This window comes from Netta rufina (assembly GCF_964035555.1).
Source record: "Netta rufina genome assembly, chromosome: 19".
In the NCBI taxonomy this organism is placed as follows: Eukaryota; Metazoa; Chordata; class Aves; order Anseriformes; family Anatidae; genus Netta; species Netta rufina.
This window is the reverse complement of record NC_140143.1, coordinates 12,003,452-12,290,037: the sequence shown is the minus strand read 5'-3', so window position 1 is coordinate 12,290,037 and position 286,586 is coordinate 12,003,452. Positions and strand designations below refer to the sequence as shown.

The 286,586-nt window shown below is 45.1% G+C and overlaps 5 protein-coding genes, 1 long non-coding RNA gene and 1 pseudogene across 18 annotated transcripts; 3 read left to right on the top strand and 4 right to left on the bottom strand.

Annotated features, from left to right (window-relative positions):
• Window positions 1-2,259: 2,259 nt before the first annotated feature.
• LOC311216712 (myosin heavy chain, skeletal muscle, adult-like) lies at window positions 2,260-28,088 on the bottom strand (annotated as a pseudogene). The gene is made up of 36 exons (XR_014619370.1): window positions 19,037-28,088; window positions 18,788-18,944; window positions 18,121-18,148; window positions 17,911-18,022; window positions 17,729-17,821; window positions 17,544-17,607; window positions 17,354-17,452; window positions 17,150-17,253; window positions 16,925-17,063; window positions 15,810-15,928; window positions 15,562-15,711; window positions 14,803-14,973; window positions 13,069-13,393; window positions 12,897-12,973; window positions 11,109-11,408; window positions 10,796-10,919; window positions 10,177-10,313; window positions 9,831-10,086; window positions 8,051-8,293; window positions 7,765-7,941; window positions 7,540-7,685; window positions 7,350-7,440; window positions 6,873-7,262; window positions 6,511-6,637; window positions 6,279-6,397; window positions 5,864-6,060; window positions 5,428-5,611; window positions 5,176-5,341; window positions 4,879-5,003; window positions 4,376-4,684; window positions 4,072-4,275; window positions 3,656-3,781; window positions 3,392-3,562; window positions 3,201-3,305; window positions 2,965-3,060; window positions 2,260-2,538 (listed from the first exon to the last, which is right to left on the bottom strand). The product of XR_014619370.1 is annotated as a myosin heavy chain, skeletal muscle, adult-like (transcript).
• On the top strand, window positions 16,018-28,215 carry LOC311216715. The gene is made up of 3 exons (XR_014618958.1): window positions 16,018-16,569; window positions 19,285-19,383; window positions 28,082-28,215. It is a non-coding gene; the product is annotated as an uncharacterized lncRNA (long non-coding RNA).
• A 32,332-nt stretch (window positions 28,216-60,547) lies between these two features.
• On the bottom strand, window positions 60,548-70,403 carry SCO1 (synthesis of cytochrome C oxidase 1; the record flags this gene model as incomplete). The annotated part of the gene is made up of 6 exons (XM_084298249.1): window positions 60,548-61,066; window positions 64,895-65,010; window positions 65,126-65,218; window positions 66,158-66,355; window positions 69,961-70,051; window positions 70,200-70,403. The coding sequence occupies 6 exons, from the start codon at window positions 70,401-70,403 to the stop codon at window positions 60,938-60,940; spliced, it is 831 nt and encodes a 276-aa protein (XP_084154375.1). The 3' UTR covers window positions 60,548-60,937.
• A 56-nt stretch (window positions 70,404-70,459) lies between these two features.
• On the top strand, window positions 70,460-73,416 carry ADPRM (ADP-ribose/CDP-alcohol diphosphatase, manganese dependent; the record flags this gene model as incomplete). 3 transcript variants are annotated; one of them, XM_084298248.1, is made up of 4 exons in its annotated part: window positions 70,460-71,024; window positions 71,485-71,601; window positions 72,086-72,357; window positions 73,212-73,416. In XM_084298248.1, 4 exons carry the CDS (start codon window positions 70,460-70,462, stop codon window positions 73,215-73,217), a joined length of 960 nt encoding a protein of 319 aa, XP_084154374.1. In that variant the 3' UTR covers window positions 73,218-73,416. The 3 variants fall into 3 exon arrangements, with proteins under 3 accessions (XP_084154374.1, XP_084154373.1, XP_084154372.1); XM_084298247.1 differs by having other exon boundaries at window positions 72,086-72,377; window positions 73,212-73,414; XM_084298246.1 differs by having other exon boundaries at window positions 72,086-73,413.
• On the bottom strand, window positions 73,295-78,570 carry TMEM220 (transmembrane protein 220). 4 transcript variants are annotated; one of them, XM_084298251.1, is made up of 7 exons: window positions 78,423-78,570; window positions 78,212-78,241; window positions 77,257-77,317; window positions 75,201-75,324; window positions 74,789-74,848; window positions 73,932-74,068; window positions 73,363-73,392 (listed from the first exon to the last, which is right to left on the bottom strand). In XM_084298251.1, the coding sequence occupies exons 1-6, from the start codon at window positions 78,507-78,509 to the stop codon at window positions 73,936-73,938; spliced, it is 495 nt and encodes a 164-aa protein (XP_084154377.1). In that variant the 5' UTR covers window positions 78,510-78,570; the 3' UTR covers window positions 73,363-73,392; window positions 73,932-73,935. The 4 variants fall into 4 exon arrangements, with proteins under 4 accessions (XP_084154379.1, XP_084154377.1, XP_084154376.1 ...); XM_084298253.1 differs by lacking the exon at window positions 73,932-74,068 and having other exon boundaries at window positions 73,295-73,392; XM_084298250.1 differs by lacking the exon at window positions 73,363-73,392 and having other exon boundaries at window positions 73,622-74,068.
• Window positions 78,571-87,694: 9,124 nt separating this feature from the next.
• On the top strand, window positions 87,695-190,509 carry MAP2K4 (mitogen-activated protein kinase kinase 4). 5 transcript variants are annotated; one of them, XM_084298707.1, is made up of 12 exons: window positions 87,695-87,852; window positions 125,030-125,132; window positions 137,536-137,631; window positions 143,574-143,748; window positions 153,782-153,901; window positions 161,282-161,401; window positions 163,489-163,540; window positions 163,979-164,106; window positions 180,198-180,275; window positions 181,236-181,384; window positions 185,309-185,354; window positions 186,444-190,509. In XM_084298707.1, exons 1-12 carry the CDS (start codon window positions 87,753-87,755, stop codon window positions 186,555-186,557), a joined length of 1,281 nt encoding a protein of 426 aa, XP_084154833.1. In that variant the 5' UTR covers window positions 87,695-87,752; the 3' UTR covers window positions 186,558-190,509. The 5 variants fall into 5 exon arrangements, with proteins under 5 accessions (XP_084154833.1, XP_084154836.1, XP_084154832.1 ...); XM_084298710.1 differs by lacking the exon at window positions 137,536-137,631 and adding an exon at window positions 103,534-103,566; XM_084298706.1 differs by having other exon boundaries at window positions 87,695-87,861.
• Window positions 190,510-196,993: 6,484 nt separating this feature from the next.
• Window positions 196,994-235,183, bottom strand: MYOCD (myocardin). Of its 3 annotated transcripts, XM_084298495.1 has the most exons (13): window positions 235,102-235,183; window positions 223,920-223,985; window positions 219,181-219,236; window positions 214,566-214,641; window positions 212,156-212,317; window positions 208,093-208,268; window positions 207,388-207,513; window positions 206,609-206,883; window positions 206,090-206,243; window positions 203,928-204,881; window positions 201,239-201,352; window positions 200,225-200,282; window positions 196,994-199,529 (listed from the first exon to the last, which is right to left on the bottom strand). In XM_084298495.1, exons 1-13 carry the CDS (start codon window positions 235,154-235,156, stop codon window positions 198,961-198,963), a joined length of 2,841 nt encoding a protein of 946 aa, XP_084154621.1. In that variant the 5' UTR covers window positions 235,157-235,183; the 3' UTR covers window positions 196,994-198,960. The 3 variants fall into 3 exon arrangements, with proteins under 3 accessions (XP_084154621.1, XP_084154619.1, XP_084154620.1); XM_084298493.1 differs by lacking the exon at window positions 201,239-201,352 and having other exon boundaries at window positions 200,225-200,279; XM_084298494.1 differs by lacking the exons at window positions 201,239-201,352; window positions 235,102-235,183 and adding an exon at window positions 234,418-234,502 and having other exon boundaries at window positions 200,225-200,279.
• Window positions 235,184-286,586: the final 51,403 nt, after the last annotated feature.

The window sequence follows — 286,586 nt, the reverse complement described above, 5'->3', positions numbered from 1 at the left end:
CATGACACATCCTTGAGCTCCCACAGTGGAGCCAATGCAAAGCAAAGGAGAGTGCAGGGTCTGAAAAGTAGGATTTCAAAGAGTCTCAGAATTTTATGCTTGTACAGATTAGCCCTGCCATTACAGCTAACAGAAATGCTCATGTGATGTTGTGTGCCATCTAGACTCTACCCATCCCTACCTGAAGCTTTGGAGAAGCCTGCAGGTGTGTATGGACAGGGATTCTAGAGCCACACAAGAGGAGCACTGAGCTGAGATGGGTTTGGACAGTCCAGGCTCACCACAGAGACCCCATCCATGATGGCAGAGCCAGGCACTCTCAGGCACAGAGCAAGACAGCAGAGGATGAGGAGGCATGAAAAAGATTGGAGTCTGCTAGGAAGCCACGGGGAAAAATTATGCAGCGCCTTGAGAAGGGAGAACTAGTCTGGCAACTCTGCAAAGTGTTGGGTAGCTTTCTTAAGGTCCTAGTGACTGAAAACCTAAAGAACCATCTCCCCTTGCTCTCTCAGACAGTAGTGACAGCAGTGGCAGAGGTTCTGCTCACCAGTCCTCCCTAGTGACACTGGAAGCAAGCTGGGCTTCCTTGCAAGAGCTGGTGTGTTGGTGAGGCTGCACCTGGGAGCCAGGTTGGGTGGATATTCGTCCATCCATTGGATAATGCTGTCACAGACGTACAGCTGTCGGTTGAAACTTCCCAGTGGTGTGAGTGCCTGCTTGGAGGCAGAACCCCCTGTATGGACTTCTAAAGCTTGGACCAAGAGGCCAGTCTCAGTCCTTATCACTTCCCATCACCCTTAAGGAGCTCCAGTGGCAAGCTCTCCATTGTAAATATTGTAAGCCAATCAGGGTTGAAAGCATTCAGGGGCTACCCGCTTGGGCACAATCGTTTTCTGCACAGCTTCCATCCCTTCAGCCCACAGCACCAGCCTCACCCCCATCCTTTCTCACCTTTTAGGCTTAGTGATCCATGGAGGATCCACCTCTGCTTTTGAGCAGCAGCCCTTGTACAGTAGACAGAGGTGGAAACACATGGACCCTCGCGAAACATCAACACATACACTGTCCTCTGCTCCTGCATCGGCTTCTTGCTTCCCTTTAGTGTCAGCTGAACCTCACTCCTCAGTTGCTGCTAATGTCTTTCTCATCCACTCTACATCAGTCCACACCAAGGGCTCCTGCAGTCGGGAGTCAGTCAAGGTAATGGGCTGCGAACACTTCAGACAGGGGCAGTGTGGCAACAGCGGGTGCAATTGTGCAAATTTCTACTCCTTAAAGGATCACCAAATTAACTTAGTAGTCCTCAGTTACCACTAACCTGTCTTTGATTCACAGTACAGCCCTGCAGAGCCTTCTGACAGAATCCTCCAGGGTTGTGTGGTCTTCCTGAAAACAAGGGACAGAATTTGCTTGGAAGTACAGAGCTGTCAGTTGTGTGAAAGCATTGGTTTAGGCAGACATCTGTGTGCATGCTTTTAACGTACCATCGCAGCCTCCATGTGCCTTTTCAGCCAAGGCCTAACGCTTCAGAATGCTCCAGCTGAGACGGCTGATAGAGCACATGAGACTGTACGTGCAGCTGTACATGCCCAGTGGTCCTCTTCTATTCAGATCAGGGTCTGAATGGAAGAAAAATTACAGCCATCAGCTTTCTTCTTTTCCCTTGCCTGTGGATTTGCCACACACGGCCTGACCTTTGAGGTGACATGCTGAGGAGGAGCATTCTTGCCACACAGTGTAAGGGAAATCAGCCCTGAGGAGGCCTCCTTCCACCCGATTGGCCCCTGGCAGGGCTCAGCATTTTGCCACACTGCAGAAGAACTATGAGCAGGTGGTGACAGCAGCTGAGCAAATCTAGAGTAAGAGAAATTGCACAATTTAGAGGCACCGTGGAAGAGTCATTACAGTGTGACAATTTCAGTGTCTGCTGAAAATTGTCTCTGCTGAGGAAATGTCTGTCCCATTGTAGTGTGATGCACTGTGACATCTGATAGCTTACTCAGAGTCTGGTGGTTAGGATTTGTGATTGCCAAGATCAGAAACAAAAACAGGCAGAGCAAAGAGGAAAGGGATTTTTTTTTTGCTCCCTCTTGCAACTCACGTGGGCTGTAAGCTGTGCTGAAAGGACGGTAGGAGAAGCATCAAGAATATGTGAGGGCAAGAGCAGTGCTAGAAGCTTGAAAGCATCTGTAGCTGATTCACCAAAATCCTAAGCTTATTCAGGAAGAGAAAACAAAGAAGCCACTGTTCATAGTGTCTGTGCAAATTAATCTACGGTCTTTATTCTCTAGACATTGACATGGTTACAAATACATTGCAAAACAAAGCAACAGAGGGTTCACATTTTGTGCACCTCTCAGGCCATTTTGCTGCCACGTGACATCTTCACTCTTCCTCTTCTATCCTCCTATGAAACTCCCTGCTCTTCGCTCGTAGTTTGTTGACCTGAGACTCTGCAATATCAGCCCGCTCCTCGGCTTCCTCAAGCTCGTGCTGGATCTTGCGGAATTTGGAGAGGTTGACATTGGACAGCTCCTCCTATGTGGGGAGAGGGAGTTGGTGGTGAGGAGCACAGGTTAGTGGTTGTTCTGATTTGGCTGTTCATTTCCTTCCACATAATTACAAAAACATGTCTGAATTGCAAAGTGTTCCAGGTGTCTTTCATAAAAATACTTATTTATAATTTTTTTTTGTGAAAATTTTTAATCAATGTACATGTAGTATTATTAGTAAGAATTCTTTCTTAGAAATAACATCTGTTCAATGCCCCCAGAAATACTGCATACATTTGCCCTTTTATTTCCCTCATTTGATCTGATTCCTTTAGTACTTATACACTACAAAAAAAATATAAACATGTCAGAGAATATTTGGAGTCCTTCATTATTGACCTGTAGACTTCCCAGGTTTCCCATATGCTTTTCCTTAATTAATCCTCTTACCATCACTCAGAGTAATACTTACAGCCTCCTCAGATTGTCTCTTGTAGGATTTCACCTTCATCTGCAGCTTGTCCACCAGATCCTGGAGCCTGAGAATGTTCTTCCGGTCTTCCTCAGACTACAGTGGTTGGTAAGAAGGAAAGAGAGAGAGTTGGTTTCCCCACACCACCAGAAAACATGTGTTCTTGGAGTTCATGGAAAAATGCTTTGGCTTTCCGTGAGAAGGGTGTGTCAGCACAAAGATGCCTCTTGCCTTACCTGGTAGGTCAGCTCCTTCACCCTCCTCTCGTACTTGCGCACACCCTTCACGGCTTCAGCACTGCGCTTCTGCTCAGCATCTACCTCCCCTTCCAGCTCCCGCACCTGCAATGAGAAGCTCATGTTTGGAGCTTTCCAGGTGGCTCCCTTCGTGACATGCTCCCTTGTGCACAAATACCAGCCCTACGCACCCTGGCCTCCAGCTTCTGGATTTGCTTCTTGCCTCCCTTCAGTGCCAGCTGCTCAGCCTCATCCAGACGGTGCTGCAGGTCTTTCACCGTCACGTCCAGGTTCTTCTTCATTCTCTCTAGGTGGGCACTGGTGTCCTGCTCCTTCTTCAGTTCTTCTGCCATCATGGCCGCCTGGAGAGGCAAAGCAGCAAAGCCAGGGTGGGGCCAAAGATATTTTGGGAAGAATGCATCCATCACCCTCAGTGACAGAGTTCCCCAACTCACATCTGTGATGGCCTTCTTGGCCTTCTCTTCAGCATTGCGGGCTTCCTGGATGGTGTCTTCCATTTCACTCTGAATTTGGGCAATGTCTGTTTCCAGCTTCTTCTTGGTGTTGATCAAGCTGGTGTTCTGTGCAAACAGAGATTGTAAGACTTGTATTCTGAGGCCTAAAATACCAAAGCTACAGCCTGAGCCAACTCTTTTCTCTTCAACCTTTAAATTCTGTGTTTGGAATTCTTTATTAGAGAATTGTTTACCAAATATCAGTGGTGCACTTAGGTGATGGGCTGTGACCCTGTTTCCATTGTGGACAGCAGTATAGAGGCCATTGTAGACCATTGTCCTGCGTCACTCTCTACTACTATAACAGTCATCTGTGCTAAGTGTCTACACAACTGGTTTGGGCAACAAGCCCTTACCTGGGTATGGAGGAGCTGCACACGCTCGCTTGCATCCAGAAGCTCCTGCTCAGCCACTTTCCTTGACCGCTCTGTCTGCTCCAGGGCTGCCCGCAGCTCCTCAATCTCAGCCTGCAAGAGGTTTGCTCTGCGCTCCACCATGGCCACCTGCTCCTTCAGGTCTTCCTGCGTCCTGAGTGCATCATCCAAATGTATCTGGGTATCCTGTAAAAGAGGCAAGAGAAGTGACAAGGCAGCACAGCACACTAGGGTGCCAAAAATGTTAGAGAAGCCTTTCTTGTATGTGTAGCTTTGCTGAATTGACCTTGAGCACTGCCTGTGTGTTTCTCAGGTTCTTTTGTGCCTCTGCAGCCACACGGTTGGCATGGCTCAGCTGGATCTCCATTTCATTCAGGTCTCCCTCCATCTTCTTCTTCAGCCGCAGGGCTTCGTTCCTGCTCCTGATCTCAGCATCCAGACTGCTCTGCAAGGACTCCACAATTCTGAGGTGATTTCTCTTCAGCTGGTCAATTTCCTCATCTTTCTCTGCGATCTTCCTGTCAATCTCAGACTTGACCTGGTTGAGCTCCAGCTGGAGGCGCAGGATTTTCCCCTCTTCATGTTCTAGGGAGGCCTGGACAAATGGTCACAAACATGTATAACATGGGTAGAGCTACTTCTTGTTTGCTTGATAATTACAGAATTTTTCAGAGAACCTGGTGTGGATGTGCTCCACAGCTAGAACAGAAGGGGGACCATGCACTACTTAGCCACATTTCCCCACTGCTAACGTTTCTAGTGTGGACAGCAGTGACTATGGGCACATACTTCAGCTTCCTCCAAGGCAGCCTGGATTTCAGATTTCTCCTGCTCAATCTGCTTCTTGACTTTCTCCAGCTCGTGGATCGCCTTTCCTCCCTCTGCAATCTGCTCCGTGAGGTCAGAAATCTCCTCTGTAGGGAAGGGTGAAAAAAGGCATGGTCAGACATAGGGCATAAAGGGAAAGGCCCTGACGCACCAGGCTGACAGGTCTCTTCTCATCACTGCGGGCACTCACCCGTGTGGAGTGGTGGGTAGACAAGCTTGGGGGAAAGCCTGGCCAGCAGCAGAGGGCTAGGGACTTACGCTGCAAGTTCTTGTTCTCACGCTTCAGCGTTTCCAGGTGGTCCAGGGACTCCTCATAGGCATTCTTCATCTTAAACAGCTCCGTGCTGAGAGAGCGAGACTCCTTCTGGGAAGCTTCCAGCTCAGCCTGTGTTTCCTCGTACTTCTGCTTCCACTCTGCCAGGATCTGAGGAGCAACAGGGTGTGAGTATGGATGTGATGATTGTGAGGAGATGCCCTGCCCAGGAAGCACAGGGCCAGAGGCCAGAATACCTTGTCAAAGTTCTTCTGCTTCTTGTCCAGAGCTGCGCAGGCAGCATTTGCTCGCTCCACGTCAATCATCAGGTCTTCCACCTCGTTCTGCAGCCTCTGCTTTGTCTTTTCCAGGGAAGCACATTTGGCGTTGACGGCTTCAACGTGTTCCTCTGCATCCTGCAGGCGCTGTGCCAGCTTCTTCCTGGGAGGTGATAAAAAGCTCATAGTTAGTGATCAAAGAGGAATGAGTATGCTCTTTACAATTGCACACTTAGTCATTTTGCAGTCTGTGGACTCCAATCCACAAGGTCCGTAGATAAAGTTTACCACATCTGTCATCCTTCCCTAAAGCAACCCCATGACTTATTTCTTTGTATATCTTGGTCTTTGTTTCCAAGGTCCCTTCTGAATTTTCATTGCCCCTCCTGCTTGTTTGCATCCTGTCACCACGTACTTGGCCTCCTCCAGCTCTTCTGTGCGCTGAATAGCGTCCGTCTCATATTTGGTTCTCCACTGGGCCACTTCGCTGTTGGCTTTGGACAGGGCACGCTGCAGCTCACCCTTGGCTTCCTGCTCCTCCTCATATTGTTCCCGGAGCAAGTCACAGTCGTGGCGAGCAGACTGCAAGCCATGGGCCAGGGCATTCTTGGCCTGGAGTTAAAAGTATTGCAATTAGGAGTAGCTGTATTCTGGGAAATATTTTCATACTGGTATTTAAACACTGGAATATCTTCCAGGAAAATAGTAATCTACACAGTGTACGGAAATATCAAGCCGAAGACTGATATAGTGCAGGAAGCCAGGAGTGTGCACTGACACAGCAATGATATATAAACTTTATAAAATAAATATACATGAAGTGTCTTCACCTTTATCTCTTCCTCTAGTTGTCGCTTCAGTTCCTCAATCTGTTGGGTGAAGGCCTGTTTCCCTCTAGAAAGCTGAGAAATTAAAGCATCTTTCTCCTCAACCTGGCGTGCATATTCACCTGGAAAAGTTTGTATTTAGAAATTTTTTAATGGCCAAATTAAATAAATTTGAAATGAAATAAAGACATGTAAAGGATTCTTCCATTTCCAAACTAAAGATATGTTGCCTTACCAGATTCTGTCTGTAGACGAGCTCTTTGAGCACTGAGATCACTGATCATGCGTTGATTCTGCTCTTCCTTTGTTTTAAATTCACTTAGTTGGTCTTCCAGAGTGCGGCACATCTTCTCCAGGTTTGCCTAGTTGGAAAACATACATTTAAAAATGTGTTAATACCTGGACTCTGCCATATTTACAGCAAGAAAATGTAGCCAGGAGATGAAGTTTACATATATATGGACAATACACATAAACCCAGGATGTATATATTAGATTAGAAGAAAAAAGTTGTATTGTAACCCAGTGATGTTTAAGTATAAAAATAAAAATAAGTATTACATAGTTTACAAAGTACTAATTAAAGTATTGCAGTACCTTGGCTTTGGAGACAGACTCCATGTTACTGGCCAAGTCATCTATCTCCATCTTCAGCTCACTCTTCTCCTTCTCCAGCTTCTGCTTGACTCGTTGCAGGTTGTCGATCTGCTCCCCAAGCTCAGCTGTGCTGTCTGCGTGCTTCTTCCGCAGGGTGGCAGCTGTGGCTTCGTGCTGCAGCGTGGCCTCTTCGAGGTCGCGGCGCATCTTCTGAAATTCTGCCTCACGCTTCTTGTTCATCTCAACCTGAGCTGCTGTAGCCCCACCTGCTTCTTCCAGGCGCTCGCTGATCTCCTCCAGCTCCCTGGAGAGGTCAGCACGGTGCTTCTCTGCTTTTGCCCGAGAGGTTCGCTCTGCCTCAATTTCCTCCTCCAGTTCCTCGATACGGGCCTGGGGAAAATGCAAGACCCTTCACACCCATGCCCTCCTTGTACTGATGTCCTTCTGAAGGGTGGAGGGGAAGGACCAGAGACTTGCCTGCAGCTCCTTGATCTTCTTCTGCAATTGCATGCCAAGAAGTTGCTCATCTTCAATTTTGCTCTGGATCTGGCTGATTTCAAAGTCTTTCCTTTGCACAAAGCATACAGAAACACAGCGTTAACATCCAAATAAAACTACCTAATAAATGCACCTGACCTGCACTCAGGTGTTCCACAACCACACTTACTTCTTCAGTTTCTCATCCAGCTGCTGCTTATCATTTTCCAAATCCATTATGCTATCATGGGCCAGCTTCAGGTCTCCCTCAAGTTTCCTCTTAGCCCTTTCAAGGTCCATGCGCAGTTTCTTCTCTTGCTCCAGGGACCCTTCCAGCTAAACACAACAACACCAATAATGCCAGGCAGGTTGAACTCCATACCTGTCCTGTCTCGCTGGAGGCACATGTGCTTACATCATCCACTTGCTGCTCCAGCTTGGTTTTAGCTTTGGTCAATGTATTGACTTTGTCCTCTTCGGCCTGCAGGTCATCCAGTGTCTGCTGGTGGGCCTCTTGGAGGGCTTTCTTCTCTTTTGTCAGCTTCACAATGGTCTCATCCAGAGCTGCCATCTCCTCTGTGAGGTTTTTCACCTTTGACAAGAAGGGAGCAAGCGTAGATAAAAAATGTGGTTTAAAACTTCATGCTGTATAACAGACTACAATTCTTTCTCGAGTGTGAGTGATGTCTTCTGAGTCTTACCTTGTTTTCGGTAGCATGTTTTTCCTTCTCAACCTTGGCCAAGGTTAACTCCAGGTCATCAATGTCTTTCTTCAGCTCTGAACATTCATCCTCTAGTTTCCTCTTCTTGGCTGTCAGCTCAGCATTAATTTCCTCCTCATCCTCAGCCCTTTCAGTCACCTCCTTTACTTTGGCTTCCAGCTGGATTTTGGTTTTGATGAGCTGGTCACACCTTTCCTCAGCATCGGCTAAAGCGTCAGCTTCCTGATCGTGAAAATGGACTTTTTTCAGGATATGACTTTTGGGGTGATATTGTGGTTGTCAGTTTAAAAAATTTAGAATCTTAATAGTTATTTTATGGTTAAATATCTGTTTTATGTTCCAACAGAAAGTATGTGCTTGTAGGAGTTTTAAGTAGCAGACCAAAATCTTTCTCGATGCAACCTTTTGCAGCTTCCTCACAAGAGGAAACAGCAGGGGAGGTGCTGATCTCTTTTCCTTGGTGACCAGCAATTAGACCTGAGGGAATGGCATTAACCTGATTCCAGGGTGGTGCAGACTGAGTATTAGGAAAAGAATCTTTTCCAAGAGAGCGGTCAGGCACTGGAACAGGCTCCCCAGGGAAGTGGGCACAGCACTGAGCCTGCTAGAGTTCAAGAAGTGCTTGGACAATGCTCTCATACATAGGCTTTTATTTTTGGGTGATCCTTTGTGTAGCCAGCAGTTGGACTTGAAGATCAACTATATGAAATTCAACAAGGCCAAGTGCCGGTGCTGGGCACATCTGGGGTGCAACAACCCCAAGCAGCACTACAGGCTGGGAGATGAGTGGTTGGAAAGCTGACTGGCAGAAAATGACCTGGGAGTTGATAGTAGATAGGACCTTGGTTGATAGTTGGCTGAATATGAGCCAGCAGTGTGCTCAGGTGGCCAAGAAGGTCAACAGCATCCTGGCCTGTATAAGAAGCAGCGTGGCCAGCAGGGCTAGGGAAGTGACTGTCCCCCTGTACTCGGCTCTGGTGAGGCCTCACCTCGAGTACTGTGTTCAGTTTTGGGCCCCTTGCTACAAGAAGGACATGGAGGTGCTCGAGGGAGTCCAGAGAAGGGTTACAAAGCTGGTGAGGGGTCTGGAGAACGGCTTACAAGGAGCGGCTGAGGGAGCTGGGCTTGTTCAGCCTGGAGAAGAGGAGGCTTAGGGGCAACCTTATGACGCTCTATAGATACATTAAAGGAGGCTGTAGTGAGGTGGGGATTAGTCTATTCTCCCACGTGCCTGGTGATAGGACGAGGGGGAATGGGCTAAAGTTTCATCAGGGGAGGTTTAGGTTGGATATTAAGAAGAACTTCTTTACTGATAGAGTTGTTAGGCATTGGAATGGGCTGCCCAGGGAAGTGGCTGAGTCACCATCCTTGAAGGTCTTTAAAAGACTTTTAGATGTTGAACTTAGTGATATGGTTTAGTGAAGGACTTTTTAGTGTTAGGCCAGAGGTTGGACTAGGTGATCTTGGAGGTCTCTTCCAACCTAGGTGATTCTGTGATCCTTGTGGATCCTTTCAACTCAGGATATGCTATGATTCTATGATTGTTTGATAAGTCTCACACATGATATACATACAATCATGGAATACCCTTACTTGAACTTTCTGACAGTATCTAGTTATGTTTTTAAAAGCATCATTTAATGAAGTACAAAGTAATTGATTTAACTTTTACTTGTTTTGTGTCTTTTGAAAATTTAATTGTAAACATCAGCCTTGTAGCCCCTGTTAAGTTAGAATGAGACACACTAGTCCTACTCACAGCCTGCACTTGAAGCTGCAGATCATTTTTCTCCTGCACAAGCTTCACCATTTTCTCCTCGAGCTCCTTCCTCTTTGCCTCAGACTTCGCAAGTTCTTCCTTGGTTTTCTCAAACTCTTGTTTCATGTTGGCCATCTCCTTCTCAGATTCTGCACTCTTCAGCAAGGGCTTGATTTTGAAGAACAACTTCATCCAGGGCCAGTGCTTGACATTCATGAATGCACGAATGTTGTACTGGATGCAGAAGATGGACTCTCTGAATGGTAAGTGAAATAAATATTAAAAATTTAGGCACAGATGACAAAATATACCAAATACATTGAACTTGATTTAAATAAATGTTTACCTCCTCTCCACCATTTTCTGGTACTCCACTCTCATTAGGAAGCCCCTGCACCTGGCCTGTGTGCGAGTAATGAGCTGTGCCAGCTTCTCATCCCTCATCTCTTCCAAAAGGCCTATCAGCCCGGCTTTGAAGAACACCTTAGGGAAGAACATAAAAATAGGTACAGTCTATGTGCTTGCTGTTCACAGTAGCCCATATCCTGTCTGCCGTGGCAGATTATATGGGAAGTTAGAGAAAAAGCAAAACCACAAAGAATGTAGGCAGTGATGGATATATTATATCCATTATATCCATTATATTATATCTTCAGGAATCCTGGTCTGGTTATTACAGTCATATTACTGCAGTTGAAGAACTATAATAGCCAGATCTTATTCATTTGTTTTTATTAATCCTTGATTCTTCTATTCTACAACTTTGTCTTCAATTAGGAACCCTGAATTAGAATCATCCTATGACAATGAATTTCACTGTTTTATTGAAGTGGTGAGTCAAAAAGTATTTAGTCGATGTGTTTTAAACACGTCAGTGTTTGATGATTTCACGTGCTTTCTAAAATATCTCTCTTAAGCTATACAAAACAAAAACATGCAGTACTTGAAATAAACAGTTTTGGTACCTTGGTGTGACCAAACTTATATTGTGTGTGGTCTATATCAATTGATCCAAGAAGTTTCTCACAAGCCTTCTTGCTGTCAATGAACTGTCCCTCTGGAATAGCACTTGCATTTAATACTTTGTATCTGGGGGAGAAAATGGTAATATAAGGAGGTCTGTTGAGACTAATTGACTGATACACTACAAAAAAAGAGAACATAACTCCACTGCTAAATGTAAATGTTAGAGAAGGTTCTATTCACCAGAGGTGAATTTTAAATTTCATAAGCTACTTAAGATGGCCAAAATGATTCAGGAAGGGGAAGCAGTCTGACCTCTGTTTAAAATCTGCATACAGGACTCTGTTGGGAAATCCTTTCCTGCAAATTCTGATCCCTTCCAGCACACCGTTACACCGAAGCTGATGCAGCACCAGCTCATGTTCCATGGCACCTAACAATTCAGAGCACAAATGAATGTTGTATTCTGTAATACATCAGGGAAGATCAGCACCATATTGAAGACTTCCTGTATGTGAGTCTCTTACCAGGTGTTTTTGTTTCATTTGGAATGATGCAGCGTACAAAATGGGGGTGGGTGCTTCTCAGATTTGTCATCAGCTTGTTTAGATTTTCCTGGGAGAGTCATTAACAAAAGTTTATATCAGCAAATGTAATTTCCACTGTAAGCATCAAGCAATCTGTACTGAAATAATGTGTTATCAAATATTAGCTTGCAGAATCCTGAACTGAAGCCACTTGCACCAGTTTTCTGACTTTCCATGTACCTTTGTTATTATTAACGTAAGGTATTAAGTTTGTCTGTTTAGTCTGTAGGAACTCTGTACTCTTAAACATAGAGTTTTATGACATTTCACTGACTCTAGTGAAATACCTTCATTAGAAATTATATCCATCTTCCATTATACATTCCAGGAGAGATATACTGATACTCCTCTGATGCAGTTTGAAGCATACTACAGTAGACATTTAAGATGAGTCATATGGTTCACACTACATAGAACCTTCCTATTTTCTCCACTAAAAGCAAAAGGAACAGGCTGAATTTTGTGTCTCAGTTTCATGTTTTGTTTGTAAGGTAAGGTGAAATGAGAATAAGGTAAGATGAATCCCAGGGCTGGTCTGTAACTAATATCTGTATAATTATTTATAAATAAATAATTATTGTCTATAATTAGAGTAGGTAACCCCAGAGGACATTTCGGACTACCTAAATTAAGTAGTCCAAACCTTAGCACGTCTAAACTTTAAGAAAGTCTGAAGACCTAAGAGCAATGCAACCTAAATGCAGCAAGGATCACCTCTTACTTCTTAAAGTATTACGAGCTTAAACACGGGCTTATTACATTATTTTTGAATGATATGTGCTGGCAATAATTTCCCACTTGCAAGGCAAAAGTCTTGCAAACATAGCCTAGATCTATGATTATTTATCCTAGGTTGTATACACAAAGTCCATGTCATGTTTCAGAGAACTGGCTAGAGGCTATGTCAGGTAATCAAGAATCATATGACAACAGATATGTAGGACGAATTAGGCTGGATCAAGAAGAGAACCCTAAGTGAATATCATAATAAGTGAATATCATAATAAATAGCCTCAGGAGAGACTCAGCATATTACCTGACAGAAGTGTATAGAACAGCCAGGCAGCAAAGCTTGGCTATGAGAAAAAACTGCCAGGTATCTCACATCTTAAAAAATCATATCCCAAGGTTTATTTCAATCATAACTGATGCATGAATCATGGAAAGAATACTAGAGATACAAACGGAGCAACCAGCTCACCTCCAGGCCTCTGGGCAGAAACAATGTTGTTAAAGGGTAATAAAAGGTTCTGAAGCAGAGGTGGACATCTAAAGGAAATTTGTGTCTTCTAGGTATATTTTAGAAGTTTTCTGGAGAAGTGGACACAGCCATATGTTGTGCATTCAATAGAAAAGAGCATAAATAAGTTACAGTAGGTTTGCTCCTCTGGCCCAAGAACATCTTTTTTTTTTTTTTTTTTTTTTTTTTACACAACTAAGCCAAAAAAGACAGGTTATTTTAAGTGATGAATTTCCGCCTTATATTAGGAAAAAAATATTGAACTTTGTACTGCACCCGGAAAAGAGCAGAGACCGTCTGGAATGAAGAACCTTTCTTCTTGCCACCTTTCTTGCCAGCACCAGCACTAGCCTCTGCAAAAATTAAAAATATATAAAATAGATTTTATATTTTTGTTATTGCCTCTTACAATTCCTTTTTCTAAGCTGTACATCAGTGAAAATATGACTTTCATAGATCTGACCTGCTTCTGCTCCACCATAGTTAGCAAAGAGTAAGGCCAGTGTTTTCAGTGAAGACTTCTGGTATAACCCAATAACAGTTTCATTCAGGGGGTCCTTGTTCTTCTCAAGCCAGCCAGTGATGTTGTAGTCCACTGTGCCAGCATAGTGTATCAGGGAGAAGTGGGCCTCAACCTTGCCTTTGGTAGGCTTGGGCTTCTGGAAATTGCTGGACTTGCCCAGATGCTGGTCATAGAGCTTGTTTTTGAAAGAAGTGTCAGTTGCCTTGGGGAACATGCACTCCTCTTCCAGGATGGAGAAGATGCCCATGGGCTGGAAGAAACACACAGGAGAGACAAATTGCTATTTAGATTTATGGGCAATTATGGTCTTTATCTAGTCAGAGTAGCAGAACACAGACATAAGTGTTCATCAGAAAAAGTTGTTTTTCAGTCACATTTTATGCTAGAAAATGTAATTAAACATATTGATAGTTATGTGGGCTTTTTTACACCAAATGATTCATAATGATAAATTGAAGTTCCTTTAGTTTGTGTTGAAAAGTTTCTTTATATAACCAGGACACTACCTTCTTATTCAGAGGAACACAAACATATACAGATGTCATAAAAGTAATTGAACCAAAATGAGTATACAGTACACCCCTACAGAAAGGACAGGCACCTATTCTGTGTTGCATTAAGAAGAATATTATCAGCAGGTCGGTGGAGGTGATCCTTCCTCTCTACTCAGCTCTGCTGAGAAACATCTGAAGTGCTTTGTCCAGTTCTGGGCTCCCAAGTACAAGAAAAGCATAGACATACTAGAGTAAGCACATTGAAGGGCCACTAATATATTTAGACTGGAATATCTGACATACAAATAGAGGCTGAGAGAGCTGAGACTGTTCAGCCATGAGAAAAGAAAGCTCAGGAGGATCTTACTAACGTGTATAAACACTTAATGGGAGGTGGGAAGGAAGATGAAGCCAGTCTCTTTTCAGTGGTTCTCAGTGACAGTACGAGGTGCCACAGGCACAAATCGAATTACAGGAAATTCCATTTAAATGTAATAAATGCTTTTTTTTTACTGTGAGAGTGGTCAACAGTTGGAACAGATTTCCCAGAGTATCTATTCTTATGGTGTCATCTGAAATATTCTAAACCGAGCTTTACATGGTCCTGAGAAACCTGTCCTGTTAACGATGCTTTGACTAAGGGAGTTAGATTAAATGATCTCACAGTTCTATGATTATAATTTCTTATCATCCTGACAGCCAATGAATGTTAAATTCCATGCTCAATATGAATACCTCCTTATTCTATGTCAAAGGATGCCCATTAAGTGTGACTGTTTGTAATCAGTGATGCATTTCCATCTTTTATGTTTATTTTACGAGTGATATATCTATTTTGCTGTAGGAGCACAAGTCAGTTGGAGCTGAAAGGTGAGCTGCAGAGTTTTAACTGGAAACTGTTTCTATCTGTTTTGGAAAAAAAAAAAAAAAAGAAAGAAAAAAGAAAAGTTTTATTGGGAGTTTAACAATCTTTTTGCACTTCAGAAAATACCAGTTCAAATCTGCTCTGTGACATCACCACACCACCTTAAAGTCTCATTTGACAGATAAAATAAACTAAACAGCTAAGTATTCTTGAATAACAAAAGTTGAATATTTGGACATGAACATGAATGATCCCTTTGAAAAATTAGACCAAGTAATTATAATATTCCCATGCCCATACCTTCTCAATGAGCTCAATGCAGGCAGCCAGGTCCATCCCAAAGTCAATGAATGTCCATTCAATCCCTTCCTTCTTGTACTCCTCCTGCTCCAGTACAAACATGTGGTGGTTGAAGAACTGCTGCAGTTTCTCATTGGTGAAGTTGATGCACAGCTGCTCAAAGCTGTTGAACTGGAAATAGAATGAGAAAGATCCATATCTGCAAGATGCAGAAGTAACTGCAAAACCTTACCCTTTAAAAATAAGGAATGCAGTTACTCTGGTTTCATAGTGACTGAGCATTTCTTCAGTCAGCTTTATATCTACATAACAAAATAGAGAAATGCATGACATTCATTGTTCACGATCATATTTTTCTCCTTGATAAAACTGTGAAAATAGAATGTATTTCCTATATTATCTTAGAACAAATTACAGAAAAAAAAATACAAAGTTAGGCCTATTATGATGTATGTGCTTTATACAGTCTTTAACTTGATCTTTTAAACTAAGAAATTTTTCTGCTTGGACCTTTCTGCTCTTTTGAGCTTGCACATCTTGAAAATGAGGCTATTGTTATAAGAAAAGTCCTTTCAAATGTCATTTCTTACTTCATGGCAAAAAAAAAAAAAAAAAGCAATTAGCTACAAAAAAAAAAAAAAGTGTTGAAAGTGTTGATCATATGTGTTCTTTAAAAATATGTCTGAGAGTTGTCAGAACACCCAGCTGTCATTTCTAAGCAGCTCTCTAAGCAGCTCTTACCAAATCTTTGTTACTCACATCAAAGATCTCAAAGCCAGCAATGTCCAAGACACCAATGAAGTACTGCCTGGGCTGCTTTGTATCCAGCTGCTGGTTGATACGAATAACCATCCACAAGAACATCCTCTCATAGACAGCCTTTGCCAGAGCACCTACAGCATTGTGAACCTAAAACAAAAGTAAATGCCTGAAGTTACAACACAGAGCAGAGGAGAATCAAATGCATATTAATTCAAAGCATGGTTCCGGGTTACCATGTTTCTCACCTGCTGCACGGTTTGACCCTTGGTCACATATTCATTCCCAACTTTGACTCGAGGGTAACACAATGCCTTCAGCATGTCAGCTGAATTCAGGCCCATCAGATAGGCAGCCTTGTCAGCAACTAAATGGCAGATAGATAGGAAAAAAAAAAAAAAAAAGAAGAAGAATTTTGTGTCATATAGATTTTGCATCTCTAAGGGCTGCAGTGTTTAGGTTTCCATGCTTTGAAATATGTTGAAAGAATGTCACAGATATAATCTGTGTAGCATCAAAGTCATAATTATGCATGTTGAACTTTTCTGAAAAACTTACATTTGAAGGTCTTCATTGAAGAATGCAAAAGGCAATGAAGTTTTTTTCAAAAAATTCCTAGCACAAAATTGAAGCCTGCAGCTTGTTAATCTGAATATTTCTAGTATGTGTGTAGCTCAGAAGTTGCAGTGACCTCAGTCAAATAATGAGCTATACTCAGAAGGTGATAAAAAACACCCAAATATTTAGAGTGGAACACAGAGGATTTATCTGTACTCTTTAGGATTCAGCATCTACAGCCCTTTCTGAGCTTTGGTTTCTACTTCTGATCTTCTGTAAAATTCATCGGTTTTCATCCTTTTTCAGACATGACTATGGCACTTCCCAACTTCTGCCTAGTTCTTTAAAACGAGAAGGCTCAGAAAACTGGAGGCATGGGTTCTAGCTCTTGCTCTGACGGAGAGGAATCAAATCCACCTCTGTCATCAGAGTTCCCTGGACATTAGACAGGTGAGGGTGAATGAAAATATGGCCCTCCATCCTGTTAGAGCTGAATATCTTTATTGTTTCACAATGAGTGCAAGGCATTCTCAATAAAAATATGACTAATAATGTTACAGTAAAGGCATCCACAGCTACTAGCTTCCTGGCACAGTTTAGAAGGCAGTTTAAACTGAAAATTTTTCATTTTATAGGATACATAAATCCAGAGATTATACATCAGAGAAAATGATGTACTGTGAGAAGTAAGATTTTTTTTTCTTACTTGCTGTTTTCCTTGAAATCCTAAAATCTAATTTTAGATCACTCTGTGTCTTTCACATACAGAGTGGCTCAGAGTTATAATTTCTGAGTTTGACAATACCTTCTGTGCCATCTGGCTCTGCCTGCTCCTCTCGCTGTTTCTGCTTGAACTTCAAGTTGCCATAGTGCATGACAGCCCCTGTCAGCTTGTAGATGGCAGTCTTCTCATCAGCAGTGAAGCCCAAGATGTCAATGGCACTCTGGTAATAGAATCAGTAAAGTGGAATATTTGCCTGTTATATGATGTACGACCTGTACCAGCTTACCAGTTTCATAAATTACTTACATCTGTAGCCATCAACTCCTCCTTGTCATCAATGCTGGGAACAGTGATCTCACCTTGACTCACAAAAGGGTAGTCATATGGGTTGGTGGTGATAAGGAGCATTTCTGAAAACAAATAATGATGGGTTAAATTTCATTGTTTCTTTAGTGTAATTCATTGTTGCTCAGTGATCTTTCTCCAAAAAAGCTCAGTGATGCCTCCTACCAATTAGCTCTGGCTTCTTGTTGGAGGTGACCTGATAAAAAATGTGGTAGCTTCTTTCTGCCTTGAGCTGGAAAGTGACTCTGGACTTCTCCAGCAGATCTGGTAAGGAAGGTAGAAAGTAATAGGCACAAGACAGCACAAAGAAGTAGGAATTTAGGAAGGGATGTCATCGTGCCAGGATGTCACTTACAAGTTTCAATGTCAGCAGAAGCCAGTTTGCCTGTGGCCCCAAAGTGGATTCTGATGAATTTGCCCTGTTGAGGGGGAAAAGAAACACTTCAGCCTGGATGGATTCTTTTGACATCTCTTTATGTAAGAATGTCGCTAGGCTCATCACTACTGTTAGGAGGGATTTTGTCCAAAGCTACAACTTACAAAGCGCGAGGAGTTGTCATTCCTCACAGTCTTGGCATTTCCAAATGCCTCCAGCAGTGGGTTGGCGCTGATGATTTGATCCTCAAGTGTTCCCTACAGGACAATAATTATTCCTAGTTATTACTTTTCAAAAATGAGGAACAGAGAAAAGCATTGATTTGAGCCCCTATCTATAATTTTACCTGCATTTTGCCAGACTGCTCCTCCTTCTTCTTCTCCCCACTAGCTGCAATTGTTGCAAAGTACTGGATGACACGCTTTGTGTTCACAGTCTTCCCTGCACCAGATTCTCCACTGCCAAATGAAATAGAGAAGCAGGGAGAGTGTGGTCAGGAAGCAGGTCTCCTGGGACCGGGTAGCCCTGCAGGGACCTGAGCAGGAAGTGTACTTACGTGATCAGGATTGACTGATTCTCGCGGTCTGTGAAAGAGGTAGAATGAAAGTTTTTAGCCATTGTTCTGAATAGAACTGAGTTAGTTGACTGAAAAGTAAATCTGTAAATGTAAGTTGGGGCTTCTCCAGAAAGTCCAAGCAGTAACTTCTAGAAGACAGTACTGAATTTCCTTCTAACAGTAGTAAGTATAAGCTCTGCTGGACCCATACAACTCTCAGATGTACATGGTCCTCAGACAAAGTCTATATGCACTTGCCCTTCACACAGTTCTCATCAAGGAATCAAATCAAACTGACTACCTGTGCTCAAAGCAAAGATTGTATGGTATCATACAATCATACATACCATATTGTATGGTATGCATACAAAGATTGTATGCTTTCCGTTCTCTCATTGAAAAAAAAAAAAAAAAAAAACAGAAAAAAAAAAAAGGAGGAGGGGGAAGGATATTATGAGCTCAGTATTATGTCTGTGGTGGGAAAGTGTAGAATAGGGTACAATAGTACACAGTGCTGAATCTATGCATGTTTCTGGTACAGTTTGGCTTGCAGTTGTCAGTTTCTCTCACTTAGCTCTATGGTATTTGTAGCTGCCTTGTCCTGTGCTCCAGTAAGAGCCACGAGGCTTTTTGGTTCAGATTGCTTTGAATGAGATCAAGCACTCACCAGTCAGCATGAACTGATAGGCGTTGTCAGAGATGGAGAAGATGTGTGGAGGGGCCTCCTGGCGCTTTTTGCCTCGGTAGGCCAACACCACCTCCGGGTTGTACACCGGCAGCCACTTGTAGGGGTTGACGGTGACACAGAAGAGACCCGAGTAGGTCTGCAAGGAAGGGAGACAGCACATGGGCTTCTGTTCAGCCTGGCACAGCAGGCCTTCCAGCTACCCAAAGGAAGAGAGCTGCTGGTACTTACATAGATCATCCAGGCTGCATAACGCTCTTTGAGGTTGTACAGCACAGCGGGTTCGTGGAGGTGGGTCATCATGGCCATGTCCTCAATTTTATCATACTTGGGAGGGTTCATGGAGAAGATTTGGTCATCCTTCACGGTCAGAGTCTGCCAAGGAAATGAAAGAATATGTCTGCATATGTCAGCTAGAAGCTCAGTGTGAATCAAATGTTGATCTGAAGTTTCATTTTCTCTTACCTCTCCACCTTCAGTTTTCACAGTGACCTTCCCTGTTTCCCTGCTCTGGATTGTCCCTTTTACAAAGGATTCCTTGGGGTGGGCCACAAAGACGGATGACTTGGCATCAAAAGGTTTGTTCTGGGCCTCAATTCTTTCCTTTTCTGACTTTCGGAGGTAGGGAGCCGCCTCCCCAAAAACAGCCATCTCCGCATCTGCAGAGGCCATGTCTGTGCTTTACTGAAGACACGTCAGCAGAAGACTCTAATGGCTAGAAGTAATATGGCATTGATTATTTATGTCTATTCTGTAAGATTGGGAAATCTTTTATATCCTGTTCTTTGTTTTCTCATCACAATCTAATATTTGGAACAACTATAATGACCTAACTGAAGATCCTAATCTTTAGGTTACTTAGAAAATGAGGATATAATTGATGTAGCTTAGGTCTTCAGACTTCTAGTAGAGCAATATTTAATCACCTTTCACAACTGAAAGTTTGGCGTTTTAAGAATATCATGTCTGTAAGAACTACAGAAGCTACTTAGCAAGTTTTAATGACATCACTATCAGAAGTAAAAATACAGGTGGAACATTTTGTTGAAAAGGGTAAATGTGAAGAAACTTTTCTGAAAAGCTGCAGTATAGGAGACCTACGGTCCTGGAAAATATTGAACCAATGGGGCATTTGCTTATTAACTAGGATGGTAAAAGGAAGGCCATGGGAAATTAATGAGTTTTGCTACCGAAGTTGCCAACAGAAGAAAAAGGCAAGTCTTGTATATTTTAATATTCTGCCATAATTTAATTTGTTTATACATTTGTCGTTCTTAAGTACAATATCTAAATAATCCCAGCCCCAAAGTTCTGACTTGAGTGAAACAAAATTCAAGCACTGAAATTGGAATTGCTATGCTTGTATGAAGCTCCCAAAATAAACACTTCCTTAAAAAAACATCCAGGAGCAGGTGAGTTCTCCAAATTTTAGAAAATAAAAGTATGTCTTTAGATGCCTTGTTAAAGATGTGGATAGCTAAGTTAGCCAACTAGCCAACTGCAATTGAAAATTCTCTAGCTACATTAGTGAAATTTATTTCATCTGTTCAACAGTTAAGAAGTCTCTTTTTTCTTCTTTTTTTTTTCTTTTTTTTTTTTTTTTGTCTGGATAAAGAAAATGGGTACCTGAGAGAGCCTTGCATTTTGCAAAGATGGTTAGAATCTCTGTATGCTCAGATGATGTATTAATTCATACTTTCTGAGGTAGGATGTACAGTTTTGCACTTTTTCCACCTTTGTTCATCTTGGTACTGTTCTATTGCTGCCACAAAAATGATGTGAAGCCAGCACGCCTCACTCCCTGTTTGGTCAGTTAAGTAAGGTGAAGAATATCCCCATGGGAATTTTCTGGTCTTACATCAGTTGCCAGAGGATTCAAACATGGCCACTTGAAAACCTTACCAGCCGTGGGTACCCCACCACCTGCCTACTGTAATCATTCTGGTTTTGAATATAGGGTGAAACAGTGACCATTCATGTAGCCATACAGAAATCCCACCCAAAAAGATCTTTCTCTGCCCTCTAAGAATTAATAAATCAAATTCTTACCTCTCGTGACACCAGGTGGGTGTCTTGCACCCTGGCAGCCGGTCAGCACTGCAAAACACAAAAGGCAATTCCCTACTTGATGCTGCACATAATTCCAGAGTGAAAATGTGCAGATGTCTTGAAAGCAGATTTAAAACTTGAGCTGAGAAAATGAGTCCACTCATGGAAATGAGCACTGGAGGCACAAAGAATGCTGTGGTACATAAGGGCACCATCTCCTTCCTGCAAGCCTGCAGACCCCATACACTTACCTTCAAGCTTTCCACGAAGACAGGGCAGACTTGCTGCAGGGAGATTATATACGATCTCATTTGCAGATGCTACAGATGCCTACTCTTTCTTCGGTCAAAAAATTTTTGGCAAACCTTCTTTGGTAAAGCATTGTCTGGCAAACTGAACTAAGGGCATAATTGTCATTTGACATGACTAGATATAATTAGAATATTTTGATGTCTTACTGACTATATGAATACATCTTCTATAAACAATCTGACAAGGGTGTTAAGGAGGGAATCTGGACTAGTCAAAGCACTTAGAGAACTTGGATGCAGGACTTATTGCTGACTTTCCCACCGACTCAGTGTATGACCCAGAGAGGATTGCTTGGTATGTGTGTGCTGCAGCTAACCCAGCAATACAATAGATAAAACAGGATGTTAAAAGATAAATTAGCATTTTCAAAAGCTTTGGCAGTTGTGATGGTAAAATCCTGAAGGCAGAAGTGCAGGCATAGAACTGGTTACAAGGGTTAAAAATACGGCAGCATGTTCAGCCACAAGCCACAGTAGTGAGAGAGTTGGTCCTAATCAGGTTTTTAGGCTAGTGTCTCTGAGAGAGATGTGAGGCAGCTTCAGAAGTATCAGGAAGAACACACACTGAGTCGTGTGCATTTGTGCCTCTGTACATGCTTCAGATTGTAAAATTTGAGAGACTATCCAAGAAATGTTTTTGTGACTTTATGCACCAACTTGTACTGTAGGAGAAGTTACAGCCTCCTGAGACTTCTGGTGCAATTAGGTCAGTGCCAGTGAGCAAGAGATGCTCCATTCTTTTGCCAAAAACCTTTAAGCTTATCCAGGTGTTACCTGCCTATAACCCGAGGAAAAATAACTCTGATCTAGCAAAAGGCCCCCACAGCTTTTTTCCTACCTACAATTGACAGAAAAATCCCTCTAGTCAGTCACACCTATAGAAATAATTAGACACATACACACATATTTCACCTCAGCATGCAGTCCCAGATGCTCTGTGCCTGATACATCCTTAGTCCAGCATTCCCATCTCATTATATATGGCTTCCACACATTCACACAGTCCAAAAAAAACCAGTGTTACCTATACTAGAGTACTGGTGTTGGCAGACATGCCCCTTGAGTGCTGATAGTGTGGGAAAGAGAGATTTGCTGGAAGTCCTGGAAAGTGACTGATACAGGAAATTGGCGTTGTCATGTAAGCTGCTTTAAAGATTTCAGCATTGTCAGACTTCAACAAACTTTTCTCCTGGTCATTGGCACTTTGGTCATTAAAAGATGTCAGTGGGTAATATGGGACAAGGTTAGAAAAATGATTCATGGGATCTGATGGAACACCAAGCATCAGGCACTGCTCTGTGCATGAAGGCCTTTTCCAAGGAAGGTTCTGCACTGTAGCACTCACATTTTGGGCATCTGAGCCCAAGCCTGGAGCCCAAACCCAGTCCAAGCCAGGGTGCTGGGTTTCCAATTGGTGCCCAACAACACAGTGGTTATAGGTCATGGCCTAGGAGGGGACAGGAGGGTCTTGGCAGCTCAGAGCACAGAGTTCAGAAGACCTCATGCAAAGAGCAAGGTCTGGGAGGAGCAGAGATGGCTAAGAAGCCTCACCCAGGGAGAGCTGGGGGCTTGCTCCCCTCAGGTTGAGGTGGGAGCTCCAGTCTTCCATTTCCAGGAAAGCTGTAACATCTGCACTGTCAAGGCAGCATCCCGTGGCAGCAGCAGGTGAAGTACTGGTAGCTGCTGTTGCTTTCCTGTGAGGCCCTGCTCTCAACAGTAGGTAGCAAACCTGTTTTATGCAGTGCTGTCATGCTGGGACAAAGTGTCCATCCTCAGGATGTGCCTGTGTCTCCAGGATCTGTTTGAGAGCAGCTGAGTGTCTTAGGCTAGATGCCTGATTCTGGGGACAGAAAATGTTGAATTTCCAGTTGCCAATGACAAATCCAGTCTCTTCAGTACAGCTCTTCTGTGTTTTTCCTGTTGGGTTGCCCAAGTTGTGGACCCAGCTGGCAGGAGTGAGGCACACAGCCAGGCAGCTGTAGGTGTGAAGTCAGCCAAGGGAAGGCCTGGCTTGAGGAGGAAGCAGCTAGCAAATGCACGCATATTCAGTTGTTGATAGTCACTCCGCAGTGATTTGTACATTGAATTTGGTGTCCCTACATCCCTATAACGCATATTTAGAAACCTAAAGCCTTTTGTGATAGTGGTCCAAATCTCAGAAAATGGTTATGAACCAGGGCATGGAAATGAAGGAGACAGTCTTGTCTAGATGGCTTTTGAATATCCCCAAGGATGGAGACTCCACAGCTTCTCCGGGAAACCTGTTCCATTGCTGAGTCACCCTAACAATCAAAAAGATTCTCCTGATGTTCAGATGGAGCCTCCCGCATTTCATTTTGTCCCCATTGTCCCTGTCACTGGGCACCACTGGAGAAAGCCTGGTTTTCTCTTCTCTACATCCTTTGTTCATATATTTATACATTGTAAGATACTCTCCAAGCCTTTTCTTTTCAAGGCTGAACAGTCCACCTCTCTCAGCCTTTCCTCATTGCTGAGATCCTCCAGTACCTTCATAATCTTTCTGGCCCTTAATTGGATTCTCTGCAGTATGTCCATGTAGTCTCTTGTAGTGGAGAGCCCAGAACTGCACACAACAGTCCAGGTGTGGCCTCACCAGTGATGAGTAGAGGGGAAGGATCACCTCCCTCAACCTTCTGTGACACTTCTTATGCAAACCAGATGACCATCCTCCTTCTTTGTGGAAAGGGCATGTTGCTGGCTCATGCTCAAGCTGGTTATCCACCAAGACTCCCAGGTCCTTTTTTGCAAAGCTGCTTTCCACTTTCCAGCTGTTCAGTCCCCAGTATGTACACTCGCCTGGGGATGTTTCTCCCCAGGTGAAAGACTCCATCCTTCATCTGCATGGTTGGACCCAGTATTGACCCCTGTTTTTTAACTAAGTAGTACCTATTTGTGCACATACATAAATAGTATAGAGAACACTTTATGTTAAATGGGCCTGAGCAACTGCAGAATCAGCAAGACTTCAGGACTCCTCTGGGACTCTGAGGTAGAAGTGACAAGGAAGAGGGAGATAAACATTCATGTAGACATCAGTTCTTGAAGACAAGGGAACACGTCTTTGAATGACAGTCAGTTCACATATTTGTACTAAAATATCTTCAAGCAGTACCTCCTCTAACTTTTGGTCATGTAAGTATGGATCTTTCAAGCAAACTACTGCATAGTTCTACCACACCTAAAAGGATGAAGTCACATCCTTTCTGATCTAAAGATAACAGGAATGAAGCCACTCTTTGGTTAAGGTATGGTAATAGTTTGCATTGTCTGAGTGCACCGATGGTGAATCGACAAAGGTGAATTCCCAATAGCTCTTCAAATTTACTTCCAAACTGTTTGTCTTTATGTATTTGCTGAAGTTTTCAGTGTTTTACCATTTCTTAAACAGTCCTAAGAATTGTCTGCAGGAACTGGTTCTGTGCAGATGGAGCAACAGGATCAACTTAACATCCACTTAGTTAAGTGAAGCCATGCCTGTGGTAATGAAGAGCTTGATTTACTGACAGAAGCCAAAGTCAAACAATTTCCTTAGCGTGTGTTAGAGCTATTAAGGAGGTAACTTCCAAGAGAGAATATCTCTTTACCAAGGAACCTTGCAGACAGCAGAATGATACAGTATTTACACAAGAGTTTGGAAGGTCTGGGTTATTCTACACAACGTACATTGACACAGAGGACAACATCTCATGAAGAGTCTTGAAACCTGTTATCATAAAGGGGTAAATGACACCATCTCTGGTTGAGGAGAATGGGAATTTGCCTCAAAAGTCCAGAGCTCAACCAACCGTAGGCACTGGTCAAGGGAAGGAAAGCAACTGACTGTCAGGCACATATGGCATAAAAAGAGTTCTTGAAGATTACCTGTAGATGAAAAACATAAGCCTTCAAAGGAGAACTCAGAAAACTGCAGGCAGTCTCATCCTACAAGGAAAGCTGGGAATGCTACCAGATTGCTCAGAGCATAGAAGAATTGCAGGAGTTACTTACCCACCTAACTCTGTATCAGGTGTTTGAGGTCCTCCTTTAGCAGAACACTTCTGTGTGCATATACAAATCTACAGTGCAGCTATGTATACTGACATCTGCTCAGAGATGCAGAAACTGTTCTTACCATAGATTCGTAATCTGATTTTTGTACCTATCACAAGCATTAACGTATATCCACATTAATAACACTTCATTAATATCTCAGTACTAGTATAAAGCCAAATTTAGCATAATGTGGTTATGGTCATGTGGGCTTTGTTTAATATCTTGGAGTGAGCCATACCCTGAAAGGGGATTCATATCAATCAAGACTCTGAAGGTTTACTGAAATCTAGCAAAATTGATGTCATATTACTGAACTTCTGTAAGGCCTTTTACATGGTCCCACATGTGATCTCCAGATAGAGGGAGATGGATTTGAAGGGTGGACCATTCAGTGAATTGGCTTGAAGGCCACACCCAGAGTGTGGGTCAATGGCTCCATGTCCAGGTGGAGGCCAGTGATGTGTGGTGTCCCTCAGGGGTCTGTCTTGAGACCGGTACTGTTTAATATCTTTGTCAATGACATAGTGGGATCGAGTGAACCCTCAGTAAGTTTGCAGATGACACCAAGCTGAGTGGTACAGTCGACACAACAGAAGGAAGGAATGCCATCCAAAGGGACCTGAACAAGCCCGAGAAGTGGGCCCACTAAACTGAATGAGGTTCAACAAGTCCAAGTGCAAGGTGTTGCATGTGGGCTGGGGCAATCCCAGACATGACTACAGACTGGAAGAACTCACTGAGACCACCCCTGCAGAGAAGGACTTGGGAGTTCTGGTGAAATAAAAGCTTGACATATGCCAGCAGAGTGTTCTTGCAGCCCAGAAGCATCCTGGGCTGCATCAAAGGATGAGTGGCCAGCAGGGGAGGGAGGTGATTGTCCCCCTCTGCTCTGCCCTTGTGAGGCCCCACTTGGAATCTGGCAATCAGGTCTGGGGACCCCAGCACAAGAAGGATGTGGGGCTGTTAGAGCAGGTCCAGAGGAGGGCCACAAAGATGATCAAGGGGCTGGAGTACCTCTCCTATGAAGAAAGGCTGAGAGCTGGGTCTGTTCAGCCTAAAGAAGAGAAGGCTCTGGAGAGACCTCATTGCAGCCTTTCCATACTTAGAGAGGGCTTATAATAAAGATGGAGAGCGAATTTTTCTCAGACAGGTAATAATAGGACAAGGGCTACACAAAGATGGTGAAGGGACTAGAGGAGAAGGTGTATGAGGAGTGGCAGAGGTCACTTGGCCTGTTCAGCCTCGAAAAGAGGAGGCTGAAAGGAGACCTCACTGCAGTCTACAGCTTCCTCACAAGGGGGAGTGGAGGGGCAGGTGCCTATCTATTCTCTAGTGACCAGCAATAGGACCCGAGGGAATTGTGTCAAGCTGAGGCAGGGGAGGTTAGGCTAGACATCAGGAAGAGATTCTTCACCAAGAGGGTGGTTGCACACTGGAACAGGCTCCCCAGGGAAGTAGTCACTGCACCAAGCCTGTTGGAGTTTAAGAAGCATTTGGACTGTGCACTTAGTGACGTGGTCTAAAATTCTGGGTAGACCTGTGTGGTGCCAGGAGTTGGACTTAATGATCCTTATGGGTCCCTTCCAACTCCGGGTATTATATGACTCTATGATTCTAAGGGGGAATGGTTTTAAATGAAAATAGGGGAGATTTAGGTTAGATGTTAGAGAAAATTCTTTGCTCAGAGGGTGTTAAGGCACTGGAACAGGCTGTCCAGAGACGTTGTGGATGCTACATCACTGGAGGTGTTCAAGACAACATTGGATGAGGCCTTGGGCAAGCTGATCTAGTGGATGGCCACCTGTACTGGGTCTGGCTGGGATGGAGTTAACTTTCCCTGCAGCAGCCCATACTGTGTTGCGCTCTGCATATGTAGCTCGAACAGCATTGGTATCACACCAGTGTTGTGCCTGTTGGCAATGTTGGCAATGTTGGCACAGCATCAGGACTCCCTCCAGCCCCCCAAAAGCCAGCAGGCTAGGGATGGACAAGAGGTGAGGAAGGAACATCACCAACCAAAGGGATATTCCCTACCATATGATGTCACACAGCAATGAAAGGTGGAAAAAGGAAGGAGCGGGGAGGGGTGGGCTCTCATTGTGAAAATGTCTGTCCTCTCAAACAACGGCTACATGAGTTGAGGCCCAGCTTTGAGGATGTGGTCAAGCATCACTCATTGGTGGGAAGTAGAGAGTAATTTCTTTCCTCTGTGCTTCCACACAGCCTTTTCTTGGTTTGTTTGTAGTTTTGTTTGTTTGTTTTTCTCTTTAGTTAAATTATTTTTGTCCTTTTCTTTTTCCCATCCTTTTCTGAGGAGGGGGATTGAGAGAGCAGTTCTGGTGGAGTTCAGCAGCCTAGCAAGGTAAAAACACCACATGGCAGAGGGATTGGAACTGGGTGATCCTTAAGGTCCCTTCCAACCCAAACCATTCTATAACCCTATGAAAATTCCCCAAGATCTTGTGTACAGAGATGTAGCTCTCATGCTGAGAACTCTTTGCATACTGAGTTCAGCTAAAGCATATGTATTTCACATTAAATAGTTCTACCTTCACCATGAAGCAGCCATTATAGCTGATACCAGGTGTGTCTGCTTACTGTTCTGTCAGCTATACCATAATACAAAGATAATCCTTGTAGCTTAGACCAGCAGGGGTGCAGGGGCCTGACAGTATTCAGCATTAATAATGCATTGCTTCGCAAACTAAATTTCAAGGTTATTCTAACAACACCTCTAGAAGAACAAGCATTTTAAATTGTCTGAATAAGAAAACACTTGTGTGAGTGTCATGACGCAAAAGGAAGAATGCAAAGTTGCCTGCCAGTCATTAATTTTCTGTCAATCCTGTTTCCATCTCTGCAGGGCAAGACTCTTCTGCGACCAGAAGCAAACCACAGCACAGTCAAAAGAGAAGAGGCAACCTGAAAGCAATCTCTGGATTCAGACTGTCCTGCACAGCAACGTGATGTGGGCAAGGCACTAGTGTGCTGACATTTTCCATGGAGGAGAGAGGATTCAGGCGTACTGAAAATAGATCCCTCTTGAGATGGAGATCAGGCAGCTGTCTCACTTTCTGCCAGCCCTTAAGATATGTTATTTTCTTCTCCTGAGCTCAGTGGCTGCTGAGAGACAAAGAGTGAGAAGATGCCTTTTAGATGGGCAACTAGACTGGAGTGAGGATGTGGAAGAACCTACATACCGCCAAACATTGGCTACTGAGAACCTCCCTTCCATTCCCATTTAGTGCAGTTGAGCTTACGAGCTGGAAACATGCAAATACACCTGTATGACAGGTACATATGTAAAATTTTAATTTCTAAATTAAAACATTGCAGTATCACAAGCTTCAACTATTTACAGCTTTTTTTAGCTGCATTGACTTTAACCTTATTGAATCAGTCTCACTTGACTCCTCTTTCCCACCAACTTTCCCCACATGCCTATTTCACAAAGACCAGATCACTGTCTTCCTGAGGATTTTTTCCCCTGCAGAATACATATTCGACTGAGAGGAATTCAAGAAGCCCACTCATGATGACACAAAATTCAACTTCACCAAATTTGTGAATGACACTAAATAAGACAGAGTAGATGATATGACAAATGACAGAGCTTCATTCCAAAGGGACATTATGAAACTTTAAGAAAGAACATTAAGACTGGATCAACAAAAACCTTATGAAAATCATTGCAGAAAAGTACAAAGCTCACGTCTGGGAAAAGAATAAGCCCCAGGTGTCAGTACAGGCTGGGAACTGACTAGTTCAGCAGAAGCCTTGTCAAAAAAGACTTGGAAGTTATGGTGGATGCCCAGAAGAATAATGAGTGCTCTTGCTGCAAACATGACAAAGTACTGGATGATGTTAAAAGCATGTTCAGCTGATTGTAGGAAACCATTAACCCTCTTGCTTGGTACCGGTGGGTTGTCATCTGAAATGGTTTGTCCACTTCTGGGCTCTCCTGTTCAAAAAGGTTGTACACTAATGGGAGAAGGTGCAGCAGAAGGCTACCAAGATGATCTAGAAAATTAGTCCTGTGAGGAGATTTTGAGGGTATTTAATCTGAGGAAAAAAGGTCTAAGTTTCATGAGGGGAAGTTACAAGTACAATGTTCCAAACTTTTCTCATTAGTAGACAATGTAACAAGGGATGATGATCACATATCACATCTGGAGAAGCTCCAGTAAGTCATTAGGAAAATTCTTCACTATTAGGTAATGCTGTAATGGCACAGGCTACCCAAGAGAGGTGGCTGAGCCTCTGTCCCTGAGGCGTGGCTAATCAAAGCCATGGCTAACCTGACTGATATCAGCAAGACATCTTGAATTGGGAGACTGAATAAAAGCCCTCCAAATGTCCCTTTACAACAGTATTTCTGTGGCTCTAATGTAGCGGTTCCCTCTCTTTATCCAGTCTTTATCTCTTTATCCAAGTGGACAATAGCTCAAAGCTGGGCAGATATCTGCAGCTTCATGTCTTGTCATGAAGATTTTTCCTGAGGTCTGAAAAAAAACCTCAGCTCTTTGTCAACATCAGCTCTGCTGGAGTCAACTATTGGGCATGAATCTTTCATCTCTCTGCAGATCCGTGTGGATGAGTGCACATGGGTGATAGGATTCCTCTTCTACCTGTAACCATATGAAAGTGAGTGATGACTAGCTCTGAGATACTCTCCTGGGCCACCTTCATAGTTAAAAGAGAAAAACAGATAACTCCAAAGGACAGTTAAGAAACCTGCTTCAGCTTAGCTTCTTCTGGAGGAGTTCTTTTCTCTCCATTGACCATAGAAGGGAGATTGCAAACCTAGTACCTAGTACTTACTGAAGTATGGAAGATTAACCCCAGCATGGATTTCTTTGTTTGATCCAGATACCTTCTTATCACACTGACCTGATTCTGTGCAAGGCAGCAGATCTAAACTCTCACTGTGAATTTCAGATGATATGGGAATATAAAACAAGCCACCTTTCAAAGACAACTTTTCTTAAAAACTTCTGTCTTGTATTTGAGCAAAAATTTTAAATTCAGATTAGGCAGTACTCGGAAACTGTCACATCAGTGAGGTTCTGCCCAGCCCCCCACTAGGGACAGTGGACATGAAAGAAGCAAAACTTTCATGATGAATATTTGTGCATTTCTTATAGGTCTTGCATCATCATCTCCAGAAGCAAGAGTGATATTGGGATTTGGAGTTCCCTCCTATATTCCTATTCTCTATTTAACTGAAAAATGTGGAAACCCACTGAGTTCACTGCTGTTCTACTATCCACCTGTAATGTGATCTATGCAGTTGAGTTACATAATCTGATATGAAGGCAGTCAAACACAGAGGCAAGGGGATCAAAGTAGATTACTTTATCATCTCAGAAAACCTCCACAGCCTCTCAGAGGCTTCCAATTGGTTCTACAGAAACACAGTGTAAAACCTTTTACCTTATGGCACTAGGAGAAAGAATGAATTAGAATGATTTATCAACCACTGTTGTTCAACTGGGAGAAGGATTCTCTTCCCTCTTTGGCTGCAGGAGTAAGGCAGTAGAAAACATCTCCCTATGTCCCCATCTCCTGTCTGTTCTATGTGAAGAAAGGTCTCATATGCGACACCAGTGTTACTTTTGTGTTGGAAAAAGCAGTGATGCCATCAAGACATGGCTCTAGTCATTTCTTTAAAACCCTTCCACGCCCCGCCCACACCATCCTCCATGTCCAGTTGAGCAGCAAATCTTTTAACAGGAACAAACTCAGTAAAAACACCAAGAAATGTTCCCTGAATTTTACCATTTACTCAGCAACATGCTCCATGCTAGGATGTGTCCTGTCCTCCATCGCAGAAATACCAACCAGTCTGCAGAACTCTGGGGAAAGGAGACAGTGAGCACACTCATCCATACAGGAGCATTAGAGGAAAGAGGATGAGGCAAAGCCGTGGCTCTCATTGACATTGCACAGCTTGGTCAGTCCTGTCACATTTCCTTGTACACCTTCAATAGGTTATCTCCAACCAGCTTCTGCCAGGGAGAGAGTTTCTCGATTGGGAGAGTCTGGATTCTACTTTTGACATCTGTGATGTAGACATCACAAAGCTAAGTTGAAATTAAGTCAACTGAACATTTTAGGTACTTACTGATGATAACTCTACCCTGCATCAACCTAATCAGCTTGCTGGATGACTGGTCTCCAGAGTCTCATAAAACATGCCTCACAACATAGAATTTATATACATATTATCAATGTTTATATATACATCAATGTTTGATATGTTACCAACTGTCTCTAGATGCCATCATACAGGTGACAGAATCAGTGGCAAGCAGCTTTGTCTGGACTTGCTTCTGAAGTTAGAGTCCTCTCATAGGGACCAAATGGGACTTGATGTTGAGAAATTCCAAGATTTTTGTGCATCTGCTACATCTCATCTCCTATTTTCATAGGAATTAAAAGATATTCTCTTAAAATCTCAAAAGGAAGAACATCCTGACTAGTAACCAGTATGAAAGAAACTGATTGCACAGCAAACCCATTCAGAACAAACACCAGCTTCACTTTAATTTCATTTGTTTCACAGAACTCCCTTAGATAGATTCTTTAGCACTAGGATGCTTCCTAATTAAAAGCTGTCTGACATTGTCTCAAGCTGTCTTTTCCTTTTCTAATGTTGTCTTAAGTTGCATATTGCATATTGCTACCTGTCCCTTGCATATTGCTACCTGTTATCTGATAAAACAGCACTTGAGTAATCTTTGTTTATCAATTTAGATGTGAGGTATTAGCACCAGCCTGTTCCTGCAGAGGAAGTGGAAGTGGCTGAACTGGAGCAGAGAAGTGTGGGAAGATTATTGGCTTTCCAGGCTTTCAGCTGGCAGTGTAGATGGGGAAAGCTGTGAGTGTAGTTTCTGGGAGCAGCTGTTTAGCACTACCCACTGTTCCAGTATTAATTCTTGTAGTAGGGCACCACAGCTTTGCTGGTATCATTATGTGACTATTATCCCCTGCTTCACAAAACTGATGACTACAGCAAGATTTTCTTAAACAGTAGGCTTTTCTTTTACTTTCTTCCTTCCTTCCCTTTCCTTACGTCTCCAGAGAATCTTATTTCTAAATAACTTGTTTTGTTGGCTGCTATACAGAAGCCTCAGCCCATTTGAGAGGATGTGAAACAGCATCCATATGTCCCATCTGATAACAATGAGTGTCTCTGCAAGGCTTGCTCAGTCATGGGAAAACCAGAGCAGAAAGACAGCATCATGCAGAAGCAGTCTCTTAAATTTAAGAATAAATAGACAGCCATATCAGCTTAGAGCAGCATTCTGTCTGGCATTCTGTGAATGAGTGTATATAGGACTGGTGAAAATCCAATTTCACATTTTCTAATGTACTTATAATTTTATGTAAACATATCATCTTCCCACCTGGCTGTTCCTTTTCCAGAGTGAAACATCATAGTCTGGACAGCCTGTCTCCAGGGCTCCCATCAATTTTATCATCTTTCTAATTGCACAGGCGAGAATTGTGGATAGTGTGGGCTGTGGTTTATTGGCCCAGGAAAATGATTTCTGCTTTTTTCTCAGTTGATCCTAATCATTCCTAACATTGTTTGTCCTTTGTGGCCAGTATTAAGCATCTGGTTATATTCACCATCTGGTAGCATGCTTATCTCCTAACCCTGGTACTCCTTTCAGAGATTTTTATAGGGTTTGGTCTATGCACAGCTCAAAGACAATGTATGGACAGAGATGTTGATGTTTGGTTTCAGCTGCATAAAAGGTTTTTATGACTGATGACTATACAGCCTGGCTACAGGCTGTATAGTCATCATATAGGCTATATTAGCCTGACTATACAAGGCTAATGTAGATGTGGCTTTCAGCAAAATGACAGTGAGTGAGACTGGAGTGGCACAAAACAGCTAACAGAGCAGTGGAGAGACAGGTAAAACCTGTTATTTGAAGATGAGCGGCTCTTGACTATTAGAGTTGCAGCATTACTCATACTTCTCGTGTTCCCAGCAAACATTAGTGGAACATATCTGGGTAGTGGGTGCTGGCCGAGGAGGTGACGTTCAGGATGACCTTTCTATCATCCACCTAAGCAGCTGAGGGGCTCCTGTTACAGAGCAGGGGAGTGGGGTGGGCAGACTAGGAGACCTCTGGGTAAGACAGAGAAAAAAGAGAGCAAGTGGCAAAAGGGGGAGGGAAGGAAAATCAGGATTAGGTGCATAATATTAGCACTAGCAACAACTGTATCCTAAAAAAGGGATCAATGAAGTGATATATTCCTATGCTGACACTCATCTGTGACAGATGAACAAATCCCACTTCTGAGTAGGTTTCAGTGCTCTAAGTGGAAATATACTGGTACTGGAATTTATATAATCCTGTTCCCTTTAAACGTTAGAGTCTTCAAGGTTGGGACACACCATAGGACCTTTTGACTGGCAGAGTCACTGCAGGGCAGTTACCAGTAGGATACACAGAAAAAAAAAAAAAAATCCAGCAGTGTTATCTATACTAACTTACTCTGTTGCAGAAAAGTTCTTTTTGCTTCCCCAGGAAATTTGTCAACAGTCTCATATTTTATCCATGGGTAGGCAGCCTAAATATTTTTTAATTGCTTTCTACGTCCATCTGAGATGCAGAGGGAAGCATACAAGTCCCTGTTCCCTCTGAAGACCAAATCAGACCAGCTCCAGCAGCAGACGGTGATGGTGACGTGCCATCACATAGCCAGCAGCCAGGGTGTCGGGGTACTGGTGCCCAGTGTGGAAGACCAGCATGTGGGAGGTCTAACTGTGCTTACATTCCCTGTCCTGTGGAGATCCCACAGGAGAGTGCCCATCCCACTGAAGTCTTTTAGGGACAGATCTTTTACTCTAAGTGGGTTGTCACAAGGTACTTGAAAAGTTTTGAGTTCATCCCAAAGGAGAATTGAACATTGAGCCCAAAGGAAAAGAGAAAATTACTTTGCATCTCAGGGAGGACTGTGGCCTGAAAAAATATATGCCAAATCTACTTAATCTCTAGGTGCAGTGCCAACTTCAGTCAACTACTGCTTTGTCAAGCAATACAGATGTATGTTGCCTTGCTTCCAAATAAGTCTTTCAGGTCCCTCAAAGTGCCTGCTTCTCCCTGAGAAGTCTTTCCAGGTAATCTTGGTTGTAGCGTCTAAGAGCAGAGCCATCCCAAAACTGTGCACTGCTCTCTGTCTCATATATTTGCTAAGCCTGGATTTTGCCCCTTAGTGTCCTGATTCAAAACCCTCAATGTGTGCTGAACTGTATTTCTCCAAGCAATATTGTGCTACTTCAGGGAACTTCTGGAATGGCGTGGCAGTGGTGTCTGCTCTGATGGAGGTATAAGAGTATTGTCATGAAACCCAAACAGCAAGGCTCAGGTGCTAGTTGATTTCCTCCTCTCCCGGTGCTCCTAACAGTGTGAAGCTGAACGTGGCTTTACTGATGAACGGTGTCTGTAGAGAAATGTTTTCAGCAATTTGCTCTGCTATAACTGGAATACTGCTGCTGCGCTCACTAGATTTCCTACAGTCCAGATCTATATAACCCCATCAGCTGCATTTATTTTAAGCTTTTCTCTGAGAGATATTTCTTTATGGCTGTGACCAATATTTTTCTCAAGACCTTTGTACAAGCCCTTATCAGGTGACAAGCAGCCTGACTCCACAAATAGAGTGCCAATGCAAAATGACCCTTATTCTCTATAAAGCAGTGAGAAATTCATTTTTCATTTCCCTCACACCAGTGTCCCACTTTGATCCTGATAATCCAGCAGGCTTTATAGTGGAGGCTGTCAGTCCTTTCCCTGTTATGTACCTACATCCTCCTTCCTGACATTCCTCAGAGTTGCTCAGCCTCTGCTCCCATCTCCTCTTCCACCTCTGGGATTGTTGTTTTTTTCTTGACATATTCTGTAACTGATAAAAAAATAATATATAACAAACAACCAGCCAAACAACAACAACAACAGCAAATATGCACAGGTGGTAGCCACAAGCTGCGTTCACGCAGTGACCTGTGAGGTGGACCATTGTACTAGGAGCAGCACAAAAATGTGGACCACTTGGGCCTCATATGCTTAGCCCCTAAAGAGAAAAGCAGCTCCTGGGACCTTCCCTGCCTGGGGAGCAGGCCAGGAGTGGCCAAGGGCCAGTGGTGTTTGGGGGCTTCCAGATTCCATCTGGGAACAGTGGTCACTGTAGTCTTTAACCCTCTGGAAGCAGTTGGCTTTTCACTGTATTCTCCCCACATAGCCTGCGCTCCTAAGTTTGAGAAGTGCTGGCTGCACTGCAGTGTGGTGTATGGGTATGAGTGATGAGCCTGGATGTGCCATGAGCATTCACAATAAAATAACATACTGACACAACAAATACAATTAAATAATTTATTCAAAACTAAAGTGAGTCTTTACAAAGCTCTTTTGATGTGGACTTCAAGTTAGATGGATATGTGCAGATTATGATTGTAGCATTTACCAAGTTTTTCCACAGATTTCTTCTGACTCTTCTTCCCTAAACCTGATGTCGATGTTGACATTTCTTCCAGTCCTCATATACTCTACCATCTTCTCACTCATTCCACTTTCTTCACACACATCCAGCTCAGTCTTTTCCTGCCAGACTCCTCCCGGCAATCCCCAGCCAATTCTGAACCCACTTCAGTACTCTCACTACCTCTCTGTCTTGTTTTTCAGTTATTAATTTGTTCTGAGACAAGAGCTGCATGAAGGCACATCTAGCCACTCACATTACAATGTACTGGCGTCCCAATTTCATATTCGATCTGAGTATGTTCATGTGCTATTCTTGCACCATAATGCTGAGAGAGGGGAGGTGAATTTCTGCAATGCTGCTGGCCCTGCAGGAAGCTTGGAACAAGCCCTGGCTCTGCCTTCCTCACCCAGGGAAGGGGTTCATGAATTGGGGTCATCTTGATGATGAGCAAAATGTGAGCTTTCAGGTCTGCAGGCTTTGCTTCCATTTGTTGATGTCCAAGGGAAGGGATGTCCCCACCCACCCCAAACAGACCTCTGAAGCACCCATGCAGCTGCCATGTTCCCCAATGGGACAGCATGTCCCAGGAGAGCAGAGTGAGCACCCAGGCACTGGTTTCACTCACTGTCATTCCACTGGCTTCAGAGGGGTCACTCTTGATTTATACTCTTACAAGTGGGAGCACACTCAGGCCTGTTTCTGATTTTTCACATTTCAGCTGACAAAGGAGCTGTGCCGGAGCAGGCCTTTCTGGGATAAGAATAGCATCTGCCATCTTAGGACACAGCACAGTTGTCCAGCTCCTACATGGCAACGCATCGCAGTGAGATATAGAAGGCAAGCTACCCGCTGAGGAATGTCTTCAAGCGCTATTAGTGGAAGCATATCATCTACACAAGCAGGCATGGCTTCACGCAGGAGTCTTGCAAGGGCCGGCTATTTTTAGCTTTTGACACTGCCGATGAAGGGAGACAAATGACAAAGTGATCCTCCTGGCACAGGCAACCTCCAGAGCTCTCTGAGCAAGCCCCTTCTGCGAATGACTCTTGTCAAGGCTGCAGGGCCTGAGGGTGCAGGAGATGGGGGCCAGGAGGGAGCTGTGAATTTGCTGGGGACACGAGGCTGGACCTCGGTCCCACCAGCACTGCCCAGCTGCACTTACAGCAAGCTGTCCCTGAGGGCGTGCACCTGTCCCCGAGCTTAGGACATTCCGCTGCCTGATTTATCTCCAACCACATCCCTGAGCGCTAGGGAGAGAACAGGGGGCATGGAACTTTGTGTAAGTGAAACACAAATCCTTTGCAGCCAGGACGATATTCATCTCTTGTCTGCTGAAGCTGTCTGTTTCTGAGTGGTTCTCTGGTATTATGGATGTTTGAGGCCTCTTTTCCTCTTCCCACCTATTGCAACTTCCCTCCCCAGCTTATTCACCTTCATTTAACATCTTCTTTGTTCCACTGGTATATAATTCTTTCATTCTTAATTATTTTCATTTCATATTATTCACATTTTTCTTCATTTTATTTTCAATGCTTTATGAAAATCAGATCTGCACATGGATCTGTCTGGGGAAAAAACACCCCCAGAGAAAAGTTTTCTGTCTTCCTGTGCTGGCCAAGTCCATCTCCCTCAGGAACTCACATTCAGCTGGACTGATGCACAGCAGCAGTGTTAGCTGTCAGGAAGAAGTGGTCAGGGGAGGGAATGTGCGTTAGGTAGTTTATAGAGTGCTTCCACTAAATGTAATCCTACACCCATAGGGGATGGATCTGATGCTCACTCTTGCCCCTTGTCACAGTCAGTTTCCTGACCACATTCTCAGGTATGTCCTGTACTCCTACAGGTGAAGACTTGAGTTGATTCATCTGACAGATGAGAGGCACAACCATTCATTCACAGGTAAATTATTTTTCCAGTAGCCTAACCAGCTAAGCTGACTCCTATAACTCACAGCAGTTTGGCTTTGCCAAGTATGACCATGAAGCATAACTTCTCCCCAGCCTATCACAAGTGTGTGTGGTGTGAACAGCCCGTCCTGGACTGCTAACCTAAAGATCGGGTTGGCAATAAAGAAAAAGGCTTCACCCCTGTCATGGTGCCATAGGATGAAGCTCAGGTTCCTACAGTGTAACGTCACCAGGTGGAGACTCAACCAGGATCCCAAACAACTGGTTAAAACTATCTCCATGTTGGGGTAGGGTGGCAGGCTGCATGGTGGGGATGTCAGACACAGCTTTGTGTGCTTCTTGGAGGCTTTCCAGTAGTGATGTATTCCTATTTGTGTGGGTCTGAACCATCACAGCTCAGCATGGGTCAAGCTTCCATGCAGTAACTTGAGCTGTGAAGTTTTCTGACAGTGGCTGCACCTTACTTTCAATCATTGTTTTTATTGCATGAAGTTGACATTATACAAAGCTGACCACAGACTTTCCATACAGCCACATTGCCACCAGCAGGCCATGAGCCCAGTTCTGTGCTTGTGCTCCCAGGACCCTCAGCTCCTACTTAGCCAGACCAGTTCTACAAGTACGTCATTTTATGCCAGTGCAGGCACCAGTGTCCAGATATGATCAGCCTGGTGACTCAAGGCTACCAAGTGGAAAGCCGGTGTCTCCCAGTTGCCATTCTGCAAAACCTGTGGTGACTCAGAGCCAAAGCATTAAACCAAAATAAAGTTAACCCCACTTTTTGAACTGGGAGAGAGCTCCATTGCTGGCAGAAAGGAGTTGGTGGGGCAAGGATAGTGCTAAAGCTAAAGCCACATCCCCACATCCCCAGGACTGCAAGGGATGCTGTGCTCTGCCCACTGTGCTTGAGCAGATAGCAAAGGGTCTCAGGAGATTATGGACTATGTAGCTGGGGCAAGAGCAATCAGCAAATTTGGAACCAAAGGGAGAAAAGAAGGCTGAGAGACTTACAAGACATATCCAAGCTGATACTGAGATACATTGGAATGATTAATGACAGCCCCTTGATTAGGGTTGCTAGACTGTGTAAAGAGTCAGCAATTTCCTGTTGGTGTTGCACAGCTACTCCTAAGCAAATTACAGCTGTTCTACTATAACTCTGTGAAGTCGGTTATTGTACTGTGTAGCCAGTCATTTGACACTGTGCGCTAGGCTAATCAACATGACCTAAGAACAAAAGCAGGACTTTGATTTGCATCCTGAAACACTGCAGTGATCAGCTGAGAACAAGACGCAGGCTGTCTCCTGGGAAAGTTTTGCTTCCAAACAGCAGTAGCTGAAACATGAGTAATCTCCTGAGAGCTGAAAGGGTGACATGTCCAGATCTGTCCCATCTGGTGGGACAGATTCAGTCCTGATTTTCCAAAATCACAGACCCATAACAGTGGACGGTCACTGCCAACTGGAGGCCTGTCTTGAAAGGGTCATGATGCAGGGACAGTCTGGGAGGAAATGAATGGCTGGACTGACTGAGAAGTTTTATCAAAGTTACAGGTTTCTCAGACAAGCTGAAGATACTCACCTCATCATGAAGAAGACCAAGAAAGAACAAGCACTTCCTTTTTGAGGGAGCAGTGTGTGCGGATGTTATTGAGCACTGTTTGAGTCAGCCCAGGCAGGCAGCAGGAACAACCACAGACTTGCAGCTAAAACACAGAGTAGATTTATTCTTGTTACCTCATCAACTGGGGGACCCCAAGAAACACCCGGGCAGAAGCACACAAGTGGGGACAGAGGTACTGTGAAGCTCAGTCCAGACTACAAGATCACTGGCCTTCTGTTTACACCTGCTTTTATCAAGGGTTCAAGCAGGTGCAGTTTTTTCCACCATGCGGTGTTCTTCATTGTGCTTCTTTGATCTCTGTACCAAGGGCAGGAGATCAAGCTCATAAAATAGGGTGCCTCTGACTCTACCAAACATCAATGTTATCTATACACAGATATGCTAATTGCCAAGCACACAGAGCACAAAGAGAAGTAGGTACAATTGATACGCTTTTCTACATTTCTACTCACTAGACTTTACACATTCCCAGCTGGGGAGTCACTTGAGTGTATTTACAATCCTCCTCACCAGTCTTCCATTTTGATCCCATCCTCCTCACTAATCTTCCACTTTTAACCCCTTACTCCCAACAAGCATACAACTCACTATCTCCTGAGGTTATCTCACAGGGGGACAGAGGGTTGTTGGAACTAAATCCTTACCATACAAACCTTTCTATGATTTTATGATACTGTGACTTGCATAATTGATTATGATGGCAGGGCCAACCATAGTCATTGCTAAGGTGCATGGATGTAGTGGACAAGGAGGGACAAAAGAACTGGTTGTAAAAGTACACCTTGTACACGCTCATGAGTCAGGCCACTGAAGAACATCAAAACAACCAGCAGGTGAATCAGGCTGCTAAGATTGAAGTGGCTCAGCAAGATCTGGACTGGCAATGTAAGGATGAATTATTTATTGTTTGATGGGTCCAAGACACCTCAGGCCACCAAGGAAGAGATGCAACATATAGGTGGGTTTGTGATAAAGGGGTGGAATTGACCATGGACACTATTGAACAGGTTACTCATGATCGTGAAATGTACAGCAAGCAGTTAAAGCCCCTGATATGGAGGATGATGTCTGAAATATAAATATAGGGATGCCTGACAGATTGATTATATCACACTCCGACAAACCTGATACATCAATCACCATGTGTATACAATGGTGGAAATAACCACCAGATAGCTGAAGACATATTCTGTGCCCCATGCCTCTGCCTAGAATGCTATTCTGGGTCTTGAAAAGCAAGTCTTACGGTGACATGGCACCCCAGAAAGAATCAAGTCAGACAAAGGGACTCATTTCAGCTGTTCAGGACACTGGCTGGCAGAGTCCCTTGGGAGGCAGTTCTGAAGGGCAGAGGAGTCCAGGAAGGCTTGGCACTCCTCAGGAAGGAAATCTTAATGGCGCAAGAGTGGTATGTCCCCATGTTCCCGAAGACAAGCCAGGGCAGAAGAAGACTGGCCTGGCTGAACAGAGAATTGTGGCTAGAGCTTATGAAAAAAAAGAGGGTTTATGACCTTTGGAAAAGATGGTGGGCCACTAAGGAGGTCTATAAGGATGTTGCAAGGCTGTGCAGGGACAAAATTAGAAAGGCCAAAGCTCATCTGGAGCTCAACATGGCAACTGCTGTTAAAGATAACAGAAAATATTTGTATAAATATATAAACACAAAAAGGAGAACTATGAATATGAGCCAGCAGTATGCTAAGGTGGCTAAGAAGGCCAACAGCATCCTGGCTTGTATAAGAAAGTATGGCCAGCAGGGCTAGGGAAGTGGTTGTCCCTCTGCACTCGGCTCTGGTGAGGCCGCACCTTGAGTACTGTGTTCAGTTTTGGGCCCCTCACTACAAGAAGGACATTGAGGTGCTGGAGCCTGTCCAGAGAAGGGCAATGAAGCTGGTGAAGGGTCTACAGAGCAAGGTTTATGAGGAGTGGCTGAGGGAAATGGGGTTGTTTAGGCTGGAGAAAAGGAGGCTCATGGTGGGCCATATTGTATTTTTTATTTACCTTAAAGGAGATTGTAGCAAGGTAAGGATTGGGATTTTCTCCCAAGCACCAAGTGATAAGATGAGAGGAAATGGCCTTAAATTGCACCAGGGGAGGTTTAGGTTGTATATTAGAAGAAATTTATTCACTGAAAGGGTTGTATGGCATTGGAACAGGCTGCCATCCCTGGAGGTCTTCAAGAAATGTGTAGATGTAAAACTTATTAGCATGGTTTAGTGGTGGACCTGTACTAGGTTAAATGTTGGACTAGATGATTTCAGAGGTCTTTTCCAACCTGAATGATTCTATGATTCTATAATTCTATGAGCATCCCCTCAGATAAAAGGAACTTACACAAAGTATCGTTCCAGTTGTGGGTTTGCAGTAGCTAGATTTATACTGGTAGGAAGTAATCTTCCATTTGCTGACGGACACAAGCATTTTCTGTCAACTCTGCTTCTGTACCACTATCAATAAAATAGATATATGCCACTTAAGATGTTCCAAATGTTGGTGTTTAGAAGAGAGTAATTTTCTTTGTAAGTTAAACATAAGAAGAAATCTGGGTTCAAGTCTTACCGCTGTCATCACCATGTTTGAGCAATTTTGACCTCTAAGTTTAGATATTTGGCAGGCCTCTTCCATGACTCTTGCTTGAATTTCCTTACCTTGTCAAATGAAGGTGAAAATATATCAATGTACAAACAGATATGATATGTCAAACATACAATGTAAACAAAATTACAATATTAATGCTTAGTTTCACTGCTATGTCACTGCATGGGAGAACAAGACTGGTCCAGCCTGTTAACCTACAGCCTACATACAGTTGCATTACAAGTTTAGTATTTCTACTCTATGTGTAGCACTTCATAAAGTTAGCCCATTTCTGAGCTACTCAGTGTTTCAGCTCTGAGCAGATGAGGACTTGAACTTTAATGGTCTCATATGCTTGTTACACTGGAAATAGTTATCAAAGGAACTGTAATGTTAGCAGCAAAATCCTCCAGATTTGAATAGTAGTTTGAAGCTTTTCTACCCAGTGGGACCAGCCACCATAATTCTGCTTGTGGTTTCCCAATGAGAAATGTCTGTTCAGCTATTTTGTTCTGTATATGTGTGTTGTGGTTTAAGCCAACAGGCAGCTAAGCGTGACACATCCCTTTGCTCACTTCCCCCACCCCCAGTGGGATGGAGGAGAGAATCAGGAAAACAAGAAAGGTAAAACTTACGGGTTGAGATAACAACAGTTTAGTAAGTCAGAAAAGGGAGGGAAAATAATTAAATTAATTACCATAATTTCTCACCACCTGCTAACTGATGGCAAACCAGACCCCAGGAATTATTCCCCCCAGCCAACCTCCCCCAGTTGTATTGTTCAGCATGCTGCCATATGTTATAGAACATCCCTTAGGCATATAGAACAACCCTATAGGCATCAGCTGTCCTAGTTGAGTTCCCTCCCAGCTTCCTGTGCACCCTCAACCTCCTCACTTCAAGGGCAGTATGTGAAGCTGAAAAGTTCTTGGCTTAGTGTAAGCACTGCTCAGCAACAACTAAAACATCAGTGCATTAACAGCATTATTCTCCTCCTAAATCTGAAACACAGCACCATGACAGCTACTAGGAAGAGAATTAACTCTACCCTACCTGAAACTAGAACAATATCTACCCCTTATTACATACCATCTACATGATGTTCAGGTTCCACAGTTTTCAATGCATCCTAATTAATACCTGCCTTTCGTGTCTTTTGATATATACAGAGATATCATTCCTTTAGTCCATGGGCCATCCTTCTAAAGTGTCTGTTGAGTTTGTTCAGTCCGTGACTTTGGGCTCCAGCTGTCATAACAGTCCTTCAGGGCTGGAGAGATGGTGAGTGGTGCTGGATAGTTGCACACTGAAGCTATTTCTGGTCAATCACCACTGCACTTCTCCAGCTCTATCACTACTGCACTTTGCTCAGTTCCATTAAAATTCATTCATTATTAATCTGTTTAATTCTTATTGTAATACCATTGACATGGCATATAGTAACAATAGTAATGATGACATACATTTTAATATAACAATTAACATCACACAATTATAATCATCGGCTATTCTTACCAATATCAAATCCCATTGAGGTACACAGATGGGTTTACTTTTGCCCGAGGCAGAAATAACCCATACTGTCTTTCCCAGCATGTTTTTTTTACTTGCATTACAGGGACTTTATCCCCTTCTACAGTACATAACAATTTTGATTAGGCAGGACCAGCTCAATTGGCATCTTCCCTAGAGTTGAATAACTACCTGGCCTTTGCTGAACGTATATGCCAATGTTTGAATGTCTGAGCACCCATTGCTCTTAGAGTTGTCTTTAACAGTCCATTTTATAGTTTGAGTTTTGCCAGAACCTAGTGCATGATAGGGGTTATGATAAACCCACTCAGTGCCCTGTTCTTTGGCCTAGCTGTCTATGAAGATGTTTCAGAAATCACAGATCCACAAGGATCACAGAATCACCTAGGCTGGAAGAGACCTCCAAAATGACCTACTCCAACCTCAGACCTAACACTAACAAGTCCTCCACTAAACCATATCACTAAGCACTACATCTAAAAGTCTTTTTAAAGACCTCCAGGGATGGTGACTCCACCACTTCCCTGGGCAGCCCGTTCCAATGCCTAACAACCCTCTCAGTAAAGAAGTTCTTCCTCATATCCAACCTAAAACTGAACACAGTACTCGAGGTGCAGCCTCACCAGAGCTGAGTGCAGGGGGACGATTACCTCCCTAGCCCTGCTGGCCATCCTTTTTTATATAACTCTCGTGTAAAAACACTCTCTAATATAAAGATCCACAACACCACCCCTTCCGTGCTGCCTGTCCCTTCTGAATAGCCTATAGCCAGACGTTGCAGCACTCCAGTCATGAGAGTGGTCCCACCACATTTCCGTGATGGCAACCAAGTCGTAGCCTGCCTGCTGCACGATGGCTTCCAGCTCCTCCTGTTTGTTACCCATGCTGCGTGCATTAATGTAGATGCACTTCAGTTGGGCCATTGCCTTCTTCTCTGGCCTTGCCATTGTTCCCCCTGGCACAGCTCCAACAAGCCTTGTTTTAGCTCCGTCCCCCCTCTTACCTAGTTTAAAGCCCTCTCAACGAACCCAGCCAGCTCCTGGGCTAGGATCCGTTTTCCCCTTAGAGATAGGGACCCGTCTGGGGGGACGGGACGGGACGGGACGGGACGGGACGGGACGGGACGGGACGGGACGGGACGGGACGGGACGGGACGGGACGGGACGGGACGGGACGGGACGGGACGGGACGGGACGGGACGGGACGGGACGGGACGGGACGCCCTCCCCACTCGCCCTGCCTGCGCGAGCTGCCCCACCAGTCCCTTGTCGCCGTGCTCCCTAGAGGCAGCTTTTGAACGGCCGGGGAGGGGGCGCTGCTGGCTCCGCCTACGCCTCGTCAGCTTCCCTCGCGAGGGCTGCTGGGTCCTGGAGGCTCCCTCAAGTGGGCTCGATGCCGGGTAAATAAGGTAACTAATAATGCTTAATTTATTAATGCTTAATGCTTAAAAATTATTATGCTTCATAAAAATACTGTCATAGTATAATACCTAGCCTATTGCTTTAGAAACTATAAGCAAACCAAAATCATTTTGAATTTAAAGTTTTGTTATTGCGTGCAAAGTATTACCAATGGGAAGAGATCTATGGATCTGCCCATAGTAACCATAGATAACAACTTTCTCTTGCATGGAGAAAATTCTTACAACACATCAAGGTAATTACAGTGACTCAGTCAGGGGCCAAACATTATTCATGTTACTACTATTCAAATAAACAAACAGTAATGGTGAAGTAGTTATATGAAGTCTCTTGCCTGTAATTCTCTGATCTTCTGCAACTGAATACCTGAATTCTGCTGTTCCTTGTTTTGTTTTGTTTTGTTTTGTTTTTGTTTGTTTTTGGGTTTTTTTTGTTTGTTTTTGTTTTTGTTTGTTTGTTTTGCATATGGCTAAATTCAAAGTCTTTCCTGTAAAGGAAATGTTCTTTTAATAAAAAGAAATTATGTCCAGTTAAAAGCAAATAGTAAATTTAGCATTCTTTTTTTCTCATACTTCCTTATCTTTTGAACTAAATGTTATAATTCTCCAAATCTACTAATATTTACTGGGCTAGTTTAAATCTCATTCAAGCATTCTATTTCCTCATTCAAGATCCATACAAACTTCTTTTCTTATCTAGAGTCCCTTCAACCTGTAACATAAACAATACAAAGATGGCTGAGGGAACAACTTAAGAATCTGCCCCTTCTCCTTGTGTTGAACGTTCTCATGTGGTACATTTGTCACTCCAGCTTGATCCTGGCTTTAGTGACGATATGAACTTTTTACCCCTCAATTTACAGGTCATCCAGTGCCTGCTGGTGGGCTTCTTTCAGGGTCTTCTTCTTTAGTCATTTCACAGTAGTTTCATCCAAACCTGTCATTTCTACAGTGAGATTTTAACCTATTGTAAGGCAAAATATTTAGAGGTCACTAAAAATTTTGGCTTTTATGCAGGCTAGTGATGACACAAAAGCAATAAACATGTTTTGAGACTTCTGAAGAGACAACTAATTGCATTCTATGGTCAAACTATAAAGTCTCTTTGCTTATATATCAATTGTTTTGAAGTCACAAAGCAATTCTGAACTTTCATTTTAGTGCATTTTTGTATGCTTATAGGTTAGTTTTGCTGCACAATTGAAGTGGACAAATTTAACACCAGGCTTACATATTCCCTTGCACAACATGTTATTCTTCAAGCAGACTGCTCCTTTCCAACCTAAATACAGAAAGAGCAACTATTATTAGACATGCAAATAGCAGAAATAAAAAGTACGTTGTTTTCTGTGGCAAGCTTTTGCTTTTCAGCCTTGGTCAACGTTAACTCAAGATCACCAATAAATTTCTTCAGTTCAGAACATTTGTTCTCCAGTTTTGTCTTTCTGCCTGTGAGATAATCATTTATCTCTCTTCATCCTCTATTTTTTCCATTACCTCTGTTATTCTTGCTTCCATCTGGAAATTTGTTTTGGTCAGCTGGTCACATCTTTCTTCAGCATCAGCCATAGTTTCATTTTCCATTTTAGAGAAAACAGAAATACGTATCACTGTCACACATTGGAACTGACACTTGCAGGAATAATTTGCTTGTTATGCAATTGAAATACGAAAGAGAATTTCCATTCAGCTTTTTCCTAAACACTCAAACAAAACTGATATAATTTGTGGAGTCAAAAATGGCTTTAAATTGCATACAGTCTGCACATGCAGCTGCAGGTCCTTTTTCTTCTACTCCAGTCACCATTTTTTCTTTCCGTTCTTTCTTCTTGGTTTCCGATTTAGCCTATTCTTCTTCAGTTTTATTGAACTCTTCTTTCATCATGGCCATTTCCTTCTCAGTTTCCACACTTTTTAAGAGGAGTTTTATCTTGAAGTATAGCTTCATCCACAGCCAGTGCTTAACATTTGAGAATGTATGGATGTTGCACTGGATGCAAAAGACAGACTCCCCAAGAGCCAAGCAATCTACAAGTACTGTGAAAGAAAACACATTGAAAAGCCAAACCTTGCAGCAGACACACATCTTTGGTATAATATTCTTTTTAATTCAAGTCTCCTGAGGTATGGCCTGTGTAAAGCCTGTGCACGTTATCAGTTGTCCTAGGCAATCATCTCACATCCCCTGGAAAGATGTGTCCTGGAAAGGACACCTATCAGACCTGCCTTGAAGAACACGTGCAATCAAAGAACAGAGAACAGTCATTGCTGGACATATTTTTTAATACAATGAGTGTTTTCTCATTGCATCTCAGTCTTATCTGAAGACTTCAGACTTTGCAATTGTCCCCAATAAACTATTCACCTTCACTGTAAGAAAGGTATACCTCACTTCTAGCTTGACAGAATCTTTTTTCATGACCCACGCTTGGGCTTCTGCTTTGAGTCTGTCTCTTCGAAAACAGGATGACAGTTTTCTGCTTATTCAGAAACATTCCTCTCTGTAGGTTTGTTAACAAATTCCATTAACATACAATTTAATGAGTTAAATAGTTTGATTTAAATCTCTCACTGCACTTGAGTACACATTTATCCTGTAGCTGTTTTCTAAACCACAGCCAGCTTTGCACATTCCTCCTGAAGTATGTAAATGAGAATTGGACATAGTATCTGGGAATGGACTCTCTAAACCTATGTTGGGAGATCATTTTACATTATTTTCTTTTCAGCAAGCTGCTGTTTACACGTGCACAAATCTGCCTAGCCACATCACTGCCTTGAGAAATCTTCTTCAGTTAGTTTCCAAGATGCCACCTCTGCCATTTTCAGTGTCCCTGCTTTCCAAGATAGCCCATCTGGTGCTAGAAGTTTGGTGTACTTTTTTTGTCCTTAGAGATCTGATGCTACATTTGCTTTTGCTCATATACAACAAAAAGATGACACCCAGCTGTGTTGCCCTAAATTTACCAACCCTTTATAAATGTCTTACTTGCATAGCAGATCCTGAGTTAAAATTGTGTTTTGAGTGGTTTTGTTTGTTGTTTTTGTTTTGTTTTTAATCTATAAATCAATGTGGTTAAAGTGCTGTAGAAATGTTAGCCTTGTAAAAACTAAGAACTAAGTTAGATGTCCTGATGGTCTGTTTTTTTAGTGTAGATTCATTTGCCAATCAAGCTTGTAATTTCATCAAAAAAGTGGTATCAATTATTTCCTTTCAGTAAAACTATTATCATTAAAATTATTTAAACAACATTCTTCAAACTTCTATTAGGTAATGTTTAAATATAGGATTTGATATAGACCATCCTCCATATTTTTTTTGAACTGTGCTTGTGTCAAATTTGAGATTTTAAGCAAAGAATGCCCAAACATTCACATGTATATAAATTAAGTGAAAATAGCTCTTGGCATACAGTTTTCAACAAGGCATTTGGGTGGGCACTGCTTGCATGGGCCCTGCTATTAGATATATCTTCATGCTTTCCATAATTGTTAAATATTGAAAGTGTTTTCCTAAAGAGTTATATCATATCATTGACTTTTTAGGAAGACTGTTCACTCAAATGAATGGGGCTTGAAGCAAACAAAGGATGTTATTACAGATCTCTCTTTAAAATCCCAATATATTTTCTAATTAGGAAATCCTTTCCTGCAGGTTTGAATGCCTTCCAGGACACCATTACATCTCAGCTGGTGTAGAACAAGCTGGTGATACATCAGGGCTGTGACAGAATAACATGGGAGTATACTGATTTTTCCAGTGTGGAGCTTAGTCTTTCTAATTTATACTTTATGAATTACCTGGAGTCTTTGTTTCATCAGGAATTATACAATGCACAAAAACAGGATAAGTTGTTTGCAAGTTCTACATCTGCTTATTTAGGATTTCCTGACAAAAAAAAAAAAAAAAGAGAAAAAAAAAAAAAAAGAAATTGTTTGCAGTCTCTGTATTAGATCTTGCATCTTCTCTTCAAAACATACTGTAAATGTCCTCAGTATGATTTGATTCCAATGAAAAATGAAGATTCAGAAGTTTATCCTTACTTTTCTAGTGAATATTCTATTCTACAATCCTGTATAAACATCAGTAAAGAAAATAGATTCTAACAGTGAATACAATTGATAAATGTTGCTCCTGTCTTAAAATTAACCTTGGTGGTCAGGAGCTAATCATAAGAGCTAGCAAATAAGATGAAGATGGAAAAAAATGAACAATACTCTGGAACACCAGTAGTGGTCATTTTTGATCTAATGAACAGATGAATGAAAGGGTAAATCTGGTATTTTTATTTACTTAACTGTATTAGTTATGTATATTTAAAAGAGCCACAAAATCACTCAACATTTGTCTATGACAGAAGTCATCTGTTCAGCATAATTGGCAGACAGTAAAGCCAATGTTTTCAGTGAAGACTTCTGGTATAACCCAGTGACAGTTTCAGTCAGGGGGTCCTTGTTCTTCTCAAGCCAGCCAGTGATGTTATATTCCACTGTGCCAGCATAGTGTACCAGGGAGAAGTGGTCCTCAACCTTGCCTTTGGCAGGCTTGGGCTTCTGGAAATTGCTGGACTTGCCCAGATGCTGGTCATAGAGCTTGTTCTTGAAAGAGGTGTCAGTTGCCTTGGGAAACATGTACTCCTCTTCCAGGATGGAAAGGATGCCCATGGGCCAAATTAAAAAATGAAAAAATAAAAATTTAAAAACAAGATGATTCAAGTAACAAGAATATAGAGTGAAATGAATTCTAAAATTAAAGCACTGGAGTTCATTTTATAGATAATTAGCTTGGGATGAGCAAGTAAGCAAGATTATTGTGAGTAACTGGCAAGATAATCAAAAGCACCAGATTTACAATAAACAGTGTTTTGAACAAGCCAGATATTTGCTGGGGAAAAAAAAAGTGCCAAAACTCTTTAGTAAATTCTTGGAATATAAGAGTGACTTCTCTTTATCCAGAAGGTGGTTAAACCAAGCAGACACGAGGCTTTTTAACATTTGAGTTAAACTTATCGGAAAACCTGAGAAGGAGCGAATATGCAAAGGTAAAAAAGACAGTGGGGGTAAATAAGACAATGAAATGACAGTTCAGAATCATGTGGAAGAAAGACAGAACACAGAAATAAAAGCAGTATCTCTTTAAGAAGGCAGAGCATGTTTCTCATAAGTAAATAAGAATTCACAAGGGGCATGTTTAAAGGAAGGGAGGAAGTAAGGAGACCCAAAAGATTCACAAACATTGTATTGAATACTTACCATGCAAGCACTCCCAAAAGCCCTTTGCAGATTAGATTTATACGTAAGAAACTCACCATTTCTATAATCTCAATGCAAGCAGCCAGCTCCATCACAAAGTAAATGAACTTCTTTCTTGTACTCCTCCTGCTCCAGTACAAACGTGGTGGTCGAAGAACTGCTGCAGGCCGGCGCAGCATCAGCTGAACCCCTGTATGAGTAGGACAACAATGCTCTACAGAAGGGGGGGCAGTCAGGGAAAGCATTTGGGATGGGAAGAGCCTGGAGGGGCAGAGGACATGTAACAGCCACAGTGGGGGAGATAGTGGCAAAATGACAGCCCCATGGCCAGGTGCCAGCTCAGCTGCACATCTCCATCTTCCATCCATCCCACTGGTGTCCATCCCATCCCTTGGCCCCACACTAGCATTTTTAGCCCTCTGCACACTCTGCTCCAGACTGTACTTAAGGCTGCTGCATCTGCTGCAACCTCCTTGCTCTCTCCCTGTCTGCCCAAGCATTACAGCCCCCTGCGAGAGGGACCTGGTACACAAAGGCAGCTTCCAAGCAAGGAGTCACTGTGACAGGCACAGAAGAGCTGTCCTGAGCTCTGCAGCCCCCTTCCGTGCGTTCTCACCGTCCTTGCTCCTTGCCTGTGAGTAAAGCTGGCTGGGTTGTGCTTTGGAGTGGCTTAGGAGTGCTGGCACCATCAAGAAGCATTTAAGGGGATCTAATGGTCAAGGAAGATGACTGAAGTATGTGGATCTGGAGCCTAAAAGGACTATTTTGTTTCCAGACAGCAAAAATACCTATTTTTCCTCCCTCACGTGAATTACTCCACCAGTAGGGAGTTTGTAATGGAGGCAGACAGTAAACTCAGCACTGTGGGAAACACTTGCCCTGGAAGCCCATCTAGGGAACAGCAGGCTGCTCTGGTTGGGGTTGGTCACAAGTGGTTAAAGACACAAAGACACAATCATCATTTGAAGTAGTGTTTAGTGTGGGGCAGAGGAGGCTCAGGGGAGACCTCATTGCTCTCTACAACTGCCCGAAAGGAAGGTGTGGGGAGCTGGGGGTTGGCCTCTTCTTGCAGGTAACTAGCAATAGGACTAGAGGGAATGTCCTCAGGTTGCACCAGGAGAGGTTCAGGTTGGAAATTAGGAGACATTTCTTCTCACAAAGAGCACTCAGGCCTTGGAATGGGTTGCCCAGGGAGGTGGTGGTGTCACCATCCCTGAGGGTGTTTAAGGATGTGGTGCTTAAGGACATGGTTTAGTGGGTAATGCTGGTGGCAGGGGAATAGTTGTACCAGATGGTTTGGAGGTCTTTTCTAACCTTAATGATTCTGTGATTCTCTTCTGTGTGACACAGGTAGTCCTCACTGCCCAAGCACAGGGCACAGGCTGAAGCAGCAGCAGTAGCAGATGAGATCCAAAAGCATATCTGTACTGCTGGCACAGCTCAAGCTCAAGCACGATACCAGTGGAGAGCAGGGCTGTTCAACAGATACTGATCAAAACAAACGTCTTCAAAAAGAACCCTGAGGTCCAGGTGCTGCTCAGGTCAGGCCAGGGAGCCTCATGCTCTCTGCTGCATTTGCCTGCTTTGGGTACAAGCAAACTTGCCAGCTGCAGCTCTTGTGGTTTCAGAGACAAGGAGCAGATGAATTCACCTGTCACAGGCCATCTGATCCAAGTCAGTTCTGCTTAAGATCAAAACTGAATTTGGACTGAGATCTTTTTACTATCATGGCAGGCACACATAGTATTTTCACACTGGCATTACATGTGACAGTATAGAAAAATAAGAACTTATTAGCATTTTGCCCTGTGACAGATGCCCAGTGTGGCTCCCGCATCCTCTCAAGACACAAGTCAAGATAAGGCCTTGCTTTCCCAACAGGTTTCTTTCTTAAGTGCAGAAGAAAAAAAAATGAAAAGGGGGAAAAAGACGCAGAAATGTGTTTGGAGCACATTTCTGGGCACATAAAAGAGAAGGTGACTTGGAAAGGTCAGTTGCTTACATGTCTGTAAATCATGCCTGACCATCACGATGGCCTTTTACAATAAGACCACCGTATCTATGGATGTGGGGAGAGCAGTGGAGGCTGCCCAACCTCAGCTTTCAAAACTATCCGCTACAATATTCTTGTGTCCAAGCTAAGAGGCTATGGTTTGGGTGGGTAGATGCAAAAAAAATGGCTGGACAAGCAGATTCAGAGGGCAGTTGATAATGGGTCAGAGTTACTGCATGGGTCAGTCCTGGGAGTTTTCCTGTTCACACCTTTATCAATGGCCTCACAAAGACAACATATTTGATTATAGTTTGCAGCTGGCAACACAGGGAGGTGAGCAACTGACACCCTCAAGGTCAGGGCTGCCATCTAGAGGGACCCAGCTGGAGGGATGGGCTGACAGGAACACTGTATGAAGTTCACCAAGGACTTTGTGCAAAGCTCTGGAAAAAAGGAAGGAAGGAAAGGAAGGAAAAAAAAAAAATCCATGCAAAAAAAGACATGTTCTGGGAACTCACTGGCCAGGGAGCAGTTTGGGGAAAAGAACCTGAGTTCAAGATGGTCAGGGCACTGTAACCAGCCATCACATATGATATGAGGAGAGGCTAAAGGAACAGGGCTCGTTCAGCCTGCAGAAAGTCTTCAGGAGGACCTAACAGCAGCCTTCCAAAGACGAGATTATTGAGAATATGGAGCCAGATCATTCATTTTAGTCATCTTACTTCATGGTGGAAGAACACATGTTGAAATTCTGGTTGAAAAGAGAAGTTAAGACCGGATATAAGGGAAAAAGGTGCTCTATTGGGAAAGCTTTTTTTTTTCTCTTTTTTTTTCTTTTTTTTTTTTTTAATGCATCCAGAGAGGTTGCATGGTCTCCACCCTTTGAGCTTTTCAAGACCTAGCTGTTTAAAATACTGAGTAACCTGGTCTTAACCCACAGCTGCTCCTGCGTTGAGCAAGAGGTCAGACTAGAGACTTGCCAGTGTTCCTTTCCATACAAGACATCCCATAACCCAGACTACAATCTAACATCAAGCTTTGCTGACATTTAAAGCCACAGTCTCTGTAGCTCTTCAAAACCTGGCTATGCCTTAACAGACATGGCAGTATGCTGCAGTGTTCTGGCAGTACTTTGTCATCAAAAAACCAGCCAGCTTCACCTAGGTGGCTGAAGTAACACTCCATAGCTCAGCTCCTCCGCTGGCTCTGCATGCAGCTAGGAACACATCTAGGCTTGGGCAGACAAAGAAAGCCTCCTCTCATTCCTCAGATATTTTGTCATCAGCCCCCGCCAGGGGTGGTGTCAGCTCTGGCATTACGGATGCCAGATGCTCTGAATAGATGTGATTTTTCCACTGATATTTTAAAGGATGAGCAAGCTGGTGCTGGGTGTAATGTGGGCACACACAGAGTAAAGCTCACAGTTTGGTCTCTGCCAGACTTGTACTCTACCACTGCCTGTCCATCCATCCATCCATGAGGCATCCAGGGCTCCAAGGTAAGAATCACAGAATCACAGAATCACAGAATTTCTAGGTTGGAAGAGACCTCAAGATCATCGAGTCCAACCTCTGACCTAACGCTAGCAGTCCCCACTAAACCATATCCCTAAGCTCTACATCTAAACGTCTTTTGAAGACTTCCAGGGATGGTGACTCCACCACTTCCCTGGGCAGCCTGTTCCAATGCCTAACAACCCTTTCAGTAAAGAAGTTCTTCCTAACATCTAACCTAAAACTCCCCTGGCTCAACTTAAGCCCATTCCCCCTCGTCCTGTCACCAGGCACGTGGGAGAACAGACCAACCCCCACCTCGCTACAGCCTCCCTTGAGGTACCTATAGAGAGCGATAAGGTCGCCCCTGAGCCTCCTCTTCTCCAGGCTGAACAAGCCCAGCTCCCTCAGCCGCTCCTCGTAGGACTTGTTCTCCAGGCCCCTCACCAGCTTCGTCGCCCTTCTCTGGACCCGCTCAAGCACCTCAATGTCCTTCTTGTAGTGAGGGGCCCAAAACTGAACACAGTACTCGAGGTGCGGCCTCACCAGAGCCGAGTACAGGGGGACGATCACTTCCCTAGCCCTGCTGGTCATACTGTTTCTTATGCAAGCCAGGTTGCCGTTGGCCTTCTTGGCCACCTGAGCACACTGCTGGCTCATATTCAGCCGACTATCAACCATCAGTCCCAGGTCCTTCTCTGCCAGGCAGCTCTCCAACCACTCATCTCCCAGCTCTGCTTGGGGTTATTGCGCCCCAGGTGCAGGACCCGGCACTTGGCCTTGTTGAACTTCATGCAGTTGACCTCAGCCCATCAGTGCAGCCTATCCAGATCCTCCTGCAGAGCCTTCCTACCCTCAAGCAGATCGACACACGCACCTAACTTGGTGTCATCTGCGAACTTACTGAGGGTGCACTCGATGCCCTCGTCCAGATCATCAATGAAGATATTAAAGAGGACCGGCCCCAGCACCGAGCCCTGGGGGACGCCACTAGTGACTGGCCTCCAACTGGACTTGGCTCCATTCACCACGACTCTTTGGGCCCGGCTATCCAGCCAGTTTCTAACCCAAGAAACTCACCTTCATAGCACCAAGCTCCAACAAATTCAGCTGCCAAGCGAAACCTATAGTCCTGGTGATAACCCATACGAGAGACCCACAAAAAGGACCCTTGTCCTTCAGCCCAGTGCTCAGAGCAGCCACGAGCAAGGAGTCACATCCTCACCTTTCTTCTGCCACACTTGAGCTCCCCCTTTCCAGACCAGGCACTGCGTTCCAGGCTAATGGGCATTTGGGTATGATGAGCTCATGGTAAAGGAGTTTGTACTGTATCTCATACAGATGTAGTACTGGACATACACTGAGAAAGGGTCTCAAGTCCCCCAGCATATTCCCTTTCCTTCACTGTATATTCTGCAGCTACTGTCTGTAGGCACTCATGTTCAGATGCTTGGACACCTCCCTTGGAGCTCAGGGCAGCAGGCTAAGGGCCACACCTTAGCCCAAGTGTGATTCCAGAGCCCACTGTGGTGGGTGCTGTACGAGCACATGCACAGGAGCATTCAGCTTAGGAGAAGGATGAGAGTGAGAGGAGATCACTCCAACTTGAGCACTTCCCACCATCACTAGGGTACTGCTCCAGCAAACAGCCTAGGCACACCTGCTTCTGCTAGCTAACCCTCTGTAACACCACCTCTCCTCCCAGAGGTACCAAGAGTTCACACCTTCAGTGATCTCTTCTGGTCAAATAGTTTTGCTCAATATCTCTGCTCTTGACAGTGCAGCTTTGTCTTTCTCTGACTGAGCCTGTGCCCTACCTGCTCCTTGAACAGCTCAGCCTCCTCTTGTGAGCACCAGCACAGCTCTTGGTTCCCTGAAGAACAGAGGGGAACAGAGCTGTGCTCCAGGACAAGGCCTGGAAGAGCAAGCACTCAAAAATTGCATACCACAGGATTGGTGTTCCTGCCCAGACAGACCCTGCCTGCAAGCCAGCAGCTCTCACCTTCAACTCTTTCTAGTTCTCTCTCATTTTTTTGGTCTGGAAGGACTTTTATGGTAGTGCACCATTTCTGTGGTTTCAGAGAAGCTCTCAGAACAGAAAACAACCCTATTTTCCACTCCACCAACTTGAGCTTGGAGTTGTGTCTCTCAGCTACACAGGGTATGACTCCTCATGCACAGAGGAAAGGACTCCCTCCTGCTGCCTTTGGCTCCCATGTTATGTTCAGCCCTTTCTGCAGAACAGAAGGGGTGCCAGCAAGGATTTGTTCTGCCATTGAAACACTGATGTTCCTTGTAGAAGTGAAAGACTGAGAAGTACTGAGAAAAAAACAAACAAACAAACAAACAAACAAAAAACTCTAAGGGACAGAAACTGCAACTGGGCAGCCCAGGCCTGGGAAAACAGGATTCTCGAACCCACAAGTAGCAGGCAAAGCCAGCTCCGTCTCTGAAAGTCCTTCAAGGCCCCATGGAGGACCCTGCAGTCACCAAGACAGGACAGTGAAAGACTAACAGTTGCCTAAGCATCATATTTGTTTAAAAAAAGAGTTCTGAAAGTTTCCCTCCTGACACACGCCATGGCTCCTATAAAAAAAATGAGGGAAAGTGATGGGTAGGGTCAATTCAAGAGGCAGAAAGAATCAGGACATCAGCTCCTGCTGGCATGCAGGAGTGCAGTGACATGCCCATAGGCCTGCCTCTCCATCCCATGCTTCTGTGCACTTCTCACAGGACAACCAGTCTGCCACAACCTACTGTTAGTTAGTTGTCTGGCTCTGCCTTTCAGGCTGCATGAAGCAATTTCAGGGACATGATGCTTATGCCAAAACTTATGGGAGAAGACAGAAATTTACATTTGTTTCTGTACTAAGAATCAGCTGCAGATTAGCTTCAGGGTAATAAACGTAGACAGAGCAATCCTTGATGCCCTGTAGCCCACAGGCTTTGTACTGAGTTTGCAAAGACTCAGGATGGAGGCCTGGCAAGCTTGCCTCATTTGAACTTTGACCGACAGCCTGGCAGCTTTAGCTTGGCCTAGCTGTGATAGCAGGGGGTTCTGGCTAATTTGTTTTATTTTTGCTCATTGTTGCTTGATACAACCCTGGTTTTACACAGACTGTACTAACAAGTAGTTATTCTGTGCAGAGTAAGGTATTTATGACTTACATAGTGACGTAATATAAAGAAATACAGGCCTGATATGTTGGCAAAGATCTTGATAAGTAGGGACAAAGTCTTGTAGAGTCTTGTCGGTGTAGAGAAGTGCAGCAACAGAACAAGAGATAGGGTAGGGGCTTGGCCAAGGAGACTCCGTAGCTATCAGTAAATCAGCAGTAGTCAAAAAAGAATACAGTACTGAAAGTGTTACCAGCAAATAACAGTTTTGTCCAAAACCCAAGTATCTGATAAATGTAAAATGCATCACAGATGTAACACTGAGTGGCACAACAACAATAAAATAAAAATAAAGGGAGCATCTTGCAGTTCTGACTTGGATACAGAGACAGTTTTTGTTGCACAGACGTTAAAAGTGAGCAGTAGCCATTTCACAGCACTTTAGTAATTTTTCAGGAATTGAAACAAATTTTTCAATATTTTTTCCTGACTTTGGTAACAACTAACCAGAATCAATTGATGATCACTGTGCCAAGCAATCCACATACCTAGCCCCATTCATGCCATTTTTGCAAAAACATTCCCTTTTTAGTTCAGCTTCCATTATATGCCAAATATCAGCACAAAGTGGTCTAGGGGAAGATTCAAGGGAACTGCCACATTTTCCACATGTACTCCCCTGTGAAAAACAGAAGGTGGTGAGAGACCCTGAGCGCAAAGGGAATCTGTTCAAGGATGCTGTGCACCAGCATGGCAGGAAGAAACCCCACGTCACTATCCTCAACTCTGGCTACTGATGATGGAGATGCCCACACACTGCCACAGAGCTGACCAGGCTGCATTCCTGTAGGCTACCACACACAGCAAATAGGAACCACTCCATTCCTTTGTGGTCAATTAAGTAGAATGGGGGTTTACAAACACATGCTCTATCCCCCTAAGCTCTACAATCAACCTGCTGCATTTTTAGCTTGAAACGATGTCTCCCCCATTCCTATCAGATGACAGATATGGCTGGAAAATGTGTATTATGAACATTTTCAGTCTGTAAAGATTCAAATTATAGTATTAAGTTTTCCTCCGTGGGATACTTTAAGCACTTGGCTGTAATCAAGGGAAACACAAGCAGACTTTTAAGAAGCCGACTAAATATCCTCTCCAGTCATCTAAGACCTTGGGGACTAACAGCATGAGGGAAAGGATTCAAACAGCTCAACAGGTCTGTGCTTCAAAACACCATCTCTGCTAGTACTACTCACTGCTGTTTTTTTGTTACTTAATATGCGCAACTCACCTACTAGAGCACTTATAGCGTGGCCAGACATTTGGGCCACTGAGACCCATAAGGTGAGTGATATTTCTAGTTTGCTTTTCTGACAAGAGCAGATAAATATTATTTAGCACCTCCTATACCTTAATATGCCATATTCTATGGCATAATCATGGTTAAAACTAGTGCATCAGAAGTTCAAAAAGGAGGTGGTCTTCCCTTGTAAAGGTCATGATTAAAAAAGAAAAGAAAAAAAAGGAAAAAAAAAAAAAAAAGAAGGAAAAAAAAAAAAAGCAGGTCAATTGTCTCCAGAATACACCATTGTAAATTCTTCTGTATACGTAGACAGCTGAGGCTGTGGTTCAAATGGACATATGCTCTTCTGGAGCAGCAAGGCTCAGAGTACTGAGTGCAGTTCCTGGTCTCATCAAGGCTAATTTCACAGAAACGCAGAAGAGCTGGCTGGAAGGAAACTCCAGAGGTCTCCAGTCCAGCGTTCCACTTACGGCAGTACTATCACCAGCAGGTGAACTTCAAGACGAACTTGTGCACAGCCACAAGGACAAAGGAATGCAAAGCTAGAAGGTGCCAAAATCATTATTACAAGGAAAGTTTTTGAACATAAATTACCTCCAGGATTGTTGGAAAAAATAAAAGGTGAGATAAGGCTCTTTAGAAACAATGCTGACACTTGCAGCCACTCTATCAAAACAAAATTATTATTGCCAGTGCCACTCATCACAGATAATAATATTATTGCTAACACCTTGCACTTGACATGGCCTCTAACTGAAACATGACTTAGCATGTGAAATTTCCTTTGGAAGCTACCCCTCTTGCTAACTGCAATCAAAACAGCCAGTGCAAGAACAACAAACTCAATAGCAGTCACAGAATTGTAGGGGTTGGAAGGGACCTCAAGAGATCGTGAGGTCCAACCCCCCTGCCAAAGCAGGTTCTCTAGAGCAGGTTGCACAGGTAGGCTTCCAGACAGGCCTTGAATATTTCCAGAGAAGGAGACTCCACAACCTCTCTGGGCAGCCTGTTCCAGTGCTCCGTCACCCTCACCGTGAAGAAGTTCTTTCACATGTTGGTGCGGAACTTCCTGTGCTCCATCTTGTGGCCACTGCCCCTTGTCCTGTCCCCACAAACCACTGAAAACAGGTTGGCCACATCCCTCTATCTCCCACACATAAGATATTTGTAAACATCTATGATATCCCCTCTCAGTCTTATTTTCTGAAGGCTGAACAGACCCAGGTCTCTCAGCCTTTCCTCACAGGGAAGATGCTCCAGGCCCCGTATCATCTTTGTGGCCCTCCACTGGACTCTTTCCAAGGGAAAAAGGGAGTTAAATACTATTAAGACACTAAATTTCCCACTGTAAACCAGTACACAAAAGTTCTTGGTGACCCTTTAAAACAGAAAACAAAACCTCCTTTAATATATACACTATCTGAGAGGCAAAAAAAAATAAAACGCATCTTGAGTCTTCAGCAATCTTCCTTCCTTAGCGGAGCTTTGTAAGAGTGCAGTTTCAAACATATTACATGGTAAGTCTTCCCAATACACTCAGGAACTTACCATAATATAGGGTAGCTGCCCTAGACTACAGTACTTTATAACTGCTCTAGACCTCGTAAGCTAACCATTTTTCAGGATTTTGGGAAGATGAAAATTTACCATAGAAATTGCACCTTGCCTCTGCACAGCAATTTTCTCTTCCACACCTCACCCTCAGAAGAATGCCAATGATACCACCAGTAGCACTTTTGTGCAGCTGTGACCGTGACTTGCACTGAGAACTTTTTTCTTTTATGTCCTGTGGATCATTCTCTGGTGTTGAGCTAGCTCAAAAACAAGCACACTCAACTTATGAAATGAGTTGTACCACTATAGATCAACACTATTTTCAAGAAAAGAGATAAAACACATTAAATATATGAGGTTTGACCAGCATTCAGAAGAAAGATTTGACTGATAATGGCGTATCATTAAACCAAGGAAAAAGAAAAGAAAACAGGAAAACAGACGCCTCACAATCACCCTGGAAATAAGACCCTTTTTTGCATAAACCCCTCTAGCACTAAAAAACAGGTGATACAGGCTCTGGTCTCTCCTAATGTTGTCCCTGTATGCAGAAAAATACCAGACTCACACTACAGTCACTCTTTCCTCTACTGGAAGGTGATTCCTGCAAAGCTTAGAAAACGATACTTCTATAAAGCAATCTTTATTTTCAAATGATGTACTGCATAAAATGCATCTGTTTGATGGTCCTATGGATGGATACAGATGCCTGTCACCCCCTCACTTCATTTCAACAAAAAGCAATCAGGCTGAGTATGCATAAAACTATTTAGATCAAGAGAAAAATCTGTTTGCAACCCAATATTCATTTCTGTAGAAGTTATCAGTGTTTGCTTGGAGAAAACACCAAGAAAAAAATATATATATTTCATTTCTGCATTCAAATGAGGAAGATAGGGCACATTACAAGGCTGATCCCATACATCGAAGTTGCTGATGTTTTCAACGCTCTTCATCTTCTCAGCCTATATAAAGGACTCTCTCTTTACAATATTGTAAGTGTCTCTCCCAGAAAACAAAACATTGCAGGAAAAAAGGCAAAGGTCCTCTGAGGTTGCAATGACCCACATGGCTTTTTATCAAGTAACCATCTTTTGCAGATGTCTGGCCAAGAGATACAAACTAATTCTACAAGCGATACAGGTGTTCTTCAGAAATGAAATGTTTTCTCTTTTGCTCCCAATATTGTTTCCAAGAAGTCCTGAATTTCATTCTGTACCCCATATCTCCCTGCAAATAATATCCATGAGGGAGGCTGTATACAGATTTTTGATAATGGTATTTTGCAGGAGTGCTGTTGCCTTTCTTATTTGGAAGTAAGGAGGCATGTAGTGAGAAAATACTACACTTCTATACTTCTGAGAGAACACTGAATACAATTCCCAATTCAAGCCAAATCTACAGCTGATGTCACCATCAGTCTTTGAAGACTTTGTATTTTATGATCTGTATTTTCTCATGTGTGCAGCAATAGAAGCAGAAATCTCAGCACTCCTCTTATTCTGTCCATAATAGTCCACAAATTCACCATCCGGCCCAAGGAGATACATTATTATTGTGTGATCCACCTGCAACAAAGCACATCGCTGTTTAGTAAAAAAGATCCTGCACATCTTTCAAAGTCAGCAGTAACAATACCCCATTCAGCCTTTCAATTAGCTGTCTGACACAACTTCTTGCCAGCAAGCTATTGTAAGATAAAGAAAGCCTTAGCATCACTTTGGTCACATTTTGTCGTTCTACCTAACAAAATAAATGGAGAAAACTAGATGCATACTCAAGATGCATGAAAGAATACTGTATACAGGAAAATCTTCCCTGAGCTGCAGGCACCCTTCCTTCAGCACAGACAGGGCTAGAGAAAACATGAGGAAGGTTCAGTCTAGTGGTCTTTCCCCCTCACTTTTCCCAGTTTCCTTCTACTTCTCCTAATGTTCCACAATTCAGGCTTCCTACTGCTCATAGGAGATACTTCATTCAAGCAAGTTCACTGTCAATGTAAACAAAAGGACTGAGAGCATCACCAGGATACAGGAGTTACAGACAGTGGAGCTGATACACAAATAAATACCATGAGCTGGTAGGGGGCTCCCTCTACTGTCTCCATGTGATGGTAACTGCAAACATCACAAGGAGTCTGAGCAGACATAGCAGGAAAGAATTTGAAATACATGTAGCTACCCTGCCCGCCCCACCCTCCCCCCAATTTAAAAGTAACTGTTGTTTGAATGCTTGAGTTATTCCAATTTGATTTATATAAAAAGCAATTCCATTTTAACTACCTTAAATACACCACCAAAAATATGGTCTGCACCTACGACAGCATCTTTATGAGTAAAGACAACATACTGAAAACAGAGGCCATGTATCTGTGATTGCACCAGTGACTACACAACATATGAGATATACTCACTATATACTTACATATCTCACTATATATGAGATATACTCATGTACTAAGGGCATGTCTGTGTTTGAAATCAAGAAATTCTGTGGGTATTTACAGCGTAAGAAGCTAAAAGGGCATGTTAAATTTGGTAGCATTTCTGTCATCAAAGTAATGGTTCTTAAAGTTTTATTGACAAGTTTAAGATATAATCAAGTAGCAGGACCTTTTAAAATGAATCTGAATCATAATTCAGATCCTATAGCCCTTCAACTGGAAACTAACAAAAAAAAAAAAAATACAGGTAGCCTGCTCAGAGCATCTGAACTCCCTGGCTTTTGGAAGATGAAGTACAGTCAGGAGGGCATGCTGTTCATGTGCAAAAGATCACTATTTTTCCAAGCTGTGCCTGAAGTCTGCCCTATTACCACTGTATGGATGTACATGAGGTCATTATCTGATTTTAAATGCAATCTTCTAAACTGAATAAAAAACAAAATCAGATACTCTGGCATTAAAACTTATAAAATTGAAATTATTAGATAGGAACTAGTAATATTCAAATAATACTTGAACAATGTAAATAGATACTTAGAAAACATACTTCTTAAATATTCATCTCAATGTTCTTCTCAAGTCAAAACAAGCAGAGAATAATTGGCTGCATTGGACCTCTTCCCCACCTCCCAGCAGCATGCAGAGGACACAGTGCTCACTCCTACACAAGTATCATCAGTCTTAGTCGCTGACTGGCAAGACCAGTCCTTGCAAGACAGAATGTACAAAAAAATCCATCTTTAATGAAAGAAATTACAGAGTAATAATCACCTGGATAAGTCACAGGTAAACACAAAAACAGACTCAACCTCTCCCTCCCAGATCTGCTATTACTGTTATCCTCTTTCCAGTTTGTTTCAGAGAGACCTGCATCCTCTGGCCTTCTATAAATATAGAGAGCTCACTGCCTATCAAAAGCAGAAGCCTATGACAAAACCTGTAGTAGAGACACGTGCATACCATTCCTCCATGGCACCACACCCGACTCAAGCTCTTAGGCTGCTCTCCTGCTCCCAGTTCATGGGCCTTTCTTCCTCAATGTCCTCTTCTGCTATTCACACATTCACAAGGCTCCCAGGTACTTAGCACAACCATAGCACACCATAGCTCTGTTCCCTCTGGACCATGAAAACTTCCTCATAATTTGTTATATCTCTAGTCACATTCTTCTCTTTTGTCTCCCCCTCCAGCCTCCCTTGAAGCTGCTCTCATCTAATATAGTTATTTTCTTTGGTGAGATTCCTGTACTTCCCCACTGTGATCATGCTGAAGACCAGGTGTGGTTTGTGAGAATTTATGTGTGGTTTAATTCATAAACAGAAGACCTCCTTCAGCTTTTGTGGCTTCTTTCCAACTTTTCACAAATTTTATTTACTCATTTAATGTCAGATTCTACAGATTCTTTCCCTCTTCTGAGTCCACATCCTTTGCCAATCCTTCTATAACGCATTCTTGTATCCCCACCAACCATGTTTTATAAGTCTGTTTTAGGCAATATCTTCAGACAGACAGTAGATTGATTAAAAATGGTGTTAAATTTCCCCATTGAGTTCCTCCTTCCATACAAATATAGTATCTTAAGACACAGACTTCTGCAGCTTCTGAGCTGTCCATAAGTGAAAGCCAGTTCTTAATGTCCCACTTCACACCCTTCTTAGTAACCCAGATTGGTGCCTATTACCACCGTGACTCTCTTCTCTTTACTGAGATTATGTGTTGCTTTTACTTTTTATTTCTATGTATCACTTTTTTTGTTCCACCAGTTTTTTTGTCCACATACATAATTTATTTGCTGAAGTCAGGTAGTTTTAAACCAGAGTAAGAATAGTATTACTGGATCAAACCCAAAACAACCTGCCTTAGCATCCTACCTCAAATAGTGGCAAAAAATGGTTGTTTTAAAGAAGAGTATAAAATCAGCACAGACAAAAAAAATGTTTCCACACAGTTTCCAAACATTTCTAGCTCACATTTCTAGCTCTTCCTCAGTGAAGCATAAATTATATCCATTTCATTTATTTTTTTTTCCAAAGAATAATCAAGTCTCCTTGTGGGCTCATGTAAACTTCTACCAGTTGCATCTGCAGCAAGGGATTCCACTTCACACCTGCTCATTTCAACAAAAAACATCACTTTTCCTTTAGAATCTGTTTTTTGTTTTCTCTGATGCCTTTCAGTTCTTGTAAAGAAGAAAACATGATCATGTAATATGTATCCTTACCTGTCACATCACTTGAACCTACTTCACTCTTCCAGTCTGCTCAGGATGTGGCAAGTGCAGTAGGCCTTGACAGTAACTCAGAGCCCCTATAACCAGTCCCATTCACTTCCAAAAAGTAAGATTTTGACTACCCAAGTTTAGTCTTACATAAACTTCAGTTTCCCTTTTCCCACTATCACTCTATGTAATTGACTCCCACTTAATTTAGCATTAACATGCTTTCTCTTCCAGGTCATTTGACACAGGAGGAAGATTCCCACATTATCTGCAGGCAGACTTTGCATCATCCAAGTGTCATGCCAGGAAAACCCTGCTTCTTGGTCTCAGTTTGGCAGGGAGAAAGTTGTTACTCACTTTCCTCTCATTTCTTCCTCTTCCTATTGCCATAATTCCCCAGTTCCATTTTCACTTTGGAGCACATGGGAAAACAGCCAGACAAAAATGTTACAGGATGAAAAAAGGTTCAATTCATCACCAGACTTGGTAGCTTGTATGGTATTCTGCACAAAGCAATTGGACCGTGTGCTTTTAGAACTGTATTTCAGTGAGGTTCTAAGTCTGTAAAGAGGGAGCCTCAATTCTGACTGAGACATCTAAAACTGAACACATAGATGCAACAGGCCTCTGTCACAGAGGGCTTCAGCAAGACTACAACAGCTGTCTTTTGTTTAAAATCTTTATCCTGTTCTTAATCAAAATAGTTCATTAGGTAAACACCCTATATTTACTCACTATGTAATCGTTGTCTTCATCTTTGGGACCTTCACTGTAATACACACGGTAAGCTTTGGCCACTTGGTCAATTTGTGCTTTGCTACCAGTCAATCCAATCAGCTTTGAAGAAAATTCTACGGAGAAAGAAGATGTTTAGAAACTTCAGTGAAAAGAATCCTCTCAAGATCCTCCTTTTCAGTACTCTTTATTACATATTATAAGATACCAATGTAGGAAAAAAAACGGTACCTCTAACATATCTGGCGATGGCTTCTTCGTTGTCCCTCTCAGGATCAATGGTGATGAAGAGTGGGGTCAGATTAGGCAAAGATGGAATTCTATCTGTAATCAGAAACACTAACAATTACAATTTTTCTTAGCAAGCTAAAAGTCGTTTCCTTTTCTTCCTTCAAACAAGGTCACAGGCAAGTTACCATAACATCCACCCAAGTCCACCCTAAGTGGCAAAGTAAAAAGGCCATTTTCTGTAAATTAATTTATATAATACAAACTCTGAAAGAAAAAAAACGCTATGAAAACCAACACTCTCTGCTTGTGCTGGGTGCAGCTACACTTCCAGCTCTCCTAGCTGGACAGTATGCCCTGCTTAGGACAAATGACAAATTGGCTCTGATGCAGGAAATGCCAGTGCAAAGTAGAGAGATGAAGGCCCAATGGTTGAAAGCACACCTGTGATGATGAAACAAGAGCCCAGATGAAGACACAATTCAGGATCTTTCCCTCATTTTCCACTCATACCTTCTTATATATTTTCTACATTTTAGTCAACCCTGTCACCTGCTTGGTTCCTAGTATCCCTTTTGTGCAACTCTTCAGAGAGCATAGGCTGAAAAAACATCTCTTCCACATACACCTCCCCCAACCTGTTTCACAGTACAATCATTTTCAGAAAAGACACTCAGAAAGATTTGTTATCAGAATTAATAAACTAGAGGAAAAAAGTGCCTAATATACCTACAACCTCTTGGCACAAATGCAGTCTACAATGGCATTGTAACCTCCTCCACTGTAGCCCACCACTGTCATATTTTATTAAACAGAAATTCTCTGTTCCAGAAAGGTCAGTGCTGTCATGCTCTAAGCATCAGAACCTAGTGGCTGGAAGACTGATTTATTTATCAATGAGCAATTAATTCAACTACTGAATATTAATTAGCATTTTGTAAAGAAGATCATCACTTATTACCACATGCAACATTTTACCACAATAAACCTTAGCCTCCTATAAAAAAGATTGCTCTGCGAACTGAATTCACATACCAATTTCATCTACCACTTCAATCATTTTCTCAAGTTCATCAGGGCAGATGTCAGGGCAGTGTGTGAAGCCAAAGTAGATCAGCACCCACTGGCCGAGGTAGTCCTTGTTGGTCTTGGGCTGTCCCTCATGGTTGACAAGTGAGAAGGGCCCTCCCAGCAGCGGTTTCCCAATGCCTCGGTTTCGTTCTTTCTCCAGCTCTACAGAAAACAACAAGAGATCTTGAATTTTCATGCCACAATCCCTGTCCCCACCCACAGGAGAGTCTCTGACACCATCAGGAATCAGGTGAGAAATCTGTGTACAAGTCCAACACAGACAAGACTTCCAAGCAGTGTGTCTGATTGTAGACAAAGTCCTGTACCAAATTTAGCCAGAGATAACTTCGTTTGAAATGTAATAATCTCTAATCTCATAAAATCATCATCTGATTGTCATATTATCATCAAAGGTACATGAGATGGACAGGTACTTGGCCTGAGTTGGTATGAAATAGAAAAACTGTCATCCTTCACAAATTCAATATATCCTTAAAGTTGTGCTCTCTCTGAGTTTCAATGAACATGAAAAAATAAAAAATAAAAGATAAAAACATAAGCAGTTACTGCAGAATAGGGAAACACATGCAGAAGTCATGGACTTAAAAACCAAGGTGCCCAGGAAACCCCATGTCCCCCTCTGTACCTGTGACAACAGACAAGTTTCTCCTCTCCCCTTTGTGTTTTTATGCATGGTGTACTCTCAGTAGCGTGTAAGTAAATGTAAATAGTAATAGCAAAAGCATATATAAGATTTTTTAAATACTTAGTCTTTAATTTTTCTATTTTTCTATTTTCAATTTTAAAATATTTTTTTTTCTCATTTTGGCTGAGAGGCTGGTGCCATGCCCAAGGTTTTGGATTCTAAGTGCTTTTGGGGGATCAGGCATGCTGATACCGGATGGGGCACAGCTGTCCAGAAGGGGCAAGAGAGTTCTGGGCAGTAAGCTGGCTGGGCTTATCAGGAGGAGTTATCTTTAAACTAGATGTGGTGAGGGAAGGGGATGCAGCTCTGAGTGAAGAAAGCATACCTGAGAACACTATTACCCTAAGTAATGGCAAGGAAACACACACTTGTGAACTGTCCCACTGCAATCAGGGAGGGTTCTAGAAACGCAATACGACTGATTGCCCAGCTGAAATGCCTCTACACCAATGCACGCATCATAGGAAACAAGCAAGAGGAACTGGAAACCATGGTGCAATTAGACAAATATGACCTGATTACTATCACCTGATTACTATCACTATCAACATGGTGGGATGGATCACATAATTGGAACATTTGAATAGAGGGCTACAAGCTCTTAAGAAGGGATAGACAGGGAAGGAAGTGAGGGGGGTGTTGCCCTCTATGCCAGGGAAGGAATTGATTGGGAAGAGTTGCCTTTGAGAAACAGCCACAGGCAGGTTGAGAGCTTATGGGTGAGAGTTAAGGACCACACCAATAAAGGACAGCTTGTGTTCAGGGTCTACCACAGACCGCCTGATCAAGAGAAGCCTGTGGACAAGGCATTCTTGCTTCAACTACAAGAAGCATCACACTCACACGCTCTCATCCTGATGGGGGACTTCAACCACTTGGATGTCTGCTGGGAAAACTACACAGCAGGCTGTGAGCAATCCAGAAGATTCCTGGAGTGTGTTGAGGATAACTTCCAGGTCCAGGTACTAGACAAACCAACCAGAGGAGAAGTGTTACTTTACCTGGTGCTCACCAACATGGAAGAGCTCATTAAAGAGGTCAAGACTGGAGGCAGTATGAGCCGCAGTGACCATGGTTGAGTTTGCGATCTTGAGGAATACAGACCTGGCAAAGTCAGGGCCCTGAACTTCCAAAGAGCAAACTTCAAGCTGTTTAAAGACCTAGTAGCTGAGATCCCCTGGAACACTGTCCTTAGGGACAAAGGAGCTGAGCAGAGCTGGAGACTCTTTAAGGATGTTTTCCTTAGAGCACAAGAATTCTCCATCCCCCTGCATAAAAAAGAGGGCAGGGAGGGCAGACAACTGGGACGGCTGAGCAAGGACCTGCTGGTCAAACTGAGGTGCAAGAAGAAAATGCACAGGCAGTGGAAGCAGGGACATGTGGCCTGGGAAGAGTACAGGGATGCGGTCCAGATATGCAAGGATGGGATCAGGAAAGCCAAGGCACAGATGGAACAGAGCTTGGCAAGGGATGCAAAGAATAACAGCAAGGGATTCTGTAGGTACATTGCTCAGAAAAGAAAGGCCAAGGAGAGTGTACCCCCTCTGATGGATGTGAAGAGTGAACTGGCAGTGACAGACTTGGAGAAGGCTGAAGTACTCAACAACTTCTTTGCCTCAGTCTTCACTGCCAGTCAGGCTTCCCATGTCATTCATTTTCCTGAACCCATAGATGGAGATTGGGGGAGAAAAGTCCTGCCCACTGTAAGTGAAGAGCAGGTTGGAGACCACCTATTTGAAAAGTCCTACAATGAAAAGTTTCTACAATGGAGTAACTGCATCAGTTGACAAAGGACGACCGGTCTACCTGGACTTCTGCAAGGCCTTTCACATGGTCCCTCATGACATCCTGGTCTCCAAAACTGGAGAGAAATTGATTTTATGGGTGGACCACTCAGTGGATAAGGAGTTGGCTTGAAGGTCACACCCAGACAGTGGTGGTCAATGGCTCTATGTCCAGGTGGAAGCCAGTGACAAGTGGTGTCCCTCAGGGGTCTGTCCTGGGACTGGTACTGTTTAATATCTTCATCAGTGACACAGACAGTGGGATCAAGTGCACTCTCAGCAAGTTTGCAGATGACACCAAGCTGAGTGGTGCAGTTGATACAACAGAAGGAAGGAATGCCATCCAAAGGGACATGGACAGGCCAGAGAAGTCGGCCCACATGAAACTAATGAGGTTCAACAATTCCAAGTTCAAGGAGCTGCACAGACTGGAAGAAGAACTCACTGAGATCAGCTCTGCAGAGAAGGGTGGATGAAAGGCTTGACACGAGCTGGCAGTGCATGCTTGCAGCCCAGAAGGCCAACTGCATCCTGGGCTGCATCAACAGAGGGTGGGCAGCAGGGGAGGGAGGTGATTTTACCTCTGCTCTGCCCTGGTGAAGCCCCACTTGGAGCACTGCATCCAGGTCTGGGGCCCCCACCACAAGAAGGATGTGGGGCTTTTAGAACGGGTCCAGAGGAGGGCCACAAAGATGATCAAGGGGCTGGAGCACTTCTATGAAGAAAAGCTGAGAGAGCTGGGGCTGTTCAGCCTGCAGAAGAGAAGGCTCCGGGGTGACCTCATCACAACTTTCCAGTATTTGAAGGGGGCTTATAAAAAAGCTGGAGAGTGACTCTTTGCTCAACCAGATATTGACAGGACAAGCAGGAATGGTTTTAAACTAAAAGAAGGGAGATTTAGATTAAAGGCTAGGAGAAAATTATTCGCTCAGAGGGTGGTGAGGCACTAGAACAGGTTGCCTGGAGAAGTTGTGGATGCCCCATCCCTGGAGGTGTTCAAGACAACGTTGGATGAGGCCCTTAACAACCTCAAAGAGTCCCTGCCCATGGCAGGGGGGTTGGAACTAGGTGATCTTTGAGGTGCCTTCCAACGCAAACCGTCCTATGAGCCTATGGTATAGAAGTACTTCAGATTTAACTACAGCTGGATATTGCAATGAGTAAAATCAGTTTAATGCTCTTTTGCCCGAAACAGAAACAATTTGGAAAAAGGCAAGAAACAGCACAACACAACCGCCCACCCTGCGGGGACATCACCGGGCTGTGCAAACACTCACTCTCCTCCTTCGTTTTCTTCATCTTTTTCATAGCCACCAGCAGTCCTCCACACACGATGAAGGTGGCCACCAGCGACCGCCAGGACACCAGCTACTGAAGAAAAAGCTTTTTAGTGCCTTGTCCCCGAGCCCCGGCGGGGGGGAGGGGGGAGCGCGGAGCCGAGGCCGGGAGAAGCGGGGGCTCTTCCGGGGGATCCTGCCCGCGCCCCCCACCCGCTGGTCGCGAGGCCCCCACTCACCCTCCTCTGCGGGGCCGCCCGCTGGCCGCTCCCCGGCGGCAAGCGGGACAGGGAGCGGCTGCCGGGCACGGGCAGAGCCCCGCGGGCCGGCAGCGGCGCCGCCTGGCCGCTCAGCGGCCGGCCCCAGGCCAGGTCCGCGAAACTGGCGCCGGCCGGGAGGCGCCAGCGCCGCGAGAGTCGCCAGCAGCGCAGAGCCACCGCCATGCTGCCGCCGCCCCGTCCCTCCCCTTCCCGTTCCCCTTCCGGCGCCGGCGGCCGCGATGGAGGCGGCGCCGCGCGTTTCCTTCGGGGTGGTCGCGGACATCCAGTACGCAGACGAGGAGGACGGCTGCGACTTCTGGGGGCGCCGGCGGCGGTACTACCGGCACAGCCTCCGCCTGCTGCGGGCCGCCGTGGAGGTGTGGGCAGCCGAGCAGCCGCCGCTCGCCTTCGTGGTGCAGCTGGGCGACTGCATCGACGGCGTCAACGCGCGGCGCGGCGCGGCCGAGGGCGCTCTGGAGCGGGTGCTGGCGGCGCTGCGGAGGCTGCCGGTGCCGGTGCACCACGCCTGGGGCAACCACGAGCTCTACAACTTCTGCCGGGACCGCCTGGCGAGCAGCGGCCTCAACAGCCGCCCCGCCCCCGCCCCCGCCGCCGGGCCGCCCGCCGGGCCTCCCGGGGACTGCCATGCCTACCACTTCAGCCCGGCGCCGCGCCTCCGCTTCGTCCTGCTCGACGGCTACGACCTGAGCGTGCTGGGCAGGGACCCGGCCAGCCCCAGCCACCGGGAGTCCTTGCGGCGGCTGAGGGAGAGGAACCCCAACGAGAACCTCAACAGCCCGGCAGGCAGGTCCCGCCGGGGCGGCGCTCGGGGGGCTGGCGCCTGTCCCCGGGCTCCAACCGGGAGTGAGCCGGGCAGAGCTCTGGGCGTATGCAGGCGCGTCCCCCTGAGCTGTTGTGCCGCTCTGGGCCTTTTTAGAAGGGTTGATGTGTCGCGTGTCCTGCGGCACCGGCACGGAAGGCACCTGTTGGCGCGGGTGCTGCGGCCGTGTCGAGCGGAGGCCATCCCAGCCGCGACAGCATGCAGGGACACAAGTGGAAATGCTGTGCGTGCAATATGGCAAACCCCCACCCCAACAGTAACTGTTTTCTCTCGTCTGTCCGAGGAGGCTGCAGTTCTGATCTGAGATGTACAAAAAGGAAGCTCTAAGAATAAACCATTTCTAGTAGATTTACATAAGTAAAAGTAAATAAGGAAGTTACAGTGGGTGTATGCATGTTTGCCTAACATTCTTCTTCATTGCAGGGCTCAAAGAACCTCAGTTTGTAGAGTTTAATGGAGGATTTAGCCAAACCCAGCTGGACTGGTTCGATGAAGTTCTCAAGTTCTCTGATGAAAACCAAGAAAAAGTTGTAGCTATGGGTAGGTGGATATGGAGGATATAAGTCAAAAACAGTTGGAAGTTAACTGAGGAAAACACGTAATACCATAGGTACGTATGTAACCTGTGAACTTGGAGAACAGCTACCCTGTCTCACACTCAGGTGAGCTTGCTGGGTACAGGTAGAAGTCTGAATTTCCCACAAATGAAAGCAGCTTGTCTGGAGGCAGAGTTTGGTATGTTAAACATACTCATTTAGATTGACAAACCAGAAGTGATCTTGTAGTATCACTTAGAATTGCTGAGAGGAGACTTAATATTCTGATATTTAGATGCTACATAAAGAAGAAAATGAAAAATATTTGAAAGAAATGAAATACTAGAGCTCTACAGATGCTCTGATTTTCCCTGGACTGTAAACCAAAGTGATTCTGTTGCTTTTATAGAGAATCCCAAAAGATTGAGGGGTCTGCACTGACAATTGTTATGTGCTTCATGTAACTCTTCTTTCCCTCTCATCTGCAGGTCATCTGCCCATTCATCCAGATGCTTCAGACAAAGTTTGCTTAGCCTGGAATTACGAAGATGCGCTTTCTGTCATACACTCTCATCAGTGCGTCGTCTGCTTTCTTGCAGGACACCTGCATGATGGTGGCTATTGTTTAGACTCACATGGTGTTCATCATCTGACTTTGGAGGGGATTATTGAAACTCCACCGGAAAGCAATGCCTTTGGAACTATTTATGTCTATGATGATAAAATGGTATTAAAGGGAAGGGGCAGAATTTCAGATAGAGTTATGTATTTCTAAAAATGGTAAGCATACATATACAAATTGCTCTTCAGGAAATAGTCAGACTAAAAAGTATAGGATCCAGCATATTCTTTGCTTGTAGAAAGATCTACACAGCTGATCCTTACAGCTTTAACTTACGTTTTTTTCTCAGATACAGAATTCTAAAAATTATACTTCTGTAAGAAACCAGACTTAGTTTCTGCTTGGAGAATAGAGAAGGCCAGTAACTGTGTTTGAAATAAATATACTTGAATGCAGAATGTTGACTTGAACTACCCAATCTTGAACAGATTGTTACTTAACTGTGGGAAAAAAAAAAAAAAACACAACTCACTAGTTGGCTGGTGTTTTGTTTTTGATTTTGTTTTTTGTTTTGTTTTTTTTTTTTTTAATTTATATATGTCAGATTTAAAGCACGCAAAATTGTACCTGCGTAGAAGTGTTTACATTTTTTGTCTTGAGTCTAGTAGAAAAGTCCACCCTGTAGCCTAATGAGGTGGTCTTAACATTGCTTCAAAAAGCTCAAGTAATTTTCAAAAAATAAAAGCTCAAGAAAAATGGACACCATCTATGCTATGTCAGAACACAGCACAGGGAGTCCCAAGCTTAAAAATAAAAATAACAATAACATAAATTAAAGCAGGAAGACTATGGCATCATGTAATGCTGCAGATACACAATACACCAGCTGGGATCTACGTGTGCCCAGCCATGTTAGCCTGCAGCTGTATCAATCTAATAAGCCCTGACTTGGGATGACTTAAAGCATGGTGTTGTGCTGCATCTGAACCCATGCTGGCTCACACCCTGCCAGCTTTAGTGTCCAGCATACTCACCTGTGCTTTCTTCTCCAGGATTAGTGATGATGGAGCATGGTTACCGTCTCTGGGTTGCTGCATGGGTTCTGCTTTCCAGGACCAGAAATTCTGCAAGTTGTGACAGTGACTATGTCTGCTGGTGGCAGTCAAGTATGCGTCTCACAGAAAATAAAGAAGTTTTCACTGGATTTGCTTTAGAAAAATAGGATTTACTACTCTGTCAAAAAAGTAATCACAAATAAAGATAATAAAAACATTGATTTAGATATATTGATTTTACACATAAGATTTTAGTGTAGGAACAGAAATACAGACTGCTTAACCTTTCAGAGAATCTCAGTGAATCCAGGTGGATACCTTGGAAGTTTTACAGCTGTAAAAAGTCATTGAAACAAAGGGATTGGGAATCTTTTCCCTTATGTTACTGAACAGTAGCTTTCCCAAAGTACAACATGGGAGGAGAGCGTGGACCAGGGATGCCAGAATATTTTGAATAATTAACATTGGAACACACATTAGGTCAACAGTGCTTTGAAAACATAAGGAAGCAGGTTGAACAATAATTACCATAGAAAAATTCTCCACTTGGATTTGATGATGTTCTTCCATTTATTTCTGGTGCCCATTGACAAACACTAAGCTACACTGTCGGAAGCAGCAAGGCATTCCTGGGTCCTATCAAACTGATACTAGCCTTTCATTAAGAACCAAAAAGCAGAGGCACTAAGGTCAGAATATTTATGTACATTTTCCCACCTGATCAAATCACAGTTTTACAGTGTGTTGGCCAAGATTCTCGCATCTCTTTGTTTACATAAATGTACAGCCATGAAACAAAGGGGAAAAGAACAACCAAGACTGCAGCAGTCAGATGAATTCCACCCAATGGATTCCTAAAACGAAGCAAATGCAACAGTGCTATTTAAAATCTGACTGCCACCACTCACGGTGCTGTGGTTGGCTAAAGACAGCAGAGGGCCTTTGGCTGCTGTAACGTAGCTACTGTAGTTGCGTCAGCAGAGTCCCATAGAGCCCTTCATTGGGTATGTACCATGTGCCAGCAGAAAGTTTTTCTGCCACTTTCTCAGACTATATAATTATAGTAAGGTATAAGTATAGTATAGGAATTACTTTCGTAAAACTGCTGTAGCACAGTTCTCCAAAGAGGCCAGAGGAGAAAGCTCTGCCTGCATCCCTGCTGGACTGGGAGGATACAGCAGACCATGGTATACAAACCCCCACTGGAAAGTTCTGTAAACTGGGAGCAGAAATGGTTTTGCAGCTTTCACTGGCAGTTTCATTAGCTCATGTTCACTAGCCTGTTTCACAGAAAGAGCATGCTGTCCTTTCACAAAAATGGATTATGTCTCCTGCCCACTATGGCAGAAACATCAGGAAAAAATGTTTTGTTAAGCTTTCTTTTCCACCACCCCCCATCCCCCTTCAGACTTCTACCTGTGCAGGATCCTACACGCCACAGCACCAAATACTACTGTACTCAGGATAAAGGTTTAGACAGTAATATGAAATAGAAAAACAAGCAGCCAAAATCACCTACATGTTTTCAAGAAGTCACTAAATATGAACGTTCAAGTGGATTAAGAAAAACTTACTTTGCTGAACTGCGACAAAGACTCATCCATATTGTAATAATCACCAGACCAAATAACTCTCTAAAAAAAAAAAAAAAAAAAAAAAAAAAAAGATCAGAAAATAATGCAAACATCTGCTTGCTTGTGAAAAATACAACTTTCCTCCAAAAAAAATAGATGAAGTACGGGCTGTCTCCCTTTGTGTCTTTGAAAAGCCAGAACTGCCCCCACAATTATATCTTGCTACCTCAGTCGGGTAGGATTCACCTTTCAGTTCTTTTGTTGTTTTGTAACTCTGTGATCCTTTCTCCTTAGGTTGATTCCCCTGGACTGACACCATCATTGCAACAGCTCAGTTGAGCTTATCAAAGTGACCCACCAGAAGAAGATGGCCTGGCGCACTAAATTCATGCAGGGAAAATTCACTACATACCTGCCTTCCTCTTCATGCAAAATGTTGCCTTGAGTGTACTCAACCAAAGAACAAGCCAAGGCAATGGTTCCAAAAATACAACCAGCAGAATGAAGGTCACAGAGACTTCTCCAAACCGCGTTTTCTGAGGAAAAAAAATAGGCTGGCAGGAACTGCAGCATAGCTTGAAGTGAACTGAAAAACAACTGAGCTGCTGAAAAACAGATACCTGCAACAAGCACATACATCTCAGGCAGGAAGACAGAATTCATACCAGCATCTTTATGACCAGGGAAACCTTCTAGAAAGTGCTGTTGGAATTGTATGCTAGTGGGCTTGGGTCTTGTTTTCCTAGGAATGCAACCTCTTGGCAGCAGTGCATCAAAGAAAACAGTTTCTTAATCACCCTAGCAAACAAAGCAGGCTCCAGCATTCAATATGCACAGAAGATGACACAGTAGATTACAAATGGAAGTTTGCTTAAGCAAAAGGAATGTCCCTTCTCGAGTGCAAACCACGTTCCCAGAGGATCCAAGGCTCCAGGGAGTGATTCCCAACCCTTAGCAGCACCAGTGAGCTACCACCACAATGCAGGGAGCTCCGTCCTTCACATTCCCTGATAAGCCTCTATCTAACCTTTCACCAGTGATCACGACAAACATTGACATCTCTGCCTATAGGCTGGTGGTCTGATGTTTTAAAGACAGAAAAAGAGATGTGAAAAATCTGAACGGACCCACAGATTTTTATGGTTTACCATGTTCATCCCCAAGAGCTCATGGCAGAGAGGTGAGCAAATGATACAGGCAGTGCTTCATCTGATCCCAACAATGTCAACAGCAAACACCACAAAGTAAAAAGTAGCCTTTCCTAGTCACTGACACCTGCAGGAAAGCATTAAAGATGATGGGCTGCCAAAATTCATGAACTTGGTATGACCTAACTTCGTAACTGATCCTACAGTAAACTGAACTTACTGCATCTCTGCAGAGGCTGAATCGGAGTCTTCCATGGACATGAATGATAAATATCACTTGTCGAATTTACATAAGTGTCAAATTACACAACAATTGTGCTATTTTAATCTTTATTTCTTAGAAATCATGGTGCAAGTAACAAATTTGTTAAGTTTAATTTCCAGATTCTCTTGACCAGCCAAATGCCATTATGTTGAGGCTACACCTACCATACAAATAAACCTACTCTGAAATATTCAACATTACAGATGGGTTTTGGTTTTATGAATGCTGCCACTTTGTGTGCCTAAGGTACCTAGAATGGTGAGGTAGTGTAAGAGTGTGGTTTGTGACAATAACATGTACTCTTGAGGATTTTCCTTTCTGGTATAAGTATGGTTTTAGTTTGTCCAGATTAAGTATTCACCCAGCTAAAACACAGTCACTTTTTGTATATCAACAGTGGTCATTTTAAAATTATCTCCACTGGATTAAAACACACAAAAATGAATTTTCTGTAGTCCTGGACCAAATCTGATCTGACCAGTTCTTTCAACATATCATATGGTGTTAGCCCTCAGCATGCAATATTGGAAAGTCAGTCATGGCATGGACTGCAAGTCCCCACCACTGCCCTTCCACTCTTTGGAGCAGCTGTATTACAGCTAATGCGTGATACTAAACAAGACCTTTAGCTCTTTCAAAGCATTGCGCTGAGCTTAATTTCTTTTATATGAGATAGATAAGCAAAAACACAGCTTTAGAACAGGGAACCCACGTTGATTAGACTATGTGCTAGGGTCAACATCAGAGACAGGTTCAGAACGTGCTCCCAGACTTGCACTCTATGTGCTCCACTTATTCCATGACTGCTTAAACCAGGGTGCAGGGAAGAAGCAGGCCTTTATGCAGGCCTGCTGGGTTTGCTTGCAGCAAGTTCAACTACAAGTACTGAAGCAAAGACCAACTTTTGTAGAAGCAGGTACCATAGCTCTCTGCCCTCAAAAAATGCAGTAGGACATGTTTCCATGCAGCCTGATCTTAATCCGTGACTCAATGAAAACAAACTTTCTGGAGGCAAAATTTGAGTAGAGATTCTGTTTTACACACCAATACTATACCTGTTACTGAGGGATTAAGGCCAACAAGCAGTGTAAGAGCAGCTGGCACCAAGTAGATAACCTGTTAATGAAACACAAGTATACTCAACAGCAAAGTTTTTGAGGGTAAGGAAACAGAAGCAGTCACCCATACCAGCACTTCTTTTCTACAGCAGTTTGCCAGATGCACAGAACAGCCATACAACTCTGTCCCTTTGGCATGCCCTGGTACTGCTAGTGCTCTTCTGAGTGCAGCAGCAAGCCAGCGCTTCCTTACTCACCACCCGAAATCCTTGCACAGCACAGCTGTGAGACGGTCAGCTGAGCACCAGTCCTTGTGCCTTGGCTCCAGGCTTACCTAAGCTCTTGCTGCCCAATCAGCCCGCTGCACCAGCCCTGAGCTGCAGTGTGGTCCCCAGGGAGAATCCCTGTAAGAAACATCCCCCTGCACCATGACCTCTGCCTGTGCTGGGTGGGAGCAGAAGCAGCCTCTGCTGCCACATCCCAACCCCACCACTATCAGCTGGGCTCATCTGCACAAGGGATGTACAGGGCCGTGCATGGACATGGAGAAGACAGGGACAATCCCCACCTACCCAGTGGCTCCTGACATGTACAGAGAGACCCCCCGGGCCCCTGCAGCTCAAAGCCCTGCTCACACTGATCCAAGGCCACTGGTGGCTGTTCCCATGCCTGAGAATGACAGGAGTGGGCAGAGATGCAAATTTTCTTTAGGTTTCTTCTGAGACTCAAGGGTCCCTGCTGAGGTCAGTGGTGACAGAAGGTGAGCTAAGGCAAGCACAGGTGGTGATGGAGACCTGGTGGTGACAAAGTCAGGAGGCCTAGAGCCCAGACAGGGGGGAATCAGAGGTTTGGTGCTCTGCACGCTGGGGGCAGAGCCTCAACCCCAAGCAGGCAGCCCCGCAGAGCACAGCACCTACCTTCCACCCTTCGTCACGCTTCAGCCCCTACTCACCACCCACAGCCCGGCGTCGGGGTCGTTCACCTGCAGCGAGGAAACGCAGGCTGAGCCTCTGCACCCTCTGTGCGGGCTGGGCTGGGCCGGGCTCGGCAGGCGGGACAGGGCGGGGAGCAGAGTGTGGGGGCCCCAGCCTGCCTCAGGTCGCACCAGTGCCCGGGCCCACCGAGGCCTAGGGCAGCCCCAGTCCCTCGCCTACTGCCCTCACCTGCACGGCAGCCGCCAGCCCGAAGAAGGTGGCCATAAGCAGGTTGCAAAGCTGCCACAACCGCCTCGCCAAGCTATCGCCCGCCATGGCCGGCGCCAGCCTCCGCCTGCCGCCTGCAGACGGACGGCCGCTGAAGCCGCGCGTTCACCGCCCCGGGCCCGCCCGCTGGGCTGGCTGCGGCCGCCCTAAGGGGACGGCCAGAGGAGAGGTGCGGGGGCGTTCTCTGCTCGCTAGAGTCAGATGATACACCAAAGGGCAGGGGGCACAAATGGTTGGGCTTGGAAGGTTTTGACCTCTGTCCTCACCAGGAGGGTCGTGCAGCCTGCCACAGGTCGCCAGACAGGCTGTGCAATCTCTGGCTTTGGAGGTTTCTGAGGCTTGCTCCCCTGATCTGCTGTTGGTGATAATCCTGCTTCAAGTGACATGTTGGGCTAGAGATGTTCAGACATTCCTTCACACCATCATGGCCATGTTTCTGAAAAACTCGTATATGGAAGAAAATTAGATCTTAGCCCCATGAAATAAACATGAAAAACCTATACAGTAAGACTTCTAAGTAGCTATGCAAAAGCATAAATCCTTCAAGAGGGGCCCTGCGGCCCTGCGGTCCCTGCCTGAGCTACGCTGTAGCTATGCCCATCTCTGGCTCAGCCACAGCCACGTCTGTGTTTGCCTGCAGAGCCTACTGGGAAGAAAGATTCACGTATATTAATCTTGGTGGCAGGTATCTGAAACAGGATTTATTTTTATTTTATTTTATTTTATTTTGGCTACTGTAGAAATAGCTAAGCCTGCTGACAGCTGGCATCACAGAAGAGAAGGATGTCATTCCCAGTGAGCTTCTCACAGGCATCTTGTCTTTCCCAAAAGCCATGAACGGAGACAGCTCTAGGTATCACAGATTGGAAGTTTGATGATCTTGAAGAACCACGGGTATACGAGAGGAATAGCAAATCAGGGATAAAAGGAGGCTTTTTTTTTTTTTTTTTTTTTTTTTTTTCCCAGCCAGGAGATTGGGATTTAAATCACTATTTTTGTAACGACCCTATAGTCTAGGATTCATTTTATATTTAAGAAGACATACAGTCTTTTTGTATTGTCTGGACAACAAAAGGGATATACTCAGAAAAACAGTACTTCCTCATCATTTCCTGATCATTTATCACCCAAAATGACAATTATTTACAAAATGAAAGGGGGTTCTTAAGAAATATATCTGCTGTGTCCATCTACCAAAGCTGAGTATCTGCCAGATTATTTCTCCCACTGGTTTCAGTAGCAGCATTCAGCCCCACACAGAATTAGTTCTCACTGAACTGTTATGTGGAAGACACATGAATACATTTGTGGAGGGGATTAATGTTCACCTTGTCCTGTTATTTGTAACCATCTCTTCCCTTGAGCGGGTTATGAGAAATGAAATTACTGTGGAGAATGTCAGAGAAGTAAGAGCCCTCTTTGTAAATGGCTGCCATTGTTACAGCTCCACTGAGTAGGCTTTATGGCTCATTATAATTGTGTTATTCTGTATATTAAACAATTGCTGGCGGCTGCAGGCATAACAGCGGGCCATGTCCAATATAACTAAATCCCTCTAGATATTTAAATTGATTCACACTCCCATCCTGAAGCTCAGAAAAAATTAAACTGCTCTCTACCGGTGCCCTTAAGAGTAAAACTTTCCTATTAAGCATTCTGGGAAAGGAGTACCAATGCTTAGAAAAGCTGGAGGACTACAATCCAACAGGATACGTATATTTTGTTCTCCTCTTACCAAACCCAGCTTGAAGTGTGGATTTGCAAGAGCAACAGGCAAAATGTCCCTGCAATTTTTCAGTAGGTCCCCAGGTAGCTGCATTCCTTTGGTGAGGCACCAGGAACTACACTGTATGACTGGTTCATCTTTTTAAGGACACGGGACTTCACCAGAAGGCATGTGGTCATGATTTTCTTTGTGGTGCAACCTCTGCCTCCAGATCTTCAGTCCATTCCCCTCACCTAAAGGAGAGAAGGTGTATTAGGCTAGAAAACAGAAATGTCAAGGCCTTTTAGCTGGGTAAGAAATGATAGTGGTGTTAGTAAGAATAAGAGAGATTAATATAAGACAGAGTATGTCTTTTGTTAGAGCAATTTATGTGATAGAAAAATAATGGTAGAGATGGTTTTCAGGCACACCAGCTCTTTTTAGGTGGGAAAAAAAAGTGTGAATTTCTGTCCATTTCCTCCAACAATATTAGCTGGTCTTGCAAAAAGAAATCTCAGCTGTGATGAACTCTTACTGTTTCCTTTGTCCTGTTACAAGTTACTGCACACACCTTGTGAGAAACACTCCATAGCCAATAACTTAGGCTCAGGCAAGGATCTCAGTGAAGTAGTAATTTATTCACGATTGCAGTGGCGGGCGCCCCACAAGCAGGAGAGAGCACATCTACTAGTCCTAAAACACAGTTTATATACCTTTTGATGACAGGACCCTCCCCTGTTTCCCCACTGAGCGGGTAATCCAGGTTCACAATCTATCTGATGCTTCACAGACAATGCATGGCCTTCAGTCGCCGGCCTGTTAAATTTCAATTTCCTTTTGCCATTTTTACTGTTTGAAGTGGTAATGTTTCTTCACTTATCTGACTTGACTTAACACCATGATTTTCACCTAATTGTCCTAAGGAGTCTGGTTGTCTGCATTTTACAAGGTCGTCTGCCATATTCCTTCCTTCTAAACAATGTAACTCTTCAAAAACAATATTTATATTCCCACAACCTTTATAGCCCACCTGATTGATGGGCCATGGCTGAGCCACGTGGAGAACTGCTGCTTGCCGTTTTGTAGCTGCTGGGCTTGAGTGCAGAGGGGAGACAGTGGCTTCTGGAGAGCAGCTGTGAGAGAAAGGCAGGGAGACAGGGTGGAGGGCAGAGAAACAGCCAGCCAGGCAGAGTCAGGATGGTGCATGGAGTGGGCTGGGGTAGGCCAAGACCTCTGTCTCCTTATCAAGTAACAGTGAGGTCTGAGATCAGCTCAGCTGTGCTGCCTCACTGCCATGGGCGAGACCATCAAGAAGAAAGGGGGGCAGAGAGGGAAGGGGCTGCTGAGCTGGCAGATAGCAGCATCTCCTGAGCACTTGGAAGGGTCTGCATGGGGGTGTCCCTGTAAGCGAGCAAAGTTCAGTGACATGAGCAACAGAAGGCAAAAGATCCTTCTCTTGATAGGGTAGGGAAGAGCGGATCAACTTGCAAACTGTTTCATCTCAATCTGTTTTATTCTTTGCTGGTCTAATTCAAAAGCAATCGTGCTGTAGTTTGTATTTTAGAAATGTAACGGATTTCTAGTGGTTTGTGTATTTACTGCAAAAAATAAATTGAGGCTTGTTCACTTTAAAGCTTTAGCTACAATGACAAGCTACTAGAACTCCCCCCACCTCCACAGGCAGAAGAGACTTACCTCTGCCTGAAGGGAGCCTCCAGTAATACTTCTTCCTCCCATAAGAGGGAGGCCAAGAGCATTTAGTATCCTTGAATATAATTTGAGCTAATTGAAAATTCGTTCCTCAGTATTAGATGAAACATTCTTATCAGATGAAACATTCTTATGCCTCTCTGGAGTCTGCTTGGCAGAAACTTCAGCTAATCTTCAGTTAGGGAACCCCATATCTAAAGGACAGAAGTTTTCAGAGGAGAGTGCTGGAGGGATGGACCCAACAACCAAGCTGTGATACTGGAAGAGCCATGTTGCTGCCCAAGAACCTGCACCAGAGATGTCACTTGTCACAAAGCTCACTTGGGACGTTTCATTGCTGAGGAGGAAACAGGACCCAAAGGCAGATTTACAAAGGTTTCAATAAAGTTTAATTGTGATCATGAGATTGCTCCTCCATTAGGGAAAGGAGAGGTAACCATTAAAATTTGGCACAGCTTATATACAGTTTGCAGCAAAACACTGCACAAACACCTCCAATTGCATCATTACACCAGTCCTGACCCTGTCAGTCACCTTCCCCCGTTGCTGGGCACAGTGGGCACAGTGGGCCTCCTGGTGTGGGACAGGTGCAGGCCTCAGGCTGGATTCAGTCCTCTGTTTATGTCCCCCAAGACCTTGCTCTTCTCTTGAGTTAGAGTTGTGAGAAACACTCCGTAGCCAATAACTTAGGCTCAGGCGAGGATCTCAGTGAAGTAGTAATTTATTCGCGATTGCAGTGGCGGGCGCCCCACAAGCAGGAGAGAGCGCATCTACTAGTTCTAAAACACAGTTTATATACCTTTTGATGACAGGACCCTCCCCTGTTTCCCCACTGAGTGGGTAATCCAGGTTCACAATCTATCTGATGCTTCACAAACAATGCATGGCCTTCAGTCGCCAGCCTGTTAAATTTCAATTTCCTTTTGCCATTTTTACTGCTTGAAGTGGTAATGTTTCTTCACTTATCTGACTTGACTTGACACCATGATTTTCACCTAATTGTCCTAAGGAGTCTGATTGTCTGCATTTTACAAGGTCGCCTGCTAAACTTTCTTATCACTGTAAGCATATCTCAGTACCACATTCCCTCCTTCTAAACAATGTAACTCTGCAAAAACAACATTTCTATTCTCACAGAGTCTTTTCAAAACAGGATTTTTGGTGTTTTTGTCCCACAATCTACACCACTAATGGAAAAGGCAAATGCTACCCTGGAGTGTATAAGCAGGATAAGCTGGAGTAGCTGGAGTAATGTGTCTAGCTAGGGACACTATATTTGAAAAAAAAAAAAAAAAAAAAAAAAAAAGGTGAATCAACAGTAGAAAGTCAAAGGAGGGCAGTGAGGATGCTGGGAGGCACAGAAAACATGAAGAAAGGCTGAAAGAATTGGGTTGGTGCAGTATGTAGAGAAAGCCTGAATGAAGGGAAGGGAAATATGTGCCTAAGAGGTCATTCCAAAGAAGGGAATTACTTGTCTTGCATGGCTGTAGAGAACAGGAAGGGATATAAGGGATTTCAGCTCAGACAAAAAAAGCTTAAGTTAGGCTTTCAGATAATGTTGTGTTGGGACAGTAGCATGCCAGAACAGATTGCTGTGGGTGGCGCAATCTCCATCACTGGAGGTCTTTAAGAACAGGTATCCCAAACATCTGTCAGGACAGGTACTGTTGATCCTCTCAAATCTGCAGGGCAAAATAAAATAAACAGTATGATTTTACCTAACTGTACCACATGCAGGTGGCATGAAGTAGAGATGGAAGCCAGGTGTCAGCTTCTGACGGTGTTTGCCAGTAGGCACTATGTTTCTTTATTGTGGCTTGTAAGATGTCAGCTTTGGTCTTGAACTCTTAGATAGGGCAGAAGAGAAAAGTTAAGCAGTAGGGGAAAGAGAAAGAAAGGTAGTGCAATTAGGGGAAGATGTCTCAGCACCAGGGGCTGGACTGCATATGCCCCTCTTAAGCATGTAACTCTGCATTTAAGGCTACTCCGGTGACAAAAGCAAGCTGTTTAAGAAATATCATCTGGCCTTAGAGCTTTTTGAAACAATGCTGAAAGAAGCCTCTGGTGGGGGTCTTCTCTTTTTCCCAGGAAAGTGCCAGGGAAGCTCGTGGAGCAGATTATCTTGAGTGTCATCATCTGGCACTTGCAGGGCAACCAGGCGATCAGGCCCAGTCAGCATGGGTTTATGAAAGGCAGATCCTGCTTGACAAACCTGATCTCCTTCTATGACAAACTGATGCGCTTTGTGGATGAGGGAAAGGCTGTCGATGTGGTCTACCTTGATTTCAGTAAGGCTTTTGACACTGCTTCTCACAGCATTCTCCTCAAGAAACTGACTGCTCATGGCTTGGACTATTGGAGGGAAGGCTGAAAGAAAAGCTCTCTGGGCTCATGGGTAAAAGACTTTGGGAAAGCAAAATGGGCAGAATCACAGTGCCTTGGCTAAACTGTGCAGTAGAAATGCTTGAGGGATAATTAAAGGTTATTTTAAAGTGCTTCACCATGTTTATTTTCAGTGAGTCACAATTAAAAAAGACCAGGAGAGGAAATTGATATAGCAACCGCTTTTCTTTTATCAGAGCAAGGCCTGGCTTCTGGCTCATGTTCAGGCAGCAACACCTACCCCACTCCCACACGACATCCCTTGCTCAGAGTCTTACAGGTTGTGCACAGTCACAGCCTGGGTCCCCATGGGCTTGCATTTGAAGGGGTTCACAGTAGAGTGGAGAGACCTTTTCTGCATCCTTTGTGCTCACTGCTTGAGGTGCTGTTAACCCAACACTTTGTTGGGTTAAAAACTGGCTGGGTAGCCGGGCCGAAAAAGTTGTGGTGAATGGAGTCAAATCCAGTTGGAGGCCAGTCACTAGTGGTGTCCCCCAGGGCTCAGTACTAGGGTCAGTCCTCTTTAATATCTTCATCGATGATCTGGATGAGAGGATCGAGTGCACCCTCAGTAAGTTTGCAGATGACACCAAGTTAGGTGTGTGTGTCGATCTGCTTGAGGGTAGGAAAGCTCTGCAGGAGGATCTGGATAGGCTGCACTGATGGGCTGAGGTCAACTGCATGAAGTTCAACAAGGCCAAGTGCCGGGTCCTGCACCTGGGGCACAATAACCCCAAGCAGAGCTACAGACTGGGAGATGAGTGGTTGGAGAGCTGCCTGGCAGAGAAGGACCTGGGACTGATGGTTGATAGTCGCCTGAATATGAGCCAGCAGTGTGCTCAGGTGGCCAAGAAGGCCAACGGCAACCTGGCTTGCATAAGAAACAGTGTGACCAGCAGGGCTAGGGAAGTGATCGTCCCCCTGTACTCGGCTCTGGTGAGGCCGCACCTCGAGTACTGTGTTCAGTTTTGGGCCCCTTGCTACAAGAAGGACATGGAGGTGCTCGAGCGAGTCCAGAGAAGGGCTACAAAGCTGGTGAGGGGTCTAGAGAATGGCTTATGAGGAGCGGCTGAGGTATCTGGGGGGTTGTTCAGCCTGGAGAAGAGGAGGCTCAGGCGTGACCTTATCACGCTCTACAGGTACCTTAAAGGAGGCTGTAGTGAGGTGGGGGTTGGTCTATTCTCCCATGTGCCTGGTGACAGGACAACGGAGAATGGGCTAAAGTTGCATCAGGGGAGGTTTAGATTGGATCTTAGGAAGAACTTCTTTACTGAGAGGGTTGTTAGGCATTGGAATGGGCTGCCCAGGGAAGTGGTGGAGTCACCATCCCTGGAAGTCTTCAAAACACGTTTAGATGTAGACCTTAGTGATATGGTTTAGTGGAGGACTGGTTAGTGTTAGGCCAGAGGTTGGACTAGGTGATCTTGGAGGTGTCTTCCAACCTAGATGATTCTGTGATTCTGTGTTTCTTTTAGCCAAGGTTTTTACTTTGGGCCCCACCTGATCCATGTTGCAGCTGCATTGCTGCCATGTCCATGCCTTCCCTTGTCCTCACTGAGCCAGACCTTGATCTGTGAAATTGACTTCCCAGTTTATCCTTAAATCTGCCTCGTCATGGTAGTCTTGCCTGGTAGTCTGGTGTCTTGGCTGAATCCGGTTACCGTCACAGGACCTGCCCTGCTTGCCTTGCCGAGGTCTGGGCCCTTGCTGCTGAGGCCATTGCCCTCACGCTGCATTAAGCTCAACTCCTGCAACTCCTCCCTAGTTGTCCTAGGTGTTCCCTGACATTGGGTAGGCAGAGGTATAGGGCTGGGATACTACTCTGCCAGGGGCAAGGTGTTCCCTCTGAGAATAATGGAGAAGAGGATAAGGGCACACCTTCCCCTGGAGGTGAGTGTTTGTGCTGCTGTATGCAGTGGGGTCTGTGACCTCTGTTGCAAATTTGGCTGAAGGCCACGACTGACCATTGCCACCAGCTGTACCCAAGCAATCTGTGTTTAGGAAGACCAGTTCCTGTGGGCAGCTCTGGGTGTGAGTGCTTCCCACTCCTATCCCTCCAAAGCAGTGGAGGGGACAGACTGTACATGCAGCTTTGAAAGAGCGAGTGATGGCTTCAGAGGAAGCAGCTGCCAGGTAGGACGGCAAAGGGTTGCAGCCTAAGATCAAACCCAGCAAATAGGTCACTTGGATTTGGACCTGAGTGCGTGAGGAGTGCACTCAAGCATTTGCCCAGGTGAAGAGAAGTGGTATCCGTGGCGAGGAGGAAGCAGACTCTGCTGTCCTTGCAGCAGACGGAGGACGGAGCAGAAATAGGAGGTGGTCAGAACCAGCTCTTTCATCAGTGGATCTCAATTTATAAAGGAGGTCAGAATTATTTCTGTGATACTAATAAGGACACAAGGACTGTTGTAGGTGAAGAGTATCCTCCACAATATGTGGTGAGCTAGAAAGAGAGTCCACATCCCTTTAGACCCATTTCACTCCTCTAGTCCCTGTCATATGCTGTCCCTAAGGCTGTAAGTTTGCTGGAGCTAGAGGTAGGATCAGAAACCAGGTAGAGGCAATGTGCTGGAACAAACAGTACCTAATGGAGGAAATAAAATGATGATGATGATGATGGTGGTGGTAAAAGGGGTTGATGCCCTGGCTATTCTGGAAAACACAGGAGGAAGTTACACTCTGCAGTGGTTAGGGAAGATGTTTCAGGTAAGAAATGAAAAGACAAGTTTGCAAGTAGCTGCTTGTGCAAGCGCTATTCATGGGTGAAGATGAGAAATGTGATCAAATTGGTTGGACAAACTGCCATCCCTCAGGGGGCCTCATTGAGGCAGGAAGATGGGAGGCTGGGGAAATACGACATTTGGGCACCCCTGGTCAAGGAGGCCATTGCGGTCAAACAGTGGGACGTGCCATCGTGTTGGGACCACAGCACGGCACAGGGCTCCTGAAAAAAACACAGTGGCCCCAAAGGGGCTTACGGCAAAGGGAGTGGGCAATGCTTCACTGCCAGAGAAAGCAGAAGGGATGCAGAGCAGGGATGCTGGAGATGGGGCAGGGGCCTCCTGGAGACCCACACCGCAGGCCGGGCGCTGCCACACGCGGGGGGCGGAAGGCAGAGCGGGGCGCAGAAGGGGGGCGTCCAGGAGACATCGCCGAGCGCCCCCCGGCCGTGCGGAGCAAGGGCCCGGCGGCGGCGGCGAGCGGAGGGCCCGGCCGCGGGGAACGGGCCGGGGACGGCAGACCCCGGCCCCGCAGGCGGAGGCAGCCGCAGGGCACCCTGGCCCCGGCAGCCGCCCGAGCCCGCAGCGCAGAGCCTGGGCGGCCGCTGCGGGTGCCCCGCCTGGGAGGGGTTAAGCGGGAGCCCCAGCCCGGGGGCGGACGGCGGACGGGGAGGCTCCGGCGCCTGCTATACGGCGTCGGGGCTCTAGGTGTCCTGCCTGGGAGGGTCCCTGCTGCATTGCAGCCTCCGCGCCGCTCCGTCTCTGGCGCACACAATGGCGACTCCCAGCCCCAGCAGCGGCTCCGGCTCGGGCGGCGGGAGCGGGCCGGGCCCCGGCGGCCCGCCGGCACACGCGGCCGTCAGCAGCATGCAGGGTAAGCAGGGTAAGCAGCCCCGTGCTAGGCCGCGGCCCGGCCGCCGCTTCCGGGCCGGGCAGCGCGCCCCGCTCTAGGCCTCGCCGCGGCCCCGCTGCACCCGGTGGCGCGGCGCGGCCCCGCCTGCGGGCCCCGCGACCTCGGCGAGCAGCGCCGGGCCCGGGGGCGCGGGGGGGGAGCCGGGGGCGGCGGCCCCGCCGCTCCCTCCCGGCTCGGCGCTGCCCCAGTCGGTATGGGGCGAGCGGGTTCCGCCCCCCGGGGCGCGGGCGGGCTGCGATTCCCGGGGTCCGGCCGGGCGGGCCGGGACCCCGCGGCAGCGGCGCTGGGGACCCGCTCCCGAGCCGGCCGGGGGTGCGGCCGTGCCCGGCCCGGAGCCGCGCCGCCCCCTCGACGCTAGCTTGGGGCTGGTGCCCGCCGCCGCCCCGGCGCAGCCCTCCCGCCCGCCGGGCTGCCCCGGGGGCTCTGCGCGGCCGCGCTCCGGGCCGCCCCCCGCTGCAGCCCCGCGGGTGCCGCGTGTCGCCAGGCCGCAGCCGGAGGCTCGGCGGAGGGCGGCGCCGTGCCCGCCGCGGCGGGGCCGGGAAGCGGGGCTCGACTTCGGCCTGCGCGGCCCCAGGAGGCGGCGGCCCCTCGGGGGGGAGCGGGGCCGGGGAGGTGGCCGGGAGCAGGCAGGAGCGAGACAAAAGCCGGGGGCTTTAGCTCCGGTATTTCTTCGGCCCGCTCCGTTTTGTGCCCTCCCTGCCCGTGCCTCTACCCTGGGCGGTGACCTGCGGGGAGGGGGGGCGCGCAGCAGCCTCTGCCCAAATGCAAGTTTTTGGTGGCGGGCCTAGCTCGGCAGCGCCGTGCCAGTTACGTCTAACGCGCTGCTCTTTTCCCCGGGAGTGCGGCGTTGTTGGTGTTAACGAGCCGGGGTAGAGCCCCGGGGCGGGGGGTGGCCAGGGGGCAGCCAGGGTAACGTTTTGGCAAACGCTGCTGCCCATGTACTGCTGCGGTAGCCGGGCTCTTGGTGGCCATGGGAGGATGGCTCTGACCCGACTCCCGCTGGACTCCTCAGCGTTGCTCGCTGAACGGTTCTGGTGCTTGGCATTTCTTGTTCCTTTATGTCTGTTCATGTGTTTTTCTCGAGACAGATGTTTAAGTAAAAACAGTTTAATGGCGAGCTTGTGGTTAAATTTTTGTTGTTGTTTTATTCTGATGGAAATTTAGAGTGTTATACTAGGGTAATGCTGCCAGGCTTCCCATCTGCACTTGCTGATGGTTGAGTATTCTTGCAAAAACAGTGGATATTTATTTTTCAGAAAAGCCACAGCGAATACCTTTGGAGTTTTTTCTTTAAGGTTACACCACTGAAAAACACTCTCTTCTTAAGCAGCATTTTAGACTGTGTTACTCTGAGGCCACACAGTGTTGTTTTTTTTTTTTTTTAACTTAATACAGGAATGGTAATGCTAAGGAAGCTGTTTGTCCTGTTTTGGGAATGTTTAATTTTTTTTTTTTTTTTTTTTTTTGAAGAAAGAAGAAGGGAAAGGTCAATCTCTGTGTTGACAGGAGAAGCATGGGAGCTCTCGGCTAAAAAAATTTCACGCTTTGCTACTATCTGTTCTGTCCTGTCGGGAGAGACTACTTGGAGGCTGACAGGGAACCTGTTTGGGTGGAGAATTGGTTACACAAACTGCAGAGTTTGGTGTACGTGGAACTAGACAGCAAATTTTCACTGTTTGCAGCTTCAACTGTGTGAAGGTCTTGTGTTTGCTAAACTAAGGAGCTGGTACCTGTTGGGCCCTAGGAAGGTGATACTGTACACGTTTATGATACCTTTCAAGAACCGTAGTTCCAAACCTCTTAAATGAAGTGCATGGCTCAAGAACTCAACTAAAGGCACGATATGTAAAAACAATTATAATGAGACCAGAAATAGCCATGTTGCAGAGCAGTTAAAACTTTGTGTTACCCCTTTTATTTTTCCACGTGACCCATATTCTTCATATTCATGAATCATTTCCCTGAATTCTATGCATCTTCAGGGTTGCAAGCTTGGTTTCGTACCATGACATAAGAACCGGTGTTGCAGTGTGAGTTGGCAATGACATAGAAATACCTGCATCCTTTCTCCAGGGGGGGAGGAAGGGCAATTTGTTTCTTGTGTAGTTTCTTGCAAGTGTCTATTTAAACATGAATTCAGGAAGACAATGGCCAGTTTGATGATATGCAGGTGTTTGCAGTAAAATCTGGTGTTACATAAATAGCTTTTTTCGTTGTTGTTCTTAAGGTAACAGGTGTGTGTTGAGGTGTCCTGGGAGTAGCTCAATGTAGGATCCTAGGTGGCTCTGGAAAACCTCCTGGCAGAGGTGAACATGTTGCTGTTGCAGTGGTCGTAAAGGGAATTCCCTGAACTTGGCAGAAAACCTTCCCATGAGGACAGTCCTCCACCAGGATCACTGTGTGGCTGTGCAACCACCTGTAGGAAAACGGGGGAGACGTATGGGGCAGGAAGGGCTACCTCTGTGGGCTGGTCACACCCAGGGCAGGTCCAGTGGGCATCCCACCACCCTCCTCTCACCAGCACTGGTTCTCTGTTGACACCGACGTCTCTGCAAGCCGAGCTGTTGCAAAACGAATCTGTCAGAAGAAAAGCAGCAAGATTTTTCTAGTTTGGATGCCAAGTGTTTGCTCGGCATGGGGTTGCGTGAGCACTGGTGCAAGGAAGGCACAGGAATGTGTTGCTGGGTGGGGAGAGAAGTAGGACTGCGTCGGTGTTGGTCTAATTGTCTTAAATAGTATGATGAGGTGTAGCAGGGAAGTCATTAAGCTACAAGGAGTAATTATAGTAAAAAATGAGTTTTGTTGAGTTAATTTTCAGCTAGAAGCGTTCTTTAACTCAGCTAGTGCAACTGCTACTCTGAAGGCGGTAATGGGATCAAGTGGTTGTGGGGTGGGTGGGACTGGCTATGGTCTCAGCCGATGCTTGTGCTGTCCATGAAGGAGCCATGGACCTGCTCTCCGGGATAGCGACTGCTTCTGGAGGTTGTGCTGAGAGGATGTGAAAGTTGGCCTGTGGTTCTAAGCCTTTTGCAGGGGATTTTCTGTGTGACCTGAGGGCTGGTCTCTTCTGTAAGGGGTCTCTGCTGTCATGTAGGATAGCAGGGCCTAGGGATGAGTAGTGGGCCAGGTGGTGGTAATGCAAGGGTGAAGTTGTCCTGGAAATTGAGGCCTGTCATGTTGATATCTGGAGCTGGGCAAACAGATCCGGGGCGTCAGAAAGTCTTTGCAGACCACCCAGTTTCATTTTGTTTTGTATCAATATCCTATGGAATTTCTGTGTAAAGCTTCTTTAGATAGCCTGGTATCTCTTGGACTCAGTATCACTGCACTCACACCAGGCTTATTGTGCTGTGATGGCCCACAAGCCTTGCAGTCATGTAAAGGATTGCTTCAAATCTTTCCACCCTTAGTGTTCTACATTTCCAGCTTCGTTCTCATGTCTTCTCCCGGCTGACTGCATTAGCCTTTCTTGCCCAGGCATCTGGGAGCTTCATTCGTTCCCAAAGGCAGGTTCCTGGCACATGTGGTTGGTAGTGCTGTGTTCAATGCATAGTTGGCAGATAAGAGACAAAGGAAGGCTTAAAAAAATCCTTAAAAAGGAATACTTAAAAATTTTAAGTATTGAAAATAGGTGTTACTTCGTTATTTTATTTTCCTTTCTTTTCTTTTTTCCTTTTTTTTTTTTTTTTTCCTTTTCTTTCCTTTTGTTCTGGCTGTTTTTTGGACAAAACAGAGGTTCCGTGGGAAGTAAGATATTGAACTTTGAGAGTGATTTTAAAAATCAAAGACAGTGATTTTAAAAACAAAAACAGTAATTTGAGGAATTTTGCATTTCTATTGAAATTGACAGAATTAGTAACAGTCTTTACTGCTGACGTTATGTAGAAAACTATCCTTTGAAGAATTAGCGTATGAAATTTAATTAATTCAAAGGCATAGAGAGAATTTTAATTCTAATTGGGAGCTGAGGAGTCAGTCATCATACCTCCAAGCAAGAGTTAGAAAACACTTGTAACTGGCTGTTGTATATTTGGCTCTTGCATTCAGATTCCAAGGACCCTGGAGGCTAACCAGGACTTTTCCAAGCATTTACTGCTTGTAATACTCTGGTGTCTTTCTAAAACCAAGCATACATACTGTTTATATCTTTTCAGAGTGTACACAAACAGTTCAGACATTGGATGGGCTAGGAATTTGGGATTCTCAGTTCCCTTCACATCTGTTTCTCTGTCCCATCCTTTGCCCCTTTTACTCCCCTGCCCGCACCCCAGCTATAACCTTTTGGGTTTTAGCAAGAATTGGAGAACTGTGGTATCTGGTTAGACAGTCTCCTGTGTGAATATGTAGGAAGAATCCTGGACAGGGAGATAGCAGAGGGGTTGTTGCCTGAGAGACTAGACTCCTGCTGTCACCTGTGGATGCCATTCAGTGCAGTATCAGAGTTGGGAGATAAGTTTCTGCACAAGTATGAGGAAGCTCTGCCCTGTACCTTTCTTTACCTGACAGAAAAGAGCTTCCAGGAGGCGTTTCAGTAGGTCACCTGTCATTCATATTTAGCATGCAACAGAATTGGTGATTGCAGAGTTGAACTTTGCCAGTCACTGTTGTTGGATGAACTTGCTGTTGGTGTGTGACCTGTGCTGTGTCTTTGAGGTAACTAGAATTTCTTCAGACAGCATGGTGAAAAGTATTACTGAAACCATTTGTGGGTACCACTGCGACCAGAATGCTTCTTGTTAGGGGAATTTAGTAAGAGATGCCGTCGTCCCTGCATCTTCCTCCTCTAAATGCTGCTGCCTTGGTGAGTGCAAGGAGTGACCTGAGCAGCCCTTTTACTTGTTCATCAGGAGGAGGGAAATGCAACCTCAGAGTCTCTGTGCTGAGGTATTGGACCTGCCAGGGCACAGTGTGAGTGGCCTCAGTCCTGAAGTCAAAGCTGCGCCAGCAGGGAGTGGGCCCACAGGTCTGTGAGCAGAGTGGTTACTGGCAGCAGCGCAGCAGAAACGAGAGACCTGTCCTGGGGGCTGTGTCTGTGAAGAGCAGCAGGCAGGCAAAGGGCTGGTGGGTGGACTTCCCTTTCTGCACCGAGGGGCATAAGAAAGTAAGGGCATAGGGTGAGAGTAAGGAAAACAAGTGCCAGTAAACACAGGAATTTTCTTAGGGAACCTCAAAGAATGGAATTTGGGGAACAAGAAGGCAGTTGGGAAGTAAAGAGCAGAAAGTGAGCATCAGGTTAGGTAAGAAGCAATGTTTGAAAAGCCAACATAAATGAAACAGATGAAACATACATGTACACGTATAAGAAAACAGGGAAAGTAGAAGAGAACAAGATGAAAAAGTGGGGGGTGGAATTAATCCTTGTCCTCAATAGGTGATAAAGTACACATTGTTAAAGTATACATTATCTTTCACTGTGTATTATTAACCTGTTGTTGGCAGAGTGAAATGTATCTTTAACTCACTGAATAAAACGAGAAGCTGACTGCAATTATTCTTGCCCACAGTGGAATTATAGAGCCATTGTGTGTTGACGTACACTGCTGTTGCAAACTGACATTTGCAGATTTGTCAGGTTGGTGTGTATACATTGACTTTGACATGTTTGCATTTATATAGAAGGTAAGGTACTTGTCTGGTGAGCAAAAAACTTCAGTTTATTTGAACCTGCTAGTTCATTCCCGTACTGTAGCTCTGCTAGGATATGGCTGACATGCCGTACTTCTCCTTTGTGCTTGTCTTAGTGTACACGTGTGTATGTAGTACTGTATGTATAAGCAAATGTTATGGCATTTCAGCTTTCTATTTCAATTTACTTGTAGACCAACATTCTTAGTATATCTGTTTTCCTCATAAAGGAGTGGCCTGAAAATACTAGTTAAGTCTCATCAGATGCTAGGAGATTTTTCTGATATTTCATGCTGACTTGATGGAGCTGACAGAATCGGAAACCACATCATTGCCTTTCTAGCAAAACAAAACAAAACAAACAAAAAACACCATCCAGTGGGAGAAAGAAGAGTGCTGTGAGAAAGAGGAAAAAAAAAGGCAAACTGCCAGAAAACTTTCCAATCTTTATTTTACCAAGAAGGGGTCCCCAAAATTAGAATTATTCATAGACATATGTGCATGAAGCGAAACATTAATTATGGGAGTCTTGTGTAACCACATCAAGTTATGCATGTATCAGACAAACACAAACACCTTGTTAACATCATATAGTTAGGATGTGATTGCTACCTTTGAAGTCAGCAATCTTCTACTGGGTTTAGATTTGATAAAATCTTACGTGAGTTTAAAGAATGTGAAGGCTCGCTTCTCAAAGTGAGGAATATCTTCTACAGCCAGTGGAGGCTGGAAGGAAAAACTGCATGAGAGAAACTGCTTGGGGTGTTTGTGTCGTCCTCTGCCCTGTGGGACAGGAACCAGCAGCAGATGTCAGTCCAAGTTTAACTGAAGTGATGATTATTAAGAAGGTACAAAAGTCTCTGATCTCTGGATGGATGTTCTGCTTATGGCAGACCCAACACACACCCTCTCAAAGGTCTGAGTACACTGATCAGGTCTAGCTTTCAAAAGGTGCTGGTTATATTCCCCGATGTGATGCATCTTATTTAAAATGCACTGCATTGTATTCACTGAAGATAAATGCCTCCCTAGATATGTATATTTTTGTTGTGCATCTGTCTGTGTGCTGAGGCTACAGCATCCCTTGTGGGGAGGTAGGAATTGCTGTGCTGCAATGGCAGCATGAAGAAAACTTAGCTGACTTTGCCAGTTGAACCTTTCTGTGGTGACTGTGGGGCTGTCACCTAGTCTCTGGGGACGTGGGTTCTTCCATGGATATTCTGGTCAGGATGGATTATTATCATCACACAGCCTGGCCTCCTGCTTAATGAGAGGTGAACAAACATATCAGAAATTCCTGTGTTGAACTTGTTCTTTTGTGGTTTGGTTCTCTCTTGTACAGAGAGAAACCCAGTCCCTGTGAAGATACCAAGTTTAGGACAATTTGCATTTTGAAGTAAACTGGTTCACTAGTTACTGCATTTTTGGGCAGGATTTTTTACTATCATTTTGGTCAGTTTCTGGTGATAGGTGTTGGCTGTGTGGTTGCAACCTAAGGAGTCTGCTCTGTGCAATTGCAGTTAGCCAGTGTGAATCCTGCACCATCTTAGTTGAGTCTGCTGGTGTTCCCTGTGAAGACCTTTTCTCATCTACGTATTTAGGTTTTGTTTTAGTGTTGCAGGCTTGTTTGATTGCAGAAGAAACGTATGAGCAGTGGGTAAATGCAGTGGCTGTTGATCTCTGATTTTTTTTTTTTTTTTCCCCTATTAGAAAGATGTATTACTATAGCTGGATTAATTAACGTGTGATAGTTAACTCGTGGTAAATCCCAAGTGAGACAGTTCAGTTCGCCTGCGCTTCTGCAGTTCAACTTGCAGATAATTTGAATATGGTGTCGCTTCTAGGCTTTAACAGTAGGATAGCCAGCATGTACCTAGTTGTCCCCCTGTATACACTTGCTACTCTTTGGTGATGATGGGCATCTGAAAAAAAATCTGTGAGGCTCAAGCCTTTCAGTAGGCAACTGACCCCACATGTTTATGGAAGCAAAATAGTTTTAATATCAAAATGTTTGATATTAAAACTATCGGAAAGAAGGTGCTCTAACCTATTCTAAGGGTGCCCGGGGGTTAAGTACTTGTCCACAAGGCATGAAATTGTGAGGAAGATGCATTACATCTTATTCTTCAGGGACAGAGTTGCAGGAAGGATGTGTGCAGCCTCAATACCCTCTAGTTTTTACTCTTTGTCTGAAGAAGGCAAAGTAATTTTTGCTGTGACTCTGTGCCCTGTTTTATATCCTAGTCCCACATCCTTATACCATAGCTGAGTTGCTGGACAGGTTACCTCCATTGTTAAGCTCTTGCTGAGTGTTGCTAGGTGGGTTTGTTCTGCAAACTGTACATAAGAGGCTTGGAAAACTGATTCTGTAGGTGGCACGACGTATGGCAGCCTCTTGAATGGATGTGTGCTGCAGGGAGCACAATATTTCTGTTCCAAGCTTCTGGAGCACTGGTCGGGGTGGAAGTGGGAACTTGCTCCAATGTTAGCACCTCTGGGTGTTCATGCTCCTTGTGACTGTGCTTTTGGAAACCTATAGGCACCTCTAACAGCCCTCTGAATGATCACCTTGTAGCCATCTGCCTTGTCCCAGCTGTGGGGGACAGGTCAAAGTGGCCTGAAGTGGCAGAGTTTTTCCAGGACGGGTAGGACTGCGCTGCTGGAGGTGGCAGGAGGGAGGAAACCACCTTCCTGGAGGCAGGCAGCCAGCCTGCTGGCTTCGCTCCACCCGTTGTCAAACTCTGCATGTCTGCAGATACACTGGGTGTATGTTTATCCTAAATCCCACGCCCCCTGAACTAATCTAAGCCAAAGGCAGTTGCTCGCACCTGGAGAGAGGTCTGCTTGCAAGCTTGTGCTGGGTGTTGATGCCACGTCAGTGTCTAAGGCCAGATAGAAACTGGCATGCTGGTTTACAATAACATAATGAATTAGAAGAGCACCATATTGGACCTAATTAGCTTCCTGCCTTCCTTTAATCCTAGTGTTTTTACCTCTTGGTAACTACCTTAACTGCATTGGTCTTCTTCCAAGATGTTTTTGGAAGTTGAACAGCATAGAGTGGAGGAGGGAGGTAGCAGTAAGGCAGATTTGAACCAATTCATATGGCTTAATATTTTAAACTTGGTGCACCCAGAGGACAGGAGGGATCCATTTTATACCAAAGGATGTAAAATAGACAAATTTTGGCAGCCAAATACACTTGCAAGTGATGATAAGGGTGGGAGGGAGAACTGAAAAACATGTTCTACCTCAGTATTTGAGCATGACCTATGCAAAAGCTTTGTGTCAGCCTTAGCACCCTTCTTATTATGAATAGGCTGCGTTTCTGACTTCAATTTTAACTTTTCACTTCACTCTGTTTTAAGTTAGCTTAAGCTGTGTCTTCTGGGCACCTGCAAAGTTATCTAGATTCCTGTTGTCTTGCCCCTTTTATAGTGTTGGGGGGAGGCTTTAAATTTTGAAGATACCTGCGATGTGCATTCCGTGGTCTGCTTAGGTGCCCGATACTTCAGAATACATTCTGTGGTTTGGGCAGCAGCGGTATGTTTGTGCCTCCCTATGCTGAAAGGTGCAAATATGACTTCTGTCAGATGTCACAGACTTATTTAAGTTTCTGTGCATAGCTTGCATTTTTATTTTTATTTTTATTTGAAAGAAGACTGGACTACAAGTAAGGAAAGGTCCTTGCAGAAATCTCGGCACAGCCTACTGGGTGCCTGCTCCCCACTTGCCCAGACCCTGCGTTGGCCTGGATTTGCATCAGGACTGTCATGTGATGCTGCAGACCATCTTCCAAAACGTGTGACCTTGACTCCTGAGGCTGTAGCCCTCAGTGGAGGGGACACTGCTATTGCTCTTTGTGAGGAAATACAACATGGTGCCTCTGCTCCCCCTCTGCCTCCCAGTTCTGCTTTGAAATGAGCTCAGCTTCAGTTCGCATGAACCTGTGCAATAACTGTGCTTAGCAGGGTATGGCCCATTAACTTTTGTATGATCGTCAAGGGACGTGGACAGTATGTATATTGCACAAATTGCGTATTTATTAGCTGCTAAATTGATTTCCTCTTCTCCAAATTGAAGCCTTTGTATGTGCCCTTTACTGGAGGCAGAGCAAGCCCTTCAGGAAGCAGACAGCTTGCACTGATCTGGGGTGAACAAAGAGTCCAAGTGCCAGGAATTAGTCGGTGTTTTGAATAATTTATTTGATCTTTCTGAGGTGCTTCAGGAGATGCCCTTTGGCATAAGGAGGACAGCTGTTGGGAGCAGACACAGCTGAGCTAAAAGGGAATCAGACCTTTTATTGTGTTTTGTCCAGGCTTATTATTTCTGTGGAGCAGAAGAGTTTTATAGTTTGCTTTGGACCTGATTCTCTGGAAGAAGTTCTCTGAACTGAATTAGCCACCACTTTGCTTTTGGACCAGAGAGCAAAGTGTTTGTACTTTGAAGAGGTTTGTGGACAGAGATGAAACAGTTTCCTTTAAAAACACATGGCTGCATTTGTTTGACCTGGGAGGGGTTATGGAATAAGATAAAAGCACTGCATTTGGAAATCCCTTCTGGGGAGTGATGGGACCACATCTGAGTTTTCCTGTAAAGACCACTTCCCCTACTGAACCGTGTCAGCACAGGACCTGATCTCATGCCAAGCAGTTGGAACCCTTGCCCTACCTTTGATGTTCTCTTCTTTCCTCGCATGCCACTCAAACTTGGAGGAGCCGAAGGTCGGACGGAGGGGAATATTGTGTGAGGATGATCAGAACCACTTTGTAGAAGTGGTCAAGACTGGAAGCCTAGAGCAGAGGGACAGAATGGCTGTTGTCCTCTCAGACAACCTGATGACAGGCTGTAGAGACTGTATTGACCCCAGATGTTTTTACTGCTGAAGAGGTGTTACCTACCAGAAAAACTGGATGAGAAGCTATATGTAGTGGTGTTATATAGAACTTAGTATACTGCTTCAGGACATGTGAGTTTCGTCCTTTCTTCAAGGTACCTTTTTTTTCCTCACCCTCAAGGTAGCCGTAGCAGTCAGGATGTGGAAACTAAGGCATTTGGATGTCTGATGTAAGATTAGTTTCCTTGCTGATCTGGGGATGAGTAGAGGTTAGTTCTCTCTTAAGAACTACTGTTCTGATGTAGCCCAACTGTTAAAACTATAAAGTGTGACTGTATGGTATCAGGAGTGTGTCTGCAAGTTCGTGCAAAGGAGTTAGTTATGAGTGAACTCTGACATCTGTTGGAAGAAGAAGAATCTGAAGGCAGAGACCTGCTGCTGTGGGCAGCAGCTCAGCAGTTGAGTTCTTGCTGCGCAGGGACACACATGTTGAACAAGATTGCTCGTGTTCTCCTGGTAATACAAATTCTATTTTAAAATATGTTTCTAATTTGTTTATTTCTTTTTGAGAGGAGTTGGAATAAGATCCTGGAGCTCTTTATCTGCACATAGCAGAGTTGTGGCCAAATAAGCTTTCTAAAACATAAGCATTGCTGCTGCACCTCAGTGCTAGATAACATTGGGTTGAAAACAAGACTTTGCTGTCTGACCTGCTCATGTGGCCTTGTTCCTGCTGCTCTCTGTGAGTAGCAGAAGGAACAAGCATGGAAACGGTGAAGGTTGAGATGGTGGGAGGTGGTGTCTACAGCTCACATATGTCTGTCCATATCCTTGTGTTAGATGGCGTGGCTGATTTCACTGTAAAGGTACACGATTTGGAATATCTTGGGCTTTGAATTGGAAATTTCAAGTCTGGTTTGTGGCTGTGAGTGCTTTTTTTTCCTGCCCTACGAAAATACACTGTAAGAAAGTGTGATTGCAGGCTGTATTTCAGCTAGGGTATGAAATGTTAATGGGGCTGGTCATTTGCTTTAATATAGACAGGTCTTAGTCACAACTAACTTGAACGTGAGCCCAAAACAGAATTGGCAGCAAGGAACCTGCTTCATCACTGAGTTGCCAAAGGTCTGAGCTGATCCCTGCGTCATTCCAGGGCACTGTGGGATGGGCTCCAGGAGCTGCTTGTCCATGGTGCTATTTCTGTATAGTAAATAGAAGCTTTCTGGGAAGGTTTGCATTGGTATCCGTGTAAAATCTGATTAATTCTTCTTTGTCAATGAAGCTGTAGCCACCCAGCACTCATATTCTCCATGAAAGCCTGTGCTGGCATGTCCTAAGTGTTTGAGACCCAAAACAAACTAAATGAACACAGCTTGGCAACGTTCTTCAGCTATTTGGTTGTCCATGCTGCAGAGCAATGCACGAAGTTGTAGATGTATTAACACTGGCATCAAAATCTTGCTGTCCATTAGGGCACCGTATTCAAAAGATTTGGGTTTTACAGCCAAAGCTGGTTGCTCTGTGGCAACTCAGCCACGTGAGGTGAGGGTTGGGTTGTCTACTTCCAATCTACCAGGAGTAGTTGCTGCTTCCTCCCTGGTAGCAACATTACCTCCTGTTCACAAGGACACGCAACTGCGTGGTCAGGGTTTCATCCAGAGAGTTCCACAGGTGAACTGAGCAGAGTGACTGTGTTCACCACGGGATACAGCATTCATTGCATCCACAGCAGTCTCACAGCAATGCTGTCTGCTAAATTTGAACCTGTTGTTAAAATCCAAAAGCTGCAACTGTGATGTGCTGGAGAATTGAGTCTATTCCCAGTACTCAGTCTTGCAGGAATGGGAGTTATGAAAACGTCTTGCAAGTGATCTTATAAAGTAATTTTGTCCAGTGCTTTAGAGGAATAAATAAACCAAACTACTCTAGAAGAAAAGTTCCCCAGTCCTGAGTGCAGCAGTTATTTTAACCATCTATGAATTTGACATGCTCGTGTTTGTGTTAGGAGTTCAGTATTTTTCTCATGTTGGGAGTTTAATATTTTGTCTCCAATAACGACCCCTTTCTACCACAGACTCCTTTTTTAAGTGCATCAAGCTTCTCTTGAAAACAATTTAGATGCCCTGCTCTGCTTTTTCTTCCAGAAGACATCTTCAGGATTTCAGTCAGTAGCTGGAAATGTTCAATGACAATTTTGTCACTGTTGATCTTCTGTCACCCTTAGTCTTCGACATACATGCTGCTACTCCTTCCTTAATGCCTATATAGATGTGTTTCACAGCTTTACATTACAGTATTCCTGTCCTGCCATATGCCTTTGGCTAGGTTGAAAGCACTAACCACTGCCATCCTTTCCAGGAAATAGATGCTCTGTTGCCATTGACAGGAAGTTACTTGCAGTGACTTCGGAATACACTTCATCTCGAGTTTGCCTGCAGTTTTGCATGTGGCAGAAAACATGGGCAGCAGAACCAGGCTGAATGCAGAGGGTGGGAGCATCATGAGTGATGATGCCTTCAGCTGCTCCCTTTCCCCTGCTGCCTCCCAGGGAAGCAGCAGCAGCCTCAGCAGCAGAAGCAGACCAAAGCTGTTTTAGCAGGCACAGGGTTGGGATCAGCCACGGACAGACATGAACATAGCACCACTGATTCTGGGATAGTATTAAACAGTGTCTTGGCAAAAGGTCAGGCAGGAGTCCTGCTCTAGTTGAGAGATTTCCGTCGTAAACCAAAGTCAGTTTTCTCTGGGTGGAGATGTGATACAGGTGATAAGCAGCATTGGCTCTGTCTGTCGGCTGCACACAGACGGTTATGAATGTTGAAGATTGTTTTATTTGTGGTGCTCTGACACCTTGCAAGAGCTTTAATGGGTAGGGGGATCCTGTGTTACCGTATGGCACACTCAAGTTTTTTTATGCAGAACTGATGCCTGATTTCCTTTTTTAAGGAGCTCTGAGTTAGAAGGAGTTAATGGGGATGAGAACAAGGGAAGAAGATAGCTGGATCTGGGCTGGGGCTACTGGCTGGTATTTTTGCAACAGTCTTCTGTTACCCAGCGTGAGACTGTGGGGATTAGCTGGGCAGACTCCCTGGCTCCTTCTGTACTGAAGACCTGCCTGCCCTCTGCAGAGGGATAGAACTCTTTCCCAAGGACTTTTAAAAGCCAATGGACTGGAGGAATTTTTGTTGAAATGTTAGGGGTTTATTTCTTTAGCAGGCAAACTTTGCATCTGCCCCTACTTGTGGGATTTTGAAAGAATGAAAAAACTTGCATAACCACCAAAAGAATAATGTCTGGCATAGGAACTTATAATAACATGACTGAAAAGAAAAGCAAAGGCATGATCAGAAAGAAAACTAGCAGTAGATAAAAATGGCATTAATCATTTCTGAAAATGAAAATCTATTCGGAGTATCTGTTTGGACTTCAAAAACTTTAAGAACCATGGTGCAACTGAACAGCTTGGTAGCGTGCTCCCATAACCAGGAGCCGAGAAGGGAACATTTCCTGGGTAAAGCAGAGGTAACAGGTGCAGGGCTGAGCCATAGGAATGGGAAGAAATTTTAAGGCAAAACAGTGAACTTGCAAGCTAGTTAGACAGCTGAGTTGCTTTTGTAGGGGGAAAAAGGTACTTCCCTCGTGGAATGAAATTGTTGTTGTTTTTATTTTTTTCCTTTATATTTTTATGCTGTCCTGCCAGTAAAATGTTTGGGTAATGCATTTTTTAATTTTCACTGATCAATTTATATTATTGTTAATAAAATTACTGTTAATGTTATTAGACTAATGTGGGTAACTTTAATTACCATTCTTATTTGCTCCTTCTTCTCTGAATGTACTACCAGCCTGCTTTGGTGGCTTTGGGGTTATTTTTCTGTTTTTGCATGCTATTGTGGAGACAAAACCAGTTAAAAAAAAAATCTTATTCAGCAGATGGTTTAAGCTGGAACTTCTGGTGGGAAGGGGACACCAGGTTTTGTAAGGCTCATGGTGAAGCCCAGAGTTGGCAACAGTGTGCCCGTGAACAACACTTTCTCTTTTTTTTTGTCTGCTATTTTTTTTTTTTTGGTCACCGCAGTGTTGGGTTATACAGTTCATGTGCTTTTCTCTCATTACTCAAACTGAGTCAAAAGCTTCCCGTATTTTTTGTATCCAAGGATACATTTGCTGCAGCATAAATTGAAATGAGCTTGCAGCACGTGCAGTTTTCTGAGAGCTGCAATGGTGTCCTGGCTCGAGTCTCCAGCCTGCTCAGTGGGCACCAAGACCTTCCTGTGGGGTGGAGGATGTTTCTGGTTCTGGTGGCCAGTGTAAGGTGATGTGCTAAGGCTCCCTCTCAGCCGTGTGCCTGTGCATGTGTGCATGTACTGTGCTTATTAGTGTGCTCACCTTCAGTGAGCCAGACGCTCCTGGAGATCTGGCTGTGCATGGCTGAGCAGCTCTCAGGAAGAAGGCAAGCCTCAGTGAGGTCCTCCCTCCCTGAGCAGTATGGTGGTGCTGGCTGTGATAGGAAGTGCAGCTGCTGTCCTGTATGGCTATAATGCATTGTGCGGACATACCGTGGCTCATGGCCATAAAATGTTCTGTGGTGATGGGACTGATAAGGACGTTACAAACATCCCAGAGAAGCATCCATCTCCACATGCTAGGTCAGCAGTGCTGGAGAGGGCCGGGTGTGCGGTGCCCATCCTTGGGCAGCCGTGTCCCCAACTGCAGGAAGTTTCTGCAGACTCTGTCCAGGTCTCAGCGCCTTGTTGTATGGAGCCCTGCAATACCATCAGTGCTGCAGTGTCCAAATCCCCCTTGAGCAAAGCTTGGATTCCTGTCCTTAATTTGTCAGCTTTAGAGCTGTTGCTGTTTGAGTTCTATTAGCGCCTCAAAGAAACTAAAGCTCCTTGAAGTGAACTGATATCCTTCGTGCTTGCTGTGCAGAAGGGCTGGTGCCCTTGCTGATTTGTTGAACACTGCTGCCACTCAAGACTGGTTTGTTTATAAAATGATGAATCCTGAATTGAATGGGATTGCTCTACATTTGAAGCAACACATTCTAAATTTTGATCTAATAAACTTGTTTAATGTATGATTTTAGAGTTAATGAACATTGAAACATAAAAAGTGATTCTTAAGTGATGCACTTTGACTTGCAGTGAATGAACAAGAACTTGTCTCTTTTGCTTTAGGCTTTCAGATAAACTTCTGTGGAAAGGCACAAAGTAAGCTACATATTTTTATAGTATTATCCTGTTTTATATATCAACCTTGGTATTGGGAATGTGTCCACTTTCTGTTTCAACTAACCACCTATGGCAGACCTACTCCTAAGAGAGCTTCCATTTCTCACAATGCTGTTTAAGTAAAAGTAAAATTAAGCAATTTAAAGGGTTACTAATTGTTGTACTACTTTACCTGTAACAAAAGAGCAACTCCAGAAACATGCAGCTAAACTAATTGTGTATGGAGCACTGGAAATTTCCTACCTGTTGAATTGGTCTGAAACAAACTGGGTGGGATTTGGCAGTTTGATTTGTGCCTGCCAAAACTTGTGCTGAATGAGCACCTGACATGCACACTTTTATACGGAGCGTGAACACCTTGAATTGCCATCTCAAGAGCCAGCAGGACAGATGCTAGATCCTGCAGTGGGTTGTTTCTGTTCGAGCTTCTTTCAAGAGAGGTGAGAACAGGACAGGAGAGCTGTCAGGAGGGGCTGCTGGCGTTAGCTGGTGCCAGCTCTCCCACAGGCAGCCTTGGCCACTGCAGGACAGTTTGTGATGACTAATGGAAGCTCTGCAGAACTAATTTTTTATTTTCTGTCACTGGCTTATGCTCTGTATTCCTCTGTCATACTATCAAAGTACCTTCTACGGTATGGTGATAGTTTTATTGGAAGCAGTCTCTTTTTTTCTGAATTCTAGATTTATTTTGACTCTGCATTTCTTTGAATTTGCATTCAGATTTTTTTCTTTTGTGCTTGATACACTTATTTGTTATAGCAATTCTAATATCTAGAGATATAATTGTTATTTTTTTTAATAGTCGGTGTCTTTGGATTTTATGTCAGTGTACTTTGTGACTACTGTTCAGATAGATTTTTGTCTGAAGCAGTTGTACATAGAAAAACCTTTGCTGTCCATAGCTTTCACAGAGCAATGCTTTCTGTGTTATGACTGAGGAGGACATCTGCTCCAGTGTTACGGTGCAGAGGTGAGCCTGGATGTCAGAATTGTTCCCCCAGGACAGGATTGGAGAACATATTTATTTTTTAATAATTTTCTGTTAGTATGGAATATACAAATCTTTAGGAAACTCGATGTTTGAAGCAGGAAATTCAAACTCGTTTTACAAGCTAGATCTGTATGTCAGAATCAGAGTTAGGCTTTGAGACCTTTTCTGGTAGATTCCTAAGATGACAGCTACTGAATTGTGAAAAGATATGGAAGAAAATCAGCCACCCAAAAGGAGCAGTTGGCTGCTGAAGTTTGTATTCTGGAGCTGGGTTAATGGCTGTGCAGGCGAGGCTGAGTTGGACATGGGATTTGCTGCTGGGAGGAGCTGTCACGCAGCATTTCATGTGAACCTTGTCAGCTTAAAAAGGTTGATTAGCATTTACTTAAGACAATGTCTTGCTCCTGTTGTTAGTCTTCTTACAAATTCCCTGTTGTCTGGCACACTAAAAACACTGTAAATGCTTCTGCAAGGTTAGTTATTTCCTCAGCAGTGCCTTTCATCCAAAGCTGGGATCTGTTGTCAGACATAGACAGTCCTTGCTCTCTGGGGCAGTTGCAGTCTGGAACAAAATGAGAAATGCTCAATACATGACACTTCAAAGGAAGAAAAAAAAGGCTTTGCCATTAGAAGGTTTTGCAAAATAATGAGATGGTTCCCACCTGTGCCTTTGGAATAGAAAGTGTGGAGGTGGGTGCTGTGAGCTCCCTGCAGCAGCACAGCTGGTCACAGAGACTGTACCAGGGTTCCTGGGGGTAAGTCCGAAAAACACCTCCGTTAATACTGCTTTGCTGACTTGTGTGCTGGGAGGCATGAATGTAGGTAGGAACCAGAGAGGCATTAAAAAAAAAAAAAAACAAACACATTAGCACCTGCCTGTCAGAGCACCGCAGTTTATGTTAAAAACAGGGTAAGTACATCAGAGCAGTTGGAAAAGTATGGTTGTGTGTCGGGCACTTTGCTGCTGGGGAGGTACTCGGTGTGTCCTGTGGGGTTCTGGGGCCATGGTTCAGGTGCTGTGTGCACAGCAGGTGGCAGCAGGAGTAGTGTGGAAGCTTGTGGTTGCTGGACACGCTGGGGGCTGAAGGGGCCAGCGCATCCCGTTGTCTGCAGCTCTGCTTGGTGGAGCTCCTCGTCCCAAAGAGGTGTTGTGGAAGTGAAGTGTGTTTCTGTAGAGGTAACTCCAGTGGTTCATTCCTCAGGACCTTGCTGGTTTGAACACAAAGGTTGCACGTGGCCTGGGTTTTGTTCCGGAAGTTTCACGTGCTGCTGTGGTGGAGGAGTGAGTGCCTCTGTGCATGCTGTGGGCTGCTGGGTTGTTTGCCTGATTTCCCCCTCTGCTTTGCCAACCTGCCTAAAACTTGTTTTGTTACCTGTTTAAAGTCATGAAAATTCAAAACTTTGTTAGCAGCAAGTATAACCTGGTGCAGTCAGGCCTTGGGAGGGCGCATGGGTCTGCAGGAGAGGGGCTTGCTCCATCTGCCTGAGCCCAGGCAGCAGCAGTGGGCAGGCAGTTGGTGCCAGCTCCAGAGGTGGTGAAGAGCTGTGGTGGCTTTTCTCTGGTAGACTTAAAGTGAATTGAGAAGTGAATTAGTAGGAATTTACAGGGTTGAAAAAACCCTCTTGACAGAAAGTGCCAGGTTTCTTTGTGCCAAAAATTGTTTACAGCAAAGACAGATTTTGATGTTGAGTATTTTCCATTAAAGTACTGTTGACTGTTAAACAGTGACGGTTTGATTGCTTGAATTATCCCCTAAAGTATATTTTAATTGCATTTTCCTTTTTAAGCAAGGTTTTAAAGTGTTAGGGGTATTAGCTGACTGTGCATGTTATGTGTAAGTGTCACGTTTATTTAGAAGAAGAGGATAATGAAAGCATTAATGCATTTGTGAATTCTCTTACCTACTTATCTTTCTGTTTTACAGACAGATTTTTAGTCTGTATTTACCAGCTATTAGCAAGAATGACAGGAGCTATGGTATTTTATTTCTCTGAGTCTCTGCAGTCAGCACAAGCACTTGGTAACATCAGCAGCAAAACTTGTGGCATTGCAGTGCTCAGGAGGGGTCTGGTTTCATCTCGTGCTGAACGGCACATATCTGCTTCCCTTCCCATTGGCCTGTCCAGGTAAGCCATCGTTTCTGTTGAAGAACCGTTTGCCAGAGAAACACAGGTTAGCCTTTTCATATGGAGAGGTGTTTCTGTGCTGAGAAGGGAACGTGGGCTGTTGTTCTGCAGGTAGGAAGATCAAAGGTGTATAGTGGAAGGAGTTGTGCAGATTTTCTTCTTGTTGTAAATGAAAGGAATGTAGAACAGACATCTGAATTCCTCTTGTAAGCTGTTGAGAAATAGCTGTAGAGACTTTGGGATCAAACCCTGCCCTTTCATGAAAAATAATAGCAAATATCTCAGTTCAGAACTGCAGCTTAGCCTTCTTGAATAATTTGACAAAACTGTATGTCGTTGGCTGAGGCAGGAGATCTATGTTTTTCCGTTGAGTTGTATTTGAGAGACCAAGGCAGTAAAGTCATTTTATATTCAAGAAGGGGGAAAGGTCTCAACATGATCACCTTCCCACCATTGCAGGGGAGAACAGGTTTTTGCTGCTTCCCCTTGCCATTTCTTGTGCAAAGGTAGTGGCCCAGGTGATTCCGCTTCCCTGCTTGCTGCCTGCTAGGACTGGCTGAGCAGTCTCCTAAGGGTGTTTTTTTTGCCATTAACTGCTGATAAGCTTGTATACTGAAAGAAAAAACATTGTTGCCTTCAAGAGACAAGGAAGCATTCAGGGTCTGTTCCTTCTGTTGTTGGTGTGTTTTTTGTTTTTTGTTTTTTTCCTTTAGGGGTTGCAAACATTAAAACTTTAAAAAAAAAAAAAAAAAAAGTGTTTCCAAGTGTTATAAATGAGGTCTCAACTCAATCTGAATTTTGTAATATTTATAAAATAAATATTTCTAAAAGGTATAAAAGGCAAGTAAACAGCGCTGGGTGTGCAGGGAGTCTACGCTCCACCAACACGCACACACAAACATCAAACATTCTAAATATACAGAACATTGCTTTACATACTAAACCAGAGTATGCCTATACATATGTACAATCAGGAAAGGTAACAAACAATCCTTTAAGTTCCATAACTTAACAGTCTCCGTTTTCCATTCCTTTTCTTGCAAAAGCCTTCGATGGCTGTGGCAGCAGATGGCGATGGCGTAGCAGTCGGATCAGTAAAGGAGCCCGCAGTTCCCTCACTATCTGGCAAGTCACACATTTGTGATTGTGGCTCCACATGACTCTGTAAGGCCTCAGAGATTGCTCGCCAGGTGCCGAGCAATCCCACTGCAACCTTGTCGTTTTTAGTTGCAGAGTCCCACACCTTGACCTCAGTTTGGTCCCATATTTCAGGCTCATAAACCGTCTGATTGTTCAGAAGGAGAATGAGCTGTAAGGTTACCAGGACAGTCTTTGTTCCTAAGGACGTATGATTCCCCATAATGCGCAACTGCTTACCAGCGAGAGGCAGCTGTGTGCACAGGTCAGCTTCTCTCCAGTTCCAGTGCGCCTATTTCCAGCGACTTTCTGTACGAGCTTCTCTGAGCAGTTTGCTGAGTCTGGCTGAACTGATCTTCATGGGGCAATCAATGTGCCTGCTCCCATCCTGGTCTCCATTCTGCCAGCCTGTTCCTCTTCACTTCTTTTTCCTGCTTCTTTATTGATGTAACTTCTCGGTGCTGCCTTTTTTATCTTGAGGGCAGGCTCCCCTCTTATACCCTTCTCTCCACAGCAGTTCTTTTCAAAACAACTTTTCATTGGTCAAACAACTTTGAATATAACAACAACAGCAAACACCCAGAAACATCCATGCCTTAACGGCTGGAGAACAAGAAACCCCAGACTGCATGGAGTCTCCTGAATCACCCTTCTTTGTTCCCTCTAAACTCTTTTATATTCCTGATGGCCTCATCGTTAAGAGTCTAATGTTATCTCACCCATGGGTCTTTCCAACCCCCATGGCCACATTCCCAAATCTCCCCCTTCTTTATTAATGTCAACAATTTTCTCGACACGAATTGCCACTCCATATATAACACAAGACTTTAAGATCACTTCTAGTGTAATTTTATTTCTCTGATTAAGAAACTGTAGGGTAAATATAACATTAAAGGAACGCCATGATGAAGTATGTTCTTGCAGGCTAGCAGTTCTGATACTTCAGCCACTGTGCAAGATTTTTTTAAAAATAACGTGCATATGTGAGGAGGCACTTCTGAAGTGATTGCCATTGTTCTTTGATGGCAGCAAGACTTCTGCTTTAGTTATGTTTCACTTCTGCTGCTTTCTCTGGTTTTCCTGCTCTGACTAGTCTTTCTAAACAGGTATTTAAATCGTGTGTTTGATACAAAGTGCCCTTTGGGGACACCTGAGACTTAAATGTGGAATAAAACATCATGTTGCCTAAGAGTGCTCTTCAAAGCATGCACGTTGTATAGTTATTACATATACTGTACTCAGCAAGTCACGTTTAGGGCATTTAATAGGTGGCCTTTGAAATTTTGTTTAGGCAGTTTTTGGAGGAAGGAGAGCATCAACAGAGAGGTGCCAGGGCTGTCCTGTGTACTGGCTCTGAGGAAGGGTGTTACTGGATGATATAGGATGTGTGGGTGTACTGGAGTCCCTCTAAATTCTTGTAAGTTCCCTTCAGATAGAACATTGGCCAGTGTTTCAGTGATAGAGGAGCACTGTCCTCTGATGAAGAAGGTGCTTGAAAGTTTTACTTGCCATTTCAGAGGTTTCACCTCTTCATGTGGGAGATTGTATGCTAGGTCTCAGGCCAAAAGTGTTTTTCTGTCTGCTATCATTGCTAATTATTTTCCTATAACAGCTTCCTCTTTCCTATTTGCATAGCCTATATATCTATAGGCTATTATATTTATTCTTCGCGAGACAAACTGCAGACAGATTTAGCTCTTTAATCTGTCTTCATGTGAGTCTCCTCCAGCCCTGTGACTGGCCTCATTCTTTGAACACTGCCCCAGGTTGGTGATGGTGACCAGAAGTGATTTAACAATTCCATCATTTCCTTGCTGTGGAGGTTGCTAAGAGCAGTGTGTATGGCAGGACTGCAAGGAGCGTTCAGAATTTACTAGCTGGACAGACCAGGAGGGAGGCAGCATGTGCCCTTGTAGCCCAGAAGGCTGAGGGGATGCTGGGCTGCATTCGGAAGTGTGTTGCCAGCAGCTCAAGGGAGGTGATCTTCCCCAGCTGCTTGGCCCTGCTGAGGCCACACGTGGAGCATTGTGCCCAGTTCTGGGCTCCCCAGTACCAGAGGGACATAGAAGTACCGGAGCGAGTTTGGAGGAGGGCTCCTAAGATGATGAGAGGACTGGAGTGCCTGTTGCACAAGGACAGGCTGAGAGAACTGGGCCTGTTTAGCCTGGAGAAGAGGAGATTGAGGGGAGATCTCAGTAACGTATATATAGATACCTGAGGGGAGGGTGTCGAGAGGATGGGGCCAGTCTCTTTTCAGTTGTGCCCAGTGACAGAACAAGAAGCAACGGGCACAAACTGAAGCACAGGAGGTTCCAGCTCAGTGTGAGGGGGCATTTCTTTACTGGGAGGGTGACAGAGCACTACAACAGGCTGCCCAGAGAGGTTGTAGAGTCTTCTCCAGAGATATTCAAAACCTGCCTGGGTGCCATCCTGCGCAAGGTGCTCTAGGTGATTCTGCTCTGCGAGGGGGTTGGACTGGATGATCTTCAGAGGTCCCTTCCAACCCCACCCATTCTGTAATTCTGTGAAAAATAATGTTGAAGGTGGTAGTGTGAGAAACACTCCGTAGCCAATAACTTAGGCTCAGGTGAGGATCTCAGTGAAGTAGTAATTTATTCACGATTGCAATGGCGGGCGCCCCACAAGCAGGAGAGAGCGCATCTACTAGTTCCAAAACACAGTTTATATACCTTTTGATGGCAGGACCCTCCCCTGTTTCCCCACTGAGTGGGTAATCCAGGTTCACAATCTATCTGATGCTTCACAGATGCATGGCCTTCAGTAGCCGGCCTGTCAAATTTCAATTTCCTTTTGCCATTTTTACTGCTTGAAGTGGTAATGTTTCTTCACTTATCTGACTTAACACCGTGATTTTCACCTAATTGTCCTAAGGAGTCTGGTTGTCTGCATTTTACAAGGTCGCCTGTTAAGCTTTCTTATCACTGTAGGCATATCTCAGTACCACATTCCCTCCTTCTAAACAATGTAACTCTGCAAAAACAACATTTATATTCCCACAGTAGCATTGCTCATTTTACTTTTTCCTGTGCTAGCACATAGTGGGAGCAGCAGACAGCAAAGGTAATGGGTGTAGCAGACTGGTGAAAACTAACCCAGGATAAAGAAGTCAGGGCTGAGCATCTATGGGAGAGAGCAAGGCTGCTTCTGGTGGTGGTAACACAGGCGTGAAGTGATCAGAGATCCTGCTGTGCTCATTCTTCATGTTCCCAAGTGCAGGTCTTCCTTCTGTGTGACATTAGTGCCAAGCATGGTGGGATCCATATTCCAGGGTTGGAGACTGCAAATAATGCTGTATATAATAATAATACATGGTGAGTAAAAAGCACCTCTTTATAGTAATAAAAAGGCATAGTGATAGAAAGGCAGCATTTTCTTATTGAAGCTCCTGCACTTGGGAAGGAGTTGGTTTCTGTGTCTTCATTCACCTGTGATCCATTTGAGAAGCAGACCGTGTTGATCTAGATAGTAGAAGAAAGAAAGCATAACCTTTGACAGAATCTGTACCTAAGGATTGTGATTTGTATGCTGGAGCCATGATCTTTAGGTGCTTGGTTTCACTGTAGCTAGAATCATAGGGATTTTACTCATCTGGAAATGCATAGAAAAGGAAAACCACAAAATATTCAGCTTCCTCCTTTGCAGATTATATTGACATAGTTCCTTGTTTCTTTATGCTCTTTACTTTTTGCATGATTCTTGCTTTCATTAGGATTCTAAAAAAAGCCCCACATGAGCTACTGATCTTAATCTGTCCGTTCCTACTAGTTCCATCCTCTCTGGAATAGCAGAGTGTGAGTTCTTTTCTTAGAGTTGAACTGACTGCTTTAGCAAAGTTGTGTTCTATGTAGTTTATGGCTGCAGAAGTTTATGTGAAGTTGTGTGGAGTATAGTGTTGCAGAGATGCTGGTTCAGATTCAGAATTTTTTGTGTGCTGCTATTCAGTTCTTCATTAGAAAGAAATTTAAACATTGTAGTGCTTCCATCTGTGCTGACTTTGCAAACAAAAATGAAGATTTCTGTCACGTAAGTACCTATTGATGAAGAATTACAGGAGCAGCCAGTTACTGGCAGGCTAGAGGCTGTTTCAGTTTCTCTGCAAACTGTTGAAGGCTGCCTTGCCATGACAATTCCCTTGCTGCAGCCAGCCTACAGTAGAGGGTTGGAAGAGGTGTTCATTATTTTCTGACTTCTGTCCTTCCAGCGAAGTGTGCAGAGCAGCAAGATTCACTCCTAATGCTCTCAGGTGTTTTGGCAGCTGAATGAAAACATCGGGAATGTCCCATGCATCCTCATGAAGAGATTTTGATGCTGCCAATCTGTTAAAGTTCCAAATTCTGTTGGAAAAGCTGATTGTCTGATGCTTTCATGCACATCTCAGCAGTGCAAAACAAGGGGACTCTTTCCTATATTATTCTTCCTGCTACAGCAAATTACAAATTGAATTTGAAGTCTTCAAAAGACAGCTTAAAGCTTTTTATTTATTCATTTATGAGCACACAAGGAGATACTAATTTTTTCCTTAAGAAATCTGAAACTACAAGCCAGTGTTTGTAGGATAGCATTGTCATGTTTAGTAAGGCCTCCTCTGAGTGCCTGTCAGGCATGAGTTATTTTGGTGCTGAGAAATAGTTGGAGTGTTTGGCTGTTTCTACTGGACTTTAGCATGAAAAATGGGTTGAACAAAAGAATTTCAATAGAAAGCAGACCAATAGTTGTTTAAGGTATTTTATTTTCCCCCGCTGTGTGAATTTTCCTTTGATTTTCAAGGAATTAGAGATGGAAAAGCAAACTACTCTGTGCTCCAGGAAGAGCTGTGATGCAGTAGTGAATCATGGCCGCAGTGAATCCCTTCTAGAGGAAATTTCCAGTACTGCATAGCATATGTCCATTACAGCATCAGGAATCTACTGTCCTGTGAAAATAGGATGTGAGCAAGTGAGGGGCCCTGGAGCCAGTCAAACTTTGTGTGGCCGTAGTGAGGCTCTTGCTGCTGCCATGCTGGGTGGACTGTGACAAACTTGGGTTGTGTCTGAAATACAAGTGCCAAGGAACTACATGACAGGGAGAGAGGATGATCAGTGGCAGGTCCTTCATTTTCTGAAAGCCTGCACATGCCTGAGCTGCTGGATTGGGGTTGTGTTGCTCAAAATGTTGGAGGGCCGGAGCACCTTGTGTGAACTTGACTGCCTGATGGGACAGGGTTTGAAGGTTCACAAGGAGACAAGAGGATGTGTTCAGAGAAGTGTTCTCCAGGTCTAGCTCTTACCAATTGAATGAAAATATATTTTTTTAATGAAATTACAGATTGGAGAAGTACAAAAATAGATCTGTACCTGTCTATAGGTGCCATTTTTGAAGCTTAGCAAAACATTGCCTTGGGTTTGCTGAGCAGAGATTCTCTGAAGGAGGAGTTAAAAATAGTAAAATACTTTCAGAGCTTTGAAAGCCAACTAAAAGCTTACGTATGTTCTGTTGATTTGTGTTTTGATTTGTTCTGTAGTAGTTGCAATGGCCTACATAACCTTCTCACCAGGGGAGAGGAGAGGCAGGTGTTGATGACCAGTCTCTTGTGACCAGTGATAGGATCTGAGGAAACAGCACAGAGCTGCATCAGTGGAGGTTCAGGTTGGATATTAGGAAGAGGTTCTTAACTGAGAGGGTGCTTAGGTGCTTGAACAGGCTCCCCAGGGCAGTGGTCACAGCACTGAGCATGCCGTAATTCAAGAAGCATTTGGACAATGCTCTCAGACATAGGATTTGATTTTTGGGTGGTCCTGTGTGTATCCAAGAATGGACTCAGTGATCCTTTGGGGTCCCTTCCAACTCAGGATAGGATATGATTCTACGAATGCAGATAGAGACTGTTTTCAGAAAGGGTCAGCTTCTTGGTAAGTCTTTAAAAACATTGATTAGATGTTCAAAAGAACAGGATATTTGGGAGCTCACAGAGAAGGAACAAAGGTTACATGAGGTGGATTCTAACTTGAAAATTTGGCCCAGTGTTGTTTTAGCTATGCATAGGTATCAGGTAATATTTGGAAAAATAAGCATATGTTGCAAAGTTTTGGATCCAATCTCAACATGGAGGTCTGCTGCCCTTACATTGCAGAGGGTTTTTGCTAATGGAAACAGTTGTCAAGTGGAGAAGAAGCCCAGTGCCTTGATCAACCCCTGCCTGCTGGAGTCTTCCGTGTGTTGAAAGCATGCTCTGGTACAAGTCTGTTCACCCTAGCACAAGTTGTTTCCAGCACTTTATTTGTGCATGTTTGTGCAGCATTAATGTCTTCATGCACACACTCCCTCAGCTTTGCCAACCAGTCGGTGGCAGATAATGCGTGTTGGTACCTCTTCAGTTGTCTCTAACTTTTAAGGGCTCCTGTGGTGTCCCTCTCAGCCTTCACTAATCAGTTTGAATCGTTTTTCAGAACAATTTGATCAGTTTTCTCTGGCGTGCTCAAGGTGTGCATGTCCGTGTCCTGGGATGGGATGCTGCCTGAACTCCGCTCTGAGGAGAGGGTCCATGTTCCTTGGTAGTGCTTTGGTACCTGTACACCTTGGAAGGGCTGCAAGTGCTTGTCTCTGGGAGGTGTGAAGACATGAACGTAAGAGTTGCACTGGGAGCAGGAACTGGCAGGGATCAGCGTTGCCTGTGCTGAAACCTCTTGCAGAAAATAAGTGCTTTCTTGGGCAGTGCCCTTCACATAGGTGGTATGAGGCACAAAAAAATAGGGAGTTTGTTTAACAGGCTTCTGAGCAGGGAGCAGCAGAAACAAAGCCTCCTGTGCCATGGAGATGTGGAGCAGGGTGTTCCTTCTGACTGCCGTCAGGAGCAGCTGGGGCTGGGGACTGAAGCCCCTCTCATGCCTTGCCTCTTCCTGAGCAGTGACAGGGGACAACCTGATGAATGAAGGGATGGAGCCTCCATGTGATGGCAGCCCATGGGAGAAAAGCAAGAGGCAAGGGAGAGCCTTTCAAAGGAGGAGGAATCAGAAGTTTCAATCATTTCTGTTGGCTTCCTAGGGGACGTTTTTAAATGAGCTCCGACTTGCTCTGCTAATCCCAGCTGAGACATCAGTGAGTGCCATGTGGGCCTTTTTTTGAGTTAGAGGGTTATCAGCAATTACACTTAGGAAATCCAAAGCTGCTTTGTCAGGAGATGCCTCCTGGCTTGATGGCCAAGGGCTTTCTTCATTCTTTCCTGCAGACGTTCCTATACTCCAGTGTTTATTGGTTTTGTCGGATTTCTGTCACGGTCTCTAGTCTTCAGAATTACAAAACCTGATATGCTAGCTCCAAGGTGAACGGAATCGGTCCCTCCCCCCAGAAAAACTGTCTTCAGATGGAAGAAGGCCCCACACTCCTGATGCCTGCTGTTCTTCCCAATACGCAAGGTTCAGGGGTGGGTGCGAGCTATGTAATGGAGCCAGTGGGATTCAGGCTGTGATTGCCGTTGCCACTTTTCTGGCATAAGGTAACTAGAGGGATGATGGAAACATGTTGCTTTATCCAAAGAAACTAGATCCTTTCCATTGACCTTAAGCAAAGGCCTCAAGGGCAGATTTTTTTCCCTTGTTTTTAGTCTGTGTGCTTCTAAAATTGGGAAAAACAAACAAGCAACTCCCAAAAACAACCCCCACCCCCACCCTTCCTCAGTCTTCCTCCTCGCAGTATATTTTAGAACTTGCTGAGCTGTTTTATAATGAAAAAGCACCTGGCACAGCCCTTTGCATAATTTCTTGTTGTTTTACATCAGGAAGGGCTCCAGGTGCCTTGCAGTAAATTTCCCAGGCCAGCGTGACTGTTTCCTTCTGACAACTGCTCCACTATGGTCTATATAGGATTATGCTGCAGCAGGAGGAAACATGACATGGCATCAACAATGGGTACCATGAAAATTTTGCAGTATCTATGACTGAAACAAAGCGTGCCTTTGAGGGCAGCCCTGTTTTCACAAGCATCTTCTCTGGCTGTAACTCCAATGTGCTGGCTGGGCGGAGTTGCTTGGAAAAACTGGACCTTCCAGATTCTCTCCAGTGTTTTGCCAGCTTTGGCATTTGAGTGTGGCTGAGTGACATATTCATGCTCTCCAACTGGAAATTGCCTGAATTCCAGTTTTGGTGGAAAGGTGACTTTTGACATTACTGTTTTGTTCTCTCTGGTCAGAGAGCTGCCTGGCACCAGCAGTGTTGTGCACATAGCCATACATGTTCAGGGGTGTCCTGTTAATATTCAGCATGTAATGCTTGTACAGGCACAGAATTAAGCTCTTTTCCTGCAGCTGATCTGCTCACAAAGCTCAAATAGTTTTAACTCTGTTTATGTCTATTCATGTGGATGACATTTTCACACAGGGTAGCATCAGGGATAATAAATGCTGAAGGTTAATGGTGGATTTTAGACATTTCAGAGACTTCATTCTTAGGACTTTACTGATGGGAGTTTCCTGTCTGAGAGAACTGATCTTAATCTGATTGCAGTTTCTTGCTCTCGAAGCCTAACCTACTTTAACCAGGCTTTGTAGGAGAGGTATTTATAGAAGCAGTTGCGTGTGCTGCTAGAAACAACAAAAACCACATTTCGCAAGTTGCAAATGGGCACGTCCGCTGGTGCGGAGAGGATCTGCGCAACTGTGAGCCACCTCCCATTGTTAAATTACTGAAAGGTCTTGCTAGCATTTTGTTCAGTAGAAATGTGTTACTTCATAATGATTGCATGACTGGGGAAGGTAATGACCAGTAACTGTCCCAGAGTCCTGCCTGATCTGGGCTTCTGTATTTTTGTGGAAGCATGCTTGGGGCAGTAGACATGGATAAATGCTCCAGTGAGGTGACTTCCGAAAATGAGCATACTTAGTATGTTCCTGGAGTGGAAAGTTGTCATCTTGGATCTGAATTCTGGCTCTTGGACTGTTCTAAATCACAGGTTTCATTAAAGGGAAATGTAACAAACGTACTGAAAATGTTTGTGCTGTTGTTCTTCAAAGTGCGTTTCTGTAGATACAGTTGAGAAAACTGGAATTTTAGTTAATAGTTTTATCCCTCCATTCAGGCTTGCCAACTAAACTGCTGTATGTACTGAAGTTCTTCATGTTTTGTTTCAAGATTTGATTTTTTTTTGTTTTTTTTTTTTCTTGAAAAAATAGTATGTCTTGAGGGCAAAGCTGGACATTGCTTTACTCACAAGTTAGTGCTGTTTTTGGAGTACTTGAACAAGAGTGCTCCATAAACAAGACTGGAAAGGAAGGAAATGTAGTTGAAAGAATGCAGGTTGGAAGGGTTTATGGGAAAGGAGCACTGTCCTGGCAGGAGCAGACAGCAAGCAGTGAATCCTGGGTGCATTCAGGACTTCAGCATCAGGAACATCAAAGCAGGAATTTTGTTTGCAGACATGATCTAACTATTTGTATTGCAGATAGTAGGAGTTCTTGGAAAAACAGAGTTCTGTGTTGTTTCTTTTGTGATTTTTTTTTTCCCCCAGCTCAGGTGAGAGTATGCACTAGCTGTGTGTTGAGGTGCCCTGGAATAAGTCGGACCTGGATTGCAGCTTTCCATTTTTAAAAAGTTAGCCTCAAACATCCAGCCTCCTTCTCAACCAAGCATATCACCCAACCTGCCTAGCCTCCTGACATCCTTTCCTCCTCCTGACATCCTTTCCTCATCATTTTCTCTCTTTAACTTGTTTTAGTATTACAAAGCGAAGATAATAAAGGCTGCAAAGTTCATTACAATGTCTTTTTTTTCTTTTTTTTTTCCCTCCCTGCTGGTTTTCTGCCTTTTTTTTTTTGCCTACTGCTTTCTGCCATATTTTTTTTTCCTCTCTGTTTTTTCTAGAGTAAGGAAATAAAGTGTGGACTTGGCTTCTGGTGTATTGCTGCTCTGCAAGCAGCAGAGAGACTTTGGTGTCCAACCGGAGAGAACACATTTGCATCATGACAACAACTGGTTGACATTGCAGATTTGAACGAAGCAGAAAGCACTTTAGCAGGGGTCAGTTTGTATCCCTGTAAGACAGAAACCTATAAGAAAATCCATTTATCTACTTCTGCTTTGAAAGTCTTACTGCTTGGAAACTGAGCATTTTCATATGTATAACTGGGACATTGTTATCATTCTTATTGATGTGTGGCATGCAGGAATGTAGGGAAATTCTAGGAAAAAATAGATTTTTCTCCAACAGGAAGTGACTCAGAGGCTTGTTGAACTTGTATTTGTCTCAGGTGAAGTGAAAATACAGAGTATAACTCTGAAGGAATACTTTGTACTTCACATTGTCTACCAGATAGACCTTTCCTCTTGCACGAAGACTGGTTGGCTGTGGTTATGGTAAAGCAGCCTCAAAAAGAGTGATTGTAACTGCAGAGCCAAGTGCCTGGATTAATCCTGGTGATGGATAGCAGCACATAAATAATTACGTACTTAACCTAGCATCTACATACCAGCAGGAAACAAGTGTGTGTTATGAGTCTGGGTTGTTCTTCTGTGGCCATTGTGTAGGTGATCTCCTGTGTGTACTTTGTAAGGCTTCCCAGCTGCTTTTTGCTGGGTCCATTTCGGCTATGATCAATGAAATGCCAAGGGATGTGCCTTTGTTGGATAGGCGGACATGAGGAAAATATCCTCTGCTATCTCAGCGCTGTGCAGCAGCCTGGTGCTAAAACAGACATTTTTTTTTTTAATGGATTTGAACACAGGAATACTATTGTTTTATGAGTGTAAAGATTTGAAATACGTATTACTATCGTCTTATGGATAGAAAATGAACATGCAATGAAAAGCTGTTTTGGCTCTGAGATAAGTATAACCTAGAATAGATACGCTTCTGTTTAGATTCCCTCATAAGCTTCTGTTACCACTTCATCAAAACCAAGGCCATCCTCCATTCAATTGTAATCTGAATTTATTATGACCATTAACAAGCAGTTTGGCAGATCTATTAGTCAAAATTGGGAAGACCCTAACTGAAAAACCTTTATAGTTTCAGGTCTGGTTTTGAGGTTTAACCTCACTTAAGAAAAAGCAATATATTCCACAGTTAGCCTTCTCTGCCCTCTTCCCCCAAACTTTTACTTTTTTGGTGAATTCACCGTTCTCAAGAGATGTGGGTGTTATAGCAGTCAATGATTAGAATTATGTATTGTTAGCAAAACTGGTAAAGGATGTTTAATTACATAAGGTAGACAGTTCTACAGCATGTTTTAGGACAATTTTGAGCATGTAACCTTGATGGTGATAGCGGCATTAGCTAATTTCAGAAACAATGTTAATCCCAGGCCTCTTTGTTTTAGAGGAACAAGCTGGTCTGAATTAAATGTGCGCGCAGCAAAATCACCAGCAAAACACATATATTTAAAGAAGCTCTTTTGCCTCCAGTTAGTTTTGGCTGAAGTTTTTGCAAGGAGAGAGAGAGCTGTGTGCTTTGCAGAAGCCTTCTGAAGGGTGTGTAGTTGTCAAGTCTTTTAGGGGATGAAACTCAGATTGGGTAGCTGAAGTACTCAATTTTGAAAGGCTACTTGAGAATATGTGCTGTGTCTGTAGTCTGACTTCTAATTAAGTTTTGTGTGTTGTTTCATGTGCCATTTTGTTTACATTAGTGTAAATTGAAATGCCCAGCATTTCTGAAGATGGCCGTGTCTCCCATAATCCTGATCTGTGTTAAACATTTGAGCAAAAGCAGCCATCCTGTTTGCTTTCCAAGTGTAGGTTGTGCTTCTGTGTTGATTGGATCTGCAGAAAATCCAGATCCATGTCTTAGACTGACATTGTTGGAACTATTAGAAACTTACTGACATAGTAATAGATTAAAAAAAAAAAAAAAATAGCAACACCCTCTCACCGTTTGGAAGGAAGGAGAAACTTAGTGCATAAAGCATGCAGATAGGTAAAGAATAGGAACAGGTCTTTAGAAGAGGAGATTTTACTGATAGGAGTTCATAGTTAATTGTGTTGCTTTCTTTTGGGCCACTTCAAGGACAAACATTCACGCTGTATAAATTGTCGTGGCTGGAAATGGAAAATCTTCTGTACCATTGCTCTTGAAAGAGAGGGATAGTGTTTCATTCAGGCATGCAAATAAAATAAAACCAGAAGAATGATAAAAGCTCTAAATCACTGGATCCAGTGTGAGAGCAGAATTTGTGCAACAGTAAACAGGAAAAGTGAGTAAGGGATTGTATAACCATCATCTGGAATTACCTGCCAAGTGCTGGCACCACCAGCCTGCACTGTGCTGGGGGGTACTGGGGAGAATAAATGAGCTGGGGAAAGTTTTAGGAATATGTTTGCAACCCCCAAGACCCTGGGTAGTTGTGAATTATGTGACTGTTCTTTGATTTCAGACAGCAGATGCACTCAAGGATTTAGACAGATGAGGTCTCCGAGTTTGGTCAGGCGGCTGCGCAGTGTTTCAGCCATGTGGCAGGTTGGACTCCATGGTGGGCCCTGCCAGGAGACCCCGGTTCCTCTGGTGGCAGACCTGCTGGAGCTGTGTGCTTTGCAGAAGCCTTGCAGGACCACTTGAGACAGATGTGACGTGCACATTGCTCCGCCTCCCTGTTGGCTGACAACATTGCTAGTGTTAGCTTTGAATGCTTTTGTTGACTGTGCAAATGTCGGATCTTTTTGGAATACTGTAGACGATTGACGCCAGAGATGTGGAGGTGTGTTGTGTTCTGTTTAATTCCATGGGGAGAGATGGATGGGCTCTCATTTTGGTTTTGCTACCTTTATGTTATTTTTTTTTCCAAATCCTCCTCTGTTTCTGCATTGCGTATAAGGCAGAATTGAGCTCTGCTGCTTCCTTTAAGTGATTCTCCAGAAATTCATCAGGCACATGTGCCACAAGAGTGTGAGCTTAGGAACTCTGCTTTCTGTACCCACCCAACAATTGCATCTTGCTCTGCTGCATGGTTGGTAGCATGAGAATTGCTCAGCTGCTGAGGGAAGAGGACATGGTGTGTGCGTGTATGGACGGGCATTTAAAAAAGAAATGTTACTGTCACCTGGTGCTCTTTGAAATGTGTTGTTGCTGTGTCTGCCTCTCACTGTTTATCCTAGTTTGGAGAAAAGGAGGTGACCTCGTTGTTCCCTACGAGTCTCTGAGGAGTGGAGATAGAGATGGAGGTGCTGGTCACTTCTCCCTGATAGGACACGAGGGAGTGGCACAAACCTGTGCGAGGGGAGAATTTCCTAATATCAGACTGGATATTAGGAAAAAATTATTTGTTTTGAGGATGGTGTGTTGTTTTTACCTTGATAGGCAGCTGAACTCCACCACGACTGCTCTCTCCTCTTCTGAGGAGGGGGAATGAGAGGAAGAAGAAAAGGAAAGAAACAACACATGGGTTGAGATAAGAAAAAGCTAATTAAAGGAAAAAATAATTATTAAGGAAAAAATATTATTAATTAAGCAATTTAACTAAAGGGAAAAAATGGAAAGGAGAAAGGGTGGAAAAAAGAAAAAAAAACAAAAACAAAACAAACAAACTTCCATGTGGAAGCACGGAGGAAAGAAATTACTCTACTTCCCACCAGTGAGTGATGCTTGACCACGTCCTTGAAGCAGGGCCTCAACGCACGTAGCTGTTGTTTGGGAGGACAGATGTTTTCACAATGAGAACCCACCCCTCCCCGCTCCTTCCTTTTTCCACCTTTTATTGCTGTGTGACATCATATGGTAGGGAATATCCCTTTGGTTGGTGATGTTCCTTCCTCACCTCTTGCCCGCCCCCAGCCTGTAGGCTCTTGGGGGCTGGAGGGAGTTCTGGTGCTGTGCCAGCATTGCTCATCAGACACAACACTGGTGTGATACCAATGCTGTTCGAGCTACACATGCAGAGCAGAGCCCTGTATGGGCTGCCGCAGGGAAAGTTAACGTCCCGGCCATACCCAGTACAGGTGGCCAGACACTGGACCACACTTCCTAGCGAGGTGGTTAATGCCTCATGCCTGTCAGTTCAAGAAGCATTTGTATAATGCCCTTAATGAAATGTTTCAACTTTTGGTTAGCCTTGAAGTGACCAGGTAGTCAGACTTCATGATCTTCATAGGTCTCTTTTGATTGGACTATTATTATTTATGTAGACTTACCATTGTTCTGGAAGAATTAGGAGTGACAGTGTCCAAGTAGTAGAGGAAATTTGGTTAATAAATGCACTCTGTGTTGTCTTGCTGAAAGTGAGTCATTTTTGGGGTGGATGTAAGTAATAAAAAATAAGATTTTATTTTTTTTTTTTAAATTCTGGCTGCAGTGAAGGGTAGGCTTGGAGGCTGATGAGAATTTAGATACCAGGCCACCCACCTGAGCTCAGGGAGGCACCCTACAGCTCCAATTAAATTCTTTTCAGTGGAATAGAGAATCTGGGATAAATGTGGAAATAATGTCTTTATAGGAAAAAGTAAGATAAATGAGACTTGATTTGAGAGATTAAATTTGAAAATGCCAGCATTGTTGAAGGATACCTTGGGCTTATAAATCAATTTTTCACACAAGACAGTTGATAGATATTTTGGGTTCTTCCACTTACAAATGTACAAGCCAAAAACTTTGTTTTTTATTTATTTATTTATTTTTACTTCTGATTTATTTTTTACAAGGCAAGACAAAATTAGAGGATGCAACAGAAGGGAAAGTATCCCAAAGCAGACCAGCTGTCAACAAGAACAGTGACATTTCTCCATATTCTGATGAACAGGTCTATACTTTCACTTTTGAAAGGAGTGTTGCTGTTCATTGCTCACCCTGTTGCAGTGTGTTCAGGATTTTTAAAAACAAGTATTTTATTGTTAGTCTCCTTGTAGTCCTGCGGCCTAGCTCCTACTGTGCAGTCTCATGTGGGTAACATAGCCAAGAAAGGTACATTGAGCTCTGCAGTGCAGCAGGCATCATCCCAGCCAGTTGGGTGCCCAGGCTGGAAATCCTTGCTGTCCCTTTTCTTTGTCATTATTTGTGATGAAAGGCTGCCAGTACTGCTAGCTGGGGCTTTATGGAAATCTGCAGGTGAATTGTCACCAAAAAATGATGATGTGTTGTTTATTTTAAGAGGTTGATGCAAAGCCTTGAATAGTTGGTTTCGTGCTGCTGAATTTTGTGAGTTTCTCGGGTGACGTTTATAACAAATGAGGTGATGTTCAGAAAATGCAACACGTTTGCAGATATTTCCAGATAGATTCTTGTATTGCAGCAAGATCAAAGCTGAATTAATGATTTAGAAGTCAAAGGTTAGGTGATCATTCCTAAGTGGTAACTATGACCTGGGGAAGGTCAGAGGGACGGTGTAGGTCTAGTCCTACCAGCAGCAGCAACTGCATCATGCAGAAGGACCTCAAGGCAGAGTGTAGCCACGTGCGATGTGGTCACTGGGACGGCAGGCCTTGCAGAGCCTCAGCTGGGTGCGGGTGGGTGTTTGCTGGTCACAGGCTTTCTTGTGTGTTCCAGGCTGCAGATGTTTGTATTTCTTTTGAGTGGATCCCCAGTTCTGAGCTATTTGGATTTATCAAGCTGTTTTTAGATGAATGTCACCATCCTTGTAATATTTCAAGCTGAAATTACTGTAAGGACTTTGACCTCTAATTTTTTTTCTCTTTCTGTTGTCTTGGATTTACTAAAAACACCTATCTCTTTGTGTGAGGTAGAGTAACTACAGAGTGCTTGTGCGCAGACCTTGTGCTCTGCAGTGTTTGCTGCTTTTCCCAAAAGGCCTGCAGTATGTTTGGGAATCTGATACCTGCTTTAGGGTGCAGGCAGGAGAAAGGTCTTGGAGGAATTCAGGTATCGGGTCCATTTGCTCTCTATAGGTACCTTAAAGGAGGCTGTAGCGAGGTGGGGATTGGTCTGGTCTCCCATGTGCCTGGTGACAGGACAAGGGGGAACGGGCTAAAATTGCGCCAGGGAAGGTTTAGGTTGGATATTAGGAAGAACTTCTTTACTGAGAGGTTTGTTAGGCATTGGAATGGGCTGCCCAGGGAAGTGGTTGAGTCACCACCCTTGGAGGTCTTTAAAAGACGTTTAGATGTAGAGCTTAGTGATATGGTTTAGTGGAGGACTTCTTAGTCTGAGGTTGGACTAGGTGATCTTGGAGGTGTCTTCCAACCTAGACAATTCTGTGATTCTGTGATTGCTGAAGGCTGGTGCTGCCTGGGATGGGAGGTTGCAGTATCCAACCTGCAGATAGCATGGAGTGGTTTGGGTCTCTACCAAGAAGCGAGAAGCCTGAGGGGTTCGGGATCAGGATCCTGGGAAGCTGCGGGTGGAGATTGAAGCGGGGCTGCTTAGTACAGAGGAGCATAGGTTTTCTGCAGCCAGATGGGACAGGACCTATTGTGGCCCAGTGGAAGGGCTAGGAAGGGACATCTCACTTTGTAATCTTTGATCCTGTTGGTGCTTGTGCAGGTCATCTCAACTTTAATGAGAAATACGTAGCTGGTGGTTAGAGTGGTGATCAGCAGCCTTCCCCATGTTTCTGTCTCTCTTTATGTATGTTGTTCCTCATGGTTTCTCAGTTGACTGCAGACCAAAGCTTTCTCCCACCTGGTCTAACAGGCTGAGCTGTACTCCTTGCGCAGTGACCCCCTTGGCAGAAGCAGCACACAGCAGCTCTCTGTCATCCTCGCTGAAGCCTGATCGTGCCTCCTTGCTGTTAGGCAGAGGAGGGGTCAGCAGACCAGTCAGTCCTCGTGCAGTTGGGTATCATGTAAAACACATCCAGTACTTCCCCTTTTCCATTGTCATCCATCCTGAATCTGGTAGGCATGCCCAAGCTGTGCCAAGTAAGTCGAGCTCCCTTTGCCACCTAACTGAAGCTGAGCTTGGTGTGAAATCTGTTTAAATGAGTGATAGTGCATGGAGGGAGCTCAGGGCCTGGGTGTGGAGGTGGCCCGTGGCTGTTAGTAGTCCTGGCTTGATGCTGACACTCCAGTTGCAACAGAAGGTCCATGGGACACCTGTTTGGCGACTGGTTTGGAATGGGATGGGGGAAGATCATGGGATGAGAATTGACACCATTTCTCCATTTCTGTGTCTCTAACACAAATTATGATTTGCTAATGTCATTGTAAAATATGTTTTCATTTTCTTAAAGTGTGTTTATTTTTTCTGTTTATTTCCAAATGCTCTTACAGAATGGTATGTTGTTGCTCACAAAAAGTTTACTTTCTGTTCGTTTTCTCCCAGGTAAACGCAAAGCGCTGAAGTTAAATTTTGCAAATCCACCTTTCAAGTCCACAGCAAGATTTACTTTAAACACTTCTGGAGTTCCTTTCCAAAATCCACACATGTGAGTATAAAGCCAAAGGCATAAGTAGTGGAACAGCTTTGAAATTATTTAGCCAACAACCAGTGTTATTTTAAATGCATTTTGAATACTTGAGTTATTTCTAAGTTGTTCAAATCAGTCAGTTTGAGTCACTATAGAATAAGGTTGTGGTTTTTTGCCCTTTTTTTCTCCAGAATTAAAAAAGGTTAAATTTGGGATCTTTGTTTTACACTGGAGCTACTGTCTTCCAGAATTAATTAGCTTCAGATAAATTGTAGCCAATAATGCAAGACCTGTTCACTGTCGTTTTCCTGTCTCTTTATATACTGCTTATTACTTTTCATTATAGAGAAATTTGTGTTATTTGTGAAAGACATAACTGTGCTATATTCTTTAGCACTAAAAAGAACAAAAATTTGAGGAACATTGTTCATTCTACTAACATGGAGATTCAAGGGAGTTGTACAGTGATTAGCCCTCACTGAATTTTCTAGACCACTAGCTTCAGTATATCCCTATCTAAAGTTTGAATGCAAGTGTGGCAGAGCTGTTCCTGACACCAGTAAATAATACTAATACATTGTCACAGAAAGTATTAGCTTTGTATCCTCAGATCCACCAATCTAGATTGATGGGTGACGCACCCACAGCCTGTTCGTGTGGCAGAATTCAGCTAGTGTGAAAAGATGTCCCAGAGTTTTACTCTTCAAGTTCCCTACCAGGTCTTTAGAGTTTTGTCAGTGGCAAGTGTCAGAAACTGCACTTGAAACTTCCCTTGCTGCCTGGACTCTTCAGGGTGTCCTTGGTTATAGTGTGCTTCTGCTTTGCTGTGCATGTTGCTGCCTCTTTCCTTCAGCTTGATGCCTTCTGCTTCCTGAGAATATATTCCCTGTGGTCTATTCCTATTTCTGGTAGCTTCTTTTATGCTGGAGGTTTTTAAGCAAGCTTTTACTGAGTTAGAAACATGTTTCTGATGAGTTATCACTGGTATTCACAACATTAAAAAATAAAATAAAATAGAGAGTACTTGAAAAGATTCTTCTTACCACACAAGTGACCTTTCCAGGAAGTCCTCCTCTCTCTTCCACTCATTTCTTAAAAAATAGGGTATTCTTTCTGGTTGTAGAACTAGCATTTATATATGCGCCTTTTGTGTGCCTTCCTCAACATCATCAAATCCTTGTTAACAGTTTTCTGTAGAACCCTATCTTGGAGCCTTTCCTCTCTCAAAACTCCCCATGTACATTAAATAAGGGACTTCATCTCAGCTATTGAGTTTATACCATAAGCCATCTATAGAGCTTTGACTTTCCTGTGTTTATCTCCATGGACCTCTGTCTTAGATTCACTTGAAGTCACAGTGGTTCCTGTCTAGCACGGAAGGGCTTTCACAGTTAATTGGTGATGTCTTAAGTATCGTGTTTGTGCAAGAGACTGTCAACATTGTCCATTGAGAAGGCACTACTCAGTCTTCATGGGAGCTGCAGTCATTGGCAGGGCTGGGATCCTGGGCTGGTTAACAGTGTAACTAGTTCTGAGGATATGGAAATGTTTTGGGTTGGATATGATAATTAAAGTGCCAAAAATGATGGTGATGTGTCTGCACTAAAGCTTTCTTGGGAGGCTACAAGCTGTAGTAATGGTTTCCATTTGAAAGAGTTGAATGATGTTGGTTGGATTGCTTTCTCTGTGGTGAAGCTGAATAAGCTTGGATGCAGCTAATTGATCCTCTCAACCTTTATGTGGTCTACAGTGGATGTCGTTCTCAAAGGCAACATTCACATCTTCTGGTTGCACACTTCTCCCAGTGACACAAACGTTTCTCTTGCAGTTGGTGCATTGCGGTGATGTATCTGTGTCTCCTGTCTGCATCTCCAGAGGGAATGGAATGGTTTTCCTTTGTTGTCTGGAAAGGTTTTTAGACTTCAGTTTTGAATTGGATATTCTATCCCAGCTGGCCCAGCTGCATTCTCCATTCAAGATGTGTTTCTGTTCACTGAGTTATTTCTCTCCCAACCTGATGGAACTCAGTGGCCTTGGGCTTGCTGGTGCCAAGTCCTGAGATGAATGCTGGCTTGATGCTGCAGTGCATTTCCCTGTGTAGACCCTGTTGGTCCAGATAGGTGGATCTGAAGATACAGAGAGGTCAATTTCTTGCATGAAATTCGAGTTTCTCTGACTTGGATCCACCAATCTGGAGGCTGTGCTGTGACTCCTGCCTCAAGGAGGGCTGAGGTTTCTGCCTCTGCATTTCCTTTCTGAGCTCTGACAGTGAACTGTGGTGAGCAAAAGGAGGCAGCCAGCAGTGACTTGCAGATGCCCTGAGCTGTAAATTGCTATTAGCTATTGCTGTATTATTGCTAATTATTATTATTGCCTATTAGCTGTATTTTGCTTGATTACCAGGTTTTGGACAGGGAACTGATCAGGCTGGATTGGTGGATATACAGGTAGGAGTGTGGCTTCCTACTACACAAGCAGAGAGCAAAGTAGGCAGGTGGGGTTCTTCATACCCATGCAGTGTGTTAGGGGGAAGGAAACCTTCTTGTAAGCTGCATCTCCCAAGCAAAGAAACCACTGCTGCCAAGGAAATGCATGTTGTGCCGGGGAGTAGATTGTATCTGGGCTCCTCATTAGTGCCTGGGGCTTTGTGCCCTGATGAAATGTGTATGGCCGTTGCTTACCCCCATAAAGGTACAAATTCAACCTTCTTTTTAAGGCTTGTTTCTTGATTTGAAAGGTCTCAGGAGTGTTGGGAAAAATAAAAGGGGGGGGGTGGAGGAAATAATTTTGGGAATCACACTAACTAGGAGTGGATGTCCCTGCTCTTGTAAGCAGGGGTGATGTGATGTGCACACGCTGGCTTGAAGGGAGCTGAAGCTTGGTGCTTGGCTGGGTTTCCATGGGAAGTTTTCCTTGGTGAGCTGTGCATGATCTCAGCTTCTTCTCACTTGGTGTTGTTGGCACGCGATCTGGAGGAACAATTTCAGAGGCCATGAAATCCCAATTGCAAGATGTGATGTTGTTAATCACTGACTGGTGCTTCTCATGTCTTTACATCCCAAGGCACAGAGCACCCATGACAACCCAGTGAGTGCCCACCTGCTAGGAGGATGCTCCTAGAGCTTTACCACTCTCAGGAGTAGGGGCTTTTTGCTAATGTACAGTTTGTGCCCTGGAATAGTGTTTCCAGGAAGAGAAATCCTAGATGACATCATCTGAAAGGAGAAACTTGGGACATGGGTTCCTGATTTTTCTTTCTGACACCACCTTGTTGTTTCTTTCCCACCTGCAGCATTGTTGTGCCATGTCTTGCGGTTTGGTTCTCAGGTTGGGGCTGCACCCCCTGCCCGAGGACACACTGTAATGCAGTGTGCTGTCATGGGCCTGCAGGGAGTGAAGGAGCTGGCTGCCAGGGCTGGACTTGGAGTAGCACTAAGGAAAGCCAGACTGCATGGGGGAAAGTGGGAAGGTTGTATGTATGTAGAGTGGGTGCACCTGGTGGGCGGTTGGGACCTCTGAGCTTTGCTTTGGCTGGTGTCTCAGTGATGGCCTTGGAGCTGAGAGATGCTGAGGACTTTCCTTCTCCATCCTTACACATCCCATGGCACCTCAGGCCCCTACCCAGGACACCTCCTGTCTTCTTCCTACCCGCTATGTCTACTACCAGGTGTGCTGCGGTGTCTTGAAGGACATTTTGTCACAGATGACCAGGATACCAAGCAAGGATGCCGCCAACAGAGCACAGGCTACAGCTGCTCAGATTGGAGTCAGTGGCAAAATTGCCCACATCTCAAGTGGTGCTGGGATTTTTCCCTAAATGTTTTCTGCATTAGAACTTGTGTTGAAATCAGGAGGCTTTGAAGTATCGTTTAAATAGGAGACTGACTCAGGGTGGCTTTGGATGAGGCTAGAAATTGGAGGAACATTTCTAGTTGCTGGAAGTGAGGGCTGTGGCTCCCTGAAATCTCCCCTTCCTGGTGATGCCAAGGGCTGTGGTGCCTTGTTGCAGCTGAAAGGCCTTGTGAATGGCTTTTGCTGCACAGGTCCAGCGGGGCAGGTGGGCAGAGCCTTAGAATGAAATGTTTGCAGCAGGACCAAGACCATAGGGTTTGGAAGGAAGATGAACTCTGGTTCTGTGACTGATGGAGCGTGAAGCTATAGAGAATGTGCATGCTATGTAGTCCAGCTGCGACTGCTAGCACCAAATTTACTTCCTAAGTACAGAGAGTGGTGTTTTTTTCTTGTTGTGGTATGCTGCCCAGCCTGTCTTTAGAGTATCTAGCACACTGATATATGTAATTTTGCACGAGCTATATGCAGTAAAGGAAGAATAGAGCCTAAACTGCAGAGCTTCATGTGAAAAATAAAGCCTTTTAGAATTATTAATGTAAAAAAAACTGTATTTTGCACATTACTTTTACCACGGTTATGCCTGTTCAGCATGATTCTTCAGTTAAACTGTCTTTGGAGGGTAAAATTCTTACTTGAAGGGTTGTAAATACTTTACTGACAGCTGAAGCCCCAGGCCAAGGAAGTGTATGCAGTGGGTCCCTTCTGGCTGCAGTGAGGAGGGCTATGTGTGATTGCTCTGCTGTGCAGGCTGGGTAGCTGCCACTTGAGACCCCAGTTCTCCTTAGTTCAGACTGTGTTTCTGACTTACACCAGACTAACAATCACTGGCTTTGTTTGGCCCAAAGCAGATAGACAGAGGCCAGAGGGCACAAACTGTCATTAGGGTGAGCATTTCAACTTCCAACCCATTGTTTCCCAGTTGCTACTTTCAGCAGACTGAAAAGCATCTCAGCTTTTACCTCATCTTTTCTGTGTCCAAACAGGATTTAGGTCAGAAGCAAAATGAGCTTAAATAATTATCTAGATGTAAGTTCTGTGGGGCTACTTTTGACTGGTGGCTTTTGCTGAAAGGAGTTGCACGGGGCAGTGCGATGTGGCTGTAGAGCTGTGCGCAGGTGTTTTGCTGGCAGCTGGCCCTTGCTGGTGGCCATTGAACCAAGTTGTTCAGTAGGCTGTAGGTGAATTTACCAGCTTTCTGGAAAGTGTTGCATGCTTCTGGTGCACTCAATCTGGACTTCAGACTACAGATTTTAAATCCACCTGCTAGTAAATGAGCATCTAAAAAGGAATTTGTTTGGCATCTGGTTTTGCATGTTGAGCATCCTGTCTGCTGGCTGGGAAGTTTGCTGACTTTCAGAAGTGTCAGCTCTTCAGAATTTCAACATAGAGCATAGCAATCTCATCTGTAAAGATGACAAGATGAAAAGATCTCTTCTAATGCTCACAAGCCCAGCTTCTGAACCATCTGTTAGCCTGTTGGACTCAATAGCCTGACTTGGCTATGGTATCACATGTGGGTGTCTTTATGGGTACCTCGTGACTTAAACTTCCAGAGGTGCCCTGTGGACCTTCTTCCCCTTGTGACTCCTGGGCAAGTCACATGTCCTTTCCAGATTGATGCCCCAGGAGCTTGTTGGCAGATGTTTGATTTAGACTTTCGAGGTTGGACTCTTCAAAAGCAAATTGAGGTCCAGTTGTATTTCTGACTGCTGCTTCCTTTATTTCCATATAGTTTAAGGACTGTAATTATTCCTGGCAAGAATTTTTCTGGCTGTCCCAAAGTCTCTGTCAAGTGTCTCCTTCTCTTTTAATGTCTTACACTTTCCAAACCTTTCTGGCATGTGGTTTCAGGCTCTGTAGGTGTGTAGTCTACAGCTGGCTGAGTTATGAGAATTGTTCTACCATTTGTCTGGAAAATATTAAACAAAGTGGAATATCCTATATAAGCATGTTCCCAATTTCTTGTGTGAAATTCCTTGGAAATAGTTGTTCTGCATCTCTAACAGTTATTTCATGTCTTTATTATTACTAATTTCTGATGCCTTTCTGCTGCATGATACCTTCCCACTGCAGTGTAGGACTCCTCAGACACAGTTTTCAATAGAAAAGATACAAGTTTAGAATTTTATTTTTTTATTTTTTTATTTTTCCCTCCTGTGATTGTTTTGCAGTGTTTCCTGGAAGTTGTAGTATGTGAATATAATCACTGGGAAACTAGCTTGTATTTTCAAGTAAGCACAAGTAAGATGGAAACCTTCAAGGACCCAGCAAATTCTTTCAAATGTTAGTCTGAGTCCACAAACAAACAGGTTTTCTCTTTTAATACAGACCTCGCTGTAGTTTGAGTGCTAGAGCAATGTTTTTTATGCATCATCTTTTTCTCAGGACCTTTTTTCTTTTTTTGACAACTGATTAATTTTGTTTGTATTTAAAACTCCTGTTTCTTACAAAGTATACAAATTTGTTTGGCCTAGATGGGAAAGAGGTGATAAGGTTTTGTAAAACATCTCTGTTTGGTATCTTAGACTTTGAGTAGATCACCTCTTCAGGAAAGGTGCAGCCAAAATTAGTGTGAGGTTTTGATTGAGCATACATACAACCTTAAGGTCTCTTTTTTCCCCTCACCTTTTAAGTTTTTTTATTTCTCTAATGTGCTAATCCTGCAGAGGAGCTTTTTGGTGATTGCTGTTTCTTAAAATAAATTTCTTTAGCAACTTCAATATCCCATAGTCATCAGTGCCCTGCTAGGACTGTTTTCTTCTTTCTGCAAGGGTTTTGTATCTCAGCCCTCTGCTTCTGACTTTGGGCCTTTGATGTCTGGCACCAAAATTTGGAGGTTGTGTATCTTCATCATGCTAGTTCACATTGATTTTCAAAGTTGCTGAGCATCTGTAGTTTCCTGACATGCTTTTGGGACCTGGGCTCCTCAGAACATCTGGAAACCTAATCAGCTACATTTAGGTAGTCAAATCAAATACAACCTTACCTGGCTCCTGTTACCATAGCATCTGAGTGCTTCACACATGTTCACTGATCTGGCTTTGCAAACCTAAATTGTTGCACAAAATTCTGTGTTCTCCATTTTGTAGACAGGAAGCTGGAGCCTGATGTGATTTGGGAGAGGTAAAGGCTACAAGAATCTTGTGCTGGGATAGGGAGTTGAGCAAGGATCACCTGATAACGTGTGATTCAGAGTGTAACTATATATTACCTGTCTAACTACTGGCATGGTTAGAAGCTGTTGTCCTGGCTCTTGTGTGCAGATAGCAGTAGCCAGGGCCATTCATTTGAGAGCAGGATTTCAACTTTGCAGCTTTGCTCTCTGCATGCGTTGTAAAACTGATGCTGTTTCTGGTGTCCGTGTGGATGTCTGTCTCTTCTGTGGTGCGGAAGAGTAATTGAGAAGTTAGGAGGCTGTAAGAAGATGGTGACAGTGGCAGTCACTTTCCAGAGCACCAAGATGTGGCCACTGCTGCCCACGTGTGCCCAGCACAGATATCTGACACGCTGCCTCTTTTAGCCTGTTTTCATCTGCAGTGTGGTTGAGGGGAGGTGGAAAGAGGGACAGAGCCTGAGCTGCCATCCTTTGCTGCCTGTGAAGGTGTTGTAGATATCCTTTGCAGTTTTCCTGCTCCAGGGACACCTAGGTGGTATCTAAGGAGATTCTGTGAAGACCAGCAATTTTAATTTGACTGCCATATATTTTTTTTCTGAGTTGAATGGTATTTCGTACATTTGCTGTGCAGAAGGAGGTAAAATGTTGTGATTTGATGGAAGTTGGAAAGTTGTGAGGTAGAAACGCTCCTATTTAAACAGAACTCAACTTTATTTGCCATCAAACCTGCATTTAGTGTGGCTGTATGTTGCTCTATGTAGAGGCTGTACAGAAGAGCAAAGCTGAGTAATGTCTCCCATGGATATAAATATCCAGTAGACTTTCTTTCTTGTGTCTGCCTTTCAATGAGATGTACTGCCTACCCGTTATTTAGTAACACAGCTCCCTGTGTGACCTGTGACTGGCCAGATCCCTTCCTGACATTCCTTAGGAATCGTCATCCTCTGCTCCATCTGCTCATGGCAAAAGCCAGGTGATTGCAACATGCTCAGGACTGAACTCCAGCTCTAGAGGTATCTGTTACTCTCTGGGGCCCAGAGAAGAGCTAGGATATGACCGATTTTCTGGTTTAGTCAGCTTGGTTTATAAACCTGAATATATGGTGAATGCTCTAGTAGTCAGTTTGCATGGTCAAATGAGGGAGATGTTTTGAGAAATGTCTGTTGTCCTGACCATTGGAGAGTTATAATTTTTTCCCCCTAGTATTTATGTCCTTGGAAGTACAGTGTCTTTACTACATTTGACATGAGGTACAATGTCGCTTTTACTGAAAAGCAGTTCAAGGTTTCAGAAGTACTGAGTGTTTGGTGTGGTTTAAGGATTTTGGTTTTACTTACTCCTGCGGTTTGCATCCCAGTTGTTTAAAGAATGTGCTAGGTCTGGCTGGGGCAGCAGCTGTAGCATTGGTGTCAGTAGACCTCTGGGACTCCTGAGTTACAGCACTCTTCACACATTAGGAGGAATGCATTTGGTCCTGCCATGCCTAAATAATTCACAAAAAGATGTAACAACTACAGTGCTTATTTAATCAAAGTGAAGGTAGGACAAATAGTTTCAGAACTGGTATTGACTCTTCTGTTCCCTTCTTACTACAGTGACAGTAGAAGCATTTTTTCTCCTTTTCCTTTCTTTATTTCTAGGTTCTGCATTCCGTAGAAGCAGTACACGTGTTTATATGCAAACAGGTTGTAAAAGCTTGGTATGTGGAGACTTAAAAAGCATTCAGCATCCCCATGCACCCCAATCTTATCTGTAAGGTTAGACAGAACACGGGAGCTTCTGGTTAAAAATCTCCTATGGCACCTGTGTGTTGCATGTCCTGCGCCCCAGGGTGTACCTGGGATCTGTTGAAATGTGCAACTTGCTGCTGTACTGCGTAAGGTCAGAGGGGGAATTAAGCATCTCCATATCTGAATTCACCAGTTTGTAAGGCATGCTCTTAAAACATTTAAGATGGTACCAATTTCAGTTAAAATTTAGCCAGGGATCAGGAGATGCTGTTACTTGTCTTTATATAACAGCGCAGAGGCTGGAGTGCTTTCTTGACATTTTATCTTTTAGTTTTTCTTCTTGACCCATGAATCAGGTTTCTTAGTTGTGGATCAATCCAAGTTGAACAGGGCAAGAGTTGTCCCATTTTGCGTGTCTCACAGATGTGTCTCCTGGAATGTGGACCAAGTCTCAAGGCTGAAGAGAGCCTAGATTCCCCATGTTCTTGGGAAGATACAGTTAACTGTGAGCTTAAAATGAGAAATGTGCTGCTGTTTGGAGAGAGAAAATGTGATAGAGCAGTCTGAGCTCCTATGTACAGTTGCTACCTTGATGCAGAGGAAATAATTTCAAATAATGTATTGTAACTCCATATGTGCAATCCATTGAGGCTTTGACACAAGCTCAGGTGAAGAGAAAACCTCAGATGTACCTTGCTTTGCACTGTTCCCTGTGGATTGGCTCACATGCCCCAGCATTCAGCTGACAATTCCTCTGAATTCCAGCTCTGCAGGTCTGTGTCTCCTACCTCAGTGTACAGAAGCATGCAGGTGTCCATCTCAGTGCTGTGATTCCATTCCTGAAGCACACTGCTACACATCAGTGTCTAATTACCTTTCTTTAATGCATGTAAAATGCGTGAATACATATATGTATTTCCCCCCATTTTGTGTTGACTCTTTTTTGATAAATACTTTATTCCAGTAATCATTTACAAGTAGCAAAATTGGTCATTGCTTACACACTGATATAAATTTAATGCCTGTGTATGAGTAGTCTCCACTGTATCATACTGATGGTGTGTCTATTCTGTCACTGTTGGATTCAGTACAAGCTTATCCGTCACAGGCCTTTTTATGCTGGTTTGTGTGACAGAGACCAATGTCAGACAGGATTTTATATACAAACCGTCAGTATTCATATTTGTGATATAAGTTGGACTAGAAACTTATGTTTCCAGATGTGGACCTTGCAAAGCACATGCCTGCAAGAAATCCCAAATAAACAGCTAATGTTGCAAGCTGTAGAAATAAACTTTGTTCATTGCCATTCTTCGTACTCAGGATCACACTACATTTCAGCAGAGCAAGATCTATGTACCTCATTTCTTTGGACATTACTCACCACTTTGTAGTAAACTGTGTTGCAGTTTTCCCTGGCTACTGAGAAGTGAGCTAAGTTCTCTGATCTGTGGGTTCAAACTGAAGGAATCAGTCATCCCTTTTGTCTTACCTAAACATTAAAAAATGGAGAATGAAGAGAGCAGTCTGCAGATTTAGAGACTGCTTCGACCTCGCAAATCATCATCAACATCTATTTTCATCATCTGTATATATGAATGACTTTCAGTACATACTATGGAGGACATCTAGAATGAATGAAGAGGATGCTCCCAAGGAAATCAGCTGCATAGAACTCACATAGCGGCGTTTGCTGGAATTGAGTGGATAGGGTGGAGGGGCTGCAGGGCTGAACTGGTTTTGCCATTCTGCTTGTTTGAGGAGCTGACTTCTGAAGAGGACTAACTGAGCTCATGACATATTATCTCAGTGAAAGCTACAGATTTTTTGAGATTCAGGTGGATGTTCTTGCCTCTGAGTGGGAGGGCTTCTCTGTTTTGGGAAACTTCTGAAACTGGCCTATGGACTATGGCACCATGGACTATGGTGACCCTAAACCATGGGCTCTTTTAGAGCCTGTCTTAATTCTCTCCTTTGTGGAATATGTTTGGAGTAAGTCTGGATGGCAGTTGCTCCTTTGTACCTGATATAACTGATGCCTTTGCAGACACAAGTGTACATCAGCTGAAAGTGATTGTTTTAAATACAACTTGCTCAGGCAGTGTGAAGGTGGTTGTCCTTCCTGAGGAGTGCGGGTGGGTGGGGGTGTTCTCTTTAATCCAGTTGGGTTTACTTTGTCTCTCTGATATTCTAGGTGGATATTACATACCAGTGAGAGATGGGGAGGGTGATTCTGTGGGGCCATTGGCCAAACTCAAGGCGAGCAACCTTAGAAAGCTTACAGAAATTAGCCTCTTAGCTCCTGAGACTCAGTGGAGAAAACTGAGCCATGCACATCCATTTCTGAGGAGGACAGAATTTAAAATGCCATGTTACTATCAGATTGTGTAGCATAGGGACCTCTGACAGACATTTGCTCTCACTGGCCTGTAGGAGTCTTACCTCTTAAATGAGGGGCAGTTTGAAAATGCAGATCACGTTTTCTCCATTTAGTCTTACCAAGAGCTCTCGGTCACTGAACTTGTCAGATGCATCTCACTGAAAAAGAAATCTTTGTCTTGCAGTTAGGTGATTCTTTGCCTCCTGTCTGTCCTTGTCTGCCACAGAAGAAAAAATACTGCCAGGTACATTTTTCCAGAGTTGCACTGAATTTCAGGTTAAGGCATGCTTTTCTGCCCAAATTTTTCTATCCCAAATAGAAAATAAATCCTTAAACAGAAATTATAGAGCTTGTAGCTTTCCTGGACTACGGTTTGAATTTTATAATGTGTGGAAGTTTAAATTAGTAAAACTGCTTGCTTAGAGTATTTAAAACGAAAAAGTTTTCACATAGTTGAATTAACAAAGTGCTCATTATCTGGCGCTGTCAGCTGTTTCCAACAAGGAGCTGGACAAAATCATAAGTACAATTTGCTGACCATTTGTAGATACCTGCGTTGGTCATTTGTCTGAGTACTTGAATGCTCGTTCTCCTCCACAAAGTGCTTGTCAGGAGCCCATCTTCTCAAAACCATACTGAGATACCAGGTCCTTGTGTTGGGCAGTGAGATACCAGCAAATGGAGAAGCTTGGAGATACAGAACCTGATTTTTGTTCTTAGACAATGTCATAATACAGAGTGGTAATTAACCTTGGGTTGTCAGCTATGTACCTCTTAAAAAGAAAGGATGTTGTTGTTCAAGCCATGCAAATTTGTTCACTAAGCGATGTGATAAGATGAATGACAAGCCCATCTGGGAGTGACCACCAGTCCTAGATTGGTGGATCCAGGATGGACTATAGATCTTTAAAAATAATATTTTTTTTTTAGTAAGTTCTGCTTTAAGACCACAAGAAAAACAGTGCAGTGATGGCCCATGTGCCTTAGTGACATACCGTCGCCTCAATATGTAGATATCTGGTTAGTAAATTAAATGCAATGATACATGTTTTTGATTATAGTAATATTACATTTGGAAATAGAAATTGACATTGCTGTAAGAAGACAGGTTGCTTACAATTTAATGTGTTAAAATACTGTTTGAATCATCAGATACCTACATTGTTCCCAATGAGAGGAGATTATTTAGGGGGAAACTAGAAGAAAAATACATAGCTAACTAGTTTTGTATGCTAACCACTCCGTAGGTAGCATGACTAGTTGAGAATTGTGTTATATGTTGTTGTGTCATGTGATAACAGTACCATGTTTTCCTGTCATTTTCACAACTTTTCCTGGCTGAAGTGATATACAAGCAACACTGGGTAGTAATCACATTGTCCCGTTCAGTTTCAAAAGGAGAGAAGCGGACCTCATCCAGAAACTTTCCAGCAGGCTACAGTAAGCTTAACTGTCTGTTAGCCATTGTCAAATATTTTTCATACCTGCAAAAATGGCATCTTTAAAGTAATGGGAAATGTCTCAGAAATAGTGTCATTCCATGAATAATATTTGTGTAATGCTAATTAATGATATTGCATCTCAGTATCACTTTACAAACTACTTAAGAAATATATTCAGATTCCTTTGATTCTTACTGATGTGCTCATGTCTCTGTTTCCTGTTCTTTCATGGATAGCTGAGCATGGCTCAGGAAATGTAATGTTTCAGAAAAAGTCAGCATTCTCAGAAGGATTGTTTAAATTAATTAGCTCATTTTTTTCAGTGTTATTCTGAAATTCTTGAAGCCAGTATAAGCTTTGAATACCCAGCCGCATTGCATTCAGCAAATGTGTGGCAGTCTGGCTCATCTCCAAGTCAGAATGAGTTTGAGATTAATGTACTCAGTTAAATTCAGTACAGGTTTCACCATAATGAATTGAGAGGTTTCCTCTGTGTCAAGGGCAAGGTTAATCAAAACCTGTTGTAACTCAGTAGTTTACAAGAGGAGCTTAATACAAAATACTGACATTTTAAAAGTCTCAGCCAAACCCCATATAAGTTAGTGAGAATCATAGCAGGCTTGAACGTGTGCTAGACTCAAGGACTGTGAAAGAGGCTGTGGACTCTTCCATGCTTTTGTTAATACCTTTTTTTTTTTTTTTCTTTTTTTTTTTTTTTTTTAAGTTCTAGAGGAGCAGAGAAAGCCAGAGCGACATTAGGGGCAACTTGTTCATAAAGAAAATGATGAAAGTGAGCAAGTGTGCTTTTGGTTTTAAACTGAGTAGGTATGAGATGCAGAACTAAATCATTTCCTTCCTTTGATAAGTTTTCTGCATCTCTTCTTTATGTATAAGAATCTGTTCTTAAATATAACTGATGAACTGAGCTTCAGGATAGTTTGCATGGGTGAGGCCAGAACCAGTTTAGTTCTGCCCCACTTGAAAGGACCTCCATTGCGTGTCAGCTTTTCTAAGTTTTTCTTCTGGAGATTTCTCCATGGTATTTAAAATTGGGTTGCTATTTTATAAGCATTTGCTTGCAGGGGATGAAAACTGTTTTATGAATGACACAGACAGTTAGACAGAAGGTATACGATCTCTCTGGGCTATCTGAAAGACTTGGTAGAAATGTGTTAGCCAAAGTCATAAGCCTCGTTTTCACTCTGAAGTTATGAACAATGCATTGTATTATTAAAACTCTGCAGTTTGCATGGAAACTTTTGCTGATTGACCATGTTGACCACAAAACAATTGCTGAAATCTCATCATGTCAAGCAGCTTTTTACCAAACTTACGGAGAACTAGAATATATTCTTATTAACTGTAGTGTAAATAGGAGTTTTAATGAGATACTCCTTTCAAAAGATCTGGCCATACGCAGACTTTTGAAACACAGTTGGACTGTCTAGATCTCTTTGACTCTGCAGCTTTGTTTTATTCATATAAACTCTAATGTTGAATCCCTCAACTTTTTGAGCTTCTTTGCTCTGAATCCTGCAGAACTCTTAGCTAAATAAAACAAAGAACTAGTAAAGGAGATGGTTACCCATAGCATCTTTCTGGCCTTGCTTCATGTCTGATAATTTTCAGTTTTGCCTAAAAAATCAACCAATTTTTCTCTGCTTCTCACCAAAGTCCTTCTTTTTAATGCCAAAGAAATGCTTGTTTTAAAAAATTTTGGCATCCCTGCAATGAGGTGCTAATAGCAGGGCTTGGGGAACTAATAGCCTGTCCAAAAGCTTCCAAATGTTTTCATGGTTCTTCCCAGGAGGTTTCTTGGGCCTCTCTCTAGGGCAGACCTTCCCGAGTGGATCCAGTTCACCAAGCCTGCAATGAACAAACCCACGTCCCAAGTTTGTGTGACACCGTCCTTGGCCCAGCTGCAGTGCCTGGCGCCAGCAGTCTGCGTGCCTCCTGCCAAGCTGGACCCACAAATGGGTTTATTTTTGACAAAGGGGAACTGTTTGGAAGAGTTGCTGTCTTCCTTAGTGTTCCTAAACCCTGGAATAACTGCTGTGACAAGCACAGTAACCATCTGCAGTAAGACCAATACTTTGGTGCCTTTCAAATGCAGTAATCACAATGACCTCCAGAGCCTAGGATCACTCTTTATATTTTACGTTTAAAACTTTTCAGAGGCAAGATAAAGAATTCGAAGCTCAATTCCTGGACAAGTCAACAGCACCGCTAGTCCCCTAGGTGCACTTGAAAATTCTGCTTGTAACTCTTTGAGGATTATGTGAATCTAGTCATCTTGTCAATATTTTTAATGTATGGTTTGAAAAATAAAGTCGCACTAGTCCATTTTAGGCATTTTGATCATTTGCAGTATTTATGTCCAGTTTTGTCCAACATTCCTAGTCTTAGAAAGATTCAGATTGCACAGTTTAAAAAATGAAATGCTAAAAGGAGACCTATGTCTGCTCAGTGCTGTGCAAACAAAGGAGTGCTAAATGCAGTGACTGAAACTGACTGCAGCCTGATCTGTTGCAGAAACAGGAACTGGCCATTAATTGGTTTTCACCTTCACTAGACACTGTTCTATATGGTTACCTCTCTGATAATTAAAGCAAGCTCAGGATTTAGGCAGGTGCTTTTTATTACTTTGAGAGCTTGTCTGCCTTGTGGATTTATCTACATATGTATCTACAGTAGTGCAAAGCCAGTGACAGATGTACTGCATCGGTGACTTATTTATTCTTTATTCTATTTTACATCAGACAATTCCTCTTTTATGTCAGTGCAGAGTCTATGTACTAGATTTGCATTTTTGAGCTGCTTTTCTGGAATGGATATATATCCATATATATATACATATATATATATATATAACTATTTGGGGGGAATTTACAGTGAAAATTTCCTAATATAAACAACCATCGTCTTCTAATGCTGAAAGTAATCATTACATTCCAGTTATTGACTCTTAAGTTAGGCCATGATGCTTAAAGGAAAACTGCATTGTTTACATTTGACAAATTCCTTAAATGAGCAAAATCTAAATTAAAATGTCTGATGTCTGTCAAGCTTGTCATTTGGTTATTTGATCATTTCCCTGGGTATTTGGAAGGGAACAAAAAGGCAGGAAGTCTGATTGCTGTACAAAGCAGATGGCATCATAAATACATAATGGAAATTAAGCCAAGCTAAAATGTATGAGATTTTTTGAGTGGACTGTGCTAATACATCTCATTTTAAACCCCTGGGTTCCTGGGAGCTACATTACTTTGCACCAGAATACAGCTGCAGAGGGCACTCAATGAAACCTTAAGGGGAGGGGCGTTATTTCCTAGCTCCTGTCTTCTTCCCTGCTGCCTGAAACAACCATCCCACAGCTGTGGGAACAATGGCATAGATCTGCTTTCACACTACAGCTGGGGAGAAACAGGCTTCTTGTGTAATGAGAAATCAAATTTGAATTCATTATATTCTTTTCTGATGTAGAGTAAGAAAAGCAAAGTTTTCTGGGCAGTAAAACAGACAAAGGGAAGATTGGAGACAGGTTTGATTGCTTTCTTTGAATAAACCATGTCAACATTTAAAGATTTTTAGCTTTATGAAAACTTAAGTAGGAAATACTGTTTCAAATGATAGGAAAGGGTTTGCTCAGAAAATCCAGTCTCACATTTCTGCCTCCTGGAAGCACCTCTTTGCCTTTCTTTTTCCCTGCCATTTAGAGCAGGGTTTAGCTCTTGTTAAATGGTCTTGCTTCTTCCTGCCCTCCAGTTGGAAGGAGGTAGGCAGGAAATGCAATGCTCGTTTGCCGGTCCCTCCTCAGCATGTTGCTCATCACCTACATTCTTCCATCAAAACTAGAATTACTTTTATGGTACTGACAAAGTGGTATGGTTGAGCAGTTAGATGGTGACTGATTCATGCAGCTTCCAGTGTAAGCTGCCTGCAAGATAGGTGGCAAGTCTGGAGGTCACGTTTCTTTCCTTTTCCTTTTTTTCTTTTCTTTTTTTTTTTCCCTTCTTTTCATTGCTTTACATTTTTTTTCTTTTTTTATTTTGTTTTTTACTTTACTGCCTGATTTTCATTCCTTGCTCTTTAGTAAATAGATTTAATGGAGAACCCCACTAAATGCACTATTTTAATTTGAGGAATCAAATGCACAGAAAATCAAAGAACTTAAATAGCGCTAATGAAGGGGTGCCACCTCTACGGGCTGTTGTGTTCGTCACATCTGTGCTGTGCTGTAGCACTATCAGTAGGTTCCTCAGATTTATTCTTGAGGGCAATGAAGCTGGAGGGACGCTTTGGAGAATAGCAGATTGAAAATCTCAAGCTACGCACTTCAGAGATGGGTAATGAGCATGGAGGGACTGCATAAAATTGGTGAGAGGAGCTATTCAGTAACAATGTTTATTGAATGGGTCAAAGGTTCAGGAAGTGCAGCTGCTCAAAACTGGAAAAGTGCTAAACCAAAGTATCCCAGGCAAGCCAGAGTGCAGCAGATGAAGCCATTTGAACCTTAGTTGCTCCAGTAAATTGACTGTTGGACCTAACCTCATTGCCCTCACAAAACCCAGGTTCCAAATAAAATGTGGTGGAGGTTGGGTCCAGCACCACATCCAACTGGGTAGTGTTTGCAGCTGCTGATTGACAAATGCTCTGTTGTGTTTACCAGCTTGGAATCAGCTGTGGCGTGTTCATTCCTCTGGCTGATAAACTTGATGAGCATGATGTGTTTGGTCAAATACCTCGTGTATGTTCTCATATGATTGGACCCTGGACAAATGTGGTCGCTTGATCAAATACTCAGGTGAAGTGATCAGAGTCCAAGGGATGAGTTTGACAGAATCTCTCTCGTTCACAAGGTGGTCAAAAATACCTGCTGGCTTTAATATCTGTGTGGGATTGGTGTGCTCTGCAGTGGGAACTGTCTTTAGTACTGTTAATGATACTTTAAAAGTAGGAAGTTCAGGCTTTTGGCATACTTCATGACCAAAGATGTGTGATTCATCTAATTAATTAATAAAAAATGAATTTTTGCATGGCATTTTAGCGTGAAAAGTGTTGAAAATACTTGTGCATTTCCTACTAATTCAGTAATGCATTGCTGCATTTGAATGAGTAATTGAAGGCATCTTAAAACAACTGTTGAACTATCTTACAAATTTTGGGCATTGTTCTGTATTTCTTACGTGGACAAATCCTGGTGGCTTCAGTAGAAATGATTTTTGCCAGAGAACAGTAATCTAGGCATTTGGTAAAGATGCACTTGAACAGGCACTTTTTGTTTTTGTATGTCACAAACGGCTTGTATTGTTTTTTTAATAAGTTTAAATTATTGGCTTTTTATTTGTTTTTGTTTGTTTGTTTTGTTTTTTAAAATAAATTAAACAACTACCTAAAATGTTTTTAAAATTAATTGCAGTTTTCCATTACGAGCGAGCTCTCTTTCTAAAGTCCCCTTGATACAAACATAAGATCTTGCCCATGTTGAATAGCAACGTGATTAAAGCAAGGCAGTTGCTGCAGAGCGTAATGGTGTAGAGCAACAAAAGCTTTGGGAAAGTGGGGCTGGGGAGTGCTCTTCAGACTCTTGGTTCTGCATGTTATCAGATCCTGCTTTAAGCTTAATGTATTTTATGCAAAGCAGAAAGAACTGTGTTAATGACTGATTAGAATGACTCTAATATATGAGACACACTGAATTTCATTCCACAGCTGGAGAAACTTAGCATTAATTGAAGCTGTGGGCAACAATATGTCATTTTTGATTTAAGATTTTCCCTCACCCCTGCACCCCCCACCCCAACCAAAATCCCTCATGGAGTCAGATTGTTGCTGTAGCTTTTGTGAACCCCTCTCTTCTAATGTTTAATCAAGTGCTGAAAAGAGAAATTTGCAGACTATTTAAAATGTGGAAAAATTGCTTCCCAATATTTTTGACAGAGAGAGACTGAGAACACACAGCATTGAATCATCAGGAAAATTGAAGATTTCCCCTGAACAGCATTGGGATTTTACAGCAGAGGACTTGAAAGACCTTGGAGAAATTGGACGAGGCGCTTATGGTTCTGTCAACAAAATGGTCCACAAACCAAGTGGGCAAATTATGGCAGTTAAAGTAGGTGATGCCCATACTTACGTTTGTACTTCAGTCCATTAGGGATGAAATGTGATGGAGAATTAACGTTCTTCCATCTAGCACCCATCTACTGCTCTTTTCTATTTATTTCCAATATAAAGGCTGCTTTTTGCTGAAAATGCATTGTATAATGGGCATATTGTCAAGTGATTTGTGAAGCTCTCATAATTGCTTGTGCCCTTTTGAAGATGCCTATCAGGAACTTACTGTTCTGAGGGGATCACGTGTCTCTGGAGACTGATAATGGGGCATGGGTCTTTCACCTCTGGGTCACTGGTTCAGATACAGACTAGGTTGGTAGTAGGCACAAGCTGACATTCCAGTAGCTTTTTGGTGTCCTTTGTGAAATAAGGTAGTGACTTTAAATTTGCTTTTTTATAAGCACGTGCCCATGATGTAATAATTAACATCCTCACCAGGAGGGACTGAAATGAGAATCTTCTAGGGAGTGTTTTGCTCTTGCTGTTATGTGATGGAGTATATTTGCTTTGTTCTTACCATGCTCATCTACTGTGGAGATGGGAAGTGTACTGTTTTTCAGGACTATCCATTTTCTACCTTATGCTACCCAAAAACTCACCATGAAAGCATGAACATTATGTAACTTCATTTCCTAGCTGGGCAATATGGAGTAATCTTTGTCTTGCAGTAGCAGTGCTTCTCACTAGGCATTTTTGAGGAGCTGCTTGTCCATTGAGCTGGGTTTGATGGACAGCATCCATTTTCTCTCTTTCACGTCCTTTACTTTGCAGCTTCTAAGTGGTAGCTCATGACATCAATCTTTTAACTCTGGTGATGATATCAACTGGAAGTGCTCCCATGAAAGAGTAGAAGAGAGCTTTGAGCTATGTAGAAGTTGGTGTCACTCTCTTTTTTCATCTCTCTGTCATCTTTGGAATATTCTCTGATCTGATCTGGAAACGTTCACTCCTGCTGGTCTCACGTGGCAGGTAGACATGTCGCAGTCCCAGCTCTAGCTACTACGGTTATAACTCATACTTGTCTGAAGCGTGCAGGCTACTGGAGTAACTTTTGATGTTCTCCAGTAAATGTTGACTTCCTCATCGTAGTGGGATCATTGGCCAGGTCTCATAGCTTTTTGGATCGCAGTGCAGTGATGTTTCAGTGTTTTTTTTGTTTTGTTTTGTTTTTTTGAATCCCTAGAAGTTTCCAATGGAGCTAGAGGTTGCCTGTCACTAAGGATCTGTTTCTCCTAGTTGCCTTTGGTGGAGCTTCTAGATGGAGTTTGTAGATGATGGGTTGAAAACCACTGAAGTGGTGAAATGATGCCTGGGCACCTGTAGCCTCAAGCCCAGAGTATGTGACCTGGGCAACAGGTTTTACTATTATAATCATGATGGCTTTGGGTTATAAAAACCTACCTAAAGCTGAGTGGGGTTGTTTTCAAAAGCTCTGCAGTGGGTATAGTTGTGTTGAGAAGAATGCTTTGCTGGGCTAGCTAATGTTACTGAGAAGGAGATGTGTCTACTGGCATAGATATTCTTTTGTCACAGATAGTGTTTGCAAAGGGACTTCAAAGATGGTAGAAAAGTACTGTCAGTGTGGAGGGTCTGCAGTGCAGGTACAGCTCCCACCTGGGAGGTGGGAAGCTGCAGTGCTGTGTTCTTGAAGCACACAGCTGGAGATGACATTGGACAACCTGTTGAGTGAAGAGAGGTGGGCTGAACCCTAGTGGGGTGCTGGGCTTGGGGGCTCACTTTTAAACAAATAAAACCTCATACTTCTACATTGTCTGAATGCTGAAATGTCAGGGTTGTGGGCTGGGATGATGCCACCTTCTTTTCTCTGAACACACCCCTTGGGTGCCTGCGGCACCTTTTTCTCCCTGGAGAGGAAAGAAGGGCTGGAGGGTCTGGGCAGCTGCATCTACTTCTAAAATATTAGTAACAAGGGGCCTAGTGGGGATTAAACACAAAACTGAGCAAAGGAAAGCCCATGGGTGGAACAGTGTGTGAGGTCTCCAGGGCAGAAACAGCTATTCCAAAGCTTGGATGGTGCAGTTGTAATGAGATTTTCAGGACAGCTGATTCTGAAAGAGTTACTAGCTGATCAAAGTGCTCATGTACTCAAAGTACTCCAAGCCTTTTCTTTCTCAGATGGCTGTTGCTTTTGGGGCAGTCTGGGTTGTGCATTAACCTGCTCTGTCTTAATCTGCCTTATGGGCCATCTGTGTCTGGGGCTGTTCATCTTTTGCTCTCTGTTTCCCTCAAGCCTATGGTGTCCTGATGGCTTATGGAGCTGTTGCCATCTGAAGACCCAGCTCCTCACATGCATTCATATAAACTAACTGCTCCCTATGGTGTTTCTTTACCCTACAGGCAAACACTTGTTTTATTCTCTTTCAGCTCAAAATACTTCTGTAAGAGAAAAAGGTTTAGAAATTACCTATTTTTTTCCGGGACTTTCAAGGTTGTTTGAGAAAAAAACATGTCAGTCTAGTGATTTGAGGTCCTAGCTGTGATCTAAAGGACACCTGCTTGCAACTTGATGGTGTGGCACTGTGCTGTGTGCATGGCATCAATGACACTAAATTTCAAAGCCAGTGTCTCTGGGTATTTGGTGGTGCTGCTGTGCCTCTCCTGTGCATCCCCAAGAGCTGATTACAGTAACAGCAGTGCAGCAGGCAGATCATCCTTGGAATGGCATTCAGCAAGAGGAAACAGGTTTTCAGAGGCTGCAAGCCAAAAGCTTTTGGCTGTTCTGTACTGATGAGTGAAGCACAGAGATGGCTCTAGAAGCTGCTAGTTAGATGCAGAGAAAATTGCTGCGTGGGCCTCTTCCAGCTGCACCTTCATTCTCCTCCATCACTACCCATGGCAGATTTCTGGAGCAATCAGGTATCTTCCTGCCCCGCTTCTTTCTGGAGGGCCAAGTCCTGTTTGCACTTACCATCTTCAGACTGTGGCTTGTCAGCCCCTTCTTCTGCACACAGTTTCAAATCCTGCTTGTTGGACAAGTGTGCTGCAGTTATATAGTAAAGAACAGATAAAGATTAATTCCTTTCCTCCGTGCTGGAGTTTTCAGCTCCAACTGCACCCAAAGCCTGGCAGCTTTGGGCACTCATCCTGCTCACCTCTGAGGCTTGAGCAAATGCGGCTGCTGTAGCAGACCCTCAAATCCTGTTTCCAGCTCCTTCCTTTGTCTTTTTCTAGCTTATCATGCCACTTCCATGGTACTTTGCATCTTTGGTTCCTTGAAGTGTGGTTTAGTTTAGCCTTCTGCTTTCACTCTGCTTGGTGTCCTTTGTTTTCCCTGAGCTGTCCAAGCAAAGCCTTTTGCTGCCCCTCTTGTTGAATAACTTGAGATCTGCAGATGGAGGCACAATTCTGTTTCATTTTCCTCTTCTATGCAGTTTGGCCTGATCAGTCAACGTATGGATCTTGGCAGATGTAATCCTGCCACCTCTAATGAGGGTGTCTAGTTGCTGCCAGGCCCCTGGGTGAGTCAGAAAGCTTTCATCTGGTACTCTAGCATCTGTGGCGGAGGAGGAGAATGTGCTGCTTCATGTCGCTGGTGTAAAACCACTTCAGCAGAGCTTTAGGCTGATGGAGCATTACTCAGAGAGAAGCTTTGATGATGAATTTTGTGCTCAGTCCTGCTCCTCCCTCTTCTTCAGCTTTTGTCACTCTGTGCCTCCAGAAATACATACTTTAATAACAGAAAGCCATGGCATGTATCTGCAGGGGCGGGCTGAAGGCTGGAGCAGCAGGACATGGCTAGAGGAGCAGGCAGCTCACACCTGTCAGGCTGCTGGCTGCAGAAGTCTGGGAGCTGTGATCTTGTATGGAAACAGATGGTTGTGGTCTTTGGTGTGATGTTTTTGCATCGCTTACCTTTTATCTCATAGACAGCCTCTTTCTAGGGCCATCAGGAAGAAGGGGGCTGATAAAGAAAAGAGGAATGCAACCCTGATGATTTGTATACAACCTTTTTAATTTTTCTCCATGAAAAGTGTTTTATTATGTTTGCAAGATCATAATAACAATCATCTTGTTCATTAAGTCCGTTTTTTCTTCCAGGTCTTCCTAGAGATTCAAAGTTCCTGTTTGCTCTGGGTCAGCTGGCATTGTGATCTTTCTCTCACTTAAAAAACAAACAAAAAACACAACCAACAACAACAAACAAAACCACTATTCATTTTCTTGAGCATTTATTGACATACGAGTTCATGACTCTTCCAAGTGTGATAGAAAACAGCCCTGTTCTGTCCACTGCCAGCTCTGTGCACATCTATCATTGCAAGGCCAGTTTTTACATTAACTCCTCGCTTCTTGGCAGGTTTCTCTTCTGGACTCTGTTTTCCTTGAAAGCAGTGTCTGCCCTGGCCCGCATTTACCTGCGTGCTACAGTTCTCTCTAGTCCAGCTTCCAGTTCCACCTAATTTCTTTTGACTTTATTTCTGGTTTCTTGATTAGTCTTCAGTCTGTTTTTGTTCAGTCTGTAGCAATTCGTAAGTGTCTTGTGAATAATCTCCAAAGCTTGTCTGCTCTGCAGAGAGCCCTGGTCCCTTCTCAGGATCTGTTGCACTGCTGTCACTCCTGATCTTATCCCAGAGGCTTCACATGTGTTGTTCTCCAGTCCCCTTTTGTGTGTGCCCTCCAGTATCACCATATGTTGTTGTAGCTGCTCCAGGGAGGGTTAACGCATCTTGTGTGGTATCCTCATGAAACATTTGAAGAACCAGACTGTCTTGCAGATCAGAGGATCTTCAGAAAACTTCCATTTTATTCAGGTGAATTGTTTTTCTTGGGAAGCTCACCAAGCAGCTGAGGGTTGTCCTTCTGTCCTGAATTTTCCCTTTAGGATGTTCATTCACACAAAAAGGGTCTTTAAAAAATCCTTGGCATGCTTGGTTTTCCAGACTGATAAAAAATACATAAATGAAAAATCCCCCAATCTGAATGAATGTTAGGAAGTATTCTCCCTGTTGGAGCAGCATCCTCTGCTTACTACATAAATAGCATAGGAAATACATAGGGTGGATTTTATTAGCCAGAGTACTTAAAAGGGCCTTAGAAGGCTAGGAGGTTTTCTTGTTTGAAGAGTTCCCAAGGTAAATTACCAAGCATTTAAAATAGCCAACCTTTAGTCTGTACAGTAGTGCATGTGCCAACCAGAAGCCTGAGCACAACAGCAAAGAGCCTGAGGTTAGCAGGAACGTGCAGCTCACTTCTGCGCTCACCTTCCTCTCTCCCATTCAACCTCCTGAACCTCTGGATGCTTGACAGGCCTTCTCTTTCCAGCAGTAGGGAACACCAGGACCTTTGGGTTTATGGTGTTAGAACCTTCTACCAGTTTCTTCCTCTTCCAGTTCTCTTGCTTTGACCTGGCTGAAAAATATGCTGTCAAGAAACTAGCAGGATGGCTTGTGCTTCACTTTACCTTCAGGCTTCTTGTCCTTGGCCATGGAAAAGTCTTGCACCTCTTGTGATTTTTCTGCCAAAAATAGCAATGACTAAGGGAGTAATAGTAAAATAGTAGAACTGGAGAGGGGCATTTTTTTCCTCAGTCCTTTTGTTCAGTTTTCTTCCACCCCAGAATTTGCAGTGATTTTCAGCTACATACCAGAATTTTCTGTATCTTCCAATATTTACTGTATAAATCAACCTAGTTGATTCAGTCTTTCTCTGCAATATTACCTAGTCTAGTTTCCAGTTCCAACCAACATCCTCAGATCTTGTTGCTGGTTTCTTGTTTTCTGTTTAGTCTAGTGGTATTTTTGACCAGTCTTCAGGTAGTCTTCCACTTCTTCTGATCTATGCTTGTCCTGAGAAATTCAGAAGCAATTCTAAGATCAGTTGGGTATCAGAGAAGCTGGCCAAGGCACTGTTTGGAGATACATAAAATTCAATGGGATGTCAAGCCTATAAAGTGTCCATAAAAGATCATTGTTCTTCTTGGATAAGTCTGTAAGCTATGGAGCCATTTCTTGTTCAGAACACAGTGCCTCTCACATCATTTTGCCTTGTAGTCAGTGCTTGCTCTCTTATCCGTAGTTTTAAAATAGGTGTTTTGTCTGTCTTTCCTTGGCTTTCACAGAATTTTGCTGATGGCTGTCTCACAGTTGAAATAGCTTGTTATGTATCAGATATACAACTTCTGCTCTCAGGTGTATTTACGTATACTTCTGTAATTTATCAGTTGTTTCCTGCACGTCTGATAGCCCATAAAAGCCCTCTGAGTTGACACATAAGTGTATTAAGTTCAGTCAAGGGGCAGATTTTTCTGACCTTCCTGTTTCCCATATGATTTCTGAAGAGAAGTATTGGGATTTTTGCAAGCTGGCTCTGCTGTAAATCTTCATTTCCATTCTTCTCACAATTAGATACCCTCCCTGGAGTAGACTACTTAAGGTTTATTGAGGGGAATTTTCTGTTTCACTCATCTGTTTGGATAGCTGTATGAGAGTTAGGGAAAACAGTGCTTCAAACCATGCTGATATGACACTGAGAAAGGAGTGAATGAGTAAGGGTTAAAAGGAAATGGTGAGGGAGTAAGCCTTATTAGAGGAGATGGGAGACTAGTTGTTATCAGTGAAAGACCTGACATGCTTCTTTCAGCACTGAAAGTGTTTTGGATGGGTAGGTAAATGTTCTTGTCCTCAGCAGCAAGTGGGCAAAACCCCTTTCTTCCTGCTCATTTTGTAGCTTTTGGTCCTTGCTGTCCTGCAGATAACACCCATCCCTTTGGTGACACTGTCAGGTGCTGCTGCAGGACTTTCTGCTGAGCACACCTGTGAGCTGCGTACGCAGGACAGCACTGTTTTCTCTCTTGGCTCAAGAAGTAGGTTTTCAGTTTGGTGCTTGTCCCCTGTCCCCTTTCCCTTTTCCCCTTTGTTGCTACCCACTGCACCTGATTTTTTTCCTGTGCATACTGGACTTTGGTGATGTCTCTTCTGTTTTGGGTCTGGTTCCTGGGATCTGTCAGGTTTTAGGTTTGAGAGTGGTACAATTGCAGAGCATCATCAAGCATTTTTGATGTCCAGACCATCATTACTTAGAGCTCTTATTTCAGATATCAGAAACCTTTTTCCTAACCTGGGTTTGTGCTGAAAAGGTTGGAGAATTTTCTTCTGAAGGATTTTATGCAGTTTGTTTAAGGCCAACAAGAAACTGCTAAAGATCAGACTTTCTATAATCTCCACTACAAAAAACACTTCTTCCATATGTGGCCTGTTTGGCCATGGCAGGAACTGCATGCAATTGAGTAACCAGGCTGAGAGATATAAGAGCTGAAACCAAGTCAGACTTGTCCATCCCGATCTTACATGGTGTTGTCAGGCTGCTGTCTTCCTTGTCTTCCTTTCCTGCCGCCTCCTGTGTCTTTGGGAGAGTCTGTCTGTGGGTACTGCTGCAGTGTCTTGCACTCTGCCTCTGAGTTAGGTAGCAGGTCTTCATTGTGGCACATGTGCTGTTTGAGTACTGGCTGCTGTTGACTTCCATCACCTTTTGCTTTTTCTTCCTTCTTTTGCTCATGAATGCTTGCTTCTTAGCTGATGAATTAAGACTGTTTTCTTTTCCAGCCTGGGTGACCTCAGCTCAGCATTGTGCTGCATGTTGCCTCCGAGGGTTTTGCGCTCTTCTTGAATTAGCAAACCTCCGGTATCCAAAAGTCTCATAAAAGACTCCCCTTCAGTCTCCAAAGCAGTGTTTGATCAGGAGTTTATGTTGGCTTTTTAAGGTGTCCTTTGGGTGCCATGCCCGCATGGGATGTTCTGTATTATAACCTTTACATAACTGTACATCCTTGGGGTCCTCTGCCTGCTCTTTTTATTTCTCCATGGGGAGATTGTGGCTGGAAAAAGAAGTTGTTGGGTTTGGCTGTTGTTCCAGGGCGCTGTTAAAATTCTCCATACAAATATCTCAAATGCTTTCCAGAGTTGAAGAAGTAAGAGCAGAGAAGATGCAGAGAATGTCAGAGTTGGGATGAGGTACTTTCAGGTGAAGTTGCAGAATCTGAGAAGCATGCTGCAGGGATGGCTGAGACAGAAGTGTGCAGCTGTGAAAAGAATGCAGAGTGAGTCTGAGGAGATGACCAGGAGAAAGGTTTTTGGGGGAAGGGAGTTAATGGAATTGGCACAGAAGAGAGCTGTGAGTTACAGTATGGAGAAAAGATCTTTTGGTATTGCTTCTCATCTGTTTTGTGAACTTTTCAGAGGAGTGGGTAGCATCTCAGTGGGAGACAAAACTGCTCCTCAGAGGTCCCACCACAGTGGCTTTGGCATCCATCATCTTCTATCAAGGTCAGAGCAACATCATTATTATTTCATACAGTGCTGCTGATGTGCTATCCAGAAAGAGACTTCTAATCTTCTTAGCCTTTGATATGTCAGCACAGGGTTGAAGAGCTTTATATGATGTAGATCCAAGACAAAGAAATGATTGAACTTATCAGACCTTCTTCACTTATGTGACTAAACTTCTGCGAAACAGACTTGAACCAGTGACCTAGAGGTGAAGAGTTTTAGTTTCATTACTAGTCCCTAGAGCTGTTGTCTTGCTCTGTTTGCAACTACAAAATTCCACCCACTCAGTGACATTGCAAGGTGTGGATGTTACAGATTGTGGGTGTGCTGGGCAAGGCTCTTACTAGTTTTCCCTAGTACTCTAGAATTCATTGGGAGGGAAAAGAGCAGTATGAACACAATTACTGTTCTAGGCCAAACTAGAACTGCTAGAACATAACGAATGAATGGGGAAATACCAAAATACCAGGATACAACAAAGGTAAGGAAATTGTAGTCTCAATACAGTCCTCACTTTGTGTGGATCATCACAAAATAGTCCAAAGGTACATAATAATGCACTTATAATCTCAAGTGATGTAATAGGAACAGCCAACCTTTAAAGTACCTTCATATGCTTAGCCTTGTGCTCGCTAATGCTTGTGGTCTTGCTGCCAACAGCAGCTGCTCACAGGGCAGTGAGCTCTGCCAAGCAGTTTCAGTGGGACTGGCTTTTGGTATCATGCAGGTTTTTCCCACAACCTTGAACATTTTTTTCTTTCTTGGATAGCCAGATAGCTTTCCTCCACAAGGAGGGTCCAGGCTGTTTCTCTTGCTTTGGACTTGTCATTTTTTTTTCTTGCTTTTTGATGATTTCTCAGTGTGACTCAGTTCTTCAGTATCATAATTTTACTCACTAGTGTTTCAGAGAATGCATTTAATTAGTGCAAGATGCTAAATATCTGTAAAATTACATGAAAAGCTGTGGATGGACTCCTCCATCCTTCATTTAATGAGCTTCATGGTTGGATGTGTGCTCTTTTTTTTATTTTCAAACTTAAATTGCTCTTTCAAGCCCAAATCAGTGTTTTCCTTATATATACACTATAAAGTATAGTGGGTATATATACATTTTTAAACATACAGCATATAATCTATATCTTTCATAGTTAGTGTTAGCTATGCCAGTACAAGGTAGAGTTGTTAGTTTTGTGAGGAGGACTGTTGCCCACCATTAGCATTACCAGAGCAATGTGTTCCCTCGATTACATTATGGGCCTTTTCCACTGTGCCAGCCATGGTGAAGGCAAGGTGTAGGAAAACTTTTTGCCTTCTTTGCTTTTCTTAGTCATTTCAAACATAATGTTCCTTGGTTAAATATCAAATCAGTCTTTGAGCCCCATCCAACATGGCTAAGAACTCCATGGGAATGTTTTGAAATGATAACCTGAATGTATTGATTTGCTGTAGGTTTCAATGAAATCTTTGCTCTTTAATTTCATGCTGCCATTTCATCTGAAAATGCTGATGCTCATAAGAGTAAAATTTGATTGGAGATTTTATAGTCTGTATTGATGGCTTTTGGGGTTTTCAGTTAAAATTCTGATTTGAAAATGGTTCAATTCTCTTGAGTGTGTTTTATCATGCCTTGGGGATTGCCTGCTCAGCTTTGGGTTTGGGGTCCCTGGTATGTTGCTCCAGTAGTGGTTCTGAAGATACAGGAATGGCATGTAAGTGATAAAGTCTCTGCCACTCTTCCTCTTTCAGAGAATTCGGTCGACAGTGGATGAAAAAGAACAGAAGCAGCTTCTGATGGACCTTGATGTAGTAATGCGAAGCAGTGACTGCCCGTATATTGTTCAGTTTTATGGTGCGCTCTTCAGAGAGGTGGGAACTCCAAACTTGCTTCATTTATAGCAGAATTTTTTGTTTTTGTTTGTGTGGTTTTTTTTTTTGACCTTTTTTTCGTTGAAGTTGCCAACATGGAATAAAGAAGAGAATGTTAATTTATATTAGGATTTTTAGCTTGGTACCTTTCATCAAGGTTATTTAACCAAGATATCCAGATGTCTGAGTAGTGTTGAACACATAGATGCTATTCCCATTCATTGTTAGGTCTGTCTGCGTATTTCAGTCTCTCTTTCTCTCCTGTTTTTCTCATTTGATGAACTTGTGGTACCCCCCTGCACTGCTGGGCTGGGCACAGCTCTGTGGCACTGTGCTTGAACACAAATGTGATTTATGTCAGTAATCAGATATGACCATATGGAGGACGCGTGCAAACTCAGTATCCTTGTAACAAAGGTGGCTGCTGTGATCAGATAGTTATTTGTACATCTGTACAGACGTACATACCAGGGCTGTGTCAGAGACTCATAATTGAAGTGCCTCTTCCTTGAAGTGGCTTGTACCTGCAGATGTGTAAGAAAATAAGCGACCTGGCTGGGTCAGACCAGTGGGTGGTCCTGTCTCTGGGGATGGCCCAAAGGATCTGCTTAAAGAAGCACATGTGATACTTTGCCATAACCTTCAGTTGTACGTACCTGAATGTCTTCTGAGCTCTGCATGCTATCTTTTGCTTAGTGATTCTTCCTAGACTTCTTGTCCAGTAAATGGTTTGTTTTCCCTGTGGATACATTTACATTTTTTGCATCCTCGGTGCTCCCTGAGAGGCACTTCCCTTGGTAGTCTGTCTGTCACTTGAAGGCCAGTCACTTTGACTGATTTTGAACTTTCATTCTGCTGTTCTTAATGGTGCCCCTAGTGGTTTCCCTAGTTTTTGTATTTGAAGAGGAAGTTAGTTGTTGCTGCTTACCAATTCTCTCTAGGCCACTGAGGATTTTATGGACCGCTGCTGTGTCTCTGTTACATCTTCTCCAGACTGAAAAGTGCAAACCTGCGTCATGCATAGAATCTATTCCAGACCTTTGATCATCTTTCTTGCCATTCTCTGCATCTTTTCCAGTTCTACTCTGTCCTTTTGGGATGGAGACCAAAATTGCATGAGTGCTCTTGAAAGGAGCAATATCTGCAATAGCCGCCCTAGGGCCTGGCATTTTGCTTGGACCTTTTATGCATATAGATATTGTATGTGCTGTAGAGTGTGTTATTCAATATGATGCTTCATGAATTATACAAAGTGAAGACCAGAATTAGAGCATCAAAATCTATGTAAGCTGACTGTAATTAATTCTGACATAGTTCACTTATTCATGTCCAGGAATATAGTGTTAATCACTGAGTGTTTGTGACTGTTTTAGCATCTACTTATTGTACTTTAAAGAATGCATTTTGCTGCAGGGACACAGAAAGTGTCCTCCTTTCTCTTTGTGCTTTGCTCAGGTACTCCCATTGCATTTGAATGACCAGTAAAAAAACAGTTGGGAAACTGGCATTCTGCATACAGCCTGGACAGTCATTCTTGCCTGTTTTCCTCTAATTGAGTCTAAATCCTGTACACCTACCCAAGGGAAGAAGGAAAATAGAGACCTACTTGCTGCTGTTCATCTTTGCTTATTATCTGGTAGCAACCTATGCAGAGTCTGTTGGGGCTTTAATGGAGAGCTGTTGAGAGGGAGAAGGTGAATCTGGCAATTCAAACCACAAATTGGGACTGAATATTTAATTTCCGCTTCTGGAGAATCTTTCTCTGTTATTTTGTCAGTTTATTCCTCTGGCTTTAAATTTCAGTCCCTAAAATAAGGATTAAAATAATTTATTTTTTTCATGCTTTGCTTTGTCTTATCTGTTGAACACTTTGAGTGAGAAGGTGTTGTCCCTGTTCACGCATTTCAAACTCCTAGCAAGTGTGGAGCCTCAGCCTTGGCTGAAAGTTTGCAGCTTTGCTGAAATACAAATGATAAGGCTGTCAGCTGGTTTGAAGAAAAGTCTCTGGGCAAGACAATATCTTGCCAGATTGCTGATGAGCAACATGTTCAGAACTGCAAGAGCCTGTCACCTCTGCTACTTTAGGCGCATCTCAGAATGTAAGTATACATACATAAATAATACAGAAACCTCGATCAACATCCAACTGTCAGCTTGGTCTTTGCTGCACCCTTTGTTTTGTCAAAAAATCCTGTCTTCCTGCAACCAGGCACCATTCTTTGGGTGCTCTGGGAAAGACTTCAATAAGGTCACTCAGGGGTATACTGTGTTTGTCCCTGAAATCCCCTCTGCCCACACCCTCAGCATCGGTGGTGTGTGTTTCTGAAATGGAAGCAAACTTCCCCCTCTCCTCAGTCTGTCATGGCTGGCACACACCTCAAAGGTATGCAAGACAAACTGATAGATAGACTTGGATGAGATTGTCTGTCTTGTCATATTAATTACATGCTCTAACGTTAATTAAGTTTTTTAAAGGCAGGGAACTATGACAGCAGAGAAAGCAGAGACAGCAAGTATTTAAGGGGAAAAAAGAATTTCACCAGTATGTTTGAACCTGTCTCACCCTCCTGCTCTTCGTTCACAAAGTAACTGATCCAGCTCACTGCTACACCATCCTCTAGAGTATAAGAACATGTGGGACATTACTAAAGATTCCTCTCTCAGGAAGTCCTATAGCAAGACACGTGTAAACAAAGCCCTTTGTTCCTGGATTTCAAGGTGAAAAGTAAGGAAAAACATTCCAAAAGGCACATCCTTTTGGGACCTTTTGCTCTGAGCCAGGTCTCAGATTCTCTGGGGATAGACTTGAGCTACAGATGGGAAGTCATTTTCCTTCTGCTCCTAAAGGGTGAAAGACTTCACTTTGAGTCTCTTCAGAGGAGCTTGAATGCTGAGTAGGCAGCTCTCACAATCAAATAATTAGCAAGAAGATTATAACAGCTTCAGGGAGGGCAGCAGGACAGCTGCTGGGCTGTTTTGAAAGACAGGAAGCCTGTCTAGAAGAGTGAGCTGTTTGTGCTGAGAAACAGAGCTCAGCTTTTGAGTCTTGACAGTCAGGGAGTAGTAGTAGTAAACCAAATTGGACAAAACTGTTGAAGGACTTAATTTGAGGACAGACATATATTCCAGCTTGCAGTTAGGAAAACAACCGTAAAAAGAGAAGTTGCTGTGGCAGCCTCTCCTAAGTATGACAAGTTTTGATTTGCAAAGGTTAAAAAAAAAAAAAAAAAAAAGATTCTTTTTTTCCCCTTGAATACTATTGGTCTTTGGCAGGTTTGACTATTTTGAAGCATCCTCTTGAAAAATTTCTGAGTACAATAAGCTACAGTGATACCATTGAGACGTGAAAATCAGACAGGGCATGAATGCCAAGTGTTGTTAACCATCACCCTTCAGGGGAACTTGACTCGGGAATGAGTCTTCTCTGGGAAGTAGCGGTGGTTGTCCCTCAGCCGACAGCATCTTAACCCATAGTGTATTATGGCAGAGCACACTGCTCAGTCCATATCTCGTTGTTGGACCTGTGAAGCTGTGACCTTGATGTCACTGTGGCACCGGCTGAACCGTACGTCTGCCATGGGTGACCCCGAGACTCTCCCTCAGAATTACTGTTTGGAAGGCAGAAATCTGAGAAAAAAGCAGTTGTCTTTCCTGGTGTGTCTGCCACAGGCTTAACAACTAATTTAGTTTGAGACTGTTCCTCTAAGTCTGGGAATGTTTCATTGGTTATCATGACCACATTAGCTGCTTGTTTAAAGCAACTATTTGTTACTTTTTTTTCTCAAGAGGGAAAGAGGTATTTATACAAATTGATGAGATTCCGCCCCCCCCCCCCCCCCCCCCCCCGAGCTGCTGCTTCCCCAGGCTGAACTCTATCATCTTTTTGGCCCTCTGTTGGGCTGTCTTCAGTAGCTCCATGTCTCTTGTAGTGGAAGCCCAGAGCTGGACCCAGCACTCCAGGTCTAACCTCACTAGTGCTGAGCAGAGGGGAAGGATCACGTCCCTCAGCCTCCTGGCAATGCTTTGTCTAATGCAGCCCAGGATACCATTCCCCTTCTTTGTGGCAAGGTCATGTTGCTGGTTCATGTTCACCCTGGTGTCCACCAAGACCCCAGGTCCTTTTAGTGCCAAGCTGCTTTTCAGCCTAGTGGCATCTTTGTGACATGCTCAGTTGCGGGCTGGGAACTAAGGACACTGCATTCAGGAATTGAAGCAGCCCAGTTGCTGGTTAAGACACAGTTTTTGTGTATGTCCTGGAGCATAGGCAGTGGTACTTTAAATGAAATAGTAAGTGTAGGGCATTCCTGGGTATTTTTTGGTATGCCTACAAGAAGTGCGTTAGTACCTGGTAATTTAGTACCTGAAAAGAAGTAAAATATAATTCTTTGGAAGAATAGCTATAGCTGGAAGAGAAAAAATGTTTCCTTTGTCATTTTCTAATCAGAAATCAACCTGACCTGGAAGCATAAATTGAAGATAAACTTCTGTTAAGATAGTTTTGTCTTCACAATTCAAGGTGAAGCAGAACTTTCTCATGTACATCAGCATTTCTCTGTATAATTTGCTAAGAAAGGGGCTGGATGACAAGTATGTAGTTGCTCCTGCCAGTCTTCCTCTTTGTTCCCAGTAAAATTCATCAACTTTGCTTCTAGGTAAGTCCTTTCAAGTCTCAAGAAGAGGTGAAAACTTGTACGATTTTCAGTCTCATCACCAGTCTTAATGAAACTGCATAATTGAAAAGCTGTCATCTTTCTTCACTGATCTTGCTGACAGGAACTCACGTTGATCAGGTAGATTTTAATATTACCAGATCAATAAATGCTCCCATTCAGGATTTCTATATCATTCTATGGTACTTCAAGACAGCAACTAAACCATCTCTTGATTTTTTTCCCTTTGGTGCTTTTGATCATGAGTAGTTTGTATTGTGATTACACACGAACATGTTTGAGTGCTCAGTCACACGCATGTTGCAACCCTGCAGGCATACAAAGTATGCTGTGAAGCTTTTGTTATGGACACAGCTCTGATAACCTTGCCTGTTGTTTCACTTCAGTTTGCTTTTCCTGTACAAACATGATCCCATTGTAGCCTGGGCAACTGAAGACACTGACGTATTAGTGTGATGGGACACAAATGTGAGGCTGCAGGTGATCGGTATTATTCTGGCAATCTTGAATGAATCCAGTTACCTATAGTCTTGGTACAGCAGCATGGGAGTATAGCACATTACCAATTTTTTAATGCAAAGCTGGTCAAAATAGAAGCAATGTCTTCAACGAACTTGCAGGCAGTAGAACCAAGTCTGTATTTGCTTTCACTGTGGATAGTTTGTAGTGGTCTGGTGTGGTTCCAATTTCACCTGATTCGTGTGCACCACTAATGCTGCATCCACTTACCTTTTCTTAGCCGCTCTTGATGATATGTGCCATAGCTGCACTCTGCATTTGTTTGCAGTGTTGAAAAGGGATTTTTTTTGCATGTGTTACCTAATTTCATTTCTGCAGTTTAAATCAGATCAAGTTCTCATCCAAATCCATCCATTCCAACCTTTATCCAGCAGCCCGAGATCTCCTTTCTCCATGTCTCTCTCTGTGACTGGCTCATGTCAGTCACTTGAAACACCAGTTGTGTCCTCTTCCACTGTGCTGCATTTGCCTCTCTCTGGGCAGTGTCTCAGCCTCTGTGTTCAGCACAGTGCTTGTTTGATCAGTGTCTTTTTCTTTGTTTCAGGTGAAATGCTTGTTCTCTGGGCTCAGGCTTGTACCAGCCATTTCCATTGGGTGGGCAATGAGCTGATACCACCTTTGCTGGCCCCTTCTGTTCCCAATAAACCAAGTGCTTGGACTGGAGTCAGGCCTTGGTGGATGCTGTTCATTCCTCGGTGTGTGTTCATGGTGTCCAGGAGGTCATTCTGAGTGGGCACAACCCCCCTTTTTGGCTTTAAGACACATGGCTCTGCAAGCTTTTTTAATCATCTGAGTACAGCTTGAGAATTGCTCTTGGCTGACATGAGCACCGGCAGATTGCTTCAGACAGAAGTGACTGGAGGTGCACGGGATGGGAGCACGGGGCTTTGCTGCGCTGCCAGAATGCCTATACTCTCTCTCTCTCTCTTTTTTTTTTTTTTCCTAATTTAATTTCCATGTATGTACTTTTTGCATGTTTGTGTTTTCGTTCTTGAGGGGAAAAAAATCTACCTTCTGCAGTACAAGGAGGCTTCTCCTGTATTTCTTACTTCCTGTATTCCAGGAATGTGCAGCTAAGTCACCACCAGGCAGAAGTCACCGCCAGGCAGGCACCCAGTGCTCTGAGCCACCCAGGCAGCCAGGGGCAGTGCTCCCTGCGGAAGCTACTGCTCTTCACACAAGTGTTTTGGATGGTGCCTAACCAGAATGAGACAACCAGACTGGCCAACCGTCTTTTGCACTCTACTTTTGACAGCTAACGTGGTTTTAACACTTATTGTGATACTGCCTGTAGAAGATAAGAATGTGTAGTTTCTGGGGAGGGTGGCTGTAGTTCTGGTGTTTTCCTAGCAATGAAGCATTGCATGAAGTGCATTATACTCTATAGAAACAGGTCATACCAAGCATTCAGTTGTCCTTTACTTGAGTTAAAATGTTCAAAAATGTGAAATTTGAGATCAATCCGTGGCTAAGCCATTTATCACCATATACTAGATACATACTATGACAAAAGATGAAATCCTTTTATATATCATCTTTGTGGGAATCCATTTCTTCTCCCCAGCAAATCTGTCATGAGCAAGTTGATTCACAGATCTCAGGAGAGAGTTTCATAAACATGTTACCCTCCTATGATTGTTTAGCTTAACAGAGATATGTCTTACAATTTTCTGCATTTAACTTAACTGCAAGATATAAATCAACAACCCCCCCCCCACCTTCTTAAATCTATTTTCATTTTCTCTTGCTTAGATCATACCTCCAAATGTGGTATGAAATGTTCTCTGACCCGTGCAGGGTTGTCATAAACTGCAAGGGTCTTTTTTCAATCTTACTGTGCATGGTTGTATCTCACTGTGCCATCAGCCTTTTTGAGAGCCAGGCAGTTTTTGAGACTTTGATTCATTTAGGTTCAGGCATCTGAATTGTAATGTCAGGTCTGATCTTGTCGGTTAGATTTCTCTGCTGGTAAATGGAGTGGAGGAAAGGTATGTATTGGTGTTACTCTTCCATTGCTCTCAATGACTAATTCAGACTTGCTGCTGAAATGGCTGAAATTAATCAAGGTGAAATCTATCCTTCCTGTCAAATGCAGGTTGCTGTTTGTGTTTTATTGGATTCAAGGGATGCTCTCTGGGCTTTTGTTTCTCATTTAAGCTTGACAGTTACAATGATTCTTTTCTTTTTCCAGGGTGACTGTTGGATCTGTATGGAGCTCATGTCTACCTCGTTTGATAAGTTTTACAAATATGTATATAGTGTATTAGATGATGTTATTCCAGAAGAAATCCTAGGCAAAATCACTTTAGCTGTGAGTATTTTGTTAAACTTTTTTTTTAAAGCTGATTTGAAATATTCAGATCTCTCTTACTTGCTTGTAAAAAAAAATTGCTTGATATGCATGCAGTACAACTTCTGCTGTTACATCGTTTCAGAGTTTTAACGAACCTTGAGAGTATTCTAATTTTAGCATGACATAACACATGATAGAGAAGCAGGTCCTGGCATCTGTAATCTGTATGCAGAGGCCCCAGAATTTTTATTCTGAGCCCCAGAAATTTGGGAAGGATTGCTTGCTGACTGTGGGCAGGAGGGGCAGCTCTGTAGTGGGGCAGCTTGTGCCTCTGCTGCAGGCTCACAGCTTGTGGCACTGAGATGGCGTGGGGATGTCAGCAAAACCTTGTCAAATGACATGACTTGCCTTTCCAGACAGCTTTCCTGTAACAGCGGGAGGGCTAGGGCACTGACAGGACCTGAGCACACTGTGAGCCCTGTGTTTGGGAGGGGCTGTCAAGGGGCTGCATCTGCAAGTAGTCCTTTTGTTATCCTGCAATGCTGCTTAGCAAGACCATGGGTGGCAGGAGCCAGGTGCCAGACAGAGGTGGCTTTCCTGGAAGCTAGGTGCAGTTTATCTCATCCCAAGGATTTATCTAAAATCAATGAACTGTCTCCCCATCTCACGTTTGTAAAGGGAAAAGGGGGTTGAGCATAGCCAGGAGAGGTGAACCCTACTAAGCTTGTAGGCGTAGGTTTCTGGTCTAAGTTGCATGCTCTCTCTCTGAAGTCAGTGGGAAGAGGTTAGTGTCTCTGTATAGGAGCCGGGTTCCTATCTCATGGCACTTCAGATGGTCAAGTGAAGTGAGGTGAGTCCGATCCCAGGTATCTGAGCACACCCCTGCTCCATCAAGGCCGTTGTCTCCCCAAGGTCCTCTGGCATTGGATTGTTTCATGTTCTGTGTATGTGTATTCCTCCAGTAGTGAAGTGAAGGAATTATTTTCTAAGTGAGGGTACCTTTAAGAAGCCCTTAAGAATTATATTTGGCTCTGCCAAAATGAACCCTTGGTTGTCTAAACACAAGGGTAAGTTTTGGCCCTGCAAAAAAAAAAGCTTTTGGTCTTGGATTGTGGACAAAAGGGTGTTGAAAGGTATCCTGAAACTTCTGTCCTGCTGCTGCCCCTGAAACTCTGTCACGTCCATTGGATCTCTGGTAAACTGAGCCACTCCAGTCCAGAGAAATCTCTTGTGGCATTGAGCAAAGGCTCTTAAAATGCAGGTGGCTTCTTCAGCAGGTGGAGAACATGATTGTTGTTTTCTTCATCTTAACCTGGAAGTCCTGGTCCATTAAAAATTTTTATCACAGAGGCTGCCAAAGTTTTTAATTATGTAAATGCTTGAACACAGGGTTGTGCGAGCAGGAAGGAGTGTGCACATTGGAAAATGCAAGCAGGAACAGGAAGATTTTTATTGCTAGACTTTGTCTTCCCACAACTTTGCAGAACTTAGCAGCTCAACATGAACATCCTATTGCCATCATCATTAAGACAATCTTTTGGCCATCTATTTCAATGTTTTATTCAATAGAAGTGAAATTAATTAATGTTGATCTTTCAGCTGTTTTCTTTTGTTGTGTTTTTAAATTATCTTATATACCAGGCTCTCTGAATATCTTTTCCACTTGATGGTGAGTGGGTGAATCAGAACAGCCTTATCTGCTGCTCCTCACGCCACTGACATGAGGAGCTGCTGCTCAGCCAGTGGAATGGGAACAGCAAAATAGGGCATTTATTATTTACTGGAAGAGTACAGCGTAGGGCTTGAAATAAGTTCTTACTGAAGATAATTAATATCTGAAATTGCTTAACTTCATCTCTTGCTTCTGTCTCCCAAAGTGTGATCTTTCAAGGTTACAAATGTTACGTGTTTTACTTAACCACTTCCCCTATTTTCTGTCACCTCTTTGCAGGAAAAACTATGAGAAAAATGTTTTAATAATCTATTTACAGCATTGATGTCTTTTCATATTTAATGTTTTTCCTCTCTTCTTGGAACTCCAACAATTTAATAATCACAGGAATCTTATGACGCTTGCTTATTTTTCTTCTGTATTTCTTTCCTAGACTGTGAAAGCACTAAACCACTTAAAAGAAAACTTGAAAATCATTCACAGAGGTAAGTTTGTATCTTTTCTTCTTGCCTCCCAAAATAATTACAAGAATTTTAATCAGCCTTTGCATCAAGTCAAAATGTAACTTGCATGGGTACTGCCACAGGTGTGAGCATTGGAAAGCAAACAGATTCTGCACAGGTGGTGGCTGTTTCACTGCTCCTCCAACCTGTGTTTTTCCATACCAAGACTGTTGTAGTGGTATTTGAGGGTTGTTGGGTGTCTGCCTTTACCTCTGGGCACACAACCTGTTTGGGGCAGGCTCCATCTCCTGCTGCTGCTGATCGGAACCTGAGGTGATGAGCACGCCATGTTGTTTCCTGCCTGTCCCATGCCAACGCCATGCACAGCATTCGCTACTGGTGCTGATTCTGTGCAGCTGCTGTTTTTGAAATTGAAACATCAGGCCGTGACTTAACAGTTTAAATTTCTTTCCCTTACAGATATCAAACCTTCCAATATTCTTCTGGACAGAAATGGAAATATTAAACTCTGTGACTTTGGCATTAGTGGACAGCTCGTAGACTCCATTGCCAAAACACGGGATGCAGGGTGCCGACCATACATGGCGGTGAGTGGGATGTGTGAGGTTGCTGGCATGCTCATATGCAGGTTACTATCCCCCTTCATCAAGCCTAGCACAGCATGACTGACCAAAGTACTAGCTTGGTTCAAATGGGGTACCAGAAGAAACCAAACTCTAGAGTAAGGGCTGTTGCTGGCAGTGTCAGCAAAAACATCCAGGCAGTGGCAAAGCAACCAAATTCCCTATTTTTTTTTTTTTTTTAGCTGGGTTCTTCTGCTGCTGCCAATGCTGCAGTTGCACTGGAACAGAGAGCATTTCTGTATCTTGCAGAGGCACCCATTCATACTCCAAAAAACAGCACAGTACGGAGGGGAAGGCAGTGCAATTTGGGTGTGAGGGTTTCTTAGTCTTCAAGAAATCCATTTATTATGGTAAGATGATATCATAGCAGTGATTGCAGAGTAAAATCTTTCAGAATTATAGTGATTTTTGAAAACCACTTTATTTCCAAAGTATGCCATAACTTAATTCCAGGAAAATGTAATTCTGGAGAGTAGCAGTAGTGGAACAGCAGCATGGAAATTGTTTGGTCTGAGCTATGGCTCCTGTGAGTCTGTCCTGCTTGCTTCCCTGTATCTCCCAGCGATAAAAGCTGTGGTTGTGATTTTCAAAGCTGTCTGAGGGTTCAAATACTTCTGTACATCTGGCTGTTTTGAAAATGCACTTTTGGGTTTCACCTGAGCTGAATTTTGAGGAGTGGCTTGTGTCTGAGCTGTTTATCTGCTGGTGCAAATATAACTATTTCCAGTGACTGTTTAACTCTGATTGCTCTACCTTATGTCTCAATATGCTAAAAAATGCTATGTTTTCTGGAATTGAACTTTGGCAGCGGTAGTTAAAGACAACTTATGAGGGAGAGAGATTTTTATTTTTTATTTTATGGTGCACATCTGGTCTAGGTAACTGCTCTCCTATGGCTTTTCCTGGCACACCATGGTCAGATAAAACCCGTTTGCCCTGATTCTGATCTGTGCAAACAGAGTCAGAGCTCTTGAGCTTTGGTCTGGATGGAAAAGTACCGATGAGTTCTGTTGTTGGAAACCACTGCTGTGGCACAACAAAGCGTGTGCAAGTTCCAGAACTACCTAACTTGGTGACATGGGGCACTTTGTTTAAAGACCTGTAGGGTCTGGAGAGAGGACAGGGGCGTCTCCTCTCTGAGTACTTTCGGCAACTGTATGGAGGTCTATGCAGAGAAGAGGATCAGTTGGAGCTGCACAGTCAATTGTGTTCATGGGGAATGTGATTCTAAGGGCAGAAGCAGAGAGTAGTGCTCCAGGATGGGACTGGAGCCAGTGCAGAGGCTGTGATAACCTGCTCTGAGGATGAGTATTCACCCCTCATCCTGTGGGCAGTTCTGGTAGCATTGCTTAATGGAGTTAGGAATACTGTTGACTTTTCCCTATCCTCTGAGGTGTGCATCAGTTCTGTAAATACAGGTCTTGAAAACTTGTTCTCCCCTTTTCCCTCACAAATTCAGTGGACTATAATTGCAGGTATTAATGTTCCCACTTTTTCTTAAAACCATGGGTAGGTGGTTAGTTTTGTATAGACTGTTGGTTTAGTCACTACATGACAATTACTAGTGTGTTTGTAAATAGCTGTGCTTCTTCATTTCCCTTGGGACTTGGGTGGGTGGTTGATAACATCTTAATTTTCCTCCTTGTCCATATGCACTGTGTTCTTTGTGCACCTCTGTCACCAGCTCCAGACTGGGTTGCACTTTTCAGCAAGCAAAAATGTTTCAATTCAGTTTGTGTTTGTAAGAGCATTAGCATGGTATACAGTTTGTGGGATGAGCCAGCAGCTGGCACCTGGTGTGGGAGACTGCTGGCCTCTTCTCTTCTCTGCAGACACAGTGACTCCTCTCTAAGTACATGTACCAGTTGTACTTCCTGGTACAGTTCCATGTACCAGGAAGCCTTGGAAATGGGGAGATGTCCCCAGCAGGCAGATGCAACTGCCAGTTCTCTTATCTACACCAGCAAAAACTGATGGCTGTAGTGGTGCTGGCTATACCTGGGAGTGAGTCAGGCCAGTCACACTCCTTTCAAAGGGAAAGTAATTGGCTTTAGTGCAAAATAGGTAAAGGCTACTGTAGTGCCACAGTGTAACTGTATTCAGACAAGACAGGTCTAATAATGGCTGCTGGATGATACTCTGTGATGATGAGAGTAGGTTGCTCTGCAAGGGCTCCTTGGCACTTGCAGTAAGTAATTCTTGTAGTATGAGCACTTGCACATCTAAGGAACCTGATAACACCATGCTCACTGGAGCCGGGTCTCCATGTAGGCATTGATAACAACATTGGATGTCTCCCAGTTTGGCTGGGAGCAGTCTGATCAGGCAGTAGGAGCCACATCCAGATACTAAGCAAATTCTTTGTGTTTTAACCAAAATTGTTAGAGCTGTCACAGAAAGCAGCATGTCAACCTTGGAGCTGCTAGTTCTGGAAAAATTGTTTTGCTTTTGACTTTAAATTTCCATTTGACATTGTATTGAAATAACAAGCCTTGTGTTCTCTGAAAGAAAGAAAGACTGGAGCCTCCCTGTTGTCCCAGGATAGCAGGACTGTCCCCTAGGGCAGCTCAGGCTGTTTGTGTGGACAGCGTGATGCTGAGTTCTCCCAAGACCCGTGTTGGTGTCAGCACTGTGGACTTGCTCTAGGTGAGGTTTCACAGTGTGGTCATGCCAGCCTTACAAGCTTTTACCAGCAGGGGAGAGGTGGCTTTTGGGTATTTCCTGGTCCTCCTGACTGCTGCTCCTGCTTCTCTTCTGCTACATTGCTCTTCTGAGCCATGGAGAGCCAGTTCAAGGATTAGTAGTTATAAAGCAGACCTTACAAGAAAGGAGACAGAATATTTCTTATGCAGTTGGTTTGTTGAGAAGATGCAGAGCCTGAATGGTGGCACAAAGGAGGATAGAGGAGGGTGTTTGTGGGAAAGGAGAGCCTGACTGCCCTGTCAGTGGTGAGCAGCTCTTGGTCAACTTCACTCTGCTGCAAGATCAGTCCCCTCTGGTCTGGTCCTTCAGCTTTGTTTCCAGAGCAGCAGCGCCTGAAAATTTTATCAAGTAGCCCTGCCTCCCTGGTGGGCCCTGCATTATCTGCTAGTGCAGCTGATGGTTCTGATTTGGGCCGGAGGAGGAGACTTTAAGTGCCATGTTGAAGCTGACAGTCTGGGGCTTTTCACCTACTTTTCACCATGATGCTCAAGAGATCCCAGTTTTTGTGTCAGAGGGGAGTGATGAGACAAAACTGGAAGCAGCTATGGAGGTGAGGATCCTGACAGTGTGTGGTCAGATGTCCTGCCCTGTCCTGCTTCTCTGGGACCTCTCTCAGGACAGAGATATGACTGTCTCATGAATGTCCTCTGTCCCTCAGGTCCTCTTCCCAGGTCTCCTGGAGCTGCCCTCTGCCAGCTGTGGCTGAGTGGTGGCACCCCATGTTGCTTCTCCCACCCTTCCCAAGCTATTGAATTGAGGGCCGTGCACAGAGCTGCGTGGCAAGGGGTATACAGAGCAGCCTTCTTGGTGCTAATGCTTGTCCCAGCAACAGTGCTTCTGCTTGTCCCGCATGTGCATGGTTAGATGGTAAGTGCAAAACTCAAGCACTGCAGTGCCACTGCGGAGCAGCACACAGGATGTGCTGCTGTCCTCACTCTCCTATGGGAAAGGTGGGCGTCACTGCTGGGGCTGGCCTCTGTGTCCAGGAGGGCCCGCGTCCCCACCTTTGGATGGATCGTACAGAGTTTGGCCATGCACAGAAAATGAAGAATTCCTGAGACAGGCAACAAAGCTGTCTCTGTGCCATGCTCCCTGAGCCTCCCTGTGGATGTGGAAGGAGAAGCTGTGGGGATGGAGCAGCTTGGGGTAGAACCCGTTCACCTGGGCAGAGCTCAAGCAGAAGCCTGCATTTCAGCTTTTCATTCCTGACCCAGTGCCAAGGTTTTCATCGAGCTTGGTCATTCATTTAACTGAACAGGCAGCCTGTTGGTTTGACTTCATGCAGCTAAAGTCCTTTTGGATGCTCGAACTGTGCTGTGTGTTGGATTTTTTTTTTTTTTTTTTAATCTGAAACTCGGCACCCAGCCACAATTTTTATGACTGAGAAAGCAGATTTGAAGGGAAACTGTGAGACATGTGGCACCGTCCCTCTGCACACATCACAGGCTGGTTCCACACTGCTCTAAGCGTAGCAAATGCCTGGGAAGATGCCTAAGCTCTGAGCGCAGCTCTCTGAGCTCATGTGCTGCTGATGTCAAACACATCCTTCAGTGGTTTTGGCTGAGAACATGTCTCTGCTTACTCATTCATAAGCTAAAATTGTCCGTGAGGTTCACCCAGTGTGGGACTTCTCCCGTCCAAACTTAGCTCCTTACATCATGCAGTGCAGAGCCTGTGTGGAGCAGCCTCCACTGCGGAACTGAGCCCACGTTCTTTATCCTCAGATAAAAGACAGAGCTTTATTCTCTGTCCTGCAAGGGTTACAGCATGAAGGACTTCCCACCTCGACCCTTCAGCCGCTCATCTGCACAGGCAATTGGTTTACCCATGTTTATACCTGGGTAAATGTGCTAGCACCTGTGTAAGCAAATCACTTGGCCAGGATGTGAGTTTCATGGAGGAGAATATTGAAAAGGAAAAGGTAATTTTGGCCACCAGGATTTACATGGAAAGTGCTTAAAAAACAGGTTTGGGAGATCTTTGCCCTTGGAAGGCATCAGAGGTTGCTGAGTGGAGCTTGTGTCATCAAGCAAAGAGGAGGCAGGAGACAGTCTGATCCATGTTCCTGGCTGGTGAGCACAGCTGGAAACAGCGGACAGCTTCTGCTCTGCGTAGGGCGTGGCTGGCTGGGCTGGCCCTAGAGTAGCTCCCTACTGTCTTGTTTAGCCATAGGAAAGGCTGATTCAAAGCCACACATAGAAAGACAAGATCAGTGGAGCAGTGAAGCTGCAGAGAGGTATGGGTCTGGCTCCTCGGGGGGGGTCAGGCGTGGGCAGGGGCAGCGAAGGGAGAAAGAAGGATTACACAGCTCCCAGCTCTGTAGGTGTGCTTCTCTCATTGTCCCTGAGCTGTTTGGTTCTTGCTGCTTGTGTGGTTGAGGCTGGCAAAGCGCCCTATTCAGGAGGACCATGGGGATAGTGCAGGAAGTCTCTCCACTCCAGTGCTGATCCTCTTCCTACCGAGAGCACGGCACTAGCTGAGGGGCTGTGAGATGTGGTTGACAGCACCAGGCTACCCCAGAGATTACCTTGGCACTGAGGTCTAGGCACAGCCAAGTCCAGCCATCACTTTCTCCACCTGTTTCCTGCTGCAGTGTCACCCTGGGCAGCAGAGCAGGCAGGACACAAGGGCAGTGTCTGCTCCGGGGTGTTGCTGGAGCTGGGCACGCAGCCTCCACCCTGCATGTCTGCAGTGTTTTGAGCCCTCAGAGGCTGACCATTCTTCTGTGTTGTCTCTGAAAAATGGCACATGGAGAGGCAAGCAGGGCTTGGCATTGCTTTCTGGAGAGTGCAGTTCAGCTGGGCATTGACAAGGTTGGGCACATGGACCAGGGTTGGCGGGTCCCAGCTCCTGGAGCTGTGGCAGGCCATGGCCTTCAGTTCAATTTTTGACTGAGGTATATATTTCATTCTGTCTTGTCGTAGGTTTTAGGCCATTTTTCTGAGATTGCCTTCAATCTGAAATAGTAGCTTGAATCTTGCGAAGTCCTCCATGTCTTGGCTGCACAGAGAGGGGGCACAAGTCCATTTGTGACACTGGCATCAGCCTGCAATGTTCCTCTAAGTCTGTTCATTTAGTACCAGACACTCCAGAACTTGTGGAGTGCAAAAGCTCCTGATTTCCCATAGTATGAGAAGGATCAAGGTTAGAGCTAGTGGTGAGGGCACTGCTCTCCAGGTGGAAATTTTCATGGATAGTGAGAGCAGAAGTTGAGCTGACTGAATGCAGATGGGGAATCCTCTCGATCCTGCACTCACACCAACAGGTCCTGGTTGAATGGAGGAGATCTTTTAGAGATCAAGTTGGCTCAAATTGGTCGTGACTCCAGTCTGAGTAACCACACAATGCTGATGACCATCTGCATTTTGTTGAACTTGGTTTCTGGTTCAAATGTCCATAACTTCATCTCTGAACACTACCTCTTGTCTCCCTATTCTACTGCTTAAAGTGTCCTCCAGGATCAGAAGTCTTCCTGTTGCTTTCTGCTGGACTCCTCTTCTTTCCTGCATGTGTTCAAAGGTAAATCATTGAGACCAGAAAAGTAACAGCTCATGGCAATTCAGCCTTAATTACTTCAAGGATTTCTAAAACATCCCCACCAAAATAGCAGTCTCTCAGTGATATTCTGTGATGAAATTACTTAGCCGCGCTGAAGCAGTACTTTACAGCCCTCCAAAACTGCTGCCTCTCCAGAGCTTACCTCTGTGAATCCAGTGAAGTTCTTATAAGCAGTGGAGGGGATGGCATTGAAGGGTTGCATCAAGCTCTGGGATACTTAGCTGTGGACTTCCAGAACAACACCAGATGAAGAAGCCCTCCAAAGTTTCTGTCCTGCTTTAAAGATGCCTTTTCAGGTGTCAGAGAATCCATAGTGCACTTGAAGTGGTCCTGGTCATTAATTACACTCCTAATATAGTATTTTTAATGAGCAAGCCTTGTTTTAATGGATGGGCATGGTCTTCTGTTTCTACTTTGTCTGAAGAATTTATGAGTCTTTTTCTTGCCACAGCCTCTTTCTCCAGCAGGTACTTTCTGACTGATGAAATCACCTCTTAAGCTGTTCTTTGAGGAGATTAAGAGACTGAACAGTTTATGTCCTTAAGGCAGATTGGATTGTAGTTAATGTCTATGCTATAAGCCCTCCAGGTTTTTTGCATCCATTTACAAATGTAGACCTTGAAGACAAACAAAATTCCAGCAGTTGTCCCCTTTCTGGAGTATACAATGAGAGGAGGTGTTCCTAGTGCATCACTCAGCTGCATGCCTTTAATCATGATGCTCCTCTGGGATTTCATACTCCCCGTTTTTCTAGGATCATGTCTGTCACTCCAGAGTGCTGTTTTTTCTGTTTCTGGTTGAATGAGTCAGCATCCAGTCAGAGCCCAACTTACCAAGCAGCTCAGCTCACACTTGTTCTTCAGGAGCACTTATTTATCACACAATATTTTAATGATTTAACAATGTTAATTATGTATTTTCTGTGATATCATTAGCCATAGGCCAAGGAAAAGTACCTTTGAGGTCCCATTATAAGTCCTGTCTTTCCCACAGAATAGGGTCCCCTTAAACTCTTGGACACTTATCAGTTAAGCCATTTACTAATGCAAATTATTGAAGCTTGTTTAGCAGCTGTCCAGCTAATGCGCTGTACTAGTCCAAGTTTATGACAGCCACGTTTACCTTTTTTAACAAGATAATGGTCATAAAGAATATACTGTGTGAAGCCCAATAAGGTCTCACTGGGCTCATAAACATTCCTGCCAATTTTTCTGTGTCCAGTGAGTGTCCCCTGTGCACCAGTCCCTTGCTGTCCTGGGATCTTCCTGCTACTGAGATCGAGGAATTCAAACTCCTGTTAGAAAAGCCAACTTGGGAGGAGATGGTAATCCCATGCGAACGGAAACCAGTGTCTCCACCTGGAAAATGTTGCTGGAGAAGTTTTTAAATGAAACATTCTCTCAGAGTAAATATGTAAAGGAAATAGGAGGGGAGGAAAGGCCGTTCTCTAGAAACATGATCTCTGCTGATAATCTCTTTGCAGCCACGGGGTTCATGGCTGACCTGGGCGAGGGGGAGGGAAAGGAAATCAAAGAACAGAGGGGATTTGGAAAGGAATGTCTGAAATAAAAAGTTAAAGCATGGATAAATATTTTGGCTGAAGTATTTTTTGACAATTGAAGTATTTTTTGACAATGATAATACTCTTACCTGCTATGTAGTTTTTTTTTTTCATCAAGAAACGTAGAAAGCTTTACCCAGAGCTGTGTTCCTACTGGGATCCTAGAGATAAACTGAGGAGCAGGAAGAAGCTGCTTGTCCACAGCCATGCAGCGATGAAGGCAGAAGAAGAAGGCCTCTTCTCTGCTCCCCTATCAGCTGTTCCACCCATCACTGTCATGTTGCCTTTGCTCTGCTATCTCACACTCCGCCTGAGGAGCCCTGTCTTCTGCTGCATCCAGACTAGGCTGCTGTGTAGGATGTTGCATGGACCCCTGTAATGCTCGGCTCTGTGATACAGATCCAGAGAAAACAAAGGGTTAATTGTTTTTTCATCAGTCACCTAGTACTGGGGAAGAGGGGTATAACCTCTGAAAAATTCAACTGGGTTGCCTCGCTGCTTGTGTGGATGACTCACATCTGTGTTCTTAGACCAAGGCTTTCACAGCACTGAGGTCACCTTCTGTGAGCTCCTGCATGCCTATGAGGAGATCCAGGAAGTTTATTAGGCTTTACTGCACATAAAAATTGAGATCCAAATGAAATCAGACACCTCAGCTCTTTAGCAGCCAGAATTAGGTGTCACCTAAGGGAGAGCCCCCTATACTTCCTGCAGAGCAGTAACATAGCCAGGAGGAGTGGCTGGAAGTCTGTCTTTCTGGAGCTCTAGCACTTTCCCTAGGTCTGTGTCTGGTCTGCTCAAGGATCAATGTAGCGAGTTCCCACGAGGACAGTCACTTCACAGAGCACCTCCTAGGAGGTGGTGGTCATGGTGGTGAGCTGTTGGTGAGCATCTCCCAGGGAGATGGGACATCAGGTTCCTCCTAGCCTTACAGGCTCTGATCTCCCAGCCCAGTCTGTAGAGAGGGCAGGGAAGGGGCTTCCAAACGTTTTATTCCTTTCCACGGAGGAAGTCTCAGTGAGCAGATAGGGGGCAGCTGCATGCAGGAGAGGCAGGTCTGAGAGCCCAGCAAGTCAGTGCCTCTTTGCCAGCCCTGCTTTGAGCCCACTGCTTGCTTCCTTGCTTGGGTTGTAGTGTAACACTGCTGCTGGCCCTCACACCATGCTCCAGTTGAGTGTGCGAGAGGCCCATGCAGGGGTTAGCCCTGAAGGAAGAGCAAGTTGCTCTTCACTGTAGGAATATTCATGAAAAATACAGCAATCTGAAAAGTGACAGCATTTTCCTTTACTGAATAGCAGAAGAATTTCCCAAACTAGTTATTTATGGTCCTGAAGATGCTTTCCATTGCTATTGCACAACACTACGGGCAGCTGTTCAGAAATGTTGCTGCCCTCCTTGCTGTGGCTTCTGCTTGGAGTTGGCCCTGAGAGCCGAGTTGCCTGGGCAGCGAGAAATGCTCCTGTCTGCGAGCACTTGCTGAGCTCCTTGTGGGGCACTGCCATCTAAATGAAATGTCATCTAAATGAAAAAGCCATGATAATGGAGTCATCACCATAGGGAAAATAGCATTTTTGTCTTGAGAGTTGCTGAAATCAATATATATATTTGATGTATTGGTTAACGCTGCAACAGATTAGGGGGTTTATGGCTCTTGTGTGCAAGACTCACATCCAGTCCCTTTCAGAGCACTGGAGGTCTTTTAACTCTCATTGGCCTGGGTTGTAACTCACTGTATGATTTGCAGCTGAATTTAGCACAGATAACTCTGAAGCTGCAGCCAGCACAATCCTGTTTCCAGATGTGCAGTGCTTTACCTTGCTCCCATCATCAACCAAAGCCAGGGAAGTCCCTGGACTTCATTTTTTTTTTTTTTTTTTTTTTTTTTTTTTTTTTTTTTTTCCCCATCGCGTGCTCTATGTTTGTGAGGAGATGATTTCCAATGGAGGCTGGCAGCTTCCAGCTTGCTACCATCTATTTCTGTAGTTGAAGGGGAGGGAACATTTATATCCTGTAGATTTTCTTCTACTTAGTGTATTGTAAAATTTGACCTCCTTCTGGTAGTTATTCACTCCTTGTAACTTTTTATTTTCTTTGCTTCAGGAGCATGTTGGCTTAAGAAGCAAGTAAGAGTATGTTCCATTCAGTTTAGTAACGTGCAGGCGGTTTTGAATTTGCATTGCATTTAGGGTAAAATTCCTTGGTTATATAACCAGTGAAAATCTAGTTCTGAGCTTCAAGAATTGTGTTTTCCTAGACATCATACTTTGCTCATCAGCGACATGGAACAGTTGAAGACTTTGGCGAGTTGTATGTGCATTTATTCTTGTCAAACCCCACATTACATGTATTTGCTTAGCTGGGGACTTGGAAGTGAGGGGAGGATCACTGCTTCCCACTTCTGCTCTTCAGTCTAGTTGTTGATGCTTATGCAGACACTGAAATGAAGGGAAAATCTATGTCGGTCTGTGCCCTTGTTTGATGCATTCATGCCCTGCTTCTTCATACCATCAGCACATCCAGTGGTTGACTGGATGTCAACTCAGCCATTTCCTTTCCTCACTTGCACTTGATGTTAGAAGGATATCCATGAAGAGCTGGATTTGTCTGCAGTTCTTGTTCTGGGTCCCTGGAGTGACTCACTCTCCCTCTTTTGGTGTTAATTGCTCCCATGTCGTCTACATGGAAAATTCCCAGGATTCTTTTTGCTCTGTATTTAGACAGGATTTTTTCTAGTCCATCCTGCTTTCCCTTTAACAGTGCCACTGCTTTATAGGGCCAAGTCCCTGTTGCTCCCTCCATTTGTACTCTGCTTGGTCATGGTAACAGGCTGCCTCTGTGTGGGTGCTTCAGACTCAGAGCTGTCCTCTACACAGCCAAGAGGTGCCCTGCAGTGTCCCAAACATGTCCAGCCTGATGAAAGACTGTCACAAGTGCCACCTACCTGACCAGTCCCTGTAATGCTTTTGCTACTTGACCCCCAACCCAGAATATCTCCTCTCCATGCAGTCCTATAATTCTTTGTGCTACACAAACTGTGAATTGTTAATTCAATTTGCGAATTGCTCTTGGTCTCCCACATGCTGCTGCACCACATTCTCTATTCATCAGCGGTATAGGAGTCCCATCACTGGCCAACATCATTTTACGTGGCCCTGTAGCAGCTGGTCCCACTGCCATTCCTGCATGGCAACATCTATCACATGGGTTGAGTATGAGGGCACCATGAAGGTGTGTTTGACACTTAAGAAGCAGTCTCTTATCACAAGGTTCACATGAAATGGCTCTGATGTGCATGGTGTGAATGCATGTGCCTGCTGGGGAATCCATCTTCTGTTGCCAAAATGCATATGGCCTGGCATAGCTAGCTGCCATGCCCCTGAAGAGCTGCTTCACTGTGGAGCAGTGGTCCGTAGTAGCCTGCAGTGCAGCTAGCACTGATACCGTGTCTGAAGAACAGGGAAGGGACAGTTTTAGCTGCTTCACAGCCTGTCTTCCTGCCTGTTGGAAGAACCCAGAAGGCTGGAGAAGCGTGCCACCACGATCTGTTAGGAGGGGATGGATGCAAGGAGAGGTGTGTGCTGAGGTAAAGCAGGACTAGTGTCATGGGGCTGCAGACACAGCAGTATGGCAACAGGCATGTGGTTGGGCTGGGACATGATTTCTCATAGCTGATGGAGTCAGGCTGTTCTTTTGTGTTCCCTGAGAGCAGTCATGCTGGAGAGCAGGCTGTCAGCAGACAAAGATGTTGGGGGTGTTGCAGGTTCATCATGTTGACTGCCTACATTGAGACTGTTGTGGTTTAACCCAGCCGGCAGCTAAACACCACACAGCCGTTCGCTCACCCTCCCCCCTCTCTCTGTGGGATGGGGGAGAGAAACGGGAAAGTGAAGCCTGTGAGTTGAGATAAAGACAGTTTATTAAGACAGAAAAAATAATAACAACAATAATAATAACAATAATGATGATAATAGTACTACTAATAATAATGTGTACAAAACAAATGATGTGCAATGCAATGGCTCACCACCCGCTGACCGATGCCCAGCCTAATCCCGAGCAGCCAGCCCCCACACCCTGGCTAGCCACCCCTATGTATTGTTTAGCCTGACGTCAGATGCTATGGAATACCCCTTTGGCTAGTTTGGGTCAGCTGTCCTGGGTCTGTCCCCTCCCAGCTCTTGCTGCACCCCCAGCCTGCCCGTTGGCAGGACAGAGCGAGAAGCTGAAATGTCCTTGGCTTGGTGTAAGCACTGCTCTGCAACAATTAAAACATCAGCATGTTATCAGCACTCTTCTTATCCTAATCCAAAACATAGCATTCTACCAGCTACTAGGAAGAAAATTAACTCTGTCCTAACCGAAACCAGGACAGAGACAGGGAAGGATAGACACAGCATCATCCGTGGGAGTGATTTATGAGAGAGTCACCGGAAACTCCTTCCATGACAGAAGGTTCCTGCCATGCCACATCTAATGCTGGCCTGTTGTTGATGCCGCATTCTTCCGTCTGCCTTCCTCCTAGCACTTTCCATTTGCTGTGTTTCTCGTGAATGTTTTGGAGTGCTGACAGAAATAAATCACAGAGAACACTGAATTGGTTAGACCCATTAGATGACATTACTTTCACATACTACTTTTGAGCTGAGTAGAAATCTGAGTTCCTCTTGTCCTCAAGCCTGAGTCTGAGCCAATGCTCTAAACACTCCCTGGCTCTTCCTTGAGATGTTTTACTTCTATCTGAAATGTCCAGTAGCTTCCTGAAATATACCAAGAGCATCCAAACCCTGAATGTTCACTGCTTGTCAACCCTTCCCCGGCAGGGACTGGGAACACATTTTCCATTCAAATCCTTGCCTCTTCTGTTTTCAAATAAATCCATTCCCCACTGTCTTGGCTTCAAAATGTTGGAGAAATTTTCATTTCATTTCTGTTCCCCATTTGTAAAAGAAAGGGATGCTTATAATTAATTGATTCTATTAATTCTGTATCAGCTGATTTAGTAGTCTGTTGATATGGTGGAACCAATATGAAACGACTGCACTCAACCAGCAAAGGTAGAATGCTGGGTTGTGAGCAGTTAGGTGTATGGATTTAATTGCAATATAAATAGGATTGACTTTGACTGAACTTGAAGGTGAACATATGAAGGACTGATGGTAGGTTTAAGAGAACTTCATTTGACCAATTTTATTAATTTGCATCCCCTCCCACCAGTATTACTGAAAAGTCCATCCCACATTTCCTCATGAATAGGAAGACCTAATAAATGAGGTTAAGACAAACAGAAACGTAACTAAAGGATAAGAAAGGAAAGGAAACTAGAGACCTGGGAGGGTGGGAAAGACATCATATCACAGAATCACAGAATCACAGAATTTCTAGGTTGGAAGAGACCTCAAGATCATCGAGTCCAACCTCTGACCTAACGCTAGCAGTCCCCACTAAACCATATCCCTAAGCTCTACATCTAAACGTCTTTTGAAGACTTCCAGGGATGGTGACTCCACCACTTCCCTGGGCAGCCTGTTCCAATGCCTAACAACCCTTTCAGTGAAGAAGTTCTTCCTAACATCTAACCTAAAACTCCCCTGGCTCAACTTAAGCCCATTCCCCCTCGTCCTGTCACCAGGCACGTGGGAGAACAAACCAACCCCCACCTCGCTACAGCCTCCCTTGAGGTACCTATAGAGAGCGATAAGGTCGCCCCTGAGCCTCCTCTTCTCCAGGCTGAACAAGCCCAGCTCCCTCAGCCGCTCCTCGTAGGACTTGTTCTCCAGGCCCCTCACCAGCTTCGTCGCCCTTCTCTGGACCCGCTCAAGCACCTCGATGCCCTTCTTGTAGCGAGGGGCCCAAAACTGAACACAGTACTCGAGGTGCGGCCTCACCAGAGCTGAGTACAGGGGGACGATCACCTCCCTAGCCCTGCTGGTCACACTGTTTCTGATACAAGCCAGGATGCCGTTGGACTTCTTGGCCACCTGAGCACACTGCTGGCTCATATTCAGCCGACTATCCACCATCACTCCCAGGTCCTTCTCTGCCAGGCAGTTCTCCAACCACTCATCTCCCAGTCTATAGCTCTGCTTGGGGTTATTGCACCCCAGGTGCAGGACCCGGCACTTGGCCTTGTTGAACTTCATGCAGTTGACCTCAGCCCATCAGTGCAGCCTATCCAGATCCTCCTGCAGAGCTTTCCTACCCTCAAGCAGATCAACACACGCACCTAACTTGGTGTCATCTGCGAACTTACTGAGGGTGCACTCGATCCCCTCGTCCAGATCATCGATGAAGATATTAAAGAGGACCGGCCCCAGCACTGAGCCCTGGGGGACACCACTAGTGACTGGCCTCCAACTGGACTTGACTCCATTCACCACGACTCTTTGGGCCCGGCTATCCAGCCAGTTTTTAACCCAACGAAGCATGCGCCAGTCCAAGCCAAGAGCAGCCAGTTTCTTGAGGAGAATGCTGTGGGAGACGGTGTCAAAAGCCTTGCTGAAGTCAAGGTAGACCACATCCACAGCCTTTCCCTCACCCACCCAGCGCGTCACTTTGTCATAGAAGGAGATCAGGTTCATCAAGCAGGACCTGCCTTTCATAAACCCATGCTGACTGGGCCTGATCGCCTGCTTGCCCTGCAAGTGCTGCGTGATGACTCTCAGGAGGATCTGCTCCATTAGCTTCCCTGTCACTGAGGTCAAACTGACAGGCCTGTAGTCTGCCCGGGTCTGCCCTCCGGCCCTTCTTGTAGATGGGCATCACATTTGCTAGCCGCCAGTCAACTGGGACCTCCCCCGATCGCCAGGACTGCTGATAAATGATGGACAGTGGCTTGGCCAGCTCCTCTGCCAGTTCTCTCAGTACCCTTGGGTGGATCCCATCCGGCCCAAGGATGTTTAGAGCATTGCCAAAAGCCAGCCTATTTCATGTTTAGAGCATTGCCAAAGCCAGCCTATTTCAAGATGGATATTGCAATTGGAGGTAAGGATGAAATAGCACATCAGTGGCATTGGGAAGGTGATATACTCTATACCCAGTCATAGTAGAAACAGACAGGTTGTAGGCACAAACACATGTAGAGCCGCTCTAGCTTGCTGGAAGTTAGCTCTCCTTTCTCTGTGTGGGTATGTGTGGGTGGTGGTATAGCCATGTTTTGCTGCTGGAGAAGATTCTTGTAACTGAGGAAATGGGAAAGGTTTGGAGGCAGTCAAAGCTGGGGCAGCTGTGTGTAATGTGGGCTGCAAAGAGGAGAGCTGGCAGCATGACAGAGCAAACAGAAATACCCTGTGGGGTTGGGAGTCGGAAGGTATTGTGTGGATGTGGTAGTCTTCTCACACATGCAGTGATCCACTGGAAGGTTGAGGGTACACTAAGGGATTTTGTGGATTTCATAGCACTCTTCAGCATGCATCTGCTGCGAAAATGTATTAAAAAGTAGCTCGCAAAGCAACCAGGGCTTTCATGGTATTTCATTCAGCTGATAATTTATTATTTTATTGTGATTCAGGTCTCTTTATCATTGTTACAGTTAAAACTGAAAGAGATCATGTATTATTTTTTTTTTGGCATTTTTAATAAAATAAGGGAGAATTGACTTACAAAGATGACATGCAAAGCATAAAATGCTGGTTCTGCTCTCTGGATAAGTCACTCCCGGGTGACTTAGCACACCCATGTCTAATTTGATATCATTTTCTATGGAAAGACTTTTTGGATGTCTGAAGACTTGGTAAAGATGTCTTAATTGCCTTCAAGGGATACCCAAAAACTCATAAAGAAGAGCTGTTCTTAAAATGCATTGTTTTAAATCTCAGTTCCCTGGGCTCATGGATGAGAAGATGTTTTTTCCAGTTACTATGATTCCCTAGGGATGACTTTGCTGTAAAACAGAGAAAGCAAGACTTTACGTTTTAAAGGGATACTGATGTTAAACAACACTAAACAAATAATAACAATTATTCAAGCCATGTGCAGAAAAGAAAGAAAACTAAAAAGAATTGGACTGTGCTGAATTGCAGTTTGAGACAAACTTTTACACTGTATCTCCATAAAATCCGTGTTTAATTCCATAAGATGTTTCTCTGCTGGGGTTGAAAGTGATAAAAAGTTTGCTTCTATACTTGTGCCAAACTCTGCGTAGTTGGACAAACTTAGAATTTTTTCCAAGTTTGCAGATGCTTCTCATTCCTTCCTATGTGGCACAGTGTTTGACTGGTAATTCTGTCTGTTTCAGCCGGAAAGGATAGATCCCAGTGCCTCTAGGCAAGGTTACGATGTTCGCTCAGATGTCTGGAGCTTGGGAATTACATTGGTAAGTGAGCGGGGTTTAAGCCCTCTGATGCATGGTAGTTTCCTGTTGGGTAGCCTTAGTGTGCTTTGTGATGTGATGGAGTTAGTTGGTGTCAAACGTGCTTGAAGCAAAGCCCGTCTATGCTGCAGTGAAGCATTTGTATTTTGTGATTGAAGTGGGCTCCTCCTGGCTCAGAAAGAATACAAATCCGTTCAAGGCAGATGGCTCTCCTGAACCCCTGAGGATACATTTAGCTGCAGCTATGTTTTGCAGAGACAGATGTGAGTGAGGAAGAGGTGTTGGATTGTAAATTAATTTTGTCTTCAAAATATTGTATGAGAAGGGATGGTGAGTGTGGTGCAGAATTGAGCATCTAACCTATGTAAATAAGCCTCTTACAGCCCTGGTGTCTGGTATTATTTGGCTGTGCAGAAAATTTCAGTTAATCCTGGATCCCAGTTGCTTATTCCTCTCTGGCCAACCACAAAGCTGCTGGATATACACACTGATAATTTGAAATGATCTTCTCTTCTCAATGTGGTGAAGCAGAAGAGAAAGCCGAAGCAGTGAGTCAGTAGTTTCTATGAAAGGGCTGTCTTCCCTGCTGCCATTTTAAAATGCTTGATTTCTTAGTATCCATTTTCTGTAGTGGTTGTTAAGAAGCTTGGGAAGGAACTGGAGGATTTTACTTTACTACTTTAAAAATCTTAATAAGAGCATTGATTCATTTTATAGACAGTGGAAGAGGCATGAGTTTGGCATACCTGAATTAAATCTGGAGATACTCCTAAAGTAGTTAGCAAAACTAGTTTTGAGTGTAATGTTCCCTGCCCTTTTCTCGCTGAACTTCCTGTAGCAGATGGCATGAAGAATATCGTCTTAGTCTAACTTTGGGTTTTCAGGGTCCTCGTGGAGATTTTCTTCCACTACCTGAACTTACCTCTGTGTAACCTATCCTGTGCTGTTTCTGTCTTTTTGCAGTATGAGCTTGCCACAGGGCGATTCCCCTACCCCAAGTGGAACAGTGTGTTTGACCAGTTGACACAAGTAGTAAAAGGAGACCCACCACAGCTGAGTAACTCAGAGGAAAGGGAATTTTCCCCAAGTTTCATCAACTTCGTCAACTTGTGGTAAGTGTTCGCTGCCTGAAGCGCTTGGAGTTCGCTTGTTTTGTCATTGCTAGGTATTTAGCATGTAGCGTGCCAAGCACTTCTTAGATTAGATTCATGATCCTGCAGCAACGTGAGGGTGAGGACTGTTCACATTTCACTTCTTTGGAAGGTGGTGGGAGGTTTGTGAGTCTGAGTAGGGTCTGAATGGCAGACTATTGGATGTTGCTCTTCAGGGCAAGAATAAGAAAAAAACCTATGAGAGTCTGTGTTCAGGAAACCCATGATAAGACCCTTGGTGGGAGGTTTACGTGACTGGAAAAAAGGGCCTGGCCTGTGCAGCCTGTTCATTAGTTAGCTATGACACAGCCCTTGGACAGACCTCCTTTTTGTTTCACATTCTTCAGGAAGAAGCCCGAGAAACCTGGCAGTACTGTCTTGTGGTTGAGCTGAGGATCTGTACTTTTCCTACCTTCTGCATAGCAAGGCCAGGAGCCTTCCTGCCTGGGAGGACAAGGCTCTACTCAGCAGAGTGGCTGTCAGAACCTGTAGCAGGTGGCTTGCTTGGCTGTTGGCTTCTTTTTCCTTGTCAGTCATATGACAAGGTCAAGGCTCAAAAGGCTTTTATGGCAGGGTCTCTGCAGTTCAGTCAGCCCTGGATTGGAGGATTGGGTGTATAGAGAGATTGCACAGGAGAAACCTGGAGCACTCCATCTGCCTGCCATGTGTGCATGGTCCTGCTGAAGTTAAGGGCTGATTTGTGTATTTTCCAAGTACTTTTCCATCAAAATGTAAAAGGTCATCAAAGTAATTTTGTTGATTTAATAATGAAGCATACAGAAGATTGATCAATGTGACCTGTGTGGCTCTTCTGCTGGGACCTTCTGTTCTGGGCTGATCCAGGCGCTGAACATCCTGAGGCTAGGGGTGCCCATCAACTCTGCAACACAAGAAGATTCAACGTAAAACAACTCTTAACTTACAAAAGGTTTTGTTTCAGGATTTTCAACCCACTAGAGAAATGAAAGGTTCTGATTCAAAATGGAAAAGGTTTTTGTCTTTGGATTTTAGTCTTGTTCAGAATTAGGAATTTTAATGGAGCCCAGGTTCTAGTTTCCAGGTGGCTGTAGGAAGACCTTTTTATTATCTTTGGTCTGCAGGAAATGAAGCATCAAAATGGTTTGCTGCTCCAAAGAAGTTTTCATTTTTCAGTCATAAAGTATGTGGTATTTGATTAGAAAGTCAGAGTTGCTTTCCCCATGTACAATACAAGCAGCAGTGTGTTTTTTTTGCCTCACATACATATCCATAGAGGTGCAATATCATAACAGTGTGTTCAAAACCAGGAGCTTGCTCTTCTGCTTGTATGTGCTGTTGTGTTTGGCTACAGATCACCCAATAGTGGAACCTGCATGGCATCTCTGGTAAGCAGCAGTGCATTTGGCCAACATGTCCAATTGGGTCAATTCATATTTCCTGCCCATTTACCCCTCCTAAAGCATTCTGTTCTGGGACAACTGCAATGCGTAGAGCATGGGACAGTTTTCAGTTTAATTCTGTTCTTTGTTTAATATGATTTTGTAAGTAATCTGACTTCTACCTGGAATACTTAGTGTTCATAACAACAATGTGATAAATATTCCTCTTAATAACGTTTAGTTAACCATAAACAATAATCTTTGGTGTTACTCAGCAGGCAGGTAAGTCTCCTAAAGACTGTGCTTTTAGGTGACAGCACAAATCTCCTGGGCATTTTCCCACAAATTTGAATCTAGTAATTTTCTATTTTTGTGTATTCAAGTGTCAGGAAAGGTGATGGAAGAGTTGTGCAGTGTTGCTGGATGCTGGCTGTGATAGATCTGTGAGAAAATGTTACTTTTGATAAATGTTAGAAAGTTTCTGGGATTTTTTTTTCAAGTTGTTTTGGATCCCAACAGTGCTTTGAATGCCTGGGTAGAACAGTTTTCTCCATCGGCTCACCTCCCTGTGTTCTTTACATGCCTATCTGAAGTCACACGCCTTCTGGAGCTGTTTACAGCAATTAATCTTCTGCTTCAGAGTTTGCAAAGTATCCAAGCTCCGTGTCTGGCTTTTCAGAGTTTCATGCTGGCAGCTGCAGAGCTAACAGTACTTGCAGGAAGCGTTGCAAGCTCCTGAGGTCCAGCGTGACAGGGAAGGATATCAGATGTTCCAACAGAAGAGCTGTACAGCACCTGGTGTTGCAAATGGCTATTCCAGATCTGCAGCTTTGCATTGAGTTAGGAAAAAAAAAAAAAAAAAAAAAAAAAGATTTATGAAAATATTTATGCTTTATGAAAGCATGCATGGAAATTTCAGAACAAAACCTGGACAGCGAGCTGAAGCTCTGACAAGTTGCACTTAAAAGTGTAGTAAGGAGCATATTTGAATCCTCAGACTCACAAAAGTCAGAAGATGAATTTGGGTAGGAAAAGCTTGAAGCGAGGGTGTTTGTGCAGCAGCCACGGGATTTCTTACCTTCCACCTCTGTGCAGTTCTGCAGGCCAGTCAGAGGACAGAGAAGAGCCAAGTGTGTGAGTGCAGCATAATTACCCACTGCTTCTCTGAATAATTTGAGGTCACATTGGAGTAGCTCCTGAATTTTAAAAAAGGTCCTGCCACAGCCTCCATGAATGGAAATACAGCTGTCAGGAATTGTATTTACCCCTCCCCTCCCCCATTTGGGTGCAACACTACATCCCCCCCTTTGTCTTTGGGGTGGCTGCAGCTCTTACCTTCAGGGCAGAGGCTGCTGGTGCCAGGTGTCACCAGGTGTCTCCTTGTAGGGGCCAAGCAGCAGCACGGCCTGACACCCTGCATGGGGCTGACCCACTTCCTTCAGATACCACAGCTCCCTCTGAGCAGGTCCCACAGGCCCTCCGAGGCAGTGGAGGCAGGCTGGAGGGAGCGATGGAAGAGGCATTCCTGCTGCCCAGTGCGGAAACTTGGTTGGGCCTTGGCCTGGTGCCCTTGGAGACGCCATGTCCACCCCAGGGCACCTAGGCAATGCCTGCCCCCGGGCCTCTCCTGTCCCCCTGCCATATCCCTGCTGCTGCAGGGGCTTTGGTGGCTTTTGCTGCCACCTGCTGTCCCCACCATAGCCCGGCCATGCCCCTGTGCTGCACTGGGGCCAGGCAGCCAATGGGTCATCCCTATGGTATGGGGAGAAGGTGGCCACCAGAAGCCACCACTCTCCACAGCAAGACTGACGGAAACACTGGAGGCAGAGGACAGCATGAAGAGTGAGGACAGCATGGCAGGCTTTCTATTGCTTTGGCCAGAAGGACTTGTCAGCTGTGGTGGTGCTGAGCCACAACACCTCTCCTGGGGCTGTGGCCCACTCTGCGAGGGACGTGCCACCAGTGCTTGGGATGATCTGCGAGGGCCTTTGAAGCTCTCTTTTGCCCCTGCAGAGTAGTCTGATTGCCTGATGCATGGTACATCCCCTGCCCCAGCCCACATATGTGCCAAGGGGATGGTGGTGTGCCTGCGTGCCTTGGCAGATGGTGCTGTCTCTCCTCTGCTCCTTGCCATGCAGTCCTCCTGGCTGGAGTACAGGCCAAGGCTACCTACTGATTGCTGCTGCCCAAAACTTCTGGTTGTGCTGGTCAAACCCATTTCCATATGGGTAGGACCTTCACAGTCATGGTGGAGTTTAGCTTGCAGCTGTCGTAGGCCTGTCCCCAGTGGGATTTGTTGATGGCTATGGGGTCTGTACTTGTGCCAGCACCTTCACCCAGTGATGCGTCGCAACATGAAAAGGATGGGTTTTGCAGGAATCAGTTTCCTGGACTTGAATAGTTTGGGGTACTCGAGTCCCACCATGACAGTGGAATTCAGTATTTTGTGCTGTAAAAATTTGCAAGTAATGTCTGTAAATGTTTCACTAGTCCCACTTTTTCCTAATTCTCTTTCTGTTTTCTTTAGCCTTACAAAGGACGAGTCCAAAAGGCCAAAGTATAAAGAGCTTCTGGTGAGTGCAAAGCATGGTTGCCTATGCCAGCTGTCATGGTTGTACTGATCACACAGTAGAGCTTGGTCACACGTTTGGGGTTGCTCCATGTCTTCTCAGGTGATGAAGGCAGTGTTCAGCTCTGCAGCCTGAGGGAAAGCAGCACCTCCATGCCACTGTGTCTAGCTTGTGCAGCTTGTGATGATGGCCAAGATCATTGCTGTCTGTACCCTTGTTCTAGGAGATCAGTGTAAGGAGAAATGCCGTGTTGCAGTGGATCAGCTAACCAGACTTAGCTAGCCCTGAAGTATTCAGGCTTGGGAAACAGCATGTTGGGTGTGCCCCATAAATTCTGCCTTTTCTAGTGATCCTGGCACCTGCACTCAGGAGCCCTGTCAAATTGCTGACAGACACTGCCACATGTAAATGTCTTCAATGTACAAGCCATACCATGAGGCTGGGAGTGCTCTGGTAAAAGTGAGTCCTGATAGAGCACAGCTCTGGAATAAGACACCAGCAGAGCCTGTCTGTGATGAGGTGCTCTGAAGCAGGAAAGTTGATGGGGCTTTTGGACTGGATAAGTCACACTTGGCAACCATGTACCTTCAAGGAGCTCTGGGTGTCCCTTCAGGGGATATGGGAAACAGTGTCCTGGGTCCCTGATGGTATTTTCATGATATGAATGAAGTTTGCCTGGTTTCCTGGCCCAAAGAGTCACCATGTTGTTATGTTCCAGCTGTTGTCAGTTGCGTCTAGCCAGTACAGTTTGCTGGGCTGACTGTTCAGAAGAACTGGTTTTGGGTACTGATCTCCTGTTTGAACCCAAGTCATGTCTCCCTAACATTGCTGAAAATGCTGCTGATGAAATCTTTCATGAAAATATTTCACTGTGTGTGCCATGGAGTCCCATCCCACCTCTGGACTGCACATTTAAGAGGGATTCTTCATATGCAAAAAGCCATGGACCAGGCTATGTCCTGATGTCCTACAGTCACCACCAAGCCCTGCGGTCTCTCGTAAGGCAAATCCATATACTAAGCTTTTATCCAGGGTAGCCAAGCTGTGTCAGAAATGCAAGTATAACCTTGTTGTTTCTCTGTCTGATTCCAGAAACATCCCTTCATTCTGATGTATGAGGAACGCACAGTGGATGTTGCATGCTATGTTTGCAAAATCCTGGATCAAATGCCAGCAACTCCCAGCTCTCCAATGTATGTCGATTGATATTGCTGCTACATCAAACTCTAGAAAAAGGGCTGAGAGAAAACAAGCTGTAAAGAATTTTCATCACATATTGCAGTGTTTTTAATGCTCGCCCAGACACCATGTGCAATAATATTGGTGTTATTTCCATCCTGTCTGTATAATGTTGTCACATATAAGTGCATCCCTGTAATACCTGATCACACAGTGTTAGTGTTGGTCAAAGAGAGACCTCATCTGCTCTTTTGTGGACATATTCATGAAATGTGGAAATAAGTACATTTATTTGTTGACCGTGATTGGATAGCACCTAAAATTCATTTCTAGACTCAAAACTTGGAGACTTCTCAGCAGCTACTGGAAAGATTTTTCTCTCAAACTCTTCCAATTGTTGTTTCAAGTAATAATAAAAAGCAAACAAACAAAAGTTAGGCGTTGTCTGTCTGAACATTAAGAGACTTTGCCTGGAGGGAGAAGAACTTGCTTAGCCAATGAGATACTTTGCCTTTTGGAGCTAGAAAGGCAAAGGAGAATTTTATTCTTCACCAAGTGCAATAGATTTACTGCTATGAAATTCTGTTGCTTTACAGTTGCTGTGTACTTTCTGGGGACAGTGTGCTCAGATGACCTTCCTGTTAAAGAGAGATCATGTTAAATATAGTGAATATGTCTTTACCAAAAATATGTTGCATTGAAAGAGGCTAACATTAAACTATTCAGAGATGGGACATAATGTATTCTTTTTCCTTTTACCAAGCCAGCCACTCTTCACTCTTAACTAGGTGTCTTGTAAATTGTTACCTGGTAAGATAAGACCTAAAGAATTATTAAACTACTCAATTGAATTATAACCTGCTTGTGACCTGATTTATAGCTGCACAGTACTCACCACCAGCTAGCTTTGCTTTGATTTCAACGAGTGCCGTTCACAAAGTCTGCAGCTGTTTTAGTGAGCCACAAATGAATGTGATTTCTAGCCTGTTTCTCATGCTCTTCACTGTCCCCAATCCTGATGCTAGCACCTTTTCACTGACCCTAAACCCAGCCCAGCAGCACTTCCACTTTCCAGCCGATTGTCCCTAACAAAATCAAACCTTTGTGGTTCCTTCTCACCACTGCAAGCAGGATGGTGGGGATGCTCTCCTGCCACACTGGGCTCTGTGCCCGTCACGCTACTGCAAGTGTGATGCTTTGCTTAGCTGGTTGGAGATCTTGTTCACTTTCTTCTGGGCATATGTAACCTTTTTTGTTACTCTCAATAGCTCTTGTTATTGAACCTTGCTAAGACTTGGTTAGTGCAAGGTAGTGGAGATGAAGGAGCAACTAACACCTGGGGTTTTAGCTGACCCTGCCAGGCCAGGCAAGGTGTGACCTTCTGGCTGACTGCTGAGCACACAGCAGATCAGTCTCTCTCTCTCTCTCTCTCTTTTTGTTTTTCATTTGATGTCTTTTTCAGAGATTATTTTTTTTTCTGAAAACTTTTTATTTCCCCCACAACATTGCAGTTTTCAGACATTTTGTAGCATACCAGGGATAAATTGGAGCCTGTGTGGTCTGTGATTTCCATTTGAATTGACTAATTTAGGCACTTTGTCAAAGTGAGAGCAACCCACTCACAGCTCTGTGGCAAAACCACACCCAGGATGAGGAGGTTTAGAGATGCAGTGGGAGTAAACACACAGGGAGTGGTACTGGCAAGATTTCCCTGGAAGGGGCTTCCCAGTTCAAACTAATACCAAGTACAAACTGGGCTGCTACAAGAGCAGTGGGGATCAGCACATCCCTGCCCAGCTCCTTAGCTGGGAAAGGAGAGTGCCAAAGCCGTAGTTGGACACCTGGTATTTCTTCAGCCACTGAAGGGACACCACTGCCTAAGGCTTGCAGCACTGTGCATCTCCCGCTTGGCTGTTGGAGCCAGTCCTTCTGGCACTGCAAGCTGGTGCCGATGTGAGCCCCCAGGACACAGAGGGCCCTCAGCTGCCACCCTGCTAGGCAGGGAGCTGTGGTACCTAGGCTCTTCCTGGACTGTGTTCCTGCAGGGTTGCGCACCGAGTGGGATGGCCACTAATGTCTACCCAAAACAGAAAAACCAAAATTTTATGAAGTTACTAGTCATTCCCAACAGTTCTGATTAATCACACAAAGTTATTAGTTGAACAGGATAGATACGTAGCATATCTAAAGCAGTAATTCTCCCCCCAGCCCTTTAGTCTCACAAAACTCAGTTTTCCTCAGGCTTGGCAGGTTCCCACAGCTGTGGTTCATCTCACTGGCCTTCAGCCACCTCTAATGGGGATCTCAGGCATGACTGAGTTTTTCACAAGGTGCTGGCCAGGGGAGTACAGAGATGTAGATTGAGTCAAGACACATTCGGAGGTGCTCTGCTTCTGTCCCAATCTTTCAGCCATTAACGGCTATTTCACGACATCTCCTCAATGTTCACTGAGATGACCTCTCCCAGAAGATCTGTTTCTCTCCAAAGCAAGCAGCTGTCTTTTTATGCTCATTCAGCATGGCCGGGGTCTGTTCTCTGCTGCCGACCCCATCCCATGCTCATTTTCAACAACATGACTGGCTTGCTTTTGATGGATGGGAAATGGAAACGTGAAGCTTTGAGCTGCAGGTGCCAGAATCAGGTTTGGAATGTGCTGTGGCATGGATGGCTGTACAGGACAGGTCTGGTGTATTAAAAAAAATTACTATGAACTATTAAGGGTGCACCATTTATTAAGATGTATCTTTATTAAAAAAAAAAAAAAAAAAAGTGTATAGTGTTCAGAAGCTGTGAAAATAGTGTAAGAACTGTACATTGTGAACTCTGGTTATTTTTTTTTCTTGTACCATAGAAAAAAATGTATAAAAAATTATCAAAAAGCTGATGTGCAGGGATGTTGCCTTATTGTCTGTAAAATGGAGCTCAGGAACATAACCGCTTCAGAGAGCTTCAGAGTACTTTATCTGGTATCCTGGTTGGACTTCCTCCTCTATTTAAGATATTATACATGGATCAGAGCGTTTATGTAATAGAATATCCTTTTGCCTGCAGGTCAGTTGTAATAAAACTAGGATGCAACCGTGACCTTGTTATTTTCATTTTGTAAGGTCAGACATAAATGGGAAGAGGTATTTAAAGCTCTTGAAATACTTAACTTCCAGGCCCTCCCTCCGGGTGGAAGTGGCTGTACAGGAGTAAAGCAGGCTTTGGTTAGAAACTGCTTGTGCTAAATAAATACATATATATATATATACATATATATATATATATATATATAAAGCATAGGAAGATCTGGAGATCTGGATATATTTTCTTTCTTTGGAAGACTTCTGAGAATTCAGCAGCTCCTCTGTGCTCTTGGAGTGTGAGCCCTGTTCGCTGCACTGGGAGCACTGATAGGATCTGGTGGCTTGAGACACCTTGTCCCTGTGAGGAGGGCAGGTGGCTGTGCCCACAATCTGGGGATAGAGCAGCTGATGCTCACAGCCTTGTAGGCTTATTTTATTTTAATGAGAGCTGTCACTGTCTGCAATGTTCAGATGATTTAAGGGTATTGAGTCCTGAGTAATTCCTACTGCCAAGAGTCCTGGTGCTGGGATAAGTGTCTCCTGCCTGGAAGCCATGGAGGGCTTGGAAACCATCCAGGTAGGTGAAAAGAACTGGACCCCAGCAGCTCCACCAGGAAAGAAGACGGTGTCTGGGCAGAGGGGCCATCCACAAGTGCCTGCAGTGCTCAAAGTGGCTGGATGGGACCACACCAGGAGTGCGGGATTGGTGAGAGGGAGAGCACGAACATACTGGCAGGGATCGTTGGTCACACGTAACACAACTCAGGACTAGAAGTACTTACGAACTGGTGGAGCAGCAGGACATTGGCTCTCACAATGTTCCTTCACTTGGAGGCTGAGAATTTTGTCAAGAGAAGGAAAGGCAGGCAATGGAGCTGAAGAAAGGCTTGCTACCTAGAGATACATGATGTGATAGGTTTGAGGTGGTTGAAATCTGTCAGCTTAAATAAATTCAGTGGTTCCATCACATCAAAGTGTTGTTTTTTGTTTGTTTGTTTGTTTGTTTGATGTTTGATTTATTTATTTATTTATTTATTGAAGTTTCCTGTTCATAGCACAATACCTGGGACATTTTTGGACCACTTGCTGTCCTCACTCTTCAGCCAGAATTCAAGACTGCTGCTGATTTAGTGATCTCCAGGCAGAAGATAAAATCCACTACACACTGGGGTAAAAGTCCTTTCCTGCTGGGCAGATACTGGAGCAGCTCATCACCTCATAGCTCCACAAATGGGAGTTGCCCTGGGATTGTGTTCCTTTTGCACCACAACCTTCTTTTGTGTACTAAGATTCATTCTGAAGAAATCTGCCACAGCTGATAAGCTGAAGGAAGCTGGTGGCAAGATGGGAGTCTACCACCACTGTGCTGGGTATTCCCATTCTCTTCATGACATGTTCATGAGGATCATGACATCTTCATGAGGATGTCCTCATGACATCTTCATGAGGATCCTGCTAGTCTTTTCCCCTGCATCCATGTGGCTTGTAAAAAGGCCTGTGTTTGTGGTCACTTCAGGTTCTCTTAGGTTGAATAGTGCTCGGTTTTCCTTTCATCTCCTGCCCTCTCCTGCCCTCCCCACCCCTCTCCTCCCTTCCCCTCTCCTCCCCTCCTCTTTTTCCCTCTGTCCCTTTCCCTTTTTCCCTCCCATTTTTTACGCATCCCCTGTATCTCGGCCAGGACCCGTGTCTGAGCCGTGACACAGTTGCTGCTCCTTCAAGCCTTGGACCACCCCAGCATTCCTGGTCTGAATGAGCTGTGATGGCTTTTTCCAGCCCTGGAGCTAGGGATCCCCCCATGGCCAACATGACCAGGTCCACATCTTGCTTTCCCTCTGTAGCACTGCATGGGCTCTGAGGGTGCCCCAGTCTCTGCAGGCAGTGCCGAGCTGAAGAGAAACACTTTCAGCTGATTGACAGGGAGACTTCGAGCTGCTGGCTACTGTCCCTGTGCCCAGTGGTGCACCCTGACACCTCATACCACTTCCTCATATCTTTGTGCCTATCTGCAGGGCTGAGGTGCTCCTGATATCTTCACCAAGCATTATATAGCACACAGAAATTATCTTTTCATTTACATTTATTATGTGTCTGTGGTACTCCAAAAGCAATTCAGATGAGTCCCAACTCCTCTCTGTGTGGACATAAGCAGTACACATGGACATGTGCAGTACCACCTATTCCCATGTGGAGTATTTTGAGTTTTGTAATCTATATTTCCACTCATCTGCTTTGGCTTCCCCTACCCTTCCTCCCCACCTCTTGTCTCCTTGAATTGCCTGGTACAAGTAAACAAAGTGCTGAGACCCAGCTTCCTCCCAGAGGCATTGCTTAGAATAAAAGCTCCATTTGCAGTCTGAGTCCCGAAGCAAATCACAAGCGTGGTCATTGCTTTCAACGTGTGAAGGATGCAGAGGAAGAATGAATGGCTGCTCTGAAGAACAGAAGTGAGCTCTTGATTTTTTACGTTGTGTTCAACGCTGTGCAAATGCGTCGAGAGCAGGCTGAAGCACAAACTCCCCCTCCTGGCGATACAGCGTACCACTGTTGTGCTGGGAATAAAATACAGAGCTGGCCGCTTGGTGGGACCTTGGCGTGTCTGTCAGGCAGAATGTGAACACAAGCCGTTATCCTTGTATATATCCCAGACAGGAGGGCTGGCCAGGTCCGACTGCCAGGAGAAAACCAGTTTCTCCAACCGCTTGTTACTTCAAGCTGCAACCCTCTGCTCAGCTGGCATACAGCACCAGAGTGCCGGTTACAGGGACGTTACTTTGCAGGTGGAGCTGTGGCAACTCTCCCAAAAGCACATGCAGGATCTGAAAGCAGGAAGGGTGAAAGGATTTGGTGTACATAAAGGCTGAGTGCTCACATTAGCGTAGATGCTACACTAGAAAGCTGTTGGAGGTGTTCTGTGTGACCCTAACACCTTGTTAGACACCAGACACCTGGTCTGGTTCATTGTTGACAGTGATCTGTCCATTTTTTTTCCATTTTTTTCCCATTACTGACATGTCAGCTACCTCAGACAGAAATAAAAGAAAAAAAATAGGGGTGAGAAAAATCCAGATCCCTCTTGTTTTTTTTTTTTTTTTTCCTCTCTGTTTCTGGGAGGAAAAATAACTTTCATGGCCAACAATGGAGGAAGTCTCACCTTTGGCCAGATGGGAATGCAGCTTTTTGGATAGAGATGGAGTTAGATAATAATTCAGCAATCCAGATTATGTTCAATCATCTTATTTTGAGAAGAGGAGGAAATCCTGCCTGACCTCCCACGGAAAATAGGTTTCCCATCAGATTCCACAACGAACTGACTACAAGTGATTTGACTTGAGAGACTGTTGTGTGTTTATGAGGCTTGCCAGATAATTGCAGAACTGGTTCATGAGCCACCCAGTTCATGACCATTTCTAGTCCCACAGACCCTGGAGGCATGCTGAAATCTCAGAGGAAGACAGAAGACCAGGAGTGCTGTTCCATGCCAACAAGTGCACCTCAACAAGTTGAAGATGCTTTAAGAGAAAATACCAAAACACAGAGAAAACTGTGCGTGGTGGGCTGTTGTACCACAACCTTTTGCATAGCTCAGACAATGTCTAGTCTCTTAGCCCCCTGCAGCAGGATCATGTGCTTCTTTCTCTTTTTCCATTTGCACCTGAGCTTATGCTGGAAAAACAAGGGGGAAATAAATGAGGAAAGACAGAAACAGATCCACATCCTGGGACTCCACATCACAATGATTTACTGAAGACATTTGAAATTAAGCTCAATTTAAAGAGGTTGGTGGAAACTTTATTGAAATCCAGCCAATTCCCATTTCCTGTGAAAATGCCAGTGTGGCTGACTTCACTTTTTTTAATGGAATCACTGTCAGCAGTACATTTCTAGTGAATCTTGCTGGAGCCACTTTGCATGTTGCTGGCTATACTTGGCACCAGAAAGGGGAATTACTTGGATGGGCCCATCCAGTGGGGGTGGGAGAATTTCAAGTGTCCCTACAGAGCATTTTCTTACCGCATGAGCAACTCAGGAGACACTCAGTGGCATCTACTGAGGTCTTGTACTTATTTTTTTTTAGAGCTTCTGGACTAGTTTAGCTTGCCTGGAGCTTTTCTTTAGTTTGTTTAGCTGTAACGGCAACTATCTAATGACAGCATGATCATTACTTGCTTTGTTTTAGCTTTCTTACAGTTGTGTGATGTAACACTGTTACATATATATTTTGTAACTACTAATAATGAGTAGTTATTCTGTGTAGAAAGATAGATCTATGACTCTATAGTAAAATGCAGTGTAGAAGACTATAGACATGGGATGACATTAGGGGCCTGAAGACACAGGCACGGGATGAAGCCATAGACCCAGGTCTATAGACAACTCACCAGTGGCCAGTCATTGGTCATCAAAGGAATGTATTTTTTTTTTTTTGGGGGGGGGGGGATAAGGTAACACCAGCCTTAAACAAAGATGAAGAACATACGTAGAACAAAGTATGTACATTAAATTCAAATGTAATCTGGAATTATAGACCACCTATATGAAGAATGAGCAACTGAACACCATATTAGGAAAGGTATAAAAATGACACGCACACCCCTTTCCTTACAGACAATTGTAAAGTGAGGAGGAAAAACACATCAGCATTGATAGCTTGCTCTTCCTGGCAGAGACTGAGGATGCTGACACGTGCCATGACATTGCATACCCTCCTCCTTGGGGCTGAAGACATCAACTCTAACCTGCAGAGAGGTTCAGAGAGTGAGAGGAAGGTGAGCAGAGCCCTAGAGGAAGGGGATAAATACAAGAAAGTCTTTGAACACAGATGTTAATTGTATGCAAAAAACTATTAGTGTCATTGTAACAGTACTAAAAATATTTTTTATTAATCTCTTAAGACATCAATGAAACTAATGGTAAATTCATGGCTTTGTGTTAAAAGTATATTTCATTTTGTCTGTAGCAAAATTTTGAGTGTAACAAAATGGTAGGAATACAAAGAACCTAGTTGGTAAATTGGATACAACAAATTGGAAGCAGATTGAGTGTGGAGGTGCTGTGATTTAAAAAAAGCATCTCTATGAAAGCCAACTTTTCCTCCTCTGGGTAAGCCCAGCAGTGCAGATACCTTTGGTGGTCTTGAAAAAAACTTTTCATACTGCCATAACACTATCAGTATGCTATTGTGAACAAATGCTTGGCTTTAAAACAAGATGGAGACTATGCTGAAGCCCACTCAGAACCTGAGTGCAACTTACACAGCCAGAAGTCCCTCTTCCTTGGAAGCCTCCTTTTAGCTGTCACAGACGTGGGGGGTGACAGCAAGGTCTGTGTGTGGTGCAGAGGCTCCGTGCATGGGTAAGGAGTGGCCCTGGTCCCTCCCTGTGTGATTTGGGTGAGAGGTGGTGGAGGCTCTGGGGACCTGCCAGGGAGGAGCAGAGAAATCTGGCGGTGGGTGGCTGTGTGCTGTGCAAGGGGTGGCAGGGCTCTGTGCCATGGGGCAGGCACAAGGGTGATGCCTGTGCTGGTGTGGGGGCAGGGAGGACCACCAGGAGCCTTCAGCTGGAGCATGGGCGCAGGGCGCTGGGCTGGGGCTGCTGGGGATGCGGAGGCAGCCCTGGAGTGCATGAGGGGGCTGGTGGGGGTGTCGCAGGGCACTGGGTGGTGGTGTTGGAAGGTACCTGCTGCAGGGCAGGGGCCAGCTTGGAGGCTTTGGGGCTCCCCATGCAGCAGGGGCTGCGACCTCCACACCATACACCTGAGGGCACTGCATTGCTCTGTTGAGCCCAGAGGGGATGAGAACAGTGCTTCCCTGTGATAGACCCCCAAAATGGGATCTATCTGGACCTGGGACTTGGTGGAACAGTGTCACTGATGTCTCCATGCCTCCCATGGAGAGCACAGCAGATGGTGCACTGAGCTGTCCTCTCACATATAAAAAATCTTTCCAAAGGCAGAAACCATGTTATTTGATGTTTGGAACATTTTTTGGCTATCTCCTGTTTTTCGGGAAGGCCCAAGAATTGGACATCACTGGGATCCTCCAGCTGGGCTTCTGCAGGAAACAAAACCCCTTGGGACAGGCTGTGTGGGAAAGCCACCCACACATCAAGGCAGACAAACACAAGGAGGCACTAACGCTGTGGGGGCAGCTCAGCAGTGGGTGCTGAGCAAAGAAGGCAGAGAGCAGTGGCATTGCTCTGGCACAGGGTGTAGCTGGAAGGATGCAAACTATCCAACAGGCCAGACACTGCGGCATGGGAGCAGGGCTGTAAAGCAGCGGGGGACAAACCTGAATCTGGAAATGAGGGAGCCAGCTGTGACTGGAGGGGTCTGGCTCTGGCATACCTGCCCAGGGGGGGGACAGGTAATTGAAGCAGCTCCCAAGCAGGACCCAAGGGGTTCTCAGAACTCCACGGGGGGATGCCAAGTGTGGAGGGGGCTTTGCTTGTGCTTCTCCTGCCAAGGCAAGGGGAGGGGAGAGCAGATTCTGTCCTGCCAGCACGGTCTGTCCTTCCCAGGGAGATAGCTCTGGTGGGGCTGGAGAACCACTAGCCTGTGCAGAGCTGAGCTGAGCACTTCTCTGGACAGCAAAGCAGCTCGGCTGCAGGTGTCTTTAGGAGGGATAGGGCCTGGAAGGACCTCAAGTGACCCTCTAATCCTTCCCCATGCCCCACAGAAGAGTCTTGATCTGGGCTTGGCCTCCTTGGTCTCCTGTAAACTGTCAGTTTATAGGAATGACAATAATCAGACCAAGAAGACTTTAAGCAGACAACTTATGGTGACAGTAAAAGAGCAGACAGATGAGGGGACGCCCACAAAAAATAAAGGATGCTCCAGTCTGTAGCTGGATACCAGTCCCTTGTCCCTCTCCTCCATCGGCATGGCCTGTCACTTCCAAAACTTTGCTGGCTCTCAGCCCTCGTGGGATCAAATGAAAGCACAGCATCCAGCTGAGCTCTCCAGCCCACTCCTGCTGCTTCCCTGTGGGCAATGGGAGGTTCAGCCCTGGCCAGGAGCCCAGCTGCTGGAAAATTTGAAGGTGTTTGGTCAGCAGCCCAGAGTACCAGCAGCTCCCTTTGAACAGAATGCTGACCACTGGAGCAAGGTTTGCAGGAGAACAAAGCAAAACCAAAGCCAACAAAAGGAAAAGTCTTTGGAAATGGGAGACTGGTTAGAAATCTCCCAGGAGAAACTGTTTCTTTAAAATCAAACTTCTGGAAAAATTTTAGCTGCTCCCTGGAATGAAGCTGAAATGAAATGAACACAGCTGGGATGGCTGTCACTGCTCCAGCCCAGCAAAATCAAACAGGAGACTGTGAGCAGATGTAGTGGCAAGACAAAGGGGTTTTTAATAATGAAGGTGTTGCTGGTAACATAGGTAAGGGAATGTGCTTGCTTACAACTTTGCAGCTGACAGCATCCCTTTAAATAAGGAAATACATTTGTTGAGAGGAGAAAGTTGTCTGGAAAGCCCTGTACAATGACGCAGTGTAGCGGCTAACACTACTCTGATTGAAGTGCTATTACTATTCTTCATGGAATGGCTTCTAAAAATCTCTCACTTAGATTTTTTTTTTTTAATGCAACCTGTGATCACCTATCCTAGCAGTGCATTGTGACCATTTGTACAATAGAAAAGTGGTGCTTTAAATAGTGACTTAAAAGCTACTGCCATGTTCTTTATACAGCATGCAACAACGCCATAAGCTGAGACACAGCGGTGGCCACAAAGCCTCCTCTGGCAGCTCTGGCAGCCTTGGGTGCGGGTGCCCCACAGGAGCTGCGGCCAGGCTGCCCATGGTGTCCCTCATGCTGGGCCTCCTCTCCAGCTGCTGCATCGCCAATGTGATGTCTTTCCAGTAACACAAATATTAAATACACACAGTCCGTAAATAGTTTAACAATCTTTGTCAGCAACAATATTTACTTTGGCAAAACCAGAATTGCAAAGAAGTAGATGTGTCCGTCAAAGAGTCTGCAGTAAGTTCTTTGGTGGAAGCTAAGAAGTGAAGCAAAGGCTCCTTCTCATTAGAGCCCGAGGAAGTATATTGCACAGAGACTTGCAGGAGAAACACTGGTGACTTTAAATGGGAGGCATCGCTGCAGGAGAGCATCCATCTTCGCTGGCTTCAGAAGAACAAGCTCCTCTAGGCTCAGTGATTCACAGCTGTTCTCCAGATGGCTTTGCTCTGAGCTGGGTGAACAGTGATGCTGGAGTAACCTTGGGAAAGGAGAATCACTGCTGGGGATCGAGGAAGTATGGGAAAAAGGAAGCCTTCTGGATGGCAGAGGAGTGGAGACAGCAAAGCAGGTGCTCACACAAAACCACAGGCACACAAGAGCCTGCTCAGCCTTGTCCCACACCAGGTGGCTGAATGGCTGCTCCTGGCTGCCCCTGCTTCTGGGTCATGCAGGGCAGTGGAGACCCATCCTGATTTTTGGCTGTGCAGAGGACAGCCCCTGCAAAGCTTTGCTGTATTTACCATATGACTTGCTCCTACCTTGGATCAGAACATAATAACACTTCATCTGTACCACACGAGCTGGGACACGCCAGCTGCACCATAATGCCACAGCCGTTCAATACCTGCACCTGCGGCCTCAGCAGCTGCCTCCAGCATCCAGACCTCTCTGCTTCAAGGTCACAGGCTTCAGCCTGATTCAGTTCTGACTGCAGCCAGGACAGCTTTCAGCCCCACAGGCAGCCTGAGAACATCCCAAAGTACCACCATGAACATCGGCTCCATCTCTCACTCACCTAGAGCACAGCTGTGCAGGGACTGGGGGGAACATGGCTTTGGGGACAGAAGGAAGGATGTAAGGCAAGTCTGGTTGTACAGAGTAGTGTGTTTGTTGCCCTCGCTGGGCAGAGCCCTTGGACCTCCCTGCTCCCAATCCTCCTGACCTGGCATGGCTAAGTTGAGCCATGCACAATGGCCTAAATAGCTGTACAGGCAGGAGGGAAGGGGGCAGCAACCTCTGGATGATTCCCTGTTCCTTCCCGGATGAGGTGTCCTCACCACACAATTTTGTCATGAGCTGCTCCAGTTCTCATGGGAGTGACTGCTAAAACTGGGGAGAAAAAGGTAAGAGGAACAAAATCGAAATTCTAGACAACTCAATCTAAAGGAGTGTTGATAAAGGTATCCTTTGTGGGGATGTGTCAATGGAGGAAAATCAAAGTACCAGAGCTGTTGAGCTGTCACTTTGCAGTAACAGGAAATTCAAACAAGTTTATTCACTGGGAAAATGGCTCCAGTTTCCCCTGATTCTGGCATGTTAGCTCTATGTGTTCTCCGGCATGACGGAAACACTGTGCTGGCTGCTGCAGGCTTATAGTATCCTGCCTCCGCCATCCTCTTGTTCACCACTGCTGCAGGTGAAGGTCCATGCTGGTGTTTAGATTGAGATCAGTAACATCTAGGAAATCAATGTTGAAGATGCTGGGGCCAGCAGAGGTGAGAGAGCCAAAGCCGGTGGCAGAGCTGGGGGGGGTGAGGTCCAGCCACTCCATCGTTTCCCATGGAGATTCAGTGAAGCTCATTTGTAAACCAGAGCCATCAGCAGGGGAAGGGGAGAGCTGTGTTTCCATTGGTGAGAGGGGAGTCTGTAAAATCTCCTGGGAGGTGAGCAGTTCATCTGCAGCTTTGCTGGAGAACCCCTCTATCATCCCTTCAAAGTGGGACTCTTCTCCTCCCATCTTCAGTAGGGCAATTTCACTGACTCTCCCCAGTGGGCTGTGAGCATTCAGCAGGACCTCGAGGTGAGTGTCACCACCGCCTGGACAGTGCTCGAATGGGAGCTGGGTGGAGGAGACCTGTTCGAATGCGGCAGATGACTTTGGGAGAGAAGTGCTGGAGTTCCCTGTAGACACTGTTATGTGAGGTACTTTCTGCAGGCAGGACCGGTCTTCCTTGGCATTGGCTGGCATTTCTGTTCAGCAAACAAGAGCGGGTTGAAGTGCTCTGGCAGTGCCCATCACTGCTGGCCCAGAGGCACAGCCAAGGCCCCTGAGCTGGGCTCCTGGGCTGGGCATGCTTGCACAAACCCACTCCCAAATCAATCCCTTTGGCATTGCTCACCCACCCTCCCTGTGGGAAGCCCCCCATGTTCCCCACTTTCTGATCTCAGCTCCCCTGGTTTTGGACCCCATCTCCAGGACTTGAGCACTGGCAGCTGTCCCCATGGGGGTGGGCATGGATTGGGTAATGCACGAGAAAGGCCACTGGCAGCTATCTGCACAGGGGAGAGCACCACAGTGCTCTATGTGGGAGATGGCACTGGCAGCACTGGGAGTGGTGGAGGGCAGCAGGGGCTCTGCATGGGGAGGGCGCTGGCAGTGCTGTCACCCTGCAGTCCTTCCTGAGCAGGCTGCATAGGTGACACGCTGAGCCCATACTCCCACAATGATTTGGGGCATGTGCAGAAGTAGGCTCTGGCAGGCTTCCTCACCAGCACAGGTCTGGTGTGGTTTTGGAGTCAATCTCAGTGGCTCCTGCCATAGGGAGGCAAATGAAAGCTGCATGCAGCTCAGGCAGCTCCACTGGGGCACACTGAGAGCTCTGGGCCCCACGGACCTATGCCTGATGGAGGGGAAGCCCTGGAGGGAACAGAGAAGCAGTGCGTACCTCCGCTCTCAATCAGCACGTCCAGGAGTTCGTCCATCTGCTGACTTCGAGTCATCTGCTGCAGCAAACGGCAAAGAGGAGAGTAGAGGGCATTAGGAGGAGAGTCCCTCCAGCCATGTGCCAGGTAGGTGGCTCTAGACCCCATGAGAGGCGCATGGGGCTGGCAGCAGTGTTCAGATGAGCACCGCAGGCACCTGGGACAAGTGCAGCAGATCTGGAGAGCACTGAGCCAGGTTCCCCCTGCTCTGCCACCAAGCCTGTCTGTGCTCAGTGGACACTGCAGACTGCCTCTGCCCAGAGCAACCAGAACATCCAGACCTGGACCTGGCATCTAGCACTGACACGTGCCTGCTTGCAGTCCCAGCAGCCTCACTGGGGATAACATAACAGCATCCTCCTCTCCCTGACCCCACACTGGAAGGACTTTCTGCACACCTCCCTGCCAGCCAGGATAAGCCAATTTTTAGCACTGCCGATGGTATCAGTCTATGTTCCTAAAGGCACCGTGACCAGCACAGAGGCTGCTGACAGACTGTCACAAGAAGTAAGGAGTTCATGGGAGATGGGAGCTCCTCCCCATGGGAGCACCACTCCAGGACAAGGCTAAGGGCATATGGGCTCCAGGATAAGGTTAAGCAGATGGCAATCAGCAGGGCACTTTGCTAATGGGCTAGGTGAGGTGTCCCAAAGAATGGCCATTTGGGATGTCTGTTTGCCTGAGCACCCTGAAGAAGAAGACAACAAAGTCCTGGGGCATTTGTATGGGATGTCTGGACCCCAGGCACCTTTCATCAGCACTGAAGATGCTATCCCTTCTAGCATGGTGTCTGACTGCTTTGTGGCAGTCATTTAGTAACTGGCTCTTCAAAGAAACCCCATTCCTTATGTAAAAAGGCTTGTCCTACCCAGAGATCCCTTAATGGGTTGTAGCTCCTGCAGCTGACAGTTACATTAAGCACAGAAGAACACTCTGCACAGCCCTAGCCTTATAGAAAGTAAAAATCATGCAGTTACCTGCTTTACTGCATCCTCATAGGGTGGAGGCTGCTTTACGTCTGAGGGGACTGGGCTTGGATTACAAAAACTTGGGGATGGAATAGAAAACTTTTGACCTGCCTGCATAGCCATCTGCGTGGGGGAAATATGGGGAAATGGAATCAATGCACAGGGAAAAGGTTACGCTCCTCGGCACAGAGGGAGGCCCTCTTTTGCCCCAGTTGAAGCCAGAATGAAACCAGGAAAACTAATGATATTGCAGGTCAAATCAGCTCAAAGTGCCTGGCCTCTGGGCAGGAAAGAGGGAGATAAAACAGCTCTTCGGGTTAGCTCTGAGGACACCGGCGGGACCCAGGGCCAGGTTGAACTCTGGTCACTGACTGAGATCTGGCCACAGGCATGGTCTTGCAGAGCTGTGACTTTATCTGTGGGTTATCTGTGAATGTGAAGAGCAAGAGGGAGAGGTGGCTATGCCCAGGAGTGCAATGCTCCCCCAGCTACCAGCTGCCTCTCAGCTCCTTCCTTTGGGGAACCTTCTCTGTCACTACCTGTTCTGGGGCAGCTCATGGAGACTGCCCGAAAGAGTCACTGCCCACAGGCCTTCTCTGTGCCCATACCAAACACCTGCACACTGGTGCCAGCTTTTTGCCAGCAAGAGGGTCACCCTCTTCCAGGAAGGACATCACCTAAAGGTCCAGTGACTGCTGTTCCCCTTGTCTTGAGGCCCACAGGGAAGTCCAGGACATTGGTTTCACAACCACGATGAGCTGCAGGACACTGCAAGGCCAAACCCTAAAAGTGCTCCTTGTGCTCTGGCAATGGGGAAAGAGCTGGAGGAACCCTTGAGGTGTTGCTGCTCCCTGCTGGTGCCCTATGACTGCTCTCTGGTTGTTCTGAGCAATCCCACTGCCTCTCTTGGAGCATAACCCCACGGCACTGCACTTCACTGTGCAATGCACCATGGTGCTCTGTCCCACTGCTTGTTGCACCACAGCTCTGTGCCCCACTGCTGAGGTTGCCACTGCACCCTACCCACGGCATTCACTACTCTGTGCCCAGATCACCCAAAGCAATGCACCCCATTGCCTCTATCACCCCAGCAGCATTCCCCGTGTTGCCTACTTCAACCCCGCAGCACTGCACCCCGCTGCCCGTCCCACTGCAGCACTCTGTTTCTCCTCCTGTCTCACCCCAACAGTGCTGCTCCCCTCTGCCCACCAGACAGCACCGTGCCTGACTGCCCATGTCACCTATATCGCTGTCCTCTGAACAGCTTAGCGACAAGGCTGCATCCTGACACTGCACCCCCCTGACACTGCATACTGCTCAATGTGCTGGCTGTGGGGCTGTGGCTCCTGAGCTGTCCTGCGTGAGCGCTGCATGCAGTGGTGGTCGCTTTGCGTGAGCCTGTTGCACACTCAGCGCACACCTGCTGTGCATCTGCCCAAACACTTCGCGGGTGCGCCGTGCACCTGGAGCCACTGCGCATGCTTTACAGACAATAAATATGATGGGTGTTACTAGTGCCTGGGGAACCCTGGTAGGGTGTTAGGATGAAATGGGACTGTGATAAGCAGCCCTTTGTGCTATTTTGTGTGTTGGCAGCATATGCCCCTCCCTCTCCAAGCTTTCATACCATGCTGAGGGCTGAATGAGGAGTGGAGACACTGAAGGGACACCTCTGCAGTGCTGGTGGCCTGAGGAGGTGACACAAGCTCTGTCCTGACTGTAGGTCCCAGTGGCAAGCCCTGCTTTATCATCTCCCCAAGAAAAGGCTTTCCATATGACTGGGGTAACTGCCTTCCTTCAACCTAGTGGTTAAAGTGCCTTACACTGCTAGGAGCTGCAGGGGCTTAGCAAGATGCTGACGAGTATTGCAGGGCTTCCCCACAGGCATAGAAAAATGTGGCAGAGACCTCCCAGGGGCAGAGAGAGCTATGCTGGTGCTTCCCCACTGAGGATAGAGCTGTGCCAGGGCTCCTAGGGGCAGAGGGAGCTGTGCCAGGGCTCCATGGGGCAGACGGAGGTGTGCCAGGGCTCCATGGGGCAGAGGAAGCTGTGCCAGGGCTTCCCTAGGGTGGAGAGAACTGTGCCAGAACATCATGGGGCTGAATAAGCTGTGCCAGGACTCCCCCAGGGGCGCAGCAAGCTGTGCCAGAGCCTCCCCTTGAGGGGACACGGAGATGTGTTAGGGCTCCTTTAGGACAGAAGAAGCTGTGCCAATGCTTCCCCAGGGCAGAGAGTTGTGCCAGGTCCCTCCACAGCAGAGGAAGCTGTGCCAGGACTCTCCCAGGACACAGGGAACTTTGCCAGTGCTCACCCAGGGGCACAGGGAGCTGTGCTGAGGTCCTCTGGGGAAGAGCGATCTGTGCCAGGGCTCTCCCAGGGCATAAGGAGCTGTGCCAGGGCTCCACAGAACAGAGGAGCTGGGTTGTGCTCCCCCAGGGCAATTGGATGTGGTGGCAGCATGGTTCTCCAGGAAACACCCTGCAAAGGACCCCGCAGTGCCATTAGCTTCCAACCCATTCTCCATCTCAGCTACCCTGCCTTACAGGCAGCCCCACATGCTCCTCCAACCCCCTGGGTGCCCATCCTGGATGTCAGCTGTCCCAGCCTGATAGAAAAGCACTCAGAGATGTTTGTGTGAATGGCCACAGATATGAGTGTGTTCACCACCAAGATGACAGCTGGGGTGCTCTCCACTTACCGATGCTGTGCGAAGGCAACTGTTGGTCTGTGGGGACCCGCTGCACCCTTCTGCCTGTGAGCCAGGGGACACCGAGAGGAGATAGTGGCTATTAGGGGACGGTGGCAGGCTGATGTGCTGCGGGCTCTTTGCAGCCCCGAGAGGAGAGTGCTGGGGGGAACACTGAGGGCTCAGGAATGTTGAAGAGGTGATGGTGCTTTGCCCTGCAGGCTCCAAGCAGTGGCTATTTACAATGTGAGACAGCTGTGGCACACCACAGTTACTTAACTTATCTGAGCTGCTGGCTTGGCCTTTTAAGGCAGTTTGTTTGGATGCAAATGGGCAGCTGGACACTGCATTTTCTTGCTTGATGGGGACACCAAAGAAATGCTGAGTGGGCTGTTGTTTTTCCTCAAGGCCATTGCTTCTCTTTCGCTTCTGGAGCTGCATCCGTAGCTCTTCCACATGCCTCTGCTCTTGTTGCAGCTTCCATGTCAATTCGTTGATGACCTTCTGTTTCTCCACCAGCATTTTGTCTTTCTCTGTGTCAATCCCTTCCAGCTCCAGCTGAATGCTCCCTCCATTCATGCTACTCATGAGGCTTTCTTCAGCACTACCATGGACTGGAGATGGCTGAAGACCAAACTGTGGAGAAGACATGGGCCCATCATTGAATGTGTCTGGCAAAGAGCCACTCACAGAGAGGTCGGAGGAGGCTGGAGAGATGGGTGGGGTGGAGCTGGTGCTGCCAAAGTGGTAGAAGCCATTTGATAACATGCTGGTGGAGGACTGCGACTGGTAATTTGACAAGGTGCTTGTTGGAGTGACTGGAAAGGTTACAGTTGTGATCTCACTGAAGTTTGGCACTGCATTGCTGCTGCACTCCTGGAAAGGCCGCAGCCGTTCCATCAGTGCTGTTTTGGTACCAGATACAGGAAGGCCTCTTATTCGGAGCTGCTGTCTCAGTTCTGACACCTGGAAGAAAAGAGACCAATAATCATTCCTTTTGCTTCCCCTTGCAGCTGAGTGCTTTAGAAACCTGACATTTCTCACAGCAAGCCTCATATCATAGATTCCATGCCTCCTGCTTTAAAGCTTTGGCTGCCGAGGTGATCAGTCAGCATGCACAGCCCTGACTACCACAGGACCCTGATCTTTCCTAACAGGAAAACCTTTTTTCCTCCAGAAACTGTGACTGCTCTCCGTGAACCAGCAGTGGTCCCTGAGCCATGGAAATAAGCCATGATTCCTCTCCTAGCAGTAGCATCTACCTGAGCAGAGGACTTTCCACACAGCCCAGGAACTATCCTTTAGCTCAGATAACATGACCACAGCTACTGAAGCCAGCTACTCTATGTTCAGGCATCTGCACCAGGTTCAGGCATCTGAGCAAAGCTACTGCTATGACCAAGCACATGTTATTTCTACCTCATCTTATTTCTCCATCTAACAACGATGGAGAAATTAATTTCCCCTAGGTCCCTGCTTCTAAAAAAATATTGGCCTTCCCTATGGCTGAGGCTCTGTTAACAAATTATAAAAGAATCAGTGATTTGAATGATTCTCCCTTGTTCCCTGCCTCTCTTGCCTATGTGAGAGATTTAGATACTATTCAGATCAGTGCTCATAGCCACGGACTCTAGGGGATACCTGCTTCTCCAGACAGCTAAGCTGGCCTGGATGCTGCTGGCAGAGGAACTGCAGCATGGGCTTGCAATGACCACTGAGAAGCTGAGTCACTGAGCTGGTGTCAAGGCAACGCTGACACATTCCGTCTGGTCTGCTAGCAGTATCCAAGACATTCGTCATAAAACTACTGAAGTTATGGGGCCATGAGCTACAGGAGCAGCAGCACAGATTGTTCTCTAGACTTTGACCTGATACCCTGGCCTGCAGCCATCTCAAGATGCAGGGTTTGCTGATATGTGCACTGGAGCAATGGACCCATGTGATACCCACAAAGCAGAAAGTCCACGTTTTTAGTTACCACAACATCAATCGATTCCTGATTCATCATGCTGTATGCCTGGGTTTGCACATAGTGTGGTGGTTCTGGTTTGCTGATCAGTAATACAGTTGGTCCCTGTAGCACAGCCTGCTGCACTACACTGCACACATAAGGGGTAGCAAAGCACATTCAGGCTATGAGAGTCTGCTCCTGTGGTGACAAAGTTTTAACTCACTTTCAGATCATCCAGGTTAGATGGCAGAGGGCCTGGCTTGATAGATGAGACACAAGTCTGGCCTGAAAAGGTGGTTTTCACAGGAGAAAGAGGGGTGTTGTTGACAGAAGTTGATGAAGAATTTGAACTTTTGACCATTTGCTCATTTGATTGCCTGAAATAACAAAGGAGATTTGGGGTAACGTCTGTCCTCCAGGGTCTCTGTGCCCAGTGCTATATGACGTACCATCTCTCTGCTCCCTTGGGGCTCCTATCTCCTGTACGAGACTTGAAGGACCACCAACCCCCAGGAAAACTGGTTTGGGCTGCAAGGAGATTGCTGGTGACCTACCAGCACGTCACAGGTTCCCCAACCAGTGCACAAAGCCAGAACAGCTTTTCAGGACACTGCTATACTTTGAAGTTTTTATGATTCCTTTGCATGCATATATCCCCTTTGCACTGGCACAGATGGGCAGGGAAGAGGAAAGCTTGGAGGGAGACAGGACTAAGCCCTGACACTGGCACATTGTCACTCACTTTATCTGGCCTTGGTGCATCCCTGGGTAGCTGAAGTGTTGCTGTTGCTGCTGCTGCTGCTGCTGTTGCTGCTGTTGCTGCTGACTGAGGATCTGGAGCTGCAGAAAGAGCTGCTGCTGCTGGAGGAGTCTGGCATATGCAGAATCCATGGGCGGAGGGGACTTTTCTGCCTTCTGGTCTGGAGGGATGTACTGATGATATTTCAGCTTCTTCACCTTGGGCTTGGTGTCCTTGGGCTTTTTGTGACGGTTCTTGCTATCACTGGATGATTTTGACTGTTGGTACAAGATGGAAAAGAATTAGTGGAGAGATCCTGTCACTCCTGTGGGAACTTGGAGACCTGGCAGAGCAAGGGCACATCCTGCTGGCAGCCTTACAGCCCAGCTCCATGAGCAGCTAAACACGTGTGTGACTCCCCAAGGGCAGCATTTCATCCCAGCTGTGCTAAAGAGCACATGAGAAGGAGAATGACCTTCCTTGCCTTAAAGGTATTTCTCTATTGCTCTGTATCTCCTGTTTAAAGCTCCAGGGGATATTTCCAATAAAGGAACTGTTCAATCACCTTGAGCAGGGACCAAAGCTCTACCTTTTATAGTTAAAAAATGATGTCAACATGCAGTAGTTGACAATGGGATCCATCTCCCTTCATTATTCCAGGCCTTCAAGGCCAAACCCTTAAACTTGCCAGACACATGGGGTGCAGCACCTGGGTACTTTGGGCTTAGCTGCTGCCCTGTGCTTGTTCCCTCTCCTAGAGAGCCTGGGCATGAAGACATTACCTTCACCACAGAGGGCACTGGGAGGGGTGGGCTGTCCTGTCCTGGTGCTTGCTTGGGGCTGTCGCACTGGCTGCTCTGCCCTGAGGCCAGCTCTGCTGCATTGCCCTCAGTGCTGTGGGGGTGATCCTGAAAGGAAGAGGTGCAGTGTGAGAGGATGTGGGGCAGATGCAGGCCCCCTGGACAGCCTGTCCCCACAGACAACCTTCCTTCCACACTGATGCTCAGTTCCTGCAGGACGAGGGGCTGCACCCAACTCCATCAGCCAGGGGCTGAGCTGCAGCAGCTCTGCACCACAGTGCTGATACACTGCCCTCTCCAAAGGTGGTCTCAGAGGGCCCCGATCAGGCTGCAGAGGTCTCTTGGCACAGAGAAAGGAGATGGAGAGCTTGGAAACCTGATGCAGTCCCTGGGGAAAGGACAGCCTGGTGTCCCTGGGCTCACAGCAGTGTGTCTGGAGCACCCATATTCAGCAGAAGTGTCTCTTTTCCTGAATCGGAGACCTGCCACTCTCTTCCCCTGCCCAAAGTCTTCTCCAGTCACCCCATCCACTCCAGTCCTATCATGCCTACCCCAGCCCTCTCTCCCTAGTTCCCACAGGCTATCCCAGTCCCCTATAACCTTCCTGTCTTCCCAGTCTATCCCTGCCTACCTCAGTGCCCCAGCTAACCCCAGTCCCCCTCTGCCGGGCCGGGCCGCGCCACCCACCTGGGGCGTCCCCGAGGGCGCCGGCGGGGCCGTCTCCGAGGCTTTGGTGCCCGCCGACGACTCCGTGGAGCCCTGGGAGTCCTCGCTCCTGACCTGCTCCGGGGACAGGCCGTCATTGCTGCTGTCCTCCTCAAAGGCGAACGCGTCGGATGGCTTGGGGAAGTTCACCTGTGTACCTGCCGGGTGCGGGGAAGCGGCGGTCAGTGGCGTGCCTTCCCGTCCCCGCCGGTCGGCCCGCCCCAGGGCAGCGGCGCCCGCCTGTTCCCGGCTCCTGGCCGCGGGCTCCGCAGCCCCGGCTGGAGCGGGCGCGGGTCACGGCCAGCGGTTGGGCTGTCCCCGGCTGGAGGAATGGGGTGAGCACAAGGCAGCGCGGGGAGTGCTCAGATCGCTCGGAAACCGCAGTGTGCCTTGCAGACCCCGGTCATGTGCGGGACCAGGTCAGTTTCCTACGTGTCCCCTTTTTCACGTCTTGCTACAGGCTGAGGACTTGGTGCTCAAGGTGTTCAAATGCCTCATCCCATGTCAAACCAGTGACCGAGGACAGCATCACTGGTTTGACTGGGAAAGGATCCTGCAGGCCTGTCCCCTAGAGCCAAATGACTTGGTCTGTCAGAGGCAGGAGGCTCTGAGAGAGCACAAGTACACTGGGCTGGCTCAGAGCAGCTCAGCTGTCCCGACCTGCCTTTGGACTGAAACGAGGAGAGGGGCATTAGTCTCTCTCCCCAGTCTGCCAAGCATCTCGATCGCACTTAGTGATCCTCAGCAGAAGAGCTGAGGTTGAAGCTGATGTGGAGGGTGACGCTGTCATGGCAGAAGAGCCAACGTGAGCGCACCTGGCTGCAGCTGGACAGCAGCTTCCAGGTCCTGTGGCTGTCCACAAACATCAGCCACATGAAATGCTTCAGTTAGCTGCTGTTACGTCCTGACTGCCACAAGGCCTGCCCCAGATATTGATTCTCTACAAGCTCCATGCAGAGCTCCTCCTCATAGTCAGATGGGCAAGAGCTTTTGACCCCAGGCTTTTACTGATAAATGAAGTGCTGAAAAAGTAAGAGCTCTCATGTGAGCTTTGGGAGAACTGCAGGTGGGGGCAGAGGAAGGAGCAGCATGGTCATGCTCATAATCTCCTCGTGCTCACGTCTGGCATTTGTCAGGCAGCTTGGCATGCTGATAGCGAGGTGACAAATAGGGAAATAGGAAGGGCCCGGGGACAAGCCTCCACCTGTCTGTGTGGCTTCTGTAGCAATGTGCACCTTCTCACTGACACGCACCCTCCTGCCCCTATCTCAGAGATAAAGGCTTATCTCTGCTTGCTCCAGCTTGTGGTGCCAGGGTGGGTGAGAGTGCAGGGAGCCATGGCTGCCCGCCCCAGGGTGGGTCCCTGAGCCACCAGCAGCTAGACCCCTGCAGAAGGTGGGCCCGCCTGACATGGGGTTGTGTTGGGAAGAGGTCCCAGACAGTCAACAGTTACTGGTATCCTGACAACACGGCTCTGCATCCTGTGCACTGTGCCTGTCCCTATCCACAGTTCTGCAAGTGTCAACAGCAGCAGCCTCCTCTGTGACCCTGGTGTTCCCAGGGAGCTGCTCTGTCTGCTTGGCAGAGAAATGCAAACAGCTCAACAGTACACTTGCCATGGCAGCTCTGGGGCAGGCAGACATAGGAATATGAGAGCAACAGTGTCTTGTGGAGAGTCTCTCTCCTCCCTGCTCCCCACATCCTGGGGTTCCTCATGTGTGTCCGAAATAGGGCCTGTCCCCTCTCCTCTACAGCTGCCATCAGAGGTTGTACCTTCACCGAGGAAACACAAGGCTGTATGATCCCTTGCATTGGGGTGTCTGCAGACAAGTGTGGGCATCCTCTTCTGGGAATAATCACTCAAGCAGAGGGACTTGTAGATCTCCAAGACTTCCGCTGGGCTGGCATTTGACAGGCATGTGAGGAGAAAACGTGCCAAAGCACGGAGCCCAAGGGACCTTCAGGATACAGCAGCAGCCCAGGGCATGACAGGAATGTGCTGCATCCTGCTGCCTGATACTGGCGGCCTGTGCGGAGCAGGGAGCGCTGCCCTTATCTGTCTCTCTCACCCAGCCCAGGGCTGACCATGTAGTTTCATGATCCCATGTCTCTGCTGTAATCTCAGGCAGAATGGTGTTTGCTTGGGGCTGTTTTTAATGCACTGGGTATTGTCCTCTCAAATGTATTGGACAAAGTGATGACAAGGACCTGGTAAAAAAAGGTTCTTATATCACCGCTCAGCTATGTAGGGCACTGGCGGCCTCCTGTCACTGGGATGTTAGGGCTTTCAGTTGGGGTTTGGCACTTTCCACTTGCCCTGCCGGAGGTGATTAGAGGAACATGTCAGCTGAACTTTCCGCTATATAAACAGTTGAGATTCCAAGGTTAAAGTAAAATGATTTTAAATCCTGCCATCTTTCTGGTATTGCAAAAACAAAAGGCTTAATGTTCAGAAGTCCCAGGGCTCACCTCTGCTCTTTTTTCAACCTTCTGCCCCAAGCTGTGAGCACCACAAAGTGCTTCTGACTTCAAAAATCAGTTTGAGGATCCTTCAGCTTGAGGGTTTCTTCTACAGAAGCCTGAGGACTGAGTTTGTGTCCCTGGTGCAGCTGCAGCACCTCCTTCTCATGGCACCCAAATAGCTTCTTGCTGGACTAGCTTCCTGCTGGACCCTAACATGCTGTGTGTTTCACCTGAAACGGGATAAAACTGGCTTACAGGGAAAGTTTTTCCCCAGCAGATGATTGATGGAAGGCTATGGCAAAAGGGAGAAATTTTAAAATGGACTAAATCATTTTAATCCAGACTTTTGTTTTTAACAGTTTTGTCCTGTAAATCTCTATTTACCACAAGCTCCTGACATGGCAGCTGGAGACAAACATTGTTCAAATTTGACATGTGCTTTGCCCAGCCTCCAAGCCTTGGCTCCAGTGGATGAAATCATATTCAAACTGCCTCGATTGTTTATAAAAAGGGGATTTTTTTAATGGTTTCTCTCTCTCTTTTTTTTTTTCTTTTTCCCCACTCCATTTCCATGGGACTATGCCAATGGAAATAATCTCATTAATTTAGGAACCAAGAGCAAGAGAACAAGGAGTTCCTGGGGGTAAAACAGCTCTCAGTGCCCCACTTGAGACCTGAGGTCCAGTTTGGATGTGGAGGGATGAGCCCAGACTTCAAAAATGTCGGGTTGCTGGGCTAGCAGGATGCTGCAGGTTTTCCTGCTCCTTTCTCTGCCTTCTTGGTACTGGTGAGCTCTGAGTCACCATTTTCCTTAGTGTCAGCTCCCGCACTGGCATCCCTGCAGCAGCATGGGGGAAATAACTGCAGGGGATTCTGCATCCCTCCTCCAGCTGGGAGGTGGATAATAGAGGAACACTGAGCTTATGCATAAACAGCGTGGAAAATGGTTGGGAGGAGCATAGCCTGCTTTGGGATGCAGGCTGCTCCATGTATTCCCCAGCAGTCTAGCACCCCAGTGATGCTTTCACTTCCCCTCTACTCTGTTGGACCTTGTGTGCCACTGGCATCAGTGGAAAAAAAAAGAATGTCAGCCTCTCTGAAATGAGGCTATTTCACTCCTGCTTGTTGGGTTGTAAAAGCTTGGCAGGTCACAAGTGGGAGCATCCAGACCAGCCTAATGCCCACATGTGTGCACCCAAGCTTTCTCCCACGTGAGGGAGGAAGGAATGACCTTTCTCCTGCAATACCATTTACACGCTCAAAGCCTTGGGCAGGGAAGGAAGAGTAAGAGACGAGGTGTTCTCTCTGAGAAGACATGGCTGAGAAATGATTTGTTTTCCCATGGTCTTAGCGCAGCACTAAGAAGATGAGAGATCTCTTTTCATAGACCTAGGTGAGATAGCACAGTCTGTGCTGGACTGCAATAGTACGGTGAAAAATAAGGAATTTTAAATAATATGCAGCCGCTGCTCCTAACTCTAGGTCAATCACTTTCTGCAGTTGCTGCTTGACATCCATGTAACCTTGACAGCCCCTGCCCCATGCCATGCACATGACACAAAATACATGCTCACTTCACTACCTTTTATGGCCTCTTTCACAGCTGAGTCGACAGGAATAATATTCTTCTCCACCAACTCCAAAGGACCCGGCCTGAGAGCAATCTTTTCATTGAGATCATCTGCCAGTCTGGCTCTTTTCAGCTTCATTTGAGTAGACTGAATGGACCCTTCTGCAGCTGAGTCTAAAAGGCCAAATGGAAGGCATCAGTTCAGGACCTGGGGCATCTGTAAGCACACTGCTCAGTGAGAACATACTTCCCCCTCAGCACAGCCTTCTGGACTGTGGCCAAGACCTGAGCATGGCTCAGTGTCCAGCAGGAGCTGCACTGAGACTGGGAAGCAAGATGGGATTTAGGGAGATGCGTCTTCCTCTGAGCCTGAGGTCAAGCTTCCCCATTCCCAGGTAAAAACTTCTGTTTCCTAACCTGGGCTTGCAAACCCAGTCTGCAGCCAGACCATCCTTCCCAAGGCCCAGAAATGATCTGCAATGGAAATTTCATTAAGCTGTGACTAACATGAGAGCAAAAGTGGACTCTGACTCCTGCCTTCCAGGAGCCCATTGGCCCTTGTGGCCTAATGCAGGTGGATCTCTACTTCTGAAGGAACAGCTGGAGGAAAGAACCGTTAACAGAGTTTGACAACTGGAGCGAAAGCCTTGCACTGGAAAATAAAAAGCCAAATCTTCAAGAGTGGAATGTTTGGAGGCAGCAGGAGGGCAGTGTTCAGGCCTTCAGGGGAAAAACAAGCTGGTGGAGAGGAGCATAACAAAGGCAGCTAGATCTGAAGCTACTACCAGACCAAACCAAACTGAGAAGCTCTAACTTACTGAGTGGTGAAAGAAGAGTGGCCAATTACAAAAGACAGTGGTGATTTCCCAAATAAAGATTCTCTGACACCTCTGGTAGCACCAGAGCACTCTGGTAGTCAGGGAGCAGGATCCTACACTAGACTATGCCTATACACTCTGGGGTTTAAAGTAAGAAGGGCTGCATCTAAGCTGTGCTGCCTTCAAAGACTGGACAGTCTTCTGGAAGAGATTCTGTAGGCAATACAAGCTTCATACTAGACAATAAAGAAAACTCTGAACGAGGTCATGAGAGTTCATCTAAGGACTCAGATTACGTATGAAAAGGAACCACATGAGCATCTTGAGGTGAACAGTAGTAGGTGTGTCTGGAAGACATTTAGATGACAGCAAGTGTCTCAGCTGCCTGATTTCAATCATGTCATGTTATGAATCAAATGGGCCTGTAAGTCCATGAAAATCCAGGGCACACCTCTTTGTGGGAGCAGAGGCCTAGGCCAAGTGTTTGTGGGGCAGCACAGACAGCGTGCTCAATGCACAGCCCGGCCATCTCTGCACCACCTCTCCTCCAGCTCTGTCTCGCTGGCCCTGTCAACGCCTGGTGACTGCAGCCATTTCCACATCTGTTTTACAGCTCCTGGCCCCAATTCCAGTTCATATTTGCTTCAATTATTTAACCTAAGGGAAAGACAATTTCCACCTGTTAAATGGCCAGTGATGCTGGCTCATTTTCAGATGGAAAGAAAAGGGTAAATTAAGAGAGTGGCACTGATCTGTCACAGACTCTGGGCTTAAACCTCTTGCATGACAGAGGAAAAAGAGATATGAACTGCATCCATACTGAGAGCAGAGGCCAGCATTTACAGTTCCCAGAGAGTAATCTGCTTCTTCCAAGGGACTAACAGGACTCAAGGAGGGACTGCACATCCTCCTTGTCTCTAAGGAGCTTGTTATCTCTGAAGATAACGAGGGACACCGGAGAGTCCTGCTGTCTGTGACGGGATGCAGCAGAGCACTGCCAGCTCCCTGGCTGGGAGGGGACACCAGGCTGGGAGAGGGGAGAGCTGCTGGGTCTCACTGACTGGTACCAGAGCTCAACCTTTTTTTGTATGGCTATGCTTGGGTCATTGATTCTATCAACATCAATAGACACATAATGGGAATTATGGAAAAAAAAAAAAAAAAAAAAAAAAGTCCGCCTTTAGGAGGTTATTACAACTACCTGCTATGAGGATTTCACCACAAATGCCCATGGTATGCACTTTGTGAGGATCAGACCTCTACACCTCTGTGTAACAAAGTATTCTTTCACAGCTGTTCTATATCCCACTGTCTTCTAGACCATCTCATACTGGTACCTGCCAGAGGTGGGACAAAGATTAGATGGCCTTGTTCCTGCTCCTGTCGGGAAAAGTGTGTCTCCTGCCTCTTGAAGGTCAGGTCTGAACCAAATACCATACAACATCCCATTCCATACAATGTCCCTTTGACTGTGGCCCTCATGAGCAGCTGGGGCAAAGTTAATTGTGATGAGGGTCCTGAAAGGAACTCAAGTGGGGCAGGAGAGACATGAGTCACAGGCAGGAGAAACAAGGAGTAAGTGGGAGAATCTCAGGCAGGCTTACCTTGTAAAATGTGCATGTTGACCAGGTCTGATCTCTCAGGCCTGCTTCTGATCTTGTGCTTGAGATAATCTTCAGTCTGCAGAACACAAATGCAGAGAGTATTATCTGACTAGAGCAGCAATAAGGTACAGAGAGCAGAGGCCCCCATGCTATCCCAAGTTGTTTTTTTTAATTATTATTTTATTTTTATTATTATTTTTATTTTTATTTGGTACAGTTTAGGTTCAGTGAGCTCCTAAATGACATTTTTTTTCCACCTGGACACTGGCTGATTCTTGGGCAGAAATTCGTCATAAAGGGAACAACATGCATGGAGCTGCTGACCGTTTACTATCCCCACAGCTAACCTGTGTTCTTTCCAGTTTCCTTGGGCTTCTGATGCGAGAAGTATTACGAGAGCTCGTGGAAAGGATGAAACCTGTTTGCTGGGAGTGGTAGATTTGCTCCTGGCTCAGCATACCATTTCACCTTTGAGACCTACACAAAGGCAACTCCACAGTGTAGTGTTAGCAATCGCTTCTTTGGGAAGCCTGGCACCCTTTGGTGAGATATAAGGCTGAGCAAATTATGAAGATATGCGGACACTCCTCCCAGGTCAGCCAAAAGACAGCCTTACTGTGGTCCTGCAGCTCCTGTGCTCTGCAGTTCTTCACCCCAGCTATGGTGTGGGTTGGGAAAATCCACACTGCAGATCACTGTAGTGGAGCTTGTGATGAACTTGTACCAACTTCTCCATGGTTTTAAGAACAAAAAGACACACAGAGGTTCAATAGCCTATTTCTCCAGGACCAAGAAAGTCAGTATTGGTGGCAGCTGACCTCAAGGATACAAATACTAGCTCATCACCTAGATAAGAAGAGCTAGAGAACAACCTAGAGAAATTATTACCTGTTTGTGAAGTTGAGATGCTAGAATAGATAGTACAAAAATGTACGTAGTTCAAAGAGGTGAAACCCTTCAGGATAAATAGAAAATAGCACACGCAGCTAGAGAAAACTGGGAAACCCACAGCACAATTGTACAGGTTCATGTGAAAAGATTTTATAAGCATTTCTGTAGCCAGGAGAAGGCAATGGAATGTGCTGCCTGTGTTCTGTAAATAATTGTGGATGCTGCTGAGATGGCTACAGAATTTAATGCCTTTTTAAAACATCATCACTAAAAAGATATGTGACTATCAATCACATGACTAAGCCAAGAACCTTCAGCAACAAGACAATAGAAACTGCAGTTATCAGTTTGGAGAACAGGTTGGAGAGTAGTCAGATAGTTAAATGTTCCCAAACAGTTTGAGATATACAAGGCTAGAGTAATAGCAGCTGTCTCTGGTTCTCTAGGAGACTGGGCCAGGGAGAGTATACATGTATTTTCTAGTTTTAAAAGAGATGGAGAGAAGAAACCTGGAAATTATAATTCCCGTCAGAGAGATATTGGAACAAGTAATCAAACAACCTGTATAAATGGATTTTGAAGACAGCAGGGAGGTGAGTAACAGCCAGGATGGATTCATGAAGAACAAACCACATCACACCAACCTAATTTCCTTTTATGGATAGATGACAGATTTCTGTTACAGGAATAAACAAAAAATGTCATGTAGCTTGACTCTAAGCATGTTTTGACATTATCTCACATGGTTTCTTCATACGCAAGCTAGAGAAATTTGGTCTGGATAAGACTAACATAAAAAAGGAGCAAAACTGTGGGTCACCAAAGGAATTAGGAATGGTTTACAGTCTAAACAGAAGAATATATCAAATCATGTTCTGCAGCAATTTTTCCTGCTATTCAATATATTCATTAATGCCTTAGATGACAGAAGACATACTTCTTAACTCTGAATCATTCAAGACTAACAGATTAGAATACAAAATGTTTTGGAGCAATTGAAGAAATGATCTGAAATACACTGGATACAGTTCAAGAAGGACAATTGGAAAGCAGCCTATTCAGGTCACAGCCACAGCTAAACCAGCTGATTAAGCACTGGAGGGGATGAGGACTTAATCCACCAGATTTCTGTACTGGTCACTGGACAGTGGTCTTAGACAGAAATTAGTAACTGCATAAATATTGGAAAATATATGAAAGACTCCAGAGAACCTAGTGATCAGCAGCTGAACCACATCCCCAGACCAGCAGGCAGCTTTCTAGGAAATACAACGAAGAATGTCAGATGGGCACAAGGAGTAACGAGGCCTCCTTCTGGGTCCTGCATCTGAAGAGACCTGTGGGAAGGATCTGGAAGGCAGCAACAGAAATCACTGAGCCAGAAATTAGACCAATGAGAAGAGGCTGAATCGAAGGGAGATTGCTCAGTATGCAGATGACATTGATCTAGGGAAACAGGATGCAAAATACTTTTTTAAAGTACTGCATTACAAAGATAAATGGTTCTGCATGTCCATGCAGAAGGATAAGTAATGGTCTTAATCTGCAACAGAAAAGCTTGGGCTGGTAATTGTGTAAGACTTGCTAACAGCACAGGTTAGAGAGCACTGGAGTGTGTTGCTTCGGGGGTGTGTGTGTGTGTGTGTGTGTGTGTGTGTGGATAGGATGGCCACTGGTCATCACACATATTTCTGGAATAACCTAGAGGGGGCTGTTCTGCACTGGGGCAGAGGCATGATTGCTGTCCCCTGCAGTCCTTCCCTGCCACGTGTGCTGGGTTGCTTCGTGTAAGTGCTGGAGCCCTGCTGAGCCTGACGGCTTAAAGAACACCAGCACGCTCTCTGTCCTCCAACCCAGCAATCTATTACAGGACATTGATTTCAAAGTCTGCTGCACTGGCCTGATGCCATCCTCCTACATATCCAGTGATATGTTTAAGCAAATCATAGATATTTAATTTACCAAAGTATTTGCAATTTCTTACCCTTCTCCCATATTTTTTCTGCAGCTTATTTTCACCAGCGCAGTCTGTGCCAGGTCAGCGCTAGCTTGTGCCTACACTTAAGTGCAGTTAAATTCACCTAATGAATTTCTAACTAACCCTCAGATCAGGCCCTCATCTGAGCTAAGTTTGAGTTACTGTCCTATGGATGTGGCACTGTGATGTTGACTCCAGCATTCACGCTGCACTAGCCTGAATTTCTGCTGTGACTTCAGTTCCATTTGACCTTTGCTACATTTGTGTCACTGGGGTGCAAACAGTGGAGTAAGACCTCAGATTATTATTATTTTTTTTATTAGCTGTAGCAGAAGAGCTTTCAAAACACATTAAAGTGGTTATTGTTATCTGCGTTCTGTTTGCAGAACATCAGTTTGGAGGAATATCAGCTAAACAACAAATGCCATTGAGTAAATATCTGGAAACAGACGTTACCTGTCAGGGCTATAAGCAGGGCATCCTTGCAAAGGAATATATTTTTGTTATAGACTATGCTTGTTAGTGTGTTCATTAGCATGCTCTAAAAATGGGATAGACTAGACCATGCTTCCCTTTTCCCCAGGCAACCAGCCAGTGAAAGCCTTTGAAGAGAAAGACAAAGAGACACAAGTGTATACTTAAACTGTAAAATATATGACACTCCATGGATACTTTGGATTGCTTGAAATTTTTTAAGCATGATAATTTTTCAGAGTCAAATTGTGTTTCTTATCCTAGCCATTTATTACTGCTGGAGTCTCAGGGCAAGTGATTTGGAGTGTGTTTAAGTTCAGAAGAGCACTTTTTCATATTTCATAGTTATTCTTTCTTGCAAAGGTCCCTTTCCATGTGACTGCAAGCACGTTTTGCAGATTAATGGAAGAAACTCTTGTGTTCAGGCAAAACCTGTACAACTGACTGTTCTCTTTGCCAGGCCATGTGTTGAATTCCCTCCAGCTTGGTCGGGGCTGGGTGCTGGGTGCTACAAAGGGCTTGGAAAACTAGTGCAATTTCCCAAAAAGTGATCACACTACAGAGTATTGTGTTCTGGAAGTGGCTACTTATACCTGCTTTCAGCAATATTTTGGGAAGTCTAAGAGCAGATAGGTGATGAGGTCAGTGGGAGCCTGGGCCACTTAGCTGCTGGGACACTGTTGCAATCGTCAAGCAGCGCTGCTGAGCTAAAAGCCAGACTCTCCTCTGATGCAAGGGTGAGTCCCCTGGGGACTTGCTCCAGGTGACCAAGGGCATCCACATTTCTCCTGCACACTTGCTAAATACTTGGCCTCCCATCTGTCCTGTTTGCTGCTGGCCCTGCTCTAAGCTGCCTTGTGCAGGAGCAGAGAGCAGCCAACACAGTGAGGAGCGGGCTGTCAATATGGCCTGAAGTGGAAAGTAGAGGCTTCAGTTAGTTTAAGGTCTACTGGGCGGCTGAACCCTGCCCACAAGGTTTTGTAAAACACAGGGGCTGTTTAAAAAAAAAAAAAAACTGTCTTAGGGGACAGTTGGCTCCTCTGCCCTTTTAAACCTCTACTGCTTGGAAAAGGGTGCTCTCGAACACAAGAACCTTGGCTTGGCACTGCCATGTCTGGGGGCAAGGGAGAGGCCTTGACGCTGATCCTTGGCCACAGGGCCTGGGCAGAGGGTGCCAGGTGAGGGCAGAGTAGTGGAAGGTGCTTTCAAACCCCGCAGCTCATGCAAAGCGAGCCCACAAGTTCCCTCATCAGCATGGCTTGTAGGGATTACCTTGGCTCGCTCCAGACTTTTTCGTTGTTCATGGAATGCAGATGGGCTTTTCAGTGCTGCAACAGGAAAGAGAGAGGAGCAGTCAGCACAGGAGTGGAAGCAAGCAGCCACCAGAATATTCAGCAACAGCATTTTAATGAGTGCTATAAAAATAGCAACACAAACTAACTGCCCTCTTTATTGCACTAACTAAAAATAACTCAGGAAAGCTCTGGGAAATCCTGTGCTCTCAGCCAGGCCATGGCAAGAGAGCAGGGGGGACGGAGAGCACAGGGAGGACAGGAGGGACATGGGCAGGAAGATGGTGCAGGCTTTGAAATGTGGTGCTCGGTGGGACATGTCAGACAGCCAGTGCTGCTCTTCCCTGGAGCTCTTCTTCCAGGTTGTGGCACTGCGAGGCACCACAGCCCCAGAAAACTGATCTAGGAAGAGCAACGGGTGGAGGGGACCTTGCCTGAAAGTTAGACCTGTATGTGACTGAGGCTTGAGGCCAGCAGGAAAACTGGAAAGGCCTGCCTGGCCTCTTGGGGTATTTGGCCTTCAGCAAGGGTACTTCAACCAGGACACTGGAGCTGTTGTCCTTTTTCCCTCTTCTATCACTAAGTACCCTTCCATCTCCTTTAGGCTCCTTCTCACCAGACATTTGTCCTATCCTCTGCCCAGAAGCCTCTGTGTGACATGGTGCTTCCCTGGGCACCTACCCAGACAGGTACCCAGCAGCAGGCCAAGTTCTTAGCATCTCCTGACACCAAAGAGGATTAACCCAGAGAGGGTCCCAAAGGAAGGCCAATGGTCGCTAGGTCTTGAACCAGTGAACACCAGTCCCATCTATGCTGGAGTCATGGAGGACCTTGCACATTTCCTTGTTTACTCAGGTTGTGTATAAACTGGAGAGAAATTTGTGTGATGAAGGGGTTAATATGTGTCAGTTCCTGCAAAATTTCTTTTCTGTCTGTGTAAGCAAGCAAAATCAACTGTTCCCATTGGGACAGGGAAGGAGAAGGTGTCCTGAACCACAAAAACAGCCTGCTACAACTCTTTGGCAACATCTAATTCCCTTTCCATCTTCTGAGTGGGATCTAATGGGGATAGAAATTATTTTCACAGAGGACATGATGTCCCACATCAATTTAAAGAAGAATGACAGGAAGAATGAAGGCAGCTGGGAAATGATTGGGGCCCTGAACTGGGTTTTGGTAGGCAACACCCCTAACCTCCAGGGAATCACAGGAAAACACAGAGGGCACATTACTGCTTCTAATGTTTGGAAAGCAGACATACAGACAAGCCAGTGTTACTGTGCCATGCTCTGGTGAGAAGCCATGAGGACTTGTGACAGCTAGTTTAACCAGAAGCAAAATAAAATGGTGCACAAGAGAAAATGAAGTCAGCAAGAGAGATGACTTTTACAGCCCTGTTCACTCTGAAGTCCTGACATTGGGAGTTTGCTATGGGCATTGATCAAACACCATGCTATTCACAAGGAAAATGTTGCAGAATTTAGTAATTTACCAAGATTTTTGGAGGAATTATGTGGATACTGCAGCTTGTATTAGTCTGCAAAACAAATAAAGACATTGCTAGCTCTGATTATTCAAACACCTTGTCAGGGGATGACATGGCATCTTGAAATGGCTAAAGGTCTGGAGTCAATAGGGCAGAGCTGCTGAGCTTGTGCTGATAACCTTAGGACTATTGCCTCTAAGGCTTGAGTTAGAGGATGAGGTGGTGGATGCACACAGCAAGGGAGGCCTTACTTCAAGCACAACTATTTCTACATCCCATCATTGTAAGGGAAAAATTGCCTTGAGGAATCCTTGCTACAAGCTGCCTCCCCCTCCTTCTGGGTAGCTAAGCAGATCTGGCTGGGCTCCAGGGCAAGACCCTGTGTAGGGCTACAAGAAGAGTTCGTCCCCACTTGTCCTTGCAGCCTGCCCTTCTGCAGGTGATCCTGTGGGGATGCTCTTGATTTAAAAAGCTTTTCCAGGTCTGTACCAACTTCACTAAGACAATATAATTGAATGTGTTCAATAATAGAGTCTTGCATGAACAGTCTTGTAGGAGCTTCCCACTCAGGGAGCCTGAATAACAGGGTAGCATCTGCTCTCACCTGCACTGCTGTGGATCAGGAGTGCGGCCATGCCTCAACAAACCTGGATGTCCCCTTGCTTTCAGATGCTCCCCCATACACAAAGTCACTGGGCAGAAGGGACCCAGAGGTTGCCCTTGCTTACTAATCTGAGTCCACCTTTACTTGCAGAGCTTTTTTTCAATAGTTTTGATTGTTTTGCCAGACAGTTTTTCAATTTGCAATCTGAAAACATCTGACAGAGTCTAGCTTTGAACCAGAAGGCTTCTGCAACACTACTGTCTTTTGCTCCTGAGCATCCTCCTTTAGGTAGTTTCCTGCCTTCTCCAGTGATGGAATTATGTGAAGGTTTCACGTTTGTTAGGTGAACATCCTTAACATTGAGTTAAGGCAGTCTTTGGTTAGATAAGCACATTCATCTCACTGGGCTATGCTCATGTACCACTGATACTTCTCCCTGAACTAGTCTCTTGGGTTCCAAAAAGCAGTCAGCTTCCTCAGAGCTGCTCCTAGATTTTACTCTTGCTGTGCTTACAGCCACACTGCTGAACAGCTCAGCAAATTCTGTGTATAGTCATCAACTCCCATTCCTACATGGGCTTCTGCAAGCCCTCAAAGCTTTTATCCAACACTGATCTTTGCTCACTCATGTCTCTTTCTGGTTTCTGTATAAAATGGGTCACTTAGAAAAACAAAGTTTCTCTGTCCTCTGATTATATAAGCAGAAAATATAGCCAAAGGGTTGAAAACAATCCTTGTACAAAAGCTGATGCAGAACGTGGAATCACGTGCATGCTCCCAGCTTGGTACCAAACCTGACTTTCAACATGTAGACCAGCAATGCCCCATTTTTCTCTTTCCAGAAAAGCTATTTTCAACCATGGTGGCTTACAGATATCTGTTTCAATTTCTTGCCCACCTGCAGTCCCTATGATCTGAGATCCCATCCTGGTGCACCTCCTATAGCCCATCTCAACAGGTCCTCAGAGCCATAGGAAGACAAGGTTAAACAAAGAATTGTGTTTCCTAAGGATTAACTGCATATGTCCAAACCATGGGGAAGCTGGCTGGGACTCCCGCTTATTAAATGCTAGCATCTGACACTTCCTCCTGAGGTTAAATTCAGCAGTTAGATTCTGCATGTTTGCTTTAATAATGGCAGAAGTGCCTTTTCTTTTATTACTTTTAGTGATTGAACTATGATCATACTTTCCAAAATGGCATCCTTGGACAGAAACCAGACTGCAAAATGTAAGCCTAGAAGTTAGGAGTGTAAAGAAGCTGTAGGTAACAGACCCATGTGCTCAGCCCTGCAGGGCAATATCAGGTATGCAAACTCCTCAGTTGACACAACAACACCATACATGTGTAATGAGGTATCCTGCACATTGTCTGTGTGACCACTTTTACAAAGTGAAATTGGTGATTCAGGAGACTTCAGACATCCTTCTGGCCACTGACTGTATTGTCAGTGCTTGCAATGCTATCATAAATGTCACCAAACTTGGTTTAAAGTTCCAGCTCCAAGAGTCCTGTCATTAAAATGCTTGCCATTTGATGGCAGGCAGTATAAAATCTGAAAACATAAAGAAATACACAGTAGAAAAAAAAAGAAAGAAAGAAAGAAAGAAAGAAAGAAAGAAAGAAAGAAAGAAAGAAAGAAAGAAAGAAAGAAAGAAAGAAAGAAAGAAAGAAAGAAGGAAAGAAGGAAAAAGAAGAACCTGAATTTATCAATCTTAAAACCTTCACAGACATGATTTTTATCATCCTGCTCAAGTTTTCTTAATACTTGATTCTGGCAATACTCTACTGAGAGGCATCTCTTGCTGGCTCCCCTAACATCCTTTAGGAAGGCAGCTTCATGAGAAAGGCAGTGTTAGAGCTGTTGTTTTGCTGGATTCACAAAAGCTACATCACAGTCTTCAAGGTTAGCCAGAAGAGACACAGTGGAACAGCCTTTGGAAATTTATGATCTTATCAGAGACCCCCAAGGGGCCCATAATGAGCCAGAATGGTACCAGGATAGTCCTTTACCTGAGTTCCAGATAATCACAAATTCATGCACACAGAGCCTGAGCTAATTCAGGGTGGAATTATCCATCAGGCAGCATTTTTTCTGTAGTGGTGCTACAGGTTTCATGATGCATCTGCTTGTGCAGAAGGGGATTGTTTTCATTCATTTATGTTTTGGAGTCTAGCATCTGTTTTTCTGATGTTGTATGGTTACAAGGAGCTGGAATGGGCCCCCCTCTACCTTTTCACTGTTCTGTGGGTCTGATGCTGCCACAGAGGTTCCTGACTTTTACAGGAGGATGTGAGATGCTCTGCCCTTGCCTACACAAAGAGCTTTGTTCTGCTGCAGTGACCTCTGAGACAGCACCCTATGCAGCTTTATTTTTGAACAGTGCAAACTAAGCAGCTCTCCCAACTTCAGTTTGAACAGCAGCATTGCAGCTTGTGTAGAAAATGCTGGGCACCATTGTACAGCACCAGGAACCATAATATTACTACAGGGCAGGAAGCAAAGTCCAGCTCAGTAGCAATCTGCTCAGAGCAGAGAGAGCCTGAGCAGGCAGCTGGTGCCATGCAATGTCCCAGTAGTGCCCCTCTGATCCAGGAGAGGGTGAAAAAGGCAGAAAACAATACTCACGTGGCATGATGCCTTGGTCTGCCAGCTGCTCACGAGTCCTTCTCTGCTGAAGCCGTAGCTGCAAAACTGTGAGAGAGAGAATCAGGAAAAGATGCAGTATTTTTCTGATGTACTAATGCATCTATCAAGGGAGATGTGCCTGTGGTCTTTGTGGCACAGACATCTGACACTGATCCCTGCTGCTGCTGGGACAGACTTGGTGCAACCAATGAGGACTGCCAGGAAGGAGCTGCACAGTCTGCACCAGCCCAGACCTTACTTTGCACCCAGATATATGGTGGGTAGGACTGGTTCTGGTGCAAGCAGCATGCTAGTGCCTGGGGCAGACTGAGGTCTGCCTGATGTCTGCAATAGCAGCCTCAGGTGACCATGGCTTCAGCTCAAAGGGTTGCTCGGAGAGAGTCTGTGGGTAGGCAGAGGGTGCTGGTGGAGAGAAAGTCCACTACCCCTTGCAGGTGGAGGTAGTGATGGGCTGTCCCATTCTGAGAGGGGAAGGACCTGTTCTGAGTCAAGCAAGTAAGGTGGCTTCAGAAGGTTTTGAAAGGAATTGAGCTCCTTTGATAAATACTTTGTCCATAAAGGTATTTTGCGCTTTACGGTTTATTAGGTAGACCCCCAAGGTGCCATCTCCTGTGCTTCATTGCCACTAGTGCCTGCTTCCCAGACACAGCTGACAGCAAACACGAGAGCAAACTAAGTCCTGCACAGCAGTGCTGGCCAGAGAGGAACCACACAGAAGATAATCATTTTGACATTATGAAATGTATTTTGGCTACATCTCGGTATCCTTGTGTACTCTAAGATTTGTGATGTGTGTATAGGTATTTCACTGGTTTTTAGATTTTTTTTTTTTTTTTCAGGCATAAGGACAAGGAACAATAAAATGAAGAACATTCAAAATAGCTAAGGGATAGCTGAGAGAAATCAAACATCATCATGACAGGTGACTGTGCTGGGAGAGTTGCACGCCTACATTGGGGTTATAGTTATAGAAAAGTTAGGGCTGGACTCCCCTAAGGGTGCACAGTAATAGAAGAAGGGGTAAATGATCACAGACTGCAGAAACAGGAATTCTGTTTGGTTATTAGGAAAACAACAAACAAACAAAAAAACAGAAACCCCATGAGATTGGTGCAGGCCTAGAACAGCATCCCAGAGAGGCTGTAGGACATCCTTGAGATGTTCAGAGCTTGCCTGGAGATGGTCCTGAGCAACCTGATCTGTTTTTGAAGTTGGCCTTATGTTGAATGGGAGGCTGGAGTAAAGATCTCCACAGGTTCCTTCTGACCTAAATTTGCACGCAGTTCTGTACTTTGGTGTGTGCACTTGTAACTGAGTGCCTCAGATTTGGTGTGGAAGCCAGAACAGCTCCCATAAATACTCCAGAAGCTGTTAAACTTCTGTCTAAATAAGAAACTCACAAGGTTCTTTGAAGTGGTAGATGCCATCTCTGCCTTTTTTAACCCAGGAACACCATGAGCGTAACAGAAGTTTTTAGTATGTGCTAAAAGCACAAAGAAAGTAGCTGACAGCAGGGAGAAAAGCAATTGTAACCAACATTGTACTACACCTGCCATCCACAGTAACACAATGGGACCCTTAAGCCAGCAGCTGATTATGGCTTCCAGGAAGTTTTGAAGTCTATAGATACTGCACTTTTTTCAGCATTACAACAAGCCACTTCTCTAGGGTTCTTGGATGGCAAATTGATGTTGACTACCCTTGGACTGAGCCCTTGCTACCAGGAGTTTTGACCTGTGTCACTAGCTCTACTATGTTAGGGCCAAGGCTTGTACCCTTCTTTCACAGCCTAAGGACCTCTCCTGATACCTCTAAGACTGGGAGGTTCACTCCTGCCCCACCACCCAGCCCCAGCACACAGAGCATTGATTAGGTATCTAATCCAAATCTCTAAGAAGAGACTCCCTGAAACACTACTCGGTATTTCCAGCATGCAGAGACAGCCTGTCATACACTGCGGCCTGCCTTGTGCAAGGCTACAGACCTCTGTGTGGCCCAGGACTGCACAAGCTACAGCACACATTTCTTAGGAAACCATACCTGTACTTTGAGGTAGTAACATAGTCTACACCTTTGTTTTTGCAAATTTGTTGTCAAGAAGATTGACACTTGTGTGTCAATCTCCTCTCCCACAAAGTAAAACATGAAACTCCCATATTTTCCTGATGCAAACTCAATGCAGCTTGCAATAAAGACACTCATCTTTCAGTAGTGACAATCTAACTGCATGCATGTCTACTGTCCACTGGCATAGAACCAGACAGAACCTTCGACTGCTCTTAGGGAGCTGGTATTGCAAAGGGAAGAGAGGCAAGAACATCTTTTTGTCTTTGCGAGTAACTTGCAGAGCTCTGCCAACAGGGAATGTCTACTGTGTGGCTTCCCTGTGATGTGGGATGGAGCCAATTAATAACCCCTTACAGAGATGTTCCTGAAGTACAAGGCTCCCGAAAATGCATGTGACTTTTCCATGTCGTCTATACAAGTTATGTCTCACATTCAAAGCAAATGGTTAGTGAAGGTCCCACAAGAGACGATCTCCTGCCAAATTCCAGCACTTCTTAGGACACCAAAGATAGATTTCTGCTGTGAACAAGAAATGTAGTCTTCAGTATCTGGTGAAGTCTGCATGTGTGTAGTTCCCTTATGCCAGGTGAAGCTGGTGGTTAGAAATCACTGGCAAATTCTGTTGCCAAGGGAATCTGTACTCCTCCATTGCCCCTTGTTACTGCTGCCAGATGGTGCTGGTTGTGCCTATGGACACAAATTTAGACCCCTGCATCGTGAATATCTACACCTGACACAGTTATCTGCATTCCCTTAGCAGGAGTCAGGGATTTTATAACCAAATTAGGCAGTCCATGTTTTAGGAATGCCAGTTTTCTTCCTTGCTTGTGGAAGTAATTCATGGTAACCAGCTCATGGTAGATACCTCATACTGGGTAGGAGAGACCCCAGTTTTGCTGTCTAGGGCCTTCAGTGTTGCCAGACACAATACTGAAAAACCATGCAGAGCTTGCATTTTCCCGAGGGAGAGATGTATCATGATTGAACAGGTGAGCAAAGAGAGATTGGAGGCTGTCCAAGAACAAAGAATCTTTGTAGATCACCCAAGAATGGTTCTCTCTCCTCTCCTAGGTCCTGGAGCAGTGTCCCAGGTGTTAGAGCATCTGCCTTAAACTGAGGCAAGTCAGACAAAACATCCCACCATCAAATGAGAGTCAGAGATAGCAAAGACTTCAATAGTCACATACAAGGCCTTTCTGAGGACACAGCAATCTTCCCTATCTGTCTGTGAAATATCCCAATTGAGAATGCAACAGCACATCCCTTCACAGCTCCAGTGTGTGTCACATTATTTGCATCATTTCACTCTCAGACTTCCAACACAATCAGGCCAAGTAGCAGCATAGCCACATGAGCAAAGGAGGTGTTATTGATCAGATGACCATGTATTCAAATCCCACTTTTTCTGCTCCCTGCCGCTTCTTCTGCATATTTCACATCCTTTCCTGCAGATAAATCATCATTTACCAGCCTCAGGATTCAGCCAGATATTTGACAGGCCCATTTAGAGAAAATAGGAAATATTATAATTTTCCTTGAAGCATCGCTTGGAGAGTGTTGATGATTTCCAGTGCAATGATTATAATATTCATATTCTGCCTTGATGTAACATTCCCCAGATATGTGGTTGATTTTTGGCAATGCCGAGCTTACAGACTTGCTGGACCATTCTTAAGCTACAGGGAAAGGAGAAAAAGTTCATCCAACCTTGTCTATTCAGGGCAAGCTGACAGGAAGTATGAGGACAGACATGCAAATATTGGCTATTTCCAGGAGCAGCCCAAGCTCAATGGCTGAAGCAGTCATTTCAGTCACTAAATGCTCATCCAGGTTTGGACCTCATGCACGCCTTGACTCCCAAATGTCATCCCCAAACCTGTTGCAAACCACCTGAAGAAGCATAGCCATGGTCAGTGCCAGACAAGGTAATAACACTGAATATCTCTGCAGGAAGAGGAAAAGCAGCCAATACTTCCGGCGGCCTTCAAGTCAGTCCTGCAGCTTGCAGATCAGCAGATGCCACCTCCGGTCTTGCACATTCCATTACAGCCAACAATGCTTAAAAAATAGGCCAGAGGAGCACCTGGCACCAAACAAACTCCATATAGCTGCTTTTTGAAGGGGACTTGAAATTCTTTGAAGCTGTGTCTGACCCCAGCTATATTCCCATCCTCTTCCTTTGTTGTGTGTCTGGAGGCACAACCTCTGAGTGCCGCCTGTGACTCACTTTGATGATGGAGGATGCTGTCACCCTCTATGTAAGGGGTTTTTTATATACATTTTTTTTCCCTGGATATTCTTTCTCAAGATTCCTTTCAGCAATTCTCGTTCCTATGGCACCCCAAGATGAGAAAACCCTTCCTACATGATGCAAGGCAAGTAAGAGCTGTGCCAGCGCTTTTGTTCATGATCTCTTTTTGTTAGAAAGTCCCATTTAGTGACATCTTCTACAAGTATCCTCTGCAGAGGACTTGTGTCATTGGTTTGGAGAAGCTCACTAGGCATCAGTCATGGCTGGCTCTGGAGGCCTCTGCTCCAAGCACTGCCCATGACTTGCAGGCATGATTCATCCTCCCTGGGAGCTGACCTCAGAGCTTGAGAAAGCTAAAGGACAGCTTGGGCCCTGCCTGACCTGGTGATGCACTGGGAAAGTCATATTCAAATCATCCTGCACCCCAGGAGCAGGCAGACCTGGCCATCTGCTTCGGTCTGCAGTGGCAGCTCATCTCCGGTGCCTGAACCTGCAACTGCTCAGGCCTCGCTGCCCTCAGCTGAGTGATTTCTGTGTGCCTTGGCATGGGATTCTATCTGAGCTAACTGCTGCCTTTATAAAAGAAATAGGTGTTTCTTTTACAGGGAGAGGAGCTGTGCCCAGGACTAATTCAGAGGGGAGCACATCAAGTCCAGAGTTCAGCAGCTGGTCAGAGAACTTGTCACTGCATCAGAGCATCCCCCATGCTGCAGCATCGCCAGAAGCACTCAGAGCATCCTGCTGGCTTTGGGAACTGGCTTCAGCAGCACAGGAGGCTGGGCAGCACTAAGGCACATTGCCCAAGGAGGTGCGGAATGGGCTGAGGACTCGGGCAGAGAAAGTCATGGCTGGCCCTTGGCTAGTGCTGCTGATGGTTTGCCAAGAAGGAAGCTGGATCAGAGCCCTCTGCAGGTCCCTTCTCAGCAACACTTACATAGCTCCTGTTGTGGTTGTGAGAAACAGCCACAGCCCTGAGAAGGACATAAGTGGCATGAGGAGGTTTTCCAGAAACCCTGGGACTGCACAAGGCTTCCTCAGTGTTCAGGTCAGCCTCACAGCTGAGACAAAATAAGTTTAAAGCTGAGTTTATTTTTTTTTCCAAATATATTTTACATCAGACACTCCATTTCTTCACCCTGACCTCTCTCTGAGCATCTCTCCCTATGTCTGACAAACCTGCTGCTCTGGGAGCAGCACTTATTCAGCTGTGCCAACAGTTTCAGCTCATCCCAGCTCACTTATATGGTTACAGGTTGGAGCCCAATAAGCGCCAGTTTCCTGCATGGGCTGTAACAACACCTTTGCTCTGGCTGGGAGCTACATTCGTAACCAGTGCAATTGCTGTACTCTCATCTTCCTCTGAAATAAGTCGCTGCTGTTGCCAGAGCTGACAAATGGGCAGTTGCCTGCTGCTTCCTGCATCACCTGGTGCTCCTGGGCTGGGCAGCCAAGGGGAACAGCAGAAACATCACATTAAGCCAGTTCAACCCAGCCACATGAACCTGATGTGAATCAGCAGTTTGATCATCAACTGAAGCTGTCAGTGACACTGAAAAAAACAAGAGAAAACTCACTGTCCACTCTGCCAACCACCCCAGACCCTCATTCCTGCCCTCTGAGGCCCAGAGCTGGGGGTTTAGGGGCTTTAGGAGCATGACTGCAGCTGAGTAGTGTGCAGGATGGGGAGGGCTCTGCCAGGGCACCAGACAGGTGGCAGGGAGTTGGGAATGGGTTGATGGGAGGGAGAGACTCCTGTCTTCAGCAGCAGCAGCAGCTTTGCTACATGTCAGACAACAGCTGAACAAACATGAAACACATGTCTGTCTGTGGCCATGGTGGGTATCCAAGGACCTTGTGACTTGCCCAGTAAAACACTGCCCGGTAAAACACTGGCTGGCAGATAATGGCTCCATTTTGGATGCAGCCTCCCTTGAAGGCAGGAACACTGCCTGCTCTGACACTCTTTACTGATTGTGCATGCCAGTGGGAGAGAAGCTGCCCAGTGGGAGATGCACATGGGACCCTTCAACCCCCCCAAGGTCCCAGACAGGCAGGAGCAGGGCAGGCTTGGTGGCAGGGTACAGTCATGCCACTTGTGTCCTGCTCAGCACTGTAACTGTTTCTCACAGCTATATCAGGAGCAGGAATCTGTGTTCAAAGTAGGATTTCTAAATGGACTGGGCAGCTCAGAGAAGGCAGTGCTCTCTCCCAACCAAGCAACAGGCTGACACCAAGCTCCTGATGTGTTGGCTGTACTTGGATGAACAAGGAGTCACCAGCATCCTTAGCTGTGTAACCAGGCAGCCAGCCTCCTGGGTGTCACCACCAGCAGGGGAAAGCAGTGGTCCAGCTGAGCAGCTTTGGGTCTGCTTTTCTGAAGCTGCTGTTTTGCAAAAACTTGGCTGGGCTCTGCCCTAAGTTCCTCCACTGGATTTTGGTCTCACTGCTCTGCTAATAGCCAGGCATCACTGAATGTTTTTTTTTTTTTTTTTCTGTGGATAACATCACATTGCCAGACCCATACAAACCTCTGACATACAACTTGTGTAGGACCCATGTGAAGTGAGATAAAGCTCAACCAGTTGCAGCCCTGGAGAAGGTGCAAGGCAGCAGCTGCTCAGCAGTGGTCAGTCCTCTCCTGGCCAGGCATTGCCTTGAACAGGACCCAGCAATGCCAGCTTTATCTCTTTGTGTGATGCTCAGCACTTTAGGGGTGTTTCACCTTCTTCCAGGCAGCTGTGCCACAAGTTTCTGTGTTACCTGGGAAGCCAAACATCACTGCACTGAAAATCCCAGCTACACTGTTAAGAACAGGATATATAAATCCATATCTGGGCCCACAGGTGCCTTGGAAGAGACATAGGACGATATCTAGGTGATAAAGAGCCCAGAGCACCAAACAGGCACAAGTTAGTAAAGAACAACCAGCTATGAGGGCTGTGTTCATCACAACATGCAGCCCCAACCTCTCCATGTTCCTGAGAATGTGCTGTCACCAGTTGTCCTTGGAGTAATCCATTCAGCATCCCCATCATCAGCCTGTACATCCTTCTCCTCAAGCACAGTGAGGTATGGTTCAATCTTTGCTGTAACACATGCCTGACAGAGAAACAGATGTCTGTCTGCTAAAACTCCAAGGTATAACATTCTGAAAAAGTAAAGCAAACTTCAAACTGATCTACATGAAGCCAGTGTTTTACAAAAACTTCACAAAATTATAAAACAATGTCATCAGTTACAGACAGACCATGGTTTGAATGCAGGCATTGACTGTGAACTGTACGAGTTCCTGACTGGAAAGAAAACACACTTACATATATTTGCAGTTTAGAAATGAAGGTTCCACCACCATATATAAGCTGTGTAAGCTTTAATCCTCCAACAAGCCAGGCAAGTCTTTGAAAATTCACACCCATGTGTCCACATTTTGGCATGGGTGTTACCCCATGCCAAGCCATACAGAACCATATTTAGGGTGTTAAACTTTCACTTCTCACCAATTATCTGAACTACCACTGATGTTATACAGATGTTGGCCTTGTAAACTTTCTTTCCATACTGCCGGACAGAAGAGGTCAGAGTTAAGGTTAAGTCTGCATTTGCCAGCTTTGTTTGCTCTGTCTGATGACAACATCTCCCTGCTGCTGGAGTACAATTGGTTTATATTCAAAGCAGGAGATCACTACACATAAATCATTGTCTCTGGTAAGAGTTAAATATGTTTCTGGAACAGCCCTCAGAAGTTCTAGTTGATTTAGTGCAATCCCATTGATAATTGGAGCACATGGGATAGCATGGCAGGCTTGAAGAACCATCATTCCTGCAAAATTTGTCAGGATGACCTCAGATCAGTATATTTATCTTTGGCAAAATAGACAAAATAAACACGCACACAAATCCTTGAGGAAGGGGAGGGGAAACCTGAAGGCCTGAAACATGTTGGTGATTTGATCTAACTCTTCTGGAGCAGTTCCTGGTGCCCCGCTCTGGTGCATCTATCATTTCTCACACTGCACAGCTATACTGCTGGCCAATGGAAAGAGAAGAGGAGGAGAAAACACTAGGATACTGAAGTGAGGACTGTAGGCCACTGTGTGAAATAGATATTAACTCCACCACACCAGCCTTTCTCAGACAACATTTTCTTGGTACTGATGCTGCCAGATGGAAGCGAGAGCCCCTCAAACCACCTACATGCCACTATACTCTAGTTGCTAACTCTTGGCCCTACTGACTGCTGTGTGCAAGAGAGATTAAAGGGATTCTGGGAAGAGGAAACAGTATATAAAGTATTTCAAGCACTCTTTAGCACATAAATAGGTCTTTCTACTGCTCAATGTATACAGACCACAGCGAAACAGCAAAAGTTACTTAGTTTTTAAAGATTTACCTTAGCCTTTACTAACATTGGCCTGGAATCCTTCAAAAGGGACTCAGACTCATCATGAGTCACAGAGCACAGCTAATCCTTCTCAAACCTGGGGAGCAATCAAAGCCTCACTCCTGCCTCTGCAAGACAATTTCCAAAGCAACTGTGCATCATGAAGCTCTGCACTTCATGGCCGGACCCCCCTGGCCTGTCCTTCACATGCTCTTTGCATGCTACACCATGCTTTGTGTAAACTGCTACTGCCCAGCAGTGCCACAGCCCCTGAGCTCTGCAGGGAGGTGAGGGTTGCAGGGTAATGGGTCCTTTGAGACAATCATCCCTCTGCCAAATGAATGGAGGAAGACAGTAAATCAGAGCACTGAGCTTCCTGCCATCCGTGCTGGGGCTTGACAGCTGCTGAAGCTTGCATGGGAAGCAGAGACAGCAGAGGAAAATGCCCCTTAGCTATTTTTCACATAAAAGAGGTTTGACCACCTTAACCATTTAATGCTAGCTTTTCTTTATTCTCTGTATTACTAGGATCCAGCACAAACAAAAGGCAGCATTATTGATTTATTTGTACCCCTCAGCATCCCACTTTTCTCCTGTCTCACAGACTGTGATGACCAGGGCTGTGCTGTGTCCCTGTCTCTCATTACCTGCAGCAGTCACAGCAGTGGGGAGAGCAAAGTACATTGGGGATTTTGGGCAAGCCCAACTCAAACATAACAAATAGGCACAGAAATCTTGTCAAATGGATGGAAATCCAATCTTCCACTGGGCTACAGTGAGGGATGGCAGTTGTGGGAATAGGTCATGAACCAAAGAATGCCCCACAAATTGACTGACTTGATGCTGAAAGGCACGAGAATTTATGGATACAACGACCCACAAAGTTTACTTTTACTAAAGAATCATTTGAAAAATATGTTTAGAGATCCCACTGTTGGTTCCATAATAAAGCCAACTTACAAATAAAACTAAAATGAGCCTTAAGAACAATACTGGTTCATTTGAAAAGAATGCAGACGTAACACAGACCATCCTCCTCTCTTCAGAAAGGTGGCAGTGTTGCTTTGTAGTTACTGGATGAGTTGTTAAAGACAGATTTTTTTTTTTCAAACAAATGGCAATGTACCATAATATACCAATGAAATCTAAGGAATGACTTAATCTAATGAAACGTAAGATCAGAGTGATATGGAAACCACACCAAAGCCCTGGACACAAGTTTTGTGTAATTCAGCCAGACTAGGACACTCGTGTTTGCACACACACTCTTGAGTTTTCAACCAACTGCCAACTTTGTATTTGCTGAGAAAACAAAGTTTAAGTTGACCACCCAGCTATCTTAGAGATCTTGATAACACCACTCATGTCTACCATCAGTATCATAAATCTCTAATCTCATTATCTACCATGCACAAAGAGACAAAAACACACACGGTGTGGGTGACATGGAGACCGGGTGCATGCTCCAACGTGACTACCCTGTCTGGTTCTACAGCGTCCCATACGGCACATGCAGCTGGTGTGTCTGAACATCCTCACAGATCACATTCACGGGGAGGACTTCACCCCTGGGAAGGTCAGAGAAAGCTCCTCCAGATCACTTTTTGACATTACTGTTAGTATTACTGTCTCTTATGTTCATTTAAAAAAATACAAGTAAAGATACCCGCTCAGAAACATAGCATACTTACTATAAATATAGTCAGCAAATAAAGGCATGAATATCCAGAAGAGGGTCTGATTTAGAAGGGATTGTCCCATAGTTCACCTTCACTCACCTTCACTCACGCTGAATGTCCTCTCAGAAGCCCCTTACCGGTGCTTCCCCTAACTTATGAGACTGAGACATGTTTTACTTCCAAACCCTCTGAGAGTGGCAATCAATTGTGTGGCTCTGGTTTTATTTCTCTGATGATGTCACTTTAAATACTTTTCATGTTCCATTTGTTATTTTTACTTCTAAAAATGACGCATTTCTGCAAATTCATTTTTCTCCAGTTAGTCACAACTTAATGGAACAAAGTCAGCTGCCTGCATGTCAGAGTGAGTGCCGGACCTGTCCCCACTACTGTTATCACAGACAGACCCACAAGAGCACCTGGAATATTCGGACGGCATTAGGTATGTTGTTTTTCACAGACGCCCTTCTGGATTTCTGCCCAAATCCTTTAATATAGGGCCAGGGCAGTGGACCCGGGAAGTGCAGTTTTGCCAAAATAAACCACAGACATAAATCAAAGACAATGAAAAAGCAGAAGAAAAAAAAAAAAAAGCAACAGAGAGGAAGGAAGATGAATTTCTCCACTTGCGGAATAGCCTCTACAAGAGCAAAGCTGTGACAGCTCTACGACCCCCTGAATATTTTGCTCACATGCCGCTTCCAAACATTTAATGCAAAACAGTCTGTGGCTGTGGCTTGCCGGAGAGAGAAGTTTTAAGACAAATCTGGAGGTTTCCCCTACCTGATCTGAACTTGCTCCGAATCAGCAAGGAGTGCTCAGACCCCAGGAGTGTCATGGTGACTCGGGACCGGATCCAGACGCCCCTCACTTAAACCATTAACTTCCTCCAAAGAGAAAAGCTGACCACGGCTAGTGCTCAGGATTCATCCAGGTCTCCTGGACTCTCTGGGTGCTTTTACAGCTGGCTGGCAAGAAGCAGCAAGTGGCTTTGAAAGATTTGGTCCCATCCAGCACTGACCCTTCACAGAAACCAACTGCTCCCCTTGTGCTGTGTTGAACTAATTAACTTTTTGCCGGCAGGAGCCTCCTCCCGCGCGGGGTTTACTACCAGCAGCTGGGTGTCCTGGCTGATGTCATCGTCTAGCGGGGAGCAGCGACTATCGGAAAGGGTCTTAGCAAAGACAGAAGTTTGATATCTGATACTAATTACTACCGGCCGGTATGCAGCCAATCAGGGCTCTCCCCGTCTGGGCCAACTTTTGGAGCTGCTTGGAAATATCAACAGAGCGAGGGCTTAACTCTTTGCAGCGTGGCGCGGGATGGCCGGCCATCTCACCACACACTACATGGCCCCGCTGTGGCGCAGGGGCCCAAGGGCTCCCCAGGGCAAAGGAAATGCCGCAACCAGGGCCCTGTGCTAGGCAAGGGGACAGCTGGCTTTAGGTCAGTTGGTGGTAGTGCCTTTTCCAGTGGAGACGAGGATGCAGCCACCCCATGATGGAGGCATGACTGTGCCCCTGCTGCCCCTCAGCCAGCTCATTCGGGTGCTGAAGCTGCACCCTGGACCTCGGTCAGTGCATGCTTTTTTCAGCATGTAGCTGCACCCGTAGTGTTACCCTCTGGGGAGCTTCGTGTACTATATGGCTCAGGTAGCACATGCTGCAGGTGCTTAGAACAAGTCCTCTTGTTCTGCTATGCACAGACACTCAGAATAATGCCAAATAAAGGAAGCAGGGCTAAATCTTAATTAAAATTTCTTGTGCTATAGATGAGCACAGCAACCCCAAGGATGCTGGGCACAGCCATAAGCTGCATATAACTGCAGTGGAAGATGCTTCTCCACCTACCAAACATTCTGGCATGTGAGAAAACCTTTCAGTCAACTTGCTAAGTAAAGAGATGCAGATCCTTTGAGGCTTCCCTTCCCCAAGCCTATGCCTGGTTCATTTCAGGTAAATGGAAGAGAGGGAACTGGTGGCACTTTTCCCCTTTTAACGTAAGAGTTATAAGCCAAGGACACATGGGTCTCACCCAGGAAGCTGTCTAGATTCCTCCTACAGCATAAACACTCAACTGGACCCTTCCCTTCCCTTCCCTTCCCTTCCCTTCCCTTCCCTTCCCTTCCCTTCCCTTCCCTTCCCTTCCCTTCCCTTCCCTTCCCTTCCCTTCCCTTCCCTTCCCTTCCCTTCCCTTCCCTTCCCTTCCCTTCCCTTCCCTTCCCTTCCCTTCCCTTCCCTTCCCTTCCCTTCCCTTCCCTTCCCTTCCCTTCCCTTCCCTTCCCTTCCCTTCCCTTCCCTTCCCTTCCCTTCCCTTCCCTGGGGTCTCCAGCACAAGAAGGATGTGAAGCTGTTGGAATGTGTCCAGAGGAGAGCCACTAAGATGATCAGAGGGCTGGAGCACCTCTCCTGTGCAGAAAGGTTGAGGGAACTGGGCTTGTTTAGCTTGGAGAAGAGAAGGCTCTGAGGAAACCTCATTGTGGCCTACCAGTACTTGAAGGGAGCATATAAACAGGAGGGAGAACACCTGTTTACATGTGTTGATAGTGATAGGACAAGGGGGAATGGTTTTAAACTATGACACGGGAGATTTAGGTTAGATATTAGGGGAAAGTTTTTCACTCAGAGGGTGGTGAGGCACTGGAACAAGTTGCCCATGGAGTTCGTGGATGCCCCATCCCTGGAAGCATTCAAGGCCAGGCTGGATGTGGCTCTGTGCAGCCTGCTGTAGTGGTTGGCAACCCGGTTGAAACTAGATGATCTGTAAGGTCCTTTTCAACCCAGGCCATTCTATGATTCTACGATTCTATGATTCTGTGATCTTCATTCCCTTTGAAGCCTGCAGGTCCTTCACGACTTCTTCACTCTGCATCAGCTGGGCCTGCAGGAGAAGGCTCCTCAATCCTTCTTGCAACTTTTGAGGGGGTTCATGTTTGTGTCCTTTTCTGCCTGCAAATAGTCATCTTCAGTCTTACAAGTTCAGTGGAAGAGGAGTGGAGTACAAGGGAGACAAAGCAAGGTGTGACCCTGCTTAGGGTAAACCTCCCCATGGCAGTAAAAGACCATCAGTGGGTATGGCTTAGGACCAGCAAGGGGAGTTGAGATGACCGAAGTGCACCTTGTAGGCACAGTAGTTCCAGGCCTGCTATTGAATGTTTGGAAGAGGAGGCAGGGCAGGCCTAGTCTCTGGAGCAAGACACTATGCAAGGTGGGCTTTTCACTTTGCTTCACAAACTGGCACCTTATTTCTGCTGAGGCTCATGCACAGAAGATTTGTCAAGAGACCTGACATCAAGGATGTGTAAAAGCCCTGAAATCCCTTGAGTATCATAGTCTTCCCTCTTTCATGGAGATGCATCGCCCATTTAGGAATGGTAAATAAAGGATTTCTGTTTTCTTGCATGGACTTCTAAAATAATTAAAGGATGGGAAAGAATCAGTGGATAAAACAGAACCAATTACAAACATTCAGGTTTTGGCTCTCAGAAAGCTTTTCACATGGTCCAATGCATGAGTGTAGTGAAAACTCAGAATTGTTCCAAGGCAGAATGCAAGGTATTGTAAAGAGTGAAAATAAGGATTACTCAAGAAAAGGAAGTAAAAAAGTTGGGCAATGATCAACAGGTAAAAAGGAAAAGCACTTTATTAATGGCTTACCAACAGAGGTTGCAAATGTGCAGCTAATAAAATAAACTGGTTAATCAAATGTCAGAAAGATCAATAGATTTGTATGACCTGGATGAAATGAGGATCTTGGCCAGACAATGGCAGATGAAAATAAATTATTTACTTTCATGTCAGAATGAAGGGTGACCCATCCAAAGTCCCCACGTACAGAAGCCTGAGAGATGGCATCATGTAAAAATCACAGGTTGCTAGATCTTGAGTCATTTTGAATGTGTACAGAGGCTGAATACACAAGATGGTATTAACACCATCTAGGATAAAGATTTTTACTTAGATGAGCAGAGAAAAGTGTGCTGTGATTTCGTGGGTGCATTGCAGTGGGTTATTTGCTAGGGATGTGTCTCACCCAGCTGGCTTGACTTCCATTTTAACAGGATGCCTGTTTCTCTTCCTACTCTTTTCTAAAGACTTTTTATTAACCTACAGATAACTTCTGAGTGGTTTCCAAGAGGACGTGTCAGATCACTGCTGCACATATGAGGTTGTACTGGCCACATATTGCAGGTCACATAGGTCATTCTCTGTTAGCTAAAAGAGTGAGTCTGGTTCTGTCAGAGCACATTTATACCTGATATTTAGATGTGCAAGCAATTACTCACAAGAAATGTGAAAGACTGTCCTGAAAGCTAGTGCCTGTGCAAGATTGCTGTTATTATGGCTTTGATCCCTCTAGCCTGGCATTACAAGCATGGGAGGGAATGGATAAAACTGTTGCATCTTTCTTTATTTTATTTTATTTTATTTTATTTTATTTTATTTTATTTTATTTTATTTTATTTTATTTTATTTTATTTTATTTTATTTTATTTTATTTCATTTTATTTTTATTTTATTCTTATTTTTTATGTCAGCTACAGCATATTGGTGAATCATTGTCCTTTCCCTGAATGCCCAGATCCCAACATTCAGTGTGGACGCTCTGCTGAATGACACAAAAATGAAAGGGAAAAGAGCATGAAGACTGAAGTGTCTATCCAGATGCTTAAGCTGGTGCATATAAATTCATCTAAAAGTGCCATTTTCTAGCTAAACCAGGATTTTCTTAGGGAGGTCAAGGACGAAATCTGTGTCAGCACAGACAACATCTCCTGATGACCTTGGCATCTGGCACTTCTCTCCATACAGTTCCCCATCCACATGGGGCTGGAGCTGGGTGGTGGAGTTACTTCTGTGCTCCCCTGAGAAGGCCACTGAGGCTATACTGGTCCCTTTAGCAGCCACTAGACATGGGGTTGATGTTTCAAGTCTGAAGTTACTCCAGTCTCTCTTTCCTTACCAGTCATTGCAGGCCTCAAGACCACGGGGATGCACAGAGTGGTCATTTCTCTTCCCTGCTGTATGCATTATTTGCATTTATTGTTGTTGCAATTTCATCTGATGTTTTCATCTTTCAGGCATGCAGCATGATGAGAAGCTTCTGCAAGTCTTTGGAGGAAGATTTACCTCTGACTGTTTTTGTCATTTTGAATCATCAGCCCTTTTCCCTAGTGCTTCTGTTGAGAAGCCCTTTCCCATCACACATTCCTTTGGCACTTCATGAACCACCTCACTTGGGTGTGAAAAATGACCATTTATTCCTATCTTTAACAAGTTATTAATCCTTGGAGGGCTCTTCCACTTCCCACATACTATCTTGGAGCTAGAGAAGTCTGAGGAGAAATCTCATTGGTGGATTCATGACAAATTTCTTCTAAAAACCTTTCTGATGCTACTTCAACAGCTCCTTAAATACATTCCTAAGAAAGTCAGCCCCCACCATACTACTGTACCTGGAGATGATATCTCATGCCTGCCATCCTTCTCCATTTCTTGCTCCTGCCGGTGCTTGCAATGGCTGTTCCTTTTCCCGGGATGTTTCACACAGTATGCCAAGTGTTTATCCCAGATGAGGGCAAAGTTCTGCTCTTTCCAGTGAGGAAAGGAAGGTAGCGTAAGTTGCACAGGTACTTTGGGAGAAGCAAGTGCTCCAGTAGACACCCTGCTTAAACACCTACAGCCACACATCTGGCATCCTCTCAGAGAATCAGCTAAAGCCCAGCATGCTATTTACCACTCAGTTTGGTGCAAAGATAAGGTTCTGATGAAATTAAGTAATAATGAAGTAAGGCAGGTAACCAGAGAGTTACACAATGCCTTAGCCTGGTTGGACTGGGAGAAACCTCTCCCACTGCTTTGTGAACACCGCACGTTGCACCCACAGAACTGCCTCCATGGGAAGCTGTGCTGCAGGTCAGGCATGGGCCTTGCTAACTGCTGCTTCTCCCTGGTAGGGCAGACATGGGGAGAGGATCAGGCACACATCAGTGCTGCTGGGGAGGCCAAGGTTATCAGCTGAATTCAGCCTTCTGAGATGGTGAAGATTCATCATTCCCATGATGCTGATTCCATGATCTGCTCTTACAAATCCTTTGTCTCCTCTCCAGTACTGAACAGCCACAAACCATGCCCTATAAAACCATGTCACTGACAAAAGCTGAGAGTTCAGAAGATGTGAAAGACATTTTCCTCTCCTCTTCTCCCAGCCTTCCTCCCCCTTTCCCTCTCCCTCTCCTCCCTGGGTGAACAGGTCAGTAACACTAGTGTCTAGACCTTGCAAGCTCTCTGGTCACTGTCCTCATTTCTTAGGAGATGACACAACTTCTAAGAGAGGATTCATCTCCACTAATGACTCAACTGCTGAATTCACAGTACAAAGCTGGTGCCCCCCTGTGCTGGTCAATATGTGAGTCAGCCCAGTTCACAAGTACTCTTGATGGCCTCAGGAAACAGAGGTAAGCTGTCCCTAGTAAATCTCAGACTGGAGGCAAGGAGGACAGGCAGAGGCTGAGATCAGACCAAAGATACTGAGTCATTTGCCTGGAGTCATTTTCCTAGAGCTTATGTGCCTTTGATAGCACAGAAGATAGAAGATGAGTTATAACCCTTATAACCCTCCACAAGGCCTTCAAGCATTTCCAGAGCTCACACTGTCCAAGCCCCTGCATGTCTTAGACCTGTCTCCACCAGGCACTATGCTGCACCACAGGCACTGTGCAGCTCTGAAACAAGCAGGCAACACCACTGGTTACCACCTTCCTTTGGAAAGCGAAACAAGTGTGTAGCTACCAAATGGGCTATAGGAACCTTTGCCGTAAACTGGGTCTTACTGAAGTGAGTGAAGGAGCGAGTCTTAAATACCAGAATAAATTACTCATGGTAGGGAATTCCTTTGAAATGAGAAATCACACCCCAGAGCCACAAGGATATCAGTTCTGTGTTGCTCACCAGATACCAGGAAGCAGCCCCTTCTAATCTTCCAGCACACCCTATTGTTTATGGCACTAATTTATTTTAAAGCAGATTGTTTGTTTCTATGTAGATTTGCATCTGTGGGAAAAAAAAGCCAAATGAGCCGATGATTCTCTGAGATCCCTCTAGGGACTTGGAGGACTCAGTGTGTGACACAGTGACTGTGCCACAAACAGCCAGAGTCCAGCAGGTCTCAGGGCTGCAGAGGTGCAGTCCTAGGGAGGGACATCTTCTGGACCCCAGCCTGGTCTGCACTGCCAGGTGAGACTGGGGTCTGTCTCCTGCCACCACCTGTTTTGCCTGGCACACTGCTCTGGCATTTGCTTTCTCTTTGCAAAGGAGAGTCAGCCCTGCACCACCAAAGACCTGCCATTTTTCCCATGTACCCCAGCTACTGTTGGTGCTGATACCAGCACAGATTATATGTGGTGAAGGTGTTCCCAGCAAACCCCTGAATTTAGGAAGCCAAATTCACCACAAGGCTTAGGGTAGGATATAATGCCAAGTAAAGGGTCTTGCAAACAGTTTGCAACTGTCTGTGCAAGCAGTTTTCCCCCAAACCTGGTGCTGTGCCAGTCATGTCTGCTCAGATCATTCTCTCTAAGAATGTGCAGTTTCCTTTGACTTCTCTCTTGTGCCTTGCAGCTCTGTGTAGAGAAGAGCCTGTCTGCAATAGCCTTGTTTCTTGGCTCTCCACAGTGTGCTCTGAGAAGACAAATCTGGTGGGATGAAGTCATGACCCTGACTGTCCCCATCCCATGTGCAGGCTAGTGATAATTTGCTGCTTGTTTGTGAGGCTGTGCTGGCAAACGCCCCATGGGAAGATACAGCTGCACTGGCACAGAGCTCTGTGCTAATATCCCTGGGCTGGTATAACTGTCTCCTGGAGGAGGATGGCTGGAGAGGGAAATAAATATGTTGCTAATGAGGAGTGTGCTTTTCCATTCATTTTTGATACAGCTGTGACAAAATAGAGTGTTTCATTACAGTGAAACCCCTAGTCAAGACTAATAAGGAACTCTAAGCATCCTTTAAAGATATTGACCGCAAGGAAGTCATCACCTTGGTAGTGGAAGAAGTGACCTTCTTTTGAAGGAAACTTTAACAATGGGCCAGGTGAACTGCCTATTAATGGGTCCCAATGATGGAGACACTGACCTCCGCAGCCACCTGAAGTTGGGCCAGATATGAGTCTCCTCCTCTGACACTGCACCAGCATAGCCCCAGCTGTACTCTTGGGCATGACCTTCAGGAACCTGTAAAGAGCTGAGAGTCTCATGCATGCCTAAGACTCAGTCCAGGGGTGAAATGCGAATAAATAAATAAATAAATAAGTAAATAAATACATTCCTCTTGGTCTCATATGGCAACTGTGATATTCCTGTCCATGATATGGAACAGATAGAGATTTTCTGAGCTGAAGCTAGCAAAGTGGCAGCATCCATGTCGCTGTGAAGTAAAATCATAGCTAGGTCTTAGCTGAGTGCTTAGCCCAAAGCATGGGATTTCTTTAGATGGGAAGCTGTGAGCATAGACTGTCCTGCACAGCTCAGTCCTTTTGCTTGTGTAGGGCCCTGGTAAGTGCCATCAGAGCAGCATTTGCTTGCCCTAAATTTGCCATTGCCTGACAGGCATCGTAGCTGGTCTGTCTCCTCTATATCTCCTCACAGAATTTGAGGGCAGGAATTTATGTTGGAGATGTCACGAGGTCTTTCCAGTTATGACAGCAGATAGGACTTGCGTGAATTTGAGCTGTGAAGTATTTATCACAATGCTGCAAGCATCCGAGCAAGGTCCCTTAATTTATGAAGGTCCAGTAGATGTTATGTAATTGACAACATGAATGCAGAAATACTTCTGCACTTTACTGAAGCTACTATTAGGCTGCCTGATGTTTTCATCATAATATTTACTTCTTTGTAAATATGCTAAATTTCTCCAATCCCAATTCAAAACAGAGAGATCAGAGAATAAAAATAGGGAGATGACATAGCTGTTTAAAGATTATGTAAAATGTTTTCTACCAGCATAAATATTTGATTGTAAAACTGCCTGTTGTGATTACAGAGCAGGGATGTGCAGTGAGCACAGGGATCCGCCTTGGCAGAAGCTGCCCCACGTCCCTGCCCTCCCCTTCCCACACAGCCTGGGCTGCAGAACAGTGGAAGCACTGGCAGTCGTCCCCATCCTGCTCACTCTGGCCAGCCTGGGTGGGGCAGGGGGGATCTCGATCCTGACACAGTGACCAGTCCTTCTGCAGTGCTGGCACAGACATGTCCATGAGTCTTGGGGTGCAGGTGGACCGGAACAGGTGAAGAAGAGGTTAAAGGCTCAAAGCCTCAGCCTGGTTTGAGCATGGGGTGGTCAACAGGAGAGGTGACACTGATGGGAACACTCTGATGGGGATGCTGCCCTGAGTCAGGTCAAACTGGCTACACTGGCAGGAGTCTGAGGCACTGGGGACCTCTCTGCCCTGCAGTGCAGGGGAAGGGGCAGGCTGGCCATGCCCTGCAGTCCAGGCAGTAGTGCTCCAGTCTGGAGGGTGAAGGATGCCAAGCACTGACTGGTGACCTGGGGTTGCACCAAGGTCAGGGCGCTGCTCTAGTGGGTGCTGAGCTCACTTTGCACTGGTACCTGGGAAAAGCCAGGGTGCTGCACCCCAGGAAGCAGGGCCTCCTTCCCTCCATCCAGTTGGTGTCTGGTGCCTGGTGCATATCTGTCCTGAGGGGTGCCTGCCTCTGGCCTGCTTCCTGTGTCCTCCATCTTCTTTTCCACTTCCTCCATCCTCAGACCCTGACTGCATGTTCCTGAAGGGACATCATATGGGAAACGAGACACTTGGTGCCTGCAGCAACTGCTGGTCTCTCCTGCCTCTAATGCCAAACTTGCACTCCACCTGGACAGCTTGGGCAGGAGCATCACTGCTCAGGAGCCTCTGGCTCTACCAAAGCACAAGGAGAAGGAAGATGCTGTGGCTGGAGTGACATTTTTGCATCCCAGCAGGCCAGTCCTGTGCAAGCAGCCATAGGACTAGTCTCCAGAGCAATAAGGAGCAAAGGAGCCCCCAGCCTGGGTGGCACCAACAGGCCTTTCTCTGCTTCCTGCACGTTCAGTACAGGCAGGAAAGGGCTTTGTGCTTGGCCTGGCTGCTCCAAGCAATGGTGGCTTGGTGGCTAGGTGGAAACAGAGAGGGTAAAGCAATGGAAAAGCCACTATCACCTCCAGTGCCTCAGATTACTCCACTTGCTGACCTCCACTTGCTTAGTAGCTACAGAGTGATGCTGGGCAACATGCGTATGTCTGCAGGGGCTGCACAAGCCCCAGTAGTCCACGGAAGCAGCTCCGTAACCAGGTGTAGCAGAAACCATCAGTATTAAACCCAGGTATGTGGTGTCTGAACATTCTGCAGAGCCTCTGTTGGCCCCTGCTGGCAGAATGACCTGGTGCTGTTACCTCCACAGTGGGACTTTGGGCAAGTCATGTCTCCTTTTGGTTTCCTTATCTGTAAACATTGGTAATGAGGATAACCCTCTTGGAAGTCTCCCACTAAGCAGGGCCAGATAAGAACTGTATTGTTGTAAGTCCTGCAGCAACTCTGAGGTTTTGCTACAAAACAGCCTATCCAGCCCTACCTCTCCTCCAGAGACACAGGGGAGCAGCAGTGAATTGAACATTTCCATCCAGATTCCCTCCTTCTGCCCACTAAACTCTCTAGACACAGCCACTTGTTTTGTGGTCCAGCCCTAAATAAAGAGTGTGCTTTTGGGGAGGGGTTGTGACAGGCACTAGCAAGCGGTATGAAGTGAAGCTGGGCCTGGGTTAGTGGTGAGCAGAGCTAAAGCCCCAGATATACATCGGATGGGTTGCAAGCATTATGTATTTCTGGAATGCCTTCTGGTCTTTATTAAAATGAAACCACAGCCAGCCCAAGAGAGCTCATCGCCCAGGCACAGGGCCAAGTATAAGTTACTTCTACAAATATTTATTTAACCATATCAATGACAAACTCTTTTGTATAAATGTTTTTATTTAATCATAATTTACCAATTATTTTAAATCAATTGTTTGCCTGGTTTCTAAACACTAATCAAGAGGCTTGCATTAGCATTACTCAGGCGGATTAGATGCATTATTTCTCTGAAGCTTGTGCCATTGCTTGCCTGCCTTGGCCATGGAAGAGTGTTCAGATGGATCCCAAATTTCCCATCAGTTGTCAGATTCCTTGAGGACCATGCCTGTAGCACTGCCAGCTGTCCCCGCCCAGGTGACCTCTGGTCTCAGATGGTTCTTCAGGCTTAGGGACTCATGGACACTGACCCCACCTGAGCCTCTCATGACAGGACCTTCCTTGTGTCTCCCTGAGCTCATGGTCCTTGCTCTCGTGGAGCTGCCAGCCCTTTCACAGATGCTGCAAATCCCGTCCTGCCACTGTTTACCCTTCACACCTAAGCCTGGACCTTTCAGCAGTGTAGGAGAAATTCCTCAGTGTCCCTTCAGCCCACGGTCTCTGGCAAGGATACATGAGGGTGGATGTGGCTGTTTAGGGCAGAACGAGCTGTTCAAGAGCATCTGCATTTGTCTCTGGGGCCCAGTCCTACTCCCAGCCCTCTGGGCTCCCTTACCATCTCAAGAACATCCTGGAAGGCCTCCGTCTTTCTTTACCCCAGCTCCCTCACACACAAGCCTTCCCCAGCCCAATCTTCCCCTCTCTGCTCAGAAAATGTTTGAAAACAGAGAAGCTGTGACTTTATAGAGTCCTGCCTCCTCTGGAGCACCCTGAGACATGGTGAGGGCATGTTCTGCACCCAGCAGAGCCTCTGGAGAGCTGGGCATTGCCAGGCTCCCCAGGCAGCACCATGTCCCTTGCCCACAGGGTGCAGCTAGACCTGTGCTGCTGAGCAGACGCTAGGCAAGAGCAGGATACTGCTCATTGTGAGCTGCTCGTGTTGTTTATTTACAGGATTTCAGGCTGCTACTGTCTTGCACCTTGGCTCCCAGCTCCACAGTGCCTGCTGCAAGCACTGGGGCCGCAGGGAACTCTGTGCTCTCGCCGGCGTCTGCTCATCATCTGCTGCGGGAACTGGGCTGGTCGCAGCCTGAGCTGTGAGCTTCCCAAGGACTGCCCTTCCCTGCAGCCCCCACCGGGAGGGAAAACCCCTGATGGCCCTTCCCTGGGGTCTCTGTGACCTTTTCCTCAGATGCTTACCATTAAATCAGAAACAGGAGCTGTGTTGCCATAAACCTGGGGGAGCCACAGGTTAATCCTGCATACAGCAGCCTCCCCACATTTCCCACTTCAATCAGTTTAGGCTACAAAATCAAGAGAGAAAGCAGAGACTTTGAAATTCCCCCAGCTTGGGAGTAGTGGGGTGGGAGGTAGGGGGGTGAAACACAGAGGTGCCAGGGTTTACAGATCACAGGGGTTTGAAGATGAGCAATCTGAGCAAATGTTTTTTTTTTTTTTTTTTTTCTAAATTCTGAAGCAGAGATGTGAGATTTCCAGCAAATTTCTTCCAAGATAAAACCCAAATAAACAAAAAGACAAACTGGGGCAAGTCTGAAGTAACCCTGAGATTTACTTACTACTTTAAAGATTATGAAAATAAAAAGCAATGCTAAAAGCAATGCTAGGTACACCCGTTGAAACATTTAAGTGGTGTTTTTTTTTTTTTTTTTTTTTTTTTTTCTGAATGATGAGAAATAGATCCACTGCTAAAGACAGAGCAGCACTGCACTTTAAAACACTTAGCTGTATGGCCTCACAGTCATACCTCTACGGTAAGAAAGCACTCAGATTATGGTAAGAGGGAGCTTCCTACTGTTGATGTGTAAACAAAAGGGAAGTTATTTGGACAGGGCTCTGAAATAATGTGTAAACATAGACCTAATGCTATAATGCAGATGCAGAGGAAACTCTTGGAAATAAAATATTTTTTCACATGACTCTTAAAACATTTTCCTGTCCATTTTGAGGGAAAATAAACCAAAAGGAGGTCTCTCTCTTTGTTTTTTTTTTTTTTTTTTTTTTTTTTTTTTAAATACTCTATTTTATTCAAATCTATTTTTAGAAATAAACCTTTCAATTTTTTCTTTCAATGTTCTGAAAGAAGTTTTGAAGCCTCACGTCTCTGGATGAGAAGGAAGAGGCTCTGTGAAAAGCTCACACCTGATCAGTCCTGACTGTGAGAAACCTTTTGTCCTTGGTTGGTGGGAGGTGGCTGCACAGGGACAAGGAAGGTCTCTGGGCATCACCATATGCAGGAGCTGCTTTTATTCTCCTGTTCTGCTCCAAACATCAGGTCTGATATTTTGTGAGATCCATACACATCCTTCCCAAATTGGCTGTCCACAAATTAATTTTGTGTTCAGCCTTTAGGTGTCTCGTACAGGCAAAGGACTAAAGGGGCTGGCAGAAGGCCATCTGCTCACTTTATCTTACACCTTGAACTCAGACTGGGAAGAACTGGTCTTTGCAGGAACACTCTCTTTCCGTCAAGCCAAGAGGAAGCCTGGGTGACAACTAAGACTAGATTCTAACTTTCAGATAACAGATGTGAGAGAAGAATCCCACTAGAAGTGACTGAGACCAGGGGACAGAGAGAAAGGCTGATCACCATACTGTGTGGAAACATGGGTGTAGAGAGACTAGACTTGTGAGGACCAAAAAGACTCCTGGTGAAATGAGGGCAAAGCAGAGATATGGCATGAAAAGAGCAGATATGAACTCATGGAAACTGAATTCAAGTAGTACTGTGTAGTGCTATTAGAATGGATGTAAAATGGGCCAGGAAAACCTCATGGTACAATCTAACTTAACAAGCAACTGGGATGAGCACCGGATCATGTCCTGCCCTGCCCTCTCCTCACATTTGCTTCACTCCTCTTCTAAAATCTTCTCTAACTGGTGAGCCAAATCGATGTATATATAGTAAAAGAGCTGTGGTGCTTATGAAAAAGCATAAAATCTGTCTTAACAGGACCTTCAGATGTGGAGCTATTGCCAGCTTGTGCTCCGTTAGCTGGGACAACCTGGCAAACATCATCTCATTATGGCCATATGAGGGATGGATTCCTAGTTTTGCATGAGCCTGATCTTATCACTGGCTGAGGGAAGAACCGAATGTTTACAACCCAGTTGCAACGTAAACTGCCTAAAATGTCGGCTCCTAATGGCATGATCCCTTTTGTGAGCCTGACACAGTGAGGATAAAATTAACAGCCTTTATGTGGCAGTGGGATGGCTTAAGTGGATGTGAGCTTGGTGAATAGATAACAGGTCATAGAACAGATAACAAACTGAAGTGGCTTCCACCCAAGTGGCTAACTGTGTCTCTTGTCCTGTGTGCTCATGTGGGCCCAGCACATATCCAGCAGTCCAGCATGTACACCAAATGTCAGTGGGACAGTGAGGCTCTGCTGAAGTGTGCGTTGACTTTAGCCATGAGAAAATTCACCTGGAGTGTCTTGTACCATGTAAGGTGCTGTCAGTCTGTCTGATAAGTCCAGGTATATTTGAAAAAGATCTCAAAGTGATTGCTTGGGATCTTTGGATGAGGTAATACTAATAACATCTGTTGAGGCTGCTCATTTCCAAGGTATCACAAACCTTTGTGCAATGCAACCAGGTAGGGTCAGAGGGCTCCTACAGGGAAGTGTCACACATTGCAAGACATGACATTTTCTCTTGACCAAGTTTAGAAGTGAAATGATGTGAAGACCAACAAGGTCGAGTGTGGTTCTTGGTGCACAGCAATGTCTGCCTCTTTTTAGTGCTGATGACAGCAGAACCAAATTGGCCAAAGAGTTTGAAGCCACATTTAGAAAATGAAACTGTCTGACAAGGATCTACTGGGAAGACAAATTCAGTTGATTGATGTCTCCTCCATGAAATATCATGTACTTGGTCAGGAAGAACAACAGAAAAGCAGATGTGCATTAGGACAGTTATTATGACTTATTTTGACTGAAAAGTAGGTCTCATGGTCATACAGCCTGAGACCTCTGATGCACAACTGGTCATCCAAGCACATCTGGAAATGTTAAACATACGGGGGAGCAAGAAAGGATTCCTGGGTACTGTATTCATTGTAGGCTATTTACATAATTTACTTTTCTTATCTTCTCTAACTATATATAGTTTTGTTTGTATGTTTAAGACCTAGACATATCCCACTATGCTTCAATAAATCTTCAATATATCTTTGTTGACAAAAAGAAATATTGTCTGCTGTTAATGAAAAGAAGGTAGTGGGCATATTGAGTTACTTACATAGTTAGTATTTTAGCAAGTGCTATTTGGGCTCATGTTGACTCAAATACATTAATTATTAAATTTAATTTCTTATTAAAAGAAAGAAAGAAAGAAAGAAAGAAAGAAAGAAAGAAAGAAAGAAAGAAAGAAAGAAAGAAAGAAATGTAAGAATTAGATGTTTTATTTTGAAGGGCATCCGTGTTATGAAAACTAGGAATAAAACAGACAAAATAGATCTCTCTTCCAAAACATCTAATATTGTCACTAACACTCACCACCACACAAATCAATACAAATGTAACATGACTCAAATGCCTGCCATTATCAGTATTGCATGTTCTGGTGACAGCCTCATCTGAAGAATATGTAATGGGACATACCCCAAACCTCTGGCTAACTTTGCTTTTGCACTGCTCTCTAATAAACAGTTTCCAAAGAGGATCAGTCTCCAAGTCCTGAGTACTGAGTTTCTCTGGAAACAACACTTTATATTTGCTTCTGAGAAAGTGCCTGCCAGGAACTTGCTTCTAGAGGAACAGAAAATGATAGGGGACAGGAACTAAGTGACTTGGTTCTCAGGCTGCTTATGTGGTTCCAACTGAGCTTCAGGGGTTATTGCCCAAACAAGCAACCTGCCACCAAGCTGAGGATCAGCAGCCCCAGAGTCAACAGCTGCTAATTTGCAGGAAACATTGAGAGTGATTTAAACACCTCCTTCCTAGCTTCTTTTAATAAAACCATCTCTGAACACATCCAGTTCCTTCAGACAAAAGGTACTGGGGGAGTTTCACATTACACTGGGTTTGTGCAATGATGCTCCCTGTCTTCCCCGAGCGGGGCAGCAGGGGTGCCTCCCCATGGAAGGGGAAGGAGGGGACATCCTGAACCTGGCAGAGAACCAGCAGCAGGGGAAGCCAAGGTGCGCTCAGCCCTGTTCCTGGCTCATTCAGTATGCCTTCAACATTCTGAAAATGAAAGGAGGCAGGTTAGTTGGATTTCCTTTACTCCAAGACTTAATTTTAAATGTCAGTTTGATAACTAAATGAGAAACAAATGTGGTACATTAAAGCAAGGCAGCCCAGCCCAGCAGCGGGAACAGGACCGGTGCAGGAACATTTTTCTAAAGATCCCTTCTGGAATGTTATTTTGAACTCTTCAAAACGGCAAAGGTTTTTAGACATTGTATGTTTTGTTAAGTGTCCCTTGGGAGAGCTGGGTTTAAAATTAGTCAAACTCTTTCACTTTTTTAAACCCTTCCCTAAAATAGTTGATATAAAATTTGGTGGGAATTCTGCTGAGAGCTTAAATTGGCTGAAAAAGACCATCTAATGGAAATGACATTTGGGGAAAAAATGTGAAAAACCTGGTTTTCTTTCTGGCTTCCAATGACATAATAGGGACAAGGCAGGACTGCCTGCTCCTCTGAGCATGGCCCTGAACCCATGGCCCTGGTCACCAGTTTCCCTCGTACAGGAGAAAAAGGGAAGCAGCTGGGAGAGAGCTAAAAGAGGGAGATGACTACTCTGGTACGGCACTGCCTGTCCTCAGTCATATTCCTCTGTGGGCTGACATTCATCACCCTTGGAGTGTACAACCTGGTGAGGAGGCCAGCACATGTCCGAACCTCAGCCCAGAGGTGTGGTAGGGCTGTTGCTCTGCAGATGTGACAGCTGGTTGGTTTAATATTTGGGAAAGGAGGGACAGACAGGTGGTTTTGGCCTGAAATGAAGTATAGAAGACTTTTCCTTGTCTCATCCAGAGCGATACTGTGTGAAGGTCTCCACCCCATGTGGACATTGTTGAGGGAGGTCGGACAAGGGCACCTGGCTCATCTTCCAGGTGGTTACATCATCCAACTTCTTTGGGACAGCTCATAGTCACAGTCCCAAGGGACCTATGTCTGGGTGAGACTGTTACCCTGCCCTGCCATGAGAGAGACACCTCCTCTGACTTCTCTCTTCACCAAGGTAGTTAGATGTGCTGATTTTTATTGGCAATATGGGTGTCTGCTCTGTGCCACAGTGTGTGCATGGGAGGACTTGGTGTACACCAGTGTGTGGGGCTGGTCCTGTTGTGCTCTGTGGGGTGGGAGGAAAGTTTGTGCTGGCAGGACATACTACTCTTCATCAGCTTTTCCCAGCTCATCAGTGAGCTATGGTGGTTCAAAACCTGTCCCAGAAATAAGTCTGAGACCTTCCCCAACCCAGTAGCTTATTTACTCAAGCCATTTTGTCACTTGCAGAGATAAGGCCACTTTCCCACACCTCAGGTTCCTCTCAGCACAGCTGGGAGATAAGGGGTAAGGGATGTTGGCTCCTACTTGCCATGAACCTCAGAGGATTTCAAGAAGAGACCTCTTTGGGAAGCCACCTCTGCTATCACTTTGACAGGTGTCAGCAGCGCTTTTAGCAGCCAGCCACAGACAGAGATTAACCAAATGTGTCTCCTGCACAAAGTGCTCAGGCTCTTTAGGCATTGTTTTAAAACACAGAATGGGAATGGATTTTGGCTGAGATAGGGGCCTTTATTCAGGAATGGTCTGACCTAAGGACCCCACTATCTCCAGGCTCAGTACCTATCACAGATGGGGCCTATCTGAGAGGGGCCTCACTGATAAAAGGGAGGAGGATCTGTCCTCCCGCCACAGACCTCAGTTTAATGCCTGGTGTGCAGGGGCTAACACTGTCCTCTGCATTTTGCTCTCTGATCCCTGATGTGTGCCTAAGAGACAGATGCATCAGAACAGCAGCTTGGGGAAAGTGGCAATTCCTTTGGATAAGTAAAGCACCGTAATGTGGGTGAACTGGTGCACTTGTGTTACTGAAAAGACTCCTGACTTGTGACTGTATGTCTATGGAAGTTACATTGCCCAGGGAAAGACCCACTTCCCCTATACAAACATAACCATGAAAGTTAGCCCTGCCCCGAAGCCTCCTACATGCTCCTATATAACACATGCAAAACGTAGGAGCAGCAGAATTAAAGGATGTGGCCAAAGTGAGGAGATGAGTCAGTGTGTGGAGAACAGGTTCTCCCAATGCTGTGGCAAGCTCCTGTGGAAAAAGCAAGGGCTACCTAAGGGGAGAACAGGAAGAACACAACATGCTGATTTCAGATGGCATAGGGCCACCAGTTTCTGGGGATGGTGGGTGCAAGTCAAGAAGCTGAAGAAACATGGTTAGGAGACAGAGCACTGGTTGGCACCAATGATCAGGGAACCTGCCTTTGCTACCCAACAGCTCAGGGAAGTCCCTCTCCAGAAGCCACTTCTTGGCCCACTTCCCCTCTTGAATGGGGTTTACTTAGATGCTAAATTCCTCTGTATAGGGGGTGTCCCTTTTCATGGGTCTGTACAGCTCATATCCAAATGCCTTGTATTCCTGTTACCTCATTGCTGATGGCATTTCTTTTTCTCTGGAATTTGTGCACTGTTGCCCAGCAAGTCAGATTGCCTGAAGCACCCTGCAGCTTTCCACAGTTTTTTGTTTACCAGCCGTACCCAACCTGTAGGTCATGATACACAGCTGGGCACAGAAGAGATACATATTCTGGGCAGGACATATGTATTTATGCTATGCATCTACTGTGGGGCCCATTCTGGTAGCAATGAAAAATGGCATTCCTCATGGTACCCACATTTTCATGCCAAGTTAAACTTTCCTGTCCTTTTCAGAGTTATTTATAGATGGGAATCTTGAGAAGAATGAGTTTCTGTTTTGGAAGAAATAGTTTTACTTATTACCAGCTCTGATTTGTGTGTGTTTATGTGCTCAAAGGTGCAAGCAAGTGACAAAAAGCCACCTAAAAAAAAATGTGATAAGTGAATCCCTGGGGGCAGGGATCAAGAAAACTGAAACAGTTTCTTAAATTGAATGGTAAAAGCTTGACACAATAAGACAAGGTTTTCCTATTGTGGATGGTGTGTGGGGCCAAGGAAAAGGGCGTGGTGCTACCAATAGAACTGGCAGGGTCTCTTTGCTGTGTTGCACTGGTGTGCACTGCAAGCAAACAGAGCCACTTGCACGAGTGAAACCTTGCTTGCACTCTGCAGGCTGCTCATACCTCATTGGAGTAGTATGTGCTCAATCCTCTCTATCCCAGTGTTTTCCAGAAAGGAATTGTTTTTTTTCCAGAGGAAAATTATTGGCTAAGATTATATAAAGTTGCCCTCAATTAGACCAATGTCTCTGAAAAGCAAACACATCTGAGCTCCCATGGGAGGGCAGTCTGGCTGGGGAGACAAGCCATTCCAACTTGGAAAGAGCAGTATTTCTTTATAGACTTATAGAAGGGTTTTCACCATTACCATAGTGACAAAAGGGACAAGTAGAAGAGTTGATAAGAATGACTGCATATGCATCTCTGGCAGTAGCAAATTCAGAAACACAAGACGGCAGGCATATCCCACAACCCCTCCCCTTCCAGGCTGCCTGCCTCATCCCATCACCAACTGTCCTGCACAGCCAACCCTGTTGACTTTCCTTCCTCCAGATCCTGAACACATCCATGTTATTCTACCTCTCACTGCCTACAGTCTCTCATCCCACATGCTAGGGTTGGAATAATCTCTTAAGATTCTGCAGATCAAGGTTGTTCTCCAGAAGGTCTTTCATGGAATTATGGAAGTAGCTGTAAAGTCTGAAGAAAAGTAGTGCAGAACTGTTGAAACCGACTGAACGGTACCAAAAGCTCTGCTTCATTTGTTGCTTGTTCGTGAACACAGTCACTGCCTTCAGGAAGTAGAGAAGTACATTGACACTAATAGGTTGCTGTGGTGGACATGTCCCATCCCTTCTTGGCTCCAGACCAAATGATCTGGAAAAATTCTGTATCACGGACTTGGAGAAAAGAATTGGGTTTGGTTTTGTCTGTTCATGAAAGTGTCTGCATCTTGACATGAGCTGGAGTGGAGAGAAATTCAGGGAACTTGCCCCTACCCAGGAAAATAAATAAATAAATAGGTAAATAAATAAATAAATAATTTAGACTGCAGATTGTATATGGAGTAACTAAATAAAGAATAATGCAACACAAATAGTGCAGAAAAGATAAACATGTAAAATGTCATTAAGAAGCCCAAGAGGAGGAAAGAAGGCTTCAACACCTCATGTTTCACCTCTTGGTCGTCAAGCATACACTGGCAGCCTACAGGAGACAAACCTCCTTCTGGTGTGGTGTAGTTGCAGGGCTGCACTAGCAACACAGAGCCTCAGCAAGGATGAAGAGCTGCTCTTGAGGGATCTTGACCAGGGCTGGGCACTTCTCATACTGCTCAGGAATTGATGAGAAGCTGCTCTAGTACAAGTATGACAAATAACTTGCTTCCAGGCAGACTAGACCCAACTTTGGCAGAGTTTTGATACTCCCTGGTTAGCTGAACCAGTTGCCCCATGTTTGTCATTTGCTCTGAGTATCTGCCCAGAGAAGATAATAGAACTTCTTACCTATGGTTTCCATTCATTCTTCCCCCCTTAATGTTTGTCCCTGGCCTAATGTAAAACTTTTTGATTTCAATTAATATCTCAAACACTAAGAAAAGTTCTATGAGAACCATTATCATTATTCCTGCTGATGATCCTACTTTGTTTTAGCTAAAATAGTGCATTTATGGTTTTGCTCAGTGTCACAGAGCTTTTAGCACAGCGAGACCATGGTCCATGGCAGATGACAACTCACATTATTTAATGGTGCAGTAGTGTTATCTCCAAGGTTTTTGGCACAGTAGCAGCTGTAGCTCTTGGTAGCCAGGACCTCTGCTCTGAGACAATGGCCTCACTAAGGATGTCAGCGCTCCTTAGAAACAGTATCAGATTTGGCCTGCTGCAGCCTTGCCCTGCAGTCATACACAGTTGTCATCTTCTGCATTGCTTGTATTGTGGAGAACTGAGACACTTCCTTTAAAGAGTGATAAGTCTGTGCAGCTATTTCACTATTTGCTTTTGCCCCAGTGATAATCAGACTAGTATGAAATGAGAACCAGCTGCTCTCACAGATGTCAATTTCTTCAGAAAGCATCCCCAAGAGAAGAAGCAAATGGGGCTTTCCAACACTGACCCCAGTAGGACAGCAAACGAAAATTACCACTGTGTGCCTACCTGCATTGTACAATACCCAGTCTGCACAGCAGGTACCATTGCCCCAAGCCAAGCTTCAGTGCACCCCACAGATCTCCAGATGCACTGCAGGGAGGAGGGAGGGAAGACCAGACCATGGTGCTATGGTGATGGAGAAAGGGGGAGCCTTTATATGGGAGAAGAAAAACACAAGGGATGTACAAGCTCAGATGAGGACGGGCACAATTAGTTACTCAGAAGTATCTGCTTCATGCCCAATACCCCGCCCTTTATCTCCAGGAATAGGGTTGGACATCTCAGACAGTATACACAGGAAAGACGCATTTGAAGCAGCCCTCTGGGGAAAACCAGCCCTGGAAGAGGGATGCCAGGATGCCAGCTTCCCAAGCAAGCTTAGACACAGCAGCAGCTCTGGAATGCATTTCTTACTATAATCCTAATCATGGTTTTTATTGGTCTGTATTTTTGTAACTATTTCTAATATCACAAATATTTGTGTTTCCCTGATTTTCTTATGTCCGCATCACATTATCAAATGCCATCTGCTCATGTCATCATCTCATAGAGTTGCTCAGCAGAGTGGGTAGCCACATAGATCAAGTCTTCAACCCCTTGGAGGACCAACACCAGACAGGGGGTGGGGAGTCCTATGAGGTAGGACCCACCTCCAGCCCATTCTGCACAGGCCCATCTGTATATCATTCTTGTTATCCATATAAGCTGTCATCAGGAGATGCTGAGGCAAAGGACAGGTTCTGACCCTTTACTTCAAACGTAGCTGAGTCCAAGGTTTGACTGGGAGCCCTAATCTCAGCCTGCACTGAAATGGTCCAGCATTCTCTTGTGGATAAGCAAGAAGCAAAGGTGCACGGGACCCTCCGTCTTACCAGGCTAGTGACAGACTTGCAGGAAAGAGGTGACTGATCTCCTTTGGGGTTGATTTGAGTCCAGGACTGAGTCACCTGTGTCCCCAATAAATACCAACACAATTCCTGGCATGGTTGTTACACAAACTCTTCCCTTCAGTTTCCAGACAGGATGGGATGCGCAGCCTGGCCTAATGAGAGGTCCATCCCATCAGCATGCTTTGAAAATGCTTCAAATATTGGTCCTTAGACAGGGGCCGTGAATTGTCTGTCTGAGTTACCTGGGATATAAAACCTGCCCTGAGTCCTTCTAGTAAGTGAAACGCGCCCCTCTATGTAATGTGGGCAGAATTTGCAAGCTACATTTTCCTGAGCAGTGTTTAGGGTAGGGGAGCTGGCAGTGTGAGTCCTTTTACTCTGAGGGGTGACTGAGCCTAATGTCAGTGCTCCCAGATGTGTGTGTGCCTGCTGAGGCCATAGGAGGGATCTGCGGGTAGTGTGGCCAGCGGAGAGCTGAAGTGGTACTCAGGCAGTGGAGGGGCGGATAGACAAGGCAGTTTGACACAGAAGTGTCCTGGTTCCTTAGTGGGAAATAAGGGGATCTGAAACCTTCCTTGTAGAAATATTACTGCAAATTCCCAGGCAGCTGGGGAGAGATGTGAAGCACTGAGCTGTTTGTCCATGGTCTCTGTGCTTATCTGTCTTCCTTACCTGATGCTTCTTTGGCTTGAAGCCATCTCAAGGTCAAAGTGCTTCTGAATTAGGAGGCATCCCAACCAGTGACAGCTGTGTGTGGTCAGGACCCCCATCCTCATTTAGAAAGCTCCTTGTCACAGATTTCCTACCCACAGATATGTCAGGGGAGCTGCCTCTGGTTCTCTGGCCAGCAAGGGTCAGTCCCCATCACTGCACTCCCTGGCTCAGTGCTTGAGCAGAGCCTGGCCCCTGCTTCAGCGAGGTTACACAGCTGTTCCCAGGAACTTGTACAGCTCTTCCTTGGAAGCCGCAGTGCCTGAGCCCAGCTCTGCTGCTGCCTACTGGCCAAGCACGGAGGGCTGCTCTGCACCACGTGTGCTCCAGCAGTGCACCAGTGCCTACCTGCCAGGCAAACTCCCCATCATGCACAAACAGCAGCATTTATCAACCATTTGAGATTGCACAGCAATGTCTGGCTCTCTGCTTTCTCTGCAAAGACTAAGAGGGCTACAGCAAGTACCAGCTCCTGTTTTCAGAGGGAAGAGAAGACAGACCAGAATGTTTTCAAATGGGGCTGAAGTGCAGTGAGGAGAGCTGCGCACATGCTTCATGGTGCAGGTCAGTGCCCTATGGATGTATTGTCCTTCCACACTCTGTTTACTCCCTTCAGGCAATGGACAGAGTAGGAAGGAACAAGGGTACTGAGTCATTTCTCAGATGAAGAGGTATTATAGCCGGGGTATATGGAGGCAGTGCATCCCACCTGCCCACTCTGCTTGCTCGCACTTAGCAGGAGACGGCTTGCCAGACAGCTGGACATACACGTGCTGTGAAAGAGGGCTGCAGTGTGCACCAGGAATTGCTCAGGGGTGGTGACCAGGGACCTGGTAAACAGGGATCTGACTTGCCCAGACAGAAGTCATGACCATGAGTGCTTTGCTGTATTTGTGAGCTCCACCTCACAGCCTGGAGGAAAGAGGTGGAAAAGTTGTGGTAGTGGCCACTCCAACAGAACCTGAGGTGCCTGTAATCAGTATCATGAAGTGAGTTGTCACTGTCCAGTACCAAGCTCACAGGAAGGACCTCCTTTGCAAGGTGTGCAGAAGAAACAAAAGTCACAAACAAAAGGGTCAGACTTTGCAGAGCAAAAGCCCAGCAGTTGGAGCAGCTGCACAGTACCCTCCTGGGGCCAGCCACATCATAAAGAACATGAGCTTTGCCAAGAAGTGTGCTCAGCATGGTTTGATGTCCAGCTTGCTGGGATTTCTGGGCATGCTGGGGTTCCTGGTGAGTATGTGCACAGCAGCTCCACACTGGGGCAAGTGTTTGTGAGGCAGAAGCATGTGAATTTCATCCCAAGTGAATATTTATCTGATATTTCTTACCAGAGTGTATTTTGGGTATACTGTTTAAAAGCCATCCAGTTAGGGAACAGAAACAATAGTAGAAGATTTAAACTATCAGTCACACAATGTGAATGCTAACAAATAGCCAAGTCAAATGATTTTTGTTTAAACTCTTTGCTAGTGAATAGGGGCACACTGGCAGAGCCCTGGGGGAGCAGGCTGATTTGTGGCTGTGGGGGTCTCCGTGTTTCTCCTTGCCAAGTGCCTGTGTGAGGAGACTTGCTGGGTCTCACCAGAAAAGGGGGGGGGTTAAAAGCTGCTCAGAAGGAGAAGAACTGTCACTACCCTGCACTAATTTGTGACAACACATCCTTGTTTCCCTCACCTCATGTCTCAGTGGGCTCCCTCCACTTCTCTGCTCTGGGTGCATGATAGGAAAGATTTGCTGTACTCCCCTATGGGTCATGCTTTGCCTTCCTACCGCTGGTCCATTTGTACATCCCCTTTTCCCTACCTGGAAGGAGAGCTGGGGGTCCCTGGGGCTCAGTGCGCAGCTCCAGTACCTGGCCATGCTCCTATGAGACTGTATGTGGCAGACATATGCTGTCTGCCCTACAAGTGACTTGTGTGGGATGGTGTGATACAGAGATGTGGTTAGGGATATCCCCCAAGAAAATATTTGTTGTTTTCCAGGCACAGAGAGCTACAGTGTGAGTATTTAGCAAAACCTCTCCATCCACATACACATGCTTCAGGAGTCCCTCTATCCCAGCACCCACAAATATCTAGCTTAGAAAAACACAGGACTTCAGTGTGTCCTGGGGGATGACAAACTAAGCAAAATAAACAGACCATTCTGGAGAGATTATAAACTTCCACAAGAGGGGCGCATAACCAGAGCCTCTGCTTCAGCTGTCCTCAGCTCCCCTGTTTTTGGCTGTCTCCTGTGTGCAAGGCAGACTGTCCCTAACACTAGGCAGCTGGTACAAATGAGGAGCCACTGAGCTGCAGTTTGTTGGACCTGACCCTGAAGATGTCCAGTGAAAAATCTCAATTTCAAAGCAATATGATTGATCGTCACTATTTCTAGGGAAGGCTGTTCCTATATCTCACTCCTGACCTTCAAACCCTATTCCTTCATTTCCAGATTAAAATTCATAATGACCTGTTTATACCCATTTGTTCTCTTGCCAGCAAAGATCTTTAGTTTAACCAGCCAAGAAAAACTCTTCTTAATCACAGAGATTTAGTAGCAATTTAGCAGCAATGTATGTACAGAGAGCAATGACTATGACTATGTCTTTCTTGAAGCAGGCAACCAGAACTGCATACTCCTTTCCAGACGTGGTCTCTGCAGGGCTCCCTGCCACAGGTTCTTTACTGTCACTTCTGGGAGGAGCTATCCTGATGCATCCTGGCATTGTTTTTGCCTTTTTCATGGTCATATTACATTGGTGAGCTATACTTATCCTGTGACGAACTTGTGCACTCCAGTCTTGCCTGTAACTTCCAGCCAGTGAGCTCCCAGTCTGGAGCAGAAGCCCACTTCTCAAAGGTCAACAGATGCCAGCGAATTTCTAGTACTCCAGGATCAAGTAAAGCCTTCCAAATATCACTGGTCTAATCAAAAGTGTTATTTCTACAAAGTTCTCTCCCCTTATGGATGAGACCTACACCATGGCAGCAGCAGCAGTGCCTTGTGATTAGATAATTGTATTAATTATTGTTACTGACTTTCCTATCTCCTTAATAAGGAGAATCTCAAGTAACAAATTTCTACCAAAAAACAGTCAGGCATGTGTTCATGAAAGGGAAAAACAGCCCTGTATTTTCTCTATGCTGTGCTGACAAACTGTTATGCCTCTGCTCTGGCACAGGTTTCCATCTAGCTGTGGGTAGGACACTCACTCTCTCTGCATTCACTTTTGCCCCACCATTTGAAGTCAGTGCCTGGCACGTTCTCCTGCTCCTGTCCTATGTCTCCTTGGGTCTGAGGTTGCTGATCCTCACATGTCTGCAGGGCTTCCCACCAAATTGGCCTCTGCCCATTGGCAATGGCACTTAGTGTAACTAAGTGCTATCTAGGTTTTAAACTGAAACACAGAAGGTCTCCTCTGGAAGAATTGCAGTCAAACACAATCTTGGGAGCAATGTTTACATTAGCCAACCTGTTCCTGCTTGCTTGTTGTTCTGCTCTCAGCATTGATTGGACTCAGCAAAGGGTTCATATGACTGCAGTGCAGTGACTACTGAGATGTCATCGCTCCCATTAAAATATTCCAACTTCATGTGCTTTCTAACCATGCCCCGCTGAAAAGGAGCCATCAAGATATGCAGTGAAGTACAGGGTACCTTTGACTGAAAGGGGCAATGTCTGAAATGGCATTCAGAGCTGCAAGAAGGTGGTAATGGGACCAAATCCTGCTGTTACCTATGTAGTGATGTACAACCAAACCCATGTGGAGGACAGTGTGACGACTGCCATTAGTATGCTTTATATAGTGTTTTGTCTGGTAGGAAAACAAGGATTATTGGGTCTAGTAAGTTTGGCTTTCATTCTTTGTAGTCATCAGAAGTTCCAATGGCATAAAAAGGCTTAAACCACTATGTTCTTTAAAAGTAACGCAGGAGGAGCGGCTGAGGGAGCTGGGCTTGTTCAGCCTGGAGAAGAGGAGGCTCAGGGGTGACCTTATCGCTCTCTACATGTACCTTAAAGGAGGCTGTAGCAAGGTGGGGGTTGGTCTGTTCTCCCACGTGCCTGGTGACAGGACAAGGGGGAATGGGCTTAAGTTGAGCCAGGGGAGTTTTAGGCTGGATGTTAGGAAGAACTTCTTTACTGAGAAGATATTGGAACCGGCTGCCCAGGGAAGTGGTGGAGTCACCATCCCTGGAGGTCTTTAAAAGACGTTTAGATGTAGAGCTTAGTGATATGGTTTAGTGGAGGACTTGTTAGTGTTAGGTCAGAGGTTGAACTCGATGATCTTGAGGTCTCTTCCAACCTAGAAATTCTGTGATTCTGTGATTTTGTGTGTGAAACTCACCACCTGAGAAGTCAAACCCAGTATCATTGGCTGTTAAACTCTAGCTCACCCTGGGATCTGACATAAACTAGAGGCCATGCTGTGGAAAGCATTAGGAAAGGGAGCTGGGAGGCCACAAGAGGCTAGTAGTATAGAAGGTCCACAGACAGCCTCTGGGTTTGCAATCTGCTGTTTTTCATCTGGTCCCAGGAGGACTATGTCATTAAATACCTACTTTGGCAGATCCAAAGTGTACCAAAAATATTCCTAAAGATCCTCAAGTTCCCATACTACTTTCCCCTTTTCCTTCCTGTGGGTGCTCCTGGAGTGGGGGCTGAGGCCTCCAGGCAGGCAGGCTGCCCCACAGGGCTGTCCCACTGGCCGCCATGGACCGGTAGGCGCTGAGTATCACGTCATGGTGATGGGTGCCCTGAGCTCACAGGTTAGACTCTGGTGTGTTGTGGGCAGAAGCAGCTCCAGCCCTGTCTCTCTCACCTTTACATCCCTGGCTGCAGCTGCCTGAATCTGGCACCCATCTGGCAGTGACGGGTGCCTGGACCTAGAGCCCCGTCCCCGCTTGGGGACACAGCTGGAGTCAGGGAAGCTTATTCTGCCAGACCACGCTGGGGCCTCCCCCTAGAGGCTGCTCCTAAGGCTCTGTGGAGGCTCACGAGCAGCCTTGCTCTGCTCCCGTGTGGTTCACTGCAAGCAGGTCTCTGTACCCCGACAGCAAAGGCAGATCACCTACTAAAGACAGGGAACAAATGAAGTGGAAAGCAGATAACATCTGCACAGGAACAGAGACCCGCAAACGAGCCAGATGAAGGTGGTTCATTATGAATGAACCAGATGAAGGTGGCTGTGGAACTAGCTTTGCATGGGGTTTGGATGGGGACTTATCCCCTTCTAAGAGCACTTGCCATTTTGAGTGCATGCACGGCCTTTGCTGGGAATGGCCCGTTTCCAGCTTGTTCAATTGCACCACTGCCAGAACTCAAAGGGGGGCTAAGGAACCTTCCCCCTTGCTGTCTTGCAACCCAGAGAAAATATTCCTGAGTCCTGAAATCCCAGAGCTGCCTGCCATGAATCCTTGAGAGTAAACAGGATGGCATGGGCACATGTGATGGGAAGAAGCAGGGGTACAACCAATGTGTTCAGTGTTCCCTGTAAAAACGCAGCAGGAGGCATAGAGCAGATAAGTAGCAGAAGTTAAAACCTTACCTTCCCCCCTCAGGGAACTCAGGAAACTTCAGCAGCTCAATGCACTGCAAGCGTGTGCAGCCAAAGCCAGATGAACAAGGAAAAACTGACCCAATATCTTCAAAGGATTAAGGCATCAGGCATGAGCTGTACACCATGTAAGGCTCTGACAGGGGGAAGCAGAGCTATTTAATGAATCACCACTTGCTCTGCTCTCCAGTATGCTTTTCCCTGCAGGATGAGGCACAGTGATAAAAATTCCCTAACCTGCCTTGAACACTCAGACAGTGTTTCTCCATTCTCCTCCTCACACTGCTGAGAAGCAGGGCACAGACACAAAAGCTGAGATAAAATGTTCACATCCTCCTCTTGGCCTGTGTCACCTCTCTCCACCAGTAAAACTGATCCCATCCTGCCACTAGCAAGGATACCGTTTTGTGTCATGTGTCCCCCATCACAGAGCAGTGGCAGCAACTCTAAGCTCAGGATCCTGGTTCCTATAGACAGAGAAGATTTAAGCGGTGCTGGAAGACCCACAGCTACATGAAAAGGGGCTTAAAAGCAATCAGGGAATTGGATACAGAAGAGATCTTGTCAACTGGCTAGTTCCATTAGCACTGTCAGGAACACTAAGAATATAGATATTACATGGTTTGAAAATGTTTCCAAGAGTTCTGTGTATTATTATGTTATCTCTGATCTAAACCCCTGTTAGGGATTTCATGCTCTTAGCCTGTGTTTGAGATTCAGCACATTAATCAGCGAGATCTTTCTGAGATGTGTCAACAAATCCAACTTGCTGTTCCGAGTTAGCTGCTCCGAGAGAAGGAGCACGGTGTTTTGGAGCAGCCTGAACCTCTGGGGCTGAGTCGTGCTCAGGAAGAAGCTGTGCTGGAGCACCATTTCCTTAGACAGTGGACATCACAAAGCAATGATTGGATCCTTTCTGTCCACCCTGGCTGTGCCCACTGTGTATTGCTTCTGTAAAGAGGTGATAAATGCGGTTGTAAAAAGGAACAGCTAGATTTCAAGAATGATTATAAATGGAGAGTTTTACCACTGGTGTGAACCCAGGGAAGAGGAGGAACCCCAGACTGCACACAAATCAACAATGAGATTAAGTTCCTCCACCCAAGAGTACCTGCCGGCAAGTGTCTTCTGCATAGAAGGAAGAGGCTGTTGGGCACAGGAGCAGTAGCGCTTGGGAGAAGGCAGCAACAGGTTTCTGTTACTGCCCTGCTCCCAGTCACCGAGCAAGCGGGGTTGTAGGTATGGAGTCAGTAGAAAGAAATTCAAGAAACAAGGTGGCAAACTGTTTGTTCATCTGCAGCGTGCACTCCCTGCAGCATAGACAACCTGGCAAATGTAGGTGTTGATGATTTATATTTCAGGCTCTGGAGAGACAGCCTTTCCATCAACCCCAGGACTGCAGAGCACCCTATGGCTCATCTGTATGAACCCCAAAACATTAAAGAAGAAACACTGAAGCGGTGTGTGACAGCAGGCTTCACTGGTGTGCGGGTGCCAAGGGCAGGCCCACAGGGGTCAGCAGTACTGAGAAGACCAGCATGCTTGCCTGAGCACTTGTGTGTGTGACTGGAAGTGTCAGCAGCCATGCAAGTGCATGTGCATGCATGAGCACATTAGCAGTGGTGAATGAACATGTATGCCTGTGATTGTGTAAGCATGTGACAGCATAATCGTGAGTTTCCACATGTCATGCCATTAGATTTCATTTCCTTTCTAATGTAACCCATGCCTGTGAGTCAGTTGGCAAGATGACATGATGCAGAACCCCAATGTACACTGGAAATCTAGTCCAGAAGGCTAATTATTCTCTGGGTTGACCAACATTTCTGAGACAATAGAAAGAAGAAAATTAATCACAGAACTCGTTTTTAAAAGTAAATGGAATTAAGGAAAATGTTCTGTGCCAAAATCTGATCTAGTAAGAGTAAGAGTGAAAGGGAAAATAGAGGGAATGTCATGGGACATTCCCTCTTTGTAACATTGCTTTTTCCCAACAAAGATAACCCTGGGTACAGCCTCTGATCAAACCCACATTGTCCTAACAAGGTACCACTGCATTCATCAGCTGCATTTGTAAGGGCTGGAACAAAACCCTGACAGCAGAGCCAAGGAAAGCAACCAAGTAGCAGCAGCATCACTCAGGATTTTGTAGGTGGCTCGTGAATCTTCAGAGCCCCGAGCCATCTCACTGGTTAGCAGCAGTAGTTATGCTTTGCATTAGCACTTTGGTTGGCTGTCAGCCATGGTTACCAGAAGGACTGCAAGCTGTATTAACCAGAGAATATCTTTCTTTAAGCAACCTTTGTGATGGCAACACCAGCTTTCACTATAAATATGTATTCATAGTGTTGGTGCAGACCAGCCTGTGCATCCTCTACACATTAACAAATCTGTATTTCTTACAAATGTGTATAATCATAACCTTGGTTAGCAACACTGATATCTCAGCAGTGGACTTGATCCTCTGTTTTTGTTACATTGTTCTCACAGCTTTTGAAGATTTTTTTTTTTTTTTATGTCAGCCACCTGACCATGGCTGGCAACACCTCTTGCACTTGACAGCACTAAAACTCAAAGTGGAAAATGATTTCTGTACCAGGATCCCATCTGAGTAATGGAATCCAATCTCTCCCCCATCTCTTTGGGGGGTGGCAGGACCCCATGTGTACCAGCAGCAGTTGCAAGGGACATTCTTCCAAATGTACAGGATGCTCAGCAGCTGAGGACCGGGATGCTGAGGGCACCTGCAGGAACTGGAACAGGATGGAGGGCACCAGTGTGACCTGTGCTGTGGAGCTTGGCTATGGCACTGTATCACTATATCAGCTATATCACTGCTTGCTCTGGCCCTGGGGAGGTGCAATGCTGGCTGAACAAGAGGTAGTTGCAGTAGGGTACCTGCGGCCATCATAGAAAGCCCAGAGGGGCGGTGATGTCCTGTTCCCTTTGTGGATTACAGTCCCCGCAAAGAGGACAGTGATATCAGCTTACACCTTCCAGACTCTCGTCAAAGCAAAGGCCTTTCAAAGGGTCTCAACTATCACTCCTGTGTCCCAGCAACTCTAACAGGACTCTGGGAGTCCTGGGAGACAGCTCCAGTGTTTCCGTCCCGTTTTAGATGGAGCACCATATCCTGCCATGGCCTTGCTGTGGTCCCTGGTAATTTCCACAAGAAAGCCACATTGTCCCCTCCCGCAGCATGAGCAACCACCGTCACCTACCTAGTGAGGGCCGCTGGAGGCTGCAGCTTGGCAGCACAGCCATCCCCACAAGGATGGGTGCGGGACAGGACCAGCTGCCTGGTACAGACCCTGCCTCCTGGGTGATTCAGGAACTAGCTGTGATGAGCTCAGTTCCAGGGAAAGGCCTGAGGCTTTTGAAAACAAGAAATGCATCTCAGGCAGTGTCTAAACTGCTTAGCTCCACCTCATTTGGGGAAAAGTGAGAAGAGGGGGATATCTGAAATAATGAGTTTTCTGACTATTTATTTAAAACATAACAACAGATAAACTCCAATCACATGTTGCATTCAAATATTGGAATATTTATTCCAAATATGGTCCTGTTGCAATTGTATGATAAACATGAAAGCGAGAGTGCGGTTATTTATGTCCTGCCTTCAGCTTCTCAATAGCATGTTTAAGTTTAGGGTATTTATGCTCTTTCATCCAGCTGTCTGACTTTATCAATTCGTGTACAGCTTGGGAGAGGCAACCATGCCAGGAGCAGAGCAAGCCCCAGCAGACCTTGATAGGACAGGCTTCCCTCATGGAAAGCACATTATGTCCCTCCTGCTTCTCTCCTGGCCCCCGCGGAGCAGTATTGGCAGAAACTGTTGTATTACATAGTCCTCTGGCAAGGAGGGAGAGCCCTTCTCCCTGGCTGGGGCTGAAGGAGCTTCCAATATAATTTAAATGAAACAATAACTCAATGGTAGTGAGTGAGGGTTATTTGGGGTGCTCCAAGAAGGCACATACTGTGCCCAGGAGCAATGGAAAAATAGGCAAAGGGAAGTTTTGACTGAACAGTCAAAAAAAGCTCTTGGCAGGACCTCCTGTACTGTGGAGCCACCTCTCGCATGGCAGGATGGATGCCCTCCTTAACTGCTGATCTGGACTTGGATTCACACTTACTGGTGTGTTATTATGTTTACCATCATGCTCTGCTGTGCTTTGGTTGTGGACCAAAACTGTCGAGTCCTGAGGAAGGGCCAGTCTGGAGCTGCACCCAGCACAGATATTCTCCTTGGCAACGGTTGGGTTCAAATGATCACCATTAGAGAATGGGGCAAGGGGTACACATCCCCCAATACAAGACACTTGAGGCCAACTGGGTTGGGTGATGGAGACCAGACAAGCCACTATCACCTGAAGTGAATGCAAACCCAAGAAGGAAAATGCACCCTCTGCTCCATCCTGATGTTGGATGAGGATCTCAGAAACCCTCCGATGACTCTAACCTAATCTGACTTGTGGGCTGCAACACTGTGATTCTGTGCTCTGCCACAGGCTGGGATCTCTTTGCAAATTAGTTGCCAAAAGGAACTTTAGCAGTAGAAGGACTACCAGGGATCAAATACAGTATAGTGAAAACATGAGATGTTCCTCCTGACTTGCCAAGCAACATTGATGTGCTAGTAACATGATATTGCAGGGAAAATCCAACTTCTTCCCAGATCTGTCAACCTGCAGCAATAGGTCCAGCACACAGAAGCAAGAACACTGAATGCCACAAGTAATGGTAGATAAATTCCAGCAGAGTCAGCTTGTGCATGCTGTGTGCATGCACCCATACACCCAGTGCTCCCAAATCTCCTGATGTCACTGCCCCTTGCCCCTAAATTAAAGACATACTACATCAGTTCTTCCAAGTTCTTTCTTATGATCTACAGAAATCTCTGTAGAAGCTCAGCCTCCTCTTACCTTTCCAGAGCAGACTACACAGCCTGTGCTTATCCCTCATGCAGGCAGCAATAGATGCAGAAGACACAAAACTTTCAAAAGAAAGACAAACCGTTCAAGTGCCTACATAGCACTTGAAAAGTAGTGTTGGATAATGAGCTTTGTCACAGGAGACTTCTTATCCACACAAATGTAAAACATGCTCAAAACTCATGTGGTTTGTGCATTTACAGCACACAGTTTCTCTTTCACCTTTAATGTGTAGTTTTCAGAACTCATTAGATACATCTTTGATCTTGAATTATGACAACCAAAAAACATGAAGAGGGAATTGGGGAATGCTCTGACATTTCTCTGCTGCCCCTCAGGCTTTGTGTCTCCTCTATATTCTGTGTCACGTTAAACAGGTATATTGTCCTCAGGTAGGACACTTCCTGCCTCTCCATTTCTCCTGCCTTTGTTTGCAGCTTTTCTGTCTTCACAGCATCCTCTGAAGTGAGGTGACTGTTCCATCCTAGGTGACATTATGCCAGCCATTTATACAAGCCTGTTGGAAGACAAGGTGGACAAGCACTACAAGTAAGCCCATTTTTGGTTGCTTCTGACCACAGTTTCACACTGATCTTCTGTTTGAACTTAGCACAGAGAATTCCTTGGAGTGTACAACACTTTGCATTACCCACTCAAAAATTCACTTGTCAGACTGACCCAGATTTAGCTAGGTTCCTTCCAGTCTTGACTGAAGTCTTGTACTTTTCCAGCCCGTGTAATAGTTTCTACTTCACTGTGTGAAGCCATTAGTGTATTATTTAACATTAATCTCTACTGTTCTCTATTGTGGATGTCCCTTTATTCTTCTAATCTGATTTATTATTATTATTATTATTATTATTATTATTATTATTATTATTATTATTATTATTATTAGACAGAACTAAAATTATGAATGAAGAGATGGCTTTATTATCATTTTGTGAGTATATGTTCAGAATACTGTACCACAAAGCAACGAGGCTCATTCTGTGATGCACGAAAAGGGTGCCTGCCCTCTTGAACCACTGTGGGTCATGAAGAGGTGGTGGGCTGAGGAAAGACAACCAGGTTTCCAGGACAGCAAATATAACAAGTCCAGCCTGGAATCCAGACCATAACACAGTTTTGTACGAAGTCTGTTCTGGATGGGCAGAGTGAAAGGTGTTCTGACTGTGCTGTTTTGAGGGGGACAGACAAGTAGAATCCCACTTGCAGCAGTATCTTAGATGCACAGATAACTGCATTCACATCACCCAGTTATGGCCCAGGCCTGAATGTGCAAGTCTCAGAGCTGTGCCTGCAGGCTGGAGATTTTTCTGCGTTTACCCAGCAGAACCTCACCACTTGGCAGAAACCAGCTTCTTCCACATCCACCAATGAATGTGCCACTTTGTTACTGAGTACTCCTGCCCAGGCATCTCATAAGTCACAGCAAAGGCAAAGGGATTGTACAGGCGTCTCTGAGGCTGGGATTTTAACCAAGCATCACAAAGCCCTGCACGTCTGTTGTTACTGATGGTGGCATCTCATCTGGAAGGAGCCCAGAGTGTTTTCTGCAGCCTGGACTGCTATAGTGCCAGCTAGAGAAGACGGCTGTGTTTGTCAGCTGAGACTGTTGTGTATGGGATCTGCTCCTCTATCCTTTCTTCCCACAGTTGTGCTAATCCTTGTGATCTCTTTACCACTGCTTCCTCAAGCCCTGTGCTGGGAAAGAACAGTGGACAGCCCTCTTTGGCTGAGCTAAAATCAAGGCTGGAGGCAAGGAGATAAAACCAGTTCTCCCACTGTGCTGTACTCAGCAGAACTAATTGAGGGGCCTATTAAGAAACAATATGCAGCAATATCCACATTATTATAAGTCACTTGTGCAGGTCAGAACCACATTTAAAAACATCTTCCAGTTCTTTTGCTACTCTATTTATTTCCAGTATAGGGAAAATGGTCAACAGGAGAAGGTAAGGATTTGCTGATTGCTTCAGATTATTCAATAAAATGTCTCATTAGCTACCCTCCGTCTCTGTGATCTCAAGGCAATGCTGACACAGAGGATAAGCAGAAGGAATGCTGCGCATAAGGAGGTAACCAGATCTATTTATTCAAGAGAGCATCAAGTTTTCTGTGCTGCTGCTAAAAGACACTGCTCATACAGGTCTTTACAGCCCTGATCTAGTAGAGGATCCCAAACCTTCTGAGTACCATATATCCACAGCATTTCCAGTTGCCTGAAATACCATGGCTTTCAGGAAAATAGCTGACTTGGATCTCAGACAACTTGGAGATGGCATTTTGCTTTGGCATATGAGAACTGAGGCTTCAAATCTGGTAAAGATGAAGCTGGAAGCTACTGGAAGCAGTAGCTTAAAGACAAGGCTGAGGTGTATTGACAGCCCAAGTGTGAGATTACAGGGGGCTGAGCAAGGCACCAAGCACCCTGCAGAGAGCAGATCCTGCTTCTGCAGGGCAGACACTGGAACCACCAAGGGATTTCTGAGGTCAAACAGGACAAATGCATGTGAGAGATGGCCAAGGTCATGTTGTGCTGCAGGAAGCAGATGTTTTGACATGGGTGTATGTAGGGCAGGCTGATGTCCCAGTGGTGGCCTCTCTGCAACCTGAGGAATGAGATAACAGCTGCAGAGACATGCACCAGAAATGTTTCCTCAGCGCTTCTGGCTACTGCCTATGGAAACACAGAGATGGAGTAGCAAGCTGGCTTGTGCTTGGGCAAGCTACCAGCAGACAGTCATGTAATTGGTCTGTGCAGGAGGAGCAGCAGGGCTTAGAGATAAAGAAGTTATGCATACAGTTAAAAATAATGAATGGGCCTCACCTAGGAAGTAGAGCAGGCAGAGAATGAAATAGGAGTTTGCAATCATACGGCACCAGAAAGAGGAAACAGGGTTCTGGCATCAGCCATGAATCTGTTAGAAAGGCTTGTACCAAGGCCAGCAGCAGTGATCCCAGCATCCCAGCAGTGCTCATCGCTGCCTTGCAGTCCTGGGTGATGGCACCACTGGTGGCCAGAAGTGCGGCTGGACTGTGGCAGGGCACAGCAAAGTAACCTCTTCACTTGCCAACAGCATGCTCAGACCATGAAGACCCATTCCCGGAGGAGCAGAGATGCAATGCAGAACTGCTACTTCCATGATGTGCTGCAAGAGCATGAAGGTGCAGAACAGTCTCATTCACCAAGCAGAATGAAGGCTTAGGTTGCAGGAGGACCTTGGTGCCACAAGCAGGTGGAAAGTATTTAATCAGAAAGGGCCCTGGTGCAGGTTGTGCATCAAAACTTCTTTGGAGACCTTCCAGGGAGAGGAGCACAAGGATGTAACATTTGACAGTGAAGCAATAATAGAAAAAATTGTAAGTGCTTGAAAGTAGCAAGTCTTTCAGGAGGGCAGGTGGTTGTACTGCAACAGCCTGGTGGGTAAAGCTGTGAGAAATTGGAGGAAACTAAAAGAAGAAAAACATGGGTTGAGATCAAGGAAGGCAGAAAATGTTACCCTTGTAGGGGATGAGGGCTGCAGGAGATGAGGCTATAAGTAGAGTGATTAGGTGGCCAGTACTGTTTCCAGCCTGAGCCAGTCACCTGAGGTCATCCCTACAGACACTGGAGTCTCTCCTTGGGCAGGTGTAAAAAGCAGTCCAAGACCTCTTCTTCTATAAGCACTTTTTTTTATTCCAATAGCTCCAAAGGGTGCTCAGAGAGACTGGTCAAGAGTGAGATGGCAGACCAATAGCTAACTAAGTGAGGTGTGGTGAATCCCAGACAGAAATCCAGCAGCAGCCTCTGGGAACGGTTGCCTGCAGGCCAGGAGAGGATGTGGCCCTTCTCATTTCATTTGAAAGTCTGGAGCAAGGAGACAAATATTTACTGGGATGTTTATTTGAGAACAAGTTGGTGGGAAGAAGAGCATGGCTGATATCAAAGGAATGCTCATTCGTGTCACAACCTTTGAAAACAGTGTTTATGATTAATTCGTCTTTCTATGACCAGCACTATCCATAGCATGTTTGTTATTTATTTTTTCATTTATTACTCTTTTCTGTGTTCATCAGAGTGATTTATAACATGTAATGAACTGAAGATCATTAGTGCGTGACTGAAGAACTGGTACAAGCTTATCTGCAGGACATTGCTCGGCAAAGCACCAAATTCTCTTCTGAATTTATTTTTCTCCATCAATGCATCATCTACAATGTGGTGTTATGAGCCTGGTCATTCCAAAGATGTTATTTCCCTTTGGGAGGCCCTGGTTGTTCAAATGTTCAGCAGTTGACAGCTGTCTGGAACACACTACAAAAGGATTAAAGCCAACATTTCTATCTTTTCATCTTTCTAGCCTTAGACTGAATCAGGCATGGGTTGCTACTTGTTGCTGCTATTCATGACATCGCTGGTGTTGCTGTGACCTTTTCTCTGTTATGGTCTTATCTGATGTTTGCAGGACTTTGTATAATTGCAGGGTTTAAGTATAACAACGTTTCTGTGTCATTTTCTCTCTATTTCTGGAGGAATTTACCACAGACGAAAGGTGCTGCAGACATGACAGCATAGCACGAGATCCTCCAGGCAGCCATTAGGCAGGTACCATATGGAGCAGCCCTACTTGGCACTGCGCTGAGCAGGCTGCCTCAGCCCTGGGCAGAGGACAACTGCAGTCCATCGTGGGAGTCTGAGGAGTGGGAGGCAGAGCTGTGGTAGCAGGCAAAACCAGAACAACTCTTCTTGCTCCAGAGCTGTTCTCACCCAGCAGAGGCTGGGGCAGCACAGCAAACAGAACTTTGGCTCAGCACTGGCCAGATGCGGTATGTTTCTCTGGCCTAGCAGCAGTAACAAAGCCCTATCCTACCAAGGCTATCAGCTGCAGGCAGGACCATCTTCTGCACTAGCAATATTAAATGTCTTACCCACAGAGCTCATGGCAAAAGATGTTGCTCTCACATCCTCTATGCCCATTCACATTATCACTCAAAGCCCACTGGTGACATGTCCCAGTGCTTTCAGCTGTTTGCTCCTGCTGAACGGCAGCTCTGCTTAGTGTTTGCACAGACCAGGAGAGGTCTCCTGCATGAGCCACACATCCATGCAGATCACAGTGATGCTGGTAGACATGGATGAGAATCCACACTTCTGGACAAGGCTTTTTCACTGGCAGCTCAGTGCCAGCTTCAGACCTAGTGGACAGAGAAAAGAGAGGCTCCGCAGCTGTGTGGTGCTCATATCTGGCCGATGGAGCGGGCACTGCCTACCTACCTATGCATGACATGGGTCTCACTCAGTTCTCAGCACACCTCAGAACAAATCTAACAGAATTTTTAATTTCAAAGATGTCACAAAGCCTATGAAGAGCTCCAAGCTTTGGAGGATAGTTGGTGTTGCTCCCATGTAAGCACCTTAAGCAGCAACCTCATTTCTCATACCTCTTAGCTTAAAACACATATCTTTGAGAAGGTTGCCAAAATTTATAAGCTGCAAGTTCTAGAATTCTGAGATCTAATGCTTCTTTCTGCCTGGCACTGGCTGCAGCACCACACAGCATTTGAATTATGTTGTAAAATTTTGAAGGCTTTATCACAATTTATTTAGAAAAATAAAATTGTCTTTAGGAAAAGTGACCATGTAATATCCCTTTCAGAGGTTATATTCCCAGCACTGAGGGTAATATATGTGTTTTGTTTTAAGATAAGTCAAACATAACCCCTCTCCCTGGGGCAGGTCACACACTCTGCACCAAAGGAGGTGAAGAAGCATTTCCATCCTGCTGCTGCAAGGCATTACTGGAAAGCAATGAATTCATCAAGGAAATCATGTGAGTATAGGACTCCAATGAAGAGAAGTAGGCGTGATCTGATAGGAAGTTTTACTGACTACAAAGTCCTCCCTTTATGAAACTAAAACAGTTTTAAAATGGAGCAGCCCTTCTATGATGCCCTTTTCAGATGGTTGTTGTAGCAGCATCCCTGAAATATAACAGAGAAAAGAATCACAGATCCGCAGGTCTGGCAGCAGGAAGGGACCTTCAGGACCTGCCATCCAAACTCTTCCACAAAGAGGGACTATTAGCAAAGCCAGGTCAGGTCAGCCCTGGTTTGCTTAGCTGAGTCCTCGTGACTTCCAGGGATGGAGATCCCACAGGCCTGCTTGGTGATCTATTCCATTGCTGTGTTTTCCTCTTGTTGGAGCTTTTCCTGACATCCAGTCTAAACTTTCCATCACAAGTGGCTTTTGGCTCTTGCAATCTTGTCTCCCTCTACACAGCCACATCTGTATCTGCCCTTCATATAGTTTCTGGCTGCAGTTAGATTCCTTCTGAGCCTCGTTCTCACCAGGGAAAAGAAATCCAGCTCCTTTCACCTTGCTTCACAGGTCATCCGCTCAAGCTTTCTTCTGCATTGTCTCTACTTTCTCACACACACTGTCAGCTCAGGGACACAACAGAGAGCACAGTCCTCCTGGTGTGGTCTCACATGTAGTGAGCACAGACAGGAACATTCCTCAGTTTGCTGCCCATGCTCTTCCTCTGCAGGTGCTTTGCCTTGTTCATAATGAGGGTGTACCACTGGGTAATATTCATACTGCTGTCCTCCACAAAATCCCAGGTCCTTTTCAGCAGGGCTGCACAGCCCATCAGTTATGAGCTTGGACAGGGGAAGTAAGTCAGAAAAGCTCTTTCTGTAGCTTGTTTATAGCTCTGCAAAACTGTGCTGTCTTTTAAGACAGCACAACAGCAAAAAAGCTGGTCAGGATAGAGCTCCATTTCCATGGCTTCCTAGACATAGGAGGTAACCAGCCCGGGAAATGTCTCTGCACCCTGACTGTAATGTAAGATAACACAGCCTTCAACTCTGTCTATAACCAGCAGAAGGAGAACATAAGAACAGCAGTTCTGGTGACCACAGACTGTCTAGCCAAGGATCCAGTCTTTGGTATTGGTCAACAGCAGATGCATATGGATGGAGGTGAGAACAGGGCAAACACATAAGAACACCTTCTTAGATCATGGCCCTCAACTCCCAGCAATGCATCTCAGGGGTTATCATGGGAGCTCTAGGTCTCTCTTGTATGGTATTACGCAATAATTGTATCCGATACACCAGGCAGGAGTACTCTAATTGGTGCTGGTTGAAATTTTAAGCAGATGAGCAGATCCATGTTGGACCTGTCTCTGTGATCCCCAGACTCAGTGGGAAAAATGAACACTTACCACACTGAAACTGCCATCTCAGCACACTGGGTAGCACCAACATGCCTGAACCTGGGGGCATCTTACAGTTGAGAGGAAGAGGATTGCTGCCCCATAGAATCAGTGTTTATCAGCACACTCAAGGGGAATCTGTGGCACCCCATGTTCTGCCATGGTCTTCCCTCTGCGCAGAAGCTCAGATGTCCCTGTGCTGCTAGCACCTGCTGGGGTGGCAAGGGATATGGATCTCTCTTCCACCCATTTGAGTCTGCATACTGGGAAGACTGGCTTCTACCTAGGCAGGATATGATCTGTGCCAGACAGTGCGGGAAGCTGGTTAAGGGCAGAAAGAATGGAAAATGTTCACTGCTGTTTCTGTTTAACTTTGGGAACTGATCCAGCTAAGATAATAACAGAAGAGTTCACTTTGCCATGTCAAATATGCAGGTACTTTGCAGCATTAAGAGCTGATGCCCTGTTCTTATAAAACTGGCCCCTGCTGATTATGGGAAGACAATGTTGCCCGTAAACAACATTTTATTTCTTATTTAATGCAAATTCTTGGGCAAAATGAGTCAATCAATTTTTCATAAAGTATAAAACAGAGATAAGTGCTTGGGATCATGTGTGAGTCCCTGTCAAACAGAACCGATAAGTCTGTGATGCAGTACAGAGAGTGCTTTGCAAGTATTGTCCAAGTGACCTTTTCATTAGTTTTCCTTAAGCAGTTAATCTCTCTCTCTCTCTCTTTTTTTTTTTTTTTTTTTTTTTTTTTTTTTTTTTCCAGAATACAGACTATTTTAAGACTCATTACATCATACATGCATTTTAAATATTAACTTTTCTTCCATGTCATGCCTAGGAGGATTTTTTTTTTTTTTTAAACACAGTTCTACCTGTCTTTCAAAGTTTTCCATCAGAAAACTGAATTTTCCAGCAGTCAGAGTTAAGGAGCTTCCAGCCAAGAACCAAAAGTGCTTGTTTGAAGCAAAAGTGTGATGGCTGAGGGGCAGGATGTGAAACCCAGTGATTTAGGAAACGCTGTCAGGCCAGAAGCAGGGATTGGACCTCTCCAAAGGCAGCCATGTGATGGCAAGGGAACTATGGGGCCAATGAGTGGAGGCATTTACTGACTGTGTGTGGGGTACCATAAACGGGTGAAATGCAGGCCTGAGCCAGTGTTTCTCAGCAGGGCTCCAACTTCTACAGAAAAAATACTTGAAAATGATTTAGAGGAAAAAAATGTGTTTCAAAAGTGTCACTGGCATGTTCTTGTTTCTGACTTTTAAATCATTTCAAGATCCCTGTGCCACTTAAAAAAAAAAAAAAAAAGGTACCAGCTGCTACCTGCCAAAGAAGACCAGAGCCTTTAAACAAAGACACTCGTGGCCCTTGGATCGCCCTCACAATGGGTGTACAAAATGCCTTGACAACACCTCTGGTATATTCCTACTACCCCTGTATTTGGATTCACTGATCTCATTATGACAGAGTCCCTGGTACAGAGAGCAGCTTTGCATGGAGTTCACACTTTATTATTAGACACAGCTGAAAGAACAATAATAAATCAACTTCATCCTTTCAGAGTTAAGGGTAAAACAGAGATCACTATATTTATAAGTAAGGGTACAAAGGATAAAGCAATAACATGTTTTGTTAATATCCAGCAGTAACATGTGCTGCTAAGTCCTGGAAGCCAGCACTCAACAAACTTCACCTCTACAAAGGGTGCTCACTTTTCTTTGCAGAGGAAAGCTCCCACCAGGCTGTCCGTCACCTTGCAAAATCACAGATGCCCTCTGCTGTGGGCATCTCTGGCTTTCCAGCTCCTTTCTCAAAAGATCACTGTGCTGCTGCAGCAGATGACCCTGGAGAACAAAGCAGCTGGTCATCACCAGGACCAGGATGATCTCTCAAACCTGGAAACATAGGCTGAGGATGGGAGCTCTTATCTTCATCTTGGGCACACTTTCTGCCTCTCTTCAACCAAACTTGCTGTGGTAGAGGGCATATTGGAAATTCTCTACCACCAAATGAATATATTTTGTGCAAATTAGAAAATGTGACTCTTTGTGAGAGCAATCCACTCAGAATACCTGGGCTTGCTTTGACCAAAGTCCTTTTCTCTAGACCTTCTGGAGGTCTAGACCTAGTGGAACAATTAACCTGGCATGGCCCTATCCGAAAAGGATATATATCCAGCTGCAGTGATCCCAGCCCTCAATCTAGTATGAACCCAAAGGAAGGAATCAGGGCCCTGGGACCACATGTGAAACAAGGAGAGAAACAAGTCAGTGTTGCCTGTCTAGTTTGGCCCAGTCTCATGTTCTCAAGCATCAAGGATTGGGAGCCTGCCACCTGGAATACCACCAAGCATAGATCTCACCATCTCAAGGACCAGAGCAGGGCAGATCTGCTCCAGAGAGGTACTTCACCTCCACATGGTGACACCACAGTTTCCCTTTACTCCTCCAGGGCAGGAGAAAAAAAAAAAAAAAAAAAAAAAAAAAGGACAGCTGGAAAAATCATTCACATGTCCATTCCCTCTGCATGCCTAGTTATTCAAGATGAGAAGAGGGATTGAAGGAGTCAGTCAATATCTCGCTACAGATAACTGGAGACAACTTCCCCTGGTGCCCACCTGCTAGAAGAGTCTTGGTGGTTGGGACAGAAAACAGACAAACAGGAAGGAAGAGGAACCTGCCTGCTTCTGTAGCCTTGATTAGCTCCTCAGATCCAGTTACTGACTTAGATGTGCACCAGGAGGTGGGCAAGTGGGGCAGCAGGCTGGTCTGGAAAGCTGGGAGTGAAATGAACCTTCCCCCAAGATCAGAGGAAAATCCACTAGAGCTGAGACTTCCTGTGTCCCTGTCACTCCTGGCCGTGGCTGGCATTGTGAAATGCTTTAGCTGACCAAGCTGCACTGTAGCCATGTGCCCTGCAAAGGCAGAACAAGGGATGAAAACATTTCTAGATATTTATAGAATCATGAATTTCTGCCTTTATTTATTTATTTATTTATTTATTTTTTATGTTAAGGCAAAACTTCCAATATTCTTCCTTCCAATACTTTTCATTCCTTATTTGGAACAGACTTTATTTATTTATTTATTAATATTCATGTTACACAAACAATTTTTGTAGTTAAGACAGCACTTATTCTGATAGTCCACCACTCTTTCCCTTGCTGTTACTTCCCATGAAGATTTTTAGGAATATCTACACCCTGGACCATTATTTGGACAAGATTTTTATTCTGGGCTTCTGTTACAATCTTAAAAGAAATATTCCTTTCCAGCAATGGCTTTCACACCTTTTCATTTTATTACTTTTCAGCTAAAGACATTCCCTTTCCTGGAATTCAGATGAGAGTTTCAGTCCACAGTCATAATAAAACATGACAGGATTTACAGAAGTAAGGAAAGTAACTCCCTGTGCTGGTCTGTGCTCAGTGCTGGCTGTCACACAGCAAATCCTATTCAGTCCAGGAGTGCTTACACCAAAACTGCTCCCACAGTGATTTAGTCAACATGCAGAGGGAGTGTAACTTAGGGGCACTACAGAAACAGAAATGCTTTCTGAACATGCAACAAGTCAGCTGAGAGTTATCTCCAGCTAAAGAGCCAAATACTTCCATAGCTACTTGATGAATTGTTAGCAAGCTGAACTTTCTCGATGGCTCCAGAACCAGCTTGCCAGCTCACCCAGACAGAACCTCGTAGGACCTGATACTCGTTGTGTCCCAGAGCATGGCCCTATCACTAAACCTATGTGATACACTAGGAACATATGGACACGATCTCATACAGACTGTTGTGGCTGCTGGAAACACATGAAATGTAAATTGTGAAAGTGAAATTGCAAGGAGAGCTAATCTCCACATTGTATTAGACAAAATACCAGCGTGCATGCAGATAAGCACCAAGTGTGAAGTGTCCAGCGGGAGGTTTCACATTCCGCCTGACTCAATGGAGCCTTAAAATAGCACTTCCCACTGCAATACTTTAAACAAAGACATCCAAGGGATTATTAATACCATGAGACTGAAAGCAGTTTTATATATTCCAACACAGATGAGCAGAAAGGGAGTTTCACATGTTTAAGCCATGGATGGGTGAAGGCAGCCACTGCAAGCAGTTCTGCCCCTCCTGAATGCCTGTACTGGGGAAAAAACAGCCTTGCTTGCAGCTCCTTGCATCTGCCAGCCTTTCTGCAGACCAAGAAGAGGAGGAAGGGGACACAATGCTGATACAGACATGTTGCTGCTCCCAGCGCACTGAAAAAAGTGGTTCAGCTCTCAGGGAGGACAAGAGAGTGCATCAGGGTGGATGCTGCTGTCACACAATAGAGTGGTCCCTGTGGGCTCTGACAGCCTGGTGTGTCCCCTCAGCCCATGAGGTAGTGCTCTGCTGCATGCAGCCACCTGCTGGTGACAGCACTGGCACAGATGGCCCAGAGAGGTTGTGATGTCTCCTTCCTTGGAAATAATTCAAAAGCTGCCTGGATGTGCTCCAGGGCAACCTGCTCAGGGTGTCCTTGCTGGACCAGATGACCTCCAGAGATGCCTTCAGCCTCAACCCCTCTGTGGTTCTGTGAAGCAAGCAGGGACCGGAGGTCCAGCTTGAAGACTCCCTGCAGCAGACATCCCCAGGCTGGGCAACATATCCTCCTCTTGCGAGGGGGAGTGTGGCCTGCCCAGTAGATGCTCTGGTCCTCTCTGCCTGCACTCCCGCTGCCAGCCCCTGGAGCTGCTGCATGCCCTGCATACGGGCACGCCTGTATGGGATGGGCGCAGCATGCTCTGGTAGAGCCCTCTTCTCTGCAGCCACCCCCTTCCCTGTGCTCTTCTTTGAAGGGCAGGGCAAATTTGGCAGCAGAGTCGTCACTATGTTTTACCTGTTCTTCATTGCCTCTGACCACATTCCTACCATTCCCTGGAGCTCCAGTTGCCATCAACATGCTTTTTTTCTTTTTTTTTTTTTTTCTTTTCTTTTTTTTTTTTTCCCCTTTGTAGAACTTTGTCCAGGTCTTGTGAGAAAGAGGAGCAGAGGAGGTGCCTGAGCAGCTCTGAGCACAGAAAAAACAATTTCCTGCTTCTTTTTTTCTTTCTATTTTTTTTTTCCTGTTGCAGAGTGCTGTACAAAGCACACAGCACCCTTATCAAACTGAGAGGCCCAAGAAATGTCTCAGCTCTCAGCTTTCTGTATTCCTACCACTACATTCCTACACATCACAGACAATACTGAACTGGAATGTTCATTTGCAACATGCTGAATGAAATGCCTTGAAGCACCCAAGTACCAATTCCACCACGGAGAGAACTGCCCTCTGATGGGTGCCGTTGGACCTGGCCCTGGCCCCCCAGGCACCTGGGGCACCTTGCTGCGTGGAGCTGGGCATGTCTTGCCAGTGGTGTTGCACCCTCTTCCTGGGCTGCACAGCCATGGGACACCAGCCTCTGCTCAGCTTGCAACAGTTCAATCTAGAGTCTCCCAATGGGAAACAGACAAAAGCACAACTGCAATGTCAAAGGATCACAGGGACTATGGAAAAAATGATACTCATTAAAAATGACCCACAATATCCACACTGTGCTATGTCCTCAGTGCTCACAAGGAAGGAGAAAGGAAACTAGAGGACTTCATGAATGTCCTGAACCAAACAGGATGTTTTACAGGAAACTGGCTTGTAAGACTGAGCTGTGGATTCAAGAAGCAGAAAGGTCCCTTGCTTCTCTGTTTTCCCAATCCCATTAAGCTGACTTTGCTACAAAGTCAAATCAAATTAAATTTGGTCTTGTTCTTCCATTGCGGTTAAGTCATTCTCTGTCCCTGTGTCTGCCTCTCCCTTCTGCTGTAGATGGAAAAACAGCAGTCAAGGAAAGGGAAAGGGTGCAGGTTAAAAATACTTGCCAGAAATTTAAAATACATTTTGTGTGTGTGTATTCCAAGCTCTAAATCTGTGTAGAAATATAAACCAGATAACTGTTGCAACATGATGTCCTTCAAGCCTGAATATTTATTATATCCATCATTATTCAGTAATTTTTGCACTTACAAAACTTAAAGCATTTCAATTTTAGTAAAAAGAAATATTTTTGAGTGAACTGAGATAATGCTTTACAGACAAGAGACAGTATTCTTCATGTTCCACTCCACAGTAATTAACAAGAACTAATTCACTGACCAAGAAGGAATTAATATACCCAGGCATGTACCTGAATGAACCTTTCTTAACTAGCATTTTTTGCTAATTTCTTGCAATGCAAGTACGATAAGAGTACAGCTGACATAAACTCTGCACCCAGTCAACAGCACAGCAGTGGCAGAATGACAGCAGCAGCATGGCATCTTGCAAAATGTGTGGCAAAGCAGGAATTTATATGGGCTAAAAGCTTTCCTGCAGACTGCTTCTTCTCAGCAAAACCAACTGACAATTGCATGGTGTGGGTGCTTCTGCAGTCTCTTTTTTTCTATTTTACTTCTGTTGCTTAGGTCTGTACTGCAGATACAGAGGCAGTGAGGGCTCTCTCCCTTATCCTCAGTGTAACTATGACGTGGGGTCCTTGCCCTTATCCAACGTGTGGCTGCCTGGATGCCAATGTGTTTTCAGGTCCCTAAATACTTGATCCAGTTGGATTTTAAGTACCAACTCTTAATGAAATACATTGATGGAAAACTGACAAGGACCATGACTGTTAAGGACTGCCAGATGTTAATTTGATGCAGGTGCATCACACTAGGTCACAGATACAGTTACTTTTTGTGACAGTTACTGTCAAAAAAATCAGCAAAGTTTCTGCACTGTGGCTTATTTGTTCTTGTTCTTCAATATGCAATGTTTGGGGTGAGGAGTTTGGACCTGCAGTTCTGGTTCTTGTTAACATCTCATCTGAAAATATGAATAACTAGGATGTGTAACTATTTTTTTTCACCAAAAAATATTGTTGTCAAGTTAAAATATAGGACAGAATATCCTTTAAAACATTAAGGGCTAGACAGTGTTGCAAACAGACAAGCAGAAAGAGATTTATCATAAACACATATTGAAACAAAACTGTGTAACTCTCTCCGTTGCCTATATCTGCATAGATGCTGATAGATTTAATGATACTTGTTGCCTTTGGTCACTGCCTGATGCACAGCTTGTGAAGTGCTGGGCTGACCTGCCCAGCATGCAGGCACTGCAAGAACATCGTTCGGTGGCTGATCTTCCACAACACACACTTTTTCCAGCCTGGATTCCTGATAGTGAGCACACTCCTGGGACGCAGTCCAAATCCAGGCAGAGTGAAATCCTAAACTGTCCGTGAGACAGCATTTGCAGAGCAACCAAGTTACAGAAACCCCAGTGAGGTGTTTCCAAAGCAAACATCTTGTATGCAGTGATAGGATCTGAGCTGGAGTTTTTGCTGTAGACAACCTTTGTTGTTTTCCTTATGGCAAATACTAATGAACTCAATGGTAAAATATGGCATTTCCCAAACAGCAAGTCTCCTCCCCGAGATGCACCATCTCTAGTATGGGCCTGTCATCAAGCCTTCACCTTTAATCACTCAACACATGTTTTCAATCCGCATGTTCATGTGGTTTCGTTTGTTGGACCAAAATGCCCTTTAGGTTGGAGCACACTGTAGGACATTGTCCAGGCAGGTTATTCTTAGCAACAAGTGAATTTACAAAGAAAAATCAGGTCTGTGGTTCAGCCTTTGCTTTTATTGCCTGCACCACTCCCAACCTATTCTCCAGTCCCCTCCCACCCCAGCTGATATTGTCAGCTGCCTGCTTTGCTCTGAGCTTTATATATGTTACTACAAAATGACCATGAGACCTTCAAACGCTGCTTTTTTGGGGCCTGGAAATTCCCTTTCTGACTCTTTCTTCTACACCTATCACCATGAGATTTAGCTAGGTCACATCTCAGCAAGACCCTGGCATATCCAGCAGAATTGGACTGTGGATAAAAAGGGCGGTGAATGGTACATGGCCTCCTGCCTGCAGCTAGAATATACTTGGTCTGCTCAATGTTCTCTGATTGGCCATGCATTGGCCCTAAAAGGTGCTAAAGGAGATATAAACCTCTCCATAAATAAACACAGCAGAAGCCTGGAGTTCTCAGCAGCCTCATGGTACGCTATGGTGTAACAGACCTGCCATCCCAGGTAGCTAAGGCCTGGTTCTACTATTACAAACCAGGGATCTGCATTTCATAGTGTTGTTTATTAGGCAATAGAAAGTTAGTTCTCTTGAGGCAATTAAAAAGTAAAGATTGCTGTGTCAAAGCACTCTCAGAAAACAGACTCAATGAGAGCTATATCCACACTAAATCTTTCCCTTCTATTACTTTCCCTTGGGACACTGCATTTCTGAGATTTAACTGTGTGCTCAGGTTCAAATTATTGCTCCAAGCTCTGCATCCTCCCTGTCAGATCCTCAACAGGATTCAACCTACTGCATCTCCTGAGCAGAAGGTGATCTTGAAGCTCACATCCCCACAGAGAAAATAGTTTGAGTCTGTCTGATAAATTACTGGTAAGACAGTTGTTTCATAATGGCTATGATATCTAATTGCTCTGTGCTGATCACAGATATCAACCATATTTTCCAAAAGGATATTTCAGCCTATATATGGTCAGAATATATTTGGGCTAGCATATTTGTTTTGTTTTGCTAGAATCAGATAGCTAAGGCCCATCACTGACTCCAGAGGGGTGGAGAAAGAACAATGTGTAGGGAAATATTTTTGAAATTATGGAGCCTATGAATTTAGGTAGTAATGTCTCCTTCTTCAGGAACAAATGTTGGGAAGAAGGATACAAGTGAGAAACAGCCCCAGAAAGATCAGAGACCATAACAACACAGAAGAGGCCTTGAGCAGCTTTTAAAGAAACCTAAAAGATGAATTAGGGGAAGTTGTCTATTTCAGTATTGGTAGAAAAAATATTTCCTACAATCTCCTTTGCCTGTATTGTTGGTTACAGGATCATTTGGATCTCAGTCAAAAATGGATGTCTTCTAGCACTTGGGAAGTTAGTATATATTGGCCACATCAGCTTAGCTGTAACCAGCTAACTCTGTAACTCTGGCAACTGAGATCCACAACGTCCATGCACTGCTATAGCTAACTTGAACAAGGCAGAACAGCCTGGGGACTCTGGGGACCTATATATTCCTTCCAAGTGGAAGGTACCTTCCAGGTGAGACTTGGCAGGTTCCCAATGGTCACAGACATTTAATAGCATGATTAGGAAAGGACACCTACCAGGTGGGAGAAGGACACTCCTACTAGGTGGGAGAAGCAGATATTTCTCTTCACTGTACATATGCCTTCTTGGAAGATTATGCTCTGTTCTTGGTGTACTTATGTGAAGAATATTATATGTTTTTTTAACTAACTTGCACCGTTTTATTCTTGAGTTTTTCAAAGATGACTGACAGAAGGCACTGTTGCAATGTCTGTGTATTTCAAGGTGGTTTTCAGGTATCAAGCCAAACATATTGTTACACTGAAGGAATCATAACTCTGGTATAGTTTAAACTCCTTGCTGCTGATTTACATAAGCAGAAGTACCTATTAAAGAATGAAAGGCTATTTGTATTGCTTAAACTAATAATCTGCCACAACTGCCCATTGCTGAATGAAATCCTGAATCAGTCCATCTTGGAAACACAATATATGCTGTCAGAATAAATATTTCTCTTTACTAAACAGGACTCAGAGTGCACGTATGCAAACAAATGTCTCTCTGAAGTAAATCCCTAAATATACATATTGTCATAGCATTACATCAAACCACAGTGATATAAAACTTTCTCTGAACCGTCTCTGACATTAAAAAATGGAATAAAGGATTTGTTCCCTGTTTATTAAGAAATTTCACATAAGGACACATAATCCCATCCTATTATTTTCTGAGTTGTGATTATGCATAATAGTCTTTACATAGTGATGTTCAGCTCCCATGTTTGATGAAAGCTGAAATGTAACATTGCATAAGAATATAGTAAACTATGGATCCCAAAACACCAGTCCATATATTGCGTACCTCTATCTATGAATTCTGCCTTAGCTGCATAGTTTGCCAGGGAAGGCCAAAAAAAATGAAGATATTGAGATGCTTTTGACTATGTATGAAAAGCAACAGGAAGTTCTTATTTCAAAAACCAACAATTCAGCCTATTTCCCAGTGGAATGTCTGAACTATTTTTGAATAGTAACTGACTAGTGGAATCTCTCACTATTGAACTGAAATCTTTAGGCCAACCATTTCTAGAGTGTTGTGATCTGCTGGACAGAGTAACTTCCAAAAGACATAACTCTAGGAAATAGCTATCAAAAGCCATAACTCTAGAAGGTAATTCAGGCAGAAGTAGTGCTGTTCTTTTGTTTTCTCAGCTTAAGATATTAATGTGACACACCCTAAATATTGTTGAAAACACTCTGTCCCAAAACTTTGTTGCATTGCCTGTGTCCCAGAAAAGATCCCACAGCAGCCTCTGACTCCCTTCTCTGTTCCTCCCTCATTTGGTCTCAGATGACACTGCAATAAAAAGATGCCCTGCAAAGATTATGTCCTTGGCTCTTCAGGAATAGGCGATGCACCAGATCCAATAGCACGTGCACTACAGCCCCCTCCAGAGAGACACTCCTGAACTTTCTTTGGACCAGAGAAAATGCTTCTTCAGGTGTCTTTTCTGATGGTCACCTTACAAGTCCTGCCAGATACTGTGCTGGCTTTAGTAAGGATGTAGAGAAGCATACTCTGAAGAGGTCGTTCTTTTCAGAGGGATATCTTTAGTCTTTTGGGTTGCTTGCTCAGATAGACCAAGAACTAGAAGAGTCCTTTCTTCTCTGGCTTTTGGGGATCTACTGCCACATTGTTAATCACAGTGTCAGCACACCAACTGGGTTATAGCTTATGCCAAAAGAACATGTTAGCTTGGAATAAAACGTCTGTTGTCCCACTAGTCCACAGAGGCTTCTCAACAGGTGCCTGAAGGAACCTGAGCATAAATTACACCTTAGTTTCATTTCTTTGTTGTATTTTACACAAGAGGAGAAATTCATTTGTACATGTCAGAAATTCGGATTGGCAGATGCATTGCAGTAACCTCATTTTACAGAAAAAAGCTAGGACAGAGACAGAAAATGATTTCTCCACTATACTGCATGTACGTGAAACAAATGAAAGATCTGAGAACAGCATCCTTAACTTTCTAAAATAAAGAAAATTTAATGTTTTGTTTAGGAAGATTTTTTTTTTTTTTTTTTTAAACAGAAGCCACAGAATGAAATGTCCCAACACTGCCTGTTCTGTCCTCAGCCCCCAGGATCCTTCCGGTAGCCCCTGTCTGTTTGGCCAATGCAGTCAGTTGGGCCAATAACTCTGCAGATGGCTTTTGGAAGGGGTCATTTTATTTCATTTTTTCATGCTCCATGTGAAACCAAAATAACACATTTTTTTGCTTTGTATTGCAGTGGCCTTAGTCACATACCAGCTAATTTTCCCCAGCAGCTCCTACAGTTTGAGATACACGAAAATACATATACACAGAGATGCAGACATAATGGAACCAGAGCCTCTCCATACCATAACAAATCTTCCTCTGGCAACAGACTGGGGAAAGGAACATGAGAAGGAGATCAAACCACCTATCATTGCTATTAGTAACTTCATACAGCTAGCAGTG

Bases quoted from the DNA above. Each gene is read 5' to 3' on its own strand.
- TMEM220 (XM_084298251.1), bottom strand. From the start codon at position 78,509: ATGGCGGGCGATAGCTTGGCGAGGCGGTTGTGGCAGCTTTGCAACCTG. The intron at 78,242-78,422 runs GTGAGGGCAGTA...TCCTCGCTGCAG, and splicing joins GGCTGGCGGCTGCCGTGCAG to GTGAACGACCCCGACGCCGG. The intron at 74,069-74,788 runs GTAAGTTTTTCT...GCTTCGTTTTAG, and splicing joins CTTTGTCGCAGTTCAGCAAA to GAATCCATTGGGTGGAATTC.
- MAP2K4 (XM_084298706.1), top strand. From the start codon at position 87,753: ATGGCGACTCCCAGCCCCAGCAGCGGCTCCGGCTCGGGCGGCGGGAGC. The intron at 180,276-181,235 runs GTAAGTGAGCGG...GTCTTTTTGCAG, and splicing joins GGAGCTTGGGAATTACATTG to TATGAGCTTGCCACAGGGCG. The intron at 181,385-185,308 runs GTAAGTGTTCGC...TGTTTTCTTTAG, and splicing joins ATCAACTTCGTCAACTTGTG to CCTTACAAAGGACGAGTCCA.
- MYOCD (XM_084298495.1), bottom strand. From the start codon at position 235,156: ATGACACTCCTGGGGTCTGAGCACTCCTTGCTGATTCGGAGCAAGTTC. The intron at 223,986-235,101 runs GTAGGGGAAACC...TCTCTCTCACAG, and splicing joins TCGGAGCAAGTTCAGATCAG to TTTTGCAGCTACGGCTTCAG. The intron at 206,884-207,387 runs GTAATGTCTTCA...TTGTACCAACAG, and splicing joins CAGTGCCCTCTGTGGTGAAG to TCAAAATCATCCAGTGATAG.